This window comes from Alosa pseudoharengus, unplaced genomic scaffold (assembly GCF_046254945.1).
Source record: "Alosa pseudoharengus isolate Yale_2024_CS ecotype anadromous, Long Island Sound unplaced genomic scaffold, YU_APseudo_1.1 YU_APseudo_1.1_scf_26, whole genome shotgun sequence".
Taxonomy (NCBI): Eukaryota; Metazoa; Chordata; class Actinopteri; order Clupeiformes; family Clupeidae; genus Alosa; species Alosa pseudoharengus.
Genome location: NW_027468701.1, coordinates 1,487,514 through 1,767,737, shown reverse-complemented (window position 1 = coordinate 1,767,737; position 280,224 = coordinate 1,487,514). Strand labels below are relative to the sequence as shown.

At 40.6% G+C, this 280,224-nt stretch overlaps 2 protein-coding genes across 7 annotated transcripts; both read right to left on the bottom strand.

The window, feature by feature from the left end:
* Positions 1–60,876: 60,876 nt before the first annotated feature.
* LOC143099264 (mitotic checkpoint protein BUB3-like) lies at positions 60,877–105,383 on the bottom strand. 2 transcript variants are annotated; one of them, XM_076262362.1, is made up of 8 exons: positions 105,250–105,383; positions 80,056–80,250; positions 79,877–79,946; positions 77,647–77,798; positions 64,676–64,834; positions 64,017–64,194; positions 61,733–61,949; positions 60,877–61,160 (listed from the first exon to the last, which is right to left on the bottom strand). In XM_076262362.1, exons 2-8 carry the CDS (start codon positions 80,248–80,250, stop codon positions 61,151–61,153), a joined length of 981 nt encoding a protein of 326 aa, XP_076118477.1. In that variant the 5' UTR covers positions 105,250–105,383; the 3' UTR covers positions 60,877–61,150. The 2 variants fall into 2 exon arrangements, with proteins under 2 accessions (XP_076118477.1, XP_076118478.1); XM_076262363.1 differs by lacking the exon at positions 60,877–61,160 and having other exon boundaries at positions 61,461–61,949.
* Positions 105,384–147,638: 42,255 nt separating this feature from the next.
* On the bottom strand, positions 147,639–279,944 carry LOC143099263 (ornithine aminotransferase, mitochondrial). Of its 5 annotated transcripts, XM_076262357.1 has the most exons (11): positions 279,848–279,944; positions 279,645–279,764; positions 250,158–250,391; positions 227,830–228,054; positions 226,507–226,602; positions 226,263–226,390; positions 204,990–205,112; positions 186,188–186,316; positions 176,612–176,725; positions 172,699–172,843; positions 147,639–149,086 (listed from the first exon to the last, which is right to left on the bottom strand). In XM_076262357.1, exons 3-11 carry the CDS (start codon positions 250,375–250,377, stop codon positions 148,926–148,928), a joined length of 1,341 nt encoding a protein of 446 aa, XP_076118472.1. In that variant the 5' UTR covers positions 250,378–250,391; positions 279,645–279,764; positions 279,848–279,944; the 3' UTR covers positions 147,639–148,925. The 5 variants fall into 5 exon arrangements, with proteins under 5 accessions (XP_076118472.1, XP_076118471.1, XP_076118473.1 ...); XM_076262356.1 differs by having other exon boundaries at positions 279,645–279,933; XM_076262358.1 differs by lacking the exon at positions 204,990–205,112 and having other exon boundaries at positions 279,645–279,934.
* Between the last annotated feature and the right edge of the window lie 280 nt (positions 279,945–280,224).

The following is a 280,224-nucleotide window of genomic DNA, read 5'->3' as shown; positions in this document are numbered from 1 at the left end:
GCCTAGGCAAATATGAAACGGAGATGTAACGTGGCTACCGGCGGGATTTTGAACTTGCATGTTTCATGCATTTTAGGGCAAAAAATACCATGGGATTGATGTGTTCTCCATTTGAGGAACGTAATCAATTGCGGACGTGCACAGACAGCTCAGACAGAGAGCGCATATAGGGCTACTTTCACTTTCTAGAGCGCATTCATTAGGCTACGTAAAAGATGCTTCATACCAAAACAACGATCAAACATTATCAAATGTATCATGACGTGTTGTCACAAAGACTTACTCCAATTAGAAAATCGAAACCAAAATCATGTAAGTGTAAGTGTTCTCTCATTGACGCCTGTAGGAGACAATATCTTTGATCCAATTTTGTAAATTTGCACGTCGTAAAGTTCAATATGAGAGTTAAAATAAAGCCAGTCATACAGCAGAACATTTTATTCAATATTTTACACCTACTAAATCATCAAAGTAAATTTCAAAACTTTTCAGCAACCGTGAGTCATAACTCGTCCTGACTGGGGCAACCTAACCTAATACGTCCCACTCTGATGAAAATGATTGAAAAGAAACCGTTTGCATGATCTTAGCTCCTCCGGCCTTGTGCCGTGAGAGAGGCCCGTCCCACCTTACCCAGAGGTGGGGGAGGGGCGCCCTCGCACCGGGACCCGCCGGGGGCGTGCGGCACCCCCCGCACCCCCTCAAGCTCCACCCCTGGTACATGCCCATATAGTCTTTGCCTGCCTCGTCCAATTTTAAATAATTTGTTCACCCACTAACAAGCAATCACACAACTGTCGCATTATTTTCAAGAGATGGCGATTTCAAAGGGAGTTGGATAGCATATTCATGTGAGTAGCCAGCCTTTGCCTTTTTCTTTCTAGCCTGGTTAAAACCAAACATTAAAGAGGTAGGTGGGCATGGGCAGCGTAATTTCATAATTTCAAAAACTTAGGAGGGAATATCAACAGTTATAAGGTAGCCTGGCTAGGACGGCAGGATAACGTAGCCTATATAGCCAGACAGCTGTGATCAGTTCAGTAATTTATGGTGGTGACTGTAGCTAACGGTCGTTTGCAGACATATCTGATTGAATGCATCATATTGCACTATATCTTACTTGTTAACTGACCTGGCTTGTAGACCGATACGTTTTTCCAACTGCAACGTTGACAAATATCTTTGTGGTTCAGCTGATGAGCATCCATTTAGCAGAGGTTTTCATCTCTTGCTGTGCTGTGTTGTTGTAGGGCTAGATCCCAGCTAACAATTTATGGTTTCCAAAACGTTCTGGGAACCATAGTTTTTGGTTTCGGAAACGTTAGTTTTTGGTTCCCAAACGTTGCCGGAAGGTTAGTTTTTGAGTAAGTTTTGGTTCCCGTGGAAAGTTTGCTGAATGTTCCGGAAACGTTAGTTCTTGGTTATATAAAACGTTCCCTGAACGTTCCCCTAACGTTATCTAAAGGTTGCAACCTTTAGAGAGCTTTCCCAACCGTTGCAAACTTTAAAAAACCTTCCCCTAACGTTCCCTAACCGTTGCAAACTTTAGAAACCTTCCCCTAACGTTCCCTAACTGTTCCCATAACGTTCCCTAAACGTTGTAACATTTAGGGAACGTTCCCTTCCTTAAATATTGCAACCTTTAGGGAACCTTGCCCTAACATTGCAACCTATGCATACCAATTGTATTATTACTTTAAACAGCATGAGCAGGAATGCATTATTATATATTAGCAGGAAAGAATGAACAGGCAAAATCGATGGAACTTTAATATAAAATTATCAAAAGACAAAAAAAAAACAATATAAAAGGCCTTAACAATATATATATATATATATATAAATGCACTGCCTTTTGTGGACGCTCGCATCTTCTTCCGCCTCAATGCTAGAAGTGTCCATCAGCCGCTGACATTTTTCCATAGCTTTGGTGTATGAATCTACGTTAAGAGAACAAAGTTTCTGTGAGCCAGTAGTAGAGCAAAGCAGTATTTCCATATAGAGAAAACTATTATTGATAGTATTGCAGCAATCAGTCATCTGTACACAACCAGATTTTCTTCACTGGATATTTGGCCCAGCTTTTGACTTGATTTTTGTATTGTAGCCCAGAGAATTTCTAATGGGGAGACACAGCATCCATAGAAATGCATGGGCTTAGTTTGTAAAGCCAGTATGGCAGCTGTGTATAGCCTACTACACACATTCCGCCCCTTCCTGTATGCTTCCCAACAGACCTCTGAAGTTCGCCTACAAAAAGGAACCAACACTGCCATCTTTGCCTATAAGGAGATCAGGGTGTTAATTTAACCTAACTACCTACCTAACATTGCAAGTTAGGTCTGGGGTAGCAAAAATCTAAGTTGCTGTCTTAACGTAGGCCTGTTGAAGATCACAGTTAGCCTACCACTCGAAGGCAGAGGACAAACGTGTGTTGAGCAAAATGTCTGCATTATGCCTGGATTATGAAAGGCATATGCCTTTCATTATCTCGATCATGCACAAAGCATCATGACCACATGCCTTTGCTACAAAATAGATCAACATAGTAGGCTATTTTCTTAATGCACGATTACAATGTTAGTGATCAGACTTGCTTTAGGCTTACTGGCTATGTTAGGCTACACCTTGCGAAAACTATGCTGTGATCTACAGCGGCATGTGTCAGGCTGCGGTTCAAACACATTCATTTGAACTGATGAAATTGTATTTGCTGCTTTGCTAATGGACAAATGAATAATTGAATGAATAATTTCCGTCCATATAAGCTAGATGTCACAAACAGACGCTTTAATAAACCTTTGGTGGATGTAATCCTCCCTTGAACTAATTATAGCCTTTATGCAAAATGCCATCAACTAGTTTCTTTCAATGTGTTGTTTAACGGTCTTCTAGTAGCCTACGTCGTGGAAAATATAGTAATAGACTACTGACCAGTGATCATATCTGAGCATGTTAATATGACTTGTTGATGAATTATTTAAATTTGAAATGTTTGAACAGATTTATTTAGGAAGTGGTTCTAAATTTAGGTTTGATACGGAAATCGGCTACATAGCTTAACCATAGTTCACACTGAAACCCGATCATTTAATTTAAATGTTATTAAACCGTTTATTAAATGTTTACATGTGTAGGCCATTGACAGTAAAAGAAAGGTGTAGGCTCTGCCGACTGTCTCGCCATGTCTTGAATGAAACGTCATAAACGTATCGAATCTTGGGGAGCCAGGTAGGCCGCAAAGCATACACCCGATGCGCACTCCGTTTCGGGGAAAAGAAGGGTGGATTTGTCGGCCGAATTCGAAGGAGCCCAGGGGCCTCATTTATAAAAGTGTTGCGTAGAAACCATCCTTCATTTGATCTTAGATCATTTCTGAAATGATCTTACGTGTGATTCAGAGAACACGAACGTACGCACAAAAAAACGTGCGTACGCCACCATTCCAGATGTGCCCACTATAAATCACAAATGAACGTCAACTTGTGCGCAGCCGGATGGTTTTAGGTCTCCGCCTTGTAAACACCCCCTCATCAATATCATTAGCATATGTTTTAATGAAATCAATGGCCTAAAAGCTGTAGCCTATGTAAAATTATATATTGAAAACATTGTATAGGCCTAGCCTATATGCGTCAGTTCGAATAGCTTAACTAATTATGTTTTTTCCAGCAAAGCTTTCTGGAAAGAGATCGTATGCATCCATCCTTTTGCTTGCAGTAATGTGAATAATCAACATTTAGTATGTTTAGGCCTACTCTGATTTAGCCTACAAAACAGAGGACTAAATTATAAGCGTGATATGTCATGGCTTAACGTTTCTTTTAGGATAGGCTATGTTTTGCTGATAAAGTAGCCTAGTTCGCCGGTCATTATTCATTCATTCCGCATATCTTTGCTATCGTTTTCTTTCAATAATGTCCAATTGCTTAAACATTGTCCTTTATTGTTGCTTTTAGGCCTACCTTTATATTTTAGCCTACATTATTCAACTCACGTATTGTCATCTGATCTTGGGCACTGCCAGTCAAAAAAACAAACAGGTGCACGCTCTGCACCTCTTTTCGCAACTCCGACGCAACACTAAATATGCCCTGCTTTCAGAATCCGATACCGCATGGCGCAGTCCACCTCACCGAGATCGCAGAATTCATAGTTCACCCACCTCTTATTTTACCACTACATCCCTGGCACGAATGTACTTTTCCTCTCCTAAACGAGGGCAATTGGACATTTTATGGTCAATATTAGATTGGTGGCACTAAATATACTAGATCACCTGTAAGAATGTTTCAATCATTCTATCGTAGGTCTTGGAGTTTTTTTTAAATAGATATTATGAAATAAGTAAGCTATACGTTTTTTTCACTTTCTTAAGTGGGCTATAGTTGTCATTAGCAGTTTTATGCCAAACCATGAAACATTAAGCTGCGTCCAAAAACGTATTTAAAAATCTTCTGATATTGATCATGCATATGACAAAGAAAGACATGAGATCGTTGGTCTTGGAATTTTGAAAATGCATCGCACTTGCAGTACCCCGGCATTACCACAAGGAAATGGTCGTTTGAACCTGACGTGGAGATAAGCACTTTTCCACGTCAAAGACGGTTTTTATAAATCTGAGCGTTGGCATGGATTTGAGCGTACGCACGGTCTAAGATCAAATCTGTGCTTAAGAACGCTTTATAAATGAGGCCCCAGGAAATGGGACAGCACTAGTTGCGCTACTACCGGTCTACGAATCTGGCCTTAGAACCATGTAGCCCCTGAAATGAGACACGCTCATACTCATGAATGTTTTGGTCCATGGCATTGACCAGTATTGTAATGGGTGTAGACCATTACACACTGTGTATTTGAAATGTGATTTGGTGAGTGGATATGTCAAATTGGGTGTTCGCAAACAGTTACCAGTTAGATAGATAGATCGAAGTCTATCTATCTAACTTTTTTTTTGTGAAGTTCCCCAAGGGGAAATTCAAGTTGAGGGTGTCACTGTCATTCTCGGGAATGACCTTGCCTCATCCTATTGTGTCTGACAGTCTAGTTGTGATGTTGATTTAACCAGGCAATTTCCTTCTGTATATCCTGCTTGCACTGTGACGTGTGCTCAGGCCAGGGAATTTGAGGATGCTGTTGATCTCTCTGATTTCTTCATGACTACGCCTGGTGAGCCTATTGAGTGCAAGCTATCTGTTGAGCCTGATATTTCTGTGTCTGATCCTGCTGACCTGCCTGTCACTAAAGGGTTTGCTTTAGAAATGGGCAAAGGACAATTGAGCACTGCACAAAGGTCCGATCCATCTTTACTTCACTGTATTGAGGCTCCAGTAGAAAAAGTTAATGTCCCTGAAACTGGTGTATGTTTCAGGACATCCCAGCTTGCTTGAGGCGGGGTGGAATGCCACCTATCAAATAGTGTTGCCTACAGGTTATTGTGACCATGTCTTGAAGTTGGCCTATGATCATGTTCTGTCTGGTCACCTAGGTGTAAATAAAACGTATCACCGTATTGCTAAGTACTTTTTCTGGCCTGATTTAAAGTCAACTGTGGCAAAATACTGCCGCTCTTGTCACACCTGTCAACTTGCAGGTAAACCAAAGCAAGTCATTCCAACAGCCTCATTTAAGCCAATTCCTGTAGTGACTGAGCCATTTGAACGGCTCATTGTTGATTATGTGGGCCCATTGCCTAAGTACATCTGGACACCAGTATATATACTGACCATAATGTGTACTTCCACTCTCTACCCTGAGGCAATTCCTTTGCGAAGTCTCAAAGCAAAATGGATTGCAAGAGAGCTTGTGAGATTTTGCTCCACATTTGGTTGGCCCAGAGTTATACAATCTGACAAAGGGTCAAATTTTACCTCTAAGTTGTTTGCTTAACCCTTAAGAACGTAGGTTTTATTTAAACCAACGTACTCCACTGGGTGAGTTTTTTGGGCTGCGTCACTAGCGTTCTACACTGACATTCTATAGTCATTATTAGGTGGCCTACAATCTATGCAGTGCAGCATGGCCTGATCTGTTTTATTTCACGTGAATATTGCAAAGTACCACACACACACATGCTTTCATCATGTGATCACATGTGTTGCATGCATGCACCTGATTACGCAAATGAAGTCGCGCTGACAACGTGTTACAATTGTCACGAGGATAACAGGACACGCGAATTAGAGCTTAGATCGGGCCCAAACAATCAAGCCCGACCCTACCCGAGCCCGTGCACATTGTGCCAGAGCCCGACCCGGCCCAACACATTAACTGTAATTATGAGCCCGAGCCCGATTTAAACCCGACATTTTTTTTTAAATACGTGGGCCATTAGCCTATAACTGACGTTCTCAACTACAATTCCGAGCTGTTTGAGCTACAGAAATCCGTTTAGAATTATATTAATGAATAATGCAACGGAGTGAATGTAGGCTAAACTATGTTTGTTTATTCAGAATGGAATGGATTGCAAATGAATCCGAATGAAGAAACGTAAGCCACTTACAACGTAAAATGATGTCCCTGCAGCAAAACTCAACGCATTTCTCTGTGAGGGCTTGCCTCGCTCTCAGGTGTAGGCCCTATGCTTGGAGAAGTGACAAAAGAGGACATTGAAGGCTGGCTATCATTATTTCTGCCATGGCAAGCCTGCTTCATGTTCATCTTAAAGTATTTTTGCTGTCATAGGTGAACTTCGTGCGCACTTAATGCACGCAACAAAGCATAGCCTACCTGACAAATGCATACCTCCGACTTTTCTCCAAACTTGCTCGAAGTTATTTCTCCTGTTTTCATTTTTTTTTCTTTACATCTTCAAGCTTCACGTTGCACTTAAGCTACACAATACAGCACAGCAGGCCCGGTATGATGCGTGCGAGTGGAGAAGCTGCACATGACACGTGTTGCAGACGACATTACAAATGACATTTTGTAACTCTGAGCCTAACTTGTATAACTTTGTATACACTTGTTACTTAGGCCTACTTTGATAAATATATAATATTTCTGAGTCTGACATAGCTTTAGCTCCCCACCCAAGTAGGCTAATGATAAAAATAAAAAAAAGCTTGATCAAGGACCCGGCCCGGCCCGGCCCGAGGATAGTGGCTGGAAATATCGGCCCGACCCGGCCCGCGGCTCGGGCTCGGGCAGAGAATCTAAACTCTAACGCGAATATCTCTGCTCTTACCTCAGACGGATGTTCAATGTCCACATCAGAGTTGTCATTAGATGTAAAATTTTCTTTCAATAATGTCCAATTGCTTAAACATTGTCCTTTATTGTTGCTTTAGGCCTACCTTTATATTTTAGCCTACATTATTCAACTCACGTATTGTCATCTGATCTTGGGCACTGCCAGTCAAAAAAACAAACAGGTGCACGCTCTGCACCTCTTTTCGCAACTCCGACGCAACACTAAATATGCCCTGCTTTCAGAATCCGATACCGCATGGCGCAGTCCACCTCACCGAGATCGCAGAATTCATAGTTCACCCACCTCTTATTTTACCACTACATCCCTGGCACGAATGTACTTTTCCTCTCCTAAACGAGGGCAATTGGACATTTTATGGTCAATATTAGATTGGTGGCACTAAATATACTAGATCACCTGTAAGAATGTTTCAATCATTCTATCGTAGGTCTTGGAGTTTTTTTTAAATAGATATTATGAAATAAGTAAGCTATACGTTTTTTTCACTTTATTAAGTGGGCTATAGTTCTCATTAGCAGTTTTATGCCAAACCATGAAACATTAAGCTGCGTCCAAAAACGTATTTAAAAATCTTCTGATATTGATCATGCATATGACAAAGAAAGACACGAGATCGTTGGTCTTGGAATTTTGAAAATGCATCGCACTTAGACCACAGATTACTTGCAGTACCCCGGCATTACCACAAGGAAATGGTCGTTTGAACCTGACGTGGAGATAAGCACTTTTCCACGTCAAAGACGGTTTTTATAAATCTGAGCGTTGGCATGGATTTGAGCGTACGCACGGTCTAAGATCAAATCTGTGCTTAAGAACGCTTTATAAATGAGGCCCCAGGAAATGGGACAGCACTAGTTGCGCTACTACCGGTCTACGAATCTGGCCTTAGAACCATGTAGCCCCTGAAATGAGACACGCTCATACTCATGAATGTTTTGGTCCATGGCATTGACCAGTATTGTAATGGGTGTAGACCATTACACACTGTGTATTTGAAATGTGATTTGGTGAGTGGATATGTCAAATTGGGTGTTCGCAAACAGTTACCAGTTAGATAGATAGATCGAAGTCTATCTATCTAACTTTTTTTTTGTGAAGTTCCCCAAGGGGAAATTCAAGTTGAGGGTGTCACTGTCATTCTCGGGAATGACCTTGCCTCATCCTATTGTGTCTGACAGTCTAGTTGTGATGTTGATTTAACCAGGCAATTTCCTTCTGTATATCCTGCTTGCACTGTGACGTGTGCTCAGGCCAGGGAATTTGAGGATGCTGTTGATCTCTCTGATTTCTTCATGACTACGCCTGGTGAGCCTATTGAGTGCAAGCTATCTGTTGAGCCTGATATTTCTGTGTCTGATCCTGCTGACCTGCCTGTCACTAAAGGGTTTGCTTTAGAAATGGGCAAAGGACAATTGAGCACTGCACAAAGGTCCGATCCATCTTTACTTCACTGTATTGAGGCTCCAGTAGAAAAAGTTAATGTCCCTGAAACTGGTGTATGTTTCAGGACATCCCAGCTTGCTTGAGGCGGGGTGGAATGCCACCTATCAAATAGTGTTGCTTACAGGTTATTGTGACCATGTCTTGAAGTTGGCCTATGATCATGTTCTGTCTGGTCACCTAGGTGTAAATAAAACGTATCACCGTATTGCTAAGTACTTTTTCTGGCCTGATTTAAAGTCAACTGTGGCAAAATACTGCCGCTCTTGTCACACCTGTCAACTTGCAGGTAAACCAAAGCAAGTCATTCCAACAGCCTCATTTAAGCCAATTCCTGTAGTGACTGAGCCATTTGAACGGCTCATTGTTGATTATGTGGGCCCATTGCCTAAGTACATCTGGACACCAGTATATATACTGACCATAATGTGTACTTCCACTCTCTACCCTGAGGCAATTCCTTTGCGAAGTCTCAAAGCAAAATGGATTGCAAGAGAGCTTGTGAGATTTTGCTCCACATTTGGTTGGCCCAGAGTTATACAATCTGACAAAGGGTCAAATTTTACCTCTAAGTTGTTTGCTTAACCCTTAAGAACGTAGGTTTTATTTAAACCAACGTACTCCACTGGGTGAGTTTTTTGGGCTGCGTCACTAGCGTTCTACACTGACATTCTATAGTCATTATTAGGTGGCCTACAATCTATGCAGTGCAGCATGGCCTGATCTGTTTTATTTCACGTGAATATTGCAAAGTACCACACACACACATGCTTTCATCATGTGATCACATGTGTTGCATGCATGCACCTGATTACGCAAATGAAGTCGCGCTGACAACGTGTTACAATTGTCACGAGGATAACAGGACACGCGAATTAGAGCTTAGATCGGGCCCAAACAATCAAGCCCGACCCTACCCGAGCCCGTGCACATTGTGCCAGAGCCCGACCCGGCCCAACACATTAACTGTAATTATGAGCCCGAGCCCGATTTAAACCCGACATTTTTTTTTAAATACGTGGGCCATTAGCCTATAACTGACGTTCTCAACTACAATTCCGAGCTGTTTGAGCTACAGAAATCCGTTTAGAATTATATTAATGAATAATGCAACGGAGTGAATGTAGGCTAAACTATGTTTGTTTATTCAGAATGGAATGGATTGCAAATGAATCCGAATGAAGAAACGTAAGCCACTTACAACGTAAAATGATGTCCCTGCAGCAAAACTCAACGCATTTCTCTGTGAGGGCTTGCCTCGCTCTCAGGTGTAGGCCCTATGCTTGGAGAAGTGACAAAAGAGGACATTGAAGGCTGGCTATCATTATTTCTGCCATGGCAAGCCTGCTTCATGTTCATCTTAAAGTATTTTTGCTGTCATAGGTGAACTTCGTGCGCACTTAATGCACGCAACAAAGCATAGCCTACCTGACAAATGCATACCTCCGACTTTTCTCCAAACTTGCTCGAAGTTATTTCTCCTGTTTTCATTTTTTTTTCTTTACATCTTCAAGCTTCACGTTGCACTTAAGCTACACAATACAGCACAGCAGGCCCGGTATGATGCGTGCGAGTGGAGAAGCTGCACATGACACGTGTTGCAGACGACATTACAAATGACATTTTGTAACTCTGAGCCTAACTTGTATAACTTTGTATACACTTGTTACTTAGGCCTACTTTGATAAATATATAATATTTCTGAGTCTGACATAGCTTTAGCTCCCCACCCAAGTAGGCTAATGATAAAAATAAAAAAAAGCTTGATCAAGGACCCGGCCCGGCCCGGCCCGAGGATAGTGGCTGGAAATATCGGCCCGACCCGGCCCGCGGCTCGGGCTCGGGCAGAGAATCTAAACTCTAACGCGAATATCTCTGCTCTTACCTCAGACGGATGTTCAATGTCCACATCAGAGTTGTCATTAGATGTAAAATTTTCTTTCAATAATGTCCAATTGCTTAAACATTGTCCTTTATTGTTGCTTTAGGCCTACCTTTATATTTTAGCCTACATTATTCAACTCACGTATTGTCATCTGATCTTGGGCACTGCCAGTCAAAAAAACAAACAGGTGCACGCTCTGCACCTCTTTTCGCAACTCCGACGCAACACTAAATATGCCCTGCTTTCAGAATCCGATACCGCATGGCGCAGTCCACCTCACCGAGATCGCAGAATTCATAGTTCACCCACCTCTTATTTTACCTCTACATCCCTGGCACGAATGTACTTTTCCTCTCCTAAACGAGGGCAATTGGACATTTTATGGTCAATATTAGATTGGTGGCACTAAATATACTAGATCACCTGTAAGAATGTTTCAATCATTCTATCGTAGGTCTTGGAGTTTTTTTTAAATAGATATTATGAAATAAGTAAGCTATACGTTTTTTTCACTTTATTAAGTGGGCTATAGTTCTCATTAGCAGTTTTATGCCAAACCATGAAACATTAAGCTGCGTCCAAAAACGTATTTAAAAATCTTCTGATATTGATCATGCATATGACAAAGAAAGACACGAGATCGTTGGTCTTGGAATTTTGAAAATGCATCGCACTTAGACCACAGATTACTTGCAGTACCCCGGCATTACCACAAGGAAATGGTCGTTTGAACCTGACGTGGAGATAAGCACTTTTCCACGTCAAAGACGGTTTTTATAAATCTGAGCGTTGGCATGGATTTGAGCGTACGCACGGTCTAAGATCAAATCTGTGCTTAAGAACGCTTTATAAATGAGGCCCCAGGAAATGGGACAGCACTAGTTGCGCTACTACCGGTCTACGAATCTGGCCTTAGAACCATGTAGCCCCTGAAATGAGACACGCTCATACTCATGAATGTTTTGGTCCATGGCATTGACCAGTATTGTAATGGGTGTAGACCATTACACACTGTGTATTTGAAATGTGATTTGGTGAGTGGATATGTCAAATTGGGTGTTCGCAAACAGTTACCAGTTAGATAGATAGATCGAAGTCTATCTATCTAACTTTTTTTTTGTGAAGTTCCCCAAGGGGAAATTCAAGTTGAGGGTGTCACTGTCATTCTCGGGAATGACCTTGCCTCATCCTATTGTGTCTGACAGTCTAGTTGTGATGTTGATTTAACCAGGCAATTTCCTTCTGTATATCCTGCTTGCACTGTGACGTGTGCTCAGGCCAGGGAATTTGAGGATGCTGTTGATCTCTCTGATTTCTTCATGACTACGCCTGGTGAGCCTATTGAGTGCAAGCTATCTGTTGAGCCTGATATTTCTGTGTCTGATCCTGCTGACCTGCCTGTCACTAAAGGGTTTGCTTTAGAAATGGGCAAAGGACAATTGAGCACTGCACAAAGGTCCGATCCATCTTTACTTCACTGTATTGAGGCTCCAGTAGAAAAAGTTAATGTCCCTGAAACTGGTGTATGTTTCAGGACATCCCAGCTTGCTTGAGGCGGGGTGGGAATGCCACCTATCAAATAGTGTTGCCTACAGGTTATTGTGACCATGTCTTGAAGTTGGCCTATGATCATGTTCTGTCTGGTCACCTAGGTGTAAATAAAACGTATCACCGTATTGCTAAGTACTTTTTCTGGCCTGATTTAAAGTCAACTGTGGCAAAATACTGCCGCTCTTGTCACACCTGTCAACTTGCAGGTAAACCAAAGCAAGTCATTCCAACAGCCTCATTTAAGCCAATTCCTGTAGTGACTGAGCCATTTGAACGGCTCATTGTTGATTATGTGGGCCCATTGCCTAAGTACATCTGGACACCAGTATATATACTGACCATAATGTGTACTTCCACTCTTCCACCCTGAGGCAATTCCTTTGCGAAGTCTCAAAGCAAAATGGATTGCAAGAGAGCTTGTGAGATTTTGCTCCACATTTGGTTGGCCCAGAGTTATACAATCTGACAAAGGGTCAAATTTTACCTCTAAGTTGTTTGCTTAACCCTTAAGAACGTAGGTTTTATTTAAACCAACGTACTCCACTGGGTGAGTTTTTTGGGCTGCGTCACTAGCGTTCTACACTGACATTCTATAGTCATTATTAGGTGGCCTACAATCTATGCAGTGCAGCATGGCCTGATCTGTTTTATTTCACGTGAATATTGCAAAGTACCACACACACACATGCTTTCATCATGTGATCACATGTGTTGCATGCATGCACCTGATTACGCAAATGAAGTCGCGCTGACAACGTGTTACAATTGTCACGAGGATAACAGGACACGCGAATTAGAGCTTAGATCGGGCCCAAACAATCAAGCCCGACCCTACCCGAGCCCGTGCACATTGTGCCAGAGCCCGACCCGGCCCAACACATTAACTGTAATTATGAGCCCGAGCCCGATTTAAACCCGACATTTTTTTTTAAATACGTGGGCCATTAGCCTATAACTGACGTTCTCAACTACAATTCCGAGCTGTTTGAGCTACAGAAATCCGTTTAGAATTATATTAATGAATAATGCAACGGAGTGAATGTAGGCTAAACTATGTTTGTTTATTCAGAATGGAATGGATTGCAAATGAATCCGAATGAAGAAACGTAAGCCACTTACAACGTAAAATGATGTCCCTGCAGCAAAACTCAACGCATTTCTCTGTGAGGGCTTGCCTCGCTCTCAGGTGTAGGCCCTATGCTTGGAGAAGTGACAAAAGAGGACATTGAAGGCTGGCTATCATTATTTCTGCCATGGCAAGCCTGCTTCATGTTCATCTTAAAGTATTTTTGCTGTCATAGGTGAACTTCGTGCGCACTTAATGCACGCAACAAAGCATAGCCTACCTGACAAATGCATACCTCCGACTTTTCTCCAAACTTGCTCGAAGTTATTTCTCCTGTTTTCATTTTTTTTTCTTTACATCTTCAAGCTTCACGTTGCACTTAAGCTACACAATACAGCACAGCAGGCCCGGTATGATGCGTGCGAGTGGAGAAGCTGCACATGACACGTGTTGCAGACGACATTACAAATGACATTTTGTAACTCTGAGCCTAACTTGTATAACTTTGTATACACTTGTTACTTAGGCCTACGTTGATAAATATATAATATTTCTGAGTCTGACATAGCTTTAGCTCCCCACCCAAGTAGGCTAATGATAAAAATAAAAAAAAGCTTGATCAAGGACCCGGCCCGGCCCGGCCCGAGGATAGTGGCTGGAAATATCGGCCCGACCCGGCCCGCGGCTCGGGCTCGGGCAGAGAATCTAAACTCTAACGCGAATATCTCTGCTCTTACCTCAGACGGATGTTCAATGTCCACATCAGAGTTGTCATTAGATGTAAAATTTTCTTTCAATAATGTCCAATTGCTTAAACATTGTCCTTTATTGTTGCTTTAGGCCTACCTTTATATTTTAGCCTACATTATTCAACTCACGTATTGTCATCTGATCTTGGGCACTGCCAGTCAAAAAAACAAACAGGTGCACGCTCTGCACCTCTTTTCGCAACTCCGACGCAACACTAAATATGCCCTGCTTTCAGAATCCGATACCGCATGGCGCAGTCCACCTCACCGAGATCGCAGAATTCATAGTTCACCCACCTCTTATTTTACCACTACATCCCTGGCACGAATGTACTTTTCCTCTCCTAAACGAGGGCAATTGGACATTTTATGGTCAATATTAGATTGGTGGCACTAAATATACTAGATCACCTGTAAGAATGTTTCAATCATTCTATCGTAGGTCTTGGAGTTTTTTTTAAATAGATATTATGAAATAAGTAAGCTATACGTTTTTTTCACTTTATTAAGTGGGCTATAGTTCTCATTAGCAGTTTTATGCCAAACCATGAAACATTAAGCTGCGTCCAAAAACGTATTTAAAAATCTTCTGATATTGATCATGCATATGACAAAGAAAGACACGAGATCGTTGGTCTTGGAATTTTGAAAATGCATCGCACTTAGACCACAGATTACTTGCAGTACCCCGGCATTACCACAAGGAAATGGTCGTTTGAACCTGACGTGGAGATAAGCACTTTTCCACGTCAAAGACGGTTTTTATAAATCTGAGCGTTGGCATGGATTTGAGCGTACGCACGGTCTAAGATCAAATCTGTGCTTAAGAACGCTTTATAAATGAGGCCCCAGGAAATGGGACAGCACTAGTTGCGCTACTACCGGTCTACGAATCTGGCCTTAGAACCATGTAGCCCCTGAAATGAGACACGCTCATACTCATGAATGTTTTGGTCCATGGCATTGACCAGTATTGTAATGGGTGTAGACCATTACACACTGTGTATTTGAAATGTGATTTGGTGAGTGGATATGTCAAATTGGGTGTTCGCAAACAGTTACCAGTTAGATAGATAGATCGAAGTCTATCTATCTAACTTTTTTTTTGTGAAGTTCCCCAAGGGGAAATTCAAGTTGAGGGTGTCACTGTCATTCTCGGGAATGACCTTGCCTCATCCTATTGTGTCTGACAGTCTAGTTGTGATGTTGATTTAACCAGGCAATTTCCTTCTGTATATCCTGCTTGCACTGTGACGTGTGCTCAGGCCAGGGAATTTGAGGATGCTGTTGATCTCTCTGATTTCTTCATGACTACGCCTGGTGAGCCTATTGAGTGCAAGCTATCTGTTGAGCCTGATATTTCTGTGTCTGATCCTGCTGACCTGCCTGTCACTAAAGGGTTTGCTTTAGAAATGGGCAAAGGACAATTGAGCACTGCACAAAGGTCCGATCCATCTTTACTTCACTGTATTGAGGCTCCAGTAGAAAAAGTTAATGTCCCTGAAACTGGTGTATGTTTCAGGACATCCCAGCTTGCTTGAGGCGGGGTGGAATGCCACCTATCAAATAGTGTTGCTTACAGGTTATTGTGACCATGTCTTGAAGTTGGCCTATGATCATGTTCTGTCTGGTCACCTAGGTGTAAATAAAACGTATCACCGTATTGCTAAGTACTTTTTCTGGCCTGATTTAAAGTCAACTGTGGCAAAATACTGCCGCTCTTGTCACACCTGTCAACTTGCAGGTAAACCAAAGCAAGTCATTCCAACAGCCTCATTTAAGCCAATTCCTGTAGTGACTGAGCCATTTGAACGGCTCATTGTTGATTATGTGGGCCCATTGCCTAAGTACATCTGGACACCAGTATATATACTGACCATAATGTGTACTTCCACTCTCTACCCTGAGGCAATTCCTTTGCGAAGTCTCAAAGCAAAATGGATTGCAAGAGAGCTTGTGAGATTTTGCTCCACATTTGGTTGGCCCAGAGTTATACAATCTGACAAAGGGTCAAATTTTACCTCTAAGTTGTTTGCTTAACCCTTAAGAACGTAGGTTTTATTTAAACCAACGTACTCCACTGGGTGAGTTTTTTGGGCTGCGTCACTAGCGTTCTACACTGACATTCTATAGTCATTATTAGGTGGCCTACAATCTATGCAGTGCAGCATGGCCTGATCTGTTTTATTTCACGTGAATATTGCAAAGTACCACACACACACATGCTTTCATCATGTGATCACATGTGTTGCATGCATGCACCTGATTACGCAAATGAAGTCGCGCTGACAACGTGTTACAATTGTCACGAGGATAACAGGACACGCGAATTAGAGCTTAGATCGGGCCCAAACAATCAAGCCCGACCCTACCCGAGCCCGTGCACATTGTGCCAGAGCCCGACCCGGCCCAACACATTAACTGTAATTATGAGCCCGAGCCCGATTTAAACCCGACATTTTTTTTTAAATACGTGGGCCATTAGCCTATAACTGACGTTCTCAACTACAATTCCGAGCTGTTTGAGCTACAGAAATCCGTTTAGAATTATATTAATGAATAATGCAACGGAGTGAATGTAGGCTAAACTATGTTTGTTTATTCAGAATGGAATGGATTGCAAATGAATCCGAATGAAGAAACGTAAGCCACTTACAACGTAAAATGATGTCCCTGCAGCAAAACTCAACGCATTTCTCTGTGAGGGCTTGCCTCGCTCTCAGGTGTAGGCCCTATGCTTGGAGAAGTGACAAAAGAGGACATTGAAGGCTGGCTATCATTATTTCTGCCATGGCAAGCCTGCTTCATGTTCATCTTAAAGTATTTTTGCTGTCATAGGTGAACTTCGTGCGCACTTAATGCACGCAACAAAGCATAGCCTACCTGACAAATGCATACCTCCGACTTTTCTCCAAACTTGCTCGAAGTTATTTCTCCTGTTTTCATTTTTTTTTCTTTACATCTTCAAGCTTCACGTTGCACTTAAGCTACACAATACAGCACAGCAGGCCCGGTATGATGCGTGCGAGTGGAGAAGCTGCACATGACACGTGTTGCAGACGACATTACAAATGACATTTTGTAACTCTGAGCCTAACTTGTATAACTTTGTATACACTTGTTACTTAGGCCTACTTTGATAAATATATAATATTTCTGAGTCTGACATAGCTTTAGCTCCCCACCCAAGTAGGCTAATGATAAAAATAAAAAAAAGCTTGATCAAGGACCCGGCCCGGCCCGGCCCGAGGATAGTGGCTGGAAATATCGGCCCGACCCGGCCCGCGGCTCGGGCTCGGGCAGAGAATCTAAACTCTAACGCGAATATCTCTGCTCTTACCTCAGACGGATGTTCAATGTCCACATCAGAGTTGTCATTAGATGTAAAATTTTCTTTCAATAATGTCCAATTGCTTAAACATTGTCCTTTATTGTTGCTTTAGGCCTACCTTTATATTTTAGCCTACATTATTCAACTCACGTATTGTCATCTGATCTTGGGCACTGCCAGTCAAAAAAACAAACAGGTGCACGCTCTGCACCTCTTTTCGCAACTCCGACGCAACACTAAATATGCCCTGCTTTCAGAATCCGATACCGCATGGCGCAGTCCACCTCACCGAGATCGCAGAATTCATAGTTCACCCACCTCTTATTTTACCTCTACATCCCTGGCACGAATGTACTTTTCCTCTCCTAAACGAGGGCAATTGGACATTTTATGGTCAATATTAGATTGGTGGCACTAAATATACTAGATCACCTGTAAGAATGTTTCAATCATTCTATCGTAGGTCTTGGAGTTTTTTTTAAATAGATATTATGAAATAAGTAAGCTATACGTTTTTTTCACTTTATTAAGTGGGCTATAGTTCTCATTAGCAGTTTTATGCCAAACCATGAAACATTAAGCTGCGTCCAAAAACGTATTTAAAAATCTTCTGATATTGATCATGCATATGACAAAGAAAGACACGAGATCGTTGGTCTTGGAATTTTGAAAATGCATCGCACTTAGACCACAGATTACTTGCAGTACCCCGGCATTACCACAAGGAAATGGTCGTTTGAACCTGACGTGGAGATAAGCACTTTTCCACGTCAAAGACGGTTTTTATAAATCTGAGCGTTGGCATGGATTTGAGCGTACGCACGGTCTAAGATCAAATCTGTGCTTAAGAACGCTTTATAAATGAGGCCCCAGGAAATGGGACAGCACTAGTTGCGCTACTACCGGTCTACGAATCTGGCCTTAGAACCATGTAGCCCCTGAAATGAGACACGCTCATACTCATGAATGTTTTGGTCCATGGCATTGACCAGTATTGTAATGGGTGTAGACCATTACACACTGTGTATTTGAAATGTGATTTGGTGAGTGGATATGTCAAATTGGGTGTTCGCAAACAGTTACCAGTTAGATAGATAGATCGAAGTCTATCTATCTAACTTTTTTTTTGTGAAGTTCCCCAAGGGGAAATTCAAGTTGAGGGTGTCACTGTCATTCTCGGGAATGACCTTGCCTCATCCTATTGTGTCTGACAGTCTAGTTGTGATGTTGATTTAACCAGGCAATTTCCTTCTGTATATCCTGCTTGCACTGTGACGTGTGCTCAGGCCAGGGAATTTGAGGATGCTGTTGATCTCTCTGATTTCTTCATGACTACGCCTGGTGAGCCTATTGAGTGCAAGCTATCTGTTGAGCCTGATATTTCTGTGTCTGATCCTGCTGACCTGCCTGTCACTAAAGGGTTTGCTTTAGAAATGGGCAAAGGACAATTGAGCACTGCACAAAGGTCCGATCCATCTTTACTTCACTGTATTGAGGCTCCAGTAGAAAAAGTTAATGTCCCTGAAACTGGTGTATGTTTCAGGACATCCCAGCTTGCTTGAGGCGGGGTGGGAATGCCACCTATCAAATAGTGTTGCCTACAGGTTATTGTGACCATGTCTTGAAGTTGGCCTATGATCATGTTCTGTCTGGTCACCTAGGTGTAAATAAAACGTATCACCGTATTGCTAAGTACTTTTTCTGGCCTGATTTAAAGTCAACTGTGGCAAAATACTGCCGCTCTTGTCACACCTGTCAACTTGCAGGTAAACCAAAGCAAGTCATTCCAACAGCCTCATTTAAGCCAATTCCTGTAGTGACTGAGCCATTTGAACGGCTCATTGTTGATTATGTGGGCCCATTGCCTAAGTACATCTGGACACCAGTATATATACTGACCATAATGTGTACTTCCACTCTTCCACCCTGAGGCAATTCCTTTGCGAAGTCTCAAAGCAAAATGGATTGCAAGAGAGCTTGTGAGATTTTGCTCCACATTTGGTTGGCCCAGAGTTATACAATCTGACAAAGGGTCAAATTTTACCTCTAAGTTGTTTGCTTAACCCTTAAGAACGTAGGTTTTATTTAAACCAACGTACTCCACTGGGTGAGTTTTTTGGGCTGCGTCACTAGCGTTCTACACTGACATTCTATAGTCATTATTAGGTGGCCTACAATCTATGCAGTGCAGCATGGCCTGATCTGTTTTATTTCACGTGAATATTGCAAAGTACCACACACACACATGCTTTCATCATGTGATCACATGTGTTGCATGCATGCACCTGATTACGCAAATGAAGTCGCGCTGACAACGTGTTACAATTGTCACGAGGATAACAGGACACGCGAATTAGAGCTTAGATCGGGCCCAAACAATCAAGCCCGACCCTACCCGAGCCCGTGCACATTGTGCCAGAGCCCGACCCGGCCCAACACATTAACTGTAATTATGAGCCCGAGCCCGATTTAAACCCGACATTTTTTTTTAAATACGTGGGCCATTAGCCTATAACTGACGTTCTCAACTACAATTCCGAGCTGTTTGAGCTACAGAAATCCGTTTAGAATTATATTAATGAATAATGCAACGGAGTGAATGTAGGCTAAACTATGTTTGTTTATTCAGAATGGAATGGATTGCAAATGAATCCGAATGAAGAAACGTAAGCCACTTACAACGTAAAATGATGTCCCTGCAGCAAAACTCAACGCATTTCTCTGTGAGGGCTTGCCTCGCTCTCAGGTGTAGGCCCTATGCTTGGAGAAGTGACAAAAGAGGACATTGAAGGCTGGCTATCATTATTTCTGCCATGGCAAGCCTGCTTCATGTTCATCTTAAAGTATTTTTGCTGTCATAGGTGAACTTCGTGCGCACTTAATGCACGCAACAAAGCATAGCCTACCTGACAAATGCATACCTCCGACTTTTCTCCAAACTTGCTCGAAGTTATTTCTCCTGTTTTCATTTTTTTTTCTTTACATCTTCAAGCTTCACGTTGCACTTAAGCTACACAATACAGCACAGCAGGCCCGGTATGATGCGTGCGAGTGGAGAAGCTGCACATGACACGTGTTGCAGACGACATTACAAATGACATTTTGTAACTCTGAGCCTAACTTGTATAACTTTGTATACACTTGTTACTTAGGCCTACGTTGATAAATATATAATATTTCTGAGTCTGACATAGCTTTAGCTCCCCACCCAAGTAGGCTAATGATAAAAATAAAAAAAAGCTTGATCAAGGACCCGGCCCGGCCCGGCCCGAGGATAGTGGCTGGAAATATCGGCCCGACCCGGCCCGCGGCTCGGGCTCGGGCAGAGAATCTAAACTCTAACGCGAATATCTCTGCTCTTACCTCAGACGGATGTTCAATGTCCACATCAGAGTTGTCATTAGATGTAAAATTTTCTTTCAATAATGTCCAATTGCTTAAACATTGTCCTTTATTGTTGCTTTAGGCCTACCTTTATATTTTAGCCTACATTATTCAACTCACGTATTGTCATCTGATCTTGGGCACTGCCAGTCAAAAAAACAAACAGGTGCACGCTCTGCACCTCTTTTCGCAACTCCGACGCAACACTAAATATGCCCTGCTTTCAGAATCCGATACCGCATGGCGCAGTCCACCTCACCGAGATCGCAGAATTCATAGTTCACCCACCTCTTATTTTACCACTACATCCCTGGCACGAATGTACTTTTCCTCTCCTAAACGAGGGCAATTGGACATTTTATGGTCAATATTAGATTGGTGGCACTAAATATACTAGATCACCTGTAAGAATGTTTCAATCATTCTATCGTAGGTCTTGGAGTTTTTTTTAAATAGATATTATGAAATAAGTAAGCTATACGTTTTTTTCACTTTATTAAGTGGGCTATAGTTCTCATTAGCAGTTTTATGCCAAACCATGAAACATTAAGCTGCGTCCAAAAACGTATTTAAAAATCTTCTGATATTGATCATGCATATGACAAAGAAAGACACGAGATCGTTGGTCTTGGAATTTTGAAAATGCATCGCACTTAGACCACAGATTACTTGCAGTACCCCGGCATTACCACAAGGAAATGGTCGTTTGAACCTGACGTGGAGATAAGCACTTTTCCACGTCAAAGACGGTTTTTATAAATCTGAGCGTTGGCATGGATTTGAGCGTACGCACGGTCTAAGATCAAATCTGTGCTTAAGAACGCTTTATAAATGAGGCCCCAGGAAATGGGACAGCACTAGTTGCGCTACTACCGGTCTACGAATCTGGCCTTAGAACCATGTAGCCCCTGAAATGAGACACGCTCATACTCATGAATGTTTTGGTCCATGGCATTGACCAGTATTGTAATGGGTGTAGACCATTACACACTGTGTATTTGAAATGTGATTTGGTGAGTGGATATGTCAAATTGGGTGTTCGCAAACAGTTACCAGTTAGATAGATAGATCGAAGTCTATCTATCTAACTTTTTTTTTGTGAAGTTCCCCAAGGGGAAATTCAAGTTGAGGGTGTCACTGTCATTCTCGGGAATGACCTTGCCTCATCCTATTGTGTCTGACAGTCTAGTTGTGATGTTGATTTAACCAGGCAATTTCCTTCTGTATATCCTGCTTGCACTGTGACGTGTGCTCAGGCCAGGGAATTTGAGGATGCTGTTGATCTCTCTGATTTCTTCATGACTACGCCTGGTGAGCCTATTGAGTGCAAGCTATCTGTTGAGCCTGATATTTCTGTGTCTGATCCTGCTGACCTGCCTGTCACTAAAGGGTTTGCTTTAGAAATGGGCAAAGGACAATTGAGCACTGCACAAAGGTCCGATCCATCTTTACTTCACTGTATTGAGGCTCCAGTAGAAAAAGTTAATGTCCCTGAAACTGGTGTATGTTTCAGGACATCCCAGCTTGCTTGAGGCGGGGTGGGAATGCCACCTATCAAATAGTGTTGCCTACAGGTTATTGTGACCATGTCTTGAAGTTGGCCTATGATCATGTTCTGTCTGGTCACCTAGGTGTAAATAAAACGTATCACCGTATTGCTAAGTACTTTTTCTGGCCTGATTTAAAGTCAACTGTGGCAAAATACTGCCGCTCTTGTCACACCTGTCAACTTGCAGGTAAACCAAAGCAAGTCATTCCAACAGCCTCATTTAAGCCAATTCCTGTAGTGACTGAGCCATTTGAACGGCTCATTGTTGATTATGTGGGCCCATTGCCTAAGTACATCTGGACACCAGTATATATACTGACCATAATGTGTACTTCCACTCTTCCACCCTGAGGCAATTCCTTTGCGAAGTCTCAAAGCAAAATGGATTGCAAGAGAGCTTGTGAGATTTTGCTCCACATTTGGTTGGCCCAGAGTTATACAATCTGACAAAGGGTCAAATTTTACCTCTAAGTTGTTTGCTTAACCCTTAAGAACGTAGGTTTTATTTAAACCAACGTACTCCACTGGGTGAGTTTTTTGGGCTGCGTCACTAGCGTTCTACACTGACATTCTATAGTCATTATTAGGTGGCCTACAATCTATGCAGTGCAGCATGGCCTGATCTGTTTTATTTCACGTGAATATTGCAAAGTACCACACACACACATGCTTTCATCATGTGATCACATGTGTTGCATGCATGCACCTGATTACGCAAATGAAGTCGCGCTGACAACGTGTTACAATTGTCACGAGGATAACAGGACACGCGAATTAGAGCTTAGATCGGGCCCAAACAATCAAGCCCGACCCTACCCGAGCCCGTGCACATTGTGCCAGAGCCCGACCCGGCCCAACACATTAACTGTAATTATGAGCCCGAGCCCGATTTAAACCCGACATTTTTTTTTAAATACGTGGGCCATTAGCCTATAACTGACGTTCTCAACTACAATTCCGAGCTGTTTGAGCTACAGAAATCCGTTTAGAATTATATTAATGAATAATGCAACGGAGTGAATGTAGGCTAAACTATGTTTGTTTATTCAGAATGGAATGGATTGCAAATGAATCCGAATGAAGAAACGTAAGCCACTTACAACGTAAAATGATGTCCCTGCAGCAAAACTCAACGCATTTCTCTGTGAGGGCTTGCCTCGCTCTCAGGTGTAGGCCCTATGCTTGGAGAAGTGACAAAAGAGGACATTGAAGGCTGGCTATCATTATTTCTGCCATGGCAAGCCTGCTTCATGTTCATCTTAAAGTATTTTTGCTGTCATAGGTGAACTTCGTGCGCACTTAATGCACGCAACAAAGCATAGCCTACCTGACAAATGCATACCTCCGACTTTTCTCCAAACTTGCTCGAAGTTATTTCTCCTGTTTTCATTTTTTTTTCTTTACATCTTCAAGCTTCACGTTGCACTTAAGCTACACAATACAGCACAGCAGGCCCGGTATGATGCGTGCGAGTGGAGAAGCTGCACATGACACGTGTTGCAGACGACATTACAAATGACATTTTGTAACTCTGAGCCTAACTTGTATAACTTTGTATACACTTGTTACTTAGGCCTACGTTGATAAATATATAATATTTCTGAGTCTGACATAGCTTTAGCTCCCCACCCAAGTAGGCTAATGATAAAAATAAAAAAAAGCTTGATCAAGGACCCGGCCCGGCCCGGCCCGAGGATAGTGGCTGGAAATATCGGCCCGACCCGGCCCGCGGCTCGGGCTCGGGCAGAGAATCTAAACTCTAACGCGAATATCTCTGCTCTTACCTCAGACGGATGTTCAATGTCCACATCAGAGTTGTCATTAGATGTAAAATTTTCTTTCAATAATGTCCAATTGCTTAAACATTGTCCTTTATTGTTGCTTTAGGCCTACCTTTATATTTTAGCCTACATTATTCAACTCACGTATTGTCATCTGATCTTGGGCACTGCCAGTCAAAAAAACAAACAGGTGCACGCTCTGCACCTCTTTTCGCAACTCCGACGCAACACTAAATATGCCCTGCTTTCAGAATCCGATACCGCATGGCGCAGTCCACCTCACCGAGATCGCAGAATTCATAGTTCACCCACCTCTTATTTTACCACTACATCCCTGGCACGAATGTACTTTTCCTCTCCTAAACGAGGGCAATTGGACATTTTATGGTCAATATTAGATTGGTGGCACTAAATATACTAGATCACCTGTAAGAATGTTTCAATCATTCTATCGTAGGTCTTGGAGTTTTTTTTAAATAGATATTATGAAATAAGTAAGCTATACGTTTTTTTCACTTTATTAAGTGGGCTATAGTTCTCATTAGCAGTTTTATGCCAAACCATGAAACATTAAGCTGCGTCCAAAAACGTATTTAAAAATCTTCTGATATTGATCATGCATATGACAAAGAAAGACACGAGATCGTTGGTCTTGGAATTTTGAAAATGCATCGCACTTAGACCACAGATTACTTGCAGTACCCCGGCATTACCACAAGGAAATGGTCGTTTGAACCTGACGTGGAGATAAGCACTTTTCCACGTCAAAGACGGTTTTTATAAATCTGAGCGTTGGCATGGATTTGAGCGTACGCACGGTCTAAGATCAAATCTGTGCTTAAGAACGCTTTATAAATGAGGCCCCAGGAAATGGGACAGCACTAGTTGCGCTACTACCGGTCTACGAATCTGGCCTTAGAACCATGTAGCCCCTGAAATGAGACACGCTCATACTCATGAATGTTTTGGTCCATGGCATTGACCAGTATTGTAATGGGTGTAGACCATTACACACTGTGTATTTGAAATGTGATTTGGTGAGTGGATATGTCAAATTGGGTGTTCGCAAACAGTTACCAGTTAGATAGATAGATCGAAGTCTATCTATCTAACTTTTTTTTTGTGAAGTTCCCCAAGGGGAAATTCAAGTTGAGGGTGTCACTGTCATTCTCGGGAATGACCTTGCCTCATCCTATTGTGTCTGACAGTCTAGTTGTGATGTTGATTTAACCAGGCAATTTCCTTCTGTATATCCTGCTTGCACTGTGACGTGTGCTCAGGCCAGGGAATTTGAGGATGCTGTTGATCTCTCTGATTTCTTCATGACTACGCCTGGTGAGCCTATTGAGTGCAAGCTATCTGTTGAGCCTGATATTTCTGTGTCTGATCCTGCTGACCTGCCTGTCACTAAAGGGTTTGCTTTAGAAATGGGCAAAGGACAATTGAGCACTGCACAAAGGTCCGATCCATCTTTACTTCACTGTATTGAGGCTCCAGTAGAAAAAGTTAATGTCCCTGAAACTGGTGTATGTTTCAGGACATCCCAGCTTGCTTGAGGCGGGGTGGGAATGCCACCTATCAAATAGTGTTGCCTACAGGTTATTGTGACCATGTCTTGAAGTTGGCCTATGATCATGTTCTGTCTGGTCACCTAGGTGTAAATAAAACGTATCACCGTATTGCTAAGTACTTTTTCTGGCCTGATTTAAAGTCAACTGTGGCAAAATACTGCCGCTCTTGTCACACCTGTCAACTTGCAGGTAAACCAAAGCAAGTCATTCCAACAGCCTCATTTAAGCCAATTCCTGTAGTGACTGAGCCATTTGAACGGCTCATTGTTGATTATGTGGGCCCATTGCCTAAGTACATCTGGACACCAGTATATATACTGACCATAATGTGTACTTCCACTCTTCCACCCTGAGGCAATTCCTTTGCGAAGTCTCAAAGCAAAATGGATTGCAAGAGAGCTTGTGAGATTTTGCTCCACATTTGGTTGGCCCAGAGTTATACAATCTGACAAAGGGTCAAATTTTACCTCTAAGTTGTTTGCTTAACCCTTAAGAACGTAGGTTTTATTTAAACCAACGTACTCCACTGGGTGAGTTTTTTGGGCTGCGTCACTAGCGTTCTACACTGACATTCTATAGTCATTATTAGGTGGCCTACAATCTATGCAGTGCAGCATGGCCTGATCTGTTTTATTTCACGTGAATATTGCAAAGTACCACACACACACATGCTTTCATCATGTGATCACATGTGTTGCATGCATGCACCTGATTACGCAAATGAAGTCGCGCTGACAACGTGTTACAATTGTCACGAGGATAACAGGACACGCGAATTAGAGCTTAGATCGGGCCCAAACAATCAAGCCCGACCCTACCCGAGCCCGTGCACATTGTGCCAGAGCCCGACCCGGCCCAACACATTAACTGTAATTATGAGCCCGAGCCCGATTTAAACCCGACATTTTTTTTTAAATACGTGGGCCATTAGCCTATAACTGACGTTCTCAACTACAATTCCGAGCTGTTTGAGCTACAGAAATCCGTTTAGAATTATATTAATGAATAATGCAACGGAGTGAATGTATGCTAAACTATGTTTGTTTATTCAGAATGGAATGGATTGCAAATGAATCCGAATGAAGAAACGTAAGCCACTTACAACGTAAAATGATGTCCCTGCAGCAAAACTCAACGCATTTCTCTGTGAGGGCTTGCCTCGCTCTCAGGTGTAGGCCCTATGCTTGGAGAAGTGACAAAAGAGGACATTGAAGGCTGGCTATCATTATTTCTGCCATGGCAAGCCTGCTTCATGTTCATCTTAAAGTATTTTTGCTGTCATAGGTGAACTTCGTGCGCACTTAATGCACGCAACAAAGCATAGCCTACCTGACAAATGCATACCTCCGACTTTTCTCCAAACTTGCTCGAAGTTATTTCTCCTGTTTTCATTTTTTTTTCTTTACATCTTCAAGCTTCACGTTGCACTTAAGCTACACAATACAGCACAGCAGGCCCGGTATGATGCGTGCGAGTGGAGAAGCTGCACATGACACGTGTTGCAGACGACATTACAAATGACATTTTGTAACTCTGAGCCTAACTTGTATAACTTTGTATACACTTGTTACTTAGGCCTACGTTGATAAATATATAATATTTCTGAGTCTGACATAGCTTTAGCTCCCCACCCAAGTAGGCTAATGATAAAAATAAAAAAAAGCTTGATCAAGGACCCGGCCCGGCCCGGCCCGAGGATAGTGGCTGGAAATATCGGCCCGACCCGGCCCGCGGCTCGGGCTCGGGCAGAGAATCTAAACTCTAACGCGAATATCTCTGCTCTTACCTCAGACGGATGTTCAATGTCCACATCAGAGTTGTCATTAGATGTAAAATTTTCTTTCAATAATGTCCAATTGCTTAAACATTGTCCTTTATTGTTGCTTTAGGCCTACCTTTATATTTTAGCCTACATTATTCAACTCACGTATTGTCATCTGATCTTGGGCACTGCCAGTCAAAAAAACAAACAGGTGCACGCTCTGCACCTCTTTTCGCAACTCCGACGCAACACTAAATATGCCCTGCTTTCAGAATCCGATACCGCATGGCGCAGTCCACCTCACCGAGATCGCAGAATTCATAGTTCACCCACCTCTTATTTTACCACTACATCCCTGGCACGAATGTACTTTTCCTCTCCTAAACGAGGGCAATTGGACATTTTATGGTCAATATTAGATTGGTGGCACTAAATATACTAGATCACCTGTAAGAATGTTTCAATCATTCTATCGTAGGTCTTGGAGTTTTTTTTAAATAGATATTATGAAATAAGTAAGCTATACGTTTTTTTCACTTTATTAAGTGGGCTATAGTTCTCATTAGCAGTTTTATGCCAAACCATGAAACATTAAGCTGCGTCCAAAAACGTATTTAAAAATCTTCTGATATTGATCATGCATATGACAAAGAAAGACACGAGATCGTTGGTCTTGGAATTTTGAAAATGCATCGCACTTAGACCACAGATTACTTGCAGTACCCCGGCATTACCACAAGGAAATGGTCGTTTGAACCTGACGTGGAGATAAGCACTTTTCCACGTCAAAGACGGTTTTTATAAATCTGAGCGTTGGCATGGATTTGAGCGTACGCACGGTCTAAGATCAAATCTGTGCTTAAGAACGCTTTATAAATGAGGCCCCAGGAAATGGGACAGCACTAGTTGCGCTACTACCGGTCTACGAATCTGGCCTTAGAACCATGTAGCCCCTGAAATGAGACACGCTCATACTCATGAATGTTTTGGTCCATGGCATTGACCAGTATTGTAATGGGTGTAGACCATTACACACTGTGTATTTGAAATGTGATTTGGTGAGTGGATATGTCAAATTGGGTGTTCGCAAACAGTTACCAGTTAGATAGATAGATCGAAGTCTATCTATCTAACTTTTTTTTTGTGAAGTTCCCCAAGGGGAAATTCAAGTTGAGGGTGTCACTGTCATTCTCGGGAATGACCTTGCCTCATCCTATTGTGTCTGACAGTCTAGTTGTGATGTTGATTTAACCAGGCAATTTCCTTCTGTATATCCTGCTTGCACTGTGACGTGTGCTCAGGCCAGGGAATTTGAGGATGCTGTTGATCTCTCTGATTTCTTCATGACTACGCCTGGTGAGCCTATTGAGTGCAAGCTATCTGTTGAGCCTGATATTTCTGTGTCTGATCCTGCTGACCTGCCTGTCACTAAAGGGTTTGCTTTAGAAATGGGCAAAGGACAATTGAGCACTGCACAAAGGTCCGATCCATCTTTACTTCACTGTATTGAGGCTCCAGTAGAAAAAGTTAATGTCCCTGAAACTGGTGTATGTTTCAGGACATCCCAGCTTGCTTGAGGCGGGGTGGGAATGCCACCTATCAAATAGTGTTGCCTACAGGTTATTGTGACCATGTCTTGAAGTTGGCCTATGATCATGTTCTGTCTGGTCACCTAGGTGTAAATAAAACGTATCACCGTATTGCTAAGTACTTTTTCTGGCCTGATTTAAAGTCAACTGTGGCAAAATACTGCCGCTCTTGTCACACCTGTCAACTTGCAGGTAAACCAAAGCAAGTCATTCCAACAGCCTCATTTAAGCCAATTCCTGTAGTGACTGAGCCATTTGAACGGCTCATTGTTGATTATGTGGGCCCATTGCCTAAGTACATCTGGACACCAGTATATATACTGACCATAATGTGTACTTCCACTCTTCCACCCTGAGGCAATTCCTTTGCGAAGTCTCAAAGCAAAATGGATTGCAAGAGAGCTTGTGAGATTTTGCTCCACATTTGGTTGGCCCAGAGTTATACAATCTGACAAAGGGTCAAATTTTACCTCTAAGTTGTTTGCTTAACCCTTAAGAACGTAGGTTTTATTTAAACCAACGTACTCCACTGGGTGAGTTTTTTGGGCTGCGTCACTAGCGTTCTACACTGACATTCTATAGTCATTATTAGGTGGCCTACAATCTATGCAGTGCAGCATGGCCTGATCTGTTTTATTTCACGTGAATATTGCAAAGTACCACACACACACATGCTTTCATCATGTGATCACATGTGTTGCATGCATGCACCTGATTACGCAAATGAAGTCGCGCTGACAACGTGTTACAATTGTCACGAGGATAACAGGACACGCGAATTAGAGCTTAGATCGGGCCCAAACAATCAAGCCCGACCCTACCCGAGCCCGTGCACATTGTGCCAGAGCCCGACCCGGCCCAACACATTAACTGTAATTATGAGCCCGAGCCCGATTTAAACCCGACATTTTTTTTTAAATACGTGGGCCATTAGCCTATAACTGACGTTCTCAACTACAATTCCGAGCTGTTTGAGCTACAGAAATCCGTTTAGAATTATATTAATGAATAATGCAACGGAGTGAATGTAGGCTAAACTATGTTTGTTTATTCAGAATGGAATGGATTGCAAATGAATCCGAATGAAGAAACGTAAGCCACTTACAACGTAAAATGATGTCCCTGCAGCAAAACTCAACGCATTTCTCTGTGAGGGCTTGCCTCGCTCTCAGGTGTAGGCCCTATGCTTGGAGAAGTGACAAAAGAGGACATTGAAGGCTGGCTATCATTATTTCTGCCATGGCAAGCCTGCTTCATGTTCATCTTAAAGTATTTTTGCTGTCATAGGTGAACTTCGTGCGCACTTAATGCACGCAACAAAGCATAGCCTACCTGACAAATGCATACCTCCGACTTTTCTCCAAACTTGCTCGAAGTTATTTCTCCTGTTTTCATTTTTTTTTCTTTACATCTTCAAGCTTCACGTTGCACTTAAGCTACACAATACAGCACAGCAGGCCCGGTATGATGCGTGCGAGTGGAGAAGCTGCACATGACACGTGTTGCAGACGACATTACAAATGACATTTTGTAACTCTGAGCCTAACTTGTATAACTTTGTATACACTTGTTACTTAGGCCTACGTTGATAAATATATAATATTTCTGAGTCTGACATAGCTTTAGCTCCCCACCCAAGTAGGCTAATGATAAAAATAAAAAAAAGCTTGATCAAGGACCCGGCCCGGCCCGGCCCGAGGATAGTGGCTGGAAATATCGGCCCGACCCGGCCCGCGGCTCGGGCTCGGGCAGAGAATCTAAACTCTAACGCGAATATCTCTGCTCTTACCTCAGACGGATGTTCAATGTCCACATCAGAGTTGTCATTAGATGTAAAATTTTCTTTCAATAATGTCCAATTGCTTAAACATTGTCCTTTATTGTTGCTTTAGGCCTACCTTTATATTTTAGCCTACATTATTCAACTCACGTATTGTCATCTGATCTTGGGCACTGCCAGTCAAAAAAACAAACAGGTGCACGCTCTGCACCTCTTTTCGCAACTCCGACGCAACACTAAATATGCCCTGCTTTCAGAATCCGATACCGCATGGCGCAGTCCACCTCACCGAGATCGCAGAATTCATAGTTCACCCACCTCTTATTTTACCACTACATCCCTGGCACGAATGTACTTTTCCTCTCCTAAACGAGGGCAATTGGACATTTTATGGTCAATATTAGATTGGTGGCACTAAATATACTAGATCACCTGTAAGAATGTTTCAATCATTCTATCGTAGGTCTTGGAGTTTTTTTTAAATAGATATTATGAAATAAGTAAGCTATACGTTTTTTTCACTTTATTAAGTGGGCTATAGTTCTCATTAGCAGTTTTATGCCAAACCATGAAACATTAAGCTGCGTCCAAAAACGTATTTAAAAATCTTCTGATATTGATCATGCATATGACAAAGAAAGACACGAGATCGTTGGTCTTGGAATTTTGAAAATGCATCGCACTTAGACCACAGATTACTTGCAGTACCCCGGCATTACCACAAGGAAATGGTCGTTTGAACCTGACGTGGAGATAAGCACTTTTCCACGTCAAAGACGGTTTTTATAAATCTGAGCGTTGGCATGGATTTGAGCGTACGCACGGTCTAAGATCAAATCTGTGCTTAAGAACGCTTTATAAATGAGGCCCCAGGAAATGGGACAGCACTAGTTGCGCTACTACCGGTCTACGAATCTGGCCTTAGAACCATGTAGCCCCTGAAATGAGACACGCTCATACTCATGAATGTTTTGGTCCATGGCATTGACCAGTATTGTAATGGGTGTAGACCATTACACACTGTGTATTTGAAATGTGATTTGGTGAGTGGATATGTCAAATTGGGTGTTCGCAAACAGTTACCAGTTAGATAGATAGATCGAAGTCTATCTATCTAACTTTTTTTTTGTGAAGTTCCCCAAGGGGAAATTCAAGTTGAGGGTGTCACTGTCATTCTCGGGAATGACCTTGCCTCATCCTATTGTGTCTGACAGTCTAGTTGTGATGTTGATTTAACCAGGCAATTTCCTTCTGTATATCCTGCTTGCACTGTGACGTGTGCTCAGGCCAGGGAATTTGAGGATGCTGTTGATCTCTCTGATTTCTTCATGACTACGCCTGGTGAGCCTATTGAGTGCAAGCTATCTGTTGAGCCTGATATTTCTGTGTCTGATCCTGCTGACCTGCCTGTCACTAAAGGGTTTGCTTTAGAAATGGGCAAAGGACAATTGAGCACTGCACAAAGGTCCGATCCATCTTTACTTCACTGTATTGAGGCTCCAGTAGAAAAAGTTAATGTCCCTGAAACTGGTGTATGTTTCAGGACATCCCAGCTTGCTTGAGGCGGGGTGGAATGCCACCTATCAAATAGTGTTGCCTACAGGTTATTGTGACCATGTCTTGAAGTTGGCCTATGATCATGTTCTGTCTGGTCACCTAGGTGTAAATAAAACGTATCACCGTATTGCTAAGTACTTTTTCTGGCCTGATTTAAAGTCAACTGTGGCAAAATACTGCCGCTCTTGTCACACCTGTCAACTTGCAGGTAAACCAAAGCAAGTCATTCCAACAGCCTCATTTAAGCCAATTCCTGTAGTGACTGAGCCATTTGAACGGCTCATTGTTGATTATGTGGGCCCATTGCCTAAGTACATCTGGACACCAGTATATATACTGACCATAATGTGTACTTCCACTCTCTACCCTGAGGCAATTCCTTTGCGAAGTCTCAAAGCAAAATGGATTGCAAGAGAGCTTGTGAGATTTTGCTCCACATTTGGTTGGCCCAGAGTTATACAATCTGACAAAGGGTCAAATTTTACCTCTAAGTTGTTTGCTTAACCCTTAAGAACGTAGGTTTTATTTAAACCAACGTACTCCACTGGGTGAGTTTTTTGGGCTGCGTCACTAGCGTTCTACACTGACATTCTATAGTCATTATTAGGTGGCCTACAATCTATGCAGTGCAGCATGGCCTGATCTGTTTTATTTCACGTGAATATTGCAAAGTACCACACACACACATGCTTTCATCATGTGATCACATGTGTTGCATGCATGCACCTGATTACGCAAATGAAGTCGCGCTGACAACGTGTTACAATTGTCACGAGGATAACAGGACACGCGAATTAGAGCTTAGATCGGGCCCAAACAATCAAGCCCGACCCTACCCGAGCCCGTGCACATTGTGCCAGAGCCCGACCCGGCCCAACACATTAACTGTAATTATGAGCCCGAGCCCGATTTAAACCCGACATTTTTTTTTAAATACGTGGGCCATTAGCCTATAACTGACGTTCTCAACTACAATTCCGAGCTGTTTGAGCTACAGAAATCCGTTTAGAATTATATTAATGAATAATGCAACGGAGTGAATGTAGGCTAAACTATGTTTGTTTATTCAGAATGGAATGGATTGCAAATGAATCCGAATGAAGAAACGTAAGCCACTTACAACGTAAAATGATGTCCCTGCAGCAAAACTCAACGCATTTCTCTGTGAGGGCTTGCCTCGCTCTCAGGTGTAGGCCCTATGCTTGGAGAAGTGACAAAAGAGGACATTGAAGGCTGGCTATCATTATTTCTGCCATGGCAAGCCTGCTTCATGTTCATCTTAAAGTATTTTTGCTGTCATAGGTGAACTTCGTGCGCACTTAATGCACGCAACAAAGCATAGCCTACCTGACAAATGCATACCTCCGACTTTTCTCCAAACTTGCTCGAAGTTATTTCTCCTGTTTTCATTTTTTTTTCTTTACATCTTCAAGCTTCACGTTGCACTTAAGCTACACAATACAGCACAGCAGGCCCGGTATGATGCGTGCGAGTGGAGAAGCTGCACATGACACGTGTTGCAGACGACATTACAAATGACATTTTGTAACTCTGAGCCTAACTTGTATAACTTTGTATACACTTGTTACTTAGGCCTACTTTGATAAATATATAATATTTCTGAGTCTGACATAGCTTTAGCTCCCCACCCAAGTAGGCTAATGATAAAAATAAAAAAAAGCTTGATCAAGGACCCGGCCCGGCCCGGCCCGAGGATAGTGGCTGGAAATATCGGCCCGACCCGGCCCGCGGCTCGGGCTCGGGCAGAGAATCTAAACTCTAACGCGAATATCTGCTCTTACCTCAGACGGATGTTCAATGTCCACATCAGAGTTGTCATTAGATGTAAAATTTTCTTTCAATAATGTCCAATTGCTTAAACATTGTCCTTTATTGTTGCTTTAGGCCTACCTTTATATTTTAGCCTACATTATTCAACTCACGTATTGTCATCTGATCTTGGGCACTGCCAGTCAAAAAAACAAACAGGTGCACGCTCTGCACCTCTTTTCGCAACTCCGACGCAACACTAAATATGCCCTGCTTTCAGAATCCGATACCGCATGGCGCAGTCCACCTCACCGAGATCGCAGAATTCATAGTTCACCCACCTCTTATTTTACCACTACATCCCTGGCACGAATGTACTTTTCCTCTCCTAAACGAGGGCAATTGGACATTTTATGGTCAATATTAGATTGGTGGCACTAAATATACTAGATCACCTGTAAGAATGTTTCAATCATTCTATCGTAGGTCTTGGAGTTTTTTTTAAATAGATATTATGAAATAAGTAAGCTATACGTTTTTTTCACTTTATTAAGTGGGCTATAGTTCTCATTAGCAGTTTTATGCCAAACCATGAAACATTAAGCTGCGTCCAAAAACGTATTTAAAAATCTTCTGATATTGATCATGCATATGACAAAGAAAGACATGAGATCGTTGGTCTTGGAATTTTGAAAATGCATCGCACTTAGACCACAGATTACTTGATTTAACCAGGCAATTTCCTTCTGTATATCCTGCTTGCACTGTGACGTGTGCTCAGGCCAGGGAATTTGAGGATGCTGTTGATCTCTCTGATTTCTTCATGACTACGCCTGGTGAGCCTATTGAGTGCAAGCTATCTGTTGAGCCTGATATTTCTGTGTCTGATCCTGCTGACCTGCCTGTCACTAAAGGGTTTGCTTTAGAAATGGGCAAAGGACAATTGAGCACTGCACAAAGGTCCGATCCATCTTTACTTCACTGTAGAAAAAGTTAATGTCCTTGAAACTGGTGTATGTTTCAGGACATCCCAGCTTGCTTGAGGCGGGGTGGAATGCCACCTATCAAATAGTGTTGCCTACAGGTTATTGTGACCATGTCTTGAAGTTGGCCTATGATCATGTTCTGTCTGGTCACCTAGGTGTAAATAAAACGTATCACCGTATTGCTAAGTACTTTTTCTGGCCTGATTTAAAGTCAACTGTGGCAAAATACTGCCGCTCTTGTCACACCTGTCAACTTGCAGGTAAACCAAAGCAAGTCATTCCAACAGCCTCATTTAAGCCAATTCCTGTAGTGACTGAGCCATTTGAACGGCTCATTGTTGATTATGTGGGCCCATTGCCTAAGTACATCTGGACACCAGTATATATACTGACCATAATGTGTACTTCCACTCTCTACCCTGAGGCAATTCCTTTGCGAAGTCTCAAAGCAAAATGGATTGCAAGAGAGCTTGTGAGATTTTGCTCCACATTTGGTTGGCCCAGAGTTATACAATCTGACAAAGGGTCAAATTTTACCTCTAAGTTGTTTGCTTAAGTGTTGAAATTGTTGAATGTGAAACATCAAATGTCAAGCGCTTACCATCCAGAGTCGCAAGGTGCTTTAGAGCGCTTTCATCAAACTCTGAAAACTATGCTATGTGCACACTTTGTTAATGCGAGTAAGGACTGGGCAGAGGGTTTTGCCACTAATGAAGTTTGCAGCACAGGAGACTGTGCAAGAGTCACTGGGCTTCAGTCATGCTGAGCTCATGTTTGGCCACCGTGTTCGCGTTCCTCTAAAACTGTTAAGTGAACAGTTGCTGTCAATCAACCCCTGTGTCTGTTGTTGATTATGTGGGTTTTTGGGCCTAAACTATCACCAGAAGGAGAACACTGGGCTACTCATTCCACCAACGAGTTACCACTGAGGAAAAGAGTCTTGAATTTGATCTAGCGTTTATGGCTGGTCGACACAACAGATGCTCATCAGTGAGTGGTTGGGGATGTACACCTGGATCATAGAATTTAAGATAGCCGTAAGCAGATTCAGTAAGTTTCCTATAGGCCAAGGTCTATTATAAGGAGTCAAAGTAGAGTAGTAGAGGAGTTACATGTCCTCTTTGGCTGATTGAAGACCAGGCGTGCTGCAGCATTCTGAATCATTTGCAACTACACAAGCAGGTAAGCTAGCTAACAGTGAAATACAATAGTCCAGTTTGGATATAACCATGGCCTGCACAAGAAGTTGTGTGGAATTTTGTATCAGATAAGGTCTGATCTTCCTTATGTTTTGCAATTCAGGCTACATGTTCAAAGAAATTAAGTCGGTCATCAATTATGACGCCAAAGTTACGTGCCAATCTAGTTGGGGTCAGTGAAGAGGAGTCAAGCTGGATTTTAATCTGTTGGGGAATAGCTGTTTTAGCTGGAAACACCAAAAGCTCAGTTTTTGAGAGATGAAGTTGAAGGCGTTCTGTCATCCAGACTGAAATATCAGGCATGCAGAGATCTGATAGGAAACAGTCCTCAGGTGGTAAAGACAGGTAAAGCCGTCCGCATAGCAGTGTGTTAAATCCATTGGAGTGAATGGTCTCACCCAAGGAAGTGGTGTCAATAGTGCCCTAATACTGATCCTTAAGGCACACCTGTGGTGAGGTCATGATACTTTGCTACAAGACACACTGAAAGAAAAGGCTGCAGGTAAGTCTAGTAGAATTAATACTGATGACTGAGCAGACTTCTGATTTGAGGTGCTGCTGTTTATGGGTTTGAGACCGGGCGTGTGCAGGGCTGAACCACGCAGGTTAAACAGTAACAGTAAATGTAAGTAGGTTACATTAGCTACTCTCAATGCTTCAGTCACAGACAGAGCAATTTCAGTAGAATGACCCCTCTTGAAACCAGACTGCATACGGTCTAGCAGTTGTTCTTATACAGTTCTTCATCAATTGTATGAAGTGTACTTTTTTTTAGCAAAGACATAACCCTTGCCTGTTTAAAAGAAGAAGGAACTATTCCAGAACTGAGTGTAGTAGTATTAAACAAATGCATGACTGCTGGCAGAACAGCAGGTGTGACAGACTGCAGAAGAATAGACAGGACAGGATCCAAAGGGCATGTCGTTGAATGACTTTGCTGAAGCAGTAGTGAAACCTCTTCAAGAGGAGCGAAAGCGTCCAACAATTCACAGGCAAAGCTCTCCTTATAATGGGCTCATCAAATTGAGCACTTATCCTGTTGTGTTTGAGGTCAAATATGACCGATTGAAAATTCTTCTCTCTAAAAAATATTGTTAACTTATTCTCACTACCATGAACACAGGGCATCTGAACATACAAAACAAATGTTGATATTTTGTATAACAATTTGAGTGTTTCATTTAACTTAACTGTTTTATAGAACACCCATGTGTATTATCGGTCAAAAATGACTGACCATTTTTTCACCCATTAATTTCTAATGGCCAGTGTATAAAATTTAGTCCAGGCACATACTTATTGATCAGATGGACTGTATATGCACTTATGTACACACACAAACACACCATCACTCCCCTCTTTGCTTCTATGCCAGCCCCCATTGGAACCTTTCCCCAATGGAATCTTCCCCTTTCTGACTTGCATGAGCTCAGGTCAGTAAGGCCTGCAAGGCCATAAATACCAAATGGAAGTTTAAAACTGGTTATATCCAATAGAACACAAGTTGATACAAAGGTTTATCACAACATTAGATGATAATGTGTGTTACTGTGTATTTATAACAAGTTATAATGCAGCGGTCATTTTTGACCAGCAACACAAAACTAGTAAACATAAAACGAACACAACAGGAGGGTGAAGCAACTTTCAGTGAAAATGTTGCAAAGTCATGCTGACAGTGTCACTGCTGACAGTGAAGTATGGCAGTGGTGGAGGATTGAGAAGAGACTTGAAAGTTGAAAAAGTTTTCTACTATCAGTTGCGCTCTCAATCTTGCTCTGATAGAATGTCTTTTTTGCAAGTCTAACAGTGAATGAAAAAGATGATAGCAAAGACTGGTAGTTACTAAGACCATTTCCATCTCTGGATTTACGTCATTTTCTCTCAGCAGCTCTAAGTATTACTATCATTAAGTCTGCTTGCAAGCACACTTATTGTTCTTCTTAAGTTTTATTATTATTAAGTGTGCTTGCAAACTTGTCAAATTTGGGCACAACCTTGCCCAATCATGAAATCCTTGCTCTGGATGGACTTACGAACTGAAATAGCAAGGAGAACAGTAGCTATATATAGCTTACATAATAGAGTTGTTTTCACATTGACGGTATTCAAATTACATTTTTCATTATTGTTACATATCATGATGGGAGAGTATTATTAAAAATGTTACAAGTATGCAAATGCATATGTTTACGGGCATTTAGGTTTTACTGTGTTGTTTTGTTGTAAAGACATGCAAGGCATTCTGGGCCATGTAATAGACAAAGCAGTGGTCGGCAGCGTTAACTTGATTTCCTGTATTAATATGTATTAGCAGTTATCTCATACAATAAGTAGAATAATGTAGGCTATGTAGATGTAGCTGTAACATTATAATAGTAGAAATAATGATATAGATATATGCAGTGTATTAACAGAATATAATAAAACAGAATAAATATGGATATTCAATATGACAAATATATAACAGATATGTACATAACATACAGCTATGTGCAGTGTGAAAACAGTGTCATTGTAGTGCAGAAACATTATAAGAGTAGAAAGAATAAGTCTATGTGCAGGATGAATAGTATAAAGATCAGTAGAATAACTATGTATAAATGTAATTACAGTAGGCCTATGTACATTTGTAAATAAATAAAAAACTATGGGTGAGAGGGATAAATAAATTTTATTTAATCGTAAAAGTAAATTGCATTCAATTAAATTGCAATTAAAAATCTTTCCAGTAGGCTTTAATGTCACGCCAGGGGCGTCGCCAGCCAATTTTACCGGGGCTTCAGCCCGGGGTAAATTGAGCTCAGCCCGGGTAGCCAAACATTTTTTATTTAACTTTTTTATTTCGTTGGGCATTCTATCCCTCGTAGCCTGTTAGAACAAGGAATCCCGAACACTAAACTCTGACAAGGAGAAGCAGAACTGGCGAGGGTGGGCTGGGGGTGGGTGGAGAGCGGCAGAGGGTCGCTTCGCGGTCTGGTCTGAGATCAGTGGATCTGTGCTCTCAACTAACGTTACTGCTGTCAACTCACTGGGTGGTGCAGCGTCATAGGTTGCAGTACGTTGATAAAGCAGACGTGACATGGCCAGCAAAAAACAATTGAAACTGTTTGGCTTTTTCAAACGAAAGGAAAAGGGTAAGAATTCATGTTTCAAACTGAAATATAAGCTTAGTCCTGTCCGACCAACTCCATAAAGGCCAGCTATATGGTTGTTGTTTACCTATCCTATTGCTAGCTGGCTAGCAAGCTATCATTAGTAAACACTAAGCAGGAGTCAAAATTAACTTTTTGAAATGTGAATATCTACCATTCACTATCTTGAATGTCTTCACTGACAAATGAAGTGGCGAAATTCACCCACCATTCAATAGGTAATCCGTATTTTTTGTCTGAAATCTACCAACTTCCATATTTACCAGCATTTGTCTGGTGCAATTTTGAGCCCTGCTAGTAGCTAAGCAAGCATTAGGCAACTGCAAGGCATCTGGGTCAGGTTAATTGGCATGACACATTTCAGTGCTCGTTTTGAGAGAGAGAGAGAGAGAGAGAGAGAGAGAGATTTATTACACTCAGCTCTAAATAACAAAATTTAGCCAGAAGGGCTAAATGCTTTCCCTCCGTTTCAATATAGCAGAAAACTGCAGTTTTAATACTGTAGTAGGCCTGCAATGTAGGATTTTTTCGTAAGGGAGATGTTTTAACAGTGACAAACTATAAACCATTAAATATCTAGAGGGGGCTGAGACAGCTTTCATTCATCCTGTAATGAGCCATTTAACCATCAACGTGATTACAAAGCTGATGACATAAACATAAAACAGCATTAAATCTTTACATTTACATCCGGTCCAGCCGGGCTAAGCCCAGGTTGTCCTGAAAGTCTAGAAACGCCCCTGTGTCACGCAAAAAGTACAACCAAAGCTGAGCTTGATCAACTAGAACGTCTAAAGAACCAGGGGCCTCATTTATAAAAGGGTTGCGTAGAAACCATCCTTCATTTGATCTTAGATCATTTCTGAAATGATCGTACGTGTGATTCAGAGAAAACGAACGTACGCACAAAAAAACGTGCGTACGCCACCCTTCCAGATGTGCCCATTATAAATCACAAATGAACGTCAACTTGTGCGCAGCCGGATGGTTTTAGGTCTCCGCCTTGTAAACACCCCCTCATCAATATCATTAGCATATGTGTTTAATGAAATCAATGGCCTAAAAGCTGTAGCTTATGTAAAATTATATATTGAAAACATTGTATAGGCCTAGCCTTTGCCATCTGATGTTAACTAGCCTATATGCGTCAGTTCGAATAGCTTACCTAATTATGTTTTTTCCAGCAAAGCTCTCTGGAAAGAGATCGTATGCCTCCATGTCTATTGTCCTCTGCTCGCTTTCATTCCTTTTTCTTGCAGTAATGCGAATAATCCTACTTTGTAGAAAAAAAAAGGGTAGGCCTATGAAGGAAAGACCTCTAGGCCTATATAATCCTGTACGTTATGGTACAGTAGGCTACGTATCCAATATGACCCAGAGTAATATGCTGATTTAGCCTACAAAACAGAGGACTAAATTATTAGCGTGATATGTCATGCAGGCTTAACGTTTCTTTTAGGTTAGGCTATGTTTTTGCTGAAAAAGTAGCCTAGTTCGCCGATCATTTTTCATTCATTCTGCATATCTTTGCTATCATTTTCTTTCAATAATGTCCAATGGCTTAAACATTGTCCTTTATTGTTTGCTTTAGGCTTACCTTTATATTTTATCCTACATTATTCAACTCACGTATTGTCATCTGATCTTGGGCACTGCCAGTCAAAAAAAGCAAACAGGTGCGCGCTCTGCACCTCTTTACGCAACTCCGACGCAACACTAAATATGAAGATGCCCTGCTTTCAGAGGATAACTTCCGTCCCTTGGTTGTGTAGGCTATATATGATATAAAATATCTATAGCCTACATTTTATAGCTTACAGTCAAATATTACCTTTTTGTTACGAAGCTGGGAATAGGCCTATGAGCGCAAATTACGCGAGTAAACGCAGTTTATCCACCTCTGAAATTTCATAAATAGAGTTTAGGCCTACCCACCTCTTATTAAAGTTTATCCACCTCTCAAAAAAGTTTATTCACTTTTAACATTCAAAACTGTATGATCAAATACTATCCTATATTCCCAATACTGCACAACAACCTCCAACATTATCAAACCTTTTTGAATGCCTTCCTCTCCTAAACGAGGGCAATTGGACATTTGATGGTCAATATTAGGTGAAATTTTGGTGAAAACACTAAATATACTAGATCACCTTCTAGTATATTTAGAAGACATCTTAAGTGGGCTATAGTTGTCATTAGCAGTTTTATGCCAAACCATGAAACAATAAGCTGCGTCCAAAAAAACGTCTTTAAAAATCTTCTGATATTGATCATGCATATGGCAAAGAAAGACATGAGATCGTTGGTCTTGGAATTTTTAAAATGCATCGCACCTCAGATTACTTGCAGTACCCCGGCATTACCACAAGGAAATGGTCGTACGTCAAGTTTGAACCTGACGTGGAGATAAGCACTTTTCCACGTCAAAGACGGTTTTTATAAATCTGAGCGTTGGCATGGATTTGAGCGTACCGTCTAAGATCAAATCTGTGCGTAAGAACGCTTTATAAATGAGGCCCCAGAATTTGAGTGTAGTTTTTTTCTGGGTCCCAGGCCATGTTGGTCTGAGGGGAAATGAGAAAGCGGACAGTGCTGCTAAGCAAGCCCTCAATGAAGAAGTCACAGAATGTCAAATCCCTGCCCCAGACCTTAAACCTATACTGAACTCTTACATCTCAGATAAGTGGCAATCTGAATGGGATTAATATACCAACAACAAGCAAGGAATGTGAATTTTGGCACATTTTCATGATCCACTGTGTCGTTATGGGCCACACAAAAAACGGTGTTGCTAAAATTACTCCTATTGTGGCTATTAGAGACATGCGTTCATGGGTATCCAGCTACATTCAATGAGTTAAGTAAAATACATTCACACACAAAAAAAACCCATCACTAATGTTGTGGACATTCCTTTATTTTGAGATACATCAATAGGCTCTCAAAACAATCCCAAACAGACATAAGGTCACACTCATAGCTCATATTTCTAAAATAAATCAGTGAAACAACAGACAAACAACAGACAAACAAGCAGCATTTTAATGCCTTAGTCATATTTCATAATTCCAATTTTTTCTCTAGGTTACCTGGATAGCCCAGTTTGAGAGGTGCAAGACGCGTGACATTATTTATTTTTGCAGCCAATCACTGCTGTTGTTTTATTTTATTGATTTGATTTTAGTCATAGAAGCTAAATTCGAAGGCAGGCCACAGGTAAAAGCCAACGAACCGCATTCAATAGTTGGATAGAGCTTTTGAGGTATTGCCACTGCTCCAACACTGAAAGGCACTGTTAGAATGCTTGGATCAAGCCAGGTTCAGCATCGAAATATATATATCAAGAAATATAGTGCAATGTAGACAGTAGTATACAGTTGATTTACAGACGGTGGTTTAGAGTAATATGAAGTATTCCTTTATATAGCCCTCTCCTAGAGCTTTTGAGATATTGCCACTGCTCCAACATTGAAAGGCACTGTTACAATGCCTGGATCAAGCCAGGTTCAGCATAGCGTATGCCACTGTCCGCTCACGTTGCTGACCGGACCAGGGCAAGCACACTTTCGCAGTTCCCAGCGGAAATGCAGTCTAGTTAATATAGTAATAGTAACAATATATCAAGCCGAGTGGTAAAATAGTATTTTTTATAATTCCATCACCTTTATGGAATTATCTTGTTTCTTATATCAATTAACATTTGTCAAAATGTTTTTAATAGAAAAAAAAAAACTCTAGCTTAGCCAAAAGTGTAGACTCAAAAATTCACCATTTTGGGGATATTCATGGGCGTAGATTTGCGTGGGGACCGAAGGACGTGTCCACACCAATGTCAAATTACGACTGAAATGTCCCCACAAATATTCAGTTTGAAATGGGGGGGAAAGCGCTCACATGCGCTACACAAAGAGTTAAATAATTTCTCACTCCAGTGAGCCGCAGTCTCCTGCGCAGCATTGCCCAGAGCTTCAGCTTCACTTCGACATATGAAGTGCGTCCAAATTCACCCATTCGTCTGTTGAACTCCTCGAGAAGTAGGCTACTCATCAAATGTGTCACATGAAAGAGCCTTTTCTCAGCTTTTAAACAGTGCTAGCTAGCCACTATTTGCTGTGAACAGTTAGCGAGAAAAATAACTTCAAGAGATTGAATAATTATTCTCAGCGCCCATCTCCACATCCATTCGTCTCGGTGGAATACACACTCTTCACGCAACACATGACAAACCATATATCAGAATAAACAGCAAACCTTACCGAATACAAAGGTGTAATGCATTCCCGTGTATCAGGTCCGTAGTCACCATAGACATTGAGGGGGACGTGTCCCCCCAATATTCAAATATGACCAAAATGTCCCCCCCAATATTCGGACATAGAAAAATAAAGAAAGAATAAAACTAGGCCTACAGGAAACCAACACGTATCTGAAATGTAATCAAACGTAAATAACGCACAAATTAGTGACCTATGGTTCCAGAGTAGTCTACACCCCTGAGTGGTTTGTCCTGGTGATTTTCCGTTTTTCGTTAGTGGCGTTCGCTATCAAAAGCTTCCATTTACTGCACCATACTGCGGTGGGGTAGGGCTGTCAACAATATCGCAAAAGCTACCGGAACAATTTTCACAAAACTTCTTGGAAAGGTGTAGCACAGGCTAAGGAAATCCCATACATGTTTGGAGCCGATCAGACTGAAAGGGAACATTTTCCATATTGTAGCCTATTCTCGCAATGATAGCGAAAGTGAAACGTTTTATTTTAAATGATGAATTTGTGCAAGCCTGTGTCATTTCTTTCACGTCTTTCAACATAAATAATGCATTCATATGCTAGTAGTAATGCCAGAAATTACCGTGTGTAGGCCTCTTAGAAATGATTGTTGCATCTTGCATATTATATTTAGATGCGCACTCAATCGCGCATCCATGCAGGCAAAACGTGATCAAATGTGGCGACAATACGTGATAGCAGTTAATGTGAATCGCGGAAATAACCAAAGAAAGGAATTTGCACCTCCATTCACCAATTAAAGGCTGTAGTAGGCCTAGTGTTTCTACATGTTGGCACAAAACGTCATTTCTGTCAGAAGCCAGTCTATAATGCATACAGGGGTACATGAGGTGAGTCAGACAGAAGAGGGGCCTGTCTCAGTAGCCTTTTCCTGAATCCTGTCCCTTTCAAACTATGTTAAAATTGTGTGATTAGCCGCCAGCAAAATAAAATCTAAATTAAAAGACAAAATCTTATTAGGCTCCAAACATGAGTCTAAGCCTTAGTTTAAAAAAAATCTTCAGGTGTAAGTAATAAGTCAAAGAACCACATTCTGTGTTATGTAGAGGTTATCAAAAGATACTCTAGTTTGTAATTTCTTTTAAAGTATACATTTTGAACACAAATGGAGTCACGGGTCCAGGGATGGACCAGTTGCTTCTTCTCCACCCTTCTCTTTTCACGGGTGGGGGGCGCATTCTGTTTGGGGGTCCCTCAGACCCCACCACAGATTTGGTCCCCCCCAATGTTGACATCATGACTACGGCCTTGTCTTGTATAGCTGTCTATGCACACTTTTTCATTTCGCTTGATATTTTATTAAACTGTGAGTGTGTGAACAGAAAGTATTAAGACATTCTTACCTTTTTTTCTTTTCCAGGGACCGAACTGAAGAGGGATCGATCCACCATTTTGGAGACAACCGGAGGCAACATTGATAACCCTGACTCAGTTGCGACAGCAGAACCAGCATCTCTACGGCTTAAGGATAACTTCAGCTTGATAGAAAACTTACAACACTTAATTGACATATGAACTGATGTTGGATTGGCACCATTTAGCCTACTTGCTGATCGAATAATTTGGTGAATACAATAATAATTGAATTATAATTAAGCTGGTGTTGTAATGTAGAATTATTTTCTCATGCTATGATTTCATACAACATTTGGGTTCTATGGAATTATTTATTTTCTTATTGGACAGGAGACAGCTATTGGACAGGAGACAGGAATATCCCATGTCAATAGAATAATCTGGTGTTTTAAGGTTAATTAGTCGGCGGCAGAATTAATGTATTGAATCAACACAGCATTTGTGATCGCAGGGTTGTTACCTTCGCCACTCGGCCTCAGAACCTCGAGGTTACAGCCAAACAAAACACCTGTGATTATATCATTACCAAACACTCCTACTCACACAATTTCAAATTGCTTAACCTCTTTTCAGCCTTGGTAACTGAATACTAAAATTAAACTTAGGTTGATTGTCAGTTATCAGTCTTATCCTGTGGGTCATGTGCACTGCTGTTATTTTCTTATAATTTAATATAAAGCATAGTTTGGATTGGATTCTGATTAGCAGTCAGTGGTTTAGCTACTCTCCACCTCAGCCTCTCCAAGGTCTTTATGCTCTCTCCAGGTTGACCAATGCCTACCCTGCAACGTGGTGAATGCAACGTGAATTCATGAAACACATGAATTTTACTTCAAATGTTAATAGAAAGAATTGTCAGTGTGATTTATTAATGTGTTCCCTACATGCATTTAAAATAAATGATTCATCAATTCAGTATCTGAATATATTTGATTGCTATTTTTCAACTGGGTCAGAGTTTGTGGAAATTAGAAAATTGTAGTTCTGGATGGCAAACATTAATCTCAGTTTAGCATTATTTTTGTGGGGATGAGTCATCAGGTAGTAAATAAACAGTACAAACCAAACAGTACAAACCAAAGCGCCACGTTGCGGCCACGTTATTTACACCACCAAATGGCAACGTTACCAAATTACCATAGGGCCACGTTATGGCCACGTTGCTCAAGTCACCAAATGGCAACGTTACCAAATGACCATAGCGCCACGTTGCGGCCACGTTATTTACACCACCAAATGGCAACGTTACCAAATGACCGTAGGGCCACGTTATGGCCACGTTGCTCAAGTCACCAAATGGCAACGTTACCAAATGACCAAAGCGCCACGTTGCGGCCACGTTATTTACACCACCAAATGGCAACGTTACCAAATGACCGTAGGGCCACGTTATGGCCACGTTGCTCAAGTCACCAAATGGCAACGTTACCAAATGACCAAAGCGCCACGTTGCGGCCACGTTATTTACACCACCAAATGGCAACGTTACCAAATTACCATAGGGCCACGTTATGGCCACGTTGCTCAAGTCACCAAATGGCAACGTTACCAAATGACCTTAGTGCCACGTTGTGGCAACGTTGCTCAAGTCACCAAATGGCCACTTCATAGTGGCAACGTTGTGGCCACGTTGCAGGAAGGTGGCCGTGACCAACTGGCAACTTATAGGCAACGTGGCTGTTTAGTTGTGTGTTAGCTGGGCAGGCATATTCTTTCAACCGTCAAGTCCAGCAGCTGTCAACATGCAATAAAAATCAGGTGATTTCGGAAGGTATGTATCTGCTTTTATTTCTTTATTTATTTTTATCCAGACGGATTTTAAAAGTCCACCCAGAGACATACCCTTCGTGATATCAAGGAATATTCTGCCTGCCATTTCGTTCAGCTTCAAGCAGGTTAGCAGGTGTCATTCCACTAATATTAGCTACTGTTAAAGTTAAATCTACACAAATACAGACTCATAAAAACATAGTTCTGTATTCACTGGGTAGGAACTGCTGAACAGAAACAAAACAAACTTTTACAACGAACTACAATTAGCATACCAGCAGCTGGTAGGTAACGTTAGCAGACTTGGAAACTTTATGCTAATTAAATATGCTTCGTGGCTAACGTTTGTCAACTAGCTAACACAGTCGAAGTAGTCTCTTCACAACACGTAACTTACGATAATAATCATGCCAAACAACATCGTATTAAATCATTCAGGGTAGCCTCATATTATAGCCATCTCAGCTAGCACAGTTACGTTGCCGGTACGTTGCTGCAATGTAACTGAATGACCCAAAATACATTGCCACAACGTCGTATCCAACGTTGCCACAACGTCGTATCCAACGTTGCCACAACATGCAAAGTGAAAGGTGAGAATTCGTAACCGCAACGTCACTCCCCAACGTTGCCAATCCGTAACTGCAACATTAAGTTGCGTTGCAGTAACGTGGAATTGAAAGGTGCCGTTTCGTAACCGTAACGTAAGTTACCGACGCCACCAGTCCTGTTCAGCAACGTTGCCACAACATGCAAAGTGAAAGGTGACAATTCGTAACCGCAACGTAACTCCCCAACGTCGCCACTCCGTAACCGCAACATCAGGTGACGTTGCAGCAACGTGGAGTTGAAAGTTGCCGTTCCGTAACCGTAACGTAAGTTACCGACGCCACCAGTCCTGTTTAGCAACGTTGCCACAACATGCAAAGTGAAAGGTGACAATTCGTAACCGCAACGTAACTCCCCAACGTTGCCAATCCGTATCTGCAACATCAGGTTACGTTGTAGCAACATGGAATTGAAAGGTGCCGTTTCGTAACCGTAACGTAAGTTACCGACGTCGCCAGTCCTTAACAACAACTTCAGGCAACATTGCGGCAACGTCGCTAGTGGAAGGTTTCATTACGTAACCGCAACTTAACTTGCCAATCCGTAACCGCAACAATAATAAAATTATAGTATGTGCCTTGTCATAACTACCCTTCTTACAGCACTTGTACATAGGCCAATTAATACCTGTAGGCACAGCGAATGCTTTGATCCGGGTGATATTACTGTTACTGTGGGAGAGAGACAACTTATGTAACATCAGATCACATCATCATGGTTATCCATTTTGCTATTAATTACCTACAGTCTATGTATGAACTTACCTTATGTGTGTAGCTGATTTTCAACCATTCAGGCTTATGTCCTCCAACAACATACACCATGTAATTGTCAGCTGGACTTTTATACTGGGTTAGAACTAGTAGTTTCACGTCCACGGTTTCTTTTTAAAAAAATATAAACTATTCAATTTATTGTTCAAAACATCAGTAAGAGTTGAGCCTAAGCTAAACTGTTTCAACCATATTGTTTCAAAATCAATAACAATAATAGCCTATAAACGAGGCAACTGACTTGCAATGCATGCTGGGAAGCAAACCTCAACATGAAATAAGAGACACCTTAGGCTACATTAGTTCCCCCCTCATTATGAAATAGCCTACTTTTTACAGTTTTTCACTGTTTTTCTCAGTTGCTAAAACACTAAAACCCATTGGCTGAAGAAGGTTCTCAGTTGCCTGAACTCATTTAGCTAATTCTCAAAACACATTCTGAACTCTAATGCACATGTCATCCATACTGGTAAACACAAGTGACAACAATTACAGTTTTTTTCAATCGCTAAAACACAATTTCTGAAACCTTGCTCCATTTTCTTAAAGCATTAAACACAAAACCCTATTTACAAGCACTATTTACAAAACCTCTGACTCCTCTTGCAAAATCAAACTTTCGCCTTAAAACAGGAAACATCAAGTGGAAATTACTACTCTTTGCATTTTTTTGTTCTTCCTCCTCCTTGTACCTCTATTTTTACAGTATCCTGCATCTCACAAACTTGTCCTTTGATTGTTGTTCTTTGTTGATATGAACTTGCACCAGTCAAAATCTATTGAGCAGTCAGTACTGCAAACAAATGGAAAGCACAATGTTCAGGGCCATACGATTTGTTTACAGTATTGTACAGTATACAGCCTACAATGCACTGTAGTACAGTGTCCAATAAAAATCCTCTTTCTTGCCATCCTCCCCTTCCTGCTCATCCCCCACTTTGCATATGCACTCGTCTTCTTACATAGTTTCTTCTATCCATTTTCATTCCCACCTTCAACAACCTGTTTGCTCTCTGAACTGGCGTATATTGGTTTTGTCACATCATTTGAAACAAGTGAAATCAATTTTGAGTGGTTGTGTTTAATCGATGACATGTGTATGTCTATTTGTATTTTATTTTTGCCACTTGTGTTTACCAGTATGGATACAGTACATAAGCATTAGTGCAGAATGTGTTTTGAGAATGAGTGTTTAAAGTTTTTCTAAAAATTGTGTTTTACCATGTGAAATGGTTTAAGGTATTGACAACAGACTGAATAATTAGCTTAATGAGTTCAAGCAACTGAGAACTTTCTTCAGCCAATGGGTTTTAGTGTTTTAGCAACTGAGAAAAACTGTAAGTACTCATATATTTTAGATGTTACATGTACTGTACATATACTGTATATACTGTATCACCACATATGTATTGTGCATACATTGTATGTGCATGGTCTCATATATGTACATATATTGTGCATATACATATATCTTTACAAATATTACCAATACATTTCCCCATATACATCTGAATACATTATGGTGGATATTTCTAACTAATTTGGGGCAGTCATGGCCTACTGGTCAGGACTTGAAACCGAAGGGTTGCTGGTTCGATCCCCGACCAATAGGTAAAATGCTGACCTGATCATGATGTTGTGGCACCATTCTTCATGGTAGCAAATGGCAACATCATCAGCTGACCAGTTCACAATGTTGTGGCAACATCACTCACAATACTACATGGCAATGTCATCGGCTGACGTCGTGGTGACGTTTCCCACGGAATCAAATGGCAACGTCATCAGCAGACCTGTTTACAACGTTGTGGCAACATCACTCCAAATACTACATGGCAACGTCATCGGCTGACATCGCCGGTACATTTCCCACAGCATCAAATGGCAACGTCATTGGCTGACCTAATCACGATGTTGTGGCAACATTACTCCAAATACTACATGGCAACATCATCGGCTGACGTCGCCGGTACATTTCCCACAGCACCAAATGGCAACGTCATCGGCTGACCTAATCACGATGTTGTGGCAACATCACTCCAAATACTACATGGCAACATCATCGGCTGACGTCGCCGGTACATTTCCCACAGCACCAAATGGCAACGTCATCGGCTGACCTAATCACGATGTTGTGGCAACATCACTCCAAATACTACATGGCAACATCATGGGCTGACATCGCGGGGACGTTTCCCACGGAACCAAATGTCAACGTCATCAGCTGACCCGTTTACAACGTTGTGGCAACATCACTCCAAATACTACATGTCAACGTCATTGGCTGACGTCGCGGGGACATTTCCTGATACTAAATGGCAACGTCATCAGCTGACCTGATCATGATGTTGTGGCAACATCACTCACAATACTACATGGCAACGTCATAGGCAGACGTCGCGGAAACGTTTCCCACAGCACCAAATGGCAATGTCACCAGCTGACCTAATCACAATGTTGTGGCACCATTCTTAACGGTACCAAATTGCAACATCATCAGCTGACCAGGTCACAACGTCGCTGCAATGTCACTAATGGTACTAAGTGACAACATTGTCTGCAAAGTATCTGTGACGTTGCAACAACGTAGCCAGAAGGTAATGTCGCGGTGACCAAATGACAACTTTATGGCGAAGTTGCTGCAACGTCATGTGTTAGCTGGGATGTAACTTACTGGGTGGTTCTTGGTGATGACATAAACTTGGATTCACTAATTGAATAATGTGTTAACATTAGCTAGCTAACGTTAGCACTGCTGAACTTATGTTTGTCAGCCTAATGTTAGGCTAATGGTAATGTTGTTATCAAGCTCATCTGACATAAACGCACGTTTTGTAGGCTATTACCGGTATTATGTTTAAAACAACTCATTCACTGGTAATGGTTCATGCAAGTCTTGATATAAAGTTCTGTGTTAGGCTAACAGTGATTAAAATGCACTCTTTTTTTTGTTTGATTGACAGGGCTGACCCCCAAAACGGACTTCGGAATCTGCCTGCCTTCATGGAAGTATCACATTTATACTAGGCTATCTATTCAAAAATAAAGAAAATTATCAAATAAATAATTGTGTCGAACTGTTTTATTTCATTGCATGGCTTTTGATGGCCATTTAATATAGACTGTTTATATCAGGCCTAAAGCTGTTAACAGAAGGTGACTTTCAAGTAAGTAAATACAAACTTTGAGTTATTAAAAGTTTGTACAAGCAGAGTATTTTAAAAATCAACCAGTAGTTTTTGGGGATTTGGTTACATAACCCAAACATTACGTAACTTTAACTAAACAGTTGTGTCAACATAACCCAACATATTGGTTAAATTTCAACCCAATGCTGTGTTACTCAGCGGCTGGGTTGAAAACAACCCAGTTTGGGTTGTTTTCAACCCAGCATTTTTTAGAGTGTAAGGCTGAAGTAAAACTTGGATGCTAAGCCTGTATTCTTAAACAATTTATCCCACTGATTCCTTTAGTTTTAAGCTTATGTGTATTGGCGTTGCCAAGCTTGTTCGTTGTTGCACTATCGGTGTTGCATTATCTTTTAAAATAAATGTTCTATGAGTGAAATTGCCGTTGCTCTTCGTTCTTTGGGATTTAAGTTTTCTAAGGTGACAATTCGGCTTATAGATTATTTCTCCCTCTTTTAAATTGGAGCGAGCGTGGAGCGATTTCACTGGAGCGGGAGGATTTTTAAGTGGAGTGGGGAGCGAAATTGAGCAGAGCGGCCTGATGTGAATTTGAGCAGAGGAGCAGCCGAGTGAACAGCCACCTGAGCGAGGAGCAGGATATTCGCACCGCTCAGCTCCGCTCACTAGCTCTGGTACCCAATGCTTTTTGCAATAGCCTACCCTAGATTATTTCTTAAAAGTTATTTCTCCACTACTGGCTCATTTTATCAAACGGGAGCTTTCTCTACGTCCTCCGCAAATTAAGCCACAGGTAGTTCGGTAGAGAGACGTTTGAATAAATTAGCGTTTGCGATTGACAACGTTGTGATACGTAGGCTATACTAACATCGCAAAGTTAACTTGAATGCATACATTTTGAACAAAGTTGTCTAGGCTACACCACGCCAGTCGTGTAGCAGTGCAGGCGGAAGCCAACCTGTTTGAGGGAGGGCGGCGGTGCAGGGAGAGAATGCGTGCTTTACACGCTATGAAATAATGTATCTAGGCTAATCTATATTTTATAGGGCTGTCAAACGATGAATTTGTTTAATCACGATTAATCGCTGAATTTCTATAGTTAATCGCAATTAATCACATATTTTATCACATGATTAAAATTATATTTTGCATTTCTGAACTTTCCTGAAGTCCATATTAACAATATAAAGCTATTATTACCAGTGCATCTTGATTGGGATTCAAATGAAAGCAAAGCAAGTTTCTTTAATAATTAAAACTTTAAGACGTAGGTCTATTTGATTATTTCAAATTTCAAAAGATGTGCAGCAGACCTGAGGCAACACAATGTATTCTTTAGAAATATAGCTGATATAAACTGAAATAAATGCTAAAGCAGAAGTGCATGCACAAAATGTACACACATTATAAAGGGCATAACAAACAGAAAATACTCCATATAGCCTATATTCATTATCCTTGAGTTCATAAGGAACTTTTTATATTGACAAATATGCACAAGAGTGCAAAATGTAGCCTAGGCCTACAGCACATTTTTTTACGAATACGAATACTTTATTGTCCACAAAGTGGAAATTTGTCTTCAGTTTCACCACAGACATATAAACATAAACAATAAGCCCACAATACACAATCAAGCATTCAAGCACTGCACTTATACAAAGCAGAAGAGGAGAACACTAAGTTATGATAAAAAATGTATTTAAAATAGCCTACAAAGTTAATATAAAAGTACATTAGCACTCAGTAGAGTGTTTAGATTAATAAAGTAGCTGAGGAGTAGTAAATATAACATAATACAATACAATAATAAATAAAATAAGTAATAAGACCAATAAAGAACTGGGGGTGGATTAAGTGTAGAATCCTGTATTATTAATCGGCCTTATTCCTTTAGGGACAAAGGAATTCTTAAAGATGTTTTTAATAGCTTTGGGCAACCTAAAACGCCTCCCAGAGGGTAGGAGCTCAAATTCACAGTTCAGAGGATGGGAGGGGTCATTTATGATTTTCCTGGTTTTATTTAAAATCTGTTCATCATACATCACACTTAGTTGCTTTTGCTGCTTTCCTATGATCTTTGAGGCCATATTCACTATTCTCTGTAATTTATTTTTTTGCTGCATGTTCAGGTTGCCATACCACATTATCATATTAAATGATAAAATGCTTTCGACAAGATTTTTATACACTGTTTGCAGGATGTCCCTGTTCACGCCAAAGTTTCTCAGTCTACGTAGAAGGTAAAGCCGTTGTGAGCACTTTTTATAAATAAAATCAAGTGTTTTCTTTAAAGCTGAGGTTGCTGTCTAAAAGAGTGCCAAGGTATTTAAAAACATTTACCACTTCAACTCTCTGTCCCTTTATAATTATTGGCGGTAACAGGTCCATATCATTCTGAATGATAAGTTCTTTCGTCTTACTTTACATTCCTTTCTAAGAAGCTATTTTGGCAACATTGCTGAAGAGATGATGTGTGGCCGGCGTAGGCATGTTCTCTTTCCACATCACCTTTCTGCATTAAACCAACCAAGGCCATGTCATCAGCATATTTAAGTAAACTAAAATGTTGTTCTTCAATGAAGTGCATAACAAACAGAAATAGCCTAGTCCATATCTCCATGTTCAGTTCCCGCTTATCAGTGTGAGTGTAAACAATGTTTAGCTTGTGGGCTAGATTAAAGCTTAAACTTGAAATACTTTGGTGATATTTTAATTCCATGTTGACTAAGCCGACACTGGCGCTGACATGAGTGCACTGCTATTTTATAGTCTAGGCTATGGTGCACTGTCACTAGCCACACACATACGCGCCAAAGCTTTTAACTGGCAAACACTGGATGAACAATGGATTTTATGGAGTGTCGCCGTCCAAATAGACCGTGATTTACACGGCGGCAAAGTGTGATGCTGGTGTGCGGAGTTGTATTGAGAAGAATGGAATCTAATGTAGGCCTAATTGAATGTCTATGTCCACAGCGCTTTAAAACACCATTCAGCCGGCCGGGAGCTCAGAACTGCGTTGGTGTTTATTATCTCCATGACTACAGAGGACTATAGGAAACAACATTCTTAGAATCTTTGCTAGGAAGTGTCTGTGGCAGTTTGAGGACAAGAAACGGTGCATAAAAGGGTCAAAATTGTTGCAGCCAAAGATGATTGTTGATAACAGAACAAGTGATGGTGTAAAGTAAAAATTGTGTGCGCGGCGTGTCTTATTTTGTTTCGGGTCTAGCTAGATCTGGTGTGGTGTTGTAGTTTTTCTAACATTACTAGTTGCAACAGCATGTGAAAAAACGACAAGGTTTGGTAGGCCAAAAAGAATGTTAATCTTGCAATAAAAAATTGACGCAGTTAAATTGGGTTTGCATTAACGCCGTCAATAAGCCTCTCTCATCTAAAAATGGCGTCTCTTCCGTTTTGCTACGTTAAGACGGATCGCTACTTCCGGTCATGCGGAACACCATTCACGGTGAATGGCAATTGCACAGATGATTTGCACAAGGCGGTATTATGTACCTCTGTGTACCAACAGCAAATAAAAACAACCATATTTGAGGTTTCATAATTTCCCCCGCAATGTGGACCGTCGAAGAAAATGGATTCAAGCCATCAGGAGAGAGGAAGGCCCACTGTTTAACGTCTCTAATAGCACAGTCGTTTCTAGTTTGATGTTCATGAAGTCCAACAACCTTGTGGAAACGAAGATGTTGATGTTGCTAGCTAGCTAGCTTAGCTACGGACCACGACTACGACGCACGACCATCCCCTGGTAAGATTTGATCTGAGTAGATGAACTGGCAAGGAGATAAATAGCCAGGTGTACATTTGCATATACATTATGTTTATTTGGAGGATTTTACTGGCTCTGTGCACTAGATAATGTACTTAAATTGTACCAAAAACGTAAAAAATAACATTACAATGTGCAAGTGTTAAGCTTCTTAAAACCATGGGTGACTGATTAGCACTGATGTGTGCCAGTCTGCTCGGTTTCAAGTTGATATTTAAACACAAATTTAGCTTACACCTTTTTCCTAAATACACCAGCATGATATGAAAGACGAACTTCGTGTTTGTGTTATGGTCGGTGGACGGCACACGTTTCTCGCTCGTTGTAATCGCTTTTAAAAAGCACCTAAAGATGAATGCTTCAGTTGTGCCAAAATGTATGAAATACAATTTATGCAAGTGTTTTACGCTTCTTAAACCCGTGGGCAGCTCCACGAAGCACTGTTGTGTGCCAGTCTGCTCGGTTTCAAGTAGATATTTAAACGCAATTTTAGCTTCCACCTTTTTCCTAAATACACCAGCCTACGGCATGACATGAAAGACGAACTTCGCGTTTGTGTTATGGTGGATGAACGGCGCACGTTTCTCGCTCGTTGTAATCGCTTTTAAAAAACACCTAAAGATGAATGCTTCAGTTGCTGTAAGTGTTTTAGGCTTCTTAAACCCGTGGGCAGCTCCAAGGAGCACTGCTGTGTGCCAGTCTGCTGTTTCAAGTAGATATTTACGTGATTTTAGCTTCCATCCGCCTACATGCACTACGTGGAGTTTGTCTCTACCTAGTGCTGCACAGAGCCAATAGCCCTAGGTAACAAAGCAAAGATATAGATAGTAATGTTAGCTAGGTTTAGACAGCAAATTGTGTTAGTGTGTCTGTTTCAAACTAAACGAGAGATTATTTCATACATTTATATTTCATACACCTTTTACTGAAACACAGATTATTGTGACGTTATTTTGTGTCACAGCACTCATAACTTACTACAGTACGTCATCATTGCACACTACAGTAATTGTAGTGTACCGTAATTAATTAATAAGCATTGTTGTTTACAGTTTAGCAGGATGTCAGCATCAGGAAAATAAGCTATTCTTGATATGGACTGAGTTTAAAGAGGTGCTGTGATCTGTTTCATTATTTCTCTACTTTTTCTCTACTTGTCTATTTGTTTGCATCAGGTAGGTGCATTGGATGCAGCTCACACGAGGATAGTGGAACTGGAGTATTTTCACTTCCCTGCTCTTCTATATGCATACGCACGCACCCATACACTCCCACATGCTAAGTTGTTAGTAATAATCACTGAATCCGAAATCAAGAAAATACATCGAGAAATATGTCACACACACATGCACGCCCACATGCTGATCAACAGAATAATTGTAAAACAGACAAATTGAAAATTGAACAAAGCACGCACGGATGCACACACACACATACTATTGAAGAAATACTCCATAAATGTGGAATGATAAAAAATATCTAATTTGTCTTTCAGAACTTCAATGACTCGTCTCACCAAATCCTTTCCTCTACACGGAAATGTCTGACTTGGTGTCAGTGACTGTCACACCAGGGAAGGCCAGTGACCGCAAGCTGACCTTGCACCTGGGTGAAATTCCAGTGACTCATTTTTAGTTGAGGTTTCCTCCCAACAAACTTGATGTGAGGTGCCTCGTGATGCTGGTGATGTCTGGCCATTTCACCTCCATTAGTACAAAGTGGGGAACCTGCAAAGAATCAACTACCTGACAATCTAGGCTTGCACCCAGATGTATCATAACGATGCTGCAGTGGGAGACCTTGACCTACCAGAGATCCACGTAGTGGTGGAGCACTTCTGGCTCCAGCCCCTGCCGCATATCTGCGGTTTGCCACGTTCCCTTGAGGATCCTCCCTGCCAACCACTGCTGGGTCTCATCTCTCCTGGCAGCAAGGACCTCATAGCTTGCTGTGAGCCTGCTCCTACGATTTGTCTGGTTAATTCCGATAACGAACGAGACTCCTCCAGGCTCACAGCAAGCTATGAGGTCCTTGCTGCCAGGAGAGATGAGACCTGTCTGAACCTGCGGTTCCTCTCGTACTGAGCAGGATTACCATTGCAACAACACATCATCAGTAGGGTAAAACTAACCTGTCTCACGACGGTCTAATACATGCATACATACATACATACATATATATATATATAATTGGTTTATAGTTTGTTCATTGTGTTCATTTTGGGTGTTCATGTATTGTTCCATGTTGTGTATTTCTATGATGTCCACAAGTTTTTCAATAAAATATGTTTCTTGTTTACTTGTTACTTTGACACTAACCTTTTATAGGGCATATATAATGTGGATTTCACTCTGCAGCGTCCCGATGTTTTTGTTTTTTTAATGACCAACTGGTTAGGTTACGTTTACCTGAGTGCGTGGCATGTGCAACAATGTGATTACAGAGTCCTCTACCAACACACAAAACAGCATATCCCCGCAGTCTTGCTGGCCGAAGTAGTGTTAGTAATAGCACGGTGAGTGGAACATATTAGCAAAAGTTTCTGAACCTTAACTCGTGGAACAACAACTAAAACTTTTGGGAAAGAAATAAGAGCTTTGTCTTCCATAGTGTTGCAACAATTTGCTACTTATGTGTGTTTCTATGGGGAAATGTTTTGGATATCATACAAATTATGGTCATATGAAGGACACATACACACAAGGCATTTAATCAATGATATACCAGCTTGGCTTTTTATTTAAGATTGCCTTTTACAATGTACCTACATAAAAGGCAAGCTTACATAAAAAGCCAAGCTGGTATATCATTGATTAAATGCCTCGTGTGTATATCTGTCCTTCATATGACCATCATTTCTATGATATCCAAAACATTTCCCCATAAAACACACCTAACTTTCACAAGTTAGGCTCCTTACTGTAGTCTACACAGGAAGGTGCATTTGTTATTAACATTGCAAGATGCTCAAACATCGCCCAGGTCTCGGACATCGACACTGTTGCAAGTAAGAGGTCATCCTTCAATCAACTAGGCTTCAGTGACGTTTAGCACGAAAAACAGGGTAGGTAGCGTTTGTTTGTCAATTATTGATACATACTCTAAACAACGTTTTTGTTGACAAACCATAGCCATTTGTGTTGAATCTTTTTAATATTATTTGGCCAACGCATCCCCTTCAAAAAGACTGTTGTAAACAATAGCTATTTCGGCGTACTTGTTCCTTTTGCCCCTGAAAGATTCAATGTTCACTACATCTCGTTTGTGCGGCTCCTCGTTTTTTCTAAGAGCTTGGTAGCACAGTGATCTCACAACGACACTACCATCTAGGCCTACTACGTTGGAAACTATACAAAAACAACATGCACGTAATAATTTCAAAATAAAATACTGGATTATTCCTTTACACAGCTTTATTGAAGTGCATTTACAAGCTGTTTGGATCTGACGTTAGCCACCTAGCTAGCTGACATCAACATTACCTTCACAAAACATAAACTGTTTATGGAACAATCTTTATCTACAATCCAATTCTGATGGTTTAGTAGAAGTAGGCTACAGGATAATTTTGTTACACTGCTTTATTGAAGTGCATTTACAAGCTGTTGTGTCTTATCTAGTATTATCCATCTAGTTATCTGGTATTAGCCATCTAGCTAGCTGACTGACTTTACCTTCGTATTTATATATAAATTGTTCATGGAAAAATGTATATCCCCGATCCAGTTTGGATCGCTTAATTTTCGTGTGATGTTACACAGTATCTGCCACCTGTGAATATTTGGCAGATGCCGCAAATTCCTTGTAAACTTGTAGATAGCTCCGATAACGTTAGTTTCTCCATTAGACATTGGGTGTGTTCCAAACGGGTAAAGTTGCTGCCTTTTAAGATATCTAACTGGGGAGCAAGGCAGCAAGTGTGGTTCGAAACCGAAAAAACAAATTCTGCTGCCTTTTAAGATATCTTAGAATTCCCAAATAACGGTCATTTTTGAAGGCAGCATCGATGCACACTTCATGCTCCCTCCTACCCATAATCCCTTGCGGCAACGTCTGAAACAGCTGTGAAAGGTAAACAAACATGGCGGATGACATCGGTAATGGCTGCTGAATCTGTTTAAAATGACATTTGTGTGACCTTATTTTGCTTAGATTTGTAGAAAAGAGATGAAAAATAAACAACTTACTATCTGATTATGCCATTGTTGTAACCATTAATAGCGTCTGGTCTGATATATCTGCCGGCCGTAAAACTAATTTATACCGTTAGCCTGCTAGCTTACGTAAGCTAATTTAGTTTAACGTCAGGCCTTTGCTAACGTCATACCGTAGTGTTAACCAAAGATTCTAGAGTGCTACGCTCATTTTTAAAAGATGCATTTAATCCAAAGTCATGTCTAGTTAGACAGCTCTCTATGTAGGGAGGGAGGCAGTAGGCAGCTGTCTCCCGTTTCGAACACACCCATTGTTAACCGGAAGCGAGTTTACGGCTTATCGATATTCAAAATGGCGGCGTGAAATAGGCGAATAACGCGTTTAACTGACAGCACTAATTTTAAATAAACAATCACTGGATGCTGCTATGGAAACAATAAGTCAATATATTAGAGATATTGTGAGTAATGCAGGAATGGACGTTACAGTAACTAACTAATTACTGAAATTTGAATTGTAATGCGTGAATTACCTCCGTATTGTTTTGCATTGAGGTGCTACTTCAGACTTGAGTACTGTTATGGTAGGCAACGGAAATTCCTTACTGCAGAAATAGTAGATTGATGCTCCTGTCAACAGTATTGGTCTGGGCGTTCTTTTTAAAAAAAATAGGCTAAATGTTTCATTCAAAGCAGTGCTTTCTCGTCTGCCTCCTTCAGTCAAGATAGCCAGACTGCACTCAAATGTCACTATGAAATGCGATTAATCAGCGTTAATTTTTTAACACGTTATTATTTCTGTAATTAATCAATCGAAATGAAAGGACAATTCCGGCGCAAGATGAACCTAGGGGTTAATAACACATGTGTAGATAATGTGTAGACATAGAAAATAGCACCACACTTTGAGGTAAAAGTCACGTGACAGTCCAGCTCACGTTGCACGCCATTCAGCCTATGCATTCAACTCATAGAATGTATGATTCAACCGGTCCAACGTTGCGAACTGTCACATGACCTTTTCCAAGATGGTGCCTGCCTGCATTGCCTGTATATGTGAACGGTACAGTCTTTCTAAACTATATCTTTTAAAATAACCTGTTGTGTACAAAGTTCACAATGCTTTGGTTTACATGTAGGGACACTTATTATGTTACCGTCGAAGTGTGGTGCTATTTTGAGCCTTGTTAGTGGTATAGAAATAGTGATTCTTTTGCATTTATTTGACTGGTTGTTTTTGCAGTGTTTTAATGACAAATCTCACAAGAGGGAAGCTGAAACCAGTTGTTACTGGCAGTGGTTCTGACCCATTGGTATCAGAAGTGTGAAGGAAATAACGACACTTTGACAGCTCAAATATCTCATTAAAAAGCTACACCTGGAAGAGTTCATTGCTCACCTAAAGTGGAGAAAGCATGGCCAAAGATTTCTATTCAAAGACCTTTGATGAGGCAAGCTGAAACTGTATTACAGGGAATACAATGAAGAGGGTCACCGTAGATGTACAGTATGTTTCAGGTAGCTCCTCCACATTGTGCCATGCCAAAATGCTCTTGACATGGCAGCGTCAGTTTTAGGGCGAGTCACAGTCAAGTCAGCAGTTGATCTCAAGACCCCAATCATATTTATGAGTTGTCAAAATACACTGTAAAAGAAAGTTATATTTCATTTGTTTATTTGTTGGAAACCAGGAAACACTCAAGTAAGAGTGATGCCAGGGCAGCATGGAGTCTGAAAATGTACACAAAACACTAAGTAGATATACAAGTCGTCTTTCAAATGGCAAACTATGGGGAATAAAAAGAGAGGAGAGAATAAACATATTCTACAGTATGACAGAGGCAGAAAAAAAGAGTAAAAATAGTGTAAGGGGAAAAACAGGCAAAATTGGGTGACAACAGGTGACCAAGAGATTGGTTATCCATGAGACATTCAAGTTGACCTGCAAACCAAAACAAGAGTGTTTTTTTTTTTATTAAATCATGTCCACAAATGTTTTTTAGGCATTAAAAAAAACAATAAAAGTTAGAGCAGTATTTTTAAATACCGATTTGACTGTACTCGCAAGCTGGTTGTTTATAAATATGGTTGCAGAAAACGACTAGAAAAGCATGAGGGTCATGTGTGACAGTTCCCAGATAAAATGTTGTATTGTGCTTTTGGGTGCTAAAAGAAAAGAGCAACAGACTCCATTTCTATAGAATACATCTAATCTTTCTGTTTATTTTCAATTATTTGTTAATTTGTTTGTCTATGTCTTGATGTCTGTGTGTACAGTGCTGTGGGTTGCACTCTGTGCATAAAAATGTGCTATATAAATAAAGACTTACTTACTTTACTACTACTTCCTACTTATTGTTAGCACACTACAAAAACTGCTTAACTAATAAAATCTAACCAAGTGGTATTAATAATCTATCAAAATCAAAAAAGTGTTTTTTTCTGCAGTATTTTTCTTCCCTTAAAGAGTCCACAGGTACTCATGTTTTTTTGTGACCAGATGAAATAACTCACTTTGGCTTGGTCTCAGCGTCTGTGACCTGTCGGATAAAAATGGCATCCTCTGGGTGTGTGATATCACCCTGCTCCTGCATATAAGATGAAGCAATTGCAAGGAGGCTTCCATCAATACTGAAAGCCAAAGATGCAATGCTGGTGGGATAGCGGTGGAACTGGCACAGACGCTTCTTGTTAAAGGGATCCCATATGTTCACAAAGCCATCAGAACCACCTGTCAATGGAAATAAAAGACTTAATAAAAAATCTGGCTGTACAAAAGGGTAAAAATCAAATGCTAATCAACATACGTTAGCAAGTAGGTAAAGCAAGGCAAGTTTATTTATATAGTACATTATATACACTGGGAAATTCAACACTTCAAAACATACAGTTTAAGTCATATAAACTCCCCACAACTTCAATATTTTACAACATAATTAATGGTACTTCGAAAAAGTTTTATTTTAGATAGATTTCTGCTGGGCTATACATCTTAGTGAATGTCTAATAACAGCTCTTAGCAGTCATTGTGAAGAGTGTATCTTGCATGCATATGGTTGATTTCGCCATTTTTATAGTTAGAACATAAGTGTTCCCATTTATATAATGTTTCTACTGCACAATGTTACTTCACTATATTTATACATGGGTTAGGTCACAGCCAGGGGGTCAGGATTTGGAGGGTTAGCTTCAGCCACTTAGCATGGCATTTGGCCGCCGACATTTTTGAAAACATGGCGTTACATGGTTGCAACCTCTAGCACCAGTTTTTACATGCTGATTGGTAGATGCAGTGTTTCCCATACATTGATTTATTTGTGGCGGCCCACCACAATATCAACATTGACCACCACACAATGATTTTCCTGGTTGTACTAAATTGTGCTTAAATCTGGTTAGAATCATAACCGCGCTGCACTAATTTGTTAAAAACTGTTGCATTCGAGTTAATTCTGCAAACCTACCACCACAAATAGAATTCAATTCTGTGGGACACACTGAGATGACAGCTCATGCACGAGTGTAGTGTTGGGCACGAGCGTTCTCGCGCGTCCATGTTGGTTAAGCATATTTCTGGAACTACCTACTTGGATACCTACCTACTTGGATTAAGCTACTGATACTTGACTTAATGCCTACATTGTTTAGGCTGTATTATACCAGACTTTGTGGTAAATAATATAAAAAAGTAAATGTTGTCATATACTATTATTTGTGGGTTGACAAGGTAACTGATTATGACAATACATTTATGCATAGCAATTACCTATATCCAATTATTAGCCTAGGCCTACTCATTTTTTGGTCTATAGCGAAAGGCACATATGAAGCACAGCTGAAGACGCACGGTCACGAGATGTAAGCAGCAACTCCTCTGCAGAATAAATGTCTTTAGGTTTTTTTTATTCAGTCATTCAAACATTACTGGGGTAAGGGTTGCTTTTTTCAGGCTATGTTTTTGATGGTAACCCATTATCAGTCAGTAGTAAAGTAATTAACTGTGTATAACTGTTTTGACGTTGACTATGGCACCACGGTGAAGTTGGTATAAATCCCATTAGGATCATCAAGTGCCCACATGGTCATTTGGGGGTCCAAATATGGGGTTCCAAAAGAGTCACCTCTGCCGGAGAGGGTTTTTGGACCCCCATAAAACCCCCACTAGTGGTACCATACCCTTCAAATTCATTTTGGCAAGAGCAAGGTTCCACACATAACAAATAATCCTGTTTAGAATAAATATAATCATTAGAGAATTCCGGTTTGATATTGACCTAAAGTGTGTTGAAACATGATACCGAGTGTGAACGTATGTCTCATAGCTCATCTCGGCTTGTCCCCTGCACTCAGAAATCTGGTGCTAGTTAGCCGATGCTACCAACAGTTTTTCAAGGGGGGTGCCTCGGGCATCGGCCTAGCCATGCAAATAAATCAATGTTTTACACCATTTACAAGGCTCAAAGTAGCTCCACACTTCATCGGTAGACTTCCGAGGGCCTTGACATTTAAAAAACACTAAGAACTTTGAAAAAGCACTGGTAGTTTATTTACAAGACGATTTATACAGACAGTACCTTCCGGAAATTTACCGTTGGTCGCCATCTTGAATTTAGTCACGATAAGTCGAGCGACGAGTACAAATGAACAGGTATGATAAGGGATACGATTCCAAAAATAATTCCGTGGAAATGCATGGATTCCAGTTGCTGCTACTGGAAGCAACTGGAATCCATGCATTTCCACGGAATTACTGCACAGTACAGTCATAGTAGAAGATAGAACTAATAGGAAAGTGTACCTGTGGCAAAGGTGTTGTGAATACTGTGAAAAGAGATAGCGTTGACAGGGTAGACCTGCTCAATGCCATTCTCCTTCAGACGGTGACATTTAAATGCATATTTCTTCTTCTGCACTTCCAGACTGGGATCCAGATACTCCACAGCCACCCTTCCCTCAATTGAGCTCAAAACATAACCCTGCAGATAGCATAAACCACATACAACTAAACAGTCAGTTATTATTGCCCATTCTAAAAAAAAAATGTTAGAATCTCACACACACACATGTATGTTGAAAAAAGAAAAGAAACAATGGCTCTATTTATATGCATATAATTCACTCATGACTGAATGAAACATAAAAGTAAAAGAAACACAGAAACTTACACTGCAAAAACTGCTTGTGTATTAATTATATATAAAACTGTTATTAAGCTTATATCAAGATCAAACAATGTTGATGGTATTGTTTTCAGTATAAAGAGACTTACCTAGCGCTTTCCTGTAAAACAATACCAAATAGATTGTTTGATCTTAATATAAGATTAATAACACTTGGTTAGATTTTATTTTTTTGCAGTGTACTGTATACATACAGTATTATACTGTGTTATCATTTGCATCATGTCTACATTAAATTTGGTTTAATTTACAAAAACAAGGAAATAACAAGGCAAACCTGTTTGTTTGGAAAAGCACGGATGCAACGAGTCTGATACTTCAGACTAGACTCTCTTCTCTGCTGGACATAACCCATGTTTCTGAGGTCCCATACAAGCACCCTCCTTCCAGCTGTTCCCACAATAAGTCGATCTCCAGCAACTGACAGAGTGTAAACCTTTGGAAGGGGAAATTAATGATAATGTTACCATAATACTAATATAGACAAATACCTTCCCAGATCCCATATCTACTATATTTTCCATTTTTGGTATGCCTAGGAACATGATAAAATGCAAAAAGTGCAAGGACATTGCCAAAACCACAAAGGCACACAGAACATTTACTCTCTAAAGACACTATAAATTATATGTACCCCTCTGTTTCATGTGATGTCAGTCTTGATGTTGCTGGTGATGCGCAACGTGAGTGTTACGACCCTGCATTTTGAAAATAGTCACCTGTGGAATCTATTTCCTTTTGAAGAATTATTGCTATTTTTTTCCCTTTCTTTGTTTGGTAATTTTTCTATGAACCCCTCTGCTTGTGTTGTGTTCAAGACACATCATTACATTTATGGTCCATTCTCAACCACTGCATCTGCTTCATTGGTCACACCCACTTTGATTGAAGGTAACTCCGCTCGGTACCGTGACAGGCCCATCTTCTGTCTGACTGTCTTTAGTTTCTGAATTCTGTCCCTCTCAAGTCACGTTAGGCTAAATGGTGTGATTAGCAACTAGAATTTAAAAAAATTGCCGCCACTGTTAAAAACAAATCTAGCGGAAACACTGTAAAGAATCACTTTATTATTGATAGGGTGGCGCCGGCGACAATAGGCTAGGTTAGTCAATCCAGTGCTTTTTAGAGATCAGTGAAATCAATGAACAGGCACAGCCAGAGGCTCATTCACAAAACATAAACGAACGCAATAGGAGGGGAAGGTGGTCATACTGGCACAAACCTATAACTAGGCTACAGGCAAAACACGGGAGACACGGGTATTTGTATTCTTTAACTTAAGCCTTGTGCACACAATACAATAACAAGACAGAATTTTTGGGTAGGCATTTAAATCTACCCAAGCCTGTTCCTGACACTTGTTAAAAATGCTGTGGTTGGACTAATTAGGCCTTGGAGCAATGGGACTTATGTTGTCAGAAAAATGAGAAATGCTGAGTGCAGGAAAAGTTGAGATTTAAAATAACGTTCACTGTGCTTTCTTTTACGTTTCTTCCTCAATAGCACTATTGCTTTAATTCTTCATTCAGAGCTGATGACAGTCAGTCAGCCTTTGCGTAAAGAAATAGGCCATAGCCTACATTTGAACATTTTGACAACTCTTAGCCTATATGATTACAATGAATTTTGATAAAAAAGATTGGGATAAGATTGATTTATTTACAGACTTATCTCCATTAAAACCTTTAATACATTTGGCTATACAACAAAGAAACTTTAAGCACATCTAAATAAATATACTATGTTAAATACATATATATTAGGGGTGTAAAGATTAACTGATACGTATCGGTATCCGTTTTTAACGTGTAAGATACGGCTACATCGATACGTGAAGCCCCGTATCGGAAAAAAACTGAAATGAACCGGTCGTTATATCGATTTACTTGTTATGAATCGGTGCACAACCTTTTCTGCTCGCTCAGACTCATTTACGTTCCAAGCAGCGCGTTCATCCCACTTCCAGTTTTGAAACTATACGTGGCACGGAATTGTGGGTAATGCAGTTCGTTTTTGGTTACATTCATTGCCCAAAGTTGTCAAATGACCTCATTACCCATACATCTATTGCAACTTAACCATGTGACAACTTGCACTCGGTCGGCTTTTGTTTTTCGAAATCCAGCAAGAAATTAAGCACTTATAGCTTTCCTAAACAGCAACGATAGTCTGTAGAGTAGCCTTACCTTTGATGAAAGGATTTCCTTAATGTTAAATAATAATTTGGCCCTTGCTGCTAAAACGATGCATAAATTATTGGCCAATGATTTTGTTCATATTCACTCAGACTTGTGGCATTTTAGGTTTCTGCATTAGGTCTACTGTTGGAACAAAATAAGCCCAGAGAGTTCATTGATTTGTAGGCCTATTTTATTCTTGTAGGGTAGGCTAGGCCTATATGAGAAAAGGCCAAGAGTGTCTTAAGCACTGATTTATTTTATTTCGGTATTGTCTTACCTCAACAAGGCTACAGCTCCATGAAAACAATCAGATATAACTCTATAAAGTCTATAAAAATGTATTTTTATGTTGTAATTGGCTGCTGTGCTTGACTGAAATGTAGACTATTCTTTTTTCATTTCAATACAGTATATGAAACAAACCTCAGTTTAGATAATTATATTCACACATTTTGTTGCCTAATTGACAACCATGACCATGATAATTGATAATATAAAATGAATGTGCACCTTGAGCAAATTATAAAAATTCTTTCAGAATGCTTTCCATTCTTGAACTGCATCGAATTGCATCGAATCGCATCGCATCGAATCGTACTGAATCGTTTTTTATAAACATGTATCTTTTCTTGTATCGAATCGTGCCCATGTATCTAGATGCGAATCGTATCGTCTTTTACATGAGAGATTCACACCCCTAATATATATCCATGTATTTATCAATATATTTCAAAATATGAGTAAATATTCAATATTGGTCACTTTCTTATATTTTCTGCATATACTTAAATATAATCAGCATGGACTTTCATGCAAGATATCCAGTTAAGGTCTTTTGCCTTTTGCAGGGCAGTATAGTTCATACCCATATCAACTTAATGTTAATTTTCTTTTGACCAATATGTTTGTTCTGACTGAAAATTACACGGTCACATGCCAAAAGATTTTAAGGCAATGTGGTAGAAATATGGAATCAAAAAAGAAGTGTTTTCATCTTTTTTTTAAAAAATGTTTATGAAAAAACGGCATGCCCAAAAATCTATTATGGCGCCAAAGTAACGTGCCGATTTTATTAAGGTCAGTGAAGATATTAATCTGTTGGGGAATAGCTGTACCAAAAGCTCCGTTTTGGAGAAATTAAGCTGGAGGCGACGCGGTCATCCTGACGGAAATATCCTTAAAGGATAATTTAGTTAGTTTTAGATAGTTTTGAATCGCCTTAGACTGTTTCAGAGTGGCTGGCAATGGGCATGCACAAACATGTCCTTAAAACAACCCTTAACGTTCGTTTTCAAAACTGTGCAACTCACCGATCTATCTGCAGTCACACAGACAGGGAGGCTACAAGCGTTCTGTTCGCATTGCTGAGTTCATAGTTTGTCATTTGTGACCTCATACATGAATTTGTATGTACTGAATTCATAGTTTGTCATTTGTGACCTCATACATGACTGTACTAAAGTATTAGGTACAGTTGGCACATCATTATGAATTATGATGTATTAAGCATGATCATGACTATTTATTTTTCTGCCAAAAATGTGGTCATTACTGCTCAAATTCTGATTTGAACATAACATTGGAGTTCTCTAAACACATGTCATTATTCACTACTTTAGTTGAGGGGCCACAGACTAGGGCTGCACAATTATGGCCAAAATGATAATCACAATTATTTTGATCAACATTGAGATCACGATTATTTATCACAATTATTAATTAATTTTAGTGACAAAAATATTTTTTCCCTAAACATATTGGACTTGCTATCTGGCTCATCCAAATTCTTCCCTTCACATTTACTCCCCTAAATTACTGCAAATATAGACTTGACTGCGACTTCCAAACAAATTTTTTGTGCATGCTACTTTGTTAGTATTTGGGGAAACGTTAACGGCCCACCGGGAATCCTCCCAACGCTCCCCATTAGCCAGTTAAGCTCTGCTTCTTGTTCCTGAGTTCAATCGCTTAGTCCAGAGGTTTCCAAACTTTTTGACTCAAGGACCACATTGGGTTTTGAAAATTGGCCGGCGGGCCACACACTAATAATAATAATAATAATAATAACATTTTGTATTATTTAAATGACAACTTAATTTCTTAAGAAATACTGTTAATTTGATGCTGTTTAAATCATTTATAAATGGTGCACTGTCACTTTAAGACTCTTTGCTATGGCTAGTGCTGTGCCTATGGCTGTGCCCTCTTACAGTTTATAATTGCCATCGCGCTCTCTTCCTCTCGTGCACTCAAATACATTCCCAAATTGAGTAGCAGTTAGATCTGCTGCTATGGAGATACTATCTATCTTGATGTAATAAGCTGTTTTGACATTGACATTATAAACGTAGTCTAAGAAGAGTGTAAAGCAGTTTGCAGTAGCCTAAAGTTGACCACAACGTCGTCTATCGCTGGAAAAAAATAGCGAGCAGCCTATGATAAACTAATAAATGCTCGGCGGGCCGGAAGTGCGTGGCGGGCCGCAGTTTGGACACCCCTGGTTTAGTCATTCGTTGATATGTAAACCACTGACGTGTAGGCTACATTTTCATTACTGTTCACTCGTTTTGCATAGGCTGTCTTGAAACGCATATGCATTGTAGGTTGCACATGTAGCTTATAAAATACATGAATAAATTAACGAATCCCGTCGTTAGCTCAACACTTATTATAGGCTATATTGGAGGAAGCAAACAAAGACTAAAAGTTAACGTGATAAAAAAGGCATGTGTGGTTTACGTCATGTGATGTGTTTCACGGTATGAGTTGAGAGCCCTGCTTTGCTTATGTTTTTGGTTAACTTCACTTGCCTGAAATCCGAAATATTTTCGAACAACGGATGATCCGTTTCGGGGGACAAGCTCTTGGCCTTCTGCTGCGCCAAACATACCACACATTAGATTTTTGATCGTCGTTTTTTGTATAATCTAAATAGCCTACTAATAGTTAACATAATGCTATTAGTCCACAGTGCATCCAAACTGAGCAGTGCATCAGGCTGAGCAGTGCAGGGAGCAGCTGTCATTGAAAGGCTGCATGCAGGCACATGGTCAGACAAGTTTAAGGAGCGCTTGATTTGTTTTGTAGTGGAGGATTGCCAGGTTGGTTCTATGGATAGAGCACGCATTTTTAATATCGCTCGATCACTCAAATTTGATCGTGGGAAGCCAAAATCGTGATCGTGATTAAAATTCGATTAATTGTGCAGCCCTACCACAGACATGATGAATGCATGAGAAATTAACCTAAAATTCATGTAATCATGATGATCATGCTTAAGAAATCATAATGATATACCCATCACACCTAATGCTTTAGTTGATGTGTTGTTCATACATGAGGTTAGGGCTGGGCGATATGGCTGAAAACTGTATCACAATATAAGCATTTCATATCAGTTGATATCGATAATTATCGATTTTTAAAAAAAAAATCTATTTCAGATAAGGACCAGAAGAAAAAAAAGTTCAATTTAAACACTTTTATTTTAAACTTAACCTTCCTCTGATTTTAATCACCTCAGTTATCAATCAAAGCAAACAGGGAAAAGAAATAGCAACACAATCTTTTCGGTCACTTAGCAACGGGGACGCTGGCTGCAAGCCGCTCCATCTGACCTGTTTTTATTCGGATTTTTTTATATTTTACTATTTTATTCCTGATTATTTTTCTTCAATTATTGTAGATTCGTTAATTTAGCTGTACAGTTATAGATAGCCTTTTTTATTTAAACGGTTTATCTTGTTTTTCCACACTTTTATTGCGTTTTATGAAGTCTGCCTCTAGTCCGAGTTCTACCTGCGCTGTTTTTTCGCCTGGTGTTCAGCTGTTTTTTCCCCCCCTGCCGATTGCCATCAGCAAGGCCTTCACTGCTATTGGACTTGCTGTCTGCTTGTGTGGTGGAAGCTGTGCTGGATTCGAGCTTGCTAGTGTCTCTCCTTTTCTATCCTGAATACGCTGGGTTCATATAGTTGGTTGACTGTCCAGCTGCTGGTTTAGTCGGTTGACTGACCAGCCGGAGATTGGGGCTTCATGCTAGCTAGGTGATTAAATTGCACACTTTGGACTGGCTGATGCATCAAGCCGTGTCGGAGTTTGTGTTTTGGCTATGGGGGGCTTTCAGTACACACCCCTTGAACTTCGACAGTTCGCCTCCACCGACACCATCAACATCGAGGTGCTCCACCTTTGCCGGGCAGCGGGGATCCTCCGGCGGAAACGCTACTTGCACAGAGGCGCAGGTCGCTCTATCATCCGTGCGACAGACGAAAGCATCCCTCCATCATCTCCATGGGATTTCTTGCCTAATCAACGCGGTTTTCCAGAGCAGTCCGCTCCCGCAAACAACTCAGTGTCAGTGGAGAATCTACAGCGACCAACAACGCAGCGAGAATCTGTCTCTCACATCTTGGACAACTTTGATGGAGCTGCTGAGAATGTCACATCACCATGTCAGACTGCGCCTGAACCGCCGCAAGACCTTCATCCGAAGGTAAAAGTTCTCACAGCTGGTTCACCGCAGGAAGTTCTGCAGCATGCGCAAGACCCTCCTCCCGTCAAATTTGCGTTATTGAACGCCTAATCTATTTGTAACAAGACTTTCATTTTAAACGACCGCTTCACGTCTCATCACCTGGACTTTTTGTTTATAACGGAGTCTTGGCTCAGCGGTAACGACGTCATTCCACTTGGAGAACTCTGCCCTCCTCACTGCAGCTTCATGAATTCCCCTAGGGCAGGGGTGGGCAAACTGCGGCCCGCGGGCCAGATCCGGCCCGCCAAGCACTTTCATCCGGCCCGCCGAGCATTTCATTTAGTTATCAGGCTGCTCGCTATTTTTTTCCTGGGATAGAGACGACGTTAGCTTTACTGCAAACTGCTTTTCACTCTCCTTAGATAACGTTTACAATGTCAATGTGAAAACATCATGTTAAATAGTTTTACATGATGTTATCTCTAAGTTAACTCTTAGTTATCTCCTTTGCAGCAGATCTAACGTGAACATTATGCAATCCATTTAATTGGGAACGCGTCTGCACTCACGAGAGGGAGAGAGAGCCGCAGGTTCCAGCTGGCTTGTGATTGTTGATAATTGATATCTCCTTCTTATAAGAAAGTTTTAAAAGGAAATCATGAAGGCAACAGTAGTTCCCACTACTGACCATTTAAAAACTGTGAGAGGGCCCAGCCGTAGGTAGCACTAGCCATAGCGGAGCAGGCAGAAGATCAATGAGAAATAAACGTGAATTAAAGCGACTGTCTTAAAGCGACAGTGCACAATTTATACATTTGTTAAACAGCATAAAATTAGCAGTATTTTTAAAACAAATTAGCAGTATTTTAAAACAAATACTTTTCATACTAAATTATAGGCTATAAAAAATGTATTTTTTTACGCGTGTGTCGTGGGGGGTTGTGCGGCCCGCCGGCCAATTTTCAAAACCCAATGTGGCCCTTGAGCCAAAAAGTTTGCCCACCCCTGCCCTAGGGCTACTGGTCGTGGAGGTGGTCTGGTCACTGTTTATAATAACAACTTTAAATGTAGAATTGTACAAATTGATATGTTCTCCACTTTTGAGGTACAGCTTGTAAAGATAAATGCCACCCTCCTCTGTGCATTAGTTTACCGACCACCAAAAATTAAGCTTAATTGTAATTTCATTCAAGAATTTGCTGATCTACTATCTTTTATGGCCTCTCGCTCTGACAATTTCATGATTTTAGGGGATTTTAACATTCACATCTGTTGCCCATCAAAACCTTTGGTTAAGGACTTTTTATGCCTTGTGGACTCTTTCAATCTTGTGCAATCTGTTACATCAGAAAGGCCACACATTAGACCTAGTATTGTCTTATGGTTTCAATGTTTCCAACTTAGAAATTATGGATGTTGGGGTCTCTGATCATTTTTTGATTTTATTTTAATCTATTTTGTTTTGTATCCCTGTATCTCCCCCTAAGTCCTATTCCTTTGCCTGTTCTATTAATTCCACCACAGCCACAACATTCTCTAATACTTTCATCCTCTCTCACCCACCTACTATCTCTGTTGCTATTTCCACCTGCTCTGACATTGAAGAATTAGTCACTCTCTTTAATGCATACTGTCTTGAGACCTTAGACTGTGTTGCCCCACTAAAACAAAAGCGTGTCAAAACTATCACCACTCCATGGTTAAATGCCACGACCCGTTCTGTCAGAAAATCTTGCAGGAAAGCAGAGCGCAAATGGAAAAAAGAGAAGCTTCAGGTCTTCTATGACCTTTTCAGAGATTCTCTAAAGACCTACCAAAACTCTGTTAAGGCAGCAAAGGTTGAGTATTATGCTCAGCTTATCAACAAAAATGCTCATAGGCCTAAAGTTTTATTTAATACCATTAACTCTATTATAAATCCTGCCTCTGCGTCATCTACTCTTGCCCCTTCAACAGAAATCTGTGAGAAGTTTCTCAACTTCATCAATAAAATTGACAAAATAAAATCTCAAATCTCACCTCCAGATTCGGATCCCTCAGTGATAGAACTTTCACCTAGCTGCCTCCAACAGTTTCAGGCTATATCTTCCTCCCAGCTTTCTGAGGTGGTCTCCCATATGAAATCTACATCCTGCCACTTACATGTTTTACCTGCACGCCTTTTTAAAGAAGTTTTTACCATCATCTGCCCTCTTGTATTGGCCATAATTAATCACTCACTAACCAATGGAGTGGTCCCCTCAGGTTTTAAACGTGCAATTGTGCAACCTTTACTTAAAAAAACCTAACCTTGAGCCCAGTGACCTGAAGAATTATAGGCCTATTTCTAAATTACCTTTTCTGTCAAAGATACTAGAAAAGGTTGTCCTCTCTCAGGTTTCTTCTTATCTGAGTGAGTTCAATATATGTGATAAATTCCAATCAGGTTTTAGATCTCTGCACAGCACTGAATCGGCCTTGCTTAAAGTCCAAAACGACATTCTCTTAGCAGTTGATTCTGGATCTTGTGCCCTCTTGGTGCTTCTTGATCCGAGTGCAGCATTTGACACCATTGACCATAACATCCTATTAAAACGCTTGGAGGATGAAGTTGGTCTCCAGGGTTCTGTTTTGCAATGGTTCTCTTCTTATCTTAGTGATAGATCATTTTCAGTTAGTTTAGGCAAATTCTCTTTTATTCTCTCTTTATATGCTACCCCTTGGCTCAATTTTTAAAAAGTATAACATTCAGTATCACTGCTATGCAGATGACACTCAGTTTTACCTGCCTGTTAACACTAATGGCATTTGTTCTTTGGAGAATATTTTTAACTGTCTCAGTGACATCAAATGCTGGATGGCAAGACATTTTCTTCAACTGAACGAAAGTAAAACTGATATAATTATTTTTGGCCCTCCAAGCGATGTTTCTATCTTGAAAAATGCACTAGGACCTCTCTCTGCAAACTGCCACAGTGAAGTAAAGAATCTTGGGGTTTTCTTTGACTCCTCTTTAAATTTTCATAAGCAAGTAAATAGTGTGGTCAAAGGCAGCTTTTTCCAGTTAAGAACCATTGCAAAACTGAAGCCCTTTTTGTCCTTCTCCGATCTTGAAACTCTTATACATGCTTTCATAACATCTAGACTAGATTATTGTAATTCCTTATATGCAGGCCTGACCCACTCCACTCTCAACAGACTTCAGCTAGTTCAAAATGCAGCAGCTAGATTATTAAGTGGCTCTAAGAAACGTGAGCATATAACTCCTGTGTTGGCTAAGCTGCACTGGTTACCTGTGGAGCACAGAGTTAAGTTTAAAATTTTACTTTTGGTCTTCAAAGCCCTCAGTGGTTTGGCACCTAGTTACATAGGTGACCTACTAATTCCTTACAGCACTCCAAGATCACTTAGGTCTTCATCTCAGAATCTTCTCTATATCCCCAAAACACGCCTTAAAACTAAGGGTGATAGAGCCTTCTCTGTTGTTGCCCCCCAACTCTGGAATAGTCTACCTGTACATATTAAGTCCTCTCCAACCATTGACTGCTTTAAGTCTAACTTAAAGACTTTCATTTTCTCCCAAGCTTTTAATCTACCTTAATACCCCCCCCCCCCCCCACACACACACACACTCTTTATTCTTTATTTTATTTTTGACCAATTAGTTTATTATTTCAATTATTTATTTATTTTCCCCCCATGTTATGTGATTATTGTTGTTGTACCATTGTCATTGTTTTATGTTTGTTTGTAAGCACTTTGGTTCAACTCAGTTGTTTTTAAATGTGCTATAGAAATAAAGTTGACTTGACTTGACAATCATGAAAAACACTCAAATAAATAAGACTGAATGAAAAGCAGCACTGGTTAAAGCCTGGAAATATTGTAAACAAAGTAGCTTGATTTGCTAGTTTATCATAGTCTACTGGTCAGGCTGTTCAATTTACCCACGTGTGTAAGTTTCAAATGAATACTTTTTCTCCTTGGAATAGGCCCGTTTGAGTCTTGGAAAATACTTTTCCATTTACATCGGGATTGAGATGATTAGAATTTAGCAGTCAATTTGAATGCAACAGTTTTGAACAAATTCGTGCAGCGTGCTAATGCTAACCAGATTTAATAGCAATATAGCCAGTCGTCTTGCACGATTGTGAATGTTTGGATGTGCATGCTGAGGAGGGGTGCGCCTGTTGAGACGGGGAGAGAGAGAGAGAGAGAGAGAGAGTGCACAGGGCAAGGACTCGAGTCTGTTCTATCGCCTACTCTGATAGAGTTGCACATACTAGCTACAATGCAAGATATATTTAGCCTGTTTATTTATGGACAACGTAAGGCGGGAGGTGTGTGCTGCTTTTAATTATCGAATGTTCTATCGAATGTATTTTTCATTGATATCGATTACATGTCTATTGCGATATATATCTCTATCGTTTTATCGCCCAGCCCTACATGAGGTCATCATGAATGAGAGTATATTAATTCATGTCAATCCCTGATGATTCATAGGATATTAAGGAATGAGGTAATGCATAAAATCATGAATTAATTCATGATAATTCATGTACCTTTACCATAAAGTGTTACCCATATTTCTTCATAACCTTTTTGTTAGTAAAATGATTGAATGTCCTGTGAATTAATAGCTAGATGAATAACTTTATAACTAGTGCAAGTTCAAGTTACTTTATTTGTACCCATAGGTAGATTTTTGTTTGCAGTATAGAGTGCTTCAAGAGAATTTGGCAGAACAGGAGCACAGAGGATGCCATCTTTACGGCAATTCCCTCCGCCCTGTCCCTCCTAGACAATAGCAACACCTATGTAAGAATGCTGTTCATTGACTTCAGTTCAGCATTCAACACCATTATCCCCTCCAAATTGATCACCAAACTCAGTGAAATGGGCATCAATACCTCCCTCTGAAACTAGATTCTGGGCTTCCTAACCAACAGACCGCAGTCTGTTAGATTAGATAACCTCACCCACTCAACCTTCACCCTGAACACCGGCGTGTGCTGAGCCCTCCTTTACTCCCTCTTCACCTACAACTGCATATCTGTACATGGCTCTAACACCATTGTCAAGTTTGCAGACAACACTACGGTGATTGCTCTCATCAGCAACAATAATGAGACAGCCTGCAGGGAGGAGGTCCAGCACCTAACATCGCGGAGCACCGACAACAACCTGGCTCTCAACACCAAGAGGACCAAAGACCTCATTGTGGACTTCAGGAAGTCAAAAGCTAGCACACAAAGCCCCATCCTCATCAACAGGACTGAGGTGGAGCATGTCACCAGTTCATGTTTCTGGGTGTCCACATCTCTGTGGACCTCTCTTGGACCCTCAACACCTCTACCTTGATCAAGACGGCTCACCAGCAGCTCTTCTTTCTGAGGAAATTAAAGAACACAACCTCTCTCCTCAGATCCTGGTGAACTTCTAAACCTCTACCGCTGCACCATTGAGAGCATCCTCACCAACTGTGTCACAGTATGGTATGGCAACTGCTCTGCCTCCGACCGGAAAGCACGGCAGAGGATGGTGAAAACTGCTCAACGCATCACTGGTTCCTCACACCCCTCCATCAACGCCCACCCCCCACCTCCCCGGTGCCTCCTTGCCTGGGCCTGTTGAGGTGTCCATGTCAATGGCAACCTTCACAGGGACAACAAGGAGGCGAACATTTTGCCCCCATCCCACCCATAGTATTCTATTTATATTTATAAATGTACATACTGTAATTACACTTAAACATAGCGATATTCTATATATACTGTACATACACTTGTTTACCAATGAAGCCAGGCCAGGCTCTTTGCCAAAGAGGACCGTAAACATAGTCAAGAGTATGGTTCACGAGGTGATAATAAGGCTAATTAGCATAATAATATATTTTTTTGCATTTTTATATTTTTTATAGCCTTTACTTTTTATTTATTGCCCACAGGAGATTTCTGAGATGCACAGGTGTGAGCAATATTAATTTATTTACATGGTATAATGATGCCCGTCTGAAGAAAGTGCCCAAAATCGCCATTTTGGCAGCCATTGTGTTTATGCCAATTAGATGGTCAAAAACTCAAAATTCTGCTTGGGAACAGGGCTAGTTGGATACAGCACATGTTAATTATGATAAAAAGTCCTGTTCCCAACAAGCCCCATACTGAGCCATGCATATTTAGGTCATAATTCATATGCAACAACTTATTTAAGAACTATGAATAAGGGGTAATTAGGAGCTTACATAGGGGAAATTCTTAATTAAGGGTCTAGTAAGGGTAGTCCTTGCAGTAAGGGTAGTCCTTGCAGAATAAGGTATTAATTAGTGACTTATAATGACTAACAAATGGCTAGTATGTTCAACATCCAGTATTTACGTTAAGTTATGCAATTCTAGTGATATCATAACATGTCAATTAGATGAGTAAATTTCCTCCCATCACAATCTGTTAGTCATGCTCAACATTTATTTTATTTTCAATAGGCCTTTATCTCTGACCACTGTCTTTTCAAATCTTGAGGTACAAAAAGGGTTTATATTAATGATGATCTTATGTAGCTAATGTTAAGTGTTGAATTGGGCTAGCACAACAAGATCAAGATCATTCATACCTTTTCAGGTTGGGTAAAGGTTCCAGCATTGCATGGGGTCCTTGGGTCCCACAGTCGAACTGACCTGTCCCAACTGCCTGTTACCATGACATTGACCTCTGGGCAGTACTCTACACAGCGAATTGGTGCATCATGTGTTCCAACAATAGTATCTACAGAGAAAACATAAATACATGTTATATATACCAGTGTTTCTCAAACATTTTCAGACCAAGGACCACTTAACCAATTAAAATAAAATACACAACCACCTAGCTAAAAAAACAACAACATACCTACTTCAACAGTATATTACACAGTAGGCCTACTCACTGAACCACCTTGCTTATTGTGTCAGAGGATTCATATGATTTAAACTGGCATAGTTTACATAGGCAGTGTTGTAGAACTGTTTGGATTCACAAGTTGGTTCAATATTGCAAACAACTCATCTATATTATATTTTACCATGTCTGCTCGCGGACCACTTGGGATAGCTTGCGGACCACACTTTGAGAAACACTGATGTATACTGTATGTATGATATATATGGGTAATTCTATAATTCAGGGTACAGTTCAAGTGTAGAGAGAAACCAAAAAAATATAATGCATTTTTATCATTAAACTTTTTTATAGTCATAGAACACACTTCAAAGTTAACATGACAAGTATTTGCTGAGCTTAAACCTATAAGACTTCAAGTATTTATTTGAAAAAAATGATGTAATAACAGAAAAATCTGTCAACTCTGTTAGAGACAAACTCAGTAAATTATATATATTTAGCAAATGTGATACATTTTTAAATTATGCCTTCCCTAAGATAACTTTTGTCTCCACAGTTACTGTAGCAACTTTTATAAAAAAACACATTCCACTGGCAAGTTTCTAATGCCATGCCACACCATGCCAATCTCTAGGTATGGTGAAGGGTATGTGGTGATGTAGGGATATTTTAATTCCAAAGGCCAAGGGAACTTTATCAGGATGCAACTTTACGATACATTCTTCATTCACTAAAATTGGTGTTCGGGTTAGATTTTTAATCATTTTTTTAATTAAGGCATTAAGATCGATCAATTTCTAACAGATTATTTTATATTCCTCTTTTTAGTCAACTTTAGCATGGGTTCAAATACTTATTCTCCCCACTGTATATATGAACATACCCAGGCTTTCTTTGGATAACCTGGATCATAGGTTATCCAAAGAAAGCCTGGGTATGTTCATGTATCGTAGTATACCCCACTGGTCCTAACTGCTAAATTGGTCTTTGTTAAGACCAGTCTTTAGAATAGAATTTACGTCGGTTGCACCAACTGAAATTATGCCTAGGCTTAACTACGTCCAGTCTTAACACAGCACACCATTTTAACACAGTTTGGGAGGGACAGAAATACCTAATCAGAGCAAGCAGGGCCCGTCTTCTGTCTAACTCACCAAGGTGACGTGAACATTATAGCACTATAGCTTTTGGTTAACAGAGAATAATGCAGATTATCTTCCTCACTCATTTCTTTGTGCAACAGCCCACATTCTGCATTCACTCCAGCGAGACGAGTGAAAAACATGTTTTTAAAGCGGTCATCACCAAAGGCTATTTGCTACGATAATTATCGCAAACGCTAATTGCCAACCATTTCGTTCGGAAATTCTAAAACAACGATGTTTTTTTAACCTTAACCTTAACTCAATATCCATAGGTGTGTAGATTTTAACAAAATCTAGTTTGGTTCTTATCAGGGCTTTTACTGCCTGAAACATCCGATTTTGTTTACCACGCTCGGAATTTAGTGCTGGGCTTGCGGGTGCCTATTCCCAACCTGTCACACGGCAGATCAACGGTTAGCCCAAGAATTCTCGTCGGCAAATCAAAATTCCACTGGAGCTCCAAGCGGATTTGTACACGCAGCCTTACAACACTGTTTGCAGCTCTTCGAGTCACGGTAAAATGTAATTTAAAATAATATAATATAGTGACACATACACGTAAGAGGTTGGACATGCGTGACGGTTGGTAATATGTGACGTTCCTATATCTCAGTTAGGCTTACAAACATGTCATCATGAATTCCATTTTTTTGTGCAGTGGATTAGGCTATATCACTATGCTGTTTCATAGACAGTTACATAAACTTAATTTGTTGTTTTAAATATCGCTCAGTACAAATAATTCATGTCCATATTTTATGGAAGAAAAGCAAGTATATAGACGGACATGGACAAAACATTGTAATATGAAGAGCGTACCTTGATCTGTATTTAAATCGTGCATTTTCAGTTGTGCATCCAAGCCCCCACTCCAGGCATGTGTGGGGTCCTATATTTGGATCAAAAACATTCAGTTTTAGATGCATTGCTTTTAGAAGACAGTAAATTATTCACAATGATTTATAATTTGTTCACTATAAAACGATCAAACCACTTACATAAAAGGCACAATCCAACACTGGGGCAAGATGCTGATACTTCATTCTCATAGAATTGCTCCCAACATCATACAGACGTACAGTAGAGTCCCACGAAGAGACCAGTAAAAACTGTGCCGTACTAGGACTGAATTTCACAGCTGAAATACTGTCTTCAGGACCTTGGTTGAGTTTAAATTCATTTGACCCAGTCATCTATGGCAGAGATAAGAATGTAGGTTGAAATCAAGTAGTAACTAAAACATTTGTAGGTTAAAAATAAATACATAATGCTTTATCAACAATCTATTATCAACAATCTATTATCAACAAGTTATTTCTTCAAGGTTTTAGAAGTATTTACACAAGCCTTTGTCTTTATCTGGTATAGAGAATATTAAATATCTTCTTCACATCACTTTAAAGGAGGCTACTCGCTGAGCAGAGCAATACGTTTTTTAAAAATAAAATCAGCCAGCATGTGGCTACAGCAGGATTTTTTCATAACATACTATTTCGTCAGCTGCTTCAGATTTGCTCTCTCTTCGCATGAACCCCCACCAATGAAATAAGCAATTAAAGTGTCACATGACCTTAACCATGTTCAATTGATTGTTTTTTACAAAAATGCTTCGTACAAAAATATAAACTGTGTAAACTAACATCAATAAAATTATAATTATAAAAAAAGTTAATGACCAAGCATACACCAATGACAATTATCCCAACTGTACAAAAAGCATAGCTTCACAACTTGCATAGTTATCATCATTCACATCACAAGTTGACATTACATCGCATACTGGGCGCCATCTTAACGATCTGAAACGCAAGTATCAAACGCAAAGCGCAAGTAGCTTTGTGGGCGGATCTTGGGCGCTGTTGCTATTTTACCGGCGGGATAAATGACTTTTTCGCCCGACGCAAATCTAAAATGGGGTGGTCTGAAGCAGCTACATTACTCATGGGTGTGGTTTGGGCATAACGTGCAATAAACCAATCAGAGAGTCATCTCACATTCCCTTTAACAACAGGCGCGCTTGTTCCATAGCGGATTGCTATTATGATGGCGGATTTGCCAGGCGCAGCCAGGAGTGGTTCACAGTACACAGTAATAAGGACTGTTCAGGACAGTTTGCTATTGATTTTTCTTCATGACAAAATGTAATACAGAAATGTCATAAAGACATACTTTCCAGTGTTTTGGAATCATAACTGAATCGCGAGGTTATGGATGGTGATATTTTTGCAATGTAATCTAACATAACCTCACTATACAGTAGATGATGCAGCTCCTCTGTCAGCCGTGCTGCTGCTGGAGCATTTGGGTTAAATGACATCAGCATGCAGTTCAACATCACGTCTCCTTAAAGCGATGGTTTGGAGTAATTTCATTCTAGGGTCCTTTGCACCATGACCCCGAGCCAAACACCCTCCCAGAACCTGTTTTCCCTTGGTTGAACCCTGGTCGAGTAGCGCTGTCAGAAACTAATGACTTTCTGCAGGCGTAATGGAACCAACTTAGTATCTCGTAAATTACCCCACTAATAATGCCCTGAATGGTACGAAACTTCTACAGTAGTACAACTATGTTCTTTACTCATAAAACGAGGCATTGAAAAGTTTATTTAAATTACACTTGCCTGATGGATGCTACTATCTGCCGTCAACGTTACTTCCGTGATTTGGGAAAAGCCTGTAAAAGTCCTGGCAGGAAGCATGCATAAGGATGTAGATCTAGGAATGCACTAATATTTTGTTCGTAGTACCAGTTTGCAACAATTATTAGTTAACACTAAGTTGTAAACACTTCGGAAAAAATATTAAAAACGGGATATACCAAAAAACTTCGATTTAATCGCTTCCTGCCAGGACTTTTACGGGCTTTTCCCAAAACACGGAAATCGCGGTAGAACTTCAGAGGGTGTTCCCATGGCGATTCTTTTGCAAGTTTGAACTTTGAACTGGGAAAAAAGCTCTGAAAACAACTTGAACAGACAAATAGAACAAGGCACTATATTCAGAAACAATATGAATGGAATGGAGAGATAACAGTAATTATTTTGGTCCTGTTCTAATTGTGCCATGAATCTCACATATAAAATAACAACATAAAAATTTCACATATAAAATTTTTTGGGCTTTTTTGCCTTTATTTGGACAGGACAGTGGAGAGTGACAGGAAGCAAGTGGGAGCGAGAGATGGGGTGGGATCGGGAAATGACCGCAGGTCGGATTCGAACCTGGGTTCCCGTGGACACTCGGACCCGTTTATAGAAGAATTGTTTATGAAGGTGTCTTTGTTATTTTATGAAGACGCATCTGGTTGATTTGCTTTCATTAATGGTTTAGCTCGAGGCCACCCCACTATAAAAAAATAAATAAATAAAATGTCCAATGCACCATTCATTTGTATTACCTTAAAGATGCCCTGCCACACGCATTTCATTACTTTGTGGTAATGTCTGAAGTTCTACCATGGACTACCATTTTTTGTGGAAAACATGCCTTGGTTACCTTGTTTCAAGCCATTCTAGTGTGGTATTGAAAGCCTGCATGAAGACCTGGCTCGATTTGCGGCAGTTCTCATTCATATTCAACAAGCTAAGCTGCTTGACTCTGATTGGCTAACAGCTAGTAGGTTTCGTCCATAACATGACAGCCGTTATTAACCTGCTAGGCTAGCGAGTTCATGAAACCTGTATAACATAGCACTTCCTTGAGTTGACAATTACGTTTTACTTACAGGCAATGGTCGTAGACTGCGATGGTAGCCTGCTCCAGGCTTCAACAGCAACCTTTTTGCAAAGCCTGTGGCATTGTTCCAAAAAATAAACTGAAGCCATTTGATCCTCAAGTCTGGGTTCTTGGGCAAAATGCATTGTTAAAGTTCTATTTGTGCATAGCGCACAAGTCCGTTGACATTCAGCCATTCTTGCATAGACCTACGAAAACTGTAAGAGCTAAACGAATTTTGTGGGGATGGTCTCAACTGGGCGAGCTCATGAATAGTAATGAGCTCATCAATTCCACGTCAATCTGAAGAGCTTTGGCAATTGGCCTAATTTCTCCGCTTATTTCTTTTCAGTGGCTAGAGCTGACAGAGGAGTTAGCTGTTCATTTTCACATTCACGACATAGCACAAACACATATGGACCTAACATGTTTAAAAAAATACAAGTAAAAACGGTTTTGTGTGGTAGGGCACCTTTAAACACCATCTGTTGAATATGATAGCCTACTTTGCGCCCTCACATATCAGCTAAAGAAGATGATTGGGCAGGGTGCAAAGCTAGGCCTAATAGCCTAGGTGTTATTTGATCAGAAAATACTATAGTTCGGCTACATAGGCTACTATCAGAAACTGGGAAACTTTCCGAATCTGAAACCTATAGGTTTACGCTTTGTTAAACTCCCCATCAGCATCACATCACTAACCACAGCCATCTAAGACTGGTATTCACTCGGTTGGATATCTGAAGCCAGTTTGTCTACCAACCATCATAAATTAATGCAGGCTACTTGCTTAGCATAAATCCTATTGCTAAATGTTGGGACTGGCAAAGAAATCTGGGGCGTACTTGATGGCTTACTATTATGTTTCATGCAGTGGAAAGTGTCGGAACTTCCACCGCTGTTCATTGAACAGGGGCTGTGCTGTAATGGAAACCCTTTTCCGTAGCCAAGTAGGCCTAGCCTATTGTTTAATTATGGATGATTTACTTTTCAAGGCTAGAATGCCTTGAGTCGCGCCAACAATTGTGTTTAAATGTAGCCTGCTTCAGCCTAAGCTCGAAGGGGGTGGCAAGCGAATGAGCTTGAGAGCGAGTGTTTGAGACCCATGGTGTAGGAAAACGACTTTTCTTTGCCAACAGTATTAATCCAACCAACAATATAATAAAATATTAAGAAGAGGTCTTATTTCATTGAGTTAAATCGAAACAATGTCTTGCTGGTGGACTGATAGCCCTAGTGGTAGGCAATTGAATTATTACCATGAATATGCTACCCAAAAAACAAACACCTAAATAGCATAAATTAACTCCACGTGGGTATCGGACCACTAATAATTTGAACTGCTAGCTTGATAATCAGACTTCTACCTACTTTTGCGCCATCGAAAACCAGCTGACGGCACAGAAATTTACTTGAGTTGTATGATTAAAAGAAGTCAGCTATTGTTATTATCATTGTAACAAGTTAACATAGCTGATCATGTTATCTGGCTACCATGTTATCTTGCTACCTTTGCCCAAGCCATTTAGTAGGCCTTCAAAGTGTTTAAGTTTTACAAGCGTTCCACTGAGGTTAGGCTGTGGCCGCCCCTACCTGAAGTGTCTGTAGAGGCACGATTGCCAGCAAATAAAATCAAATAAAAATGTGTTGCCTAGGCTAATTATGTAAGCTTTTGTCCAGCCTATTCTTTTAAGAATTCAGTTCATGAAACACAGGCACTGAAACGCACATTGCAATGGGCAGGAAAAGTCTATAATGTGTCCATATTTTACACAAAATTTGTGCACAGGGAGAGTCAAAACTCTTAGTCTTATAGGCTATACCTACACATTGCTGTTTCATGCAAGTAAGCAAGCTGATCTGATGTGTTGACCTTTCTCTGCTGGCTATTCGCCTTATTCACCCGGCGGCCATTATGAGGCTGATAGGTACACTTGCCATTACACCTCAGTCCAGCAGATGGTGGTGGTTATGCACTCCGTTTGCAAACTGCCAAAAAAAGCTCACCGAAAAAGAAAAAGGGTTCACTGGCCTGTTCTTCTTCTTCAGTGAGTTTTTTTTTTAGCAGTTTGCAAACAGACTGCATTACCACCACCATCTGCTGGACTGAGGAGTAATGGCAAGTGTACCCCTCAGCCTCATAATGGCCGCCGGGTGAATAAGGCGAATTGTGATGGAAATGTCTATTCAGTGGATTAAGAGAAGGGGAGGGGTGGTGTATTAGCACCTGAAGCACAAAAGTCAGATGAGGGGGGGGATGGTATGGTATCTTGACCGCAACAAATCCAAAAGCAACAATCTTTATAAAGAAATCAGAGTATACTTTTCTAAACATAATACACTGCTCAAAATAAATAAGGGAACACTTTTTCATAGGTGTATAGCATCAAGGTTATCCAACGTGTAAGCTATTGGTCTGGCCAGTTACATAACAGAGGAGGTTGTAAAACAGTTTCACCTGCTTTGGTGTCATCAAAGTTCATCTTAAATTAAAAAACTGCAGTGTTATTTATTCAATATTTATAACCTAGCCTTCCTCTCATCACATTCTTTCTTCTGAGATGCACACGCTATGCGCAAATACCTGACATCCAGGGTTTCCCGCAGCACTTTGCAGTCAAGGCGACCGCCTTGGCAAAACAAGCCTGCCGCCTTAACTACGTCGTCAAAAAAAAAAAAACCGTGTTACTCTGTCCTGTTTTCTCCCTTTCATTCCAAACCGTGACCAACGCCAATCTCCCTTCTCCGCAGAACACATTAAAAAAGAAGAAGAAACATGTCATGAATCGAAAAATAATCAGATTTTATCATTTTAACATATGTGATATGCCTCCGAATCAGAGCTAGTGAGCGGAGCTCTGAGCGGTGCAAATATCTCGCTCATCGCTCTCAAGAATCAGTCAAATCGCGAACAGCCACAGCTCCGTTTAATTGTCAGGTGTGATGAAATGCGTTCATATTCCACTTTTTATGTCATAAACGTTGCAGGCCTATGGAAAGGTTTTGTGGTAGGATTGTCCAATGATCAAGTTGTTGCTTCAATTTGTGTTTTAATTTATGCGAAGCACCGATGCTGGGTTCATCCGTTTGACGAAAGTTTAAAATGTTTAGCCGACTGCATAATTTGTCATTTTCGTTCTATAAGTTCCACTTTTCATGTCATGAATGTAACATGCCTATGATAAGTAGAGATGCACCAATATGGAATTTTAGGGCCGATAACGATAACCGATATTTATTGGTTTGTTGTGGCCGATACCGATACGATAACCGATAATATTACTCTTGAAAAAAAATTGTGAAAAGTGATTTGGGGAAAGCATTTAATAAGCATAATTTTATTGCTGTAATTTTACCTACCACCAAATGATGGACAGAACTCATAATAGTCCTCAATAGTGCGGCAGTCAACATCATAACAGTAGCCTAGCCCTACAGTATGTGTGGCTCCTTTAAGTGAACCTGACGTCAGTGAATTGCAAGTGAGTGGCTAGAGAGTATGAATCGTTTTAATTTAGGACTAAACGCTCATAAACGGCTCAGCTGGGAATAAGCTAGAGTATAGTGACCAAATCAGAGTTTGTGGTGGAATGGTTAGCATATTTCTAGGTGGTAATACAAAACCCAAGCTAACGTAATGCAAATATAATACTAAAACACAACTTAGAACTAGGCCTACTTATGTACTCGTCCCACTAACGAGTTTGCTTATTTGTTTCCCCGACCAGCGCGGTAAAGTGCAAACACACCAGTACAAGACGGCTCTAGATAGGGCTGAGCTCCGCTCTGGTAAGGTTAAATGGCGGATCATTCACAAGACGATTTTGAGATGCACAGATTCCCAAATGAATGCATATCCACAGATTTTGTTAGAGTGGTGAAATACATTCACACCGCTGACATTATATTGAGGAAAAAGTATAGCCAACCAAGCTCAAGTAGCTCAGTGTAGCCAGACGGACCTTACGTAGGCCTAAATTAGGACTTTAAAAAATATCGGCGCAAATTATCGGCCAGAAAATAATATTTTCATTTTTTCACTTATCGGCCAATAATATATCGGCCGCCGATATATCGTGCATCCCTAATGATAAGGCTTTGCAGTTGTCCAATATGGTCAATCTATTGTCTCAATTGTGTTTCATATGAGGCGCAGAAGCTACATTCATGCATTGTTTTGCTCCAGTTGATAATGTTTCTGCGTAATTTGTCAGCTGTGATCAAATGCGTTCAATAAATTCCTGTTTTATGTCAAATATAACATGACTATGATTAATGCTTGTATGGTGTATCTAATTTAGGCCTCTCTTATGTTCAATCAAATTCGCTTTGCCCACCCGTTTTTTCTGTGCCCACCCATTTGAACATTTCTGGCTACGCTACTAGAAAGGAAACTGATAAGTCAGTGTACTATTCCTACAAAACAACTAGATACTAACAATGTAGAGCAAGAATAACCATGTGGTGGTGACACTGTTCCAATGAGTAAAGATTCATTTTGGAATCTAAGAGGACACATTTCGTGGAAACATGAGCAAAGAAAAACGTGAGCAATTTGAATATGCTTTCATATCAAGTGGAAGGCTAAAGTAAAACTTGGATGCTAAGCCTGTATTCTTTTGGAAATGAATCCCGACTGATCCCTTTAGTTTTAGGCTTATGTGTATTAATGTTGCCAAGCTTGTTTGTTGTTGCACTATCAGTGTTGCAGTCTTTTAAAATAAATGTTCTGAGTGAAATATATTGCCGTTGCTCTTAGTTTGGGACCGGGAGCGAAATTGACCTGACGCGAATTTGACCGGAGGAGCGGCCGAGTAAACAGCCACCTGCTCTCAGCACAGTATAGACTTGCGCATCTTTTTAAGATGGTGAGCGTAAACAAAGGAAAGCCCTCTAATCGGACGCGCAAGACTGACAATAGACGGGCGGAAAAGAGCGGCCACTCCGGCCTCTAAATTAAAAAGCACTCCGCGCTCAAATTCCATCCATATTACACAAAACTATAAAATAATCTAAACTTCGTTCAATCTCGGTGTATAGATCAGGACAGACTTGCGGAACAGGCTGCAGGGCAACAGACTGACAGCCTGCATGAAGATAAGCGTTAATAGTAAAACAGTGCAATTACTAGGGCTGTCACTTTTGTGAAAAAATCCTGTTCGATTTTTGAGACATAAGTGTTCATTGAATCGATTGTAAAATCGATTTTTTATGTCTAAAGACGTTTCCATTTTCAACGCAAAATATAGGCCAATCCACAAACAACTAACAGGCATTAGGACGAACGTACAGAGGGCGCTTGAAGACGCAAGCCAGCAATATTTCTGATGATTTATTGGCGTGAAGTTTCGTGCACAATGACAAACAGAAGTGCAACATTCTCGAAAACCAGTAAGCCGAGTGGACTGCCATTACATCAGTGACATAACTGCAGGCTTCAACGTAGCTGTGTCTGTGTTTACGATTAGAAATGTCAAACAAATTTCGCCTACGTAGAACTCGATTGCACAGTTTGCGTAGCCTACCGCTTTGTTCTTCTCCATAGTTTGATATACCAAAAATCCGAAGTACTTCCACATCTCCTCAAGTTATTAGGGCCTATCACTCGTCTCTCTACATGTCGCACAGGTTGATCGCGTTGTCCTCCATTTTTTGGCAAAACACGAGCAGCACAGCAGCTTATTGAAACAGCTGTTCCCGGTGCGTAAAATTGGTGGGAATTTTCTTTTTAGCTTTCGCAATGCTTACTGCACTTCGGAATTATTTCATATTCTTATATTCTTGTTTGTGAATTTTGTTACATCTATCTTTTTTATTTGTTTATTTCGTTTAAAATTAATACTGTAAATATTTGGTTAAAATCGATTCCCCATTTTAGTTTTCGAAACTTGTGTTGTTTGGTCCAATCGATTGTGCAATCGATTTTCGAACGTAAAGTGACAGCCCTAGCAATTACCAAAGGGCCCTTGAAGTGATCTTTTTAAAGCCAAGGAGGATGGCTTGTAACAATGCTAGTTGTCAGCTCTGCCATAAGTAGTGACTGATCATCACATTTGCACATTTTGTTGTTTTGCACTTTCTTTTGCACTTGATCTATAGTTTGTAATATTCTTTTTTAAAATTGCACAAATTACACAAATATTTTGAAATATTTGTATACTGTTGTATAGTTTGCTTGGTGTTATTACTTTGTTAACTGTTAGCTGGTTATTTATTTAATATGTAGTGTTTAATAAATCATTGTTAAATGTACAGAGTCTGTAGTGTATCGCACAAACAAGACGCCAGCAACCATAACCCCCCACCCCAGTCGGACGGCAACCCATTTACTGCGGGAAACCCTGGACATCTGAAATGCGACTCATACTTATTTTTAACAGCCAAACAAATGTTGCATAACATAATAAACAGTAACAGAACAGGTCATTGCTCCTGCAAAACGAATCGCTGAACCACACCAGCGATGCCACAGCCAGAGCCGTATATGGCTCTCCATATACGGCTCTGGCCGCAGCGGACTTAAGCTGCCACCTAGTGGCGACGGTTGTAATTCAGTTGCGTGAAACACACGGAGCGTGAGTGAAACAACGATTTTGAAATTACTCCTACTGAATGGACTTGGCCCCAAATATTTTTCTGAAATGCTTCCCCAATATACACCTAATAGAGAGCTTAGATCTACTGGAACTTGTCAATTAATAGTCCTCAGGGTTAAAACCAAGCAAGGAGAAATGGCATTTAGCTATTATGCCACACAGCGCTGTAATCAGCTTCCAATAGATATTAGATTTTCCCCAACACTAGAGTGTTTTAAAAAGAAACTAAAAACTGAACTTTTTCATTCTGCATTTATTGATTCGTTTTTAGGTCACAGCCGACACAGCCAATTAAACTTTAGACAGCCGCAGCAACTTCAAAGACCACTGGACCAAATGCCTCAGACATGAAAGAAATAAGCAGTTTATCAACAAGGCTATCACGATTTTAGAACTGTTACATTCATTACGCTTATGCGAATGTTACAACAGTAGGCTACTGGACGTTTTAATGGCTGCCTCAGGTTGTAACAAAGGTAGGTCCTAGGCTAGCCGAGACCTACATGTCGCTGTTAAGTTCAATTCTTAACAAACTAGACATGTATCACTCCTTTCTGGCCAAATTTCACAGCTTTCACGTTTAACAGCTTTATGTAAATAATTGCCCTTCTGGGACAAATAAAGTGTTACTACTACTACTACTACTAAATCGAGTTTGAACAGAGAGTATAGAAAAGTTTTACGATTGTGCCAGTTCTCCCCTACTCTCGCATAGTAAACAAATGGAATGTTGGAACATTACGCTCCCAAACACAAACGCAAAGGGGTGGGGGTTAAAATTAGTAGGAAAAAAAATATATAAACAGTCATATATATCTTTTTGCCGTGGTATAGTCTTAAGTTTCATTTAGATGTCTTGAAAAGGTCTTAAAAGTCTTTAAATTTGCACTTGGAAAATGTGCAGATACCCTGAGAAAGACCGTTGGTTAGCTAGCTCACTTAAAATATCCTAAACTTTTTTTGACCCTGCCTCTTAAAAAAAATCGGAATCGAGAATCGTTAGGAATCGGAATCGAAATAAGAAATCGGAATTGGAATCGTTCAAATTCAAACAATACCCAACCCTACTCCAGAGAATGTCAGGTTAATCACACACATAAAATTTGGTGCAGTTCTGAACATTTTAACTGAAGATAGGGTCGATTAACCCTTTGAACCCTAAGCTGTTTTTAGGGCATTTTCACTACCTTTATTCATAAGGATTTATTCTGGTCATTGTAAGTGCCACACACACATATTATATATTGTTTGAGTCTAGGCTATTCAGATCAGCCATCATTTCATGTATTAGTACTAGCATTGATTTTATTTCGAATTTTTTTTGAAAAGCATGCCGTTGACTCATTCACTCGCTGCTCGTGCTACTCCTGAACACAGCTTCACTCTACATTACCCATGATGCATTGCACAAACATAACAAACGAGCAACGTGTGTATTCCCTAGCAACGCCAGTGCAGCGCGGCCAGCAGCCTTCTCGGAAAATGGCATATGATAGCGAAAGGAGAGACGTTGCAGACGCAGAGATATCAGATGATTAAGTAAGTGCATGTTGTGTGTGATGTCTGTATGCTACTGAGACCTTGAATTTCCCCTTGGGATCAATAAAGCATCTATCTATCTATTATGATTATCTACGGGAATTTTACGCATTGTCTCGCAAATACTACGATGGTAAAAACCTTATTTTTCTGTGCAAAGTTGACCACCTGCCCTGAAAAAAACAAGTTAGTTTTTTATGATACATTGCTTTTCCTGGAGGTCTTCTTCTGGAGGAACAGTATTGGGGCAACAGCTATATGCAAAAACTTCCATTTTGTGTGATAGAATTTAAGATGTAGTAGTAATTGATTTCATTGCAATATATAACACTAATTTGTTGTGGCTTTTTATTGCAGGATAACAAATAATTATAGGCTAAATAGGATAAATTAAGAAAAAATGCTTTTTATTACACAATATTCTTCTATAATTTCATGAGGAAGCTGAAAACTACAAACTTCCAGGTGGCCATCACACTCTATTAATTGTGGTAATGTTAAATGCCACACACACACAAAAAACAACTTTGGAGAAGTTTGGGTTGGGGGGTATGTTTGAAATTAAACATGACAAACCAGACATTATAGTTTTAATATGTTCTGTGCAAATCAAATTACTGCAGATTTAAGACATTTTATTCTGAGAAATTAAGGTGGTAATAATGACAGGTCCTCGTAATCTGTGTTAATGGGTCTAAACCAGGGGTCTCAAACACCCGGCCCGCGTCCGGCCTAATTCCGGCCCGCGACGTATGTCAAAATAATAATGTAATCCGGCCCTTGAGACTTTTTAATTGTGACAAACAACGATACTGATTAAAATAGACGATAGTTCCAAGTACGGTGACAAATCTCTTTGTACTCTGCTCCACTATGTGCTAAACATCCAGAGCTTCATTCAAACCCAAAATCGCTGCACAAAGTTTTCAGGAAATACTTGTATTACACGCGAGAAACAAAGACGTGCATTTGTAATGACGCGGAAGCGATGCAGGCCATAGTGTTGCAGAAATTGAAGCAGAAATAGGCCTACACCAAATGTTGAAAAACGTTTACGTGTGATGAAGTCTTAGGTAGGCTATGTTATTCACCTATTCTAAATCTGAAGGAGAATATCCTTTTGGAGATTATGATCGATCGTCTATTGAATGGAGGTGCGTCTGCGTGTATACGACGGTGTCCACTATACCATGCTTATTTCGACCCTCTGCCCAACATAGCTTGGAGGTTGCAGTGGTAATCTTGATGATAGTGTCCGTAATGGACGTGGTACAGACAGCAGGGCTAGTAGAAATAGGGCTCAAAACTACAAAGTCACCCGCAATATGATGCGAACTTCTGGGTACTCAGATTACCCGCGATAGCAACTGATTTGACCAGAATACTTTATTGTAGGCCTTGTGGTTTAGAAACCATATACATCTTAGGTGTTGGTATACATCTTAGGTGTTTTCCTGTTAATTTGTTATGTGGGCAATATGAAAAAAGGAAAGTAAACCTGCTCAAATATGTTCATCCAGTATTTATTGAAAGGTGCATAATTTGAGGTGCTTGCCATCCAGTGCCAAATTAGATGGGTAAATTTACCCCCTTCATAAACTTTTGTTTTACTCAAAGATTTTAACATTTACAGTAGGAATATTTTTATTTGGTGTGAAACACACACATACCTGTTTTTATGCTTTTCATTTGTTTAATAATTTGTATTAATAATTATTTTATCATTATTTTATTTATAAGCTAAGGTTGCTAGCACAGGTGTCTAAAACTAGATAAAAACACTTGCACTTTCTGTTTGCATTGTGGTATTTGAAAAAAAAAACATCGCATTTTCAGAAATAGCCGGCCCTCCAATCAGATGACGTTGGCAGAATTGGCCCCCAGCTCATTTGAGTTTGAGACCCCTGGTCTAAACAGTGTGGGTCGAGTGATATTTTTCTTGATACTGACAAAGTTATAAACCCGAGTTATGGTACTGCTCTCATACAGTCTATGGTTGCTCTATTCAAATCCGCAGCTGGCTGCCAACATGGCCTAATATACTTCTAGAACGCTTCGTGCTTTAGCAAGGCCTCAAAATGTCACTTTCCCTACTTAACAGAAACTGTTTTTATTGCAACAGCTGTTTACAGGGGGTATTGCAGCACATTGATTTTCTCTCTTCTCCTTTTCAGGATCGAAGACGAGCTGAATCACATTTTTTACAGTTAATACACAGGTTTGTACACTGGCTACAGCACCTGCATCTTTTGTGAGATAAGTAACATGATAACATAATTTGGACTTGACCTTTCTGTTTCTAAGGTAGGATATGTCTTGTTTGCCTATTTCATGCACACAGCCATTCAAAGCGGTCACATAGCATAAAAAATAGCAATATTATCTAGCTAATGCATTTCATGTCGAGGCCAAGTCTATTTTCTTTGATGTGAAGGCCTATTAGTTAATAACAGGCTGTGTCACTGCTTGAGTCCCAAAGTTGGAAAATGTACCATGTGTCTGTTGTTGTACATATAGCTGCATATTATAACCCATGGTCAACAACCTGCCTGATCCTGAACAGCTGTCTCAAAGTTATTTGAATTTTGTAAACATTCTGTTAATGAAATTTAATTGTGACCGTGTACATATTTTCCCAAAACAAATTATCATATTATGTTTGACACAGAGAGTAGATGTGTTGGCTGAAAACCTGCAAACAGTGACAGCTGTTTTCAGTAAGGAACCCCGAATCACCTTAAATTAATGATTTATGTAATAATTTATGTTTTTTCTGATAATGATTACCCTTTATTGCCTCCTACAATAAATTATTTTGTGCAATCTGGGGACACAGAATAAAGTGGATGCACACAGGCAGCAGACAATATTTAATGAAAAGTTACATGTACACATACTGTTAGGAACAACTGATTGACAGTCACACTTACATTGAAAAAGTTCCACACCTTCTCCAGCCATACAGCTTCATGAAAGTTCTGAATATAGCAGGCAAACTACAGCAGATATTGCACTTTACGGTGAGGCCCGCATAAGACTTTACACGCACTGCCTTACAACCATGGTGCATTTTGCCCATGTAATTGTTTCAGAATTTCTTGAAACCAAAGTATGTGGGCCCTGGTTGAAATTACGTGGAATGACCCTATAGCATATGGCATTCACTCTCTTTTTTTTTTTTTTTTCAAAAAAGAGATGAGAACAAACAAAGCCAATCAAGATGTCATCAAAATGGTGAATGGCACAGTCTATCTAATGTGTGTCATTGTGAGAAGTGCAATATCTGTTGTATCATACCTGCAATATTCAGAACTTTCATGTAGATGTATCTATCGAGATGGGGCGCAGGCTAAGGGCAGGAGGGTCAAATGGCCTTTTTACTGACGTCTTTATTGTGTGACTGTCAATCAGTTGTCCCTGATTGTTGACAGTGTTGTTGTATGTGGAAATGTAGCCTTAAATTATGTGCGCTGCATGTCTGGATCCACTGTAGCCTCTGTCTTCTGCTGTCCAAAACAATTTCTCTTAGATGATAATAAGGGCTGATCGTCATCATTATGATTGGCAAAAATAGAAGGCACAGTAGGAAATGGATGCATGTTAAATTGCCAATTGAAAACCTGCAAACAGTGACATTCCCAGTTAACACATGTTTACTCTGTAACAGACATATGATCATTTGTTATTGTAAAATGTTACAATTTCATTAACAGAATATATATGAAATTTTCTCAATAACTTTGAGACAGCTGTTTGGGATCAGGTCAATTTAGCATGTCAATAATTAAACACATACACATAATCAATAGGCTAGGCCAATATTATGTTCTTTACTCTTAGTATGACCTTTCTTATGGTTGTTGACCATAGATTATAAGTGCAAAGGATACTAAAAAGGTTCATTTTTGCATTTTCCCTTTGGGACTCACTACAGTTAGGCTACAACACTATTCTATAAAGAAAAGACTGGTAGGCTAGACATAAAATGCATTGATAATAGTGCTGCCGCGATTAGTCGACTTAGTCGACCATGAAAATTAGTCGACGGCAATTTTTTTAGTCGAAGAGTCGTTTTACTATTGACCACCTATTTATTTTTGGTCTCCCGTCTCAAACGGCTCATTGTAATGTTATTAACTCTTGAAAAGTACGACTGTCAAACAGGCTACTTAGACTTTGGCAGTCATGTTTTAAACCCTGCCATGCACGCAAGTGTAAACTCGAGCAGCAAAACTGCGTGCCTGCCTGCTTTCAGCGAGCGCAATTCATTATTAGGCAGAGCTAAGTGGGGAAAGCTAAACTAGTTACGCTAGTCCAGACTCTGACTAGTATTGTGGAAATTGCAATAAATTAAGTGAAGAGAGTGGCTCACGTTGACAACGCAACGGTGTGTAAAAAACATGCCGCCCCGTGATATCAACAATAAGGTGCGCGTCATTTCCCATGTTGAATAAGTCACAACGCTTAGCGTTCAAGCCACTGATAAAGTGAGGTAACCTATGTGGTAAGACGCGCAAAGTGCCTGTACCCTATTTGTTTTGAACATGCTGATGTCAGGCTCATTTGCAAAATCCTCAACTCCATACGCCTTTTCAAAATTGGCTAGACCAGCGTTTCTGAAACTATGGGCCGCGGACGAGCACCGGCCGCAACGTGGATACTGCTGGTCCCGGAGCCGCAGAGTGAAATTATTCCCGGGGCTTCGTCTGATAATTTGCTGCGCAATTGATCAAGGAACCGCGGACCGACAGAAAAAGAAAACAAACGTTTCTGCAATCAGTGTCATCAAACATAGAGGCATTAGCCTGGCGAGCCAGGCATACAATTAGTGGTCATTCAATGATGCGTGTGCGCGAGAGAAACTGAAACCACTCGATAACGTTGGTAGCAAAGCTCCGATTCAACCTATTGAAGCTATTTAATTATGAAACGACATTTAATAGAACGATGTGGATTTGTGCAACTTCCATAAAAGCACAGACTAATACACTATCTAGCATTGTATTGTATAGTCAAATTTGAATAAAGTGGCCAAAAGCTATTGTGGCATAATTAAATGTCATGTTAATATTCTTTCCATTTGCCTACCAGTGTATGATGCTTGCATGAGGGAAACATCCCAAAACAATGCCACCCATATAATTGCTGGTGTTTTGAGAAGTATTTATCATGCAACCATGCAAAAGCAATGAATTAATTATATTTTACATTGGTAAAGCAGTCCTCTAATGTGCATGTTTTCACAAACTTTTTGTGAACAGTGTTAGCACTTTAAACATTGGCTGCTTTGAAGTGCATGTATAACAATATAGCATAACAATAATAATTGATAATGATAATTTGATGGGGGGTGGGTTCATGTAGGTGCCATGACCGGCCCTCAGGTCAAAGAAGTTTGACAAACATTGAACATTGTCTATGTCCATGGCAACACTGGCATACAAATAAAGTATATCAAAGGTCTGACATTAGACCTGATGGTAGCATTTGATGGTGATTTCTTTTTTTTTACACATGTTTTTGAACAGTTTATTTAAGTTTTCCCTTCAGTTGAGTTCAAAATAAAATGGACACAACGAAATAACAAACACTTGATTTAAAAAAAAAAAAAAGTCGTTTAGATTAGTCGACTAACCGAAAAATTTGTCGAAAGATTAGTCGTTAGAAAATTAGTCGTTAGTGGCAGCACTAATTGATAAGAAGATAACATTATTGCTATGACCGAAAACTTACACAGCAGGCCTTCAGCGACATCATAAAAAAATTGGCTCCGTTACTTGGCGTGCCGGAGGATTAAAGAAAAACTAGATCTAGGTGGATTTGACATTCCTAAATTGCTGTTTGCATAAGTAGTAATTGCTTTGTTGTACTGTCTGCTCTGCAAAATGTTCCATTGTGAGTGCTGATGAGTGTTGTCTCTGCTTCTCATCCACAGTGTCATCTTCACATGGAGACCTGGTTGCAGCCCTTTGTTTTTATCATTTAGATATCAATGAATCAATCAAACCCCGCTCACAATCTGTTTGATCTACTGCCCTCTGGGAAGAGGTACAGAAGCCTGCGCTCCCGCACTACCAGACTCACCAACAGCTTCATACACCAAGCTGTTAGGATGCTGAACTCTCTCCCTCCTCTCCCCCCTCCACCCTCAGCTACATAACATCCTGGACATTGGACCCACAATGGCCGCCTGCACCACTCCACTTGCACACTTGTACACTTTGCAACTTGTTGTTGTTGTCCTGAAAACACAACACTTCTGCTGCTCTTACATAACTTGCACCACTATGCCACTTTATTTCTTACTTAGGTCAAACAGAACTACCTCAGCCTCTTATTGGCCTGACTTTGCACTAGTATTTTATTTTATTGACTGTCTATGCACAATTTCAACCAAATTTTGCTGCTCTTATTTTTTCATTATATGTGCCCTCTTATTTACTTATTTACTTACTTTTTTGTTTACTTGAATGTTATGTTTGTCTGTGGACTTAAAATTGGTAAAATATGTCTTGTCTCCACCGTGGGATAGTGAGAAACGTAATTTCGATCTCTTTGTATGTCTGGAACATGTGAAGAAATTGACAATAAAGCTGACTTTGACTTCAAGTTTCTGCACCCATTCACATCGGGAGTGCAGCTGTGGAGAGTCAAAAGCTTCAGATTCCTGGGTATAAACCTCAGTGAGGATCTGAGCTGGACACACCATATTGGTGTGGTCACAAAGACAGCAGCTCTTATTTCTGCACCGTCTGCGGAAATTTGCCATGGACTACAACATATTGACCAACTTTTACCGCTGTACAATAAAGAGCATTCTGACTGGTGGCATAACAACATGGTATGGTAACATCACTGCCCAGGATCGAAAATCGCTACAAAGAGCACAACGCATTACAAGGACTGAGTTAACATCCATCAAGGACCTCTACAGCCAGCGCAGCAGAAGAAAGGCCAAGCGTATAGTTTCTGACCCCAGTCATCCCAGCCACTGTCTTTTCACCCTCCTGCCTTCTGGCAGACGATACAAGAGCATAAGGACCCGTACCAGCAGATACAGGAATAGTTTTTACTCGCTAGTCATCAGGATGCTGAATCGTCCTTGGAATTCCCCACATAATGGCACTTAATTTTTTGGATTTTGTTTTACCCTCTTCCTCCTCCTCTCTCAATCCTATTCTTTTATTATTAGTGGGTTTGATCCAGCAAGCCCACAGCATGGCTGAAAGCAAGCCCACTATTGTTCTTCTTAAGTTTACTTATTAGTGGGTTTGATCCAGCAAGACCACTATTGTTCTTCTTAAGTTTACTTTATTTATTATTCCTTTTCGAAAGAAGCCCAGTTCAATGCCTTGCCAGCACTAAGTGTAAAGGCAATGTAAAAAAAGATGAGACAGCGCGAAGCGCTGTCTCATCTTTTTTTTAAAGCCAAACCATGTTCATATAGGTCATTAAAAAAATAAATAAATAGTATTTTCCAAATCCATTCAGCCCAGTCCTATGCCCAGCTAGCTCCATTCAAACTTAGTCATGTGTACAGTTGTATAGATTATTACATTGAGAACCACACTTTCATGCAGATATTATGCACATCCACGCATCATTATTATTCAAGTTAAGTTACTCATCATTGCCCGGCAAGAAGTCCACAATCAATTGTCTTGCCACGATCTGTGGAGCTTACAGACAACGTTATATTACTATAGGTTCTGTATGCTATTTAAAGCCGACCTAACGATGAGTCCCTTCATGACGGTGTGTTGCAATGCATTCTGGGTGCTGTGCTGTGATTCGACGGCTCGTCACCTGACCCACCAAACAACAACTCTCTGGGATGTGGCGTAAATATCGCGTAAAAACCTTGTTGCCGGAACAACAGGGAAGAGGCAACAGGATAGCAGCACGAAAGATACACAGGATACACACGGAATTTTCATGGACGTCCTCATCAGTCTATGGTCTAACTTATAAACGTGTCGGGTCAACGTCAACGATATGTAAGTTAGGCTAACGTAAACGTTAGCTATTTGCTGTTGTCATATGCTTTACGTGATGGCCATTCATCACACTGAATCAGAATTACCTTAGCTCTCAGTAAGTTACAGTTTATTATAGTCATGTGATTTACATAAAGTAGTAAACAACAGTAGGCCTAATGTTACACGTGTGAACAAGTTAAATTCTACCCCACAAGCCACAATAGGAACGTTCAAGTAAGCGTTAGCACATATACAAACCTTTTAAGGTTAGCTAACATGCTAAGCATTGAAAATGAATGCGTTAGCAATAGCCACTGCTTTTTTTGAGCTGACAAGCCATGGAAATGCGTTAACGTAATCAGCCAAATTGACTCACTTCTTAACCTTGGTATGGTGTTACAAGGATGTGGAGTCGACATGTAAATTGTTAGTATGGTTTTAATGTGTAAACAGACCAACCATGATTTTGCAATGAAGTCATTTTAGGTACTACTTTCACGAAGTCTGTAGTTCTGTCAAAGTTTATCTTATCGTTGAACAGACTACATGGTTATCTTCCTTAGACTTCGTAGATGTAGTTACTACAATTTGGAAGCGAAATTCGAAGTGTAAATATGGTTTTAATGTGTAAACAGACCAACCGCGATTTTGCAATGAAGTGAATGGAGACATTTTAGGTAGCCTACTACTTTCACGAAGTCTGTAGTTCTGTCAAAATTTATCTTATCGTTGAACAGACTACATGGTTATCTTCCTTAGACTTCGTAGATGTAGTTACTACTACAATTTGGAAGCGAAATTCGAAGTGCAAATATGGTTTAAATGTGTAAACAAGACGCCTGATGTTTAATATATGTTAATGAATGGGCACAGTATTATTGTGTACAGTAATGGGCTATCAGTAGTATGAACAGTTCATGTGTTATGTGATTTACATAAACTAGTGAACAACAGAAATGTTAAAAGCTGGTATTGTGTTTCCTGAATTCTTACATTCAGGCATTCAAATGAAATGTAATTAAATAGCATATATATACTCTATCAGTGTATGATGCTTGCATGAGGGAAACATCCCAAAACAACGGCACCCATATAATTGCTGTTGTTTTGAGAAGTATTTCTCATGCAAGCATCATGCAACAATGCAAAAACAAAGAAACTAGTGTAGGTACTACTTTCACGAAGTCTGTAGTTCTGTCAAAATTTATCTTTAATGTGTAAATAGACCAACCGCGATTTTGCAATGAAGTGAATGGAGACTTTTTTGGTAGCCTACTACTTTCACGAAGTCTGTAGTTCTGTCAAAATGTATCTTATCGTTGAACAGACTACATGGTTATCTTCCTTAGACTTCGTAGATGTAGTTACTACTACAATTTGGAAGCGAAATTCGAAGTGCAAATATGGTTTAAATGTGTAAACAAGACGCCTGATGTTTAATATATGTTAATGAATGGGCACAGTATTATTGTGTACAGTAATGGGCTATCAGTAGTATGAACAGTTCATGTGTTATGTGATTTACATAAACTAGTAAACAACAGAAATGTTAAAAGCTGGTATTGTGTTTCCTGAATTCTTACATTCAGGCATCCAAATGAAATGTAATTAAATAGCATATATATACTCTATCAGTGTATGACGCTTGCATGAGGGAAACATCCCAAAACAACGGCACCCATATAATTGCTGTTGTTTTGAGAAGTATTTCTCATGCAAGCATCATGCAACAATTCAAAAACAAAGAAACTAGTGTAGGCCTAATTATATTTTACATTAGTAAAGCAGTACTCTGATGTGCATGCTTTCACAAACTTTTGTGAACAATCTTAGCACTTTAAACATTGACTGTTTTGAAGTGCATGTATAGCAATATAGTATAAAAATAATAATTGTGATATCATTACAATTTGATAGGGGTTGGGAGGAGGGGGTGGGTTCATGTAGGTGGGCCCTATGACCCCAAAGTATGCCTTGACTGGGCCTCAGGTCAAAGAAGTTTGAGAAATGCTGATGTGGACGACAAAGCAGCAAGGAGGCGTCGTGTGATCATTTAAACAAGTTTTATGACAAGGTCGATAAGGGTGGGAAAAATCTTACATTTCTGTGCAAACTTTGCCCGCACTTCAGTCACATTGTCTTTTAAGAAAATGCAGTCCTTTTTTCGGTTCCAGCAGCCAACAACCTCAGAACTGACCCTTCAGGCCTCTCAGGAGGCGCTGGCCTTTAACCGCAGCCAGAAGAGAGTCAGCAGAAATTTGATTGCCTTTAAAAAATCTGACTTCTTAAAAAATCTTAAACTGGCTGCATTACGTGATTATTTCTGAGATTCTGATACGTTTTTAACCATGACCTATACACAGGTCAGCTTAAGATGGCTTACTAGCAACTAACTAATTACCCTAGCAACAACCTAGAAACCACCCCTGTAATGTCAACCTAGCGACCACCATAGCAGCCAGCATAGCAACCATGTTATTTATGCGTTTTAGCTTATTGGATGTTGCGTTAATGCAGACAACTTTTGATACGTGTGCCCGATTTTCATAAATGAGGTACCGTTGGAATCCTTGGATGAGGCCGAGTTCCATGCCACTGATCAAACCCACTCTTGCAGTTCCTCGGAACCGCAATTCTAGTTATATCTTCTTTTTCACCCACTTTTTGGCCGAACTACTGCTCCTAGACCGTTTGAGCTATCGACGCGGTTCGAACTCCAAAAATTCAGGCCCGAACCGGTGTAACTTGCTTGTTAATTTCGTGTCGCTGGCCCTTGTCGTTTTCGCAGTATTCCCGTTTTTCGGCGTTTTTGGGCCCCATTGAAATGAATGGCGGAATGTTCAAGGATTCTAATTCGATTGTGACATCACAGCTCTAATTGTTTAAGCTTGCACCTGGCAGAGTTCTGAGCCATCTGGCAGAGCTCTAATGGGCTGGGCTGGGCTGTCTGTGTATATGAAGGTGTGTGCATGTAACTTTTGACCCGTATGTCCGATTTTCATGAATGAGGTACCGTTGGAATCCTTGGATGAGGCCGAGTTCCATGCCCCTGATCAAACCCACTCTTGCAGTTCCTCGGAACCGCAATTCTAGTTATTCTTGAAGTTGAATGGACACTTCAACACAAGGAATTTCAATGCTGATAAATGCTTATTTATGAGTACGATGATGAAGTTGAACTTGTTTTTTGTAGACATTAATTAAATAAACCTAAATGTAAAAACAAACCCTCTTCTATTATTTTGTTCAGTGATTCATATATTAACATTTTTGTTAAGCATTTTTGTAGCTTTTAGATAATGGTTAAACCATATTGATTCAGTAACATTATTTCAACCTAATGTAGATTCCCATTTAGGTGATGGTTGAAACACCATTGATTCAATGTCAGTATGAAGGCAGCAGCAGAACTACAGTTACACCCCACTAATGATCAGCAGGCAACCTGTAGAGAGAGTCTCAAGTTTTAAATACCTTGGTGTCCACATTACTGAAGACTTAAAATGGACTGTTAACACTCAATATGTTCTGAAGAAGTCCAGACAACGACTCTACTTCCTTCGTCAGCTAAGGAAATTCAAAGTTTCTACATCCATCATGAAGGCCTTCTACACTTCAGCGGTTGAGAGTGTTCTAACTGGTAGCATTATCACCTGGTATGGAAACTCCACAGTTAGAGATTGTAGTACTCTGCAGAGAGTAGTGCGCTCAGCTGAACATACTATAAGAACTCAACTCCCTGCTCTACAAGATATCTATTCCAGAAGAGTACTCCTAAGAGCCCAAAAGATTCTGAAGGACTCTTCTCATCCTAACAATAGATTATTCCTACCGCTGAAATCAAGAAGACGCCTATGTAGTCACAAAGCCAGAACTGAGAGACTCAGGAGAAGTTTTTATCCCCAGGCCATCTGAACTCTGAACTCACACTATACTGACTTTGCACACATTCACTCCTCAGCACTCTCAAACATTTCCCAACTCTTAACTCACACTATACTGACTTTGCACTCATTCACTACTCAGCACTCATGACCCCCCCCCCCCCCCCACACACACACACACACACCTACAAGACTTTTAGCACTTTTACATCCCTCTCCTATGCTACAGACCTTTTATTTATTTTGTTATTTCATCACACGTCAAAACACACACACACATATCTGACTTTCTCCAACTTTTGCACATCTCCATAGAACTTTTTATTTATTATTTTTGATTTCTCCTCCATCTACCCATGTCCTTGATTGCCTAGCCTTTCTGCCCCCCCCCCCCCCCCCCCCCCACACACACACACACACACACCTACAAGACTTTTAGCACTTTTACATCCCTCTCCTATGCTACAGACCTTTTATTTATTTTGTTATTTCATCACACGTCAAAACACACACACACATATCTGACTTTCTCCAACTTTTGCACATCTCCATAGAACTTTTTATTTATTATTTTTGATTTCTCCTCCATCTACCCATGTCCTTGATTGCCTAGCCTTTCTGCCCCCCCCCCCCCCACCCTACCCCCATCCCCAACACACACACAAAAAACACACACACTTACATCATCACCGTCATCACCTCACATACATACAGCACACTGCTTGCTACAGTAAGCCTCCTCTACATACTTGTTGCACACTGCAACCCCCCTCCTCCCTACATGCACAGCACATTGTCTTCAGGATCTTCTCCAACACACATCCTCTACATACTTACAGCACACTGCCCCCACCTACCCACACACACACACAGTCACTGCTCCACTCCCCTCCTGCCCACACACACATCTTCACAGTCATCACTCACATACATCATACATACAGTACTCTGCTTAAAATAGTAAGTCCCTTCACCATACTTGCAGTACACTGCTCCCCCCCCCCCCTACATACACAGCACATTGTCTTCAGGATCTTCTCCAACACACATCCTCTACATACTTACAGCACACTGCCCCCACCTACCCACACACACACACTACACACACACACACACACACACACACAGTCACTGCTCCACTCCCCTCCCGCCCACACACACATCTTCACGGTCATCACTCACATACATCATACATACAGTACTCAGCTTGAAATAGTAAGTCCCTTCACCATACTTGCGTTACACTATCCCATCTCCCCTGTCATCCCCCCAACACACACACCAAGACCCCTGGCAGTTGGGTTAGCCCCTTGAGCCGTGGATCTGCCCAAGGTTTCTTCCTTGGTAAGGGAGTTTTTCCTTGCCCCTGTTGCTCTTGGGTGCTCCTTGTTGGTTCCCCCCCCCCCCCCCCCGCAATCCCAATCCTCCCCCACCTTTCTTATGCAGCCCTTGCCACTTAATCTACTAAACCCCTCTTCTACTGCACAAACCCCCCCCCCCATTAATGCACAAATAGGCTGACACCAGACATAATTTCACTGCATTTCTTACTTCCAGTAACTATATGCATGTGACAATAAACTTCCTGTTATCATGGTCTCCTTGATTGAAAATCCAATGTTGATTCAACAGAAAGTAGAAGGGACACTTTCAACATCGGATCAATGTTAGGCTTCAATGTAGTTTCAACATTTCTGCCAAAACATATTTCAACGTTGATTCAACTGAATTTTGCTATGTGGGGCACCTTTATTGTCTATGGCCCACATTGGCAGGCAATCACAGAGACCTGTCTGATTTCCAGTCAGTCACATGCTCCTCCATTGGCCTCCAGTGATTGCTGGCCCCACAAAGAAGGCGTCGCTATTTACGTACGTTCTCGAGCCCAATGAGGTATCTAGCAAAGATTCTATAGTTAACTTTATCAACCGTCTCTGTATCTAGCTTTCTAATATCTATAATCGAATCCCCATATCCACGCGAGTAAACGGAAAGGGCGGGACTTTGGCTCTTTTAACGTGGGCGCCGAAAAGAAAACAGGAAGGTAACGCAGCTGCCATGCACACGCCATGCATCCGATGTGAATGGATTAGTATACCGTTGCCCATTAAAATGAATGGGAGTAGCTGTCAGTCTCCCCAGGTCTACAAACACGGGCGATAAACGGTAACAAATGCGTCGAAGTGCAACGCTTGTGTTAGCGTTGCCAAGGATGCCTGCTAGCAAAATGTCCATTTAGTGTGAGACGCAAATTATACGAGTTTAGACTATAATAATTACTAACTTGAAAACAACAACCCCAATTTGTAAGGATCATACAGTTGTCAATAAGTTTAGCGTTAACCTGCCCGTGAGGACAGCGGCAACGTTACTGTTCGCTGTCTTAATTTGGTGCCTGACTAGTCACACACACACATTAACCCAGTTCACAAACTGTACAACAAATTATATGTGATCTGCAGTGACGCTCAGACATCTTACCGTTCAAAAGATTGCTGCTGTAGCGGACAAAAACTATTTCAACAGCTTCGACCAGAAACGATATCCCAAGGCGCAATCGTTTTGTTTTAAACCACTTCCGTGCGGGCTCTCTCACTTTCAAATGAATTGACCTCTCCAGAATAAGTCCCGCCTCCGTAACTTCCGTATCCATCCAACTTCCGGGCGTGGATTACGGTGTGTTTCCACACAACGAAATTTCGCGTCGCTCTCATTGAGGTTGAATGGAGACGAAATTCGCCCTAGTTGGGCGAAATGAAAGCGAATCGCCGAGGCAGGCGAAAAAAAGTTGGCCAAAGTTTAACTTTATTTAAATGAGGACCAATCGAGAACCAATCAGGTCCGCGTCTTTGTGTTTGGAGGCGGGAGTTACAAAAAAGTGTGACCAAGATGGCGGAGACTACCTGAGCTGTAACACGAACATTTGTATGTGATTAAAATGTTTCTACACGAACATTGGCACTTGTATCAACACGAATTGTGGTTTATATGCCACACGAACTTAGTCAGAGCACATACACCACTAAATAGACCACTATATATGTTAGTTTAAGCACTCGATCTTTTTAGCTAGCTGACAGGCGGAATGCTAGTATTTTAGGACATTGGATTGCATTGTAAACCTAGCTAGACAGCTAGGCTACATGCTGCAACACAGGTATGAAATATATTATGTCTTTGTGACCTTGTTGTTTCTATGAACATGAATTGTTGTTTATATGCAACATCAACTTAGTCGAGGCATAAAGACCCCTGGATATCTTCATTAAGTACTTAAACATTTGAATTAGCTGATTAGCCTAATTAGCTCGCTTGCCACCACTGGCTAGACACTGCAGTCAAAAGGTTAGCGGTTTCGCCGTCACGCCCCCGAGTTCGACTTCGGTTGAGTCTGACTTGGTCTGGCTTTCTACGTAAACGTGATCTAGCTAGCCGGGAGGAGCTACAACAGAGGGCAGCTCATCCCGGACAGAAAGGCTACAGCAGAGCCCGTCTACGGAGAGCCTTGCCACTCCGTATTAAGTCCCATTGTACCGAATTTTGGATGCAGTTCCACCAGAGTTCCACTGGGGGCGATCGCCATGAGTGCAGAATGAATGGGAGTCAATGGAGCTAGACAGCTAAATTTGTCTCTTCCACCTGATTGTCGTTGACAAATCTCAGATTTGATTGTAGTTTGTATAACTTCAACATGGGTTATAGGTCAAAAGTTGAATGGAGTACTTATGTCCTTTTGATTTCTTACAGGTTGGGTCGTTGTTGCACATAACACGCTAGCATTGTGCTAATGAATGACATCATTGACACATTTGAAAGGCTTTTTAGAACAATTAAAGCCTGTGGTGCAGGTTTTTTTTTTTGTCTTTTCTGGCAATTTTCTAATTGGTAATAAACATTTAAACAATTATAAATTGTATTTGATGTTGTAAAGTATCACAAAAAAGAAATATAATAAGGAAAAGTAGGTGATATTTAACGGTTAGCAACAGGTTTGCGAAGATTCTTATTTCTCCCACAATGCATTCCATGACGTCACATGAGGTACTCGTTTTGGGAAGACATAGGAAAGGCCGCCTTGATACCATTGAGAGAGACGACGATTAGTGAGAGTAGCAGCTAGTGAGAGAGTAACAGTGTCAGATATATAAGTAAATATAAAGATAGAGATAGCCTAGATAGATAGATATATAGAGATAGATAGATAGATAGTGAGAGAGAGATAGCATAGATCAGCGGTTCCCAAACTTTTCCCTCCGCGTACCACCGCCTACATTCCGACTCGGCTCGCGTACCCCCACCATCCGACACATAAACACATAACCCCCCCCCCCCCCCGCGTTGACAATATTTGTCCGTTTCCCGGTTTTAGGTGCGTGCATTTGGTCAGTTAAAAAGTTATGAAAATTAGCCTGCATAGTAGCCTAACTACATCCACATACAATATCTTATCTTATAATAGGCCTACAACAACGCATGACAAGGATGTATTCGTTTGTACAACACTATACAGCCTAGAAAGACTAAACTTAGGCTACCTTTAGTTTGTTAAATGTAAAGCCTAGCTTAATGTTACCTTTCTTTCAAAAACCTGTTATATCCGCGAAACTTTCCCCCCACGGACCATCCAACAAAAGTAACGCATTCTATTAGCTATTCCAGGCGTCATGTTTAATAAGCTGCCCTTTTTTTGATGAACACATACAGAGTTTATAAATGATATCCTTTAATTTCACGTTTTCATATCATTATGACCTGATTCGAAATTATGTATTTATTCATGAATTAATTACAAAAGATTTAAAATTTTCATTTTATAGGCTACCTGTCCGCCATAGCCCTTTTCATCTCGCGTACCCCCTAGAAGCAGCTCGCGTACCACCGGGGGTACGCGTACCACAGTTTGGGAATCCCTGGCATAGATAGATAGTAGTGAGAGATAGCATAGCATAACATAACATAGCTGATGGAGAGAGGGAGAGAGTAGATATATAAATAAATAGATAAAATGGTTTACTACTGTGTTTGTGCCGGGTGCAAGAACTCCAGCAAAACTGGACTTAGGGTCCATTGCTTCCCCAAGGACAAAGGGATCTTCCGAAGCTAGGTGCAATTTGTCAAGGTTAGGTGGGCAGATTTTTCAGCTAGCTCCGTCACCGCCTTCTCGAGAATATGTAGCGCGCATTTCAAGGAGGAGGATTACCACTCAGGGGATGCCAAGATGGTCTCACTTGGTTTAAAGAGTGAGAGGATGGCGAAGTTAATTCCTACTGCTTTGCCGTCTGTGCATGCAAACCTCTCTGCCTGCCCTGTCCCGAGGTCCAGAGACACCGTCTGCCGCAAGCGAGATATTGCCACGGTAAGCATCATGCTAATGTTTACAAGCTGCGCGTTAGCTAGCTCTGTGTGTATTTTGCATACCGTGTTCCCTTTGACACAGCCTCCACAACAATCATGATCAGTCTGACATTAGAGGATATTTCGTGATTCACGAATATGAGCCAAAACAAAATTGCGCTGAAGTAAATGTCCATATCGTCATGAAAGCATCATGGCTAGCGTTGGGATCAGTGGTGGTGATCATCAAGCAGCCTTCACAACTAAACAGTGTGTTTGCGTTTTGTGTTAGACTGCTACGGTTCTCTTTCACATATATTTGTCCATGACCATGTCACCAGGGCTGTAGTGGAGGCTAACGCAAGTAAACACAGTTTACCCACCTCTGATATTTCAGAAACAGAGTTTATCCACTTCTCACTTCAGAGTTTAGCTACCTCCCAATACAGTAAATGCACTACCTCATAGAGTTTATGCACCACATGCACTCTAGACATGTATTACCACTAGTATTGATGTAAACATTTAACAGTAACCTTCAACATCATCAAATATGTTCTGAATGTCTTTCATGTATTTTTGAATACATCGAGTAGCGCATATCAGGGTCCACTGTACTGTAATCTTTTTTCTCTTGTGTACCCTCTTCGCTGACCTTTTTTATATTTGTTTTCACAAGATGTTGACAGACGCCTCACAGCAGGAGACCATGGACAGTGTGATACTGGGGATCAGCCCTTGCCCACCTCCACTTCTGATGCTGGGACACAGGTGTACCAGGCTGGCTTTAGTCTGTTGGTTTGTGATATCATATTTGAGTGTTATACTGTATTGGTTATGTAAGTGGTAATAATTGTCGCTGTACCCCATTCAAGGGGTGCTGCATGTCTGCTCCTCTGTCTGTGTGCTTGGATTTTCTTTTTTGTTGTTATTTGCATGACATTTCTTGTATGTAATTAAAAATAATTTACCAATCATTTTACCTGTGCCTTGTCAACCTGTGAGCGGTGTTGTCTGGGCTCACTGTGTGTCTGCTTGATGTGCTTTTGCATGTATCACTGCATAGTATGCATGCATGAAATATCATGGGTTTGTGTGTGAGAAAGAGAACCATCAGCTGACCCTCAGGTAAGACCACACTATTGCAGGCCAAAGAAACAAGGTGCAAACATTTCGCGTCTAGCCCTTCATCAGTGTTCCTTGTATGTGTACCCCCCCACCCACCCCCATCCCCAACACACACACAAAAAACACACACACTTACATCATCACTGTCATCACCTCACATACATACAGCACACTGCTTGCTACAGTAAGCCTCCTCTACATACTTGCTGCACACTGCCCCCCCCCCCCCTCCCTACATACACAGCACATTGTCTTCAGGATCTTCTCCAACACACATCCTCTACATACTTACAGCACACTGCCCCCACCTACACACACACACACACAGTCACTGCTCCACTCCCCTCCCGCCCACACACACATCTTCACTGTCATCACTCACATACATCATACATACAGTACTCTGCTTGCAATAGTAAGTCCCTTCACCATACTTGCAGTACACTGCTCCCCCCTCTCCCCTACATACACAGCACATTATTTCTCCAACACACATCCCCAACATACTTACAGCACACTGCCCCCCCCCCCCCCCCATACACAGCACATTGTCTCATTAGGAAGCTTCTCCAACACACATATTGCACACTGCCCTCTCCCCACATACACAGTACACTATCCCATCTCCCCTGTCATCCCCCCAACACACACACCAAGACCCCTGGCAGTTGGGTTAGCCCCTTGAGCCGTGGATCTGCCCAAGGTTTCTTTCTTGGTAAGGGAGTTTTCCCTTGCCCCTGTTGCTTATGGGTGCTCCTTGGTGCCCCCCAATCCCAATCCTCCCCCACCTTTCTTATGCAGCCCTTGCCACTTAATCTACTAAACCCCTCTTTTACTGCACTTTTTACCCTCCCCCCCCCCCCCTACATACACAGCACATTATTTCATCAGGAAGCTTCTCCAACACACATCCCCAACATACTTACAGCACACTGCCCCCCCCCCCCCCCCCCATACACAGCACATTGTCTCATGAGGAAGCTTCTCCAACACACATATTGCACACTGCCCTCTCCCCACATACACAGTACACTATCCCATCTCCCCTGTCATCCCCCCAACACACACACCAAGACCCCTGGCAGTTGGGTTAGCCCCTTGAGCCGTGGATCTGCCCAAGGTTTCTTTCTTGGTAAGGGAGTTTTCCCTTGCCCCTGTTGCTTATGGGTGCTCCTTGGTGCCCCCCAATCCCAATCCTCCCCCACCTTTCTTATGCAGCCCTTGCCACTTAATCTACTAAACCCCTCTTCTACTGCACTTTTTACCCTCCCCCCCCCCCCCCTACATACACAGCACATTATTTCATCAGGAAGCTTCTCCAACACACATCCCCAACATACTTACAGCACACTGCCCCCCCCCCCCCCCCCATACACAGCACATTGTCTCATGAGGAAGCTTCTCCAACACACATATTGCACACTGCCCTCTCCCCACATACACAGTACACTATCCCATCTCCCCTGTCATCCCCCCAACACACACACCAAGACCCCTGGCAGTTGGGTTAGCTCCTTGAGCCGTGGATCTGCCCAAGGTTTCTTTCTTGGTAAGGGAGTTTTCCCTTGCCCCTGTTGCTTATGGGTGCTCCTTGGTGCCCCCCAATCCCAATCCTCCCCCACCTTTCTTATGCAGCCCTTGCCACTTAATCTACTAAACCCCTCTTCTACTGCACTTTTTACCCCCCCCCCCCCCATTAATGCACAAATAGGCTGACACCAGACATAATTTCACTGCATTTCTTACTTCCAGTAACTATATGCATGTGACAATAAACTTCCTTGTATCCTTGTATGTTTTGTGCCTAACCATTTTTTTTAATAGAGATTTGTTTACTTCCAACCTGTGTCTTTATCCTTGTTCAGTAAATGTTTAAATGTTCAGTAACCATTACAAGCAATGCCAATAAACTGTTTTTTTTTATTATCAAAATTCATGTGTTCTGTGTACTTTATAACATTTTAAGGGCAATGGAGCGATCACAATAGAATAAGCATAACAATTCTTTTTATTCATTTTCATCTAAACGAGGCCATTGAAAGCCCTGGGGCCTGTACTACGAAGCGGGGTTTCTGGCTTATCTGGGTAACTTCGAGAGTAACTTGATCACGTGTGGCGTAACTTCCCGATTAACCCGTACTATGAAAGGTGGATAGGTTTTAACCGAGGTATGCTGCCATGGCAATTTACGCTGCATCTCAAACCTGCTCCGACCAGGTTATGTTCTTGGTTAACCCGAGGTTTCCGTTAACCACACCCTTTATAAGTACCACCCCTCCACTAACAATTTCTCCCGAGACATGTCGGCGTACCTGGATGATCCATACGACATTGGAGCGCAAATCGTGAGGGACTCTCTTCGCAGGGCGAGGGGTTTTAGAGACCGCCAGAAAATATATATAGCCTACCCGGACGATATTCTCTATGAAGATATAGATTGCCAGCCGAGGGAATTCGTTATCTTTGTCAGATGATCTAGGAAGACGTCTCATAGCAATGCCCGTATACGTGGACATTCATGTATTCAATCGGTGATGCAAGAATACTGTATGTCCTAAAATAAATCGGACATAGGCCTACAGTATGCTGAACATCTGAGCAAGAATAGCCTAAAATAAATCGGACATAGCCTACAGTAGGCCTAATAAATAAAAATCACAATTTTAACAAACTTGTTGAATTGAATGTCATATTACTGTACCCTGCACATAAAGGCTACACATTTCCACAGCACCAGAATCCAACCGAATGCCTCCCTCAACCCCCTCCATAATCGGCCTTCCACTATTATTTGCGATGGCCAACTCCTCTGCTACTGTAAAACACTCTGGTGCCTTACAGTAGTGTTCAAAGACACCTTTTTCTTGTTAGCTGTAAAACAGAGGCCAAGTGAAGGCTATAAGCATAGGCCTACATGTTTTCATAATTAGGAAATATTAATGCAAGCTATGACCATATAAACCACTATTCTGAATAATGTGTTTGTGTTTCATTTTCACCTGCTGCCATGTGCGTTTGGCAATGGTGTTGCATCTGAAATGTTCACAGGATCAGTCAATGGGGCTACTTAAACATTCAATTATCCTTATTACTGTAATCTATATGCCCACTTCTAAATTGTGTTGCATCTGTAGGCATTTCTATGAACTCAAAATAAGTAATTTAATTATTTCAACTCATTAAATACATTCCGCAAGCTATTACTCCTCCGTATTTGAAGAACATGTGGAAATAAAACTTTACTTTTAGGCATTTAGGATCTGCAATACGTTGCCAACAGCTTTGCCAGCATGCTTTGTTCACTGCCGACGTATTTGTCATAATAATTGCCATTCCTCATCCGTAAAATAAGGTGAACGCGTCATCACTGAAAGTGGTGATTTGCGCTGCAACCCGCCCCTTTTATGTGAACGCGCACAAACTCCAATGAGGTTAACCCCGGCTCAACAAATCAACTTCATAATCAGCGTCGTAGTACCGATTAACACCACTAAAGATAACCAGGTTTTGTCAACCCCGGTTTAACAAAGTAACCTTGGGTTACATCTGGGTTAGTTAAGCTCCCTTCGTAGTACAGGCCCCTGATAGGTCTGGGGTCCGTTGCACAAAAGCAGAATTAAGACATCCGGGATAAGTTACTGAGCTGCGCTCAATGAATCCAAAACAAGAGCGTACAGGCTTAATTGGTTGCACAAAGACCAAGCCAGGATGAGCAGACACGGATTCATCAAGCCAGGTGAAACCTATCCTGGATAAGTGCGCGCTCACGGCTCCCTCAAATAGACCCCGCCACCGATCACAGATTCACTGATTCACCATGGCAACTAGCGGCTTCATTGCTTCTTCTACGGTGTGAAGTAGGTAGCGATAGCCTTTTCACAACAGCAACAAACAGCAACACCTCTGTTTAGGAGAATATTGCAACTAGTTCCGCGACCACCACGTGCGAAATGGTTAGGCACTCCCGTGATGTCACATTGTCGCATGACAGGTCGGGAATGGCGAGTATGTAAAAGTTAATTAATGATCACAAACGTTTAAGTAATGACAATGGGTCTAGGTATATGTGATAACAATGTGTAGTGGGCAGTGGAATAATTATTGGTTTCCGTTTGTGGTGACTGCTTACTGAGATAAGGGATGAGATTAAATAGATCCTGGAACTTAGCCTGGTCTGGAGCAGGCTAGCGCCAAAGAATAAATCGCCATGGTAACTTATACCATAACATATCCTGCTGCCCCCTATCCCGCTTTTGTGCAACTGGATCACGGATAAATTGAGCCAGGATAACCAAGATATCCCGGCTTAATCCCTTATCCTAGTTTTGTGCAATAGGCCCCTGGTCACCACTTTGGAATTGTTGTCTGATGGTGAAACCACACAAGAGGGTAGAGGCTTCCTTATACTCCTGCCTAAAACCCCATAAGCCCAGCGTATAGCCTGCCTGTAAACAGTGTACCGGTATTGCATAGGGATAAGTAGGAAAGATTGTTCAGTTTAAAACTGTAAGTAGGTTGGAGACGTCATTTTAAGCCTGTGTCTTATGCATGTTTATTGTGTATGCGACACATCTCCTCTCCTATAACTGTTGGTTCAAAGAACTCAGTGTAAAAAGATTGGTAAAGTAAACATAAACCATGAACATACTCGTGCGTGCTGGCTTGAAGGGGACCATGATCGATCTTGCCTGGAGTGTGAGTATGCTATGTGTAGCACAAACGGATTCAGGCAGCATGCCTCAAATCCAGGACGCTGTGTTAGGCACGTTATTTGCTGGCCGCGGGTTGAGCTCCTCAGCGACCAAAACGCGCTCACCTCCCTACAACACAAGCTCTCCACCACAGTTTCCATGGGACGACACCGCCCACACATACACCTGCCAATTTGCCAAACACAGCGACACAGAAACGCTTATTACTCTCTCCCGGTAAGCGGTACCCTGACGGTGTCAATGACAATGTCAATCTCGGGGAAAACTAGCACTATAATCACACTGAAGACACGACCAGCCTACTCGGCGTCGGCTACGTTTGCAAACAACATTTTCACCGGAGAAAGAGGTAGCTTGAAAGCTTAGAAATAAACATAGGGGTTCACAGGTGGGTCAAGCTACCAGTGGCGGCTGGTGGTATTTTTTTCTAGTGAAGCAGTTATGAAATTATGACCCCCCCCCCCCCCCTCAAGGAAACGAACATTGTGCCTAACACACCTGGCAAAGTTGGTGAGGTTGAATGTATGAGACACATGATGACATTGAACTGTCTGCAATGGCATAAACAAAAGCTATGTTTGATCAGTCAGAGAGCTCAGAGTAATTTGTTGAGAAATCAAGACCTGTTTACCACCATCTCGAAGTACAGGCCACAAATGGGGTGTAGTGGGCCTAAGACTGGACAAGACAGTAAACAAGGTTTATGTATTATTATTATTATTAGTTTGCATATTTTTGTTAGACATATTGCTTGCAGAGACTAGGCTATCTATGGTCATGCCCCCAAAAAAGAGCATCTCCACTTTAGCACTTATTAGTGACTAGGTACGTTTTTGCAGTGTATTAATGCCAAGTTGTTGATGTCCACAACATCTTGAAACAACAACCTTCCAATATTCTAAGCTACTAATTATGCCCCATAAGCAATGTCAAATTCAGTAGCCTATTAAGAGACACATTCTTGCCTCTGGGATATATTAAGAAATTATACCATGACTGTTGCTCTGGCATATGTTTGACCAACCAGTTTGTTTCTGTCACTGCCTTCCTTCTCTACAAAAGTAAAGATCCACTTGGCATTTGCCTCTGATACATTGAAGAATCCTAGATTTTTTTCTAAATCAAATCAGTGTCTATTTCGTTTTTAAATGGTAGTTGAAATTTAGCTTCAAGCAGATTGTTCTGAATTGTCTTTGACAAAGTTGAGGTTTTAAAATGGGAAGCCAAGACGTTAGGCCTATAACACATCCATAACATAGGCTAATGTTATCATAACACATCAATGAACTTACAGGATGGCTACGTTGAGAAGCTGCACTTTCTAATGCATAGCCTACTGTAGCCTACAGTTTATCAAGTTTATCCTTACCGTAGCCAAAGTAGCACCCACGAACTGTGTTAATTTCACAGGAAGTCTCTTGGTCTCCCCTCTGCATTCACTCATAGGTCCTCATTTCAAAAAACTGTAAAGAATCCTGTACGTTGCGGTCAACGATGTTCATCGCCTGAAACTTCCGTCGAAACCATCTTGCTAGGACTTAGCTTCTAGCTTCTAGCGAGTCACTAACGTTAGCTGACTGGTGGGGGAGACCCCTAGCTGATGTTAGAAAACACAGAGCTACACACAATAATCCTAAATAAAACGTTCTCTCCTACACAGAAAAAAATCCGATGTACCTTACAAAATTAATGTAAAACAAACTATGCGAATGAATTACACAATTCATAATGAAACTCTAGTAAGGTCACTGAAGGCAACTGAAAAGTGATGGCAAGCTAATGGAGACAGTGATTGGCCAGAGTGTTGCGTCAATCATATTCAACGGCAGGAAGTGTGAAATTCTGCCCAATCGGTCACTGCTTCACGGGTGGGACTTATCTGCCATAAGGATCGATCAATTGAAACTGAAAAAATCCACGAGCCGCCTGGGGTTTCACTCGATTTACATTGAAGTCAATGGGGAAAGATATCTATGGTAGTGAAGCAAAACGAAAAGTTGGTGAAGCAGTCTGATTCACTGTAATTCTCTGTTTCACCGCGGGTGCGATGGCGCTGTTGTCACTCACAGAACTGATTTCAGGAAAACAGCTTGTTTTAGTAACTGTATTTCTGTTTCAAAGGAGTAAAATTGTGATAATTGTAAGATTTTTTTTGTGTTTTGTTTTTTTACTTTTTTTTGGTGAAGCACTGCTTCACCTGTAGTCTTATAGAAGCCTCCTCTGCGAAGCTACATAGCTAGCATAATATGCCTTCTATTTCTAGATCTTCTGACTAAGTTTAGGGTACTTATCTAAGCCAACGACATAATCACTGTCACTAGATATAAAGAAAACATTGACTTTCACTCGACAGTAAAAAAAGTTGTTATTGTAGGCCTACCCACTGCTATTCATAGACTAGCTCCAGCGCTCGTTGCTGCGCTAGCAACTCACCAGGACACTTCACCAACTCTCCAGTGATTCTCCTCTGACCATGCATTTATTTTTCTTTGATGGCCATCAGCTCTCGGTATTTCCCCATTCGCCCTCTCACGTCTAACCGGTTCAAAATGATATGGCTGTGGGCCATCATAAATGTTAACTGTGGGTCTTGCCACCTCTTCCTCATCCCAGTTAGACGCCAGTGCTAGTTCTAGTAGCTGCTATAAGGCTGAGGCTACTTCCACCAAAGATCTTTTTTATATTTATAGTATAGTATATTTTTTGGGCTTTTTGCCTTTATTTGTATAGGACAGTGAATAGTGAGACAGTAAGTAAGTGGGAGAGAGAGATGGGGTGGGACAGGGATATGACTGCAGGTCGGATTCCTTCTTATCTCTGCTTCCACCCATAGACTGTAAAAGATAGCTTCCACCACGTCTACCTCATATGACGTCATCGCCGAATTGCGTAAAAAATAACCGTTACGGTGTGTTTCCACACAACGAAATTTCGCGTCGCTCTCATTGAGGTTGAATGGAGACGAAATTCGCCCTAGTTGGGCGAAATGAAAGCGAATCGCAGAGGCAGGCGAAACAAAGTTGGCCAAAGTTTAACTTTATTTAAATGAGGACCATTCGAGAACCAATCAGGTCCGCGTCTTTGTGTTTGGAGGCGGGAGTTACAAAAAAGTCTGACCAAGATGGCGGAGACTACCTGAGCTGGAACACGAAAATTTGTATGTGATTAAAATGTTTCTACACGAACATTGGCACTTGTATCAACACGAATTGTGGTTTATATGCCACACGAACTTAGTCAGAGCACATACACCACTAAATAGACCACTATATATGTTAGTTTAAGCACTCGATCATTTTTAGCTAGCTGACAGGCGAAATGCTAGTATTTTAGGACATTGGATTGCATTGTAAACCTAGCTAGACAGCTAGGCTACATGCTGTAACACAGGTATGAAATATATTATGTCTTATTGACCTTGTTGTTTCTATGAACATGAATTGTTGTTTATAGGCAACATCAACTTAGTCGAGGCATAAAGACCCCTGGATATCTTCATTAAGTACTTAAACGTTAGAATTAGCTGATTAGCCTAATTAGCTCGCTTGCCACCACTGGCTAGACACTGCAGTCAAATGGTTAGCGGTTTCGCCGTCACGCCCCCGAGGCGAAATTTCGCTGGCCGAAAATCGCGAGGTGTTTCGCTGTGTGGAAACACACCGTTACTAACAAAAAATTACAAAAACTGGACTTTAACACCATTTTGGAGACATATCTAACTTTATATACATTATATACATATCTTGAGTGCTTAATGTACCCATTAATTGAAAGTGTTGTTTAACCTGCACCACAGGCTTTAAGTGACTTTAAAAAATATAATACTCAACCAAGTGTATTTTCTTTGCCTCCCCTTTCGAATGCAATACTCAAATTACTTGAAAAAAAATTATATCCCAAGAAAAGTGGATTTTGAGGGGTACAGCTCCATAGACCTCCATGCATTCTGCACTCGTGGACGAGCGCCCTCATGTGGAACCACAGAAGGAACTGCAACCAGTTCAGAAACCGGAAGTTTTCCGAGAGTGGCAGTTCTCCCCTTATTAGACATTAGGCGAGTTCGACTTGCGGCAGATCTGTGCAGATCTGACTTGATGTGATGCATGCTGGGTTGAACACAATGCATACTGGGATGGACGCAATGCATACTGGTTAGAAATTCTGTCCGACTTCTGTCAGCCGGGGAGGGACTTACCACCGTGACACCATGTCACATGGCCTTAAAATATTGCGGGAGTCTTAGCCTGCAGACAGATCTTGCAGTTGCCTTCCACGAGCTGCACGAGCTGAAACACGCCCTCATGACGTCAGTTCAAAGACGTGATAGGGCCATTTGGGAGGAATGTCCTCATGACGATTATGACTGGAGGCTCATGCTGCTTCCTTATGTTGGAATATGCGAAAATAAACAGAAATCGAAGGGATACCTTCTTATACGTGATTTCTGCAACAATGGTAGGCTAGCCTACTGAAAACGTTTGGATATTCTGTTATTTTCTGCTGTTGGCTAAATAGATAGACACACATATAGGGGAAACACTTGATATTGAATTTATGTGCTACAATGCAGGCCTGTTAACTGTATGACAACAGTGGTTTATTTAAACTACATCATAAGAATTTATTTCGTCAGTCATCATGCTCATTTTAATGAGTAAGAATTAAAGTTCTGCTGTGTTTATTGCAAACAACATTCCGCGATATCTCCCGCGAGTCACGTCAGGCAGACTGTAGCCTTTCTGTCCGGGATGAGCTGCCCTCTGTTGTAGCTCCTCCCGGCTAGCCTCTGAAGATCACGTTTACGTAGAAAGCCAGACGAAAGTCAGACTCAGTCAAGACGAACAAGCCTATTCTCTGGCTACAGTCTGCCTGACGTGACTCGCGGGAGACATCGCGGGAGATATCGCGGAATGTTGTTTGCAATAAACACAGCAGAACTTTCATTCTTACTCATTAAAATGAGCATGATGACTGACGGAATAAATTCTTATGATGTAGTTTAAATAAACCACTGTTGTCATACAGTTAACAGGCCTGCATTGTAGCACATAAATTCAATATCAAGTGTTTCCCCTATATATGTGTGTCTATCTATTTAGCCAACAGCAGAAAATAACAGAATATCCAAACGTTTTCAGTAGGCTAGCCTACCATTGTTGCAGAAATCACGTATAAGAAGGTATCCCTTCGATTTCTGTTTATTTTCGCATATTCCAACATAAGGAAGCAGCATGAGCCTCTAGTCATAATCGTCATGAGGACATTCCTCCCAAATGGCCCTATCAAGTCTTTGAACTGACGTCATGAGGGCGTGTTTCAGCTCGTGCAGCTCGTGGAAGGCAACTGCAAGATCTGTCTGCAGGCTAAGACTCCCGCGATATTTTAAGGCCATGTGACATGGTGTCACGGTGGTAAGTCCCTCCCCGGCTGACAGAAGTCAGACAGAATTTCTAACCAGTATGCATTGCGTCCATCCCAGTATGCATTGTGTTCAACCCAGCATGCATCACATCAAGTCAGATCTGCACAGATCTGCCGCAAGTCGAACTCGCCTATTGTCTATACACGGGTTTCCCGTTTACCAACAAAACTAGATGCGCGCGCAGCCGTGAGGCAGAAGACGCTTGGTGGCCGTCCACAACGTTATAAACTTAACCTAAATAGTCGGCTGCTGTAAGCTACAATCGGATTTTTTTGTATACCCCTGTTGTCTCAATGATAATAACATCTCATTTCAGACTATATTTTGAAGTTTGACGTTCATTTGAATGATTAATATAACATCGTATTTTGTCATTTTTGGTGAAGACATGCATTCCGTTAGGGATATTGAACATATTTTACATTCTCTAACCATCGTGATTTCGAATTGGTGCAGTTTTCAGCACAAAAACGAATTTTATTCTTTTGCTCTTTTGCATTGCTCTATGCTGTTCTATGGTGCTTTCTGCCTCTTGGTTGCGCACGCATGTTTTCATGACGTTCCATAGAAATCCATGTATGAGAAATAACATGGCGTTTCGAAATATCATACCGGTAAAACATCTGTAGGTAGCGAAGTTGAAAAAGCTGGTGGGCAGATTGGCCTACACACTTCTGCCATATAGTTTCCACTGGATTTTTTGATTGTCGGTTCCGTTTAAGTAGTATACTATAGACTATACTACTTAAACGGCACCGAAAATCAAAAAATCCAGTGGAAACTAGATGGCAGAAGTGTGTAGGCCAATCTGCCCAGCAGCTTTTTCTACTTTGTCACCTACAGAGTTGTGAGGTAACACTTTCTATGAAGGTTGTATTTATAACGCCCTATGAATGCATTCATAATGTTTTATAAGGTGTCTATAAAGCATTGTAATGCTCATTATTACCATCTATATGTATTCACAAGTTGTCATAACCAACTTCATGAGGCATTATGACAGCTTATTATGAATGATAATAATTTTAATCTAAATAATGAATTATAAATATGTCAAGATCTGCCTACTCACTTGTCAGTTTTATGATGCATCATAACCACTTTGCTTTGCTAAATGTGTATAGTGATGCATAAAGAGTTTTGACTTCTACTGTAGTCCTATATATCTATAGCTATAAGCAGGCTTGGAATTTCAACATTCTGGGGGCAAGGCCACTTGGCCTTCAGTTGGGCATATTTGGTGGAGGGCACAAAGGCCACATGTCAGGGCACTAAGGCCAACGTTAACTATACAGTAGTAGGCTATAAAAATGATCAAAGTTGTATTTAGCCTATTCACTGCAGTAGACCTGCATCACTGTATGAAACATTACAAAAACATGAAACATGACACATTACATATAACTGTAAATCATCTGATCATCTAATATTTACAGATATATTTACAGGCTATATTTAACATTTATTTGATATTTGACCTTTTATGAAATCATGTATTGAACAATTTAAGCACAGCTCAGCTTTAAGAAAGTCAAATAGCCTAGATGCATGCTTAGCATTTTGTGATCATTAAGGCTACTTTCACAAACTCTTAGTCAGCTGTCCTCTGATTTACCGATATCTAGGCGACATTTGTAATATTTATTTTGTATTTGGCCCGTTATGAAATAATGTGGAACAATTTAAACACAGTGTAAAACGTAAAGCCCAAATTTGGAGACATCCATGTACTCCAAACTCCATCCACTGCAAATTCAAAAAGGGATTACTCTGGAACGGCTAACAGTACAGGGGACTGCTTTACACCTTTGTGTTCGGTAAGGTCTGCTGTTTATTCTGATATATGGTTTGTCATGTGTTAAACGAGGGGTTCGTGTAGTATTCCGCCGAGATGAATGGGTAGGGAGATGGACGCAAAACCTTCAGTAGAATTTCGGATTAAGTTGAATGATATTATTTACTTTTCTCGCGAACCGTTCATCACAGCAATTAGCGGCTGACATTGTTTAAAAGCTGAGAAAAAGCTCTTTCGTGTGATACTTGTGATGTCTGTGTGATGAGTAGGCTACTTCGCAAGTAGTTCAACTGAGAAGAATGGGTGAATTTGGACGCAACTTTCTCCACTGCGTAATTTGCGATGTGAATGCTAAGATTGTTTTGACAGGCCATAGGCTAAATATATATCGCTATTAGTAGGACGCAAAGCAGAATATTGAAAGAAGGGGGCACCAAGGCCACTGTGGCCTGTAAACCTCTGATTTTCAAAGGGGCGTCACGGCCAATGCAAGGGGCTACGACGGCCATGGCCGTCGTGGCCGCCGTGAAATTCCTACCCTGGCTATAAGTATATGTAATACATTTATAATAATTTATACATCTCCCTATAGCACACAATTATAAACAGCTATGGAATATCATAAGTGTTATTTGTCAGTTCTAAGTAAAGTGACAAGAATATGACCCTATTATCCTACAATGAAATGAGAGCCTGGACAGTAAAGACAAAAGGAATGCATTTAGTTCACTTTATATTCATTTAAACCAAAGGTCTATTTTAATCTTTCATAATGTCCCAAGATAGATTTCAGTGGCATTGTGAGTTTTATTCCAATAATAACCACCACCACAAAATATAGGACCATGCAGTGCCACTTTTTTGGCCTGTCTCATTGTGTTTGTGTAATGTGCTCAGAGCATTGATAATCAGTCTGATTATGTGTGTTGGTTTAAATGAAAATAAAGTGAACTAAATGCATTCCTTTTGTCTTTACTGTCCAGGCTCTCATTTCATTGTGCCTCATTTTGTTTATAATAACCTTATATCTATTTATAACAACACCTCATTTGCTCTACTTTACCTAAAGCTGACAAATAACACCTATGACATTAACATAGTGATTTATAATATTGTGCATATGGGGTAAAGATGCTAGACTCGGTACTTAGTTCATTGCACCCTGTAATTACTCAGTGAACTTATATCGGTTAATAATAGGGTCATATTCTTGTCACTTTACTTAGAGCTGACAAATAACACTTATGATATTCCATAGCTGTTTATAATTGTGTGCTGTACGGAGATGTATAAATTATTATAACTTTATTACATATACTTATAGCTATAGATATAAATAGGACTACAGTAGAAATCAAGACTCTTTATGCATCACTACACATTTAGCAAAGCAAAGTAGTTATGATGCATCATAAAACTGACAAGTGAGTAGGCAGATCTTGACATATTTATAATGCATTATTCAGATTAAAATTATAATCATTCATAATTAGCTGTCATAATGCATCATGAAGTTGGTTATGACCACTTGTGAATACATATAGATGGTAATAATGAGCATTACAATGCTTTATAGACACCTTATAAAACATTATGAATGCATTCATAGGGCGTTATAAATACAACCTTCATAGAAAGTGTTACCGAGTGGGACAGGTACGATCTTTCAAAACGCCATGTTATTTCCCATAGACAAATCACGCCCGGAAGTTGGATGGATACGGAAGTTAGGAGGCGGGATATATTCTAGAGAGGTCTATGGATTGGTCAAAGATTTTACATCACTGTCCTCTTTCCTCTTCCGCTTCTTCTTCTTTTCATTTAAAGTGAGTGATATGTCTTTGTAGAGTTATCTTATCGCCACCTAGTGTGCTGTCTAAGTAAATAGCCTACACTGCAAAAAATGAATTCTAACCAAGTGTTAATAATCTTATAGTAAGATTAAAAAATCTATTTGGTATTGTTTTTAGTATGAAAAGACTTACCTAGCGCCCTCTCAAAAGATCATTTTGACTTAATTTAAGAAGACTTTGACTTATTTTAACGAGTCTTATCAAGACAAATTTGCTCAACGCACTGGCAGACAAATTTGCTTGTTTTAAGGACAAATTTGCTTAACGCACTGGCAGACAAATTTGCTTGTTTTCAGGATGAGATGTCTTAAAATAAGTCAAACTTTTTTTAAAATTAAGTCAAATGATTTCACAAGAAAGCGCTAGGTAAGTCTCTTTATACTGAAAACAATACCAACTAGTTTTTTTTATCTTGATATAAGATTAATAACACTTAGTTAGATTTTGTTAGATAAGCAGTTTTTGCAGTGTATACATAGCCGTAGCCATGATGTCAACATTGGGGGGGACCAAATTTGTGGTGCGGTGTGAATTTCAATACATTTCCTGCCATGCAAACATATTATTAAAATCACAAACAAGTCATTAAGTCGTTAAGTCAGTCAATTAGGATATACAAACCGCGATTCACATTAACTGTAGGCTATCACCGCCATTGTAAAAGTTTTTTCAACTTTTGTGCCGTCGCCACAATTGAATGCTACGTTTTGCCTGCATGAATGCGCGATTGAGTGCGCATCTAAATGTAACATGCAAGATGCAACAACCATTTCTAAGAGGCTTATAAACCGGTTCATTTCTGACATTACTACTAGCATATGAATGCATTATTATTGTTGAAAGACATGTGAAAGAAATGAATGACACAGGCACGCACAAATTCAAATAAAAGGACATACGTTTCACTTTCGCTATAATTGCGAGAAAATAGGCTATATGGAAAATGCTTCAAAGTTCCCTTTGAGTCTGATCAGCTTCAAAAATGAATGGGGTTTCCTTAGACAGTGCTACACCTTTTCAACAAGTTTTGTAAGAATTGTACCGGTATCTTTTGCGATATTGTTGACAGCCCGCACCGCAGTAGGGTGCAGGAAGCTTTTGATAGCGCACGCCTCAAACGATAAACGCAAAACCTCCAGGACAAACCACTCACAGTGTAGGCTACTCTCTCTGAAACCATCAATAGGTCACTAATTTGTGCGTTATTTACGTTTGATTGCATTTCAGATGGTGGGACTTGTTGGTTTCCTGTACGCCTATAGCGTTTTTTTCTTCCTTTATTTTTCTATGTCCGAATATTGGGGGGGACATTTTGGTCACATCTGAATATTATTAGGGGGGACACGTCCCCCCCAAAGTCTATGGTGACTACGGCCCTGCTATACATCAACTTTTTAAAAATCTGTAATACAGCCATATACAGCACGTGGGTAGGTAAAAGAAACCCAGTTTCCTGTTTGACCAAAGATAACTAGACTGCATTTCCGGCGGGAACTGCGAAAGTGTGCTTGCCCTGGTTCGGTCACCAACGTGAGCAGACAGTGACATACGCTATGCTGAACCTGGCTTGATCCAAGCATTCTAACAGTGCCTTTCAGTGTTGGAGCAGTAGCAATACCTCAAAAGCTCTATTCAACTATTGCCTTGTGGGGTGAATGTGGTTCGTTGGATTTTACCTGTGGCCTGCCTTCGAATTTAGCTTCTATGACTAAAATCAAATCAATAAAATAAAACAACAGCAGTGATTGGCTGCAAAAATAAATAATGTCACGCATCTTGCACCTCTCAAACTGGGCTATCAGGTAACCTAGAGAAAAAATTGAAATTATGAAATATGACTAAGGCATTAAAATGCTGCTTGTTTGTCAGGATACTTTTTCACTGATTTATTTTAATATATTCCATCCCCTAATTCTGTTTTACTGGTTTATTTGACAAATAATCTATATGGATTTGCTCTATAAAGACCTTATGTCTGTTTGGGATTGTTTTGAGAGCCTATTGATGTATCTCAGAATAAAGGAATGTCCACAACATTAGTGATGTTTTTTTTGTGTGTGTGAATGTATTTTACTTAACTCATTGAATGTAGCTGGATACTCATGAACGCATGTCTCTAATAGCCACAATAGGAGTAATTTTAGCAACACCGTATTTTGTGTGGCCCAACGACCCAGTGGATCATGAAAATGTGCCAAAATTCACATTCCTTGCTTATTGTTGGTACATTAATCCCATTCAGATTGCCACTTATCTGTGATATAAGAGTTCAGTATAGGTTTAAAGAAGCCCTATGCAACAATTTTAGCAAAAATGACCTTAATTATGCATGTTGAGAGTCGTTCTGATGGTTCTACAACACTTTTTGGGTCGTTTGGTGGGTGCTTCGTCTCCCCCTAGTGCTTCTCCGCGGAAAAACCGAATATGCAACTTTCTGGTCGCGGTCCGAACACAGAAGGGGGCCCAGTACTGAGCCCTGGGGGACCCCTGTGGTGAGCTGGTGAGGTGCAGATAGCTGACCAAGCCATGATCTGTTAAACGAGCGTCCTGTGAGGTAGGATTCAAACCAGGAGAGAGCAGAACTGGAGATTCCCATGTTAGCGAGTATAGAGAGAAGGATGCGGTGATTAACCGTGTCAAAGGCAGCCGATAAGTCAAGCAGAATGAGTACTGATGACCGAGCGGTCGCCCTGGCTTCTTTTAAGGCTTCTGTTACAGACAGCAGAGCCGTTTCGGTAGAGTGGCCGCTTTTGAACCCAGACTGATTTGGATCCAGAAGGTTGTTCTGTGAAAGGAAGTCAAAGACCTGTTTGGAGACTGCTCGCTCAATGCCTTTGGATAGGAAAGGCAGGAGTGAGACAGGGCGGTAGTTCTCGACTTGAGCAGGGTTGAGAGAAGCTTTCTTAAGTAACGGTGTTACCCGGGCCATTTTGAACGCTGTTGTCACACAGCATCACGCGACTTTAATTTGTATTTTTCCAGTGACGCTGCAACGACGCTGCAACGACGCTGCAACAACCGGCAGAGGTCTCAAGTGAGCAGCAGTGTTGGGAGTAATGCATTAAAAAAGTAATGTAATTACAGTAATGCATTGCTTTTTTCTGTAATGCAGTAATGTAAGACATTACCAATACAATTTCAGTAATATTTTACTCGGTACAATTCTCAGTAACTTAAGTTACTTTGCTTTTTAATCCAAAATTGAGAAATGCTCAATTGGCACCAGAGAAGATTATCCAAGAATTAAAAAAAGTAATCTATGCTGGTCCTGGAATTTGATTGCCTTGTTTAGATGACTTGTAGAAAGGGAATTTGAGTTATCTCAGCCATTCATGCAACAGATCTAACATGGTTAGGCTATACTTCTCATTTCAAACAGTGAGAATAACTAAAATGTTGCTTTTACAGACAAAGATCGTAGCCATTATTCTCAAACTATTTGCATTAAGTCTACACCACTGTAAGTGGAAGGAAAGGCAACCAGCAATGATGAGAACCATTTAAAATCAACATACAATTTCACTATGGCTATATTTTACTATGGCTATATTTTACTATATTAATTTGTGAGTGACCTTTGGGGCCTACATTGTCCCATGAGCCATAACTGCAACCATTATATTGTTCTTTTGTTAGCCTTAAGCCTAGCTCAGTCATTATGCCATACCACATCACCTCCTGCTGTGTAATGAGCTGCATTGAACACATGAAGATCTATTGAGAACACCAAATCCATATTTCCTGTTATTTTGGTGAAAGTAATGTAAACGTAGTGTAATGCCTTACAATTCAAAGACAGTAATATTGTAATGTAACAAATTACTTTGAGATGACAGTAACAAGTAATAAATAATGCATTACGCTTTTGAAGTAACTTGCCCAACACTGGTGAGCAGGGTGTCTCGTAAAAAGAAATGGAGCTGGAAAACCCTACACAGACTTCACTACAGACTTTAGCAGACTGGTTTAGAAATAATTTAATAGCCAGAAATATGCCCTGCCCTAATAAAGAAATATTTGGTTAACGGCGAGTGAATCCCGTTTGCAGCCGTAGAAGAAACGCAGGACAAATGAAACATTCTGGTTTTCTCCGAGTGCAACGATGATAGACAGACATCATTTGGACAAAATATAGAGCATATTAACCTCCGTTGCTCAGCCAAATGCCGTCCTGTTACGTCCTGTTATCACGGAGTAACAGGCGATAAGCGATTTTTGATGGTCACAAGTTTACTTTATTAGCATTTATTTTTTTGATTATTAAAGAGTGTTTTTCATTTAAAGGCATGACTTTGTGCTTGTTCAGAAGAGCAATTAATGCTCTCCCCAATCCCAGACGTTCACATTGCATGTTTGTTTGTAATGGATGCAACCGCGAGATACGCTTGTCATAGGCGCCGATACCGTGGGTGCTCCGTCTCTCGGGCACCCACTGAAAACATCGAGCACCCACGTGTGCCAGCTTACAGTCCCGGCTAAATTTATATTAATTTAAAATCAAACATCGCAGTTTATGTTAAATTCAGCATCTCTCATAATGTGATTGGATATGTTGCTGTCAATTCCCTACTCCATATACTAACCACCAATGAGAGCGTCTCTCGTATGAAAATTCCTGACACTTCCCATCTGAAGTCAAGTCAAGTCAAGTTTATTTATATAGCGCATTTCATACACAGAGGTCATTCAATGTGCTTTACATAAACAAAACCAAACAATAATAACAAATAAAGAAAGGCAATAGAGTCAAAGAATAGTTAAAAGGTAAAGATCATAATGAAAAGAAAATATAAAACACAAGGTAAAATAATTTAAAAATAAAGGATAATTAGTAAGCAAAAAACAAAGGCAAAAGTAGTAAAAAAAGTAATGGCAGATTCAGAATTTGTAACTCGGCACAGTTAGCAGAAAGCATCTGAGAACAGTTTGGTCTTAAGTCTAGATTTAAAACTGGCTACAGTTTGGGCCTTTTTGATGTCATCCGAAAGTTGATTCCACAGCTGAGCCGCATAGCAGCTAAAAGCTGCTTCACCATGTTTAGTTCTAACAGTAGGTTTTACTAGCAGGTTTTTCACCTGGGACCTGAGAGGATGAGAAGGTGTGTACTACTGAAGCATGTCTGACAGGTATTTAGGTCCTGCTCCATTTACTGATTTATAAACAAGCAATAGAGCTTTAAAGTCAATTCTGTGACTTACTGGAAGCCAGTGCAAGGACTTCAATCAAGTTATTTTGGATGATTTGTCCAAGTGGGAGCATATAGAGGTTGAATAATAGTGGCCCTAAGATCGACCCCTGGGGAACACCACAGGTCAAGGACGTTGGTGTTGAGGTACAGTTTCCGATGGCAACAAAGAAGCTCCTTTCTTGTAGATATGATTTTAGCCAGCTGATAACTATGCCTGTAAATCCAACCCAGTGTTCCAGTCTGTGTAGTAAAATATTGTGATCGATCAACAGTGTCAAATGCTGCACTAAGGTCCAGTAGCACTAGGACTGATGTTTTACCTGAATCTGTGTTTAGGCGTATGCCATTGGAAACTTTAATGAGAGCTGTTTCAGTGCTGTGATTTGCCCGAAAACCAGACTGAAAGTAATCAAAATACCCATTTGATGTTAGGAAGGTGGTTAATTGATTAAAGACTACTTTTTCAATAATTTTGCCAAAAAAAGGTAGATTGGACATGGGCCTGTAATTGTTTAGCATGGAGGCATCCAGGTTATTCTTCTTGAGAAGTGGCTTTACAACAGCTTTTTTCAGTGACTTAGGAAAAGTGCCAGACAGCAGTGATACATTTACAATTTGAAGGACATCCGCCGCTATGAGATGAAAAACAGTTTTGAAGAAATTGGTAGGCAGTGTCTAAGACACATGTGGAAGAGCTGAGATTCTGTACCGTTTTTTAAGTGTTTCGTAGTCTATCAAGCTGAACTCTGACATTAAGTTTAGTTTCCGTCTGTTTGTTGCTGGAAGTTCAGGTTGTTGAATTTGTAATTGAGCAGATATGTTGAGTCTGATTTGGCAATTTTACCTTTAAAAAAGATGAAAACTCATTGCATTTATTAGTTGAGAGAAGTTCAGGCGCTAATTGTGAGGGGGGATTTGTTAATTTATCAACAGTTGAAAATAGAATACGAGTGTTATTTGAACTTCTATTGATAATGTTAGAAAAAAAGGACTGTCTTGCTTTGCATATTTCAGAGTTATATGTGCGGAGCATCTCTTTATGGATTTCATAGTGGATCTGAAGTTTGTATTTACGCCATTTTCTTTCAGTCTTCCTACATTCTCTTTTTAGAAGTTTAACTGCTGGATTTTGCCTCCATGGTGCTTTCTGTTTGTCCTTAACTTTCTTGAATTGTAATGGAGCAATGTCATCCATAATGTTTGCCATTTTTGCATTAAAGTGATCAAATAAGTCTTCTACAGAGTCTGACAGTTGACTTGACTTTAGTGAAAGTGCTTGCTCAAAGAGAGCACTTGTTTGATCATTTATGATTCCCCTTTTTACAATCATAGCTGTGTTTTGAGTGTGTGGGGCAGGGTAGGAATTTCACGGCGGCCACGACGGCCATGGCCGTCGTAGCCCCTTGCATTGGCCGTGACGACCCTTTGAAAATCAGAGGTTTACAGGCCACAGTGGCCTTGGTGCCCCCTTCTTTCAATATTCTGCTTTGCGTCCTACTAATAGCGATATATATTTAGCCTATGGCCTGTCAAAACAATCTTAGCATTCACAGCGCAAATTACGCAGTGGAGAAAGTTGCGTCCAAATTCACCCATTCTTCTCAGTTGAACTACTTGCGAAGTAGCCTACTCATCACACAGACATCACAAGTATCACACGAAAGAGCTTTTTCTCAGCTTTTAAACAATGTCAGCCGCTAATTGCTGTGATGAACGGTTCGCGAGAAAAGTAAATAATATCATTCAACTTAATCCGAAATTCTACTGAAGGTTTTGCGTCCATCTCCCTACCCATTCATCTCGGCGGAATACTACACGAACCCCTCGTTTAACACATGACAAACCATATATCAGAATAAACAGCAGACCTTACCGAACACAAAGGTGTAAAGCAGTCCCCTGTACTGTTAGCCGTTCCAGAGTAATCCCGTTTTGAATTTGCAGTGGATGGAGTTTGGAGTACATGGATGTCTCCAAATTTGGGCTTTACGTTTTACACTGTGTTTAAATTGTTCCACATTATTTCATAACGGGCCAAATACAAAATAAATATTACAAATGTCGCCTAGATATCGGTAAATCAGAGGACAGCTGACTAAGAGTTTGTGAAAGTAGCCTTAATGATCACAAAATGCTAAGCATGCATCTAGGCTATTTGACTTTCTTAAAGCTGAGCTGTGCTTAAATTGTTCAATACATGATTTCATAAAAGGTCAAATATCAAATAAATGTTAAATATAGCCTGTAAATATATCTGTAAATATTAGATGATCAGATGATTTACAGTTATATGTAATGTGTCATGTTTCATGTTTTTGTAATGTTTCATACAGTGATGCAGGTCTACTGCAGTGAATAGGCTAAATACAACTTTGATCATTTTTATAGCCTACTACTGTATAGTTAACGTTGGCCTTAGTGCCCTGACATGTGGCCTTTGTGCCCTCCACCAAATATGCCCAACTGAAGGCCAAGTGGCCTTGCCCCCAGAATGTTGAAATTCCAAGCCTGGTGTGGGGACATAGACACATCAAAGAACACGCAGAAATGATCAGATAAGGCCAGGTCTTTAACAGCTGTAGAGACATCGAGACCCTTTGTGATAACAAGGTCGAGGGTATGGCCAAGAGAGTGTGTTGGCCCCTGTACATGCTGTGTTAGGGAGAAAGTATCGATTAGTGCAATGAATTCCTTGGCGTAATTGTTTTCAGGATTATCCACATGCAAGTTTAGATCCCCTGATATAATAAGACAGTCAAACTCTATGCAAACGACTGATAGCAGTTCACCTAGCTCTTCAAGAAAAACTTTTGCTGAATGTTTTGGAGGCCTGTAAATTGTCAGTAATAAAATCTGAGGAGAAGACTTAATGCATGCACACAGATATTCAAATGAAGTAAAGTCACCGAATGACGACTGATTGCACTGAAAAGACGTCTTAAAGATTGTGGCTATCCCCCCACCTTTTTTATTTGCTCTGGTAGCACACAAAAAATGAAATTTGGGGGAGCTGATTCAATGAGAGTAGCAGCACTGTTTGCTTGATCTAACCATGTCTCAGTTAAAAGTAAAAAATCAAGGTTGTGTGTGCAAATTCATTAATTAAGAATGATTTGTTTGAAAGAGATCTGATATTTAGGAGTGCTAGTTTTGCTGTAAGTGTTGGGGAAAAATGGTCCATGGGGGAAATCTGAAGTTGAATTGGTACGGATAGGAGATTGGACTGGTTTACCCTATAAGCTCGATGCATTTGTGTTCTATTTCTTGTCAATACAGGAATAGAGAATGTCATGGGCTTACTGGGTCCCGGCATGTTCTCAAAACTACTGTCAGTACCATTTATATTGCAGGGACCCTGAGAATATCATACAATACAGTCATCATCATCATCAAATAATTGTCCACTGCAGCTGCTATATGCCAGCTGACAATATGAACTAAGAGGTTGTTGCTGCTTAAGAGATCTAACAAGGTGGGATGTTGATGGGTATACCGTTGAAGGTCTTGGTTTACCAACAAGGTGGGATGTTGATGGGTATACAGTTGAAGGTCTTGGTTTACCAACAAGGTGGGATGTTGATGGGTATACAGTTGAAGGTCTTGGTCTACCAACAAGGTGGGATGTTGATGGGTATACAGTTGAAGGTCTTGGTCTACCAACAAGGTGGGATGTTGATGGGTATACAGTTGAAGGTCTTGGGCTACTAACAAGTTGCAGGGCTACTGGCAGCAGTCCTCCCATTCTTGCAGGGAAAATCATGTGCTGGGGTGGGGATGGTGATGGGTATACAGGGGATCCTGGGGAGTTTTAGCGGGTGGGGGAGTGTTGGGATGGGGATATATATACAGGGGGGTTTGGGTGGCCTGGGGAATTTGATCGGGTGGGGACGTGATTGGGTGTAGGTGATGATGGGAAATCAAGGAAGATGGGGTTGAATATTGGTTCAGAGTCTCCATCTGCCTGCTGAGGCCCTGGGGAGTTTGTTGCAGACGCTCCGCTTTCAGCATGTATTCCAGTAGTGTATTCCAAGTTGTTGTGTCTTTGTGGTGACAAGGAGTCGACGGAGGTGGGGAGGGGTATTGGTACTGGTGTTACAACATGACCCTTTCTGGCTGGGCATTGAGCTGGTTGTTTATGTTTCTCCAAGGTCTGCATTTCAGTGGAGGCTACCGGGTGATTACCAGAGGGCCCCACAGCAGGGGGGGGGGGGGGGGGTGGGCATATCTCTGTTTGATGTTGATGTCATCCGCTTGTTCCGTCTGTATGGCCACTGAGCGCCCCAGTCCAACTCAGCTCTGTACTATTTGGTCTGAAGTATTCCCTGCGATTCCAAAAAAGGTTAAAATTGTCAATAAAATTCATTCCAACTGAAAAGCATGTTTTTGCGAGCCAGGTGTTTAAACTGAATAGTCTGGAAAATACAAAGCTTCCCTCTGCTGGGAGTGGGCCACTGATGAAAATTTGTATTCCAAGCTCATATAGGGCTGAGAAAAGTTCCTTGAAATCTTCTTTGACATACAGCTGTTCTCTTTAGATGTCATTTGCTCCAACATGCACAATGATGCGCTTGATAGTTGCATATTTCGACACCAGTTCTGCAAGCTTGTTTTTTGTGTCAAGCATTTGGAAAACAACATACAATCATCCTTTCCCCATTTATATGTCTCACAGCAGAGTCGCCTAGAATGAGGGTTATGGGATGAATAGGTGTTGAGTGCTGCTTCTTGTCTGTGCCCATCTTTCTATTGTTGGGGTTTGATCGCTGCCTGCTTTGGGTCTGTTCCCTGGGAAATTCCTCTGTCACGTCCCGGAGGCATTCAAATCTGTTCCATAGTGTTAGGGGCTGTGGGCTTCCCTTAGAGCCACAAGCCCTGTAGTAGTTTGCTGATCTGTCTGTATTTCTGATACGAGGCCTGAAGTTAACATCTGAATTTACTGGTGTTGAGGTAATTACAGTTCTTGTTTTACGTTTTTTGGTCTGGCACCTTGCCTGTGCCAAGGCTCTGTACTCACATTTTCCTTTGTGAGGTCGATGCATTCATCTGCTGTATTAGCAGTGACATTAGACTGCTGGGTGACATTCTCTGCATTTCCAGTAGTTGCTGTACTCACTTCATGAGATGCCTCTCGTAGTTCATCTGTCTTTGATGGAAGGGCATGCATCTTTGATTCCAAAGTAGAAATCCTCTGTTCTAGCTCAGTACATTTTGGCCATGATCTCCTGGGTCTCTGGCCGGAGGAATGCATTTTTGTTTTAATCCAACTTCAAGGTGAATTGCCGTTCAGTTTTTGCTCGTTGACTTGGCTGGCTCATTTAAAGTAAAAAACTAACCACTAAAGTTTCAGATCTAAATGTACTGGTTTCACTGTCTTTGCTAAACTAGCTTGTAAATGAAATAAAAGAATGAAAAAGAGTGGAAATTGCTAAAAGGACAGTTGAAGCAGGAGCAGTGTGAAATGCGTCCTACTCGCTTGAGCAGGAGGAGGAAGGAGGTCTAAGAACACTAAGAACATGTAAGGTCTAAGAACACTAAGAACATGTAATGTGTATCTGAAGAATTAACGCAAGGCTTTGTCGGGTCTTCTTCAGCCCCGAATGTTTAAAATGTATATAGTCCTGAATATCATTTTAAAAGTAGTCTGACAAAGCTTATTGTTTTGTGACACAGCTAAACACTGCTACCTCATAGAACGTCTATAACATAGCCTAGGTGGTCGCAACTCACAAAAGTAAAGCAGATAGAAAGAACTCACGCAAATCTAGCCTACAACAGCAGACAGCTTCATGCGCAGGGGAGAGAGCGAGAGCGCGCGCACAGGTGCTTTATGATTGTTGGCTTCTGATGGTATCTTGCTAATTCACTGAACTGCATTAGGTGACACAAATGGTATTGCCTTTATCTTATAACTCCTTGTCTGAGCTACTACCAGGCCTATGTTTTTTAAAAGTCAGATGTTCCCTGACAAAGACATTCGAAAATTAAGAATGTTTATTGACTTGAAAAATACACTAATTTTTGCAAACTCCCTTCATTCAACCCTTGAAGACATTGCGGTCTGGTGCGCTATCAGTGTTGCGCGGTTTGGTCACAAGCGGTCCGCGGTCGCCTGATATTTTAATCAACCCGACCGCAACTTGCGAATATTAATTAGGACAAAATTATACCCGACCCGCGATCCGACCCACTTATTTACAAAATGTGTGCTTTTGGTTATAGCCTGCATGCAGTGTGACAGTAGGCCATTTCTGTAAAAGAAACAAATTTATTTGCGTAACTTTATGCAGTAGAACTACACGCAGTAGGCATGCAGGACATAATGTTTGCGCAGGAGAGAGAATGAGAATAAGAGCGCAAGCACGCACGCAACCACCAAGGATTAGAACACTAGGATAAGATTTGAAGGCCATGGACATACAGTGGGCATCGCTTTCAAATGGCCACTTCAGTCGCGCATTACGAGGCGTGAAGCTGCGTGAAGCTTTAGTACCACTTTCAGCCACTGTGCGTCGCTCTGCCACTGTACATCGCTCTGTCAGTAGCCTGAGGCTAGGCTACCTTTAAACGTAATTGTTACCGAGAGGAATCCCAGCCTACGAATTCAATAACAAAATAAATCGTAATTAAACATTACCTCGATTAAGACTACTTGGGTATGGCTTGACTACACGGTGGTAGCAAAAATCGAAATCTGCTTTTGATAGCCTACCGGTGCCGCTCCACAAAACGAAAAAATATCTTAATTTGCTGTCTATGTTATTGTCAGTGTTGGGGGTAACGGAACTACGCAAAACAGTGTCTTCATTTGCCCTACTTCTTGACTGCAATGTAGTCAATTGACTGCTTGACATGTCATTTTTATTTTTCTGTACAATAAACAAATACATCTGCTTTATGCCGCAGAATTACATTCATATTTGGCTGACTGCAGACGAGCCACTTCCCTCCCCATATTCCAAGATTAAGATAGTAGCCTATTAGGGGTGTAAAGATTAACCGATACGTATCGGTATCCGTTTTTAACGTGTAAGATACGGCTACATCGATATGTGAAGCCCCGTATCGGAATAAAACTGAAATGAACCGGTCGTTATATCGATTTACTTGTTACAAATCGGTTCATAACCTTTTCTGCTCGCTCAGACTCTGATTTACGTTGCAAGCAGCGCGTTCATCCCACTTCCTGTTTTGAAACTACACGTGGCACGGATTTGTGGGTAATGAAGTTCGTTTTGGGCTACACTCATTGCCCAAAGTAGTCAAAGAACTTCATTACCCATACATCTACTGCAACTTAAGCACGTGACAACTCGCACTCTGTCGGTGTTTGACACTTTTTACTCTTTTGTTTGTCAAAATCTAGCGCGAAATTAAACACTTACTATAGCATTCCTAAACGGCAACGATAGTCTGTAGAGTAGCCTTACGTTTGATGAAGGGATTTCCTTAAAGTTAAAGAATAATTTGACCCTTGCTGCTAAAACGATAAAGGCTACAAATTATTATTATTTTGCTCATATTCACTCAGACTTGATTTTATTTTGGTATTGTCTTACCTCAACAATAGGCTACAGCTCCTTGAAAACAATCAGATATAACTCTAGAAAATCTATAAAGTCTATAAAAATGTGGCTGCTTTGTTTGGCTGAAATGACTATTCTTTTTTTCATTTCAATATAATATATGATACAAACCTCAGTTTAGATAATCATATTCACACATTTGTATTTGCCTAATTGACATGACCATGATAATTGATAATATAAAATTAATGTGCACCTTAAGCAAATGATAAAAAATCTTTCAGAATGCTTTCCATTCTTCAACTGCATCGAACTGCATCGAATCGAATCGTACTGAATCGTTTTTTATGAACATGTATCTTTTCTTGTATCGAATCGTGCCCATCAGGGCCGTAGTCACCATAGACATTGAGGGGGACGTGTCCCCCCCAATATTCAAATATGACCAAAATGTCCCCCCCAATATTCGGACATAGAAAAATAAAGAAAGAATAAAGCGCTATACTAGGCCTACAGGAAACCAACACGTATCTGAAATGTAATCAAACGTAAATAACGCACAAATTAGTGACCTATGGTTCCAGAGTAGTCTACACCCCTGAGTGGTTTGTCCTGGTGATTTTCCGTTTTTCGTTAGTGGCGTTCGCTATCAAAAGCTTCCATTTACTGCACCCTACTGCGGTGAGGTAGGGCTGTCAACAATATCGCAAAAGCTACCGGAACAATTTTCACAAAACTTCTTGGAAAGGTGTAGCACAGGCTAAGGAAATCCCATACATGTTTGGAGCCGATCAGACTGAAAGGGAACATTTTCCATATTGTAGCCTATTCTCGCAATGATAGCGAAAGTGAAACGTTTTATTTTAAATGATGAATTTGTGCAAGCCTGTGTCATTTCTTTCACGTCTTTCAACATAAATAATGCATTCATATGCTAGTAGTAATGCCAGAAATTACCGTGTGTAGGCCTCTTAGAAATGATTGTTGCATCTTGCATATTATATTTAGATGCGCACTCAATCGCGCATCCATGCAGGCAAAACGTGATCAAATGTGGCGACAATACGTGATAGCAGTTAATGTGAATCGCGGAAATAACCAAAGAAAGGAATTTGCACCTCCATTCACCAATTAAAGGCTGTAGTAGGCCTAGTGTTTCTACATGTTGGCACAAAACGTCATTTCTGTCAGAAGCCAGTCTATAATGCATACAGGGGTACATGAGGTGAGTCAGACAGAAGAGGGGCCTGTCTCAGTAGCCTTTTCCTGAATCCTGTCCCTTTCAAACTATGTTAAAATTGTGTGATTAGCCGCCAGCATAATAAAATCTAAATTAAAAGACAAAATCTTATTAGGCTCCAAACATGAGTCTAAGCCTTAGTTTAAAAAAAATCTTCAGGTGTAAGTAATAAGTCAAAGAACCACATTCTGTGTTATGTAGAGGTTATCAAAAGATACTCTAGTTTGTAATTTCTTTTAAAGTATACATTTTGAACACAAATGGAGTCACGGGTCCAGGGATGGACCAGTTGCTTCTTCTCCACCCTTCTCTTTTCACGGGTGGGGGGCGCATTCTGTTTGGGGGTCCCTCAGACCCCACCACAGATTTGGTCCCCCCCAATGTTGACATCATGACTACGGCCTTGGTGCCCATGTATCTAGATGTGAATCGTATCGTCTTTTACATGAGAGATTCACACCCCTATAGCCTATACAAAAAGCACTTCATACTATCATAAAAAATCGTTAAAACGAATAGCTATTTGCAATTTGCCAAAACACTGGTCCTCATTTTGCGAATGCGAGGACAATATGCCTGTTGCATTTAGTTAGATGTCCGAGTCACGCATGTTTGAAAACCACTGGCTCTAGCGTAACCACTCTAGCGCCACCAACAGGCCAAAGTTGGACTTGCGTTCACGCACGTAACTTTTGACCCGTATGCCCGATTTTGACAAATGAGGTATCGTTGGAATCCTTGGACCAAGCCGAGTTCAACGCTATGACGTCATTTTCCGCCATGATGGATTTTCCGCCATTTTGGATTTCATCAAAATCACTTAAAATGTATCAGGGGTCACATATTTTGTCCAATCGACACCAAACTTCACAGATATCATCTACAGACCATGCCTCATTAATGCATTGCTTTTTGTCTCCGGAACTAAAACCGTTCGCGCGTAACAGCCAATCGAAATTTGCGGCGAAGCCGCCAAACAGGAAGTGAGCTCATATCTCAGCAACCCAAGTTCCATGTCAAACAACCCAAGATTGGCTGAGTTACAAGGTCAAGTTTCACATCAAAACATAACTGATTTTGTGTGGCTGAACCAGGGCTGAGTGTCGCCGCCCCCTCACCCAGCCAACCCACCGCTGCAATCGCCCCTGCCCGCCCCTGCCCGTCCCACCCCGCCCCACCCTTGCACGCACGCATTAGAATTAACTGGATGGAACTCGCTGTCAACAGTTTCACATCAAAAATAAAAGTTCGATTGAGATATGATCATGCTTGCTGTGATTTCAATGCCCCGATAGAGGTCAAAGGTCACCAAATTATTTGTGCATCATCAGGATGAACCAGATGGTTCTATGGGCTGCCATTGACCTCCATTGCAGAATAATGCAGCAACTACAGGCCAAAATACATTTTTGCCAATTACAGAGCCCCCTAGAGGTCAAAGGTCACCAAATTTCTTGAGCGTCCTCCTGGTGGGTCCAGAGGACCATGTACTAAGTTTGGTTTTGATACATGACTGCTTAATGCTATATGCCTGATGCCACGGCATTGAGTTGCATGGCAAATCTGGACTTCTGGACTGCTGAACTGCCTGCTTGGCCCCCTCATTGCTGCTTGCAGCTATATTTGGGGGCCAAGCAGCGAAGCTGCGAAGGCACCCATTGTGTTTCTAGCTTTTCCTATTATTATTACACATCTTTCCTCTGCCATTGGAGTCTATGGCAGCCCATAGAACCGTCTGGTGAAAAGTTGTAAAATTTGGCACACTAATTAGGCAGTGCCCCATGATTAATTTCACCAAGTTTCAAGTCCGCACCCCCAGCGCTCTAGCGCCACCAACAGGCCAAAGTTGGACATGCATTTACGCACGTAACTTCTGACCCGTTGGCTCGATTTTGAAAAATTAGTTATCCTTGTAATCCTTGGACTAAGCCGAGTTCAACGCACCCTATGACGTCATTTTCCGCCATGATGGATTTTCCGCCATTTTGGATTTCATCAAAATCACTTAAAACGTATCAGAGGTCACAAATTTTGTCCGATCGACACCAAACTTCACAGATATCATCTACAGACCATGCCTCATTAATGCATTGCTTTTTGTCTTCGGAACTAAAACCGTTCGCGTGTAACAGCCAATCGAAATGTGCGGCGAAGCCGCCAAACAGGAAGTGAGCTCATATCTAAGCAACCCATTCATCTATCATAACCAAACTTAGTCCATGGACTCAGGACCCAATCAGGGGGACGCTCAAGAAATCTGGTGACCTTTGACCTCTAGGGGGCGCTGTAATTAAGAAACATGCCTTTTGACCTGTAGCAGCAGTTGTGCTTAGAATTAAAATGTACTAGTGGTGTCTGGTAATACTGTTGGATGTCCTTAGGCCGACCCAGGCCAACTTGTGATGTCATCGTAATGGATTCGGCCGCCATGTTAGATTTAATCAAAAACATCAAAAAGTTTTCACAGGTCACAAATTTCAGCGGATCCTCACCAAAATTGGCAGAGACCATCTTCAGACCATGCCTTATCAGTGTATTGATTTCTGGAACAATTGACAGAAGCATTCGCCCTTAACACCCAATCGAAGTTGGTGGCGAAGCCGCCAAACAGGAAGTGACCTCATATCTCAGCAACCCAGCCATGTATCATAACCAAACTTACTACATAGATTCATGACCCCACTAGGAGGACTCTCAACAAATTTGGTGACCTTTGACCTCTAGTGGGGTGCTGCAATTAGCAATATTGCATTTTGATCTGTAGTTGCTGATGTGTTTTATCAATCTTTTATTTTTTGATGTGAAACTGATGACAACATGTTCCATCCAGTTAATTCTAATGCTTACTGGCAAGGGCGGGGCGGGACGGGGTGGGACGGGCAGGGGTGATTAAGTGGGGGGGGCTGGCTGGCGGAGGCGGTGGCAATACTCAGCCCTGTTTCAGCCCTACAAAATCAGTTATGTTTGATGTGACACTTGTTGAAAATGTTGATCGCGAGTGTCTGCTGAGATCTATCTTGTTGCCGTGGCAACTCCGGCCTATTCTGCTTGGCCCCCTCATTGCTGCTTGCAGCTATATTTATTATTTAACATCTTTCTTCCGCCATGGGAGTCTATGGCAGCCCATAGAACCGTCTGGTAAAAAGTTGTGAAATTTGGCACACTGATTGGGGACACTCCAATATTTTATTTCACCAAGTTTCATGCCTCCCTGTCGAACCCTCTAGCGCCACCAACAGGCCAAAGTTGGACGTGCGTTCACACACGTAACTTTTGACCCGTTTGCCCGATTGTCAAAAATGTGGTATCGTTGGAATCCTTGGACCAAGCCGAGTTCAACGCACTCTATGACGTCAATTTCCGCCATGATGGATTTTCCGCCATTTTGGATTTTGTCAAAAACCTTTTCAACAAATTTCATCTGATTTTCACCAAAATTGGCACAGACCATCTTCAGACCAGGCCTTATCAGTGTTTAATTTTCTGGAACGATTGACAAAAGCATTCGCCCGTAACAGCCAATCGAAATTGGTGGCGAAGCCGCCAAACAGGAAATGACTTTGTAACTCAGCCAATCTTGGGTTGTTTGGCATGGAACTTGCTGTGACTGCTTAATGCTATATACCTGATGATTAGGGACAGTCCCATGATTAAAGTCACCAAGTTTCATGATGGCACCTCAAGCACTCTAGCGCCACCAACAGGCCAAAGTTGGACGTGCGTTCACGTACGTAACTTTTGAGCCGTATGGCCAATTGTCAAAAATGAGGTATCGTTGGAATCCTTCGACCAAGCCGAGTTCAACGCACCCTATGACGTAAATTTCCGCCATGACGGATTTTCCGCCATTTTGGATTTCATCAAAATCACTTAAAACGTATCAGAGGTCACAAATTTTGTCCGATCGACACCAAACTTCACAGATATCATCTACAGACCATGCCTCATTAATGCATTGCTTTTTGTCTTCGGAACTAAAACCGTTCGCGCGTAACAGCCAATCGAAATTTGCGGCGAAGCCGCCAAACAGGAAGTGAGCTCATATCTCAGCAACGCTTTCATGTATCAAAACCAAACTTAGTACATGGCCCTCAGGACCAACCAGGAGGACGCTCAAGAAATTTGGTGACCTTTGACCTCTAGGGGGCTCTGTAATTGGCAAAAATGTATTTTGGCCTGTAGTTGCTGCATTATTCTGCAATGCAGGTCAATGCCAGCCCATAGAACCGTCTGGTTCATCCTGATGATGCACAAATAATTTGGTGACCTTTGACCTCTATGGGGGCATTGAAATCACAGCAATCAATCAATCTTTTATTTTTGATGTCAAACTGATGACAGCGAGTTCCATTCCAGTTAATTCTAAAGCGTGCGTGAGAGTGGGGCAGGGTGGGACGGGCAGGGGCGGTTGCAGCGGTGGGCTGGCTGGGGGAGGGGGCGGCAACACTCAGCCCTGGTTCAGCCCCACAAAATCAGTTATGTTTTGATGTGAAACTTGACCTTGTAACTCAGCCAATCTTGGGTTGTTTGACATGGAACTTGCTGTAACTGCTTAATGCTATATGCCTGATGCCACGGCATTGAGTTGCATGGCAAATCTGGACTGCTGAACTGCCTGCTTGGCCCCCACATTGCTGCTTACAGCTATATTTACACTTGTTACTGTTAAACGTAGGCCTACCTGGTATCATTACAAACATTATTCTGTGTCCTAAAACTGGCATATTTTATGGCATTGTGTCATGTAAGTTCGTTGCAAAATCTAGAGAAATGTGTGAGGTGGTCAGCGGGGGACAATTGAGACACACATTGGATTGTGTTATTACTTGAACATTCCACACTATCCACAGCTGTGGTAGGCCTATCAGGGGCAGGAGGATTACTGTTAGCGCAGGCTTTATATAAAATTCTTCAACAGAAGGCCTCGAATGTTGTATTGTTTGTGGAGCGCTTTGCTTCGCTTCTGTAATCTCGGCTTCATTGAAAATGAGGGCTTCCCTCAATGACCCTCCGAGAATAAATAAAGGTTGAATGAATGAATGATTGAATGAATGCAGGCTTGCCCAAAATAAAGGCATGTGGTTTGCGCAGCCTACAGTAAATAACAGACCCGCCAGAATGTGTGTTATGATGCTTTTTTACGAGCAAGATGTTTTTGGTACCCTACACACACTGCATGTTCTTAAATAACAATGATCATCAGTAATATTCGACCATTAATTTGGGTAAATGGGCGTGACCACCTTGATTGGCTGATGATTGTAACGCGGGCATGATTCCAAACACCTCCCTTAAGATGATGAGTGACAGGTCTCAGAATGCGTGCGCTACACGAGGACGGAAGATGATGAATAACTGGGGCCGTGAGGCTATTCACAAAGGCTTTTATCTTGCTACTAGGAGTAGGTTACTCCTAAATCGCACTTAAAGATTTTAGCTTGGAGTTTTCTCTTAAAAGTTATTCACAAAGCCTTTCAGACACCGGCACAAAAGTAGCCTCCCGTAATACTCCCATTTTATTCAAAGGTAGAACGCTACTGACAACTCCAGACTTACACGCATGCTTGCACCGAATACAAGCTGAAGTGCAAAACGAAAGTAGGCCTAACGTTTGCCTACTGCCCCCATCAATGCAGATATTTCAAATAAAAACTAAAAGTATAAAACATATATCCTTGATTAGCCTATGTTGGGTTTTGTGGAAGAGAAAATGGACTGTTTCAGTAGTAGTATTAGGCAGTATGCAGTCAGATAGGTCACCATGGGCATATTTGGTTTAGCTATAGATGGATTCACAAATAAATAAATTAGCCTACATTTGGCAGGATACTTGATATACAGGCTAAATGCAAATATGGTATTATATTATTTTACATTAACAAAATGTAGGAAAATAGAACAGACTGAAAGTAAAGTAGTATAGGCACTGATCTTTAAAATCCTGTTTCCTGTAGCCTAAATGTTGTCAGTCAACCTTAATATTCGCAATTGGTGCACTGGCATGTTTAACTGTTAGCCGAGTATAATGTTAGATTATGTGTAAATTACAGAACTGACTGTGCGCCCAAATTTTTGTCTGTGCTCCTAAATTTTTTAACTTGGGCGCACAAGTGCTCCTGAATGTTTTTTTTAGTGTAGAGCCCTGGTCTTCGTGGGTATGGATGACGTCATTACTCATACACAAGCTTGACTGAAGTGACCACCTTGATTGGCTGACGATTGTAACGCAGGAATTCCAAACACCTCTCTTCCGATGATGAGTGACAGGTGACAGGTCCGAGAATGCGTGCGCTACACAAGTAGTGCGAAGGATGGAAGATGATTAATAACTGAATAAAAAGGCCTAGCCTAAATGAATAAAGAGTAAGGCAAAACAAATAGCCTAGTAGCCTAATGAAACAGGCCTATGGATTGATGCAGTAGCCTACCTTTGCAACATTATTAAATTAATCTGTCACCATAGGCTACGTTTGCAAAGAGAACATTTTAATTTGATTCACAATGAAACGTTACATTTCATTTACATGTTAACAATGAGTAGTTTTGGTTGTGTTTGGGTGGCGTTATTGCATCCCTTTTATGAATGCAAAATTGTTCCCTCGCGATTGGAAGCTCCTGTAGGCTACGCATTTCAAAACATCGCAACGTAAAATGCCACAAAAAAGCTGTTTATGAATAGGCCTTAGTGAGTTAGGAGTCCTCTCAACTTAAGCGGTCCCAGACTTAGGTGCTACTTTTAGGTCTAAAATGCTTTGTGAATTACTTTTTGTGAAAAAATTAGAGGAGTCCTAAAGTTAGGAGTGACACACCCATTATTTTTAGGAGTTGCTCCTAAATTCGCCAGTTAGGAGCTACTTTTAGCCTTAAAATTCTTTGTGAATACGGCCCCTGAATAAAAAGGCCTAGCCTAAATGAATCAAGGCAAAACAAATAGCCTAGTAGCCTAATGAAACATACGGATTGATGTAGTATCTTTGTAACATTATATTAAATTATTCTGTTACTATGCCTACGTTTGCAAAAGAGAACATTTTAATTTGATTCGCAATAATGTTACATTTACATGTTGACAATGATTAGCCTAGTTTTGGTTGTTGTTGGCGGCGTTATTGCATGTTAGTTATGCCTACAATGCAAAATTGCTTCCTCACGATTGGAAGCTCCTGTAGCTGCATAGGATTTCAAAACACGGCAAAATGCCGCAGGTTTGTGAATAGGTCTGTGAGTAAGGAGTCCTCTTGACTTCTTTTAAGCTGTCAGAGGTGGGAAGGTGTGATTTGTTGGGGGCAGGGCCGATTAACTGGGCACAAATGTCTGATGGCCCCCCTTCCCCCCAGCCAACGTGAATCGGGTGGTTAGTTAATAGGCCTATCGTGAAGATTTTTCTTGCCATCTAAGGCACGAACGCATCTGTGAGGCCAAGCCTCACCAAGTAGCTCGTTTGTTTACAACTAACATTCCATTTAATTAAACTGCTTTATAGGCTATGCCGAAATAGTTTTCAACATTTTGAATATTAGTGTCGGGTGAATTGAAATGTTCTCAAAGTAGCCTTATGGCTGAAAGCTGCTTGGGACCCCCCCGTCAAGCAATATAACCATACAAACGCGCTTCTTGCACTCATTGTTTCAAAATTAGTAATTTTTGGCTTTGTCAGAACTGAAGAGCTGTGGACGGCACGGCAGGGTATGCCCGATGAAAATAAATTAACGCAACGCAACACAACACAACACAGACCCCGCTTCTCTCGCGTCAATCACTGACATGAACGAAACACAGAACCCGCTTCTCTCACGGCAGTCACTGACAGTAACCTAGAATAAATGCATGGGGAAAAACACTTCCCCATGACAAAGACATCGTAAAACACAAAGTTAATATTTTGTCACTAGCAACATACATCTGTCCTTTGTCAAATGTATTATGTTCCAAGTAGCCTATGCGTAATTCTGCTTCATAAAGTTCAGAAAAATATAAATAGCCAGTTAGGGTCTACTGTACAGTGCAGAGTTGGTAAGTTATGGTAGGCCAACTTGCAGTGAACATACAAACAGGGGAAATTCTTTCTCTTGTAGCTGAGTAGCCTCAGGTGCACACGTAGACCAAAGGCCGAACATGCAAGCGCCAATGAATCGTGCTCTCACGACAATCACGCCGTTAAAAGCAAGGAAAACGATGATTTGAAGACATCTGTTTCGTTGGAAGGGCAAGGGGTAGCAACAGGGCAACACAGAGACAGGCCCGATGGCAGGGCTGTTATGAGAGTATTAAAATATGGGATATTCTACGGGAAAACATTAAAACGGCAAGACAGCGGGGGAAAGTTCAAATACGTGATAAACACGGAAAAAGTTGGCATGCATTGTTTCGGTCCCCGTGCACAGGGATTATGTCATATTATTAATCACATATGATTATTTGTGAAATTGTGCAAACAGGCGCAACACATTTGAAAAGGAAGTAGCATGCAAGCTCACGGGGAAGATTGATTTAAGAACGTTATCACAGTGTGTGGCTGTGGCGCGGGCGGAAGACAGCGACAATTGGCAGGGGAGGGTCATGTCTTTTTGAACAATTCTGTCGGAGCGTCATTGAACAATTTCTAGCAGGCAAGAGAGGATCATGCAACTTTTGACTGAAGCACTCAAAATTCCTCCGGTGGCCCCTTCAATAAATAACGAACAGTCCCTATATTGCTGCTGGGCTATAATGTCTTGGTTCATGTCTGTTAACAACTCATTGCCGTCAAACGCATAGCCTATCTCGCGGTTGCATCCATTACAAACAAAAAATGTGAACGTCTGGGATTGGGTAGAGCACTAAATGCTCTACTGAATAAGCACGAAGTCAAACCTTTAAATGAAAAACACTCTTTAATAATCAAAAAAAAAAAAAACGCTAATGAAGTAAACTGTGACCATCAAAAATCGTTTATCGTCTGTAACTCCGTGATAACAGACGTAACAGGAAGGCATTTGGCTGAGCAACGGAGGTTAATATGCTCTATATTTTGTCCAAATGATGTCTGTCTATCATCGTTGCACTCGGAGAAAACCAGAATGTTTAATTTGTCCTGCGTTTCTTCTACGGCTGCAAACGGGATTCACCAAATATTTCTTTATTAGGGCAGGGAAGGCATATTTCTGGCTATTAAATTATTTCTAAACCAGTCTGCTAAAGTTTGTAATGAAGTCTGTGTAGGGTTTTCCAGGCTCCATTTCTTTTTACGAGACACCCTGCTCACTTGAGCCATCTACCGGTTGTTTGAGTTGTTGCAGCGTCTTACTGGAAAAATACAAATTAAAGTCGCGTGATACCGCGTGATCCCACGCGCGGACCGCGAGTGAAGCTGGCCAAGTCGAAGCACTGCCCACTGTACTTATATTTAATTTATATTACTCTAAACCACCTTCTGAAAACATACGTCTTTACTGCACTATATCTTTTGTCCTGTCTATGCACCACCTACTTTGTAGATCACATTGCACTTTTTCTGCTTTTTTGCACTTCTGGTTAGACACAAACTGCATTTCGTTGTCTCTGTAGTTGTAGAGAACGTTTCAGAAATTATTTATTGTGCGAATGGGTAAGCAAAACCATAGGTTTTGGTGAACGGAGATGCAGATCACCCTAATTCATTTGTTTGCGCAACAGCCCATTCTGCGTTCACTCCAGCAAGAGTGAAATAAATGTTTTAAAGCAACACCAACGAGTTTTTTGTACCTTAAAATAATGTTTCCAAAATCGTTTCAGTGGTTCATCAACTCGTAACAGGGTGAATGGCAATTCTGCATTCGCTTCGTGGCCCTCTATCGGCTATAACCGCACTATGTAAGTTTGCCAGATCGGGTAGCGGATCTGTAGTTCGATGGAATGAGACATAAGAAACTACAAATTTGACTGGCATCTGATGTCGCAATACATCATACTTTTATAAGTCATGCAAAATATTCTACCTTGTCTGTGGACATAGTTATTTGCAAAGCCGGTGCTGGATAAACAAATAGCGTGCGTGCGACACAGGGAAAGTTCTTTAGTGTTGCTTTTTAAAGCTGTGTTATCACCATAGGTTATTTGCTACGATATTTACCTCTGTTACAACAAGTTGTGACTTATGCCCATTCAGCTTGGAGAAAACATCATACTATCCATAGAAATCAATAGAAATGTAAAGTTGAGTCTATTGTCCATTAGAAATGGACTGATATTTCTCAGGAATGCTTTCACAGCTGACGTCTGACTACCCATAACCTGCACTGGATTTTAACAATGAAAATGTGCTTTTATTAGTGCAAAAGACACTTTTTTGTGAAGTGACAATACTTTTGACCACGTCAGTTTGACAGTATTACACTTCCTGCAGCATTTTGGTCATATTTTGTGTTGAATTTGGGGAAACCAATTGTTGTTTCATTTGTGTTGAGCTATTGAAATTGTCCTGTTTTTTTGTTTCCTCAACAAAACTCCAAAAGTGTCTGTATTTTGCTTAAAAAACTAAAATTCTAAAGGGGTGACAAGACTTTTGTCAGGGACTATAGTAAGTCATGGATTTTTTATTTGTTGTTGTTCTGGGCCCATGGACTATGTAGGGTTATCCACTTTCTATGCTCTGGCTTTTTCTCTACCTCATTTACATGTCCAATCCTATTTCATTGTTTGAATTGCAGGTGGCAACTTCTGATTCAAATGAGCATTTATTCCAGCCATTAGCCTTGGGTTTCACTTTGTTTTTCCAACTGACATTGAGAATGTGTCTGGACAAAGTCAATACAATAATTTCTGTTACATCAGTGACAAAAGATTATGTTGCTTTTTCCATTGTTGTCATTCAGACGAAGATCAAGCCATATGCTAACACAAGTTTATAACTTCTAGAGTAGTTCCAAAGGGTTCTTTTTCTTGCCATTGCACACCCTAATCTAACCAATTTAACTAACAAACACAATTTATTTGAATTTAGCTAAATTCAATTCCATTTATTTATAAGTGTCAAGGCTATAAAGTTCCCATGGGAAAACAAATGCAACTGGCATGGTATTTCAAACAATCCAGAAACCAAAAATATTTTCACCAATTATAAATAAAAACAAATCATGTAATTTGATACCACTGAAACCTATGCAAATGTAACAGCACATAAATTCCTGTGTACAATTTGCACAGAGGAAATAAATATTCTGCAATTAAATAAAAGTCATGAATACTTTTAGAACAGCTTACACACGTATCTTCTCTTCTCTTATATTCCCTCTCAAACACAGTGTATGACCCACAAAGGAAAACATGACAACACTTAATAGATGGAATACAAATAATTACATTATAAAGGACCTGTTTTTTTTTTCTGTAAATGCAAATAGTAGTCTCATTACTCAGTGAAACTTCATGAAGATGAGAGGTAAGTGTTGATTCAAGAACAAGGGTCAAGGAATTGCAAAGACATCCTTAAAAGTGGGTATATGTCCCCTATAGCCTTTCAATACAAATATCCATATGTGGCCTCTTTTTCCACTTTTAAAAGTGAAACAGTGGTTTCACTGTTAAAAAAGGAGTTTACACTTTTCATCATAATAAAATTTGTAAAACGTCTAAAACATTTGATTAAAAAACAATTTGCTTTGATGTCATTCCCTTTTCTCTTTGCTTTTCTTGAGCCAATGTACCATTGTCGACAACTTTATTCTCTGGTATTTAAATACAATAATGAATATTGTTTGAGAGCACATCCCTTTTTACCTGACCATTTCAAGGTGTACTAAATGTTAATTTGACCTGTTCTGCTAATCACAAGTTCGTCTCCATGTAACAATGCTAAAAATGGTTGCAACTATGCAGGTAACAGCTAATTTCAATATTTCATAGAGCAAACGCTTAAAGTACCATCCTAGGAGAACTTGCATCTAAGTTCAGCTCTTTTACAAAAGAAGCCTTTAAGTGTTGGGCTGAACATGCAGACCCTGGTTCAGAAGGACAGGATTGCCCTCTGGATGATCTCAACGCACTCCCTGATCTCATCCTCTTTGATGGTGAGGGGTGGGGCCAGTCTGATGATGTCACCATGAGTGGGCTTCGCCAGCAGGCCATTGTCACGGAGACGAAGGCAAACTCTCCATGCATCATAGTCTAAAAGAAACAATATATGAACAATGACATTTTCAGTAATTCATTAAAGCAACCACAAAGTAGTTCCAATAACTGGAGTGGCTTTGCTGAAATTTCACAAGAAATGTGCACTTTGTGAAAAAATTTGGTACACAACGTATAGCCAAAGAGTCCAAAAAATTAGAAATTGATCCAGTGGGCAGTCGTGGCCTACTGGTTAGGGCTCGGGCTTGTAACCGGAGGGTTGCCGGTTCGATTCCCGACCAGTAGGAACGGCTGAAATGCTCGAGTAAGGCACCTAACCCCTTACTGCTCCCTGAGCGCCGCTATAGCAAGGCAGCTCACTGCTCTGGGTTAGTGTGTGCTTCACCTCACTGTGTGTTCACTGTGTGCTCTGTGTGTTCACTAATTCACGGATGGAATAAATGCAGAAACCAAATTCCTTGTATACGCAAGTTTTATTTTAGTTTTATTTCAGTATCCTAAGTTTTATTTCAGTGTCAAGTTTTATTTCAGTAAGTTTTATTTCAGTGTAAGTTTATTTTCCTTTTTCAAATTTATGTTAAGTTCTAATTGAATTAGTATATATTATTTGATTGTTAAATTATTATGTCTTATTTGCATTTTCATTTATGTTGATATTGTACAGCACTTTGTAACTTTGTTTTGAAAAGTGCTATATAAATAGAGATTATTATTATTATTAATATTATTATTATTATTATTATTATTATTATTATTATATTTGGCCGAGAAACCTGATTTACGTTTTTACGATTTACATCCATCATGAATTTTCAAAATGCTGGCCAAGGCACCAATCATTGAAAACATGTCAATTGAATTTTCTTATGTGTTGACTATAATATGATATTGGTAATCTAGTTGGTAAAAGATCATTCCAGTCCCTTTTCTGGTTTGTTTTGGATGAACTAGAGTGGTGGACGATGGGTCCTGTCTCGACTATCTAACTAGTTTTGAATCGCCTTTGACTGTTTCAGAGTGGCTGGCTATGGGCATGCACAAACATGTCCTTAAAACAACCCTTAACGTTTGTTTTTAAAACTATGCAACTCACTGAGGTTGTAACAAAGGTAGCCTAGGCCTACATGTCGCTCTTAAGTTAAAGTGCAATTCCAGCGAAAATTGCCTTCAGATGTGTCGGTAACCAGTTGATCCAATATTAGTTGTGCAGATGTATAATCCATCTTATTAACACCAATTGAATTGAAATAGAAATTGTAAAGATTTACTTTTTTGTAATTATTTCATATTTAGTGTAGTCATTCCATATCAGAACCCCTGAAGTACACCAAATGCAAGCATGAAACTTCAGAGTGTTACCTTTAATTTGAGGCCAAGATTATGCTTCTAAGGGGTTCATACAGTAAGCATCTGATTGTCAGTATGCATTTTAGATAACCCAGTCCTATGGGGAGTTTCTATAGGGCATTTTACAAAACACATGAGCATACCTTGGCAAATAATGGTCTAAAGTACTCATATTGTCATTCTATATTGATCTACTTTTGCACACAGCTTCACAAGACCTGATGCTAGGGCTCAGTTGTGTTTCTAAGTCATATCAAGTCAAGACCTAGAGGGTTGAAATGTGGTCAGTTCAGAGATGCTTGTTATCCGGTAGAAAAAGAAAACAATATTCTAGCCTCTGTAATTCTGTGTCAGTACATCACACAATTCTAATTGTTTTCCAAAAACTACAATGTCTCAGCTTTCCAAAGAGATCAGGCATTTGATTATTGGTCAAAGTATATAGGAGCAATGCCCTCCTAAGTAGATGATGTGCAAAAAGTATAAGTATAGTATATACTCTTTTGATCCCGTGAGGGAAATTTGGTGTCTGCATTTATCCCAATCTGTGAATTAGTGAAACACACTCAGCTGCAGTGAGCTGCCTGCTACAACAGCGGCGCTCGGCGCCCCTGTTAGGTGCCTTGCTCAAGGGCACTTCAGCCGTGCCTACTGGTCGGGGTTCGAACCGGCAACCCTGCGGTTACAAGTCCGAAGCGCTAACCAGTAGGCCACGGCTGCCCCAAAAGTAGGCCACGGCTGCCCCATTAAATTAAGGATAAGATCAAATTCTTTCATTGAGCTGCGCTTTTTAACTGCGCAGCCTTTCCTTGCCCCGCCCCGCTCTCTCTCATAACGAACCCACTGCAGCGCTGCCCCTCTTTTGCATGTGCATTTAACAAAACATTAAGACTGTTGAAGGATTGCTGTTGTCACATAGAAGCAGGCGGGCTAAATTGCTATTAAATCCGCTTAGCATCGTGACCATTCTGCACTAATATGTTAAAAACTGCTGCATTCAAGTTAACTCTACTAAGGTCTTATCACAACATAGTTTAGTCTCCTCAATGCACTAAGTTAAGTTATGCAATCAAGCCGTATCTCAAAGCTAACGTTAGAATACTGGATGTCGAGTTTAGCATGCTTAGTTACAGCTGCTTGTCAATTTCGATTAGGTAACTCATGCAGGGCTCATTTTGTTGACTGACACTGAACTCTTGACACCTGATGGAAATGGAAAAGTGTTTTCCAAGACTCTTATACGGAGCCCGTGAGGTGACGTGAAAAAAAAAAAAAACGAAAGTAAAAAAAAAAAAACTGAGAAAAGGTATGTACTTGGGACAAACACTGACTAGGTTTGCGAGATCTTGAGTTTGTTTTGCGAGATCTCGAGTTTCTTTTGCGAGATCTTGACTTTCTTTTGCGAGATATTGAGTTTGTTTTACGAGATCTCAAGTTTCTTTTGCGAGACCTCCAGTTTCTTTTGATCGGCTGATAAGTGGCAGGCTCGACTAAGAACTCCAGGGGAGACGTGCTTGATTCTTGCTGGTTCCATAGTGAGAGCGGCGCGGCCAGAGACATTTTGGGCGCTACGGCATATTAAATATTATAAATAGTTTTTCTGCGTGAGAAATACAATGTGTGGCGGGAGTGCGTGACAAAAGACCGAAATGAGTGACTGTCACGCTCAATGCGTGACACTTGAGAGGCCTGTAGCATTTTTTTTAACTAGTAATATTGTTCAAAACAGCACCAAACCTCGTCAGTAGCTTGCTTAGAGTCTCTACACATAAAAGGAAACACCAACAACCTAGTTAGCGAATGCAGTGTTTATTACAGAAGACTGTTAAGAACACTTACGGCAGTCGCGCTATCCGGAGAAATTCTTTGGTCACCTCTATTAACAATTTACAGCTCCCCAATAGTTTATATGTGTTGAATGGATGTCAATGGGAGCCGCAAATCGTTAATAGAGGTGACCAAAGAATTTCTCCGCATAGCGTGACTGCGGTGCTGGTAGGGAGTTGGTAAGTGTTCTTAACAGTCTTAACAGCTTACTGCCCAAGTGCCCATAGATACTCCACTGTTTGCGATTTGGGGCTATAGCATATACCAGGCCAAGCTCTGTAGTGATTGATCAACGGAAATTACTGTCTCCACGGCTTATTTGATGTGTTTTAATGCAGAAAAACACCCTTGGGTCAATTTTCGCTGGAATTACACTTTAAATTATTAACAAACTAGAACATATTTTTTAATTTTGTTTCAACTTTCATGGAGTAAACATGTATGACTCCTTTCTGGCTAAATTTACAATTTAATTTTTTAAATTTAAAATTCTTACGTCTTTGTGTAAATCGAGTTTGAACAGAGAGAATAAAAAGTGTTATGATTGTGCCAGTTCTCCCCTATTATCACATAATAAACAAATGGAATGTTGGAGCATTGCGTTCCCCAACACAAATGCGAAAGGTCCTCTTTTGATGAAACAATGTCATAAGATGGTTCATCACATTACACATCACAACATTACACACTACGTGCACGCATGTGCAGGCCAATTAGTCCATGGGCCAGATGAGATGTCGGTACCACTCAAGGTGGCAAAGGTTGCTTATACTTTTTGAAAAGATACATGTCTGCAGTTAACATTTTTGTATGATGCCACCTTGAGTGGTACCAACATCTCATTTGGTCCATGTACTAAATAGGGGGATTCGACTTCATGTAGCCGCCTGCAGACGTCTTATACTGACTGCATAACGTGATTATTTCTGAGATTCTGATATGCTTTCAACCCGGAATTGTTCATGTCATCTTAAGACAGGGGTGGGCAAACTTTTTGGCTGAAGGGCCATATTGGGTTTTGAAAATGGGCCGGCGGGTGTCATAATACCAGTTTCGGCCATGGGAGGCGGTATGCGGGCAACATAACCGCCAGCCAAACTGCAATGCACGAATAACTCGCATGGCTTGTGGGCGTACTTGAATCAATGAGTATACACCTGTCGGGCTGTGGCTAGTAATTTAGCATGCTAATTCAGGTTGCTATCTCTACAGCACTATACCTTGTCATTTTTTTAATGACATCATCGCCCTTATTTCTTCTCATTCTTTTGATGAGTGTAGCTAATTTTTTTGGATATTTTTACCCTAATTCTTACGCATGGCACCTTAAAGAATAATTCACGTTTAGTTCTCAATGAGCTAGTGTACCTATGGCTGTGCCCTCTAACAGTTTATATATTGTCAGTAGTGGGAACTACTGTTGCCTTAATGATTTCCTTTTAAAAGTTTCTTATAAGAAGGAGATATCAATTCTCAACAATGACAGCTGGAACCTGCGGCTCTCTCTCCCTCTCGTGATCGCAGACGCGGTCCCAATCAAATGGAGTAGCATAACGTTCAGGTTAGATCTGCTGCAAAGGAGATAACTAAGATTAGGCCCATCATCTTTATTTAACATTATGTTTTGACATTGACATTGTAAACGTTCTCTAAGGAGAGTGAAAAGCAATTTGCAGTAAAGCTAACCAACGTCGTTTCTATCGCAGGAAAAAAATAGCAAGCAACCTGATAACCAAATTAAATGCTCGGCGGGCCGGATGAAAGTGCTTGGTGGGCCGGATCCGACCCGCGGGCCGCAGTTTGCCCACCCGTCTTAAGACCTCTGCAGGTGGCAATATTTGCAGGCGGCAACAAATGTTTCACAGATTTTTTTATTTTTTTTTGCGGTGATTACTGTGACGAGCTGTGTAGGCGTCATGTGACTGCGGTAGTAATGCAGTTACCGTACCATCCCACCCAGTGTTGGGAAAGTTACTTTAAAAAAGTAATTAGTTATAGTTACTCACTACTTGTTCCAAAAAGTAAGTGAGTTAGTAACTGAATTACTCTAGGCATAAAAAAAAAGGTTTGGTTCCTGTTGGTTGTCAGTTGAGGCCATGGGTCGGTAGGGATTTTTTTTTTTTCCCCAGTGGCAGTAAGGGATAGGTAGAAAATCAGTCCCTCCAGGATTTCACAAGGTTTTTTGAGACTGTTGCGACCTAAAATGCCTGGATGGAAGTTGCGGTGTTTTTAGCTGTTTGTTGTGGAGAAATTGCGGGAGGAAGTGAAAATTACAGAGCCCCCAAGGGGACATGAAAAAAAAAATCTAAAGTTTAGTTTCATGTGCTCACGTCAAACTTTCATGTGCTCAAGTGAAAGTTTCATGATATCACACTGATAATCTTGATGCTTATTAAAAAAGGATAATCAAAGGTAAACAGTAAGGATTACAGAAAATCAAAGTACCGTGTTTTCCGGACTATAAGTCGCACTTTTTTTCATAGTTTGGCTGGTCCTGCGACTTATAGTCAGGTGCGACTTATATATGAAAAAAATTATATAATTGAACATGTTTTTAAATGTTAATTTATATTAACTGACATGAACCCTACATGAAACATTATCGTCTACAGCCTTGAGAGAGCGCTCTCAAAGGCACAAGTCGTGAAACACACGTGCATACTTAAATCCTCAAATTACTGCCGGGATTCTATTTATAGCTGGGCATCAGATTCAGACAAATAAAAGCCAGTATAATTTTGTTTCAATTTAACTCATAAAATAGCTCTTCTTAATAATTTATATTGTTGGTTGGTTTAATATTGTTGCCAACAAAGTCATTGTCCTACACCATGAGTCTCCAACACATTGCTCTCAAGCTACCAGTAGCACGCAGCCCCAGGTTAACCTACATTTAAACACAATTGTTGCTGCCAGGCATCAGCCTACGAATTTTATAAAAAGTAAATCATGCATAATTTAAAAAATAACTAAATTTAGGCTATCTTAGACCTCTTTGGCTATACGGAATAAGGTTTCCCTTGCAGCACAGCACACGTTCCATGAATGAATGAATGAATGAAAGCGGATGCCTTATCTCACAATAAGCGGATGGACATCCCGACACTCTTTCATACATGAAACTTAATAGTGACCCAATGCCATTGATAGCCTACCGGTATGCTGCTCCAAACGAAAAGTATAGGCCTATGTCTCACAGTTAAACGCAAGAAATGAAGGCCTATAGCTGACTCGAAGGCTACAAGCCATGGTCCAAATAAAGGTGCTGTGCCCAGCCATAAATTCAGGATTCACGATAGTCTGTCCCCTAAACATTCCTCACCCGTTATCTGGACATGCATGAAAACATTTGAAAACAAAACTCACTACCATGTTATATTTGATCGCTGTTTTGCTACTAATTATCTTTCACGTGAATACGCACAGAAAGTGAAAGTAGGCCTATGCGCTCCGTGTCTGTAGCTGTCTGTTCACGTCCGCAATCGATTATAACGTTCCTCAAATGGAGAACACATCCATGTTCTCTCGCGTTATATTATAGGCTGTCATGCTTCTGTGTTTGCGGTTCCTGATCGCTAAACGTTTGTTTTCCTTTCCTGTCGATAGCGGTTGATGTAGAAGCACGTAATAGGCTATAATAATTTGACTTTAGCGGTGACAAATCCTGCTGAGAGAGAGAGAGAGCAAAGAGAGAGAGGCACCCCCAAAGTGGTCCTGTGCGCGCGTGTGTGTGTCTCTGCATGGGGTTCAATTGAAGTCAGAGTTGGTCCGCTTTCAGGCCGCTCCATTATTAGATTAACGTCAGACAGCGCTGTAAAATGTGTGGGAATTTCTCGCATTATAATGGCTAGCGTTTTTAGCGACTTTTATTAGTAGGCTATGCTCAATACTTATACTAAACTAATAATTTAGGCCCTGTTTTAAATGCGCATCTTTTTTTCTCTCGCTCTCTCGTCGAGCATTTGTTCTGCTGCCAGCTTGTGCCAATACGCTATATCGTCCAAAATGCTTGATTGCATTGCATTCTCCACATTTTTAGCTAAAATTTCATGTACCACATCAGCCTTTTTGTTCAGTGAATCTTTTATAAATTGCTTTACAATAGCGTCGGGCACTTGTCAGCAGCCTTCGGCTTGCCTCTTGCCACTATTCACTCCTTCGTCTTCAAGATTCCCTGTAGAATTCTCAATATTTTTGGCCTCAATGTGTTCAGTTACATAGTCTGTCTGTTCTTAGTCTTGGATTTTGTGAAATAAATTTCTAAATATCACCTGCTTGCTGCAGCTTCGGTCTGCACGTCCTTTTAAAACCGCATATTTTTCTCTCTCGAGCATTTAATCTGCTGCCGGCTTGTCTCTCCACATCGTCCAAAATGCTTGATTGCATTGCATTCTCCACATTTTTAGGTACATTTTCATGTACCATATAAGCATTTTTGTTCAGTGAATCTTTAGTAAATTGCTTTACAATTACCGTCGGGCCTATATGCCTACCTCAGCTTCGGTCACGTCCTTTTAAACCCGTCTTTTTCTCTATCGTGAGCATTTAATCTGCTGCCAGCTTGTGACTCCACATCGCCCAAAATGCTTGATTGCATTGCATTCTCCAAATTTTTAGCAAAATTTTCATGTATCATATCAGCATTTTTGTTCAGTGAATCTTTTGTAAATTGCTTTACAATTACCGTTGGGCCTATATGCCTATTGCCTGGCTTGCCTCAGCTTCGGTAACGTCCTTTTAAAACCGTCTTTTTCTCTATCGTGAGCATATAATCTGCTGCCAGCTTGTGACTCCACATCGCCCAAAATGCTTGATTGCATTGCATTCTCCACATTTTTAGCAAAATTTTCATGTATCATATCAGCATTTTTGTTCAGTGAATCTTTTGTAAATTGCTTTACAATTACCGTCGGGCCTGGCCTATCGCCTGGCTTGCTTCAGTCAAGTCTAAAACTGCATATTTTTCTCTCTTGTGAGCATTTAATCTGCTGCCAGCCTGTGACTCCACATCTCCCAAAATGCTTGATTGCATTGTATTCTCCACATTTTAGATACATTTTGGTGTACCACATGGTATTTTCTTTCAGTGAATCTTTTGCTTTGCAATGACCTTCCTGCCCTCCTCTTGGCTGCCTTCACTCCTTCGTCTTCATTAACATTAATCTTTATTGACCTCAATAATCCAGTTACATAGTCTCTGTTTTTGGTTTTGGATTTTGTGAAATACATTTCTAAATAAATGCGACTTATAGTCCGGTGCGACTTATATATGTTTTTTTCCTGTTCATGACGCATTTTTTGACTAATGCGACTTATACTCAGGAGCGACTTATAGTCCGGAAAATACCGTAGGCCTACTTTATTTGTGAAAATGCTTTGACTGAGGTAATTCACAAAGCAGTATAACCTTTCGTAGAACTGTCCAAAAAAGACAGTCACCTAAAGAGATGGCATCATGTCATATGTTTCAATACATTCATATATTTTGTAATTCATATTAAGTTTATATATTTTTAATAATTCATAGTCTGTGGCCTGCATAATTACTAATAGCCAAGTAAGTATCTAGTAATTTCATATTGATTTAAACTATTAAGGACGTGAGAGTAGCCTAATTACATTTCTGAGTGGATTGGAAGGCTTGCATATCACTGTGTTCAGCTACGAGTGTAAATCACTTTTTGCATAGTGCATTACGATATGTGGATGCAATTGGGAATGTTTTCTATGTCATTAGTTAAAATAAATGTTAAAAAAACAACTCGAATGAAATCATTCTTGGATCATAGAAGAGGTAAATGTCTTGCAATTTTATTAATTTCTATGATTTTGGTAGCACTACTCAAACTACAGTGTGTCCCAATTAAGAATTGACACTTCATTCACCATCAAGGTGATTCACGCAGCTGGGTGAAATGTAAGTACAACTGCAGCCGCTTGGGGGCAGCATAGTCCACTGTGGCGTTCCACGGTCGAACCGGACGGAGCATTCGACAGCAAGGGCTGTTGGCCAAGTTTTCAGTGCGTTTCTCTGTGTTTTTAGCAGCCTCTGCAACATGCTAGTCCACTGTAGCCTATAAGCTTTGTACATAATGTTAAACATAGTTTTGGATTCAGTGGCAAGATGTCTTGATTGTACAGTGCCTGTCTCTCAGTAATGTTTTAAAATGAGAGCTTCGTCAGCTGGCAGTAGGCTACTTTGTCGGCAGTCATGAGAAGTTCGCTTGCTAACAGAACATAAATATGCTGCCCAGAAACCTCGTGAATAGTTCTGATTTGTTTTACTACACTAACGAGGTTAAATATAGCCTTTGCCTACAGCATCTCCTTAACAGTAATGTTAACAAAATGACAGCATTCATATGACAAAGGAAAACGAATTCGGTCACTCAAGACTGTGCCACAGCAACCAGTGTAGGCTACAGTCCTACCCAATAGGCCTACTCGAAGCAGATAGCGTTGTCCTACGGTCGAGTGGGTTAATGCACGTATTTCCAGAACAGGTCTGCAACTTTCAGGCAGTTCTGAGTTCGAATCTAGGCAGGAGCAGAGCCATATAAAGGCCTAGGCCTATTGTACAATGATTGCAATACAAAAATATGCGCGTGTTAGTTTGGTTAGTTTTGTGATGTTTTGCACTTTTGCCTCATGTGTTTTCAGGTTTGAGGGCTTTTTTGGCAAGATTGACCTTGGTTAGACTCTGCATATGTTATTTCTCCGTATGGAAAATAAAGTAAATTTTCGACACACGTCTGTTATTAGTTCAATAACAAGTGTTCCTTGTTAAAACATGTGACTAGTGAAACTCAAATTATTTTAGAAATATTTAGCCAAAGCCAAAAAGTGTTAGAGAGAAGGAGAGACGCCGGTGCAGCTCAGATGTGTTCTTAATTTTCTTTATTCTTTAGTATAAGGTGCAGAACATTATTAAACGTTCGTTAGTCAAAAACATCGACACATCAAAACGTTAGTCAAAGTTTAATAATGTTCTGCACCTTTTACTAAAGAATAAAGAAAATTAAGAAGACATCTGAGCTGCACCGGCGTCTCCTCTCTAAAATATCTGTCCTGGCCTGGTTGCACCGGATTGTCGCCAAACGACAGAAGCGCGGAGAACCCTCCTTTGTCTACCAAAAAGTGTTACTTTGTGCCCCGCGCTCCCCCACTGCTTGTGAAAGAAGGGGGCGGGGGAGGGGGGCTTAACGTGAAAAAGCTTAATGTCCCAAAACGGCAACAAGTCATAATGGTAGGCTACAGGAAGTGGGGGGAGGGTATGGGATGACCAGAGCCGTCTTCGCTGTGCTATTCAGAATACATCTTCTATTGTCTTTCCAGGCGCACACAGCTCGTTACCATATAGCCTATCGAGTGCCTTAACAGATAGGCTCTGCTTTGGGTTTGGCCTCACAGCGAACTCAACCCTCTTGTTGCTTGCAGTTTGTTAAATAAAGCGATGCAGATGACATTATTTATTTCTGATTAATTGAGTCTTTTGATGTCTTTTGCAACATCTGCTTGTTAGGCTGGGCCAGAGATGGGACCAAGTCACTGTTTGGCAAGTCACAAGTAAGTCCCAAGTCTTAGCAGTCAAGTCCAAGTCAAGTCCCAAGTAAATACAGAGAAGGGCAAGTCGAGTCCAAGTTCAAGTCACATCAAAGCCAAGTCGAGTCCAAGTCCAAGTCCCAATCTTTTTCAAGTCCTAAACAAGTAATCAGGTACTCTTCACTTAATAATGCCATTATTAGACTATCGATCATAATTTTAGCACTTACATCTAATCCACAGTATTTTTTTTATAAATACAGATTAAAACATGTTCAATGTTTCTGTCTTGCAATCTTTTACGACATGCGCATACCTGTGTAATATACACATGTGCATACCTGAGTAATCTGTACAAAACGTATAGCTACATGACACTCAGCACAGCTGCAAATATATATATTGTTTTTCCAAATTGCAGAGCCCACTGTAAGGATGAGTAATAATTTGACTGATGGCATTTCACTGCGCCAAGCCACAGATTTGCCTGCAAACAATTATTATTATTATTATTATTATTATTATTATTATATTATTATCGGTATTATATTATTATTATCGGTATTATATTATTATTAGGCTGTCTGCCAGTGGCGACTCATAAGGGAAGCCAAGGTCAACACTTTTATATTATTTAAAAGATAATAATGACAGTAATTTTGTTTTAAAGTATTAATTTCTTAAGAAATACTACACATTTGATGCTGTTTATATTATTTGTAAATGGTGCACTGTCACTTTAAGCCCATTGTGCCACTGTCCACACGTTCTCATAATGATCTTTTTTTACCAGCTCCATTCAGCCTATGGCTAGTCCACAAACTCAAACATTGTTTGTGCCACATGTATAGCACAATATTAACAATGATAAGCATGATATTAAGTTGGGACAAACAGCTTTCATTCCTTTGGAAAGAGAAGCATGTATGACATGACGCTTGCTTGACATTTTCTGTTTGCAATTAAAAGTGAATTAGCCTATGAGCCTGGTAGCCAGTAGCCACCTAGCTACAGTAGCTGAGTGGAATGCGTTTCAATCTGCATATCATGTGCTTCATGTAAATAAATTATAGAATACTTCAAGATTCACCAGTTCCATTACACAAAGGCAAAGACAACTCTTCTTGTCCACTTTCCAAATCACAGTGAGTGCAGCTAGTATGTCATAGTGACCTGGATCTCATAGTTTATAACAGTAGGCTAGTGAGAACCGGATAAATTCGCAATCTCCTCTAATCTCGTATTTGTTGCCTTCACGATTTCCTTTTATACGTTCCTTATATTTAAAAGAAAATATCAATTATCATCAACAATGACAAGCCAGCTGGAACCTACTCGTTTTCTCTCCCTCTCGTGCGTGCTTAGATGCGTTCTTAATTAAATGCAGTAGGCTAGCATAAGTTCAAGTTGGATCTTCATGGAGAGGTCTCGAAAAGTATCATCTTTATGTAACATGCTGTTGGTGCATTTTAACATTAAACGTTCTCTAACAAGAGTGCAAATCAGTTTGCAGTAAAGCTACTATTTATTGGCTAAATATTGGTCCTTCCTCGGTCTCTTGGTGCCCTACACACAGTGCGTAACACGTGTGGGGGTAGCGGCAGCACTGAACTGTGCTCTGGCCACTTGTCTCCGCTATTTTTATTTTTAATTTTTTTTTTAGTCGCGGAGGAAAGCGTCTCTGGGGTGACTGGTCCACGATCAGGAAATTTAGTTTTTGATTCGAGACATGTCAAGTCATCACAAGTCAAAGAGGCAAAGTCCGAGTCAAGTCTCGAGTGAATAGTATTCAAGTCCAAGTCGAGTCGCAAGTCATGCAGATTTTTATCAAGTCAAGTCTGAAGTCATTAAAATCATGACTCGAGTCTGACTCGAGTCCAAGTCATGTGACTCGAGTCCACATGTCTGGGCTGGGCTACTGTGAATGTCCTGTACAGGTAAATGTTCAACAATTGCTGGTGTAGGCCTACAGGCTATAATCAATTAGGGACTGTTCGTTATTTATTTAAGGGGCTACCGGAGGAGTTTTGGGAGCGTTAGTCAAAAAAGAAGTGACCCTCCCTCACCAGCAAGAAATTTTTCTATGACCCTCCAAAGTGATTGAGAAAAAACGCATGACCCTCCCCAGTCCCAACAATTTATTGATGCCTTCTGTAGGCTACTGGGTCAATTTGGGAGCTTGCATGCTACGACAGCTTCCTTGAAATGCCTGGAAAAGGCTGTCGTTTGCACAATTTCACAAATAATCACCGGGACCGAAACAAACCTGTCAACTTTTCCCGGGTTTATCGCGTATTTTAACTTTATCCTCGCTGTCTTAGGAGGAGCTGCAGGGCCGTCGCAAGGGGGTGCGAGGCTCTGTGCGAACTTGACAGATGGTGCGAGGCCCTGTGCGAACTTGACAGATGCATGAACTTACATGCATGAAATCATGCAATAGCTTACTTTACACATAGCCAAGGCTACCGTCGGTGCATTTTAGTAGCCTAGTCTAATAAGCTACACCAGCTTGTCTTTAAGAGGGGAAATTGTATAGCCTATAACATTAGCTGAGTCACATATTTGGCCATATGGTGTTTATCATAGGCTACATCACGAAACCAAATAGTGTAAAAAACAGGGGAAATTAATTGGGCATGAATCATTGTGCTGAACGGTATTTGTCAATGAGCAGAAACACACACGACATTCAAACTGTTGATAAGATGTGCACTATGGAAACTGGTCTGTAGGCATTGGACAAATAAATGACACTGACTCGCCATATCCTGACTCATTCTGAAACATTGTCTTGCTTTGCCGCAAACTCAGCAATGAAATCATAGGCCAGTTTGCAGGTAGCATAACGTCTTTTTCAATTCATAGAAGGGAGAGCCCAGTCTCTCCTGTGACATTGAGGTGCGCAAATAGTTTTTAATAGCCTGTTCAACTTCGAAAAGCTTCACCCGATGCCAGTCACTGATCGCAATTTCAAATTTCGGAAAGCTTCGTTCAATCTTTTTAAGTTTTAAGTGCAGTAGGCCCCTATCTGCCCCCTTTGGAATTATATCTCGAGCCTATTATAAGGTCCAGTGCGTTATGTCCTGGGATTCGGACGTGCTCAAAAAGAAAAGAAAAAACACTTTTTTTATAGATGGTTATGAGGAGCAATATGAATCTGAACTCTGTGTCATTCAGACTCAACCCTCTTGTTGCTTTGATATCTTTTTCGTTGTCGTTTGAACGTCGACAAGCAGGCATGTTGTGGTTGCAATTTAATTGAAATTTCTACAGTAGGCCTACAACATGCAACATGCTTGTTAGGCTGGGCTACTGTCTTGTACAGGTAAATGTTCAACAATTGCTGGTGTGCAGGCTATAATCAATTAGCTAAATCATTTATCCAGCTGTTTAAAAAAAAATTTGTGCTACATTCAAACGCAAAAGGTGCTTTGATATCTTTTTCGTTTGAACGTCGGCAAGCAGGCATGCTGCGGTTGCAAAGAATAAGGATAATTGGTTTTATCTGCGGATTTATTTTTTGCATTATTTTGAATATGACTCGCTCCAGTCTCAACAGCACGTCTACTTTTTCCACACGCATCTAAGTTCTAACACACATCCCCTCTTGCTTTCTCTCTTTCCATCCCTGCGCACAGGGCTTTCTTAAAGGAGCTGCACCATTTTACAACAATTGCATCTACATTTTCATATTAGAATGTTTTGTCTGTTTAAGTGTAAGCTTAAACTACCGTGATCAATTTAAGTTCCCGTGCCCCCGCTGAGAGTCTCATTCGCTTATCGTTACACTATCAAATCTATAAGTAACCGTGACAAATAGGGTATAAGATATATAAACTCAAGCTATTGTATTATCATATATGTTTGGTAATGGCCCACTGCGCCATGGAAGCAGTTAAGTCAAGTCGCAGCAAAAATAATAGTGGCAGAACTCCCAAGTGACACCTTGTGGTTGTTTGTGTCAACTGCAGTTTGTGCCATTTCTGCTGAGAAAATGGGGTGCGTGACTCATGAAGGAACCCGTCCAAACTTAACTGGGACCCACTGTAAGCCCACAAGCTAGCAATCTACATATCCAGGTAAACGTTTGCCAATGGGTTGCATAGCCTACTCAAATGTCAGTAAACCAAGTAGGCCTTAATTAACTTACTTTCATAGCCTAGGTAGGTTAGCAACACAAGGTTGAGAGATGCAAGTAAGCAGATCATTAACATTAGCCTTCTATTTACTGTCATCAAAACTGCAGAGGAATGAACACGTTAGGGCAGTCTTTGGTGTCATATGCAGAAGTAAGTGTGCCATCTGGCTCAATATTCTGCGCGAGGGACTGTTGTGGTAGGTGAAATTTCACAGTGAAACTACGATTGATTGGTCAAATTTGCGAAAAAGTTGCGGTGTTTGGACAAAATTGCGAGTGCCTTGGTAAGTGACGAAAACAATCGTCTTCGTGAACAGTTTTTTTATGCCCTATAAGATAAGAGTAACTCGTTACCAGGGAAAGTAACTATTTGCGTTACTGTTAAAAAAAAAAGTTGCGTGTGCCGCGTGTGCTGGCAAGTGTGTAAAAACACTGGCTCTGATTGGCCATCATGAAACATGACTCTGCCTTAGCCAATCATAATCGCTTACGTCGTTATTAACCCACCTCCTCACTAGCTGTGAGCCAGAGGTGCTTTCGGATTAAACAGTTTATTCAATCAATGCATAGTAACGCACCACATTTAACGTCCAGTAACGACGGGAAAAGTAATTAGTTAGATTACCCTGTTACTGAAAAAATAACCTCGTTACCTAACGCTGTTCTTTTAAACGGTGTTATTCCAAACACTGGTCCCACCCAAATCATATTTTCTGAAAGCATATACCCTCAAGATGTCAACTAACATGGGTTTTAACATTTCCCACTTTCCTTATGACTTTGCTGCCCATACATAATAGATAAATCGGGTGTATGGATACCTTTATATTGAGTGCTTCAGTTGTGAGTTCCATATGTCCATGATGCATTTTAGTGTTATTTCATAATTTTAGGGGCAATGCCGCTTGGCCTTTAGTTGGGCATATTTGGCGGGGGGCACAAAGACCACACGTCACAGCACCAAGGCCAAAGTTAACTATACAGTAGGCTACAGACAAATGATCCAAGTTATATTTAGCCTATTCACAGCAGTAGACTTACATCACTGTATGAAACATTATAAAAACATGAAACATGACATACATAGAGCTGTAAATCATCTGATTTTAATATTCACAGATATCTAGGCTATATTTAACATTTATTTTCTTTCAGATTTTCAGATTTTTCTGGAACGGCTAACTGTACAGGGGAATGCTTTACAGCTTTGCGTTCGGTAAGGTCTGCTGTTCATTTTGATAGTTTTTAGAATTGTATGATTAAATATGATTTTCTCCTGAACCGTTTACCACAGCGGCTAACATAGTTTAAAAGCTGAGAAAAAGCTCTTTCATGTGATGTGATACATGTGATATCTGTGTAGGCTACTTCGCCCATAGTTCAACAGAAGAATGGGTGAATTTCTTCTTATCGTGCGCGGTCACTTTCTCCACTGCGTAAAAGACTAAATAAATTTGCGCTGTGAATGCTAAGATTATTTTGACAGGGCATAGGCTAAATACAAATCGCTATTAGTGGGATGCAAAGCAAAATATTGAAAGAAGGGGGCACCAAGGCCACAGTGGCCTGTGAACCTCCGATTTTCAAAGGGGTATCACGGCCAACGCAACGCCATGGCCGTCGTGGCCGCCATGAAATTCCAACTCTCCATATAGCTATCAGAAAATAACAATAAAGTTTGGTGTCCTCAGTTGGCACCGATCGGCCCAAAATGGGGCTCTAACTCATGTTTTGATTTCCCCTGGTTTAAAAGAGGGCATTGGAGTAAAAGACTAAACCTATCAAGATCTTGTTATACAGAAAGTTTGCTTTAATAGTTTTCTTGTTTTGAAAAAACTTTGGAATGCAAACGTTGTGTAATCACTAATGACGCAAACCACATAATTTCAATTGTCATTTGTTTGACGGCCTGCTATAGCCTCATATAACTTGAAAGAATTTGACCTTTACCTTTGACCCCATGACCTTTAGTACCTAATCATTGCATGTAGGCTTTATTAACTCATTAACTTTATTAACTAATTTCATGAAGTAACGAGTAAGTATACCAAGTTTGATAAAGATCCTCTAACCAGCTTGGGAGATATTGCCTAACATCATGATGTTCTAACATACCATTTTGGCCCAATATCCATTGTATTGTGGTACAAAAGAAAACTACTTCCACCCTGGTAAGGATTGGCATTATAGGCAATACCTGAAATACCTTCAACCATAATTCGCTCAGACTACCAGAGCTGTTTTTGGCTATAAGTGTACCAAATTTCATTCTTTTATTACAAAGTGCACTCAGGTTATTTGCCCCACTATTACTTTCAGATAAAATGCATTCATTCAGTACATCAGATAAAATGCATTCATTCATTTCATTTGACAGGTGACAAAGATGTTTTTTACTGCTATGCAGTATGTACAGTGGGCAGTGCTTCGACTTGGCCAGCTTCACTCGCGGTCCGCGCGTGGGATCACGCGGTATCACGCGACTTTAATTTGTATTTTCCCAGTGAGACGCTGCAACAACCCAAACAACCGGTAGATGGCTCAAGTGAGCAGGGTGTCTCGTAAAAAGAAATGGAGCCTGGAAAACTCTACACAGACTTCACTACAGACTTTAGCAGACTGGTTTAGAAATAATTTAATAGCCAGAAATATGCCTGCCCTGCCCTAATAAAGAAATATTTGGTTAACTGCGAGTGAATCCCGTTTGCAGCCGTAGAAGAAACGCAGGACAAATTAAACATTCTGGTTTTCTCCGAGTGCAACGATGATAGACAGACATCATTTGGACAAAATATAGAGCATATTAACCTCCGTTGCTCAGCCAAATGCCTTCCTGTTACGTCCTGTTATCACAGAGTTACAGGCAATAAACAATTTTTTAAGGTCACAAGTTTACTTCATTAGCGGTTTATTTTTTTGATTATTAAAGAGTGTTTTTCATTTAAAGGATTGACTTCGTGCTTATTCAGTAGAGCATTTAGTGCTCTTCCCAATCCCAGACGTTCACATTGCATGTTTGTTTGTAATGGATGCAACCGCGAGATAGGCTACGCGTTTGACGGCAATGAGTTGTGAACGGACATGAACCAAGACATATAGCCCAGCAGCAATCTAGGGACTGTTCGTTATTTATTGAAGGGGCCACCAGAGGAATTTTGAGTGCTTCAGTCAAAAGTTGCATGACCCTCCCTTGCCTGCTAGAAATTGTTCAATGACCCTCCGACAGAATTGTTAAAAAAGACATGGCCCTCCCCTTGCCAATTGTCGCATGTCTTCCGCCCGCGATCTTCTAGCGATCTTCAGTGTCAATACATCATAGTAGGCTATTCAGTAGCCTTCTGGCAGACTTATTTCGCATATTTCTGAACGTCATCGAACATAAAAACATTGTAACATTTTCAGTCCCTCTCAACATTTTAGTGCGGGAACTTCCGCAGGGAAAACAGCGCTGAACCAAACATGAAACGCGTTCAGAGCAGCATATCGTCTTACTTTAAACACCTAGTAGTTTGCGGAGGACGAACGAGAAAGCACTCGTTTGATAAATCAGCCAGTAGGCTAGGCCTAGTAGACAAATAACTTACAGAAATAATCTGTACAGCAAAAACAAATGTTGGTGGGTATTTAAACTATCTAGCGGGTGTTTTAACAGCTGCAAGAAATAGAAGCTTATGGCCCATATGTTCGTAAATTATTTTCATAAAACTTCAAGTTGCCCTATAACTTCACTCTCCAAACTCTTCACTGCAGTGTAGCCAATTAACTGACAGCATGATAGTAAGCTATTTATTTTCTGTAGGCTTCAATAAACACATTTATTTTTTCAACTTTTACAATATTACGCACTTGGCTACTGAACGCAAATCTGCAGGAGAGAGAATGCACGCAGCCTACGCAGCGTGTAGCGCAATGTGTAGGCTATTTGTATACCAACTAACACTGTTAGCCAATTCACTAACTCAAGACTTCAGTGTCATCATATACAACATTTTACATAACAAATACAGAAAGGATGGAGGCAGCAAAGGTAGAGGAGTCATTTCAGATGGGTGAACAAGGTGAATGTATGTTTCTCAAAACATAGTCCAACCCTGCATTAGAAGAGCTGAGCACACTCGCTGTTTAAAGTCATACACAACGGTAAACTAAAACTAAGCTAAAGGTAAATGTTACAAAGTTGGCAAAATTAATATAGGCTATTATTAGCCATGAAATTACTAGGCTATGAATCGTTCGTTCATTTTTTTTTTTTTTTTGGGGGGGGGGGGGGGTTACAAACATATTCAAAATCATCCCCCCCTCTGTTTTTTACACAAATCGCACCCTGGGTATCACTAATACCTATTAAATAAATGTAAAGGACACAGAACTGTAAGCTCAAATTCAAAAACGTTTGAAGTCTACCCAAACATATGCAAAGGGAATATATATAAATTGTGTTGCATATAGCCAGCTTAATTAATGTCAATTTAAAGATTATGATTAGCAGTTTCTATGCATTTTTCCATTGAGTTACAGGAAGCCACGTTGTTGTTTAAACTATTGTTGCTTCTAGCCCACGTTACCTCCAGTTTCACTTGCTGCAGGGACGCACACATTGCATGATCGATCATAAGCGTTCTATCTCCGATGTAGAACTCAAATGTGTCTTGACGCCGCCGTTTGTAAGATCAGATCAAATAAAACGTTCTAAATGGAACGCGATGTAATTAAGCTGTTCCTTTCCAAGCGTCTTGGAGACGTACTGTATGTGTGCTGACTGGGCTATGTCTATATAGTTGACACCAAATGAATAAGTATTGTAATTATGTTATTGGTAGTCGGAGGAGGAGTTACACACACACACACAACTCGGGATTTACTTTTCACAGTTTATTCACAAGAATTAGGCCTAATTAATACACCACTACCTCCCACACACAACCACCCCGCATTTATACAACCCGCTTAAACTAGCCCTCTCTATGGCCGAGTTAAACTAGGGGAAGGGACTGGCCATTAACCCCGGCCGGGGGCTAAACTCAAAGCGCGCACACACACACACACACACACACACACACACACACACACACACACAGTAGGCCACACTAGACTGCAATAACAAGGCAATCAGTAGACTGAGCTAGATCACAGGGTTCTATGACCGGCTTTGAGAAAGTACTGGTTTAGTCCGTACAGCAGCTCCAGCCTGGAGCGTTATGAGACTGACCGTAAGTGTCCAGAGATAATTCAGAGTCCGCAAGTAGCCTAATCCACAGAGTTCGCAAGTATCCACAGTGTTTGCAAGTAATCCACAATGTTCGCAAGTAATCCACAACGTTCGCAAGTAATCCACAACGTCTGGCGTGCTGCGGAATGCCCCCCGTCCAGCCGCACTAATCAACACGCCAAGAGTCCTGTCGTGTCCAAATTCAGCCTCTCTTTATCTCCCCTTTACCAGCAACAATCACACGCCCCCAACAAGCCACAGGTGTCCCACCTCACCTGCAGCCTACTGCAATTAATCCACATGGTGGGGGCGTAGCCGTTGTGGCCAATAAACGCCATTCACTACAGTATGCTGCAAATGAGCAGATGTGTGAAGCACCGGGCATAACTTAATTTCGCGGCTACGTGGAGCAGTAGTAGGTTCATTGTTGAGGAGGCCCATAGTTTGAGAAAAGCTGCAGATCATAGGCAGAGAAAGCATAATGCTCTGAGAACAGTAGCCAAAGGTTTTCCTGCAGAAACAGGTGCCTTGGTGCACGCACCCCGCTTTCACTTTGACTCCCTGCATTGTGGCAAAAACTGTCAGTCAGACAGTGAATTTTGGTTTACTAAATTAGCATAATGCGGTAACAATTATCATTTCAATTCTATCTGAAATCTGCTCACTGCAGACGTTACAATGTACACTTTGAATTTGATCAGAGCGGCTCTGGTTCTTCACCTAACTTGGTGTGATTGGCTGGATGACCGTTCAATCAAATCAACAGACCTATTTGTGTCTCTGTGTGTTCGTTATAGATACGGTTCCAACTCTTTACGGGAGCGTTTATTTCCATATTTTACTTTCAATTTAATCTGACAAAAAGTGTGGGGGTGTTCCAGCAAAACTGTGTACGTTATAACACCCACATCCCCCACGCTTGCTACGCGCCTGCGTGTGTGCGTGTCTGCACGCAGGTGTCTCCCTCTCCCTCCCGTGTCATAGGCCTATGTAATGTGTCCAGAAAACCCACAACACGCAACAGTGATAGAGCAATCATAGTATCATGATACGATTGCCATCTGGCGGTAGTGGTTTGTGGGCCTATTGGGGTCAAGTAGGAAGCCCAGCAAGTTCCAAAAGTAGAAAAAAAGTTTTGCGAGATCTCGCAAAACTTTGCGAGATCCCGCAATGAGATCCCGCAAAAGTGCATCGTTTTTTTTTTCTTCATGTTTTTTTTCCCCATTACTTTTTTTTTTTTTTCTAACCCATGTTTTTTTTCCCCATGTCACCCGGAGGGCTCCGTACATTTTAGACCTAAAAGTAGCACCTAAAAGTCTGGGACAGCTTAAAAGAATTCGAGAGGACTCCTAACTCACTAAGACCTATTCATAAACAGCTTTTTGTGGCATTTTACGCTGCGATGTTTTGAAATGCGCTATGCGGCAACAGGAGCTTCCAATCGTGAGGGAACAATTTTGCATTCATAAAAGGAATGCAATAACACCACCAACAACAACCAAAACTACTCATTGTTAACATGTAAATTAAATGTAACATTTCATTGTGAATCAAATTAAAATGTTCTCTTTGCAAACGTAGCCTAGGCATATGGTGACAGATTAATTTAATAATGTTGCAAAGGTACTGCATCAATCCATAGGCCTATGTTTCATTAGGCTACTAGGCTATTTGTTTTGCCTTACTATTTATTCATTTAGGCTAGGCCTTTTTATTCAGTTATTAATCATCTTCCGTCCTTCTCACTACTTGTGTAGCGCACGCATTCTCCGACCTGTCACCTGTCACTCATCATCGGAAGGGAGGTGTTTGGAATCATTCCCGCGTTACAATCGTCAACCAATCAAGGTGGTCACTTCAGTCAAGCTCGTGCATGAGTAATGACGTCATCTATAGCAACGAAGACTCACTCCTAGTTTAGGAGTTGTCTGAAAGGCTTTGTGAATAACTTTTAAGAGAAAACTCCAAGCTAAAATCTTTTAGTGCGATTTAGGAGTAGCCTACTCCTAGTGGTAAGATAAAAGCCTTTCTGAATAGCCTACGGCCCCAGTTATTCATCATCTTCCGTCCTTGTGTAGCGCACGCATTCTGAGACCTGTCACCTGTCACTCATTATCGTAAGGGAGGTGTTTGGAATCATGCCCGCGTTACAATCATCAGCCAATCAAGGTGGTCACGCTTGCCCATTTACACAAATTAATGGTCGAATATTACTGATGATCATTGTTATTTAAGAACATGCAGTGTGCGTAGGGCACCAAAAACATCTTGCTTGTAAAAAAGCATCATACCGCACATTGTGGCGGGTCTGTTATTTACTGTAGGCTGCGCACACCACAGGGCAAGCCTGCATTCGAGGCCTTCTGTTGAAGAATTTTATATAAAGCCTGCGCTAACAGTAATCCTCCTGCCCCTGATAGGCCTACCACAGCTGTGGATATGTGTGGAATGTTCAAATAATAACACAATCCAATGTGTGTCTCAATTGTCCCCCGTGTTTCTCTAGATTTTGCAACGAATTTACATGACACAATGCCATAAAATATGCCAGTTTTAGGACACAGAATAATGTTTGTAATGATACCAGTTAGGCCTACGTTTAACAGTAACAAGTGTAATGAGCTATTCATTGTCGAAGGTGCATGGTCAAGTGAAATTCTTACTTTGGAAAACAAACATTTGCCGATATCATCGCCGATCATCAGAATATTGCTCTGGACCGCAGGTAACTTGTTAAGCCAGTGGTTCTCAAACTTTTATTTAATTCCCCACTTTGATCAAGGGGCATGACTGATGATAGTGGAGATAACGTGTTATCCCGAGGCCTTTGCCAGTCATCATCTCCGACGGTAGTCTAGGCCTACCCTATTAAAAATATAAGTTTTCGATGTCCCAAACGGAGAGACATAGGCTACTTTATTATTTTTAACGATCTCTATGCTACTCACAAAAATGTAGGCATGGGGACATGATGAAGTAGGCTATCCAACTGTCGTGTGTTAAATTATTGTGATTATGAGCCAGTGGTTTTCAAACATGCGTGACTCGGACATCTAACTAAATGCAACAGGCTCATATCGTCCTCGCATTCGCAAAATGAGGACCAGTGTTTTGTCAAATTGCAAATAGCTATTCGTTTTAACGAATTTTTTATGACAGTATGCATAGGCTACTTTTGTATAGGCTACTATCTTAATCTTGGAATATCGAGAGGGAAGTAGCGCGTCTGCAGTCAGCCAAATATGAATGTAATTCTGCGGCATAAAGCAGATGTATTTGTTTATTGTACAGAAAAATAAAAATGACATGTCAAGCAGTCAATTGACTACATTGCAGTCAAGAAGTAGGGCAAATTAAGACACCTCTCGGTAACAATTATGTTTGGTAGCCTCCTGCTTTTTCAGAGGGGGCGGCAGTCAGGCTACTGACAGAACGATGTACAGTGGCAGAGCGACGCACAGTGGCTGAAAGTGGTACTAAAGCTTCACGCAGCTTCACGCCTCGTAATGCGCGACTGAAGTGGCCATTTGAAAGTGATGCCCACTGTACACTGATCTAGTAGTGTCTGATTTACATGGTTGGTACCTTTAGTTTCCTTTATAACAATGGCGTTCAGCAATCCTTTCCCTCTGACAGTGGTCACAACATCATTAGGTAGCTTCATCAGTTCAGTCCTAAGCAGCTGGCCCATCTTGTCAGAATTTTCAGCCAGTTTTTCCTCCTCCAGGACCTGCAATTAGAAAAGACGCAGTATTGAATATATGTGTAAGTCAATGGAAGACAACACACCATGTTCAACTCGATTTCTACACAAAGCACCTTTAAAGGCCTTTCCCAAGCACACAATGCAATCTGAAAATTGCTGCCCTGATTAAAAAAACAATGCAGTTGAAGTGGAGTGAAATGGAAATTTGGTAACACTTTATTTTAATGTGTCACTTTTACAGTGTACCTACCTAATTAGGTACAGTGGTACAACCTGTGTAACAACATGTACTATCAGGTACTATCATTGTACTTGCATTATGTATTTGTGGGTACCTACATATAGTTGTTACATTGTAATACTGAGTGCTTTTACAAAACTTTGCCAATTTGCCTACATTTTCATCAGAGGCAAAGAGCTGACCTGAGACCTGCTGGATGGGGTAAATCTGGTCATGATAGATTTGATAAACAAATCATTCTTAGTTCCAGTCAAGGCCTCATTGTCTTCAGTGTACATGTAACAGCTGTGCTGCTACAACCTTGTTACTCTTTGATACAGTGGAATAAACCTATTAAGTGTACCAGTTAATTACTTACATACATATGACATGTATGTTATGTCTTCGATGTCTTGGAGCAGGTCTACTAATTCACATGTACTGTGTGGTGTAACAGCAGACACGTTTCAACACATCAATTACAGGATGCATGACATCATTGACAGGATGTATATAATATGTCCATGTAAGTACTTAACTGGTGCACTTTATTTTAATGGGTTTATTCCACTGTATCAAAAGAGTAATACATGTGTACCAACACAGTTGATACATGTACTACAGTATGTAGGGTAATGGCAGACATGTTCCAAGACACCAATGACACAACATACATGTAATATGTAATTGTAAGTACTTAACTGGTACACTTCATTTTAATGGGTTTGAGCCACTGTATCAAAGAGCAATAAGTGTGTACCAACACAGTTGATATATGTACTATGTAGTGAATTAGTAGACCTGTTCCAAGACATCGAAGACACAACACAACATACATGTCATATGTACATGTAAGTAATTAACTGGTACACTTAATAGGTTTATTCTACTGTATCAAAGAGTAACAAGGTTGTAGCAGCACAGGTTGGAGCTAAGAATGGTTTGTATATCAAATCTATCATGACCAGATTTACCCCATCCAGCAGGTCTCAGGTCAGCTCTTTGCCTCGGATGAAAATTTAGACAAATTGGCAAAGTTTTGTAAAAGCACTCAGTATTACAATGTAACAACTATATGTAGGTACCCACAAATACATAATGCAAGTACAATGATAGTACCTGACAGTACATGTTGTTACACAGGTTGTACCACTGTACCTAATTAGGTAGGTACACTGTAACAGCGACACATTAAAATAAAGTGTTACCAAAGTCTTCTTAAATTAAGTCAAAATGATCTTTCGAGAGAGCACTAGGTTAGTCTCTTCATACTAAAAACAATACCAAATAGATTTTTTACACTATGCAAGATTTTCACCTTTATATAACCTTTACAAAGCCTATTTGATGGTAAACAAACTTGTAATAGCATAGCCGTAGCGAGTCACTAACAAGAGAACCAGCCAGGCAACTTCAAAAAGTCGACCCGAAGAAGATCTTGCGAGAACCGTGAAACATTACCTTGTCAGTAGATATAGCTCTTTGGAGATTAATCCTTCGCCTCCACAACAAACAAGCTACAAAAAGTAGGCTATTTAAAACAGCAGAGTAAAATATAAATATATTGCGACTCTAGGGGGCGCTCTACAGTCGCCAAAAATAACTGAAAATGGTATACCTTTATATAACACCTTTAATATAAGATTAACAACACTTGGTTAGATTTTATTTTTTTGCAATGTGTCAGGTGAGTTTTGAACCTGGATCTCCTGTGATGCAGGTGGATGACTTACCATTGACCTATGGATCAGCTTAGAGTCAAGGTTTGAGTGTGAGAGTATATCATAATTCATGTATGCAGACTGCAAAAATGTGTGTTCAGGGTACCCCCAGGAGTTTCTACAAGCCAAAGTAAACAGGCCACAACCAGGGTAGCCTACTTCAGGGGTGCAGTGTGTGTGTGTGTGTGTGTGTGTGTGTGTGTGTGTGTGTGTGAATGTGGAGGGTAGGATGCTTAAAGAGTAAAGAATATCACACGGATGCTTTGCACATTATCGTTTGGGTGTGTGCAATCCACATTGACTTTTAATTTGAACATGGTTCAGGGCTTAAAACAAAGACAATTTCTGTGCCTGAAGTTATCAGGCATTTTTGAAGAGGTCATAGGCTTTATGGACACCTGTTAGCATAGCCTAGTAGCCTACTAGAACAGTGGTTCTCAAACTGGGGTGCGCGCCCCCTGGGGAATGTAAGAACAAAAGAGGTCTTTGTTCTGTATATTGACACAAACTACATTGTGAGCAGTTTATGCTTAATGACTCCCCATTTATGCATGCAAAACATTTTACAAATATGATCAGTTACTTTACTTTAAGCCTTTGAAGCCTAAACCATGCTCTTCCTTACTTGAGGCACTTTTGTTGAAATGCAAGAAATTGAAGACTGAAACTAGGGTGTAGTAGCAGGTGTTTGGGAATGAACTTTAGCTCAGATGCTCACATTTATTTCGTGTAGACTTTTAGTGGTCTTAATGCAACATTTTACAAAGCACTGACAGGGCCACCAAGGACTGTGAGCGAGTCAATATCATCTGGGATCAACCATTTCATAGGACCTAAAATGGTCTCCCCATATTGACTGTATCTACTCAGCCATCATTCAGTCTGTCATCTGTACCTCCATCACTGTCTGGTTTGGGTCAGCTACCAAACGGGACAGGGCCAGACTGCAATGGACAATTAGGGCTGCATAGAGGATCATTGGAGCGGACCTTCCCTTCATCCAGGACCTGTACCGGTCCAAGGTCAGGAAAAAGGCAGCAAAAATCTCTGCCGACCCCTCACATCCTGGTCACAAACTTAATTAAACCTCCTTCCCTCTGGTAGGCAAACGGGGCACTGTTTGCCAAAACCAGCTGATACAAAGACAAAATAGTGTCCAAACAAATTGGTGCCTTCTTGCATATGAACAAAATCCAAGAATTATATCAGTCTGGCTTCAGAGCTCACCACAGTACTGAATCAGCCTCAGCCTACTAAGGAAATCTGTGCAACTTGGGTGGTTCCAGTTCATTGAATAAACGCTCATGCCACTAACCTACCACTTCATTTTATGCCTCAATGTTTGATGACGCCAAATTAGCAAATATTTCCTGATTGGGGAAACGTTTGTTTTTTCCTTTTTCTAGTGGCCTGCGGTTCCATGATTAATTATGCTGCAAATCAGACCAGTGACGGAAGCACCGGACATTTGACCAGCAGTCTTCTCTAGCCTAACCCCCACCCCACGATTTACACAAGTCACCCAAGTTAAAAAGCAAGCTGTTTGCATCTATGGTGGTGTGTGTGTGTGTGTGTGTGTGTGTGTGTGTGTGTGTGTGTGGGGGGGGGGGGGGGGGGGGGGGGTGGGGGTATTGTGCATGTGCGATGCGCTTCTTGGACCCCTAATAACACTTCGTTAGACAGGCTGCAATGTATAGAATAATATCCATTTGGGAGCAAACACTGGCCCTCTAAATTCCCGATTTTACCGATTACGAGTTCGTGACTGTACATTTGTGAGCCAATTTATTGGTGATGATCATATCTGTAAAATTAAATGTTGACTGACAGGTGATGTGGAAGAAAACTCACTTCTAAAGCAGCAATAGCAACTCTGCAGGCCAAAGGGTTTCCTCCATAAGTGGAGCCATGCTCTCCAGGTTTGATGGTCAACATCACCTCATCATCGCAAAGCACAGCTGATACCTAACACACAAACACACACATATTCAACACTAAGAACAGAAACACTAAGAACAGAAACAGAAAATCATTTTCATCAAAGAACAGGCAAACAAGGAAATCAACAATGCAACACTGATTATCTGTCATTGCATGGAGTTTACCAACAATCAGAGCATTTACATTTGAATGACTTACGATGGTCTACAGTTTTACCCCTGCTATAGACCATGACTTGTGCATTTTGTGGCTTTGGGTGCACCGATGCTACCAGGGCTCAACATTAACTTTTAACTTTTTTAGCTTGGCAACCAGGCATGAGGTTTGGTTGCCATCATTAAGTGCCTGTTATTTGTTTACATACTAAAATAATGATAACAAGGGGGGGCGGAGCCATGGGTGTGAAGGAGTAGACATGTTTGGCGAGAGCTCCAGAAACTTCCATCTAAAACCTCTTTTTTTGGCACTTAATGTTTATTTATCAAACTCACTGACTTGAACTTGGTTCGAATAGGAAACTATGAAAGGAAAGGGTAAGAAAAATAACAATTCCACCACTTCAGAGGGTGGTGGTGGCGATGCCAGTCCCATCCTTGATGAAGAGAATGGTGAGGCAGGTGGGAGTATTGAATATTATTGCTGGTAACTGTGCTCCATAGGGCAGCATTATATAGATGAAGATAATTTAAATAAACTTGCCCAACTATATATTTGTTGGTTATAAAAATGAATAGGCCTACAAGAGACACACAGTTGCTGGTTGTTTATGTTGCTTATGCTGCGGTCTTCATTTGGTGGACAGTACTGCCGTGCAAAGGCAAAAGGCCGTAACTTCAATTTTGTCAAAAATGAGTTTTTGTCATTTTTGGAACAATGGGCATCAATTTTATCATGTGGACAAATATCTTGAGTCAATTTTGTTGTTTTCTTATAAAAATAAGATGCTGTTTTTGCCGTAACTTCAAAAAGCAGAGGGAAAAACCAAGGCAGAAGCCCGTAACATCAGTTGCGGTTCTTTAGCTTTGTTTCGCGGCTCTATAGAACGCTGGAATTAAGTTACAGTGTACCGTAATTTCAGTGCAGCAAACCATATTAACATTGGTGGTGGGTAAAACAAAGGCAGAGTGTCTTATGCCTATGTATCGTATGTAGGCCTAATTGAAGCACTTCATCCACACTTCAATAAAGTGAAAAGAAAATGTTGCAGTGGTTGTTTTACTATCTAGCATTAACTACTTCAGATTTTGTGAAATTCAGCTAGGATGTAGCCTAGTTAGCTAGCGATGCACAACTGTTCCTGATCCACAAATAGCCTACATGATCGATGCTGTGCCAGGCAACTGTAAGACACCATAAATGTCTCAAAGCCTGGATACTATTAACTAGTAGCCTAGTACACGTTTTCTCGTGCCATACAGGGTGGCTAGTGGCCTGCCAATCTGCAAGTCCACTCACTGGCAGAAAACAAAGCGAGTGGGTTGGGGACGCCTCAGATACACCTCCCCGTCCCTCCCCGGCGAGGAGAACATGTCGCACACAAACCAACCCCGCAGATAGAACTTAGATCGCAGCTTACCTTTAAAAAAATCCATGGAAAACAACATCCACTGGGAAAACAACATCCACTGAGAAGACAAATCCATTGTTTAAATCCATCACAAGTTTTCAGCAAGCCCATTCGCAATATAATTATGTGCAGGCTAGCTAGCCTAAAATCTATCAAAGTGCAACGTTGTTCGGATGTTGTCATTCAATTTTAAGTGTCGCTATGGGTAAGCTATTAGCTAAAGCTAGACAGTGTTGGTTGCAAAATATTTGACTCCCATAAGAACAAAACTACACAGCATGTCCTTAAGTCGATGTCCCTTTAATTTGTCAAGAAAGAAAAACAATCAATGTGTGACTCCTCCGCAGCCCGCACGACACAGACAGTAAATTATTATGTGTCGATGAGTAGCAAAATTCCTGTAATTGCATACGTTTCCAATGGCATTGGCTTGGATAATGTTGTGGCTGTTTTTTTGGTTTTCTGGCTCTTAAAGTGTTATTTTACAATTAAGTACAACGATAAAGTTTTAAAATGTTCCAGTGTAGCCTTCTCATTATTTTGTATTCTGAAATATTCTGTTGATGGAGGCCTAATATTAAGCCTTACTAGACAAAACTCACTAAATGTTATCTTAAGGCTATCATTGTCATCATATAAATGTTTCTATAGAGTGATAAAAGTCCAAATGGTCAATAAATTAGAAGTTAAGGTATTTTGCCTTTGTATGACCCATTATTGTTTTGCAGATAATGCAAAGGCAGAATACAGTAACTTCCAAATAAGGGTCAAAGGTCAAGTTTGAGCTGATTTTTTTTCATGTAGATACATGTATTCATTATGACAATTACTTGGCAAATTTTCAGTGTCCTACCTATCATACAATTGGCTGGACAACAAAAAAACTTTAAAGTCATTTTTCTCAGTTGCACACTCTGGCGAGTTAAGGTCTTTTGCCTTTGTAGGGCAGAGTAGGCCTAAGCTACTAAATAAAGCTGTCTTTATAAGGTAACTGTAAACGTAAATCAGACTTGCCAGACTTTCATTCAAAACTGTCTCTTACTGGAGTAGGAAGTAATCAACATCACAGGTGGAGACTTCCTTTTATAGCCAACTGTAAACCAGAGGCATAGTTTACCATTGAAAAAAGTTTGCAAGTTGCTATCTGTTGATGCGAAGTAAAGTTAAAGTGTGGCACACTGTGGCCACTGGCACGGGATGCTAATTGATGCTGATAAATTAGCTCTAACAACTTTCAAAATGCAAAGCCTACTTATTGTGTTCATTTAAGCCAGTTGTGGTTTATGTTACAATTAGATTCACAAGTTTGGCACACTGTAGTCATTCGTTCTGCACCTCATGGATGTGATCCGAGAACCACCAGACACTGTCATTTATTTGGCCATCTTGTGAAATTGTGTGCTACATTTTAAAGAGAGTGATTATGGTGCTTATGTGATGAGTGATGACGAGTTTCGAAGTAATGACACGTTCATGAATAATTTAAAGATGATTGTGTTTGTGTTGGAGATTCAACATAACATGAGGGTAATTTGTAACATGCGTAGCCTATCCCTGTCTGGACGATTAGGGCAACCGTATACGCAACAGTAATTGTACTATTTCAACTAGTGCCAGGGAATATATGACTAAAATTGGATAGAATAATAGCCTAATTAGCCTACTCCCAGAAAAGTTAAGACTAACAGGTTCATCTTAGGCTCGATTTTGCCACGGACATGTCTGACCGACTGCTCCACTCCTCAGTCAGTTTTAAAGTTACCTCTCCTTGATAATGAATAATCTATAAAACTGCATATCTTTATTTCGTCTGGACTATTATGGCAACTGTGTAGGCCTATAATAGTTTTTCAAAGAATGTATTATTAATATAGAAGTTATACTAAACCAGAAACTGACTTTATAATAGGGTTTAGATTACGTTCTCTTTTGCATACTTCCAACATGGCCGCCACCCACTTTATGATGCCAGGTGGCGACACCTAATGTTCCCAGGATCCTATATTCCAAGGATCCTACGTTCCCCAGATTAACATGGTAGGTAATGGGAACATGAAAAAGGGTCCTATGTTGCCCAGTTAGATGGTCCAATGTACCCGGGGTCCTATCTTCTTTGTGTTATTAATTAATATACATTAAATCCATATTAATTAGATCCTTCCTATCAGTCTGCAAAGAAAAAAAATCAGATATTGCAGACACATTTACAGTATGTCAATGGAGTTTTCTTTTTGATTTGTGCAAAACAAAAAGTATATTTAAGTATAAGTATTTTATTTGATTCAGAGGCCATGACTCTTATGACAATATGTGGTTATAGTATGTGTATAGTTGTTTTGAAACCTCCTATAATAGGAAAGCCTGAATAATACTAAATGAAATACTTTCAACTTAAAATGTGTCCTGACTCCTACATAATAGGAGGGTAAATGGCTGAATCCCCTCAGGCCTAAGCACAGAACCCTAAAATCTTAACTAATATCCATTGATAAGTGATGGAGTTTGAGAGGCTGTAAGGGTTCAAATTGCTAATAACAGGAATGGCACATCACCTGTGACATATTGTTAAATTGACAACACCAAAAACGTGTAGCATCCCTTTGGGTAACCCTGTGTTTTATGAATTATGAATTGTTGGTAATTCCTTTGGGTAAAGTCTGCATAAATGTAGACTTATGGAAAGGGCACAGGGTGCGAGTGAGTACTCGTGCACTTCACAATTTCTAAGCCCTCAAGTTTGCCGGAATCAAAATCTGTGAGGGGGTACATTTAGATTTAGCCACTGTGTGTTAGAAAATTGAACTGGGGATTATGGAACACAGGGCCCTGGGAACATGGGTATGCTCCCCATTTTTGGTAACGGTTGTACCTCCTAAGAGCAACATGTGTGATGTGTATTTGATAAGCATTTATCTGTTTTTTACCCATTGTAGTTCACAAGAAAGCGATTGAAGTGGCCCACATGCAGAGGGCCCTATCATGACATTCTAAAGTGCATCGTCACTCGTCAAAAGTCTATTCAAATTTAGTAGGATGTCCAGTTCACATTGGGAGGGTTTTCGTCCTCAAAAGTGGAGCGCATGGCGTAACAAGGTGTTCCTAGGTCTTTTAATCAGTCATATGGGTGTGTTTGGGGCGTAACATCATTTTAAACCAATGAGAATGACATCTGTCATTCCCTTTAACGGCGCAACGCGCGATATGTCAGATAAATGCATCGGTATTTTGGCATTCAACGGCGCATTTGAAGGAGGCTGCTTGCGAGACCGTATGGAATAGTCATTCTTAAACCATGCTTTACTAAAACTTAGCATAGCCTTCACGCATTTGCACTCGTCTATTATTTGAACTCATTGGCAAAGTGAAACTAACTTCACCAAGGAGTCAGTCAACGACAAGACAGTTATATGCAGTTACTTTCACTATTGACTGACAATGGGTTACCATCGAAAACATAGGCTGGAAAAAGCAACACTTACCCTAATGTTGCTCAAATGACTGAATAAAACAACATTTATCCTGCAGAGGAGTTGCTTATATCTCGTGACAGTGCGTCTTCAGCTGTGCTCCATACGTGTCTCTCGCCTCTCCCCTAATCACTTTTAACCGTCATTACCAATTTGCAAATGATGGTGAATAACTACTCATCATGAGATGTACAGTATTTCGTAATATCTTTATTCTAATTATGTTTAACATTGTAATCGTGCAATTTGTAATGCTTTGCATGGACGTGCGCTGGTGTGCGTTCATGAATGATAGAAGGATGGTGCGTGCACCTGCCAATATGACTGTTGACATGCGCTCTTAAAATAGCATATGAACAACTCGCCATTGACTTCTGACCAGGTTTAGGTGGTGTATGATAGCGATTTTTAGAGAACGCGCCAGGGCCCGCCCTAGGTTGTTAATTGCCACACCCCTGGGCGCAATGCTTAAAAAATAAAGGTGCAAAATACCGAATTCAACTTCGCGCGACTGAAAAACGAACTGTACGCCATGCGCTGGTGCCCCAAAATATAGCCCCTAATGGACAAATCTAGCTTAGTTGACAGAGTATCAGCAGCATTCATTTAAGTCTAAGTAGCTATCTGTTAGCTAGTTAGCGATTTAGCTAACGTGAACTGGCAAGCTAGTCTGATATGCATTTCAACATGAGTTCAACATGGGATGGGATAACATTGGGATTACACAAAACTATAAAATGATCTAAACTTCATTCACTCTCGGTGTATAGATCAGGACAGACTTGCGGAACAGGCTGCAGGTCAACAGTCTGACAGCCTGCATGAAGACAAGCATTAATGGTCCAATAGTAAAACAGTGCAATTACCAAAGGGCCCTTGAAATGATCTTTTTAAAGCCAAGGAGGATGGCTTGTAACAATGCTAGTTGTCAGCTCTGCCATAAGTAGTGACTGATCATATTTGCACATTTTGTTGTTTTGCACTTTCTTTTGCACTTGTTCTTTAGTTTGTAATAGTCTTTGTTAAAATTGCACAAATTAAACAAATATTTTGAAATATTTGTATACTGTTGTATAGTTTGTTTGGTGTTGTTACTTTGTTCTTTGTTAACTGTTATTTTGAGAAGCTGGTTATTTATTTATAATGTAGTGTTTAATAAATAATTGTTTATTTATTAAACACTACAACTTTAGTGTATCGCACAAACAAGACGCCAACACCCACACCCCCCCACCGACGGCAACCGATACCAGACCCCCCCCGGGACCTACGACCTACCACCTTGACTAACACATTTCCTGCGGGAAACCCTGAAGTATGCAGCCCATTTATCCTTAGCTTGTGCAATGATTGATAACAAACTTTGCCAGCGTTTCCCATACATTGACTTATTTCCCGGAAGTTAACAATAAATAATAGCAGCAGTGCAGTTACAACAGTATAGACCAGGGCTATTGAATTAGTTTGTAATGGGGGCCAGTTCATGAAAAGTATCACAACTGAGGGGCCGGAGAAATGCGGCTTGAAATATGAGTAATCACATTAACAGCTGTATATACAAATAAAGTACAACAGCAGCAATATGGGTGTTCAAATGTTGTATTTTGTACATGCATAACAACATCATTAGCCGGTTGTTGGTGGCTAATATGGAAAGAAATCTGTGATAACAGATAACACAAATGGAATCTGTGCTTTGCACGGTAACTGCTATAGGTCCAAGATTTCCAGTGAGTACAAACAGGATTCAAACACTGTTCAGGTGAATTAAATGTGTAATCAGTCGCATATGTAGCTCTTCTGACTTATAGGCCTAGGCCTACTTGTTACATTTGACGTTCCCAACATTTAAATGAGATGACCGTGACCTCTAGAATTTTTTTAGAAGTGGGGGCAGGCCAGTTATAATAGCCTAATAATAATAACACGGGGGTCCGGGGGTGTCTCCCCCGGGATTTTTTTCTTTTCTGGTTGCTAATTACACTATTTTAACATGTTTTGAGAGGGACAGGCCCATCTTTTTTCTGACGCACCTCACGTTACCCCATGCATTAAACCAAATGTCACTGCTTGAATAAATGAAAAACATAGCCTACTGAACATGGGCATCGTCATAGTTCACGATGACAATTTAAACGTTTAGCCTACTTGGTTTCTGACAGAAATTACGTTTTGTGCCAACATATTGTAGAAACACAACCACGGCCTTTATTTGGTGAACGGAGGTGCAAATCATCTCCTTTACTTTCTTTGGTTATTATAAAGTCTACTATTCACTTTAAAGTTTTGCCGTTGCCACATTTACAAATATGCAATTTACCTTCATTAGGCTATCAGTGATACTTTTTGCTTCGAATCGCATGAGTGCGCATTTAATGCAACATGCCACATGATTTCCAAGAGGCTAGACAGGCTCATTTCTGACTTCACTAGACTATTATTGCATTTGTTTATGTTGTAAGACGTGAAGAAATGAAGGACATCGGCAATAGCCAGACTACTATATAGAAATATTTTGAAATTCCCTTTGAGTCAGATCTGCTCCACCTTTCCACCAAGTTTTGCAGAAATTGTGCCCGTGTTTTTTTGCGATATTGTTGACAGAAACTATTTGTGTGGTGCAACCTGTTAAATAAAGCTCCAACGTGCCAATTTAGGTTGAAACTAGACTATGGCACTTACGTTCAGCTTATGTACAAATGTAATGAATTGTAATGTAGCCTATAACTTGTGCAATGGGCTGAGGTGCAGTGGCTGCAGGACTAAAGCGAGCGAGAGATGCAAGAGTGGAGAACAGCTCATGCGCTTGCTAGAGATTACATTTTTTTTAAAGGGCCAGTACAAATGACCTCGAGGGCCGGACCTGGTGCCGCCAATTGAAGAGCCCTGGTATAGACTGTTTGTAGCCAACATTTCAGACTCAGAATTACATTATTGGCTCATCCGAATAATATAATAACAGTAATAGTAGTAAAGTAATAGTATTAATAGCCTATATAATAATAAACTATTTATGTAGGCCTATCGACTATGACAGCTTTTCTGTTGCTCAGTTTTTATCAGTTCCTTATCAAATAAATTAAAAGAGGCTAAAAGCCCAATAAATGTGCGTAATAGTCACGTAATAGTCTAATATAAGATAACCCTTGCCTATCGAATTTCAATTAGGCAGCACTAGGCTACACCACGAACAAGCTGTCATTAACAAGTTTTTGCTTTTGTACAACTTTTATGACGTGATGTTTCTTGGGCATTTAGTGGGATATAGTGCAACTGCTTCCCCAAAACAATTCCTCCATAACTGTGGATTTAATCGTTTGATATGTGGATAACTTTCAGTGGACTAAACAAATAAAAGGTAAAGATTTTGTTATCACAAAGCTAGCTGGTTCGTTAAATATGGCGAAGCATATTTACAGCCAACTTTGTTTGCAGCAGTGAAGCTAAGTTTGTTGTTAACATTGTTGGTAACGTAAACGTTTCTTCAGTTAGGAGCAGGACTGTTTTGGTTTTCATTTTGCATTCATTTTCATTGGCAAAAGCTAGCCTAATATGCATGACAACTATAGATTTGAGGAAGCTGCAGCTGTTAGCATCAGCATGGTCATATTAACACAGCAGGGCACACAGTGAAGGATCGTGTAAAATCCCCATCCCCAGAAAGTTTCAAACCAAGCTTGCGATGATATTATGCATGATCACTGATCAAATTGCTATTTTCTGGGCACAACCATTTCCAGGTTCATCTGTCTGAATCTCAAGCTCTTTAGCCTAGCATCTTAATTCACAGCACTGTGAATGACAAACGATGACAAAATGCTGTTCATGTATGAGTTCATAGCCTGGTTATTTATCGAAGGACTAGGTCACGTTTTATATTTTATTATGATCACTCGCATTACCATGGGGTTACTGTGTAGGTAATGCTACGGTTAACTTAACATGCCCACCATAAGAGATGTAAGAAAACTTTTCAACTTATTTTTTTATTCTCCCGAGACCCTAGGCTAGGCTACTTAAGGTAATTTGCTCAATACCTCAGATCAGTGAAGAACTACCAGAGAAAACGCTGGGGAAGAAAACTCAAACAAGTGTTGGACTTAGACTAACTGTGTTACAGTTTCTCATTGCAAAATTAAAATTTCACTGGAGCTCCATGCGCTTTTGTAGGCTACACACCGTCTCAAAAACACTGTTTACAGCTCTTCGAGTTTAATTTAATATTGTTGTAATGGTAGGATAACTACACAGTTTACACAATAATTACACTGTGTTATAAATATTGTATATCAATGTATTGGCTGTCAATTACCCAAAATCGTGGCTGTCTCTCATTGAACAGTAGCCTATTTAATGCATTCTAATCGATTGTAAAAAGATTGCAAAATGTTTTTATTCATATTTTCATCATATTGGGTTCCAACTTCACAATAATATCAGTGTAGTACTCACAGGATAAACTCCACCTGACAGGGCCTTTCCAAGAACCACCAAGTCAGGACGAACAGACTCGTGATCAACTGCCAACCGCCTGCCAGTGCGGGCCAACCCAGTCTGCACTTCATCAGCAATGAACAGCACCTGAAAAAAGATTACCTTAATTAATCCTATGGGGACAACAGAAACACAGATAAACTGTTGCAAACCATCCTTTTACACCAGAACAAGGCAACAGCCTAAGCAACACTTGTCTTAACTATGAAAAATAATAATTTCATCATTTCATAGCTCTCTAACTGTGGATATATGTGCACATTTACGCAGCCTCTACTTGTCTCTCTCTCTAGCAACAGACACGCGCTTACTCTGTATGCACATAAATCCAAACATTCACAATTTTATGCAATGACTGTTGTTGGCACATAAAAGAACGACTGGCTAAGTCGCTATTAAATCCAGTTAGTATCATTAGCCTACCATTACCTAGCACTCTCTCGAAAGATCATTTTGACTTAATTTAGGAAGACTTCGACTTATTTTAAGGAGTCTTATCAAATTTGCTTAATGCACTGGCAGACAAATTTGCTTGTTTTCAGTCAAAGAGTCAAACACTTCTCTTTATACTGAAAACAATATTAACTAGTAATTTTTTGATCTTAATATAAGATTAATAACACTTGGTTAGATTTTATTAGATAAGCATAACTTATAACTTATTTAAATTACTTATGGGGAAAAAAACACTTGAAATCATGCATTGAAGACTCAAACATTCCCAGGAGGTGTATGCGGGAGAAGCCCCTGGCTGCAGCAGAACAAGTGTCACGTGATCACTAGTGGGTCACAACGTTGTCCCACGCATGCCTAATGTTTATTTTGTGCAGCGAGAGTAGCCTACTTGGGATTTTATGCGGCTACTTTTGTCAAGTATCTGTTCAAGTAGCATTGATGAGACCGTCACGTTTTTTCCTACACGGTATTATATGGAGAGAAAACATTAGCCTTTGAGTATTTTAATAGTCAGTTGTAAACAAAGAACTATTCTCAAGTAACTCTTTTGTAAATGGACTGAAGTTCGTTCTAAATATCTACGTTTACCGATTATGCTAACCGTTAGCATCTCTATGGGATTTCTCATATACATTAGCCATAAGCTAACGCATTAGCTTCGTAACTTGGAATGCTAGCCTACATGAGTGCTCTTAAACAAAACATAGAAGTAAATAACTGATATGTACTCTGTTGGTCTGCTTAGTTTTACAGTGAATCCTATGTAACGGTTTGAAAGGAACTTCAGCTTCAGACTTTCTCTTGGGCCTATTCATCTTCTCTAATGTAGCTGGCTAGACCATGTCATTGCCACACACCCAAGTGGGGGCAGAATTGGAAACGTGTCAGAGTGACAATGCATTGGTTGATTTGGTTAAAAAGTCACAGGTTAGGTTATTGGTTATTATTGTAATGATGCTATTCATAAATAATGAGCTGTAAAGTAACTCAGACTTCTAGAATTCTAGAATACTGCACCCCCTCACTGCCAGAGCAACATTCGGTAACGCTTTAGAATAACATGTGCTTATTAGGTATTAACAGTGCATAATAAGCAGTTAACAATTCATTACTAACTGTTGTTATCCTTTAATAACATTAACTAACTGTTAACATGCAGCTTGTAAGTGTTAATAAGCAGCCTTATAAGTTACTTACAAGCATATTTGTTAACAGTTGTAAGTGTTAACAAGCAGCTTGTTAATGCTTGTTAATGGTGTATAAGACAAAGAGGTGGATAACTAATACGCTTATAAGACCTTTCTTACCTATTTGTAGTAAATTTTGCAGCCCCCCAATCTAAAGCGAGGACCATGTAGCCTATAGTTCCACAAGCCCAACCTTCTATCTCTCTATATACTGTATCTCTCCATCTAGCTTGGTTTAGCTGTGAGAAATGCACCTTCAAAATTGTTGCTGTGAGCAGGAATCGAACCCCAGTCTCCTGCATCAGAGAGTGCATCGCTACTTCTTGAGCTACACTACTTTTCTTATACAGCTGATGAAATTGTTTATGTTGATTCTATATTCCGAAGTGCTATATCACACTAGCTATGCTTTTTACAAATATGTTTCTGATGGAAAAGTGGTGTTTAATTAATGCAGAAACAGAACACGAATGTTTGCCTCTGTTCAAGGCAAACTGAAACATGTTTCAAATCGATCACGAACGTTCGCCTATGTTTGCAACTTTGAACCAGAGCTTTGAATGCACCCACTTATCGTCTTTAAGCCTCGGTTGCTAGGTAACCAAACTATATACAAAGCTGGCATATCTTTAGACTGCTGACAAACTGTTTTATGCGTTCACTGAACAAAGATTAAGGAAATTAAACACCACTTTTCCATCAGAAACATATTTGTAAAAAGCATAGCTAGTATGATATAGAACATCGGAATATAGAATCAAAATGAACATTTTCATCAACAAGTAGCGATGCACTCTTTGACGTGGGAGACCGGGGTTCGATTCCTGCTCACTGCAACAATTTTGAAGGTGCATTTCTCACAGCTAAACCAAGCTAGGTGGAGAGATACAGTATATAGAGAGATAGAAGGTTGGGCTTGTGGAACTATAGGCTACATGGTCCTCGCTTTAGATTGGGGGGCTGCAAAATGTACTACAAATAGGTAAGAATGGTCTTATAAGCGTATTAGTTATCCACCTCTGTCTTATACACCATTAACAAGCATTAACAAGCTGCTTGTTAACACTTACAACTTTTAACAAATATGCTTGTAAGTAACTTAAAAGGCTGCTTATTAAAACTTACAAGCTGCATGTTAACAGTTAGTTAATGTTATTAAAGGATAACAACAGTTAACTAACTGTTAGTAATTAATTGTTAACTGCTTATTATGCACTGTTAATACCTAATAAGCACATGTTATTCTAAAGCGTTACCCAACATTCTAAATCCCCCAAAAATCTGCTGGATATTGTCAAACTGTGTATAAAGTACCTGTTTTCTGGTTTTTCACTACTTTTTGATAGCTACAGTCAAATAACAAAGGATGTTACACCACTACCTCTATTTAGGGCTCCAAAAAACATTGTGTATGTCATTGTGGTTACAAACAGCAGTTGCACAATACAATTTGTAATATGTACTAATGAATTATCACCTCAAAAACACACACAATAGATAATATTCATAGGAAGATATGTAATTTAATCAATTAATAATATATTATTACATATGCACACATCTCATTACATCATTACAAAATGATTGAGTAGCAAACTTATAACATACAACGTGACAAACGGTAGGCGGTTTCAATTCAGATAAATCAGGTAGTCTAACAAACAGTGACATGTTAATCATGTAGTAATAATGATGCATGTCATTATTTATGCTGTTCCTTTGCAATTAAATTCAGGTCCAGAAAGGTTTAGAATGACTAAACATAAACACCCCTGTAGTAATATTGAACAATAAATATGAATGATAAGTCCTTTCGGTAACACTCCATAATAAGGTGCCATAATAAATAGCAAACTAGTAATTACCTAACCCTTTGTTAATATTTGTTAATTGTTACTAAAATATCTATTTGGCACAAGTTAATAGTTTGTTCATCATTAATTCAATATTAGTTGTTTGCATAAAATCTGTATGTTAATATTTTAACAAATCTATTAACTAATATTGTATTAATATTTGTTAATAGTTAACTAAATGTCTTTTTGGCACTAATTAACAGTTATTTCTTACATCATTTAAATGTTAACTGTTTATTTACAAACTATATACTAATATAAAAGTTAATGACATATTATTTATCTAGCTTTTCTGATTAGCTTTGTGGAGAATTTATGGAATTTATGGTTTATGGCTTTATGGTCTTGTGGGGTGTATAAGGCACACCTCTTCTTCTACTTCATCCTTATTGGATACCTTTGTGGTTGGCTGTCCTGTAATTGGTGACCCTGTCTAGTGTTTGAAAGTAGTGTACTCTTTGCCTTTGGAAGAAGGCTACTATTTGGTTGCTGCTTGAATTTGGTGAAATTCAGGGGAGGGGTGTAACAGAGTTAGAGATATAGGGCCCTATTTTAATGGTCTAAAACGGAAGTGTCTTTGCGCAAAACGCAATTCACTTTGTGGGCGGATCTCGGGCGCTGATGCTATTTTACCGGCGGGATATTTGACTGTTGCGCCCGACGCAAATCTAAAATGGGGTTGTCTGAAGTAGCTACATTAATCATGGGTGTGGTTTGGGCGTAACGTGCAATAAACCAATCAGAGCGTCATCTCACATTCCCTTTAACAACAGGCACGCTTGTTCCATAGCTGATTGCTATTATGGTGGCGTATTTGCCAGGCGCAGCCAGGAGCGTTCACAGCGCTATAATCACTGTTCAGTTGGGAACAGTTAGCTATTGATTTTTCATCTTGACAAAATGTAATACAGAATTGTCACAAAGACATACTTTCCGATGTTTTGGGATCATTCTCACTGAATCACGAGGTTATGAATGCATGGTGATATATTTGCAATGTACAATGTAATCTAACATTACCTCTCTATAGACAATGCATATCTTCTGTCAGTTAATCTATTCTCTCCCGTGCTGCCGCTGGGGCATTTGGGTTAAATGGCATCGGCATGCAGTTCAACGTCACGTCTCCTTAAGTCCTCTAACATTTCCTAATTTATGTCATCAACACATCAGTGATTCGTGAAAATGTGTACGCTAGATTTATGCCTATTTTTTCACATGGACACCACACTGATTTCCCTCGAGTGGTAATATTTTTCTTTGAAATTATGTATGGTTTACAGAAATGGGAACTACATTGTATAGATGAGAGGAGCGTTGCGTTGCGCAGCACAGGCGGCCAAGCAAGGGCTTCGTTTAAGTTGACCTAACTTTCAACTCTGCACAGTATCCCATTAACTGCGTGACCGTAGACTATTTACAATATTTTCTGTAAAGCAGTTTGTAAACACGTTATCATCAACTTAATTCACACACAACATTTATTTGAGCAGGAGAGAGAATAACAATGAATGGATGCAGCAACTACAGAAATTGTACAGAAATTGTAACCATACTTGCTGCTTTCTTGTACTATCTGTTGCTGGTTAACAGCACATGAAAAGCTGATTTAAGCTAATTCACTAACTCAAGACTTCAAGGCCATCATGGATATAAAACGTTTTTTGAAAATAACGAAAGGATGGAGGGAACATAGCAAAGCTTGGAGTTATTTCAGATGGGCTACAACAAGGTAGGCAAAATTATGGTGCTTAAAACCTTACACAACGGTAAATTGGAACAAAACTAAAAGTAACTTTAGCCTTTATAGGGCTGTAGCCTATAAAGTTGTCCAGATTAATAGGTCGTAATTAGGCGTTGTTGTAAAGATATTGCATGTAGATGTTGTACTACAGTGGGCAGTGCTTCGACTTGGCCAGCTTCACTCGCGGTCCGCGCGTGGGATCACGCGATATCACGCAACTTTAATTTGTATTTTCCCAGTGAGACGCTGCAACAACCCAAACAACCGGTAGATGGCTCAAGTGAGTAGGGTGTCTCGTAAAAAGAAATGGAGCCTGGAAAACCCTACACAGACTTCACTACAGACTTTAGCAGACTGGTTTAGAAATAATTTAATAGCCAGAAATATGCCTGCCCTGCCCTAATAAAGAAATATTTGGTTAACTGCGAGTGAATCCCGTTTGCAGCCGTAGAAGAAACGCAGGACAAATTAAACATTCTGGTTTTCTCCGAGTGCAACGATGATAGACAGACATCATTTGGACAAAATATAGAGCATATTAACCTCGTTGCTCAGCCAAATGCCTTTCTGTTACGTCCTGTTATCACGGAGTTACAGGCATAAACGATTTTTTAAGGTCACAAGTTTACTTCATTAGCGGTTTATTTTTTTGATTATTAAAGAGTGTTTTTCATTTAAAGGTTTGACTTCGTGCTTATTCAGTAGAGCATTTAGTGCTCTTCCCAATCCCAGACGTTCACATTGCATGTTTGTTTGTAATGGATGCAACCGCGAGATAGGCTACGCGTTGGACGGCAATGAGTTGTGAACGGACATGAACCAAGACATATAGCCCAGCAGCAATCTAGGGACTGTTCGTTATTTATTGAAGGGGCCACCGGATGAATTTTGAGTGCTTCAGTCAAAAGTTGCATGACCCTCCCTTGCCTGCTAGAAATTGTTCAATGACCCTCCGACAGAATTGTTAAAAAAGACATGACCCTCCCCTTGCCGTCTTCCGCCCGCGCTGCTTTGCGCCACAGCCACACACTGTGATAACGTTCTTAAATCAATCTTTCGTGAGCTTGCATGCTACCAGTCCTTCCTTTTCAAATGTGTTGCGCCTGTTTGCACAATTTCACAAATAATCATATGTGATTAATAATATGACAAATAATCCCTGTGCATGGGGACCGAAACAATGCATGCCAACTTTTTCCGTGTTTATCACGTATTTTAACTTTCCCCCGCTGTCTTGCCGTAGAATAGGCTATCCCAGATTTTAATACTCTCATAACAACCCTGCCATCGGGCCTGTCTCTGTGTTGCCCTGTTGCTACCCCTTGCCATTCCAACGAAACAGATGTCTTCAAATCATCGTTTTCCTTGCTTGAATGTCATAAACATACAACTTTAGACAGCAGAATTACGCATAGGCTACTTGGAACATAACACATTGACAAAGGACAGATGTATCATAACACCCCCAATTATCACCACTTTTGTTCAGAAATTCTAAAACAACGATGTTTTTTAACACTTCAAAATAACATTTGCTAAATTAACCTTACATTTTTCAGTAGCCATAGGTGTGTAGATTTGAACAAAATCTGGTTTGGTTCTTAACGGCACATGGACGGTTAGACCGAGAATTCTTGTCGTGAAATTAAAATTCCACTGGAGCTCCAAGTGGTTGTGTACACGCAGCCTTACAACACTGTTTACAGCTCTTTGAGTCACGGTAAAATGTCATTTTTGGTACATAGCTAATTTAGATACACCTATGGTGTTGGTGGTTGCGTCTCTTTAGGAGTCCGCTGTCTTGGTTTGTATAGAAATGGATATAAGTGACACATACACGCAAGACGGTGGAAATACGGGACCGACGGTAATAGGGGGAGTTCCGATATGTTGCTAGTGACAAAATATTAACTTTCAGTGTTTTACGATGTCTTTGTCATGGGGAAGTGTTTTTCCCCATGCATTTATTCTAGGCTACTGCAGTGACTGCCGTGAGAGAAGCGGGTTCTGTGTTTTGTTCATGTCAGTGACTGACGCGAGAGAAGCGGTGTCTGTGTTGTGTTGCATTGCGTTGCGTTAATTTATTTTCATTGGGCATACCGTGCCGTGCCGTCCACAGCTCTTCAGTTCAGTTTTTTGAAACAATGAGTGCAGGAAGCGCGTTTGTATGGTTATATTGCTTGACGGGGGGATCCCAAGCAGCTTTCAGCCATAAGGCTACTTTGAGAACATTTCAATTCACCCGACACTAATATTCAAAATGTTGACAACTATTTCGGCATAGCCTAAAGCAGTTTAATTAAATGGAATGTAGTTGTAAACAAACGAGCTACTTGGTGAGGCTTGGCCTCACAGATGCGCTCGTGCTTTAGATCAGGGGTCCCCAACCTTTTACGTAGCCTACCATGGACCGGTTTGATTCCCATTTTTTTTTTCACGGACCGTGGGGGGGGATATTGGGGGTTCGGGGGTTCCATGTTCCATATGTGTTGTGCATGCATTACTTGAAAAGAACTAGCTCCAGTTATGTATGAACAGTGAAGGTAACGAACTCTTAAAAACGTGAAAAACGTGAACTTGAAGAAGTGAAAATGTAACAATATGAACTATGAAAATTGAACAACTTGAAGCTACATCTATCAAGTGTGAACATGCTTAACAAAATATGGGAACAAAACATGGGAACTAAACATGCATTATGAATATAATCAGTGGGAGCCCTGTGCTTGTTCCCTGCAACAAGACAGTGACACCCTCAGTGTGTTTGAAATGTCCAGTCGATTGCGCAATTTGGTTTTAGTTGCAGTCATTGCAGAAAACCCGGCCTCGCATAGATACGTGGTGGGAAATGGTAGCAACGTTTTCAGCGCTTTTACGGCTATCTCGGGATATTCTGCTTTGGTTTTGATCCAAAAACCCGCCAGAGAGGTTTCCTCATACACACTCTTAAGACCACCGTCATTTGCAATTTCGATCAACTGCTCTTCCTCCTGCGCTGACATGTTAGGACTATTCGGGATATTGACAAATGGGTTGCGGACCCACTCATTGGTTTGCCGTGGATCTTTGGAGGATGGGAAGTAGCCTAACGCTCAAACTCCATTTGAAAGCGCAACAAGGTAATCGCGCACCAGCTGCAAGAGAAAGGGCCCTGCCTCAGTCTCTCCCAAAACCCCCACTACTGTTTGGAACATATCAAATACACCCCGTCCCCATTCGTCCCCACAAATCAAGCTTGGCTTTAAATGCAGCGACTTTATCTGCCAGTTTAAAGACAGTCGTCATTCTCCCCTGGAGTGACAGGTTGAGGTCATTAAGCAACCCAAATATGCCACATAGGTAAGCGAGTTTTGACACCCAGTCCTCATCACTAAAATGTGCAGCTAACGGTGACTTTTTTTCTGTAAGAAATCTCTGCAGCGGCTCTCGCAACTTAAACACCCTGGCCAGTGTCTGCTAAAGATGCTTGTTTTTTGATGCTCATTCTAGCAGTTTAGCTAACTTCGTGTGACACTACCGTTCGCCAAGAACTGATCAAGTGAAGTGAGCTGACCTGAGGCTGCGCAGCGCTGAAGGCAATATGTAAAGTGTTGAAGGCGGGACAGACGTAAGAAAATAGACCTGGCAAAATGCAAACATGTGTGCAATCAAACAACTGCATATAGGCCTATGCCATGTAAAAACGTGACATTATTGCGAATTAAATTGAGTTTAGTTTGCATGCATTTTTTTTAAACTCATGTCGTAGGCTACGGCCCGGTTAGGAATGTACCTCCCGCGGCCCGGTGTTTGGGGACCGCTGCCTTAGATGGCAGGAAAAATCTTCAGCCTATTAACTGACCACCCGATTCACGTTGGCTGGGGGGGAAGGGGGGCCATCAGACATTTGTGACCAGTTAATTCGGCCCTGCCCCCAACAAATCACACCTTCCCACCTCTGACAGCTTAAAAGAACTCACACCTATTCACAAACCTGCGGCATGTTGCTGTGTTTTGAAATCCTATGCAGCTTTCAATAGTGAGGAAGCAATTTTGCATTGTAGGCATAACTAACATGCAATAACGCCACCAACAACAACCAAAACTAGGCTAATCATTGTCAAAATGTAAATTAAATGTAACATTATTGTGCATCAAATTAAAATGTTCTCTTTTGCAAACGTAGGCATAGTAACAGAATAATTTAATAATGTTACAAAGATACTACATCAATCCGTATGTTTCATTAGGCTACTAGGCTATTTGTTTTGCCTTACTCATTATTCATTTAGGCTAGGCCTTTTTATTCAGTTATTAATCATCTTCCTTCTCACTACTTGTGTAGCGCACGCATTCTCCGACCTGTCACCTGTCACTCATCATCGGAAGGGAGGTGTTTGGAATCATTCCCGCGTTACAATCGTCAGCCAATCAAGGTGGTCACTTCAGTCAAGCTCGTGCATGAGTAATGACGTCATCTATAGCAACGAAGACTCACTCCTAGTTTAGGAGTTGTCTGAAAGGCTTTGTGAATAACTTTTAAGAGAAAACGCCAAGCTAAAATCTTTTAGTGCGATTTAGGAGTAGCCTACTCCTAGTGGTAAGATAAAAGCCTTTGTGAATAGCCTACGGCCCCAGTTATTCATCATCTTCCGTCCTTGTGTAGCGCACGCATTCTGAGACCTGTCACCTGTCACTCATTATCGTAAGGGAGGTGTTTGGAATCATGCCCGCGTTACAATCATCAGCCAATCAAGGTGGTCACGCTTGCCCATTTACACAAATGAATGGTCGAATATTACTGATGATCATTGTTATTTAAGAACATGCAGTGTGCGTAGGGCACCAAAAACATCTTGCTCGTAAAAAAGCATCATACCGCACATTGTGGCGGGTCTGTTATTTACTGTAGGCTGCGCAAACCACAGGGCAAGCCTGCATTCGAGGCCTTCTGTTGAAGACTTTTATATAAAGCCTGCGCTAACAGTAATCCTCCTGCCCCTGATAGGCCTACCACAGCTGTGGATATGTGTGGAATGTTCAAGTAATAACACAATCCAATGTGTGTCTCAATTGTCCCCCGCTGACCAGACCACCTCACACATTTCTCTAGATTTTGCAACGAATTTACATGACACAATGCCATAAAATATGCCAGTTTTAGGACACAGAATAATGTTTGTAATGATACCAGTTAGGCCTACGTTTAACAGTAACAAGTGTAATGAGCTATTCATTGTCGAAGGTGCATGGTCAAGTGAAATTCTTACTTTGGAAAACAAACATTTGCCGATATCATCGCCGATCATCAGAATATTGCTCTGGACTGCAGGTAACTTGTTAACCCAGTGGTTCTCAAACTTTTATTTAATTCCCCACTTTGATCAAGGGGCATTACTGATGATAGTGGAGATAACGTGTTATCCCGAGGCCTTTGCCAGTCAGCATCTCCGACGGTAGTCTACCCTATTAAAAATAGGCTATACGTTTTCGATGTCCCAAACGGAGAGACATAGGCTACTTTATTGTTTTTAACGATCTCTATGCTACTCACAAAAATGTAGGCATGGGGACATGATGAAGTAGGCTATCCAACTGTCGTGTGTTAAATTATTGTGATTACGAGCCAGTGGTTTTCAAACATGCGTGACTCGGACATCTAACTAAATGCAACAGGCTCCTATCGTCCTCGCATTCGCAAAATGAGGACCAGTGTTTTGTCAAATTGCAAATAGCTATTCGTTTTAACGAATTTTTATGATAGTAGCCTATGCTTTTTGTATAGGCTACTATCTTAATCTTGGAATATCGGGAAAGGAAGTGGCGCGTCTGCAGTCAGCCAAATATGAATGTAATTCTGCGGCATAAAGCAGATGTATTTGTTTATTGTACAGAAACAGAAAAATAAAAATGACATGTCAAGCAGTCAACTGACTACATTGCAGTCAAGAAGTAGGGTAAATTAAGACACTGTTTTGATTTGCGTAGTTGCATTGCCCCCATCACTGACAATAACATAGCAGATTTCGATTTTCGCTACCACCGTGTAGTCAAGCCTTAAGCCATACCCAAGTAGCCTTAATGAGGTAATGTTTAATTATGCATGATTTATTTTGTTATTGAATTCGTAGGCTGGGATTCCTCTCGGTAACAATTATGTTTGGTAGCCTCCTGCTTTTTCAGAAGGGGCGGCAGTCAGGCTACTGACAGAGCGATGTACAGTGGCAGAGCGACGCACAGTGGCTGAAAGTGGTACTAAAGCTTCACGCAGCTTCACGCCTCGTAATGCGCGACTGAAGTGGCCATTTGAAAGCGATGCCCACTGTATATAGGCTACTAAATATTTAGGTCACCAATGCACGAACAAAACCGGGAAATGGACAAATATGATCAAGGCTTTGAATGTTTCCGTCTGTGCACGGGGGTGTCTGTAGATTGGTGTGCAACGCATTCATTCATGCAGGCCTGTGGTCATGCATGCGCCCTTAAAATAGCATCTGCATTTTCGCCACAGACTTTAGACCAGGGAGTTCCTGGTCTGTGGCGGAATTGTTTTCTGAAACTGCAAAATATCAACAGTGAACGTTTGGGCCGGAACACGCCCAGTCTTTTCGCTGAACCGCCCCCGTGGGCGCAATCGAATTCCCTAATTTACAGGCATGTACCTGTGGAGGGAAAATTCCAATATGCGCTGACTGCAAAATAGGAAAGACAAACGCGCGAGTATACAAAGTCAATTGCGCCGGGACGGAAGATCGAGCCCATAGTTTAGTGTTTGTATGTGATTTTCGCCGTAATTAAGCAGCTTTTTTGAGATTGGTGTTTTGGAGCCCCCTTTGGAGAAACGGTATACTGCAGCTCTGCTGCGTTTTGTCCTTGCATTGTTGCCATAGCTGATCAGAAGCGGTATGCTTTGCATTGGGTAGGTTGACTGTATAAAGCACTCTCCACTTTGTTCTAATTTTGTAACTGTAAAATGTTGTTTACGTTAAAAACGTCGATATACCACCTGTATTATATTACTTTACATGTATTGTTAGGATTTGGTAGCAATTCTAGCAACTTAGAGAACGTTTATTAATGTTTTCATTATGACCACGAGTTCATACACACGAGTCTAACGTGACAAGCTGTAAACTCCGCTAGCAACTTTCCATGCATTCAGTGTAGTTTAGCTTAGTGCTCATGGAAAGTGCAATTCAGTCTAGCAGGAAATGAATGTACATTTAGTTTAGCATTATGTTTATGCATTACCTCCGTATGGTCTACGTCTGTGAGTGTTTAGTGAGTCTCAGAATATTAATAAACTCATTCTGTGCACCTGAACATTCCATGTCGCACGTCTCCCTTGCTAGTAGGGCTGACAGTGATGGTAGGCTATAGGAATCATGCATGTAATATGGGCCCATTCTGTTACTTTTTTTTTATTTTGCTTGTGCAGATGCTGTTTTATGTATGCCAGTGTCTGAAGGCATGTTTTGTTTGAACTTTTCCTAAAGGAATAAAAGTGATAAGCCAGTTTTGGTCTCAGTCCCTTCACTGTCTGACTAATAGTTATATATTACTAATATATTAATAAAGCTTAACCAACTTTATTATAAGGGTCCCCCATACTGATAGTTATATATTACTAATATATTAATTAAGCTTAACCAACTTTATTATAAGGGTCCCCCATACTGATAGTTATATATTACTAATATATTAATTAAGCTCAACCAACTTTATTATAAGGGGCCCCACGCTTATAGCTATATACCACTAATATATTAATTAAGCTTAACCAACTTTATTGCAAGCGTTTCTGGCGCCGACGAGTGGCGGCATGTCAAGGTAGCTCCGTGTTTTTTTCTTGAATTTCCCCTTCGGGATCAATAAAGTATCTATCTGTCTATCTATTGTAAGGGTCCTATGGGGAGTGGTTCATATTGGGATAGGCAGAAGCACAGTTTAATATCAATTAGTTAAATAATAATAAGTCATTAACTTTTCTATTAACATATAGTTTGTAAATAAACATTTAACATTTAAATGATGTAAGAAATAACTGTTAATTAGTGCCAAAAATAAATTTAGTTAACTATTAACACATATTAATACAATATTAGTTAATAGATTTGTTAAAACATTAACATACAGATTTTATGCAAACAACTAATATTTAATTAATGATGAAAAAACGATTAACTTGTGCCAAATAGATATTTTAGTAACAATTAACAAATATTAACAAAGGGTTAGGTAATTACTAGTTTGCTATTTATTATGGCACCTTATTATGGAGTGTTACCGTTCTTTTTGCTAATTGAGGGGCAGCCGTGGCCTACTGGTTAGCGCTTCGAACTAACCGGAGGGTTGCCGGTTCGAACCCTGACCAGTAGGAACGGCTGAAGTGCCCTTGAGCAAGGTGTGTGCGTCACCTCACTGTGTGTTCACTGTGTGCTGAGTGTGTTTCACTAATTCACGGATTGGGATAAATGCAGAGACCAAATTTCCCTCACAGGATCAAAAGAGTATATATACTATTGGTGGTATTGATGACAAACCCAAGATACTTTGCACATGACAATTTGCAGATCATAAAAGAAAAAATGTCCACCTGCTGGGGTGTTTTTTAACTTCTGCAAACAGTAAAGGACTGACATAGGTTAAGTTCTTGTGAGCACACTAACAGCAGAGACCAGTATTGTGCCCGGGGAGCAACCTATATGTTGCCACAATACTCATGTTCTCTGTGATTAATTTCCTATTTTGCCTTTGAAAACACATTGGATTAGATCCATGTTTCATTTGAGTATACAGCTACATGTAATAACTGTTAAAGTAAACAAAAAAGAACTCTTTTGGAAACTAGTGTCCTACTAGCCAGCTACTTGCTAGCCAGCTACTAGCCAGTTCAAGTTTTGTATAGATGTCTAAAAATGAACAGTAAAACCTCTACACTGGTAGAGATTTGAACAAACAATAAATATCAGTTCAAGTTTTGTATGAATTTCTAAAAATGGACAATAAAAACTAATCATTTGAACTGATTGAAAAAACTGATCCTTTGAACTGATTGAAAGGAACTGATCCTTTGAACTGATTGAAAGAACAGCTGATTTAACTGATTGAAAGTGCTCCTAGACGACCTAGGCTGGTAGTGGTGGATGCCCGAGATGGAGGATTCTGTAAAAGAAAAAAAGAACTATATTTAGAGAAGAAAATTCAAACAAAATGGAACATTTTGGCAAATGTCTACATTTATAGTTATTAGCAGTGTAATTTAACATGCATAAATAACTTTTATATAATCAATAGTAGTAATTATTACATTGTATGAAACAAGGAAAATGCATATCAACATGTGCATATTAAAATTAATGTAATTTACAAGATACTAGCAGATACGCATACTAGATAGTAGGGGTGTAAAGATTAACCGATACGTATCGGTATCCGTTTTTAACGCGTAAGATACGGCTACATCAATATGTGAAGCCCCGTATCGGAATAAAACTGAAATGAACCGGTCGTTATATCGATTTACTTGTTACAAATCGGTTTATAACCTTTTCTGCTCGCTCAGACTCTGATTTACGTTGCAAGCAGCGCGTTCATCCCGCTTCCTGTTTTGAAACTACACATGGCACGGATTTGTGGGTAATGAAGTTCGTTTTGGGCTACACTCATTGCCCAATGTCGTCAAAGGACTTCATTACCCATACATCTACCGCAACCTAAGCACGTGACAACTCGCACTCTGTCGGTGTTTGACAGTTTTTACTCTTTTGTTTGTCAAAATCCAGCACGAAATTAAACACTTACTATAGCATTCCTAAACGGCAACGATAGTCTGTAGAGTAGCCTTACATTTGATGAAGGGATTTCCTTAATGCTTAAGAATAATTTGGCCCTTGCTGCTTAAACAATGTACAAATTATTATTATTTTGTTCATATTCACTCAGACTTGGAACAAAATAGGCCCAGTTCATTGATATGTAGGCCTATTTTGTTGTAGGCAATGAGAAAAGGCCAAGATTGTCTTAAGCACCGTTTTATTTTATTTCGGTATTGTCTTACCTCAACAATAGGCTACAGCTCCTTGAAAACAATCAGATATAACTCTATAAAATCTATAAAGTCTATTAAAATGTATTTTCATGTTGTATTTGGTTTGTTTGGCTGAAATGTAGACTATTCTTTTTTCATTTCAATACAGTATATGATACAAACCTTAGTTTAGATAATTATATTCACACATTTGTTTTTGCCTAATTGACATGACCATGATAATTAATATCAAATGAATGTGCACCTTAAGCAAATGATAAAAAATCTTTCAGAATGCTTTCCATTCTTCAACTGCATCGAACTGCATCGCATCGAATCGTACTGAATTGTTTTTTATGAACATGTATCTTTTCTTGTATCGAATTGTGCCCATGTATCTAGATGTGAATCGTATCGACTTTTACATGAGAGATTCACACCCCTACTAGATAGCCTACTAAAATAAGCAAACAACATCTCACCAGTGTTTGTACACAAGCTTTGTATGGTACATCTCAAAGCAGTCAGTCAGTGGGGCACAGTGCAGGGTGGTCTGGACAGGTCTTGCAGAAGAAAGGTGTCTGCTTCCTCCCTCTTCGTGCGTCATCTGGACTGCGCTTCCGCATGGAACAGACTTTGCAGTCCAGACGCGATTTCTCGTGTTGTCCGAGAAAGTGTCGACCAGTGAGACGCACGGGCACTAACGGTGTGCTGATTGGCCTGGGAGGTGGAGTGAGCTCAATTTGCCTCCGTCTCAGTACCCCCTTCACCACAAGCTTGCGGAATCCAGCCGACTGCATTGTATTGCCACTTTCTTTGTGCAAGATGTAGGCATTCACAAGTGCGACCTCTCGGATATGATGGAACAACCGATGGTACCACTTCATTGCACGGTGTTGGTAGCTGTAATAGGAGCATAGCTGGTCTCCGCAATCTACCCCTCCCATGAAGCGGTTGTAGTCCTCCACGCTCTTTGGCTTGTGCAAAGTTCTGTAGCCATCAGGCCCTTTGCTACGCACTCGTTTGGTGATAACGAGATTATCGTGCACTGTGGAGAGGACGGTGACAGTACCAGCATCACGAAAAGACGCAATTAAAAGTGGACGTTTTTAAAAAAACTCAGGGGGATCTGAAGGCCGCAGTTTCAGACCATGGAGTTGAGGGGGCATACCTTTCCTGTTCACACGAACAGTTCCACACGCACCGGTGTTTTGCTGGTGGAGCTCTTGGAAAAGAGCGGGTGAGGTGTAGTAGCTGTCAGTATACAGAGTGTGTCCCTTCCCCAAAAGCTTGGCTTCCCTTGGCAAGCCAACAACTGAACTATGGCCAATACCCAGACAGCGATCGTAGTTCAAGGCCCCGCCAGTATATACGTGCCACAGGTATGTGTAATTACTTGTCACGTCTGACAGGACAAAATTCTTCAGACCAAACCGGTGTCTTTTATTTGGCACGTACTGACGAAAAAACACCCTTCCACAAAATGAAACCATGGACTCGTCAATGGACAGGTGCTCGTGGGGGTAGTACTCGCTCTGAAAACTCTTCAGGACTAGATCCATAACCCGGCTGACCTCTCTCCAACCTCAGAGAGTTGTCATTGAAGTGGATGCAGGAGGACAAGAGCTGAAAGCGGTTGCGTGTCATTACACGAGCGAAATTTGGTGTCAAGCCCAGTGAATTTTGGGTGCTCCAGTAATCTGAGATTTGAGCCTTTCTAGTCAGACCCATGCTGATCTGAATGGCCAAAAACGCCTCCATCTCAGAACGATCAGTGGGCTTATAATCACGTAAACGTGAGTGACTCGCTAGCTCGGTGGAAGCTAACGCCTCAGCATAGCGGTTTGTCTCAGCCACCATGAGATCAACAGCACAATCGCTGAAAAAGGCTTTAAAAAAAAGGTATTGTATCACTACAATCCCAAACTCTCTGCGGACCAGGTCGTGGGTTGATGTGTACAAAAGGGATCCTCCCATTAGATCGCTTCCTCTCCCCCTCAGTGGCCACCGTCTTGCCTGTCACATCTAGCCACTCCCGCGGGGCGTCTCCCTCACCACAGCCAGTGAAGTCGCCGGCCTCGGTGAAGTCGCCGGCCGCTCCTCCTTCTTCGACTCCCTCCTCGTCCTCCCCTGGACCACACAGGAGCCCCTCCAAGTCCTCCTCTCCAAATCTGAAAAACTCCTCATCGCCGTCACTGTCCCAGTTGAAATTAAAACTCTCCTCCATGGTCATAAATTCACGGTACTGCAATCGCAAACTCTCTCTATGTGCTAGCTAGATAGCTTGATATTTAGCTGATGCTAATTTGTTTCTTGAAGTTTGTGAAGACTTAATTTAAGAAGACTTTAACTTATTTTAAGGAGTCTTATCAAGACAAATTTGCTCAATGCACTGGCAGACAAATTTGCTTGTTTTTAGGACAAATTTGCTTAACGCACTGGCAAACAACTTTGCTTGTTATTAAGATGAGATCAAATGATTTCACAAGAAAGCGCTAGGTAAGTCTCTTTATACTGAAAACAATACCAACTAGTTTTTTTTATCTTGATATAAGATTAATAACACTTGGTTAGATTGTGTTAGATAATCAGTTTTTGCAGTGTATCTGTGCTTACACAGAGAAGCTATACCGTATACCATGTGAGCGTTGCGTTCGTGGCAACAGTTATAGAACTGGCTTCACCAGAGGTGATGGTGGCGCATACAGTGCTGGCCAAAAGTATTGGCACCCATGCTAAAGTTGACTGAAAAGAGGAATATAAAATCATCTTTTGGAAATTGATCTTAATGCCTTAAGTGAAAAATGAGGAAATATCTAACCTTTAAGGACACCAATTTTCTTAGTGAATGAATAATGTATCATAAATAAATAAATGTTCTTCCTTAAAATTCAGGGGTCATAAGTATTGGCACCCCCATGTTAAATTCCCATAGAGACAGGCAGATTTTTATTTTTAAATGAAACATAACCATTGCATCCAGCTTCCCAAGACAAAAACTGCAATTGCAGGTGGAGAGAGGCCTTGTATATTATGTGGTTAGCATAAAATAGTCCAACATGACAATATAATTTATCAATATTTTTTGGGAAAACAAAAACAAAAATAGAACTGCATCCCAATTATGAAGAAATGCCTCTCACAACTGTTATGAGAAACATTACACCATGTTCCAAATTATTATGCAAATTAGATTTAAGTGTCATAAACATAAATTTTTTTGTTTTTCAATTAAACTCATGGATGGTATTGTGTCTCAGGGCTCTTTGGATGATTGAAATCAATCTCAGACATAATCTGTGATAATTGGTTTGCCAGGTGAGCCCAATCAAAGGAAAACTACTTAAGAAGGATGTTCCACGTTATTTGTTCAACAAAATTCAAATTATACTCCAACGGTTGATGACTTGAAAATTATACTGACTGTCATTTGCATCAACTATTTAGGAAAATCTGAGAAAAATGTAATTTGCACAATAATTGGGAATGCAGTGTAAATACTCACATTGTATTGTGTGCATAACTCGCGGACTTTGGTCAAATAGCCAAGGTCTGGGACCACCACACCAGCCTCTCCTTGGATGGGCTCCACCATAAAGGCTGCCACATTCTGGTCCTGAAGGGCTCTCTAAACACAAACAAACACAAAGATATTTTTACCAATGCCTCCCAGCTTTTAAATCAAGAGATATGCAAATAAAAAATACATAACAGACTTGCATGCCTCATTAAGTCCACTACCTGGCTTGAGGGAGACGGTATACTAATACTTGTGGGTGCATTTAGTATTATGTGCCAGGGTTGAGAATGCAGAAATCAGAAGATGAATGTTGCAGACACCATGACTTATATCTTAAATCTTAAGATACACTTTCTTAATCTATTGGCAGATAAATTAAGACAGAAAAGAATTTAAAAAGATTTTCACTTATTTTAAGTCAAATAAGCTTAAAGTAAGTATCCTTCTACTAAATACTAAAAACAATATTAACTACATGTTATATCTAAGATTGTAACACTTAGTAAGATATCACTTTTCAGTGTATGAATAATAGTACACTGCAAATAATCAAATCTAACCAAGTGTTTAATAATTTTAATAATAATAAAATAATTTTATGAGAACACGCTAGGTAAGTCTCTTTAAACTGAAAACAATACCAACTAGAGGTTTTGATCTTGATATGAGATTAATGACACTTGGATAAATATCAGATAAGCAGTTTTTGCAGTGTAGCCTGGGTGCCAGCCGAACATAGCTCCGCCCACAACATTTGAGGTCAGGAAGTTCAGTCTGGACTTGTTCCGTTGTGGAGCAACTATGCAACTTTTCCCCACTGCGCCCCATAATCATGTCCCAATGGACCAATATCGGACTCAAATTCTGACTACAATTGTGTATGACGACGTCAGGCTTAGAACACTTCCACATACCCAAATGGTTTGCTATAGGCCTACAGACAAATTAAAAAAACATTGGCCTCTAAGCTAAGCAAACCATTTCCTGGTGTAGCCTGGGCAGAGGATGGTGACTGTACCTCCGTGGGATTCACACAAAGTGTCTTGGCTGCTGTTGTCCAGTTTGTGGAGCGGTTGCTGCCCATTGTGCGTATTCACTCACAGTTCAGCTGAATTCCATCCATTGGAAAAAAATAGTAATCCTAACGTTAGGCATATCCAGAAAAGTCTCGGCGTTGACGTCGCTCTTATTCAAAGAGGGCCGCAAGATCCGACTAAAACTTCAGTTGTCTGTACCTCATACGCAACGCATCTCATACCACGTTATTACTGGCCATGCCGACGATGAGCAGGGGCAGCGGATTGTGAAAGTAAGGGGCTGCGATCACACAGTCCAGGTTACTGGAGGCAGGGCACGCACCGGCGCAGCAAATAACTTTTACAAATAAGAATCCCGATTTCCACTCGGCTGCTGTCTGGGGCTTTTGCCAAAAGCACGAAATACAAGCCATATTGGAGTTCTTCTGATCCTATAAATCTAATAAAAGAAATGGTTTCTTGACATGGTGCATTTTGCACTTCGGTGCTGTAGTCTTTGAAAAATATTACAGCTGTATGTGACGATCAACAAGAATTTCCTCTAGTTCTAACAATAACACACCTGTATGTTATGCTTTCATGTGTGCCTATTTAATTCAACAGTACAAAACATCAAACAGATCGTAGGCTACTCTTGAACGTAGGATAAGGCTATAAACACAAATGGAATGTTATTATACATCATGGAAAATTGCAAAGGTCGGGTTTGCTCCATCTTTTAATCATAGGCTAAGTTTGAAGTTTCAAAAATGTTGAATAGGCCTACTGGTTATGACCCCCCCCAATAACATCCCAACATATACACAAAAGCAGGGTTCTAAATGAACTTTTTTGATCACCAGCCAATGTGGCTGGTAACTTTCTAAAGTTACTAGCCAATCAGAATTTCTACTAGCCAATTTGTTTCCGGTGAAAATAAGAGAATTATGAGTTCATGAGATGAGTGTCACTGAATGCATTTGATCTTTATTAACATTGTTGGCATGGATATACTATCTATATCTATTTCTCTGTCGATATCCTCATGCCCTGCTCCATTCCTCTTCTCACCCCCATAAGTCTGTCCCAACCACCGCTGCATTTAGTTTAATCTTAACTTAATAAAAAGGAAATATCAATTATCATCAACAATGACAAGCCAGCTGGAAGCTGCTACTCATTTTCTCTCCCGCTCACGTGTGCTCAGACGCGTTCTCAATTAAATGCAGTAGCATAGGGCCTACGTTCAAGTTGGATCTTTATAGAGGACCCGAAAAGTATCATCTTTATTTAACATGCTGTTAGTGCATGTTTACATTGTATACTTTCTCTAACAAGAGTAAAAAACAGTTTGCAGTCCAGCTAGGCCTACTATTTATTGGCTAAATATTGGTCCCTCCTCTGTCTCTACGTACAGTGCGTGATGCGTGTGGTGATCAGACAACTTTTTAAAACTGATAATTTTCGCCTATACAAGCTTCTCACGTTCCTCTCCATCTTCAGCTGTAGACAATAAAATAAACGATCTAGCTGCTTCAGGTTTTGCGGCCTCCGCTACATGACATCAGCCTCCCACAAAGGAAATAGGCTAGGTAAACACAATGCGTTAATTGCGTTAATATTTCGTAACGTGTTATGTACATGTGTTATGTACTTTTTACTTTACTTTACTGGCTAACTCCCTCCTCGTTCAGTCTATGCTCCCTGCTCTGGCTCCGTTCGTTCTTCTAATTCCTTGAGTTTTCTGGTAGACGCTCCGTTCGTTTCAGTCTCTCGCGCTGGTTTCACTCCAATCTGTGCGCAGTCAATGGGCGTATCACGTAGCATTACGGCACAGTGGTCATGGGAAATGTTGGAAGTAGGCCTATTGCCAGGGGGGATATATGACCGAGAGCACGTAATGCCCCATGCATCACCAGCCAAACTGGCTAGTAAGTTTTTCTTAACACCCGCCAAAATGAATTTTAACCCGCATTTGGCGGGTTGGCGGGTGTTAATTTAGAACCCTGCACACAAGTGCAAGCCAATGTTTCAAGTTTTTTTTTTTTTTTTTTTGGTGGTGATAATAACGTCGTTACCGCCAAAAAATCCGGCGCGTTATTATAATTGAAGCTGTTTTTTTCATCAGACGCTGAGGAGAGAGGCAAAGACTTTTTCCTTGGTTAGTTAGCGGGCAGTGCACGAGACAAGCACATAAATGCTGCCGATTGGCTGAGGTGGAGTAAAATCTCATGGTAAGCCAATCAGAGGTAGAGTTGGGCGGGTGTTCGAAAGCACGCATAGTCGGACACACAACGGACAGCAAAAGCGAGTCAGTCAACGAGAGACACGGGTATGGCGAGCCCAATTAATCCAAAAGTAGCCTTCCCTAAATGGAAGTATAGCCATGACTTTTCCCTCCAAGAAAGTAAAGGAACGAATGTAGGCCTAATTGTGAAATGTACATTATGCCCTGGGCAAAAGTGCCTATCCACATCGGTGTCAAGTAATTCAAACTTACTCAAACGTATTTCAACGTTGCTTACACGAAATAAGTGGCCAAGGCCACCGAAGGAGGAGACAGTGCCACAAAACTTAAGCAAAACTGAAGCTTGATTTTAAGGCCCCACCACACATTTTGTCTCAGACCGAACTGAACAAACTGGTAGCCAGGTATGTGGTGGAGGATATGCTGCCATTTAGACGTGATAGCGGCGCGTACGTTCGAAGAAATAGACCGTTCATCTAAAATGGAGGGAGAGGGTCAGAGGAGGGGTAGCCCTACCGTATCTGTAGACGTTAGCAAACTATATAGACGCCCAATATAGGGCCTACTTGAGGGGTAAATAAATATTAGAAGTTCCAAAACATCTATAGTGTTATTTGTATCGATCCACTATATAAACATAGCCTGGTGTTACCATCCTATGTACTTCCAGCCAAAATTTGATTTCAGCCTCGCACGTAGTCTGGCCCAACCCACAGCATGCTGTTCGCGTACGACCGCGCCAATCAGCGAACAGTTGAGTGATGACGCGGAACTTGCCTGCCGAATTGCTTGTAGTCCAGCGAAGCTTGTAGTTCAACAGCATAGCAACAATGGCGACGGAGGAAGAGACGCTAGAAGCTATCCGCGAAGTTGTCGCAACTCTCGAGGGCATCACGCAATTAAAGCAGGAGCAAGAGGCTTGTCTTGTCAATTTTTATAAATGGCAAGGACGTATAACTCTCCTTCCAACTGGCTTTGGGAAAAGTTTGATTTATCAGATGGTGATGGCTAAACCTAAACGCACAAGTGTACTACATGCATCACTACTTATCATGTTTTCAAATAAACATTTGCTGCTCGTTATTTTCCCCCCTACTCTCAGTATTACCTTAACAAAATCAATGCGGCATAGGCCTACTTAAGGAATGGAATGTTAGCTACTAGCTACCCTACCGAGCGGGGCTCAAGGCGAGGCGGTGTGTCTTGACGTGAGCTAGCCGGTTACCGAGCGGAGCTCAAGGCAAGGCTGCTGTGATTGTGCTTGACTGGGACTAGCGGTTACCGAGCTGGGCTCAAGGTAAACCGCTCCGTGTTTGTGTTTGACAGAGGCTAGCCTGTGGCTGAGCTGGGCTCCAGGCGAGGCTACCGTGCTTGTGGACAGTAACGTTAGCCAGTCACCGAGCATGGCTCAAGGTGCGTTGTTTTATGCCAAACAACCGTTAGTTTAACTGAGCAAGCTCCAGCTTAAATAACACGTAGGTAGTCATTACCAAACATTGCTGATTGGTTAAGGGAACTCCAATGATTTTAAACCTCAAAATAAGCATCCGCCCATTACGGAGACAGATTATTAGTACTTTGTTCCAGACTGTATGACGAAGAGAAACGTAGTCACAGGCGGTAAGGACCAGGCTAATATAAACATAATATCTAGCCTACAGTAGGCCTACTCTCCAGTATTACTGGCACCTCTACTAAAGTTGACTAAAAAGAGGAATCATCTTTTGGAAATTTATCTTAATGCCTTAATTAAAAAAATGAGGAAATATCCAACCTTTAAGGACACCAATTTTCTTTGTGAATGAATAATGTATCATAAATAAATAAATGTTCTTCCTTAAAATACAGGGTTTTATGGGGCAGCCGTGGCCTACTGGTTAGCACTTCGGACCTGTAACCGGAGGGTTGCCGGTTCGAACCCCGACCAGTAGGCACGGCTGAAGTGCCCTTGAGCAAGGCAACTAACCCCTCACTGCTCCCAGAACGCCACTGTTGATGCAGGCAGCTCACTGCTGTGTTAGTGTGTGCTTCACCTTATTGTGTGTACACTGTGTGCTGTGTGTGTTTCACTAATTCACAGATTGGGATAAATGCAGAGACCAAATTCCCCTCACAGGATCAAAAGAGTATATATACTTACTTACTAGGGTCATAAGTAGTGCTGTCAGTTAAATGCGTTATTAACGGCGTTAACGTAAACCTAATTTTTTTATCGCGAGATTAACGTTCTTTTTGGTGTAACAAACTTTGTCGTTTTTTCACATGCTGTTGCAACAACTAGTAACGTTAGAACAACTACAACACCACACCAGATCTCGCTAGACCAGAAACTAAACAATACGCACCGACGAATGGAATGGAACGTTGTATGTGCTGCACGTACACGTCCCCTTTTAGGGGAAAGTTGACTGATTTAATGGAAACCTATGCTGCATCAAAGTGGGGAGCGAAAAGGGCTTATAGTATACTTACTAAATCTTGAAAGGCACAAAATAAGGTTGGTGTAAGAGTTATCTGTGTGTTTATGGGATTAATGTGACCATGTTCCTATGTTTTGCTCTTTCCAGTTTACTAACAGGAGTGAGAGTCACAAATGTATCGATAGGCACAGTCAAACTGCCCGTGGCTGACTATAATTAAGTTCAGCAAGCTTTACTTTACATGTCATCAACTAAACATAAGTCACACATTCATTCCAGTGTTTCCTCTGTGTTGATTTGGTAGTGGCGGCCCCCCACGGTTTAATTTTCTTCCCCCACGGTATCAGAAATGGGGCAGACGTACAATAGTCGCAGTTGCCTTTCAAAATTCATTGTGCAGACCTGTTGTAGATTCTCCAAATATACAGCTCAATCACAACTGAAAATAATGCCTCATTGTGTGTGAATAGAGGTGAATACATATAATAGAGTCCCGAAGTGTGACGTAGCGTTTCCATGACAACAGAATCACTGGATCTAAACAAACTTTCGAAGTGGCATAAATAGCATTGAATGTAGACATGTGGCATCATTTCTAGCTAATAAAAATAAATATAGCCATTTAAACGTTTTACCTGCTAGGCAGCAGCTTAGCCACATAACACGGATTCCCTGGCAGGTGTAATAGTAAGAAACAAAATTCCAGTGGATATTTCACGTCTTCTCAAAGACTGGCGGCTGTTAAGAGCGACGAAAAATAAAGCCAAAACACGTCCGTGAATTTAAGGATTTTAACCGCATGCTGTGAAGTTACATGCAGGTCTCTTTTACGGGGGAAACCCATGCTAAAATAAAACCTGTAGTCACGAATTTGATCGTGTTGGTATGAATATATGTTGTAGTATGTGATTCCTACAGTGTAAAAAAATATACTAACGTTTTAGAAACATTGTCAAATTATTGAAATAGATTAAGAAAGCCACCGCTATGGCGATTACTATGGTTAGATTGATTTGTTTAGATCCAGTGAAATTGCTGCCTTGGCAACGCTACGTCATGGCTTCGGGACTCTATTGCTTGTGTTGCAGTGAAGTGGCAGTTGTCAGTTCCGTGGGACAGGGGGACGGTGGGGGGGGGTTCGGACGGGCCTGCCCCCACTGCTTAAAAAAATCCTAGAGGAAACACTGCATTCTATCACATGTAATATGAACGTAGCCTATTTTCCACAACTAGGTGAGATAATTGGCTATGTTACAGTTGACTATTCCACAGTTAGCTAGCTAGCAAGCTAACTGTTTTGCATGGGATAATATGGTAAGTGTAGCAACATTTGTACAAAACATGGGGCACTGCAAACGAATTAGGTTGGTAATGTACATAGTTTCGACATGAGTAAGTTACTTAATTCTTCATAACTGCCGTGTTAGTAAAACGATTGAATGTCCTGTGAATTAATAACTAGATGTAACGTCAACGTGTGATTACTTTCCCATTGGAATCAATGATATAATGTGAACATGTTTTCAGCTAAAATGGGGCGTGATGCAGATTAAATGTATCTTTATGATGATGCGCCGTTAGTAGGCTACGTAAAGGCATGTTGCACACTCTTGGTTGGGCTTACGAGCCGGCCAAAGAGTAGTAGCCTAGGCTGACGCATTAGTTGTGTGCCGTCAAAGATTTTTTCACCGTCACTTGTTCTGTTATCAACATTCCTCTTTGGCTGCTACTATTTGCGATGCACTCTGGTTTCGACATTAATTTACATTAGATTCCATTCTTTTCAATACAACTCCGCACACCAGCATCGCACTTTGCCGCCGTGTAAATCACGATTCAGTTATATTTGGTCGACGCTGCTTCATAAAATCCATTGTTCATCCAGTGTTTAAAAACTTCGGCGTTGATGTGTGTGGCAAGTGACAGTGCACCATAGACTGTAGGCCTATAAAATGGCAATGCACTCATGTTGAAAAGTTCCTTATTTTCAACTGATCTCAAAGATAATGAATATAGTATGAATATAATATTTTCTGTTTGTTATGCCCGTTATAATGTGTGTAGACCTACATTTTGTGCATGCACTTCTGCGGTAGGATTTATTTCAGTTTATATCAGCTATATTTCTGAAGAATACATTGTGTTGCCTCAGGTCTGCTGCACATCTTTTGAAATTTGATTTGAAATAATCAAATAGACCTACCGTCTTAAAGTTCAGTTAATAAAGTAACTTGCTTTGCTTTCATTTGAATCCCAATCAAGATACACATTAATTGCTTTATTGTTAATATGGACTCCTGGAAAGTTCAGATATGCAAAATAATAGAATTTTAATTATATGATAAAATATGTGATTAATCGTGATTAACTATAGGAATTCAGCGATTAATTGTGATTAAAAAATTTAATCGTTTGACAGCACTAGTCATAAGTATTGGCACCCTGATGTTAAATTCTAATAGAGGCAGGCAGATGTTTATTTTTAAAGGCCAGTTATTTCATGGATCCAGGATACTATGCATCCTGATAAAGTTCCCTTGGCCTTTGGAATTAAAATAGCCCCACATCATCACATACCCTTCATCATACCTAGAGATCGGCATGGTTTTATTTCAGTTAGCCTATTAGCTGGTTTGATTTGCATTGAGCTCAATGAGCATCAAACCAGTTAATAGGCTAACTGAAATAAAACCATGCTAATCTCTAAGATAAATTTCCAAAAGATGATTTTATATTCCTCTTTTTAGTGAACTTTAGCAGAGGTGCCAATAATTCTGGAGGGTAGGCCACTGTACATACATGGCATTTGACTGGAAGCTAGTCTCACTTTGTCCCACAGAAACATTAACATAGTTTAGATTTGTGTATATTGTTTCTGTTAATAATGTATTGTATTAAGTGTCCATTACATTATAATATTCAGATTTGTATTGAACATGCATATGTATTTTAAGTTCCATTAAAGAGGGGTGAGGGTGGGGTCACATTTGAGCTTTTAAAAATGTACTTGAAAGTAACGCATTACTTACTTTCTGAAGTAACTAGTTACTTTTATAATTTGTAACTGAGTAAGTATTTTAGTTACTTTTGGAGAGTAGTAACTAGTAACTGTAACTAATTACTTTTTAAAAGTAACTTGCCCAACACTGGGTATGACGGTAATGTGGTTACCACCCCAGGCCTACAGTGGGCGTTGCTTTCAAATGGCCACTTCAGTCGCGCATTACGCTACGTGAAGCTGCGTGAAACTTTAGTACCACTTTCAGCCACATTGCGTCGTTCTGCCACTGTACATCGCTCTGTCAGTAGCCTGCCTGCAGCCCCTTCTGTAAAAACATAATTGTTGCCGAGAGGAATCCCAGCCTACGAATTCAATAACAAAATAAATCATGCATAATTAAACATTACCTCGATTTAGGCTACTTGGGTATGGCTTAAGGCTTGACTACACGGTGGTAACGAAATAACTGTTCAAAATTAATCTGTAGCCTTGGGTAGGCTTCTGCAGAAAACAATGTTGTTGGCGATTTACAGTGGGCAGTGCTTCGACTTGGCCAGCTTCACTCGCGGTCCGCGCGTGGGATCACGCGGTATCACGCGACTCTAATTTGTATTTTCCCAGTGAGACGCTGCAACAACCCAAACAACCGGTAGATGGCTCAAGTGAGTAGGGTGTCTCGTAAAAAGAAATGGAGCCTGGAAAACCCTACACAGACTTCACTACAGACTTAAGCAGACTGGTTTAGAAATAATTTAATAGCCAGAAATATGCCTGCCCTGCCCTAATAAAGAAATATTTGGTTAACTGCGAGTGAATCCCGTTTGCAGCCGTAGAAGAAACGCAGGACAAATTAAACATTCTGGTTTTCTCCGAGTGCAACGATGATAGACAGACATCATTTGGACAAAATATAGAGCATATTTTTTTTTCATTTGCTCAGCCAAATGCCTTCCTGTTACGTCCTGTTATCATGGAGTTACAGGCGATAAACGATTTTTGATGGTCACAAGTTTACTTCATTTATTTGTTTTGATTATTAAAGAGTGTTTTTCATTTAAAGGTTTGACTTCGTGCTTATTCAGTAGAGCATTTAGTGCTCTTCCCAATCCCAGACGTTCACATTGCATGTTTGTTTGTAATGGATGCAACCGTGAGATAGGCTACGCGTTTGACGGCAAAGAGTTGTTAACAGACATGAACCAAGACATATAGTAGGCTATAGCCCAGCAGCAATCTAGGGACTGTTCGTTGTTTATTGAAGGGGCCACCGGAGGAATTTTGAGTGCTTCAGTTTGCCTGCTAGAAATTGTTCAATGACCCTCCGACAGAATTGTTAAAAAAAGACATGACCCTCCCCTTGCCATGTCGCATGTCTTCCGCCCGCGCTGCTTTGCGCCACACACTGTGATAACGTTCTTAAATCAATCTTTCGTGAGCTTGCATGCTACCAGTCCTTCCTTTTCAAATGTGTTGCGCCTGTTTGCACAATTTCACAAATAATCATATGTGATTAATAATATGACAAATAATCCCTGTGCATGGGGACCGAAACAATGCATGCCAACTTTTCCGTGTTTATCACGTATTTTAACTTTCCCCCGCTGTCTTGTAGGGCTGTCACTTTTGTGAAAAAATCGTGTTCGATTTTTGAGACATAAGTGTTCATTGAATCGATTGTAAAATCGATTTTTCATGTCTAAAGACGCCAAATATAGGCCAATCCACAAACAACTAACAGGCATTAACGTAAAGAGGGCGCTTGTAGACGCAAGCCAGCAATATTTCTGATGATTTATTGGCGTGAAGTTTCGCGCACAATGACAAACAGGAGTGCAACATTCTCGAAAAACAATAAGCCGAGTGGACTACCATTACATCAGTGACAAACATTATTGCAGTCTTCAACAACGTGTCTGTGTTTACGATTAGAAATTTCGCCTACATAGAACTCGATTGCACAGTTTGCATAGCCTACCGCTTTGTTCTTCTCCTTAGTTTGATATACCAAAAATCCGAAGTAATTCCACATCGAACTCCTCAAGTTATTAGGGCCTATCACTCGTCCCTCTCATGTCGCACAGGTTGATCGCGTTGTCCTCCATTTTTTGGCAAAACACGAGCAGCACAGCAGCTGATTAAAACAGCTGTTTCCGGTGCGTAAAATAGGTGGGAATTTTCTTTTTAGCTTTCGCAATGCTTACTGCACTTCGGAATTCTTTTATATTCTTATATTCTTGTTTGTGAATTTTGTTACATCTATCCTTTTTATTTGTTTAATTCGTTTAAAATTAATAGTGTACATATTTGGTTAAAATCGATTCCCTATTTTAGTTTTCGAAACTTGTGTTGTTTGGTCCAATCGATTGTGCAATCGATTTTCGAACGTAAAGTGACAGCCCTACTGTCTTGCCGTAGAATAGGCTATCCCATATTTTAATACTCTCATAACAACCCTGCCATCGGGCCTGTCTCTGTGTTGCCCTGTTGCTACCCTTTGCCCTTCCAACGAAACAGATGTCTTCAAATCATCATTTTCCTTGCTTGAATGTCATAAACATACAACTTCTTGCAGCAGAATTACACATAGGCTACTTGGAACATAACACATTTGACAAAGGACAGATGTATCGTAACACCCCCAATTATCACCACTTTCGTTCAGAAATTCTAAAACAACGATGTTTTTTAACACTTCAAAATAACATTTGCTAAATTAACCTTAAATTTTTCAGTAGCCATAGGTGTGTAGATTTGAACAAAATCTGGTTTGGTTCTTAACGGGAGCATTTACTGCCTGGAATATCCTATTTTGTTTACTACGCTCAGAGTTATAGTGCTGGCCTGATGGGTCGCCTATTTACACCGTTTCAACGGCACATGGACAGTTAGACCGAGAATTCTAGTCGTGAAATTAAAATTCCACTGGAGCTCCAAGCGGTTGTGTACACGCAGCCTTACAACACTGTTTACAGCTCTTTGAGTCACGGTAAAATGTCATTTTTGGTACATAGCTAATTTAGATACACCTATGGTGTGGGTGGTTGCGTCTCTTCAGGAGTCCGCTGTCTTGGTTTGTATAAAAATGGATATTAAGTGACACGCAAGACGGTGGAAATACGGGACCGACGGTAATACGGAGTTCCGATATGTTGCTAGTGACAAAATATTAACTTTCAGTGTTTTACGATGTCTTTGTCATGGGGAAGTGTTTTTCCCCATGCATTTATTCTAGGCTACTGTCAGTGACTGCCGTGAGAGAAGTGGGTTCTGTGTTTCGTTCATGTCAGTGACTGACGCGAGAGAAGCGGTGTCTGTGTTGTCAACAACTTTCAGCCATAAGGCTACTTTGAGAACATTTCAATTCACCCGACACTGATATTCAAAATGTTGAAAACTATTTCGGCATAGCCTATAAAGCGGTTTAATTAAATGGAATGTTGTTGTAAACAAACGAGCTACATGGTGATGCTTGGCCTCACAGATGCGCTCGTGCCTTAGATGGCAGGAAAAATCTTTAGCCTATTAACTGACCACCCGATTCACGTTGGCTGGGGGGGAAGGGGGGCCATCAGACATTTGTGGCCCTGCCCCCAACAAATCACACCTTCCCACCTCTGACAGCTTAAAAGAACTCACAGACCTATTCACAAACCTGCAGCATTTTGCCGTGTTTTGAAATCCTATGAAGCTACAGGAGCTTCCAATCGTGAGGAAGCTTAACTAATATGCAATAAGCTACCAACAACAACCAAAACTAGGCTAATCATTGTCAAAATGTAAATTAAATGTAACATTATTGTGAATCAAATTAAAATGTTCTCTTTTGCAAACGTAGGCATAGTAACAGAATAATTTAATAATGTTACAAAGATACTACATCAATCCGTATGTTTCATTAGGCTACTAGGCTATTTGTTCTGCCTTATTCTTGATTCATTTAGGCTAGGCCTTTTTATTCAGGGGCCGTATTCACAAAGAATTTTAAGGCTAAAAGTAGCTCCTAACTGGCGAATTTAGGAGCAACTCCTAAAAATAATGGGCGTGTCACTCCTAACTTTAGGACTCCTAATTTTTTTCACAAAAAGTAATTCACGAAGCATTTTAGACCTAAAAGTAGCACCTAAGTCTGGGACAGCTTAAAAGAAGTCGAGAGGACTCCTAACTCACTAAGACCTATTCATAAACGGCTTTTTGTGGCATTTTACGTTGCAATGTTTTGAAATGCGCTATGCGGCAACAGGAGCTTCCAATCGCGAGAGAACAATTTTGCATTCATAAAAGGAATGCAATAACGCCCCAACAACAAGCAAAACTACTCATTGTTAACATGTAAATTAAATGTAACATTTCATTGTGAATCAAATTAAAATGTTATCCTCTTTGCAAATGTAGCCTATGCATATGGTGACAGATTTAATAATGTTGCAAAGGTACTGCATCAATCCATAGGCCTATGTTTCATTAGGCTACTAGGCTTTGTTTTGCCTTACTCTTTATTCATTTAGGCTAGGCCTTTTTATTCAGTTATTAATCATCTTCCGTCCGTCTCACTACTTGTGTAGCGCACGCATTCTCTGACCTGTCACCTGTCACTCATCATCGGAAGGGAGGTGTTTGGAATCATTCCTGCGTTACAATCGTCAGCCAATCAAGGTGGTCACTTCAGTCAAGCTCGTGCATGAGTAATGACCTTATCTATAGCAACGAAGACTCACTCCTAGTTTAGGAGTTGTCTGAAAGGCTTTGTGAATAACTTTTAAGAGAAAACTCCAAACTAAAATCTTTTAGTGCGATTTAGGAGTAGCCTACTCCTAGTGGTAAGATAAAAGCCTACGGCCCCAGTTATTCATCATCTTCCGTCCTTGTGTAGCGCACGCATTCTGAGACCTGTCACCTGTCACTCATCATCGTAAGGGAGGTGTTTGGAATCATGCCCGCGTTACAATCATCAGCCAATCAAGGTGGTCACGCTTGCCCATTTACACAAATTAATGGTCGATATTACTGATGATCATTGTTATTTAAGAACATGCAGTGTGCGTAGGGCACCAAAAACATCTTGCTCGTAAAAAAGCATCATAGGCCTACCGAACATTGTGGCGGGTCTGTTATTTACTGTAGGCTGCGCAAACCACAGGGCAAGCCTGCATTCGAGGCCTTCTGTTGAAGAATTTTATATAAAGCCTGCGCTAACAGTAATCCTCCTGCCCCTGATAGGCCTACCACAGCTGTGGATATGTGTGGAATGTTCAAGTAATAACACAATCCAATGTGTGTCTCAATTGTCCCCCGCTGACCACCTGACACATTTCTCTAGATTTTGCAACGAATTTACATGACAAAATGCCATAAAATATGCCAGTTATACGGAGTCAAATACGGAGAGACATAGGCTACTTTATTGTTTTTAACGATCTCTATGCTACTCACAAAAATGTAGGCATGGGGACATGATGAAGTAGGCTATCCAACTGTTGTGCGTTAAATTATTGTGATTACGAGCCAGTGGTTTTCAAACATGCGTGACTCGGACATCTAACTAAATGCAACAGACTCATATCGTCCTCGCATTCGCAAAATGAGGACCAGTGTTTTGTCAAATTGCAAATAGCTATTCGTTTTAACTAATTTTTATGATAGTATGCTTTTTGTATAGGCTACTATCTTAATCTTGGAATATCGGGAGGGAAGTGGCGCGTCTGCAGTCAGCCAAATATGAATGTAATTCTGCGGCATAAAGCAGATGTATTTGTTTATTGTACAGAAAAATAGAAATGACATGTCAAGCAGTCAATTGACTACATTGCAGTCAAGAATTAGGGCAAATTAAGACACTGTTTTGATTTGCGTAGTTGCATTGCCCCCAACACTGACAATAACATAGCAGATTTCGATTTTCGCTACCACCATGTAGTCAAGCCTTAAGCCATACCCAAGTAGCCTTAATCGAGGTAATGTTTAATTATGCATGATTTATTTTGTTATTGAATTCGTAGGCTGGGATTCCTCTCGGTAACAATTATGTTTGGTAGCCTCCTGCTTTTTCAGAAGGGGCGGGAGTCAGGCTACTGACAGAGCGATGTACAGTGGCAGAGTGACGCACAGTGGCTAAAAGTGGTACTAAAGCTTCACGCAGCTTCACGCCTCGTAATGCGCGACTGAAGTGGCCATTTGAAAGCGATGTCCACTATAATACTATCTAGCGACGTTTTTAACAGGCTACGCTATAGAGGCTTAGACAACTATGACCCACGTTTTGGTTTCGTAAATTAATTTGCCCTACTGCAATGTAGTCAATTGACTGCTTGACATGTCATTTTTATTTTTTTGTACAATAAACAAATACATCTGCTTTATAAGTATAGTATAAGTATATATACTTTTTTGATCCCGTGAGGGAAATTTGGTCTCTGCATTTAACCCAATCGGTGAATTAGTGAAACACAAACAGCACACAGTGAACACACAGTGAGGTGAAGCACACACTAATCCCGGTGCAATGAGCTGCCTGCTACAACGGCGGCGCTCGGGGAGCAGTGAGGGGTTAGGTGCCTTGCTCAAGGGCACTTCAGCCGCGGCCCACTGGTAGGGGCTCGAACCGGCAACCCTCCGGTTACAAGTCCAGAGTGCTAACCAGTGGGCCACGACTGCCCAACAATGCCGCAGAATTACATTCATATTTGGCTGATTTCTGCAGACGCGCAAAAAAAACACTGCCACTTTCCTCCCCATATTCCACTGATCACACATCAGACATCAGGGGGGTATTCCAAGTACGTGGTTCAGTGACAAACCTGGGTAAGTTAACTCAGAGTAAGTGGTAAACCTCCTACAACAAGAGCCCTATGGTATTGTTTTGTTAGGAGAATGAAGCCATACAGTTCTTCTATTAGGAGGTTTACCACCTACTCTGAGTTAACTAACCCAGGTTTGTCACTAAACCACGTACTTGGAATACCCCCCAGGGGTGCGTTTCCTAAAAGCTAACTACGTTAGCAACGACAAAAAAAAGTACGACAAAACTGTTTCCCAAACGATAGTTTGAACTATGGTGGTGGAACATAGTCCAATGCATCGTTACACTACGTTAGTGTTTCCCAAAACCACAGTAGCAACGAACATTCGCAACCCCTATCGTAAAGTTGTGTAGTTACAACTACACCTCTCGACCTGTGGTAGAATGCTAGTAGAAGCATAGTTCCTGGGTTTCTTCATGTCAAAGATGTCACTGACGCCAGTTATTTGTTTGCAAATTAATAATTCTAAATATATTTAGGTTTCTAATTGATATTTACACTTCTAACCACCATACATCCATATTTTAAAATGCCCAAGGCAGAAAATACATAAATTAAAAGTCAATTTGCAGCCACGTGCACATAAGTCAAAGTCACACACCTGCAGATAATAATAAGGTGCGCCATTTTTGACGAGTCAGTTGAGAATATGTAGCCTTTGATTTTCATGGAGAAGGGGGGGGGGGGTTCCTTGTTAGTTTACGCAAACCAGGCCAAGAAGGCGGATTCTGATTGTGATAATATGATCAGCACAAAAGATAAACTTAGGTAAACAACGATGTGAATATTGTTGTCAAAATCTTAACCCAGATTCAAACTCTTGGACAGGGGACTGATAACTGCTGCGCAACGGCGGCTGTCATCAGCCGGCCTTAACGCAATGCGCCACAGAATTATGTGCAGGTGTGCCCGTTCACGTGCTACTAAACGTCATTAACCACCTTAGTCCAGACTACTGAACCTTGGAAACTATCATGGTCCAAACTTACAAAGTACTATGTAAGTATGACAGTTTTGGGAAACAGTCGTAACTTACATTGGTTAGTTGAACGATGCATCGTGTTAGTAAAAAGCTAACCTCCCTAGTTGTACGGGAAACGCACCCAAGATCAGCTTGTAGGCCATTAGCAATCTGTTTATTTTATTTTATGAAGCCTATACAGTAGATCACTTGCCACATTCTCACTTTCAATAGACAGATGCAATAGCCATTGGTCAAGTATTGAGTATAAACCAATTAAGATAGTAGCCTATACAAAAAGTACTTCATACCATCATAAAAATTCGTTAAAACGAATAGCATTTTGCAACTTGACAAAACACTGGATTAAATATCGTAGGCACAGGAGAAAACTTGTACATCCATTGGCCCGTGGGGAGATCACATGCCAGTTGCCTCTCCCTTCAGTGCTATGACTCTGTTGATGACTTTGTCCAGATGGTCTATGTATTTATTGCAACTTTCGGCTGTGAGTTTGTTTCGCCAAAAAAAACTCCATTGCAGATATCAATGCGTCTCTGTTCATGGGTTTGGCCTCACAGCAGAGGCTTAGACAACTATGACCCACGTTTTTATTATTAATTTGCCCTACTTGTTGACTAGCCTGGCTAGCGCCACCACTTCTCAATGAGACGTGGTCTGGGAACCAAAAGTTAATTTTCTCGTATTTGAAAAAAATGCCCAGATCCGTTTATTGGGTGCCACGGATGTCTATCATTTGCGTCTGTGCATAGCTCATCATCGTCTTGCTTTCCCCCTTGTTCTGTGATTGGTCTCCTATCTCAGGCGAAAATTTGCTCCATGGTCTCCAGGCTGCCTTAGCAGCGTGAATCAAATCGCGCGCAAGGCAGCATGGGAACACCCAGGCTACTTGTTGACTGCAATGTAGTCAATTGACTGCTTGACAGGTTATTTTTATTTTTCTGTACAATAAACAAATACATCTGCTTTATGCCGCAGAATTACGCACTTGGCCAGCCTATAGAACGGGCACATTTTGGAGAGAATAGAGAATGTACACACGCAAGAATCTGTAGGCTATTTGTGGCGGGTTACCAGCAAACAATGTTTAATGCATTAACTCAAGACGTCAAACGTCTTGGGTTCTTGAACTTCTTCCATTCATAGAAATAATAATAATAATAAAATGTATTTATATAGCACTTTTCAAGCACAAAGCGCTCTACAGACAAACAAACAAAACAAAGCAAAAAACAAAACAATAGTAATGATAACAATAAAAATAATAATAATAATAGTAATAATAATAATAATAAAAATGATAAAATAGTAAACTACCAAACTACAAACACAAACTTAACTAAATATATATAAAAAAGAAAATAGAAAAGGTATACAGTATAGTACCCAAGACAAAATAAACAAACAGAAATTATAATAATGATAATAAATTAGCAGATACATGAGTGAATGATTCACTATTTAAGGAAAGCAATTTTATATAAGTGGGTCTTTAGACTAGATTTGAAAACAGCCACAGATGGTGCAGATTTGATGTTATAAGGGAGGCTGTTCCAAAGCTTGGGTGCTCTAACTGCAAATGATCGGTCACCCCTAGTTGACAGTTTACTTTCTGGAACAACTAAAAGTCCCAGGCTGGAGGATCTGAGGGGCCGAGCTGGACAGTAGGGGGTTAATAAATCTGTTAAATAGTCAGGTGCCAAACCATGTAATGCTTTATAGGTAATAAGGAGGATTTTAAAATCAATCCTAAAACTCACTGGCAACCAGTGAAGATTGGCCAGAACTGGGGTGATGTGTTCCCTAAATTTAGACTTTGTCAGAAGTCTGGCTGCTGAATTCTGAACAGTTTGTAAACGAGAGATGGAATGACGATTTAAACAGGTGAATAAGGCGTTGCAGTAATCAAGTCTAGATGAGACAAATGCATGTATAATTCTCTCTGTGTCCTTTAAAGAAAGCATTGATCTGATTTTGGAAATGTTTCTCAGTTGATAATAACAGGACTGCACAAGGAGTTTTACATGTTGGTCAAATTTTAAATCTGTATCAAATAAAAAAGTTTCTAGAAGTAGTCTTGTTATTTGAGGCTAAATTTCCAAGAAAAGTCTTAGCTTGATTATAGACTTTGTCAGGGCCAATGAAAAGGACTTCTGTTTTGTCAGAGTTAAGCTGTAGGAAATTCTGAGACATCCAGTCTTTCACATCAGCTATGCAATCCTGCAGTACAGTTAGCTTGTTAAGAATGTTTGGTTTGATTGAGAGGTACAGCTGTGTGTCATCAGCATAACAGTGAAATTATATGTTATGGCGGCGAATTATGTGGCCTAGAGGTAACATATACAGGGAAAACAATATTGGTCCTAAAATTGAACCTTGGGGAACACCGCAAGTAATAGCTGAGGTAGAGGAAGTACAATTATCTATTGAAACAAAAAATGTCCTGTTGGACAAATAGGATATGAACCAGTCCAAAGCAGGACCCGTTATGCCAACCCATTCTCTTAGTCTTCTAATTAATAAAATAGCATGATCAATGGTATCAAAAGCAGCGGTGAGATCCAGCAACACCAAAACAGAGTGCTCACCAGAATCAGCTGCCATTAGTAGATCATTGGTTATCCTGATAAGAGCAGTTTCAGTGCTATGCATAGGACGAAAACCTGACTGACATTTCTCCAGGATGCTATTGCCCATTAACACTTCAGAAAGTTGCATCAAGACCACCTTTTCCAGAATTTTGGAGATAAAGGGCAATTTAGAGATTGGACGAAAGTTTTTTAGAATGGAAGGATCAAGGCCAGGTTTTTTTAGGAGGGGCTGGACACTGGCTGTCTTGAAAAGGTCAGGGACACACCCTGAGGAAAGAGAATTATTTAAGATTGATAGCAGACTAGGGCCTATAGCACTAAACACTTTTTTGAGAAGAGTGGCTGGTAAAATGTCTAAAGGACTAGATGAAGGATTCATTGCTGCAACAATGTCAGTGAGAGTCTGTATAGAGATAGGTCTTAAACAGCTCAGGTTATTAGGGCAAGAAGGGGGGCATGGAACATTAGCAAAAGACATCGGAGATGGGATATTTGACCTAATATTAGCAATCTTATCAATAAAAAATGATAAAAACTTTTCACACTCATCAGCAGAGGATGCCAATACAGTGGCGGGAGTAAGATTCAGGAGGCGATCAATAGTATTGAACAGGAATCTAGAATTGTTTCGATTGTTAGCAATAAGGTTTGAAAAATACTGTGATCTGGCATCTTTGACTGCTTTGTTAAAGGAGGAAGTTAGTTCTTTCAAATGTTGGTAATGAACCAGAAGCTTAGTGGCTTTCCATTTGCGTTCAGTTCTCCTACACAGTCTTTTGAGGCTACGTATTTCATTAGTGATCCAGGGAGATTTGTTAACAATAGGTTTCCTTATAAATAAGGAAATAAACCCACTTCTTCTTTGATTACAGCGGGGAGGGGGGAAAATTATGTATGGATATCTAAAAGCAACGTCATGCACAATAATTTGCACTAGTCATAATGACGTTTGAGATATCTTTAATTCTGCCTAGTCAAAACTGAATTACAGATATCTGCAAATGTCATTTTAGATGTGTGACAATTTGAATGTCGTTTCAATTAAGTCATTGCAGATATCTGTAATTCAGTTTTGCCTAGCCAAGAAGCAAGTAAAAAAATGCCTGTTTATTTAATGTGTCAACAGAATATCTGCAAATTCCGCGCAATTCCGTGTTTATAAGAGAATTCCGCTGTCGTGTATAGATTCTGTGATTCCGTCCATGTTTTCCGCATCGCATACACATGAGTACAAACATTCTGGGACTGCTCTGTGACAGACATACTGGAGAGACATTAAAGAGGAATTGGACATTCTGGATGGATATCCCTCTCTGGACACTTTACTTTTTTATTGGTGAAGCACTGCTTCACCTGTAGTCTTATAGACTACAGGTCTCTTACAGACTACAGGTGAAGCAGTGCGTTATAGTCTGCTTGGCTTACGCACACGTTTTAGCAAAGCAAGCTTTAGTGCAGTGTTTCTTAAAGTGTGGTCCGGGGACCATTGAAAGAGTTGTTTGCAATATTGGTTCTTTCCCTGGCGAAAAACCTGAATTTCCATGACCTACTATAGAATGAATCATACAATATACCGACCAAAGATAGTAGAGAGTAGCCGAATAGTATTCAATAATCTTTGACTTTTTTTTTAAAGTGGGAGATGAATAAATGGGTATTGAATAAGCAAACCTAGGAACCCTGCTAGGTGGTCCGTGCGTTTCTTTTTTATTGGTTAAGTGGTCCTTCGTCTGAAAAAGTTTGAGAAACACTGCTTTAGTGGAATCCTTCTGTTGCCTGCACAGTATAGCGTTTAAGCAGATTCCTTCTGCAGAGATGCGCTCACTTGTCATCAAAATACCAACATGCTGTTTGATTTTGTGCTACTTGCTCTTAAAAGGGAATGGCAGGGGTCACTCATTGGTTTCATGGATGTTACACCCAAAATACACCCATGACTAATTAAGAAACATAAGAACAACCCTTTTGACGTTTGACTTGAACGATGCGCCTGGCGCAGAGACAGTTTTACACAACTCTATCTTAATTTACAACATTATGAATAATTGTTCACACATTACAGATCATTCTTATGTGCAAGTGACCGACCAAATTAAAGGTAAAGTCTATGTCCCCCCTCTTCGAACTGTCTGTGGTTTCACAGACTACCTCCCATTTTATAACCAAATCCCTTGATGTTTACTTTGTCAGGAATATAACCTACCTCTAAAGCCGGGATATCATTGTAGGGGATGAGCTCAAACCCAGGCATGAATGGACCAAAGCCATCATAACTGCTCGGGTCAGATGAACTTGATATTGCTGCCATAGTCCGGCCCCAGAAGTTTCCACCTAGGAGGAAACATGGGGAGGAAAGTACACCAAGGAATGCAACATGGGGTGCTATCTGACTGGGCTGGTGTGTATTAATATGGCTTTCAATTACAAAAAGGTAAAATAAAGCATACTTGCAAAAATGATTTTGGCTTTGTATTTTGGAATACCCTTCATATTGTAAGCCCATTTGCGAGCAAGCTTGCATGCTGTCTCTCCACCCTCAACACCTGGGGAATAAAGACAAAGATATTAAAGATCCTTGAATCCTGGAATGAAGCAATAAATCACACATTACAAACAAATAAAACGACTCAGTTATTCTACAGTCGCCTTCTACGAAATCCCTGATGCTCTCTAACAGGGGTGATCTCTGATAACAACCACTTAACCAATTTGGAGCAGGCTTTATACAATAACCACAGAGGCACTTTTATACAACCAATGCCCACCGAATAAAATGAATTTTCGAAACATGTTCTCAAGCATAGGAAAAAGTGACTAAGCCAAGGGGATCTTTCCAGCTGCTGTGGGTCAGACATGACACAATATATAATTTATAGATATAGATAATTGAGTTAAAGGACAATTCCGGCGCAAAATGAACCTAGGGGTTAATAGCACATGTGTACCGAGTTCGACCGTTCTAATATGTTTTCATGCTAATGGAATGTGACCAGTTTTATTGCAAACTGCTAATTAGCTTATAACGCTAGTCTTAGGGACACAGAGTAAAGTAAAAAGAAATCGCTATTTCTATACCACTAACAAGGCTCTAAATAGCACCAAACTTAGACATAACATAATGAGGGTCACTACATGTAAACATAAGCATTGAGAACTTCATAAGTGTATAGACAGTTTCTTAAAAAATATATAGTTTAGAAAGACAGTACCTTTCACGTATACAGGCAATACAGGCGGGCGCCATCTTGGAAAAAGTCTTGTGACAGTTCAGATCACGTTGCAAGACGTTGGACTGGTTGAATGCTGTGCAACGTGAGTCTTTCTAAACTACCATCGAAGTGTGGTGCTATTTTGAGCCTTTTTAGTGGTATAGACATAGTGATTTCTATTTACTTTACTCTGTGCCCCTAAGACTAGCGTTATAAGGTCAAACTCGGTACACATGGTTCCCCCTAGGTTCATTTTGGACCGGAATTGTCATTTAACCCATTTACTCCTAAAATGCCTGCTAAAAACGCCTATAGAATCCTATGGCATTCTAGACTAAATAACCTTATTTCCTGAGGGTTTTCTGAAAACATACTAAAAATTGTCAACGTCTACCAAAATTTAATATCTAAGCCTCTGTAGCACCTAGAAACATGAAATAAAAAGCATGCTGCGCTACGCAGCATCCAGCGGGAGGGTCAATGTTGCGTTATGCAGCATCCAGCGCGAATGGGTTAATGTACAATTTGCAATGAATTAGTGAAAATTGCTGTGCTCCTTACCAGTGTTCATGGGCAGGACCTTGTCATAGCCAAACAAGGTGGTAATGAATTCCTCATAGGCACCCAGTATGTTGTTGTAGAAAGCACGGGATGTCAGGGTTAATTTGGAAGCCTGGGCATTGAGTGCAGCAATGATTTTAGGATGGCAGTGGCCCTGGTTCACGGCACTGTATGCACTCAGAAAATCATAGTACCTGCGGCCTTCAACATCCCAGACGTAAATACCTGGAAAACACAGGGTACATTATTAAGACAGCTGATTATTCTGTCTACATCTTCATTCATCATCTCTTTTTTATATACGCTTTACAAATCCAGACATCTATAGACGTCAATTTTGTTTTTCAACTGGGCGGGCTGGGGAAAGATCTGGCGGAGCTTGCCACTAAAAATCAGTCTTGTAAACAGAATATACTAGCAAACTGACCCGCAAGGTAGGGCTCTGCAATTAATCGAATTTCAATCTCAATTTTGGCTCCAAACAATCACAAAAACAGTATAATCGAGAAATATCAATTATTTTGCCACATTCCATTAAGAAATAGGGTTTTTGGACATACAATTTCAACTCAAACAGCATGCTGATTCATGCTGCTTCTTTAAGCCCCACATTCTACATGCCCCTCCCCTCTGTGCACAGGCCACTCAAGCAGTTTTGCATACAGTGGGTCCCAGTTAAAAATTGACACTTCATTCACGATCATGGTTAATGGTGAAATGTAAGTACAACTGCAGCCGCTTGGGGGCAGCATAGTCCGCTGTGGAGTTCCACGGTCGAACCAGACGGCACATTCGACAGCAAGGGCTGTGATTGGCCGAGTTTTCAGTGTGTTTCTCTGTGTTTTTAGCAGCCCCTGCAACATGCTAGTCCACTGTAGCCTAAGCCTTGTACATAATGTTAAACATAGTTTTGGATTCAGTGGCAAGATTTCTGTCAAGATTTTGTACAGTGTCTGTCTCTCAGTAATGTTTTAAAATGAGAGCTTCGTCAGCTGGCAGTAGGCTACTTTGTTGGTAGTCATGAGAAGTTCGCTTGCTAACAGAACATAAATATGCTGCCCAGAAACCTTGTGAATAGTTCTGATTTTTTTTACTACACTAACGAGGTTGAAATATAGACTTTGCCTACAGCATCTCCTTAACAGTAATGTTAACAAAATGACAGCATTCATATGACAAAGAAAAACGAATTCGGTCACTCAAGACTGTGCCACAGCAACCAGTGTAGGCTACAGTCCTACCCAATAGGCCTACTCAAAGCAGATAGCGTTGTCTGACGGTCGAGTGGGTTAATGCACGTATTTCCAGAACAGGTCTGCAACTTTCAGGCAGTTCTGAGTTCGAATCTAGGGAGGAGCAGAGCCATATAAAGGCCTAGGCCTATTGTTATCATTTTTTGCAAGGTGTTGCTCCTGGCAATACTTGTTTATAAGATGTTTGGTGATTAATTGATAGCTGTTTTTGGGACACGTTAAACGTTCTTTATAATGAGCACATCCGTGGAGTAAAACGACTGTTACGCGCTGTTACAACTGTAGGCTACAATGATTGCAATACAAAAATATGCGCGTGTTAGTTTAGTTAGTTTTGTGATGTTTTGCACTTTTGCCTCATGTGTTTTCAGGTTTGAGGGCTTTTTTGGCAAGATTGACCTTGGTTAGACTCTGCATATGTTATTTCTCCGTATGGAAAATAAAGTAAATTTTCGACACATGTCTGTTATTAGTTCAATAACAAGTGTTGCTTGTTAAAACATGTGACTAGTGAAACTCAAATGATTTTAGAAATATTTAGCCAAAGCCAAAAAGTGTTAGAGAAGGAGAGACGCCGGTGCAGCTCAGATGTCTTCTTAATTTTCTTTATTCTTTAGTAAAAGGTGCAGAACATTATTAAACTTTGACTAACGTTTCGATGTTCGGTAGTCAAAAACATCGACACATCGAAATGTTAGTCAAAGTTTAATAATGTTCTGCACCTTTCACTAAAGAATAAAGAAAATTAAGAAGACATCTGAGCTGCACCGGCGTCTCTCCTTCTCTCTAAAATATCTGTCCTGGCCTGGTTGCAACGGATTGTGGCCAAACGACAGAAGCGCGGAGAACCCTCCTTTGTCTACCAAAAAGTGTTACTTTGTGCCCCGCGCTCCCCCACTGCTTGTGAAAGAAGGGGGTGGGGGAGGGGGGCTTAACGTGAAAAAGCTTAATGTCACAAAACGGCAACGAGTCGTTTTAGGCTACAGGCCTTCATAATGGTAGGCTACAGGAAGTGGGGGGAGGGTATGGGATGACCAGAGCCGTCATCTATCGTCTTTCCAGGCACACAGCTCGTTATATAGCCTATCGACTGCCTTAACAGATAGGCTTTGCTCTTGGGTTTGGCCTTACAGCAAACTCAATGCTCTTGTTGCTTGCAGTTTGTTAAATAAAGCGATGCAGATTACATTATTTATTTCTGATTAATTGCGTCTTTTGATGTATTTTGCAACATTTGCTTGTTAGGCTGGGCTACTGTCAATGTCCTGTACAGGTCAATGTTCAACAATTGCTGGTGTAGGCCTAGGCTATTAATCAATTAGGGACTGTTCGTTATTTATTTAATTAAGGGGCTACCGGAGTTTTGGGAGCGTTAGTCAAAAAAGACGTGACCCTCCCTCGCCAGCAAGAATTTTTTCTATGACCCTCCAAAGTGATTGAGAAAAAACGCATGACCCTCCCCAGTCCCAACAATTTATTGATGCCTTAGGCTACTGGGTCAATTTGGGAGCTTGCATGCTACGACTCCTTCCTTGAAATGCCTTGAAAAGGCTGTCGTTTGCACAATTTCACAAATAATCACCGGGACCGAAACAAACCTGTCAACTTTTCCCGGGTTTATCGCGTATTTTAACTTTTTCCTCGCTGTCTTAGGAGGAGCTACAGGGCCGTCGCAAGGGGATGCGAGGCCCTGTGCGAACTTGACAGATGCAAGGCCCTTTTCACTTACGTGCATGAAATCATGCGATAGCTTACTTTACACATAGCCAAGGCTACCGTCGGTGTATTTTAATAGTAGCCTAGTCTAATAAGCTACACCAGCTTGCCTTTAAGAGGGGAAATTCAATTGTATAGCCTATAACATTAGCTGAGTCACATATTTGGCCATATGGTGTTTATCATAGGCTACATCACGAAACCAAATAGTGTAACAAAGGCGAACACTTTAACAGGGGGAATTAATTGGGCATGAATCATTGTGCTGAACGGTATTTGTCAATGAGCAGAAACACACACGACATTCAAACTATTGATAAGATGTACTGGTCTGTATCTATAGGCTAACATTGGACAAATAAATGACACTGACTCGCTATATCCTGACTCTTCGTTCACCCGATGCCAGTCACTGATCGCAATTTCAAAGTTCGGAAAGCTTCATCTTTTTAAGTTTTAAGTGCAGTGGCCCCTATCTGCCCCCTTTGGAATTATATCTCGAGCCTATTATAAGGTCCAATGCGTTATGTCCTGGGATTCGGATGTGCTCAAAAAGAAAACAAAAAACACTTTTTTATAGATGGTTATAAAAAAGTGTGAGAGAGAAATTTGATGATCATTGATCGTTGTTTTGGGACGTTAAGCCTTTTCCATAGGCGTCAGTGAAGGAGATTGAAGAATGACCATTTTTTTTATACGAAAATATTTCTTAACTACAAAAACTCAGTGTCTAAAAACTTAGTGTCATTCAGACTCAACCCTCTTGTTTTATTATCTTTTTCGTTGTCGTTTGAAAGTTGGCAAGCAGGCATGTTGCGGTTGCAATTTAAGTGAAATTTCTACAGTAGGCCTACAACATGCTGTTAGGCTGGGCTACTGTCAATGTACTTGTACAGGTAAATGTTCAACAATTGCTGGTGTAGCCTACAGGTTATATAATCAATTAGCTAAATCATTTGTCCAGCTGTTTAAACATTTTTTCGTGCTACATTCAAACGCAAAAGGTGCTTTGATATATTTTTCGTTTGAACGTCGGCAAGCAGGCATGCTTTGGTTGCAATGAATGAGGATAATTGCTTTTTTTTGCATTATTTTGAATATGACTCGCTCCAGTCTCAACAGCACATACTTTTTCCACACGCTAAGTTCTAACACACATAGGCCTATCCCCTCTCGCTTTCTCTCTCTCCATCCCTGCACACGGTGCTTTCTTAAAGGAGCTGCACCATTTTACAACAATTGCATCTACATTTTCATATTAGAATGTTTTGTCAAGTGTAAGCTTAAACTACCGTGATCAATTTAAGTTCCCGTGCCCCCGCTGCGTCATGGAAGCAGTAAGTCAGTCGCATCAAAATAGTAGTGGCACCCAAGTGACACCTTGTGGTTGTTTGTGTTAACTGCAGTTTGTGCCATTTCTGCTGAGAAAATGGGGTGCGTGATTCATGAAGGAACCTGTCCAAACTTAACGGGGACCCACTGTATGTGCTCCTGCAGTTGGTAGCATCATGAACCACACCGAAATTGTAACTAGCGCATTCTCTGCTAAGTATATTACTATCACTGTCAATCAAGGCGACCAAATTACTCAGAGAATTTATGGCAAGTTGGCTAATCTAATGTTAGAACACACCTGTTTTTTTTTAAATCAGCACGGTACAGCTTGTCTATTAGCTTGTACTAATGCACAAAGACAATATTAGGCAAACTCAAATGCTACCATTAGATCACCAACACTGATTGTTTGCTCCTTCAGTCCTAATGGATTATGAAACATATTTTCTAAGACCCAGGGGAGACCCTTATAAATAATCGTTAATCGATAATCATGAGTACAATTTTGACCAAAATAATCATGATTAGGATTTTTTGCCATAATCGAGCTGCCCTACCACTAGGTGACCCTAGGAAGCCAGAGTGGTAGAGAAAACAGCTAATCAAGCTATATGATGTCCATGGCTGAAGCCTATTAGAAGAAAGAGAACACGACGCCGGCGAGACATAAGAAAAAGTTCATGAACTGCAGGCAGCCAACACTCGAACAGAGTGTGTCGTAGTCGAAGTAGTGTCGCAATCATTGCAAACAACTGAGACAGGGAGAGGCGCAATGTAAAGCCACTGACGAAAAACCCGGGCCAAGCAGAGAGAGTAGCACACGCCGTGTTTCACCACAGCTCAACTCCGCAGACTTCGAATCAGATAATGAATTCAGCGAACCTGACCCGGATTCTTCAGTGGTTGAACCAATCATGTTCTTGTATAGGTTATTAAGCACTACTAAGCGAGACTATGTTGCGCATAAAGTGTGCTCATATTTGACAGATATAAGCGAACGTCCCGTTTTTCTTATTTTTTCAAAGTTTTAGATCTGAATGGTGTTGTTTGGATACTAAGTTGTTCGTTTTAAACTAAACTAAAAGTGCAAAGCTACAAGGCGATTGCCACAAACTTCTACCTCTGCTTGCCTAATCTGAATTCACCTCGGCCCGGTCGGAAGATACTTTCTCTTTAGGCTAACATAGCTATCGATTCGCGAGGATAATTTGCAAGGTGTTGTTTGATTTGGAGTTGGATTGTTTGGATACAAGGCCAACAAACAAGTAGACATGCTTTTTAATTGCGTAGACTACAACTACCAAGTTGAAATCAAAGTAGCCACATCTACACGTGAACACACACACAGATATACACACACTTACAGAATCTGACACAAAAAATACATTGTTATTAATGTGACCAGTCAAACTCACAACACACCACACACACGCTCTATATTTCTGTGTTACACACAGACACTCGCACACACATAACACTGACCTGCCTGCACATTGCAAACACAGGAAAGATCCACACACACACACATGCATCCTCACACACACAAACACACACACAGGCTGACACAAAAACGTTCTAATTGTCACTTGTGAAAACACACACAGACAAAGAGAAACATCATTGCAACCTACATATTTGGTGAAGTGCCATCTAGTGAGTATCATTGTCACAGTGTAAAACGTCACACCCAACAGGAAGTGATTAAGTGTTCCCAATGTATAAAACTTGCAAAAACAAATTGCACACACATCAGGGGGGTATTCCAGAAAGCAGGTTTACTGGCTTAACTGGGTATGTTAACCCAGAGTTAGCGGTAAACCTGGGATTTCAGTTCCAGAAAGCTCAAAAATGATCGATCAGGCTATGTAAGTAACTATGGTAACATAGGCTCTGAACTTAACCTGGTAGGGGGTAGGTTTTGTTCAGGTTATGTTCAATTATGTTCGGTTATTTTAGTGCATGTTCAATCAGGCCGCTATTTTTACACTTGTCACACAATGGCGTTTCATTTTGACGAAGGTCCGATTGACAAAGAAGCACAAAATCATGTAATAATCATCCGTGCAATTCACCGTGAGAGGGCGATAAGACCACGACATCACATGATAGCCTATCCATTCTTTTCCAAACGAGTTTTTTAAGAGCGCTAGAGTTTTTCAGCTGAATCCTAAATATAGGCTACTTGAAAAGCATTCTCCATCCCTACATTACGCATGGTGGATTAGAATAGAATAAAATAAATCTTTAATGTAGGCTAGCTAGCCTACACCATATGGACATTTGTGTTTGGCTCACAGGTCAGTGCGTAAAGTTTGCCTTGCGCTAAAGCAGTTCCTGCGCAACTTCATTCGTTTTCCTGGACACAAACCCACGAGGATCATTAAAGTGTAGTTTCACCAACTGGCAGGTCAGCATCACTTATTACATTTTCCAAATGTGCACCGAAATGTGTCCAATAGGCCACCCATGCCTTCCGACATTCACCCTTCCGATGATGGAGCGCAAAAGTTTAACTTGGCCCACAGCTGCAGGACCCACGTTAAAATAGAAAATTACATTTGGGATTCTCAAAGAATTCTATGGCCCACTCAATCTCTGACAACTAGGCTAGTTTAAGAAAGTATCATTCAAATCAGTCAATACAATAGGTGATGTCCAGTGAATTATTTAATTGTTCTTTTGACATTAAATAGGCTATCTTAAACATACGCATTTACACGGTCAGTTAGGCTATTCTCTGCCAAGCAAGGTCTCGGACGCAGGCGCTTAAGTATTGCTCTTTTTTTGTTATTACAGTTCTCTCCTCCTCGTAAGCCTCGACTACTCAGCCTCTAAAAAATACGGTGCTCTTCCTTTCGCCGGTTTCACTCATGGTTTCGACTCAATAGATGATACGTTTATAAGTTCGCTGTGAACGCGCACAACTCTAGGTTATCTAACACAGGGTTGATTGAACTAACTGGTAACCGGTGTTTTGGAACCGACAGCTCGGGTTTAGTCGCCACAGGTTCAGACAACCCAGAGGTTAAGTTTTATCTCAGTGTTGGTTAAACCTCCTTTCTGACACTTGCACCACATGCGAGTGCATTGTTGGTTTCCCAAAGGGTACGGTTTGCGGAGCCACACGTATTTGGGCCCGCCATGGCCGCTTGCGGCTATATTTGAATTTCGATTTCGCTTGGGCTCCAATCACAAAAAGAGTATAATCGACAAAAAACGATTTTGCCACACTCTGTTAAGAAATAGGGTTTTTGGAAATCGATACAATTTCAACTCATAAAGCGCACTGATTCACATTGCTAATTTAAGCCCTGCACACCCCACCCCTCTGCACAGGCCACTCAGTTTTGGGTTGCGTGTGTCTGCTCGTGCCGTCAGTAGCATAATGAACTAGTGCATTCTCTGCTAAGTCTGTTAATATCACTGTCAATCGAGGCGACCAAACTACTCAGAGAAGATGGTTAATCTAACGTTAGAACATGCCTGTTTTTTATCAGCACATTACTGCTTGTCTATTAGCTTCTACTAGTGCAAGAGGATAACACTATAACATCAACACTACCGTTATGATTAACATTGATTGTTTGCTCCTTCAGTCTCTCCCAATGGATTATGAAACATATTTTCCATGACCCAGAGCAGAGGTTTTCAACTGATTGTGAACCAGGGACCACCATTCTGACTAATTACGCAACCCCAGGACCACCACTGAATAAAAATACTGATTCCCACATTGAAACTACATTACTGAATCCATGGTCACGGACCACTAGCAAAGTACTCACGGACCACAAGTGGGCCACGGACCACTGGTTGAAAACCCCTGACCCAGAGGATAAGCCTCTCGGTTAGCCTACATTTAAAGTTGCAAACTTAGAAAATCTGTGAGGAAACTAAACACTCTGATCAGCGTGGCTAACTTATTAGCTATCCAACCATTGGTTTCAACCAGTGCTGCTTTGGCAGGTGAAGCAGAGCCAAAAAAAGATAACTAATGAAAACATGTAGGAGAGGAGAAAGAGAAAAGCTGTTAATATGCTGCTACAGAGAGCCAACTGCTGTAGAGAGCAGGGAGAGAGAGATATGGAGCTAAATTTGTCTCAATAATATTTGTATATGCGCAGAGGGGGATCCACAAATATTTCTTGATTTGCATGTGTGTTTTGATATCTACAAATAAAAAAATCATATTTGTAACTCGTATATTGATTTTTACAAATATAGATGTGCATTTGTAAATAAAATGCCATTTGTAAAACCGAAAATTTTATTTGTGAAATGTGATTCTGCATTTGTGGATCACCAGCACACACAGTTTTCGTTTTCGCATTTGTGGATCAGCATTTGTGGATCACGTATTTTTGAGACAAACTTCACGGCAGAGAGCAGCCACCCAGATCCACAAGTAGCCTGCTGACACTTTCTAATCCAGTAGATGGCAGTGTTGTTCTATGGGACTCATAACTCACAGAGCTAGCGAAATTATTTCTTAAATCTAACAAGTTATGCCTTTTACAACAAGCTTTTTGATGGACCACCAATCTTTCCTGTCTGCCCGAATTAACGATACAAAATGTGGAGCAGTGGGCCAGTACCAACTGCAACATCCCCCGGGCTGATACAGTAACTGGATCGAAGGTTTTATCCACGGCATTGAAGGTAAGAATGGACGCCAATTTGCCTCAATTTCTGCTAGCTTGTAGCAGCTAGGGGTAGTAAGCTTAGCTGTGATATGGAGTTGTTGACTGTCTGTACTATGTTAGATTTTATGTAACACTTAACATGCCTTTAATCGACAGTTAATAGGAGCCCATCACACATATTTGTGAGGGCTAGGTATTTTCCCTCGGTGCGGAAAATGAGGCACCTTACAACATAGCTTACAGGTAGCATAGTGCTAAGTGGACAAACTGCTCAGTTCGCATAGCAGTGCCACAGTTAAACCAGCTTGCTAAATGTTCATTATGAGTTTATATCAACAATGTACCTTTCCCTGTCTGACTGAAAATAACATGTGTATTTTATCTTATTAACATGTTATCTGTAGTATCACATAAGCCTCATTGATATCTACTCAAATATGATTTTGTTTCTAATTAGCAAAGCCAGACAGGGCTAGGTGCATGTTGCTATTTTTTTTTTTTTTTAAATTTTGGTCAAACTATTATTTTATTTGGGGGGGATTTTTATTGCAAAATGGTATAATACAAAGTGGTACAAATGGTATAAAATACAGTTAATTAAATGTGTACAGTAAAGTAACAATGCATGAACATGTTGCTATTGCTTGTTGACAATGATAGTATAATGACAGTATAACTATCAGGTAAGTCATAAGGTAAGGTAAGTATTAACATTCATGTTAAGATAAGAGTTGCTCAGTTTTTGGAGCAGTGTAGCCAGGGTTGAGGAAGGTTCTTCAAAATGTAATTAGTTTACAAATCACTTGTCTGTTTAAAATTGACATTGGATCCATACTGTTCAATCTTAATATGAGCTTTTCCACAACCCTGACTTTTTTGTACAATGAGTGTCCAAGATATTACCTCTATCTTTCAAGTTGTGTTCGCAAGTATCACAGCTGTAAACAACCTACCACTACCAGCATGTAGCTGTAATATTTTCATGGCAGATCATTTCAATGCCAGATGTACCTAATTCACTGCACACTCAGTGTATGTGCGTGTGTATATATACACACGCACACACACATATGTATATGCCATATATTTGTTAATATCAACTCTGAAGTGTCAAGTGTCTAAAGTTTGATTATCTTTTCAGGTGGAGCCGTCACTTGAGCAGCCATTGATAAGGAAGACGCAGTGCAACTACTTCTATGTACAAAGTTACCTTTACAAACCTAGACCATTGTGCCTATCAATGTTTTTTGAACAGCCTGTTTTCTGATCTGGTTCCTTTTCCATGTTTACAGTATACAGGCAGGCCTTTTTACATTATTCCCCATACCAACTTCTATGTACAAAGTTACCTTTACAAACCTAGACCAGTGTGCCTATCAATGTTTTTTTTTTTTTTATGTTTTCTGATGTTCCGGCCTGTTCTGGTTCCGGTATATTAAATTATAGTTATGAAGGACATCATCCATGTGTAATACAATTGTACTTTATTCTTTAGATAGATAGACATCCAGTAGCTTATACATACACACATACACGTACAAAATCAAATCACTCACAGGTATGTAAAAGTAAAGAGCATGAGAAGTGATTATAAGGTCTGACAGGGACTGATCCTGTGATGCATTGACCATGATAAGGTGCTATGGTAACAATACAAGTTCGCATATTGTATAGATTCATAAAGATGAACAATAATGATGATAAAGTATTTGTATAGATTCGTGAAGATGAACAATAATGATGGTAAAGGTTTTGTATAGATTCATAATGATCTCACCATATTTTTTGCAGTAGGTTTCTGGGCCATAAACACAGCTTTAAATGTATCATAAAATGAAATCTGTTTATCGTCACCTTAAAAATTTGAAATCAAAAACTGTTTTTGTTGAAGCTCTAAAATGAAAAGTTCTTGATCACTGATGATCTTGCGGGCTTCCTCAAGTTGATCTTGAAGTGAGGGAGGCAGTGCAGCATATTCATGGTCTGGGTGCGGAGGGGGTGTCTTTACTGGAAGTATAAGAGAAACATATTGATGTGTCCCATTAGGTCTTTTACAAGGATATTCATGTTCAATTCATGTAACCAATTACACCATGTCGATCATCGAGATCCGTGGAAACATTACTGGAAATCATCAACAGAGAAATACTGTCTCTACACAGTTAATAAATGCATTACAAACTAGTAACTTAATTCATCTAAACAACACTCCTCTCTGGTCTGACAGAACTCCATGCAAACACAGTTGGCACGGCTCCCTGTTTCAACTTGGTCATGCCAGTCTTGCTTTTCACAAGGCAGTCTGGGAGGAAATGCTCAGAGCACACTTGTGTATGTGTTTATCTGCATCAGCAAATAAAATGTAATCATATAAGCATTTACAGATGTATAATTTTATTGATCAGACTCAATGTGACTCCTGTACATCCTCCTCCTAGCTAGGAAAACTGATATGACGTGTTCCCTAGGTTAGCTTGTGCCTAGAAGCTAACAAGGTCACTCAGAATATGCTTATACTAGTGCATCTGTGGTGGTAGATTTTAATAACATAGGCTACTACTAATTTTGGACTAGGCTGTATATTTCAACAACCTGTCTCTCTATCTATTAAAACTAGCTAGTTCTAGTTAGCTGCTAGCGATACAAGCTAGTTATGGAGACGGCTCAGCCTTACAGCACCAGACATATAATAAAACTTACCTTAAAATTACGACCAGGATCCCTTTTGATGTTTATTATCCATTGTCGACGTAGTCCCTGATCTTTTTGGAAACGTTTGTCCTCTGTTTGATTTTTTCCTGTGTGTTGAAGTGCATCGGGAAACAGCAGTGTGAGAAATCCCGAAAATGGTAAGTGTACCCCTCAGGCTCGGTGGAACGTTCAAGGCGAATGAACTGCAAGAACTGACAGTGTGAAAGGTTGCTAGGTAACTAAACAAACTCAAAGATCGTAATTCTTGATTTTCGCTTGCAAACTGACGGTTTTATGCGTTTACTAAACAAAGATTATGGAAATTAAACACCACTTTTCCATCAAAAAGCTTGTTGTAAAAGGCATAACTTGTTAGATTTAAGAAATAATTTCGCTAGCTCTGTGAGTTATGAGTCCCATAGAACAACACTGCCATCTACTGGATTAGAAAGTGTCAGCAGGCTACTTGTGGATCTGGGTGGCTGCTCTCTGCCGTGAAGTTTGTCTCAAAAATACGTGATCCACAAATGCTGATCCACAAATGCGAAAACGAAAACTGTGTGTGCTGGTGATCCACAAATGCAGAATCACATTTCACAAATGAAATTTTCGGTTTTACAAATGGCATTTTATTTACAAATGCACATCTATATTTGTAAAAATCAATATACGAGTTACAAATATGATTTTTTTTCTGCGCATATACAAATATTATTGAGACAAATTTAGCTCCATAGAGAGAGGGCAGCAGCAGCAGATGCCCATGCAGGCACCCCTGTTAGAGCTGTCTTTTGGGCACTTGTCCCTTTTGCCCCAGCCCACCCTGTACTTGGCATAGATGTAGGCAAGCCTACACATGACAGAAGTAGTATTCTAAAGAAAAGGACATTTTTATCAGATCAGCAGCAAACATGTCATTGGATTTAATCCAATATGCCTGAATATGCCATACACCACAGTATGTAGGCCTAATCACAATTGGTTTCCTTATTATATCCTATTAGTGATATTTTTTCTGGGGTTGTGGAAATAACAGATAAGACTAATGTACCACTATCCCCCTACCCCCATGAATAATCGTTAATCGATAATCGTGATTACAATTTTGACCAAAATAATTGTAATTATGATTTTTGCCATAATCAAGCAGCCCAAATCTAAGTTGTAAAACAAGAGTTTGAATCAGGAATCAGGCAGCCATCTTCTGCGCCTTGGCTGTGTGGAAAGCAACAAACTTAAAATGAAAATGCCCAAACCGGCAAGTGTCAGCAACATCTTTGTGGGCTTTGGCAAATGATTTATCGAAACGTCACATATTACCAACCGTCCCGTATGTTCAACCTCTTACGTGTATGTGTGACTTCATATTCATTCCTATACAAACCAAGACGGCGGATTCCTAAAGAAACGCAAGCACCCACACCAAGTGTATCTCACTTAGCTATGTAACAAAAATGTAATTTAACCGTGACTCGAAGAGCTGTAAACAGTCTTGTAAAGCTGCGTGTACAAATCCGCTTGGAGCTCCAGTTGAATTTTGAATTGCAACGAGAATTCTCGGGCTAACCGTTGATGTGCTGTGAGAAAGGTTGGGAATAGGCACCCAACAGCCCAGCACTAAACTCCGAGCGTGGTAAACAAAATCGGATATTTCAGGCAGTAAAAGCCCCGGTAAGAACCAAACTAGATTTTGTTCAAATCTACACACCTATGGCTACTGAAAAATGTAAGGTACATTTATCAAATGTTATTTTGATTTCTAAAACATAGTTGTTTTAGAATTTTCAAACGAAATGGTTGGTAATTAGCACGTTTACGATACCCGTTTTACCTCAATGCCGTTTTTATGCCGTTACAGCATTCAATTATCAAAGAGCATTAGAGCATTTCTATCAAAAGCCCAGAATAATTCAGTGCTTGCAGACAGGATGAGGCAGATTCAATTAATAATTGTCAATAAATTGTAAACAATCATTTTCTGGGTTGTGCCCAGGGTTTCTCGCAGCACTTTGCAGTTAAGGCGACCGCCTTAGCTACACACGCCTGGCGCCTTAAGTAGACTGTCGTCAAAAAAAAAAAAAAAATTATATATACATGTAGGCCTATATATGTAGGCCTATATACTCTAGGCATACGGTTTTCTCCCTTTCATTTCAAACCGTGACCTAACGCCAGTCTCCCTTCTCTGCAGAACGCATACAAAATAATAATAAAAAACGTGCCATGAATTGGAAGTTTTACAATTTTTAAATGCCGTAAATCCTCAAATTATGACCAGGTTCTATTATTTACTTAGGCTGCACAAAGCACAGGGCTTTATTTGGGGCAGGCAATCAAGGCAGGTCTTTATTTGTACGTTTTATTGTAAGGCATGCTTTTCGTTTGGAGCGGCATACAGCGGTAGGCTATCAAAAGCATACGATTTTCAGTTTGGTTTGGGATTTACTTTACTTTTTTGGACTGTTTGATTATATTGCTAAATGTTGGGACTGATAAGCACTGAAATCTGGGGGGCATTTGATGGCTCACTATTAAGTTCCAGTTCGACACTCTTTCAAGTTGAAAGAGTGAGCCCTTTCACACTGCCAAAATCCCCGCGATTTTATGTACCAGAATCGCGGAACGCCTGTCCCTTTCACATAGACTGAGGCGGAACAGCGGGACGAAGTGCCAAATTTACTACCAAGCACCCTAGACATTTTACCGAGAAAATTTGTTTTGGTGTTACATGGCAACTGGCACTCATGTTAATTGGCTGCGTTGGTAACATTTCACGAGTGATGACATTTCTTTGACAGATGTGGCCGCTTGCAGATTTGTCACTTTCTGATGGAATCTGGAGATGAACAAATACAAATATGCATGACCTATTTAAATGTCAAAATTGTCTGTAGTACACTACATGCACTGGACCATATGCCACCAAAAAATACATACCTAAATAGCCTAATACTAACTCCACGTGGGTATCGAACCTGCTTCCTAAATGAAACCTCTTACATGATAACCATTCATCTACGTAGCCTACTTGCGCCACGAACCAGCTGATAAGTCATAGTGAAATTTACTTGACTTAGGCTATACAATTAGAAGTCAGCTGATATATGATTGTAGCAAGTTAACACGGCTGATCATGGCTACCTACAGTGTTGTCTTGCTACAGCAGTTTCCCAAGCCAGTAGGTCTTCAAGTATCATGTTTTCAACATGTCAATGACTGCTGGTCAGGCTCTCTGTGGCCACCTAGTCTATCTGTAGCCTAAATTCAGAAGCGTTGCTGGTCTAAAAATAAATAAATAAATAATAATAAAAAACCTGTGATGGAGGAGGATTGAACCCATGTCGACTGCATGAAAAAGCCATTTGTGGCATTGTTATATTAGAAAGTGACAAATCTGCAAGCGGCCACATCTGTGAAAGACTCGTCATCAATCATGAAACGTCATCAACGCAGCCAGTTAACATGGGAGCCAGTTGCCATATAACACCGCCACCAGTGTGAATGCGTTAAGGCGGAAATGGGAATCTGGGCGGGCTTTTGCCATGTCCAGCCCACCACAGAAGATTGCAAATAAATCTAACTGATCAAAAGCAGCAATAGCAGAGACAGCACATTATGACAATCTTTAAATTCACAAAGTCTCCAGTCATTCAACGGCTGCTAGAGTTGACTGTAGCTCGGAATGCAATCGGTTGTCATAATAGGCTATCCTAAAATCCAGCGATAAAACAACAGCATGAACTCATGAGCGTCTGTCTGCCATATGTATATCCTCTGATTTTTATGTTTACAGATACCTAGGCAATATTTGTAACATTTATTTTGTATTTGGCCTGTTATAAAAACATGTATTGAACAATTTTCACATTGTGAACCCCGAAGTTGGAGACATGCATATAGACATACTCTGGAATGGCTAACTGTACAGGGGAATGCTTGACACCTTTGTGTTCGGTAAGGTCTGCTGTCTATTCTGATATATGGTTTGTCATGTGTTGAGGGAAGGTTCGCAAAGTATTCCACCGAGATGAATGGGTAGGGAGACGGGTGCAGAATGTAATATGATTAAATTAAAGTTACTTTTCTCACGAACCGTTTACCACAACGACTAACATCATTTAAAAGCTGGGAAAAAGCTCTTTCGTGTGATACATGTTATGTCTGTGTGATGAGTCGGGAATTCCACCCGCTGTGTTTATTGCGAGACAGACAGTCGCTTTAATTCATTCATTGAATGTGCGCTGCGTGCTGTAATGGAAACCTTATTGCGTATAGCCAAGTAGGCCTACGGTAGTCTAAATTGAGTTATTTTTTTAATTATGCATGATTTAGCCTACTTTTTTATTTTATTAAATTTGTAGGCTGGAATGCCCCGCGGCAACAATTGTGTTAAAATGTAGTGGCTTCAGCCTCTGGCAAGCCTCTGGCAAAACGACTGGTAGTTTGAGAGTGACGTGTTGAGACCCATTAGGACGACTTTTCATTGGCAATAGTATTAAACCAACCAACAATATAAAATATTAAGAAGAGCTCTTTAATTTCATAGAGTTAAATCGAAACAATGCCTTTTAGTGCTCGTGGACTGATAGTCATAGCCTACTGGTAATTATCATCCCGGCCATAATTTGAGGATTTACGGGTAGGATATGCCTCCGAATCATGTGATGCGTCCGAACAGCAGCATCTGCTGGTTGAATGTCATTGCGCTATCTATCATCGTTCGCCAAACATTCTAATCAAACAAATTGTAAATCTTACACAAAAGTATAAAATAATCTAAACTTCATTCACTCTCCATGTATAGATCAAGACAGACTTGTGGAACAGGCTGCAGGGCAACAGTCTGAGAGCCTGCATGGAAATAAGCAATGGTTCGCACTTGTAACAGAGTGCAATCACCAAAGGGCCCTTGTTGTTTTGCACTTTCTTTTGCACCTCAGTGTTGCATAGTCTATAGCCTAGTGTTTGTTAAAATTGCACACACTTAAGTCACTGTTCTTGTTTCAGTTGCAGTGCCGCTGCTACCACCACGCACATCACACACTGTGCATAGAGCACCAAGGGACAGAGGGGGCACCAAAATGTAGCCAATAAATAGCTTTACTGTAAACTGATTTTTAATCCTTTTAGATAATGTTTACAATAGCAATATAACGATACAAACCGAATCGTGAGGTTGGTGTATCACGATTTTTGACCCACGGTTCGATACGGACCTCAATTATTTATTTATTTTTTTTTGGGGGGGGGGGGGGGCACTAGACATTTTATTAAATCCAGAGGATTACAATATAATATATAGTATAATATATCTGTATTATTTTATATCCTGATGTAAAAAGATTTTAACCTAGGCTACTGAATGTCTGATATTTATGACAGCACACTTCTTTATGCAGATTAGCCATTAGCTATTTTTATTACAACTCTATCTCTTTAATTCAGCTGTCTGGTTGAAGCCTGGAAATATTGTAATCAAAGTAGCATAGTTGGCTAGCTTCATAGTCTGATTGGACTGTTCAGTTTCCCCATGGAAATTTAAGTTTCAAGGTACAGGGGCCCCCCAGGGGCAAGCACAGGGGCCCCCCAAGGCTGCGTGCTCAGTCCGCTGCTCTTCACCCTGCTGACGCATGACTGCACTGCAACCTACAGCAACAATCACATAGTGAAATTTGCTGACGACACAACTCTGGTGGGTCTCATCACCAAGGGCGACGAGACTCAATACAGGTTGGAGGTCGACCATCTGACCACGTGGTGCAGGGACAACAACCTCCTGCTGAACGTCAGCAAGACCAAAGAGATTGTTGTTGACTTCCGGAGAGGTCACACCCAACACCTGCCACTGACCATCGACGGTGCTGTGGTGGAGAGAGCGAGCAGCACCAAATTCCTGGGGGTGCACATCAGTGAAGACCTCTCCTGGACCACCAACACAGCATCACTGGCGAAGAGAGCTCAGCGCCGCCTGTACTTCCTGCGGAAACTCAGGCGAGCAAGTGCTCCACCAGCCATCATGACCACATTCTACCGAGGCACCATTGAGAGCATCCTCTCCAGCTGTATCGCTGTGTGGGGCGGAAGCTGCACTGAATACAACAGGAAAGCCCTGCAGCGCATAGTGAACACAGCTGGAAGGATTATTGGTGCTTCACTCCCCTCCCTGAAGGACATTTACACCACCCACCTCACCCGCAAGGCGACCAAAATTGTGAGTGATGCAAGTCACCCCGCTCACAATCTGTTTGATCTACTGCCCTCTGGGAAGAGGTACAGAAGCCTGCGCTCCCGCACTACCAGACTCACCAACAGCTTCATACACCAAGCTGTTAGGATGCTGAACTCTCTCCCTCCTCTCCCCCCTCCACCCTCAGCTACATAACATCCTGGACATTGGACCCACAAATGGCCGCCTGCACCACTCCACTTGCACACTTGTACACTTTGCAACTTGTTGTTGTTGTCCTGGAAACACAACACTTCTGCTGCTCTTACATAACTTGCACCACTATGCCACTTTATTTCTTACTTAGGTCAAACAGAACTACCTCAGCCTCTTATTGGCCTGACTTTGCACTAGTATTTTATTTTATTGACTGTCTATGCACAATTTCAACCAAATTTTGCTGCTCTTATTTTTTTCATTATATGTGCCCTCTTATTTACTTATTTACTTACTTTTTTGTTTACTTGAATGTTATGTTTGTCTGTGGACTTAAAATTGTTAAAATATGTCTTGTCTCCACCGTGGGATAGTGAGAAACGTAATTTCGATCTCTTTGTATGTCTGGAACATGTGAAGAAATTGACAATAAAGCTGACTTTGACTTTGACTTTGACTTTGAATACTTGTTCTCCTTGGTACAGGCCCTTTTGGAAAACGTTGGTAGCCTATTGAGATCAGTCAACTTGAATGCAAGAGTTTTAAACAAATATGTGCTGCATGCTAATGATGCTAAGCGGATTTAATAGTAATTTAGCTAGTCATCTTCTATGCGTCCTTGCTTTCACGATTGTGAATGTTTTATTTGAATTGTGTTGGCCGAGCCGCGCGTGTTCATTGAGCAGGAGAAGGAGGGAGAGTGGGAGAGAGCGGGGCAAGGAGAGGGGGTTTACATCTACTGTTTGGTAAAGTTGAACACATAGTCTACAATGAAAGCAACGAGGGGTAGGCCCATGAAATTATTATCTATTTATTTATTTATTCATTTATTTTGGACAACGTAGGCTACCGGTTAGTAAAGAAGGAGATGTGTGTTGCTTATGCGGTGCATAAGCTGTAAAGCACTGCGTGAAACACTAGAAAGGGTGTCGCGGTTCTGCCTTTTCGTACAGAGATATGATTCGATTTCGAATCGCATATTGTTACAGCCCTAGCATGCTATATAACAATTATACTTTTTGGGTTCTCTCTCAATCTCTATTAAGATCTAACTTGAACGTTATGCTACGTATGGGCACCAAAATAGCCAGGAGAGGGACAGTTCAGTTGTTAAGCATTTTTTAACACAAATATTTGTAAATATTCGTATAGTGTTGTATAGACATGTGGTATGTATGGTATTTGTTAAAATTGCAACTGTTATTTTGATAAATAACTGTTATATGTTATGGTAGAGTCTTTAGTGTATGGCGCAACGCCCCACACCCCCCGCCGTCCCCGTCAGATTTTTAGTCGACTAAAAGTCTCGTCATTTTAGTCTAGTTTTAGTCAAAAGAAAACTAAAGGTATCTTAGTCTTAGTCAGTTTTAGTCAAAATATTTTAGTCTTTTTTTATAACAAATTATTTCTGATTACCATTTCAGTCAAATAGTGTTTCACAAATCAAATTTTTCCAACAATATTGTGTGTTCACAGGGCTACTCTGTTATAATTACTCATTCTGATTTTTTGTCAGTCAGTACGTTTACATACAGTACACAGGTAAGTCGAGCTACAGTTATAGCTCGGCTGGGATTTGACCATAGACAGTAAAAGATTTGACTGGACCACTGTCATGATCTTCGTAGACCAGTTTTTCAAAGTGTGGTCCGGGGACCACTGATGGTCCGCAAGCTATCCCAAGTGGTCCGCAAGCAGACGTGGTGAAATATAACATAGATGAGTTGTTTGCAATATTGAAACAAATCCAAAATGTATGTAAATCCAAACAGTTCTGCAACACTGTCTATGTAAGATATGCCAGTTTAAATCATATGGATCCCCTGACACAATAAGCAAAGTGCGAAGACAATAAGCAGGGTGGTTCAGTGAGTAGGCCTAATCTCAAGATTAGCCTACTTTTTTAGCTAGGTGGTCCGTGTGTTTCTATTTTATTGGTTAGTTAAGTGGTCCTTAGTCTGAAAAAGTTTGAGAAACACTGACCAAGTATTAATGTTTTACTCCACCACGCTAGATGGCGATATGCGCCCAAACGCAACACATTCTAACTCTCCATCTAAGTTAACTTGCTAGCGAACTTTCCATATTAGCTTACTTGCTAGCAAACTTTGCATCATCAGTGTAACTAGTTAAATAGTTGACATTACCCACTGAACATTTTCGTATGGACATTCTGGGGGATGTTAATTTGTATATGTATGAGAGAAGCTTCAACTTCTGGGTATGTAGCATTGTGGCATAAAGCTTAGTTAGCTTGCTAACTCTGGCAGAAATCTCCAGTGTTCTTGTTCCATGTAGTTTCGTGTTGCAGCCACAGGGTTGCAGCAACAGCACGTAGACTAGCCTACAGGAAAGCTGCTGTGCATGAACTCGGATTCGGAATATTTTGAAAATGTAACAGCTATAGATAGATATTCTGTCTTCTCATTTTGTAGACAAAAATGAAGAGATTTTATCCTAGTTTTTATTTCATGCAAAACATTTTAGTCTTTAGTCTTTTTTCATCAACAATAATGCATCTTAAGATAGTCTTAGTCAGTGTTTCAGGACATAAGTGCAGTCTCGTCATCGTCTCGTCTTAGTCATGAAAAAAAAGGTTTTTGACGAACATATTTCCTCTTGTCTTGTCTGACGAAATGAACACGAACATGAATGATGTCTAAAATTATAAAATGAAGGTTTCTGTTTATGACCAGTTCAGGTTGTTGATGCCTAGAAATGTTTACAGCAGCGGTGCTGTTGAACGTAGGAAGCATTATATAAGTATAAGTATATAAGTATATATATTCTTTTGATCCCGTGAGGGAAATTTGGTCTCCGCATTTATCCCAATCCGTGAATTAGTGAAACACACTCAGCACACAGTGTACACACAGTGAGGTGAAGCACACACTAATTCCGGCGCAGTGAGCTGCCTGCAACAACAGCGGCGCTCGGGGAGCAGTGAGGGGTTAGGTGACTTGCTCAAGGGCACTTCAGCCGCTTCCTACTGGTCGGGGTTCGAACCGGCAACCCTCCGGTTCCAAGTCCGAAGCACTAACCAGTGGGCCACGGCTGCATTAAGGCATTAAGACAAAAGATGTTTTTTATTCCTCCCTTTAGTCAATTTCAGCATGGGTGTCTTAACTTTTGCACAGCACTGTATAAACTATATAGAATTCTCTTTCATGTCATTACACTGTATTGGTGCTGTGCAGTCGAATTGAGTGCCTGCCACTTTAAGGCCGTGACTGCCTGTGAGGCTTGATTGATTCTCACGGTTTTAAGCTAACTTAGTAGCGTTGTTTTGCATGGTGCATAAGAATATGTGGATGAAATGAATGATGTTTTCCATGTCATTTGGTAAAATAAATGCTCAAAGAATAGAAGAAAAGTCTATCTTGGATTATAGAAGATAAGTGTATTGTATCATTTCTATAATTTTGGTGAGCCCTACAATATATAAGTATAAGCCCACCAATAGGACCTTAGTTTCACAGCCTAGGTATGTTAGCAACACAGGGCTTGAAAGCATTGACTGTATAACAAACAGAAAAGAAACAATGCGTGGAATTTATCTGGGAATAGGCTACTGAAGGTAGGGGCGAGCTACCTCGCTGGCGTGTTTAATTTGGTTCCTTGGTTAACATAATGTAGGCTACGTTTTCTGCTAATAAACTTAACATAAACAGAAACCAACATGATCTCCGGTGGAATCCCTGACTGCGCCTTCAACGTTAGCCTACTATTATTTGTTGACATCAAACCTGAACGAACGGCAGCTGTTCCTGAAGTTCACATGCATGTTTTTTTTTAGGCAACTTTTTTGCAGCGGCGCTTGAATTCCAGGAGTGGCGCTGCTGAATACATTGTAGGGGAAACACTGGTTGTCATATTTATGTCTCAATCTGTTATTGTTTAAGGGGTTATTTTTCATTTTTTTCCCCGGGAACCATGCCCCCGGACTCCCCTAGGATGGCTTAGTTACCTACTGCCAGAATGTAACAGCACCGCAGCTGGAAAAAAATTCTAGGGGAAACACTGAGCCTACATGGAATTAATGCAGCACTGATACATGGAATATTTTGTGATCTCTGTAAATGACGTTAAATTAAATTACTTCCTTCGGTCAACTGTCTTCTATTCTAAGCAGATTCCTGAGTCACACAGTCAACGCAATGTAAAGAAGATAATAGATTCCTTCTGCAGAGATGCACTCACTCATCGTCAACATATTTGATTTTATGCTACTGAATGATAATGACTTTTGTCCCCAAAACACCATGATTAATTATGAAACATAAGTAATATAAGTAATTTACTTCTCACCTTCTCCTCTTTCCAGAGCCACAGGTAGAGGATGGTAATTGTGGGCACCATACTTGTCCTCACGGGCATACAGCTCTTGAGGGGTGAGTTGACGTTCTGCCTGCTTTATGACAGAAGCTGTACAGGAGGCTGTGCGATGACTGGAATGAACATGAATGCGTGTGATTGGCACAATGCGCTGCATCCCACTGCTCAGTCTGAGCATCATCCCTCTAATCATGGAGACTGCTGGCTCTGAAAAGTACAGTTAAAAAAGAAGCCAATATTAATAGGTGTTCCAGGGTTCCCACTCTAGATAGATAGATAGATAAATACTTTATTGATCCCCAAGGGGAAATTCAAGATGCCACTCTATGTCAAATGTAAAATTCCATGACTTTTCCCATGACGGGGCAGCCGTGGCCTACTGGTTAGCACTTCGGACTTGTAACCGGAGGGTTGCCGGTTCGAACCCCGACCAGTAGGCACGGCTGAAGTGCTCTTGAGCAAGGCACCTAACCCCTCACTGCTCCCCGAGCGCCGCTGTTGATGCAGACAGCTCACTGCGCCGAGATTAGTGTGTGCTTCACCTCACTGTGTGTACACTGTGTGCTGTGTGTGTTTCACTAATTCACGGATTGGGATAAATGCAGAGGCCAAATTTCCCTCACGGGATCAAAAGAGTATATGGGCGGTCAAAATAACTGATTAATTTCGATTAATTCATTTCAGAAAAAATAACTGATTAAAAAAAATAACGCAGATTAATCGATTCCGTATGACCTTTGACCCCGAGCCGTTGTAGTCAGTAACCATTAGACTGTAAAATGAAGGAGAGAAGAAAATGTGCTGCCTAGATAATTGATTGGAACATTTACTTTTCGAAACGGCTTGATGGTGTTGATTAAAATAAAGTCCTCTGCAATGTCTGCAGGAAAGAATTTGTATATCACCGGAGTTCATCAACTCTAAAGTCGCACATCATTGCAAAGAAATACTGTACTGTTGTCATTGAGGGGAGTGATACTTTATTTTCATTGTGTCCCCTATATCTGTGGCCTGAAAAACCTTGTATGTGATGAAAAAAAAACTTCTTCCCGAAGAACTTTTGAATTTATTTCCTCAGCATATTAGGTTATATCATAGATTATTATGGCCATTATTAAAATAATAATAATAAAAGAGTTTATTTATTTAGCGTCACACGCACGTTATTTGTTTATCCAGCACCGACTTTGCAAATAACAATGTCCACAGACAAGGTAGAATATTTTGCATGACTTATAAAAGTACGATGTATTGTGACAACAGATGCAAGTCAAATTTGTAGTTTCTTATGTCTCATTCCATCGAACTACAAATCCGCTACCCGATCTGGCAAACTTACATAGTGCGGTTATAGCCAATAGAGGGGCGCGAAGCGAATGCAGAATTGCCGTTCACCCTGTTTCGAGTTGATGAACCACTGAAACGATTTTGGAAACATTATTTTAAGGTACAAAAAACTCTTTGGTGTTGCTTTAATGTCACTAATGCTGATTATTCAATGATTCATTTGAATTTAAATATTTAAAATACTTTCACAGCAAAAATCATATATGTGATTAATTAATCACAGAGTATGAAATTAATTAGATTCATTTTTTTAATCGATTGACAGCCCTAATATATACTTATACTTAAATATGATGTTTCCTGAACAATACACCTGAATTTCCTTGACCTACCATATCATGAATGGTACAGTATACTGCTTGGGTTCTGAACAGCTCTAGAACCTGATATATTTAGAACTGGATATGAATTAATAGGCAATGAATAAACAAAGTAGGGAAAAAGCTAATAACCTGACGCAGCGTGGAAATATATTTGTATGAAAGTTCCTGACTTTGCTAGCCTGGCCTCGCCCATCCTAGATCTCCTTTCAGGGAGATAAGCCTCTCACTAGCGTTTCCCTCAGACAAAAAAAGTCAGGCCAATCAGGCATAAAAAAAAAGGTTTGGTTCCTGTTGGTTGTCAGTTGAGGTCATGGGTCGGTAGGGATTTTTTTTTTTTTTCCCCAGTGGCAGCAAGAGATAGGTAGGAAATCAGTCCCTCCAGGATTTTGCAAGGATTTTTTGAGATTTGTGTGACCTAAAATGCCTGATTTCGCGACAACTTTTCTAAAATATTGCGATGGAAGTTGCAGTGTTTTTAGCTGTTTCTTGCGGAAAAATTACGGGAGGAAGTGAAAATTGCAAAAATAGTTGTGATTTTTTTTTTTTTTTAATTGAGGGCAATTAAGGTTAGTAAGACCAAAATCACACCGATCATGTTGATGCTTATTAAAAAGGATAAGTAAAGGTAAATAGTAAGGATTACAGAAAATCAAAGTAGGCCTACTTTATTTGTGCAAATGCTTTGACTGGGGTAATTCACAAAGCAGTATAACCTTTCGTAGAACTGTCCAAAAAAAAAAAGTCCCCTAAAGCAGGGATTCCCAAACTTTTCCACGACAAGGCCCCCCAAATACCACTAGGTTCTGGCCAAGGACCCCCTTGATGTGTTATTAAACCCATCGACAATACTACAGCAAATGTAAAAATACATTAAGCTAATCCTAATAATTATTTTAGCCACAAGCACTTCACGATGGAGCATACAGTGTGTAAAAATTGCATTTGGGGCTTTCTGCTATATGAGAGCCATCACTTTACTATTATTCCCAGTCATTATCATGGAAAATACTGTATAATGTTCAGATATGCGACACATTAATCTAATGGCATTGTATAACAACCCTCATAGTAATATATATATTTTTCAAATGTATTTGCTTCTTTTATTTTTCCTTCCAACTTGCTGAGGCCCCCCTGGCACCCCCTCGCCGCCCCCGGCACCCACTTTGAAAACCACTGCCCTTAAAGAGATGGCATCATGTCATGTTTCAATACATTCATATATTTTGTAATTCATATAAAGTTCATATATTTTTAATAATTCATAGTCTGTGGCCTGCATAATTACTAATAGCCAAGTAAGTATCTAGTTGTTTGTTTACAACTAACATTACATTTAATTAAAGTGCTTATAGGCTATGCCAAAATAGTTTTCAACATTTTGAATATTAGTGTCGGGTGAATTAGGAAATGTTCTCATAGCCTTATGGCTGAAAGCTGCTTGGGATTCCCCCTGTCAAGCAATATAACCATACAAACGCGCGCACTCATTGTTTCAAAAGGAGTAGCCTAATTTCGGCTTTGTCAGAACTGAGCTGTGCGACACGGCACGGCATGCCCAATTGAAAATAAATTAACGCAACGCAACACAACACAGACCCCGCTTCTCTCGTGTCAGTCACCTGACATGAACGAAACACAGAACCCGCTTCTCTCACGGCAGTCACTGACAGTAGCCTAGAATAAATGCATGGGGAAAAAACTTCCCCATGACAAAGACATCGTAAAACACTGAAAGTTAATATTCCTTTGTCAAATGTGTTATGTTCCAAGTAGTGCGTAATTCTGCTTCATAAAGTTGAACAAATACATTTGCTTATTTCACAGAAAAATATAAATAGCCAGTTAGGGTCTACAGTGTAGAGTTGGTAAGTTATAGGCCAACTTGGAGTGAACATAAAAACAGGGGAAATTCTTTCTCTAGTAGCTGAGTAGCCTCAGGTGCGCACGTAGTAATAAGGCCGAACATGCAAGCGCCAATGAATCATGCTCTCACCACAATCACGCCGTTAAACTTAAATAGGTTAACATCACTCTAAGTTCGCCTTCAAGCAAGGAAAACGATGATTTGAACATATCTGTTTCGTTGGAAGGGCAAGGGGTAGCAACAAGGCAACACAGAGACAGGCCCGATGGCAGGGCTGTTATGAGAGTATTCAAATATGGGATATTCTACAGGAAAACATTAAAACGGCAAGACAGTGGGGAAGTTAAAATACGTGACAAACACGGAAAAAGTTGGCATGCATTGTTATGGTCCCCGTGCACAGGGATTATTTGTCATATTATTAATCACATATGATTATTTGTGCTCACGGGAAAGATTGATTTAAGAACGTTATCACAGTGTGTGGCTGTGGCGCAAAGCAGCGCGGGCGGAAGACAGCGACAACTGGCAGGGGAGGGTCATGTCTTTTTTAACAATTCTGTCGGAGGGTCATTGAACAATTTCTAGCAGGCAAGGGAGGGTCATGCAACTTTTGACTGAAGCACTCAAAATTCCTCCGGTGGCCCCTTCAATAAATAACAGTCCCTAGATTGCTGCTGGGCTATATGTCTTGGTTCATGTCTAACAACTCATTGCCGTCAAATGCGTAGCCTATCTCGCTGTTGCATCCATTACAAACAAACATGCAATGTGAACGTCTGGGATTGGGAAGAGCACAAAATGCTCTACTGTATAAGCACGAAGTCAAACCTTTAAATTAAAAACACTCTTTAATAATCAAAAAAATAAACCGCTAATGAAGTAAACTTGTGACCATCAAAAATCGTTTATCGCCTGTAACTCCGTGATAACAGGACGTAACAGGAAGGCATTTGGCTGAGCAACGGAGGTTAATATGCTCTATATTTTGTCCAAATGATGTCATGAAAACCAGAATGTTTCATTTGTCCTGCGTTTCTTCTACGGCTGCAAACGGGATTCACTCGCAGTTAACCAAATATTTCTTTATTAGGGCAGGGCAGGCATATTTCTGGCTATTAAATTATTTCTAAACCAGTCTGCTAAAGTCTGTAGTGAAGTCTGTGTAGGGTTTTCCAGGCTCCATTTCTTTTTACGAGACACCCTGCTCACTTGAGCCATCTACCGGTTGTTTGGGTTGTTGCAGCGTCTCACTGGGAAAATACAAATTAAAAGTCGCGTGATACCGCGTGATCCCACGCGCGGACCGCGAGTGAAGCTGGCCAAGTCGAAGGACTGCCCACTGTAGCTGGCTAGTTAGAAATGATCCTGACTGTCATCAGTGCACCAAAACGAACTTTTTTGTTAATGTTTTGCCTAGCGAACCAAAACGAAGCTCATGTCAGGCTAACAAGACATCCACATCCATATGAAGTTAACGTTAGCCTACCACTAACGTCATGTAAACCACACAATAACAATAAGGCATGTTTCTGATAGGCCTATTTGACAGAGTAAGCATATTAGCAGAGAGTTTTTATTTTAAATTGTATAATTTTCAAAAAAGTATAATTATTGCAAGTTGCACTACTTTTTGTATTGGTTTTATCCAAGATGTTTGTGAAATTTGCACAGTAAAATATTTTGACTGCAATTGTCTTTGCATTCTGATTAGATTCTTCATTAGAATCATGAGTGGCTCTTTGTAAACAGCATCATTTTCTGGGGCCATCCAAAACTGCATTAGGCCTACCACTAGTGTGGACATACTGTATTCTACATCATGACAGTAAAATAGACCATCCTTAGTCAATGTACTGCAGCAATTCCTCTCAACCTGTAGAAAATGCTGTAAACATCTGATTATGCATGGAAAAAAAATACAGTCATATACCGTGAAACCGTAAGAATTTTGAAAAATACCGTGATATACATTTTTGGTCATACCGCCAAGCACTAGTACAGAGCAATTAACTGAATTATTTAGTTATTTCTTAATCGTTTTACCACATATATAGTTTGTACAACTACTATGAATTAATATAAACATATTTCTGCCTATTTAAAAAAAAAAAAAAAAAAAAAAAAAAAAACACATTTTTACACATTTTCTTTGAGAAAATGAGAGCATTAAGGACTCAGTGCCTGGTTTCTTCCACACCCGCCGTTGGGAATTGTGGCCAAATAGTTCAATCTTCGTTTCATCAGAACAGAAGATTTTACTTCTCATGGTCTGAGAGTGGTTCAGGTGTTTTTTGGAAAACTCCCAAAAAAATGGCTTCCATCTGGCCACTCTACCATAAAGACCTGATTGGTGGAGTGCTGCACTGATGGGGCCAGCAAGAAGACAGAGTGTGGTGGAGTTCCTCACTAGAGAAGAGAACAGCCGTCTCCTAGCTGAGTTGACTAAAAGAAATGTTCAAGTTTTGGGAAATATATTGTACTGTTAATAAAAGGTTCACTTGAGATGCCTTGTGTTTCTTTGAAACTATTCTGAATCGGCCTACATCAATTTATTACATTAAAAATGAATGAATGATCAATGAAATTGTACTATGTCATACGGAACATTAGAAACAGAAGGAAGGTAGAGCAGGAGCTGCAGGAGAATAGCATGAAGGAGGAGGGTAGCATAGTGGGGATGTGGTGAGGGCAAACCAGCTCAATCACTTACACAACAGGTTTGATTGCCCTGCTTCTGCTTCAATGGCCTGCCCACCCCAAACACCTCAACCTCCACCTACTCCAATCTGTTCACCGCATGCCCCCTCACCCTCACTCACCTCCACAATCAACTGCTGATGTACCCCTTCCCCATGCTGCTAACACAGACAGTTTGGCTCCATGCACTTCAACCACCATTCACAGATGCACCCCTCCCCCTAATACAAAACAAAGGGATCCCCCCCTTCCTCCCATCATCACAGTGTATCAGGTCAGAGGAGAGCTGAGGAGGAAAGCAGCCGGCCAAGACCGAGTGTGGCCTAGACTAGGGATGTAAAGATATGAAAATTTAACCTCACGGTTATAGTAACCAAAATGATTACGGTTTTCGGTATGTGTTCAATATGTTCATAAAGCACTGATAGGCCTATACAAGCTAAAATAGTTTAAAAAAGTGTAACAGTGTTTATTATGGAGCGACTGCTACTTCACATCCTCAGACCCCAGGTCTGCCACTCTGCCACCGGCTCCAGTTTACATACCAGGAGAAGGTGGGCATGTAGGATGCAATCATATACCAACTGCACAGAGCGCAATCTTATCTGGACAAGGGGAAAAGTGCTGTGAGAAGAATGTTTTTTGATTTCTCCAGTGCCTTTTGTTAACTGTGAAATATAATTTGTTGTATTTACTATGAAATCACCTAGGAACTTTTATTGTGTAGAAAACACCTAGGGACTGTTATTGTATAGGAACCGGATGTTGATTGTGTGCAGTTCATGAGCGAGTGTGGATGACGGTGGTCATTAAAAGTTAGAGAACTTGACGTTGTGTCTTATCTTTGAATAACATTGGGAGCAGAGGATGGTTAGCAATTATAAAGTTCCGCCGACCTTCGATGAAGGCAAACCCTACGAAAGCTGGAAGAATGAAGTCGAAATGTGGACACGAGTTACAGATCTTGTGAAAAAGAAACAAGCACTGGCAGTGGCTTTGGCGCTATCGGGAAGAGCGAGAGAAACTGCGATGGAAATACCGGTAGAAGATTTAAATAAAGACACTGGCATGCTGACTTTCACAACAGAGCAAAGACGTCAGAGGGGCAAGACGTGGTCCAAAAATGAACAGCAAGAGACACCTCTGCCTGGCACTAACCCTTTGGACAGGTATGGGCGCAGATCAAAGTGTGCCATTTGCCAAAGTACGTTCCACTGGACTAAAGACTGCCCACACAAGGGTGAGCAAATCAAATTTACCCACTGTGAGACTGACAACGTTGAAGAGTGTAATATCACTCTCTTTACTAAAGAGTCACCAACAGACGCAGAGATTTTTTTAACTGAATGTTTTGGCTCTGCAATAATAGATACAGCATGTACACGTACCGTGTGTGGAGAAGAATGGCTAGATAGCTATATCGCAGGACTAAGCCATAAGGAATTAGAGAGTCTGAAGAAGACAGAGCAATGCAGTAATAGACCATTTAAGTTTGGTGATGGAAAAGTGGTCCATTCCACCAGAAAACTGAAAATTCCTGCTAAGATAGGCCAAACGAAGTGCAGTATTGAGACTGAAATAGTTCCAGCAAAGATTCCACTGCCTTTGAGCAAGGCATCCATGAAAAAAGCGGGGACTGTGCTGGATATGGAAAATGACAGTGCAGTGATGTTCAGTCAACCTGTAAAGCTGGATTTTACGAGCTCTGGTCATTACTGTGTGAACATTATGGACAAAGAGGGCAAAACCATGCCAAGTGATGACCATATCCTTGTAGCTGCTGAGGGTGTTGCTTCAAATGAAGACAGCAATGAGGACACAGAAAAGCAATGTGATGAGGAAATTCTGTCCATTTCAGAACAAATGAACAAAGTTGAAAAACAAAAAATCCTAGTGAAGCTTCATAGACAATTTGGTCATGCCTCTGCTGACAGATTGCTGAGGCTTCTATCTAGCTCAGGCACTAAAGATGCAGAATGTGCCATCATTCTTCAGAAAATTGTCAGTGAATGTGAGACGTGTCAGAGATACAGTAGGGCAAAACCAAGGACTGCTGTTGGTCTTCCACTAGCATCACAGCACAATGAAACCGTGGCAGTAGATCTGCATGAGCTTGAGCCAGGTCTTTGGTATCTCCACATTATTGATCAATTCACACGATTTAGTGCGGGAAGCCTTTTGACCACAAAGAAAGGATCTGAAATAGTTAAACACTTTATTCATGACTGGATAAGTGTGCATGGCCCACCTCAGAAACTATTCAGCGATAATGGGGGAGAGTTCAACAATGATGAGGTTAGAGACATGGCAGAAAATTTTAACATAGAAGTAAAAACAACAGCTGCATACAGCCCATGGAGCAATGGACTGATGGAGCGACACAATCAAACGCTGACTGAGATCATCATGAAAGTGAGGACAAGTAACGGCTGTGACTGGGACACTGCATTAGACTGGGCGCTTATGGCGAAGAATACCATGCAAAATGTTCACGGTTACAGTACTCATCAGTTGGTGTTTGGGCAGAATCCCAACTTGCCCTCAGTGCTGATTGACAAGCCCCCAGCTTCTAAAGCTCCAAAAGTAGTGAGTGGGTAGCAAAACACATCTCCGCTTTACATGCAGCAAGGAAAGCATTTACAGAGGCAGAGTGTTCGGAGAGAATAAGGAGAGCTCTGCGTAAACAACTACGCAGCACAGATGAGAGATACGAAATGGGTGACAAAGTGTACTATAAGAGAGTTGACAGTACAGAATGGAAAGGACCAGGAGTTGTAATTGGTCAGGATGGAGCAGTAGTGTTTATCAGGCACGGAGGAACATGAGTTAGGGTGCACTACCTCAGACTTAGGAAAGTGAACATGGAAGATGATGAACAACATGATAGCGACATGGAGGACACAGAAACCGGAGCAAACACTGAAGCACAGCCGGCAAATGATTGTATGGAGACACGTAATGACAAAGAACAGAAAGTTGACGTCCATCTGAAAACAGGACAAGTTCTAAACTAGAAATGCAATTCCAAGGAATTACCAGTGCATGAAAATGCTAAAGTTGTGATGTAAAATATCATGTATAGTTAAAACAGATAATACAGAGATGGTTACTATGGTGATGCTAGGATAGACATGGTGGTTGCATAGCTTAATAAAAGTTGATAGTTTAAAAGTAGACAACTAGTTTAATAGATAGTTTAAAAGTAGACCGTTTAAAAGTTGAAGGTAAGCAGTTATGCTAACTAGCATGTTAGCATGCTAAATATGCTAACCATATTACTTAGCTAACCTAGCTAATCATTTTTAGCAGTTTTGCTAAAAATGCTAACTAGCATGTTAACATGCTAGCATGCTAATAATTTTTAATAGTTATGCTAAAAATGCTAACTAACATGCTAACATGCTAACTATGCTAACCATGTTACTTAGCTAACCTAACTAATAATTTTTAGCAGTTATGCTAAAAATGTTAACAATGCTAACATGCTAACTTTGCTAACTAGCTACAGTGGGTAGGAGTCATAGTTGATGAAGTGTTGACATAGTTGATGACAAGTTAAAAGTTGTTGATAGACAGCTAGTGAATGTATATAGTTTAAAAGTTGAATGTAGATAGTTTAAAAGTTGTTGATAGACAGCTAGTGAATGTATATAGTTTAAAAGTTTAAAAGTTGAATGTAGATAGTTTAAAAGTTGTTGATAGACAGCTAGTTTAATAGATAGATAGTTTAAAAGTAGACCTTTTAAAAGTTGAATGTAAAAAGTTCAGTAGTTTAATGGGTTACATTGTTTAACAGTGGATTATTGTAGTGAGGACTTTTATTTTGAAACAGTATTGGGCAGAGGAAACAGTTGAATAGGATGTGTAGTCTTAATTGACCCAGATTGTATGCTTAAAGCCTGACGGTGTGTTTCCACACAGCGAAACACCTCGCGATTTTCGGCCAGCGAAATTTCGCCTCGGGGGCGTGACGGCGAAACCGCTAACCTAGACTGCAGTGTCTAGCCAGTGGTGGCAAGCGAGCTAATTAGGCTAATCAGCTAATTCAAACATTTAAGTACTTAATGAAGATATCCAGGGGTCTTTATGCCTCGACTAAGTTGATGTTGCCTATAAACAACAATTCATGTTCATAGAAACAACAAGGTCAATAAGACATAATATATTTCATACCTGTGTTGCAGCATGTAGCCTAGCTGTCTAGCTAGGTTTACAATGCAATCCAATGTCCTAAAATACTAGCATTTCGCCTGTCAGCTAGCTAAAAAAGATCGAGTGCTTAAACTAACATATATAGTGGTTTATTTAGTGGTGTATGTGCTCTGACTAAGTTTGTGTGGCATATAAACCACAATTCGTGTTGATACAAGTGCCAATGTTTGTGTAGAAACATTTAATCACATACAAATGTTCGCGTTACAGCTCAGGTAGTCTCCGCCATCTTGGTCAGACTTTTTTGTAACTCCCGCCTCCAAACACAAAGACGCGGACCTGATTGGTTCTCGAATGGTCCTCATTTAAATAAAGTTAAACTTTGGCCAACTTTGTTTCGCCTGCCTCGGCGATTCGCTTTCATTTCGCCCAACTAGGGCGAATTTCGTCTCCATTCAACCTCAATGAGAGCGACGCAAAATTTCGTTGTGTGGAAACACACCGTGAGGCTGCAGGTGGCCTGAACACCTGCCATAGGATTCTAATTGCTTAATGGCCGTATTATGATGTCATAATCGGCAATGTTAAGTCTATGGGGATTTTTAAAAAGTTTTTCTTTAATAGTTTAAAAAGTATAAAAGTTTCAAAGTTGAAAAGTCATACCAACCCGATCTGTTTGAAGACCTACGTTACAAAGTTTGAACGAAGTTTCTAAGTTAAACTGTTCAAGAGAAATTGCGTACGGAAAAAGTGGTAAGCGGAATAATAAGAAGAAGAAGTTGCCTAGGAAGAACAGTACAGTGCATTTTCATGCACTGTAATTACAGAGATGCCCACAGTGGGACTTTACACAGAGCAGAAGTTCTTGGGCGTGCTGGCAAATCTACATACAAAAGCTGGTACAATCTGCTATTCATTGAGCCAAGCAATGTTGCAGGAAAGACAGATGCAGTTGATATATCAAAGTTGGAGAACCTTCAGATAGAATCCATTATTGCTGATGTTAGGTATAATACCACAGATAACAGTGAGGATGTGTTGATCACAAAAGATCTATCCTTTGACATAGCTAAACAGGAAGAGATGAAGAATTGGAGAGATAACAATGTGTTTGAAATTGTTCAAGATGAAGGACAAAAGCGCATTAGCACCAGATGGGTATGCACCCTTAAAGAAACACCCACTGGATTGGTACCAAAAGCAAGGTTGGTGACTAGAGGTTTTGAAGAATTACAAGTGTCAGAACTGCAAAAGGATTCACCAACTCGTGCTACAGAGTCGCTTCGACTACTTTTGGCTGTTATCTGTCAAAGACAATGGACCCTACATTCTATGGATATAAAAGCTGCATTCCTACAGGGAGTTGAACTGTCACGTGACATCTATCAGACCTCCCTCCGAAGCAGACTGTACTGGAAAATTATGGAAGCTCAGAAAGTGTGTGTATGGGCTGGCAGATGCTTCCCTGTACTGGTACAACAGGGTGAAGGAAATGGTGCTGAAAGCAGGAGGCAAGATGTCCATGGTCGATCCAGCTGTTTTCTATTGGACAGATCAGGACTGCAATGTGAGTGGGGTACTTCCCTGTCACGTAGATGACTTCATTTGGGGAGGCACAGACAGTTTCTCCAATACAGTAATACCCCACCTTAGGTCTGTATTTCAAGTTGGACGTGAGGGACATGACAACTTCTGCTATGTGGGGATAGACATTGTAACTGTTGACAAAACTGTGCAAATACACCAGGAGAACTACATTCAACATATGCAGCCAATACATGTGGCTCCTTCACGAGCCGTGCAACATGACTCTTCTCTTTGTGAAGAGGAAAAGGATCAACTCAGGTCAAAGATAGGTCAGATTCTCTGGGTGGCGAGGCAGACCAGGCCAGACGTCTTGTTTGATGCCAGCTACCTAGCTTCTAAGCTTAAAAATGCAACAGTGCAAACAATACATGAAGCAAACAGAATAGTGTGCAAATTGAAGTCCAAGAAAGTAGGTTTAATCTTTCACCATTTGGATAGAGACAGTGCTCTCAAGATTGTAGTGTTCAGTGATGCCTCATTTGGAAACCTCACAGATGGGGGCACTCAAGGAGGGCACCTGATAGTTTTGATGGGAGAAGATGGCACATTTTCACCACTTTCTTGGCAGTCTAAGAGAGTTAAGAGAGTGGTGAGAAGCACGCTTGCTGGAGAAACTTTAGCAATGTCTGAGGAAATAGATAATGCCATTTTTCTTGCTACACTGTTTTCTGAATTGGCCACAGGGGGTGCCGAGCGTGCTCCACCTTTAATCTGTGTAACTGACAATTATTCACTTGTTGATGCACTTAAGTCCACAAAGTCTGTCTCTGAGAAGAGACTTTGCCTGGAAGTGAGTAGTATCAAGGAGCTTGTCCAAACACAGAAAATTGAGCGTGTTCTGTGGAACAACACAAAAGAACAACTTGCAGACTGCTTAACCAAAGAGGGGGCCTCACCTCAACAGTTGCTGAAAGCACTGAGTGAGGGACACTGGAAACTTGACTAAAATATATAGATTATAGAGTTTTTGTTGTACTCTTATTCATAACAACATGGTACTTGAATACTGTTAAAAGGTAAATTGTTTTGCACTGTTATTATGTTCACTTTATTGGAAAGTCTCAGGGTTTACATTTTTTTTTATTTTAAGAAGAGAGTGAGTTTGTTAACTGTGAAATATAATTTGTTGTATTTACTATGAAATCACCTAGGAACTTTTATTGTGTAGAAAACACCTAGGGACTGTTATTGTATAGGAACCGGATGTTGATTGTGTGCAGTTCATGAGCGAGTGTGGATGACGGTGGTCATTAAAAGTTAGAGAACTTGACGTTGTGTCTTATCTTTGAATAACACCTTTAACACCATTCAGCCGGTCAGATTGAGACAAGCTTGTGCAGATGGCGGTTGATGCTCACCTGGTATCCTGGATCACAGACTACCTGATGGAGACCACAGTTCATCACGCTGAAGGACTGCTTCTGTGATCAGAAGCACCGGAGCGCCTCAGAGGACTGTGCTTTCACCGTTACTGTTCACCATTACACATCTGTCTTCAGCTACAATTCTGAGTCATGCCACATGCAGAAGTTTTCGGATGACACTGCAATTGTGGGGTGTATCAGGGATGGACAGGAGGATGAGTACAGGAACCTGGTGGATGACTTTGTGCGATGGTGCAGGCTCAACCAGCTCTGCAGCTGAACGCAACAAAGACCAAGGAGATAGTGGTGGATTTCAGGAGATCCTGAGGAGGCTGCGGTCATTCAATGTCCGCAGTAAGCTCCTCTGGATGTTTTACCAGTCAGTCATTGCCAGTAGGGCTGTAACGATACACCAACCTCACGATTAGGTAGTGCTGGGCGGTATACCGGTTCACACCGTATACCGGTGTATATTTTCGTTATGATATGAATTTTTAATATACCGCCATACCGGTGTATTTGATTACACAACGTTTGGAACGCTGTGCCGCGCGACAGTGTTTCAGACGGGACTTTTTTCACACGCACGCATGATGCCACTGCGAGGCATAGTGAGGGTAAACACAAAACACCTGAAGTTTTTCCCCTGAAGTATGACCCTTAATTTAATTTCTCCTTAGATAAGAGGTTTATTTAAGGGTGTTGCACAGAATACCTTAAATTGTTTCTTTAGTTAAGGAAAAACGTTAAGGGATTCTGCATTGAAAGGGATTTACCGTCACGAAAATTCTATTGAGAACAGCTGTAGTTAGCTGGCTAGTAGGTGATGTCGTTAGTTAGCAACCCACAGTGAAGTTTAATGAGCTTATCATTCATCTCACCTTAAGAGTATTCGCTGAAATTAGCCAGGTAGCAAGTAAAGCATGTTATAGACATGCACTGAGCAATACTAGCTGGCTAGTTAGAAATTATCCTGACTGTCATCAGTGCACGCACCAAAACTAACTTTTTTGTTAATGTTTTGCCTAGCGAACCGAATCGAAGCTCATGGCAGGCTAACAAGACATCCACATGAAGTTATCGTTAGCCTACCACTAACATCATGTAAACCACACAATAACAATAAGGCATGTTTCTGATAGGTCTATTTGACAGAGTATGCATATTAGCAGAGAGGTTTCATTTTAAATTGTATACATTTCAAAAAAGTATAAAGTTGCACTACTTTTTGTATTGATTTTATAGGCTACAAGATGTTTGTGAAATTTGCACAGTAAAAGTTCTGTAAAAGTTCTGTTTCCCCTACAATGTATTCATCAGCGGCGCAGTGGCGAATTCAAGCGCCACTGCAAAAAAAGTTGCCTAATTAAAAAAAAAAAAGTAGACGCAGGTGAACTTCAGGAACAGCTGCCGTTCGTTCAGGTTTCATGTCAACAAATAATAGTTGGCTAACGTTAAAGGCGCAGTCAGGGATTCCACAGGAGATCACGCTTGTTTGTGTTTATTTTTAAGTTTATTAGAAGACGCAATTTTGTGCAAAAAAAACGTAGGCTACAGTATGTTAACCAAGGAACCAAATTAAACACGCCAGCGAGATAGCTCGCCCCTACCTTCAGTAGCCTATTCCCAGATAAATTCTACGCATTGTTTCGTTTTTGTTTGTGATACAGGCAATGCTTTCAAGCCCTGTGTTGCTAACATACCTAGGAGGTGAAACTAAGGTCAAGCTAGCCTATTGGTGGGTTTAATTGAATTTGAGTAATAGGATACGCAACCATTTACATCTGAGATGGTTTCTAATTCCTGTAGAGCTCACCAAAATTATAGATATGATACAAGACACTTATCTGCTATAATCCAAGATAGATTTTCTTCAAGTTTTTGACCATTTATTTTACCAAATGACATGGGAAACATAATTCATTTCATCCATTCATATTCAAATACACCATGCACAACAACGCTAAGTTAGCTTAAAACCATGAGAATCAAGCAAGCGTCACGGGCCGTCACGGCATTAAAGTTAACTTATGCACAGTACTAGAGATGTCCGATAATATCGGCCCACCGATATTATCGGCCCGATATTAGCATAAAAATGTAATATCTGTTAATATCGTTATCGGATTTTTTTTGCCTTAAAACCGATAAAATAATGCTTGCGTTACACCCAAATAGTGCCTATGCGCTCCTGAAGCGTTTACCGGCGCACAGATGATGACCTCATCAAGCTGCGTCTTGAAGCATACAAACAAGCGTGGATGGCTGCAGTAACAAACTTGCTCGCTCTGTTTCAACATTATGTCTGTGGTTTGGAATTGGCCATGGCCGTCGTAGCCCCTTGCGTTGGCCGTGACGCCCCTTTGAAAATCAGAGGTTTACAGGCCACGGTGGCCTTGGTGCCCCCTTCTTTAAATATTCTGCTTTGCGTCCTACTAATAGCGATATATATTTAGCCTATGGCCTATGGCCAAATTACGCAGTGGAGAAAGTGACAGCGCAAGAAAGTGCGTCCAAATTAACCCATTCTTCTCAGTTGAACTACTCGCGAAGTAGCCTACTCATCACACAGACATCACAAGTATAACATGAAAGAGCTTTTTCTAACGATGTTAGCCGCTAATTGCTGTGGTGAACGGTTCGCGAGAAAAGTAAATAATATCATTCAATTTAATCATAAATTCTACTGAAGGTTTTGCGTCCATCTCCCTACCCATTCATCTCGGTAGAATACTTCAGAACCCTTCGTTTAACATATGACAAACCATATATCAGAATAAACAGCAGACCTTACCGAACAGAAAGGTGTAAATCAGTCCCCTGTACAGTTAGCCGTTCTAGACTAATCCCGTTTTGAATTTGCAGTAAATTTCAACATACATGGATGTCTCCAAATTTGGGATTTAAGTTTTACACTGTGTTTAAATTGTTCCACATTATTTCATAACGGACCAAATACAAAACAAATATTACAAATGTCGCCTAGATATCGGTAAATCAGAGGACAGCTGACTATAAGAGTTTGTGAAAGTAGCCTTAATGATCACAAAATGCTAAGCATGCATCTAGGCTATTTGAGTTTCTTAAAGCTGAGCTGTGCTTAAATTGTTCAATACATGATTTCATAACAGGCCAAATATAAAATAAATGTTAAATATAGCCTAGATATCTGAAAATATTAGATGATCAGATGATTTACAGTTATATGTAATACGTCATGTTTTATGTTTTTGTAATGTTTCATACAGTGATGCAGGTCTACTGCAGTGAATACAACTTTGATCATTTTTATAGCCTACTACTGTATAGTTAACTTTGGCCTTGGTGCCCTGACATGTGGCCTTTGTGCCCCCCACCAAATATGCCCAACTGAAGGCCAAGTGGCCTTGCCCCTAAAATGGTGAAATTCCAAGCCTGATTGTGGGTATGGCCCGTTATGAAGGCCAGTCAGTCTTTTAGCCCCGTTCATTGGACTAATACTAAAGGAGGACTTTGTTTACTACTCTGGAAGGTCTGGACTGAAACTTTGTGCCTTCCTTGTTCTTATTGCACACTACCTTAATGTTGCATCTCTTTGTTGTTGCTCATGTAGAGCAGTGCTGATTGAGCCCAGTTTATAATTTCAATGATTGCATTAGCCCAAGTAATGGGCTAGGGACACAGGCTGCTTAGATTTGTACACCTTAAAATGTTTCATTTTTTGTACTTCACCTCAAGCCTGAAGTATTTTTTGTAGCTCAAACAAATGTTTTCAAAATTGTGCAGTATAGTTGCTTGCCACATTGTAATTGACTCATATTTGTGCATTCATTCAATTAAGGTGATTGAGTTTTAGTTAAAGAAACAGTTCATGAAGCATCCTACAAATGCAGGCTCATTTAACACAGAAAAAGGGTAGCCTGTCATACACTATGCCTGTTATTTTAGTTGGCTTTACATTCTGCTATGTTGCACATAGTTGTTCAGGTACAATGTTTTATCATTTGTGAAGAAGTCAAATTTGCCCTATTTGTTGTGGGCATTGTCAAGATTATCTCAGGGAGAGTGTAATCCAAACTGTTGTTTGAGACAATTAAAAAAAATAAAAATAAACATGGCACTTTTTCCCTAAATTAAGTTGAAGTATTTTTCTTATTTTGCACAGACAATGTTAACATTTGGAAAGCCTTGTTGCATTCAAGAATGCATCCAGTGGGGCATCACAATAACATTAAGCATGTTGTGTTAATTCCACAACAGGAGATATGTGATGTTACCTAAATTAGTTTTGAGGAAAAATAACCCATATATCGACATCGGTATCGGCTGATATCGGAATCGAAATTTGAGAGTTGGACAATATCGGCATATCGGATATCGGCAAAAAAGCCAATATCGGACATCCCTACACAGCACTGTATATTCTAAATAGTAATAGTTTGTAGTGACCTACAGTGTACAGTTGTACAGTGGCTAATACTAATAATGTAAATGAAAAAGGTGAAAGAAAAACATGAATAATGTTCTGCAAAGTTCTGCAATAATCATGCTTTGTAAATGCTTGCTTGTGTTGATGGTTATGTCATAATTTGTGACTCAATCTGTCCATTTCTTTCACAAAATCCACCAGAAGTCACCATTTAAGGAGTCATTTTTTCAAAATGTTCTCTTTTCTTGGGGGGGGGGGGGGGGGCCTTCCTACGATCAACAGCACAGGAAAAAATTCTAGGGGATTCGTATGTTCATTGTCAGACTTCACTCACGGTCATGCTCAACAGACAAGTTGAGGAGGTCCTTTGTCCCCAGGCAGGGCCATCCAACTTTTCAATGTCACACAAAAGGGAGGGGAGAAACTTTTCAGCATGAGCCTGTCTCTCAGCCCCTACCATCATATCACTCTGTCTGCTGTCCACCTGACTGTTTTACAGGCTTTTGTCTAAAGCGACATACAAATAACAACAGTGCAATAGTTCGATTAGTAAGACTACATTAAAGAGAATGGAAATAATAAACAACAATGTCAATTCAATCAATAGCCTAATGAAAATAAACAAATTATAAATAAGTGCGTGTTGAACAGATGCCTTTGGACCCCTCTTGAAAGACCCAAAACTATCAGAGGATCGGAGACCACTGGGCAACTCATTCCACCAACATGGAACCACTGAGGAAGAGTCTTGAATTTGAACTAGCGCTTATGGCTTATCAACACAACAGATGCTCATCAGAAGACCGCAGTGGGCGGTTGGGGATGTACATCTTGATCATTGAATTAAGATAGCAGGGAGCAGATCCAGTCAGTGTCCTATAGGCCAAAGTGAGAGATTTAAACTTAATTCTGGCCACTATAGGGAGCCAGTGGAGACAACCAGGAGAGGAGTTACATGTCCTCTTTGGCTGAACCAGGCGTGCTGCATCATTCTGAATCAGCAATCTTACTACACAAGCAGGTAGGCCAGTTACAATGAACTACAATAGTCCAGCTAGGAGATAATCATTGCCTGTACAAGAAGTTGTGTGGAATCTTGTCAGATAAGGTCTGATCTTCCTAATGCTGTAAAGGATAAACCAACATGATTTTGCAATTGAGGCTACATGCTCAGAAAAGTTAAGTTGGTCCTCAATTATGACGCCCAAGTTATGTGCCGATCTAAAGTTGGTCATCCTAGGCCCTACTGTTCTTGAGATATTCACAGAACGGTGTCCTGCCTACCCTCCTTTCGGGGGCCCGGTCCGGCGGGTGGGCGATGAATCAAAATGAAAAACAATGGTTCCGCATCATCCTACTACACAACAATCGCGACAAACAAACAAACTCAAACAAAATTCTCACCCTCCATATTAAAACCCAAAAAGTATAGGCTACACACGACAGCATAATAGGCCTAATAGCTCAATTGAACATTATTTTGATACTTAGCATTAGGGAGCCCTGTAAAAGTGTTTATGTCCATGCTTTATTTTATTTTCTTGTTTTGTTTTCATCTTGCACAGGTACAGGTGCCATTAATGGTCAAACCGTATGTTTTACCAAACGTCCACAGAGAAATGATGAGCTCACTGGGGGAAAGGAGGCTGCACTCTACATTACAGTAGGGGGGGTATTTTATTAACCACTTCCATAATGACACCCTAACAACCACCTTAGCAACCAACATGATTATCCTAGCAACCAACCTAGCAACTACTTTTATAGCATAGTAACCACTATAATTACCCCTAGCAACACCTTAGCAACCACCTCAAGTACCCTAGCAACAACCTAGCAACCGCTTCCAAAATGTCAACCTAGAAACCAACTTAGCAACCAGCATGATAACCCTAGCAACCAACCTAGCAACCACTTTTTATAGCATAGTAACCACTATAATTACCCTAGCAACCCCTTAGCAACCACCTCAAGTACCCTAGCAACAACCTAGCAACCACTTCCAAAATGTCAACCTAGCAACCAACTTAACTCATTGAGTGCCAAAAACGTAATATTACGTTTTTCCTTCCCATGCGTTGAGTGCCAAAAACGTAATATTAAGTTTTCAGCTTTTTTTTAAATTACGAAACTAGACACTCTAACACACCTTATATGTGATTTTGGGAACTCTGATGAATGGAAATGAAATATATGACGATCGTGAAACTCATGAAAACGCACAATCTGGACATTTTATCTGGACATTTTATCATAACTCGGTTGCCGCTTTGGGTCGAATCAGTGACGCATGCACGTCAGGTCAAAACGAGGCCATTTTCGTGGGTCTATCACTAGGTGGCAGTCTCGCCAGGTCTCGCTGATCACTTCCCGGAAAGTTTACACAAGTAAGTAATAGGGGTGGCACGGTTCACAAAATCTACGGTTCGGTTCGTATCACGGTTTAGGGTCACGGTTTTCGGTTCGGTATGGTTCTTGTTATTTTTTCTTTTAATCTTTAACACTCCAGAAACATATTTCAGCATATAGCTTAATCATCCACAATTAGGCTAGAGTATTTAAAGAATAGTTATCGTGTAATAATGCACAAACTGAATTTGACTTCACATAAAGCACATTATTGTCTGAGGAAACTTTAAGCTACAGTTGAGATTTTGATACAACAAGAGGGAAGACATTGATGATTTCAACAATCTTTTCATTTATTTGGCATAAAAGGCAGAATATGTACTATTGCCATCTGCAGGAACGTATGCCCCTTTTTGGCACACAAAGAAAGAAAGTGTAACTCTTGCATCTTAAATTAAATTCTTAAATTAAAGTGCAGTATTTGGAAACATAAAGTTCTTATCTAAAGTAAAAGTGCCACTGTAATATTTTAAATATTAAAAAACATGCTGGCTAGTGGCTATCAATAAATGCAATCCATCGGTGGTGAGAGCTACGTGGGCCGTGTCGGACAATTCTTTGACAAGTTTTTCTCGTGTCTCGTCGTATAGTTTTAGAACTACGGAGGTGCCGAAGTGTCGGCGGGAGGGAATGTTGTAGCGGGGCTCGAGTATTTTCATCAACTGACGAAATCCTTCACCCTCAATCACTATATGGCATCATATCTTTTGCAATAAACATCCCGATTGCTTTCGTTATGGCCATTGCCCTGGCCGAGTTATCACTGAGAGGCTGCTTAAATGCTGAGGACAGAAGTTGTTGGGTAGCCTGCGGCTCTTTCTTCCTTAAACTGTCTACAGACTCATTGGGGTGACGTCTTTTCATATGACCTAGCATGTTCGAAGTGTTGCCAAGAGCATACTGAACACGTGTTGCACAATGTTTGCACACAGTCGCAGTCTTTTCTGTGGTCTTAACTCCTCTATCATCATAGGTAACCTCAAATCCGAAATGTTCCCACACACCAGACCTATAAGAAGCTGGCGCATCCTGCAACTCCGGGCAGTCTTTGTCTCTCGCACTTGCCATTTCTAAAGACTCCAGTCGCGCGCAGCACTCAAAACTATACTCCTACTCTCGCGCAAAAGGGAAACACATTGTCACATGGGAATCAATTGCGCATGCCATAACTAGCCTGAACCGTAGGACCGTACGACGAACACACACTCCGAACCGTGACATGCCATCCGCACGGTTCGGAGCATTTTTCAAAAACCGTGCCATCCCTAGTAAGTAACAGGCAACACTTCATATTTCATGAAAGATGTTATATCTCCATTTCTAGAAAAAAACAGCGACTTTGATGAAAGTTAGCCACTGTTTAGCTTGGGAGTTCTCAGGAACAGAGGCGTGTAGAAATACACGGTTTGCACCCACCGAGAGCTAAAAGTCTCACCTTTTAATCGAGCTATTGTATGTGTTCATAGCTATAACACAGAATATGCTGTGGCTGTACAAAAATCATCAACAATGGTCTAGATTGCTGGCACTCTAGGACAAAGCTCCCAAAAACAGCTTGGCATTCAATGAGTTAACAACCAACATGATTACTTTAAGAACCAACCTAGCAACCACTTTTTATAGCATAGTAACTACTATGTTTACCCTAGCAACATCTTAGCAATCATTTTAAATACCCTAGCAACAACCTGGCAACTGCTTCCAAAATGTCAACTTAGCAACCAGCATGATTACCCTACCAACCAACATAGGAACAACTTTGCATGCACTATATTTCCTTTAACATGATTACCCCATCAACCAACCTAGCAACCACTTATTATAGCATAGTAACCACTATAATTACCCTAGCAACCATCTCAAGTACCCTAGTAACAACCTAGCAACAACTTCTAAAATGTCAACCTTGCAACCACCTTAGCAACCAACATCATTACCCTAGCAACCAGCCTGGCAACCACTTTTGATAGCATAGTAACCACTATAATTACCCTAGCAACCACCTCAAGTACCCTAGCAACCACCTAGCAACCAATATGATTATTTCTAGCAACCACTTATTATAGCGTAGTTACCAGAGATGGGACCAAGTCACTGTTTGGCAAGTCACAAGTAAGTCCCAAGTCTTAGCAGTCAAGTCCAAGTCAAGTCCCAAGTAAATACAGAGAAGGGCAAGTCGAGTCCAAGTCCAAGTCACATCAAAGCCAAGTCGAGTCCAAGTCCAAGTCCCAATCTTTTTCAAGTCCTAAACAAGTAATCAGGTACTCTTCACTTAATAATGCCATTATTAGACTATCGATCATAATTTTAGCACTTACATCTAATCCACAGTATTTTTTTTATAAATACAGATTAAAACATGTTCAATGTTTCTGTCTTGCAATCTTTTACGACATGCGCATACCTGTGTAATATACACATGTGCATACCTGAGTAATCTGTACAAAACGTATAGCTACATGACACTCAGCACAGCTGCAAATATATATATTGTTTTTCCAAATTGCAGAGCCCACTGTAAGGATGAGTAATAATTTGACTGATGGCATTTCACTGCGCTATGCCACAGATTTGCCTGCAAACAATTATTATTATTATTATTATATTATTATTATATTATTATTATCGGTATTATATTATTATTAGGCTGTCTGCCAGTGGCGACTCATAAGGGAAGCCAAGGTCAACACTTTTATATTATTTAAAAGATAATAATGACAGTAATTTTGTTTTAAAGTATTAATTTCTTAAGAAATACTACACATTTGATGCTGTTTATCTTATTTGTAAATGGTGCACTGTCACTTTAAGCCCATTGTGCCACTGTCCACACGTTCTCATAATGATCTTTTTTTACCAGCTCCATTCAGCCTATGGCTAGTCCACAAACTCAAACATTGTTTGTGCCACATGTATAGCACAATATTAACAATGATAAGCATGATATTAAGTTGGGACAAACAGCTTTCATTCCTTTGGAAAGAGAAGCATGTATGACATGACGCTTGCTTGACATTTTCTGTTTGCAATTAAAAGTGAATTAGCCTATGAGCCTGGTAGCCAGTAGCCACCTAGCTACAGTAGCTGAGTGGAATGCGTTTCAATCTGCATATCATGTGCTTCATGTAAATAAATTATAGAATACTTCAAGATTCACCAGTTCCATTACACAAAGGCAAAGACAACTCTTCTTGTCCACTTTCCAAATCACAGTGAGTGCAGCTAGTATGTCATAGTGACCTGGATCTCATAGTTTATAACAGTAGGCTAGTGAGAACCGGATAAATTCGCAATCTCCTCTAATCTCGTATTTGTTGCCTTCACGATTTCCTTTTATACGTTCCTTATATTTAAAAGAAAATATCAATTATCAACAATGACAAGCCAGCTGGAACCTACTCGTTTTCTCTCCCTCTCGTGCGTGCTTAGATGCGTTCTTAATTAAATGCAGTAGGCTAGCATAAGTTCAAGTTGGATCTTCATGGAGAGGTCTCGAAAAGTATCATCTTTATGTAACATGCTGTTGGTGCATTTTAACATTAAACGTTCTCTAACAAGAGTGCAAATCAGTTTGCAGTAAAGCTACTATTTATTGGCTAAATATTGGTCCTTCCTCGGTCTCTTGGTGCCCTACACACAGTGCGTAACACGTGTGGGGGTAGCGGCAGCACTGAACTGTGCTCTGGCCACTTGTCTCCGCTATTTTAATTTTTTATTTTTTTTTAGTCGCGGAGGGAAAGCGTCTCTGGGGTGACTGGTCCACGATCAGGAAATTTAGTTTTTGATTCGAGACAGGTCAAGTCATCACAAGTCAAAGAGGCAAAGTCCGAGTCAAGTCTCGAGTGAATAGTATTCAAGTCCAAGTCGAGTCGCAAGTCATGCAGATTTTTATCAAGTCAAGTCTGAAGTCATTAAAATCATGACTCGAGTCTGACTCGAGTCCAAGTCATGTGACTCGAGTCCACATGTCAGAGAACACAGCCACCCCGGCTGCACTCTCCACTAACCTTACACTATCCCACACCCCTCGTCCATCTGGACGAGGAGGTGGGACGGGCCTGCTGATCTCCAACAAATGGAAATTCACCCCGCTACTGCCTTCAAACAAATATGTCTCATTCGAATTCCATGCCATCACAGTGATCGCCCCAGCAAAACTCTACGTGCTGGTCATCTACCGCCCTCCAGGCCAACTAGGCGACTTTTTGGATGAACTTGACACTCTGCTGTCCTCCATCCCTGAGCATGACTGTCCGCTTCTTCTTCTCGGCGATATCAACATCCACTTAGATGCCCCAGGCTCAGCGGACTTTCTGGCCCTGATCCACTCCTTTGACCTCAAACTGGTTCAAAGCCCACCGACACACAAAGCTGGCAAAGAGCTTGACTTGATCTTCACTCGGAACTGCAGCACAGACACCCTCACGGTGACGCCTCTCCATCTTTCTGACCACTTCTTCATCCGGTTCAACGTCAGCCTGACAGAACAGCCTCCGCCTCCTCAGCCGATGGTCACGTTCCGCCGCAACATCCGGAACCTGTCTCCAACGCACTTTTCCTCTGTGGTTGCCTCCGGTCTACCTCCACTCAACACCTTCTCCTCTCTGGAGGTTAATGAGGCCACAGACTCGCTCTGCTCCACACTGAGCTCGTGTCTAGACGAGCTGTGCCCTCTTACCACAAGGCCAGCTCGATCCAAACACTCTCATCCATGTCTAAATGATACCCTCCGATCGCAGCGCACCAGACTCAGAGCCGCGGAGAGGAAATGGCACAAATCCAAACTAACAGATGACCTCAAAAACTACCAGACACTCCTGGCCTCCTTCTCAGCCAGCATCACTGCTGCTAAGACGGCTTTCTACAATGACAAAATCAACAGTGCTACAGACACTCGAAAACCAGGGCGACCGCTCGGTCATCAGTACTCATTCTGCTTGACTTATCGGCTGCCTTTGACACGGTTAATCACCGCATCCTTCTCTCTATACTCGCTAACATGGGAATCTCCGGTTCTGCTCTCTCCTGGTTTGAATCCTACCTCACAGGACGCTCGTTTAACGTATCATGGCTTGGTCAGCTATCTGCACCTCACCATCTCACCACAGAGGTCCCCCAGGGCTCAGTACTGGGCCCCCTTCTCTTTGCTATCTACACCACCTCCTTGGGACAGATTATCCGTTCGCATGGCTTCTCATACCACTGCTATGCAGACGACACACAGCTCTATCTGTCCTTTCCACCTGATGACCCCTTGGTTTCAGCACGGATCTCGGATTGCCTCTCAGACATAGCTACATGGATGAAGGCACACCACCTCCAGCTGAACCTCTCAAAGACTGAACTGCTGGTCCTCCCAGCTAAACCTACCATACACCACGACATCAACATCAAATTTGACTCTCTGTCTGTTTCACCTACCAGGACTGCAAGAAATCTAGGAGTTGTTCTCGACAACCAACTAAACTTCTCAGATCATGTTGCCTCAGTCGCCCGGTCATGCCGTTTCGCACTCTACAATATACGGAAAATCAGGACTTACTTAAATCAAGATGCCACCCAACTTCTGGTTCAGGCAATAGTCATCTCACGACTCGACTACTGCAACGCCCTCCTGACAGGTCTCCCAGCCTGCGCAGTGAAACCACTTCAGATGATCCAGAACGCGGCGGCGCGCCTGGTCTACAACCAACCCAAGAGGGCACATGTTACCCCGCTACTCATCCAGCTACATTGGCTACCTATGGCGGCCCGCATCAAATTCAAGGCTCTAACGATTGCCTACAAAGTAGTCTCCGGTTCTGCTCCCACCTACTTGAATGCCTTCATACAGACATACGCTACCTCCAGACCGCTGCGCTCCTCAGACGAACGACGTCTAGCTCTACCTCCGGTACGCTCAGGCCAATCCAAACTTTTCTCATCTGTTGTTCCTCGCTGGTGGAACACACTGCCAGCTCCTACAAGGGCAGGGACATCCCTCCCCATTTTCAAAAAACTCCTGAAGACCCAGCTCTTTAGAGAACATCTCCTCTCATAGCAACACTTACAACAAGTCTTGCTGATCCTAGCACTCACCAGCCGTCTTAAACTGACACGTAACTGTTAAAAACAGCACTCACTGATGCACTTATTCTTACTGTACTCTAATGTTTTTTTAAATTGTCCTAATATTGTTGAGAATTGCTCTAAACTTAAACTGTTTACCATGTTGTTAGTCGCTTTGGCCAAAAATGCGTCAGCCAAATGTAATGTAATGTAATGTAATGTAATGTAATGTCTGGTAGTTACCACTATAATTACCCTAGCAACACCTTAGCAACCACCTCAAGCACCCTAGCAAAAACCTAGCAACCGCTTCCAAAATGTCAACTTAGCAACCAGCATGTTTCAAACACACACATGACAAAATAATTAAATGAACTACAAGGCTTATCAGGACTGCAATTTCACACCAAGCAATTTCTACCCATTTCTACATATTAATGAAAATTCTGACAACATAGGCAAACATTAAAACCTGTTCTGCATAGCACAGGGTCGGTATCGACCCAAATCACTCGTTCAATCACTAATCTCAATGTAAAGTATATCGTAGCCGAGTCATTGTGCTAGCTACATAGTCATGGCATACACCATTGGAAAGCCATGAGCCTCAGGATTCATTTGAGATCCGTGTCGACTGAATGAAACCCATCCCGAACGGCTAAAACCTACAATTTGTATCACTAGTCACGTTTCCAAATGCCCCCACCACCACCGTGTCTCCTCACATTACAGCCTTTGTGTACATCCCGGGCTTCAGGCTACCCCAACATGCTTGGTGTCATACTGTTCACAAGAAGCACGAGAATCCGAATATCCACCGTGTTTTGTCGACATTACGTTTAGAAGATGCATAATTCCACCCAAACAGTACCGTTTAGTTTGTAAAAAAACAAACGATAACTTTTCTCTGACAGAAAACCACATAGTTCGTATGCTTATCCTATGTATCGCCGGGATTCACACCACTCAGCGTGTTCAGGAAGCTCTCCTGAGTACGTAGACACCAGTGACAACTTTGTGTGACGTACCGTTGTCGAGAAACACGTGTTAGAAGCATGATAGCCATGCGAGCTGGCTAATGGATAAGTTAGCTTTGATTGACAATAGCTCTGGCCTATGACAAGCTACGAGGATGGTTCAAAGATCGTCTTGTAGCCAACGAGTAGACCTTTCGAATGACGTATGGTACAACCACCTCCGGTGAGGGGAACTCTGGGAAATTGAGTCCACCTTCGTTGTGCATAACGATAGCTTACTAGTACGACCGGCTCGTCAGAGGAATACAGTCGCAATTTTTACAGTTAGATAGATAGATAGATACTTTATTGATCCCCAAGGGTAAATTCAAGGATCATTTGGATCTTTTGAAGAAGAAGAAAGCAGAAAACATGCCGAAAAGACAGGCAAAGAAGAAGAACGTGGAGGTTGAACCAGCTGAGCATTTCCACACAAAAATGGCTCTAAAGGGGTCATACTTCATTGTACAAACATTTCCTTAGATATTTATCTTCACAACACCTGGGAGTGGGCCTCTGATGTGTTTCAGTGGCCCTTTTAGGGACTTTCACATCTGAAATGTGGCCATTTCCAGGGATTTACATAACCGCCTGAAAGAAAAAGCAATATTCCAGCTACTGTAGCACCTTGACAGTACATAACAGAGTCATTCTGACAGTTTCTAAAAATTCTACAAGGTCTCAGCTTTCAGGGGATACCAGGCATTTGATGATAGGTCACAGTATGAGGACACAGGAGCTATTACAATAGACGCTGTGCAAAATCCCAAAAATAGGCCCATATGCATATCAGGTTAACATGGCACATAACTCGTTCTCTCAGCTGTTCAAACTGACACTGGATTGCAATAGGCCAAACAGAGTCCCACCCTCACACGCCCCCCTTGGGACATCTAAAAGCTATATTAAGACAAGTTCACAGTTTAAGACAAGTTCAGAGTGGCTATATACTCTTTCTATCTAGTTGTATAAAGGAATACAGTCTAAGTCAGGCCACTACAGTGGAACACAACAGTGGAAAATAATATGTCTAACTACATTTGATAATCCACATGAGAATCCAGTACAAAGAATGGTATGAACACCTGCAGTTCTTTTTGGAAGGCTAAGCTTATATTGAATTGAATGTGTGTTTTTATTTACTCAATAAAGATGTCAAATTGAACCAAATAAATACAATAGTAATGATCAAATATTAATTAAACATGCAAAAAACGAACTAATGTAAAACAATAAGAGGTGTGTATGAGGAGTTGTCTGTGTTCCAATCACTTGGAATATTTGTGCTTAACTGTATTGTGATGTGTGTGTGGATGTGCTAATCCTGATGGCTTGTGGTTAGAAGTTGTCCCTGAGTTGTGCACATAGGTAGGATTTTTTAAAATACTACCATCAACATACAGTTAAATGTTTGATAGAAAAAGTCCAGGTGCTAGCTACATGACAGGACTACGGAACGCATATTTCAAAACGGTCTTTTTTTGGTGAGCTTACATTAGCGATTTCGATTAGCAGACGTTAACTATTAAATATTGTACAACGAGGTAACACAAAATTACAGTAAATGTACTTCTAACAGTGGATTGTGAGTTTTCTTTTTCATTGAGCTTTCGTGATAGTATAACTCGACAGGTAGCCCAGTTTGACAGAACAGCAGCGTCGAGGCTCTTTTACCGTCTATGGTGTTCCCTATCTGTCTCTACTGGGACTAGCTAGCTAACTAACGTGACTTCAGAATGGCTGGTTACAGGCACCGTTGCACCAGAGACGGTTGATAAAGCTACGCCTATGAGTCCGGAACTAGTGCCATTTCGTTTCACTGGTGAATCATTTTATGCTTGGTAACTAACGTTACTGTGCGTGTTATCCTAACACAACGTCAGCTAACGTTATATAGGTCCACATGTCCCTTTTAGCTAACATGCTAACATGAGCGATGTCAAGTTAAAGTAACATTGTGATTAAAGTCACCGCTAGATTTCTGACTAAAGCAACACAAAGTTACACTTGTACCATGCAGCTGTAACGGTAATCATTTTGAAATAAACGCAAACGCTAAAGGCTAACGTTAACGTTAACCATCAAATGACGTTAACTTTAGGCAACTTCATTGACACCAAAACACTACCATGTTAGCATCGCATGGCCAATCTGTTTAAATTCTGCTTATGTTAAAATTACCTGTTAAACGTGTCAATCATTATACGTTGATACAAGTTACCATTAACGTTAATGTTACCTTAATAAGTTTTTCGTGCACCCCTGGCCGGCGTGAATCTTCCACTGAGCAGGTCAGGTCGATTGCTGCGCATAGTGCGTTTATCGGGCAGTCCTACTGCGTCATGACGCCCTCCTGAACCTACGGGGGAAATGGTTAAACCTAACCGCTAACATATCTATACATACACATTTTCTGTACCTTAACCACAATGATTTGCTTACGTTTGTGATAATAGCCTAATCTCAAGACTTGAGCAACTGTTACCCCTTTGCACTGTGAAGTTATCAAAGTAGATCTGTTTACGTGGACTACCTGATGCAACAAGCCATTCTCTTTCAGTAGGCCTGGCTATGTTCAACCACACAGTCTTCGATCCATGATTTCAGCAGAAGCAAAGGCAAATCACTGCTTGTCAGTATGGCCATGTGTTTTAGGGTCAATGACGTGACGCTCATTTTTTTGTGTACATATGGGTTACATACATTTAAAATGGTTAAAATTTGAAAATAATTTGACAAATTATTTTCAAATATCATTTTCATCAAACCCTAATCTTAAAGTTTTGGATTTATTTAATTTTGAAAGAGTATTAACTGAA

Coding starts and splice junctions, on each gene's coding strand:
- LOC143099264 (XM_076262362.1), bottom strand. CDS start 80,250: ATGACTGGGTCAAATGAATTTAAACTCAACCAAGGTCCTGAAGACAGT. Junction 64,835..77,646: donor CCTTTACCCAACCTGAAAAG/GTATGAATGATC, acceptor CCCCTTCCAAAG/GTTTACACTCTGTCAGTTGC. Junction 61,950..64,016: donor TCACAACACCTTTGCCACAG/GTACACTTTCCT, acceptor TTCCATTGACAG/GTGGTTCTGATGGCTTTGTG.
- LOC143099263 (XM_076262357.1), bottom strand. CDS start 250,377: ATGATTAGAGGGATGATGCTCAGACTGAGCAGTGGGATGCAGCGCATT. Junction 205,113..226,262: donor ATGATATCCCGGCTTTAGAG/GTAGGTTATATT, acceptor GTTTGTGTTTAG/AGAGCCCTTCAGGACCAGAA. Junction 176,726..186,187: donor TGTCAGGTGGAGTTTATCCT/GTGAGTACTACA, acceptor TTTGTGTGTTAG/GTATCAGCTGTGCTTTGCGA.